Raw genomic sequence first — 288,358 nt, 5'->3', positions numbered from 1 at the left:
TTTCCACCCCCCCCCCTTCCCCCACAAAAAAAGTGGAGCACCGTGACAACAAAATCAAATTTAGTTCTAAAACGGTCACTTTTGGACGTAGTTGTATGTAACCAATTTTTAGTGACAACTGCCCAACAGACTGCAAAAATTCAATCTTGTACTGCTTCCTGTCATCTCTATTACTAGGAGTGTAAGTGGCGCTACTCTCCGTGGAATTGACAGGACATCTTCACCCGATCTGAATTTGCAGCTTTGTATTTTGATTTATTATGCACTGAGTTTCCGTGTAAACGTGGCATCAAGTATAGGTTTGAGAAACAAGGGCACGGTATTCAACCAGCATTAAATCTTCCATTCGCATCATCTTTTTAATAGATTGCTAATTGTACTGTACAACAATCAACATTTTTAGTTTTTATGACTTCCACTTCGGATCTTGGTATGTGGAGTCATGAAAATTCAAACACGGACAGTTTTTTTTTAAACCAGCTTTGTGAAATCCTAGCTATAGTGGAGTGAGTTTTCAGCAAGATACGTGAGGTGAAAGCAATGTAGACATGCCAGCCACTGATTTGTCCAAATTAATCACGTGTAGCATTTGTTTTGTAAAACTTTTAAAATCATACAGACAGTGAAATCTGGGCAATGCCCAATGCTCAGTCAGCTGTGTATTGAAATGAGATGTGGATTACATGACTAGGATTGTGCAAGGCCAGGAAATGCATTACAGGGAGCAGCCTGGAAATGGAGAATAACAAGCATTTATTTGGCAAGTTACAGGAAGACTTCCTTTTGCAGCACAGCCCTGAAGCCATTTATTGGATCGGGCAGGAAGGCCTACAGCAGCATTGGAAATAAAATTGAGTGCCTGTTGACACCACTGTGCCAGCCAATGAGATGGAGGCAGGTGGGACTTACAGCAAACAGTCTATTGTACAGCAAAGTCTATTTATTCAGCAAATAGCAACGCAAGCAAAGTCTAGTTAAGAGTCTCTACGATCTACAACAAGTTGAACTCGTGATCAAAACTGCAGCAACTTCTCCTGATTAAAAACAGGGTCATTTCCCCAGCAAAATGCAGTGAGTGGGGGATAGTTACAAAATCTAAATTACGCGCGTAAAATCAATCCCAGTCACGTACAGCATTGCGGCCTCCAGGAGTGATTGCTGGGGGAATTACCCAATCATCTCCATTCTGGCCGGGAATAGTGGTGTCACTAAATGCAGCCTAAAATAGAAGACAAAATATTAAGGCTCAGCGATGCAATCCTTTTTTATTTAAAAAAAAAAGAAACAGCCAACTCTCTCTCTTGGGACTTGCTGTAAAATTATTAAAATGGCTGTGTCTCGCTTGCTCTCGATCGCCATCGTGCTTTCCCCTCCCTCCCTCCCTCCCTCTTTCTCTCTCTCTCCTTTCTACCCCTCCCCCAAACAGTTAAGCCAATGGGAGATGACTTTTTATTTAGGTCCACAATACTTTTGTTTTTCCAAAAGTAAACCAGCATTTAACTTTGTGCTGCGTAACATGCTTGGGAGGGGACAGTTTGTAAATCACTGACTCTGGACATGTCTTTGTTAACAACTACTGGTAAGGAGCAGACAGGTGGTTTTAAGTAGATTTATTTGTCTACACATGTAGCCTGTATTCAAATACCTCGCTGGAGGGGTTCTCCCAGTTCATATATGGGTATCATTCAGAACAGCCAAGAATCGAGATTGATAGCAGGCGAGCAAAAGGCATCATCTGGAGTTTTGATGTGACTGGTGAATAGCAAGAAAGCAAAGGGAGAGGGGGAGGATGTGAACTGCAGAAGCTGTGACTGCTTTTTACTTCAAATAAAGCTTGATTTTTCAAGCGAATCACCTGAACTAGCATGAGGTTTTAGTTTGGTGACTCAGTTTTCAGAAATGTACTGAAGTTAAAACTGACTCACTGCAATTGTACAGCAGATTTCAAGTCTGCAACTGCTGTACAGCTCCAAATATGGCAGATTGATGGTCGTAGCTGATGGCCTGCTGTTTGCAATTAGAGGATTCTCAATTTCATATGAGTGACAGATGGTGCATTTCGACAGGTATATTTATTTTTAGCGTGAGAGCTGAAGTTTTGTGTTGGCTCCATTACTTGCTACTGAAAAGTTTATATTTGTAGCCAATTGAATCCATCTATTCTAATCTTATTTCCCTACGCTTTCCACATTCTTCTATGTCCTTCCTTTTCTATTGCTAAACCAATTCCCTTTTAAATTATATAGTCTCTGTTTCAATAACTGTTTATAGTAAAACATTCCATCTTCTAATAATCCACTGTGGGAGATTTCCCCCATTATTCATGAATGATAAATTTGTCGTCTTATTACCAATTTGCCAACTAGTGAAAACAATCTTTCACATTTGAAAATATCTGATAGAAATGCCCTTGACCTTTGCTGTTCCAGTTTTTAAAAAGTCCCAATTTTTCATGCATTTCTTTCAGTCTTTCATTTCTGCTATTATTCCAGTGAATCTTCACTATAACATTTCCATAGCCCTAATATGTTTCCTATAATGTAATGCCCAAAACTTTGTGTAATGATCCATCTTGTGATTGTAGCCATACTCATGTGGGAAGGGGTAGTAGAATCCAGGCATGACTCTGTAGAAGAAACAGAAATAATTTGGAGTTTCTGCTCTCTGGTTAAGAGTAGTTTTGGTGATTGGTATGGGATCAGGTTGTGTACAGTTGAGTGTCGGAGAGAGAAAATGAAGATTAAAAATAGGGTAGTAGCAACATACCCTCAGAGAAAAAAGGTCTGATGACTTAGTATGTTGTACCAAGCTCTGCACCACTTATTCTCACTGGAAATACACCATATACAATTTCCCTATTTAAAGCATTGACTGGACAAGCCAAGCAGAGGCTAAGCACTCCTCTGCAGGGACACAATGATTATCTTGTGGCATTAGCACAGAAATGGGAGCAGGTTACATGTCTGCTGTCTTGGGTGGGTAAATAAAATGCGGTAAAAGAGAACAAACTGAGCTGCCACTTTTTTCAAAACTGTTTTGCATGCAGACAGCCTGGCTGTGCTGTGCAACGCTGATCTGGTGTTAACAGGGCATACTACCTTTTTTCCAGGTTTTAGTAATAGAACAGAAGAATGAGGATGGAACATGGCCAAGACAAACATCTCAAACAAAGTAAGTTGCCATGATCATATGTGGTATATCATAATTTCTTGAGGCAGTGAAAATGCATGTTTAATATTAATACTCTGATGAAGGCAACATGAGCATTTCTGCATCCCGTTTTCCCCTTTATAAAACCTTGAGGTTAGCACTTGGATTATTTTTCCGTGTGATCAATAAATGTGTCCTTTTAGTGTCTACACTTTCTCATCATATTTTGTAATCCTCAGTGTTGTCTTTAAAGATAGTTTTAGAACAGGCTGCCCCAATAGTTAAAGCAGTGGGTAGCCTAGGAAGGACAGGTTTCATTTTCAGTCTCTGCTATGATCTCTTCAGAAGGTCTCAATGCCCTCAATTAGGAAGGGAGGAAGTCGGCTAGGCTTTCTGTCCGGCTGTCAGCTGGAAGTGCACGTGTGTGGATGTCAAGTGATAGAATTGACCTTGGGTGTGCATGCTCCTGGAGATTGAATCACCTCCTGGCACTCTGTCTAAGCTTACCTAGGAGTGATGCTGCTTTGGCGGCTAACCAACATCTGTGAAAGGAGAACATTAATGTGCTGCAAGCTAAGGATAGGGGCATTGCCTCTAAATCAAACTAGTATTTCAGTAATAAAGCTACTCCTGACATTTGAGTAGTTTTATTGTAATAGCTTCAACCAGCTAACAAATTGGTGAGGAAGGGGCATTAAGTACTTGTGCTTGGCTTGTCCTTTTTTTTGTGCTTCCCATGTCCTGCACGTCCCTAGTATATGTTTTAATTTACCTTGCCTTTTCCTTTTTTTTTCCCCCTGACAAAACTATTAAAATATTTACAGAAAATAAAAATAAAAATGTAGACATTTTTCCTTCTGTTGTTTTAACTGCCCTTTCTCCCCTGTCCGATTTTGGAGGTGAGATCCTTATCACAAAAAAAATTGTTTGGCTCCAAAAACTTCTTAATTGAGGGTGATGTCTTTTAAGTTTTGCATGGTCACAGGACCAGCTCATTTTAATGTTTTACAGCATCCAACCCACGAGTGCTACTGCTGGCCAACTTCCCTCATCCAAGGTGCTAACCGCACAACTGCGACCAGATGAGAGAGTCATCCGTAGTGGTCCAAATGAAAAAAAGTTGACTTTGAAAATTTGAACTGCTTTGTATTCTTGAGCATTTCAAATATTTCGATTTACAGGATATCCAGGTCAAATCATTTTAAATAACCCATTGACTTGCTTTAAGAATATACCTTCTGCAGGTTTCACAAACCTTCATTTATTATAGCAAACTGCAACCTCTAGTGCTAGAGAGAGCATATCAAAAAAATGCCTGCTATATTCCCATGCTGAATATTTTGAATTAAGATTTTGCATAAAGATTGTAAATGGAAGAACACAAGTTGTTGGAATTCTAATTGATTCTGTTTGTGAGCTTAACTTTGTAACTGGCTATTCAGCAGTTTCACTTTGTGGATTCAATTTGAAAGTTAAAAAAACATGCATTTTTGTAGCACCTTTCACAACTTCTGGATGTCGTGAAGCGCTTTACAGCCAATAGAGAATGCTATTTTGCAGTGTAAGTTTGGCTTTAGTCGGTCTGACTCATCTTTTTGGTCACAAAGTTGAAGCCCCATTCCTGGAAATGAGCATGTAATCTTAATTCTTTGAGATGGGTTTGAACTTTGTGACTTATGAGAGTTCAAATCCCTCCATGGTCTCGCACCTCCCTCTCTCCTCTTCCAGCCCAACAACTCAGCTCTCTGCTTTTCCAATTCTGGCCTCTTGCGCATCCCCGCTTGCCATTGGCGGCTGTACTTTCAGCTGCCTAGACCAAGTTCTGGAATTCCCTCCCAAAATCTTTCCACCTCTCTCCTCCTTGGGATTGGGGGCAAGGTATTGACTTGGATCGAGAACTGGTTGGCAGACAGGAAGCAAAGAGTTGGAATAAATGGCTCTTTTTCTGAGTGGCAGGCAGTGACTAGTGGGGTACCGCAGGGATCGGTCCTTGGACCCCAGCTATTCACAATATATATTAATGATCTGGACGAGGGAACTAGATGTAATATCTCCAAGTTTGCAGACGACACAAAGCTGGGTGGGCGTGTGTGCTGTGAGGAGGTTGCCGAGAAACTCCAGTATGATTTGGACAGGTTGGGTGATTGGGCAGAAACATGGCAGATGCAATATAACGTGGATAAATGCAAGGTTATCCACTTTGGTGTCAAAAACAAGAAGGCAGATTATTATCTGATTGGCAATAGACTGGGAGAAGGGGAAGTGCGACGAGACCTGGGCGTCCTTGTGCACCAGTCGCTGAAGGTAAGCATGCAGTTGCAGCAGGCGGTTAAGAAGGCAAATGGTATGTTGGCCTTTGTAGCGAGAGGGTTTGAGTACAGGAACAAGGATGTCTTGCTGCAGTTGTACAGGGCCTTGGTGAGACCACATCTGGAGTATTGTGTGCAGTTTTGGTCGCCTTATCTGAGGAAGGATGTTCTTGCCATGGAGGGAGTGCAGCGAAGATTCACCAGGCTGATACCTGGGATGGCAGGAATGACGTATGAGGAGAGATTGGGTCGATTGGGCTTGTACTCGCTGGAGTTTAGAAGAATGAGAGGGGATCTCATTGAAACTTATAAAATTCTAACAGGACTAGACAGACTAGATGCAGGAAGGATGTTCCCGATGGTCGGGGAGTCCAGAACCAGGGGTCACAGTCTAAGGATAAGGGGTAAGCCATTTAGGACAGAGATGAGGAGGAATTTCTTCACCCAGAGAGTGGTGAACCTGTGGAATTCTCTACCATAGAAGACAGTAGAGGCTAATTCATTAAATATATTCAAGAAGGAGTAGGATATATTTCTTAAGGCTAAAGGGATATGGGGAGAAAGCAGGGACAGGGTACTGAATTTGGATGATCAGCCATGATCGCATTGAATGGCGGAGCAGGCTCGAGGGGCCGAATGGCCTACTCCTGCTCCTATCTTCTATGTTTCTATGTGATGCCAACAAGCCAGTGCAATACTAAGAGATGCCAAACTTTTGAATGAAATGTTGTACAAGGTCTCATCTGTCTTTTCTGGTGGTTCAGTTATACCTTAAATTTCATGACGCTATTCAAAGAACAGGTGTCTTGGCCAACACCCTTCATCAACTAATTACAGGAAACTTTGTGCTATCTGGCACCGACGGGACCGAGCTGCTGCCGTTCCCTCAAAACTGCCGTACCCTCCAGAGCTAATGTTGAAACATAAGGAGATTTTCATCTCCGTATGAATCAACAAACCCTGTTGCTTAGCAACCGCCTCAAAACAGTCGGCAAGCGCCTCTGTAGCGTCTCTAGCTGAAGCTGTTGCTTAGCTACAGACGTTGCAGAGCTTGACTGTTCAAAAAAAGGAAAGAAACGAAAAGAATAAAAAACGGCTCCTGATTTTTGCCGGTGGCTCGAGCTTGCCGGACGGTTCACCTCCGGATAACACACAGTTTCCTGTAACGCCAAATAAATTAACTGCTCAACCATCACATTGCTGTTTGTGAGATCTTGTAGGAACACAAATGTGCGCAGATTGGCTGATGTATATTGGCTCCTGGTCCAGCAATGTCTCAATTTTAAAATTCTCCTCCTTGTGTTCAAATCCCTCCATGGCTTCGCACCTCCCTCTCTCCTCTTCCAGCCCTACAACTCCGATCTCTGCTTTTCCAATTCTGGCCTCTTGCGCATCCCCGCTTTCCATTGGCGGCTGTGCTTTCAGCTGCCTAGACCAATTATCTGGAATTCCCTCCCAAAATCTTTCCACCTCTCTCCTCCTTTAAGATGCTCCTTAACACCTACCTCTGGCCAAACTTTGGTCACCTATTATAATACCTCTATGTGGCTCGGTGTCAAATTTTGTTCGAGAACGCTCCTGTGAAGCATTTTACTATGTTAAAGGCACTATATAAATGCAAGTTGTTGTCCACGTAACTTACTGCACCTTAAAGTAATTAATTGTTTGTGAAGTGCTTTTGAGATGCGATGATCCACAAGCTGCAAAGTTTATTTTCTTTTTACATTAAGTTGATTTCCAGTTTGATTTGCAACTTGCTGGATGTTCAGTATCAGCCTTCCTGTTTTAGAAATGTTCTGCAGAGGCCAGATGGCCTCATGTTTTCTTGTTAGATATATTGTTAGTGGAATTCTGCAAACAGGCCACTTGATCTTTAGGCCATAGAGGGTACAGGAAACGTTGTGATATCTGGCACCGACTGGACCGGTGTGTTGCCGGTCTATCAAAACTGCCGGACATACAAAGTTAATGTTGAAGCATACGGAGGTTTTCATCTCCGTATCTGACAACAAACACTGTTGCTTAGCAACAGCTTCTAAAGAGTCGGCTGCAGCTGCAAGCGCCTCTAGCTGAAGCTGTTGCTATAGCTATAGACCTTGCAGTGCCTGACTGGGGGGGAAAAAAAAGAACGAGAACTAAAAAAACGGCTCCTGATTTTTGCCGTTAGATCGAGTATTCCGGCCATACAACCTCCGGATAAACCAAAGTTTCCTGTATGTAGTCTGAGGAAGCCAGGAAGAAAATAACACTGCTTTTACACTGGCTGCAATTGCTGCTCTACCACAATTCACATTTCTACCTGCCACCAATCTCCAAGTACCATGCAAAAGTGCAGTTAGGGTGGTGGAGGCAGACTCAATTACGGCTTTCAAAAGGGAGTTGGATAAGTACCTGAAGGAAAAAAAATTGCAGGGCTACGGGGAAAGGGCGGGGGAGTGGGACTAGCTGAAGTGCTCTTGCAGAGAGCCGGCACGGGCTCGACGGACCTCCTTCCGTGCTGTAACCATTCTATGGTTCTCTAGTTAGCAAATTTGGTGGCAGCTCATTAGATCCACAAAAAATTGGATCTCCGCGGGCTGTCAGACTAAGGTAATTTGAACAGTTTATATTTACAACTGCAGCTGTGTACGTTTGCCATCCGCTTTCAGTTTTTAAACATAAGTGCCTTGAGATTTTTATATTCTCAAAAATGTAAAATCAGATAGTTAAACCAGCATTTACATTTTACTGTCTTGCTGCCATTTTATTCAGTTGATGGATACTAATGACACTGGGGAGAACTGGCTAAGGGTAAATAGTGGAACTGATGTTCTGGAGTCAGATCCTTCTAGTCAGTTGAAATGCTATGATCTCTGAAGTAAATGACTTATGAGTGAAGATTTGTTTTTGTGAGAATACAATACTTTCATATTGTCTGCATCGGACTCTTCGCAGTCAGAACATTGGTGTCTTTAACCCTCAGTCGAATTTATAAAGGCAAACCCAATGAAGACAACACTTTTAGTTGATCTGAAAGCAGTATCATTGTGATGTACTGTTAAAGAATGTCCTGTTTTCACTATTGAATGTGCCACTTACCACGGGGCGGATGTATCAGAGTGTGATTATTTAAGGCTCGGTGTACACAATCATACACTTAATTTCATTTGTTGAGATCTGTACAGTTGTTTTGAATGCAGTTGTCTGGTTTTCATTTTTCATATTAAATTTTTGTAGTTTATAACTAGTAAATGTTTCCAGTTGCTAGGACTCTTCCCAACTTTTGAGCATTTGTCAAGACAAGTACTTGTTGGTATCCATTGAATGTCTGTCTTGTTTAGAATTGTTATGGCCAAAAAGACTTGTCCCAGGCAGCAGTAGATTTTCGGACAAGTAAAGTTGTGGGAAAGGTTGCCTGGTCAAATATTGTTAAACATTATGCAGACTCCGCCTTTACTGCCTCTATTGGTTAGAATCTTGTAATGAAGTTAGAAAAGTAAGATGCTATTGGCTCAGTCTTTGAAGTCCATTTTGTCCCATGTAGTTATTTTTGTGGACTAGCATGCATTGTCATCAAGACGAACGCAGTTGCTGTACTGTATACGTGGGTTTAAGAATTAGTTAAACAAGCCCAAGGGAGTGGTAATTATGCAATACAGAAAGAGGAGAATTACAAGGACTGTCTTGACATTGGATTATTAAAGGAAATTTGCAGTGATTTTCTTTCCTAGCCCAATGGCAACCCCGGACTCAATTGCATGATATATGGGGAATACATTTTTTTACTACGGTAAATAACTCTTGTCATTTGTAAGATTTGGGTTCTGTACAGCAGTATCAACGATTTAAAAACTGATGTGCTTTTTTGGAATCACTCGTGTGTATGCAAATTCTTCCATTTACATTTTGCCAAAACACTCTTAAAACTGTAACTGAACCACACCAAGTTTGAGTGGATACCAAAATAGAAATATTATCGGATTGCAATTCTAGGCACTAGGTGGATTTTGCTGTAATTCACTTTATTTTTCAGAAGGCATCTGATAGGTTTCCCGACTGCTCAGCTGGTCAGCCCAGTGAGTAGTTGAGCCATACGGATCAGCAAGGTCCCAGTTTTGATCTGCAGTCAGTGTTGAATTAGCTGACCTCAAACAGTGGTAAAGATGTTGCAGTTTGCCTTAGAGTCCCTTGGTCAAAGAGATGAGATATGTGATTATTACCTGCTTCTGATTGTTATCCAATGGCCTGTAAGAGAAGTTCATATCTGGAAACACTGGGTAGTTGTGATGTAGGGAATAACCTAAAACTGTCTGAGAAATTGATGGTGCCAAGCACTCCTGGAACCATATCCCAAAGGAGTCAATGTCTGCAGGAATGGATATGGGGAGAAAATTGGTAGAAAAGGGAGTGAGCAAAAAAAAAAACCTAGTCCTATTAATGATCCTAATGTCATAAAATATAGCTTCATCTCAACTTATTGTGTAGCAGGAAGAAATGTATATTTAAATAAAATTCCCTGTGAATTTAAGAAATAATGTCTACACTTCAGCTTCAAATGATGGTCCTAGACCATTCAAGCTTTGCTCTTAGTGTATCATCTGGTTTGCTGCTTCATAATTCACAGCAGTATACATTGCCCTAGTTTCACATTTTATCCAGAGAGGTTTGCGCTGCGCACTGGCGGGATTGCATCTATGTACAGGTACACTATCCCTTATCCGAAAGCCTTGGGACCAGCTGAGTTTCGGTTTTCGGAATTTTTCGGATTTCAGAAGGTATTATAAGACTGGGAAATTTGTATTTAATATAATATTGTAAAAGTTCAGGCTACCTCTTGCGACTGTTCCGTGTCTCATTCCCCTTCCTGCTTCTCTGGAAAGCTGGCTATTGGCTGACTCCTACTAAGCTGGCCCGCAAATCAGGTCGGGGGTCGGGGGAGAAAAGAATATCGGACGGGCCGCGGTTCGGGTCGGGTCGGGAGAAAAGAATATCGGTCGGGGGGGGTGGTGGGGGGAGAAAAGAATATCGGACGGGCTGCGGTTCGGGGGGAGAAAAGAATATCGGACGGGCCGCTGTATTGTTGGGTTCACTCTCCCGGTACCTCCTTCACACTGCCCCGGCTCGGCCTGCAATCTCCTACCCAGGAGGGAACTCTGTGACCCTCTGCCCTGCTCAGCGTAAGTCGTGCGCCACTCTGGTCATGTCGTGCGCACGACTTACGCTGAACAAAAAAACTTTCGGTTTTTGGAGGTTTTCGGAAGTTTGGATAAAGGATAGTCTACCTGTATTTGTAATGGGACAAGGGTCGTCATTTTTCTTTGTTACGAGTTAAGACTGTGGGAAACCTAGTGAGTTTTCTGGCATTCTCCCAGTACCCTACAACACAATGACCAAACATTACCTTCTGTCCCTTTTTTCTCTCTCTCTTTCCCTCCATTGTGTATTTTTTTTTTTTCATTTTGCCTCATGCCCTTTTCTGAAATCACCGGAGGTAGTGAGGGGTAGCCCTTGTGATCGATATCCAACCTCTGTTCCAGTTAACATTCTGTAGTGATCAATTAACTTCTGACAACATTTATAACCCCCTTTCCCCCCCCCCCCCCCCCCCCCCTTTGCTTACCTTTTGAGTAATTGTATTGCTAGGCATGCAAGACTGCTCTAAAAAGCATTGACTTGACAGTGTTGCCTTGCATGTGGCAATATGATTTGTAAATCCGTGTTCGTGCCTTTGTTTTTATGACAGATCCAGCACTGCCACCAGCAGAAATTTATCCACCTCTCCAAAATCCTCGACTAGCTGCAGCTCCTACTCGTCCTTGTCCTCCCCTTCTACAGTCTCTAATGGTGACAGCAACAACTCCTCCAGCAACTCCAGCTACATATTAAACAGCTCCAGCTCCACCAGGGGGTGAGTGTGCCTGCACGGTGGAAAGACATTGCCTTAATTGACTCTAGCCAGTTTGTTTTTTTTTTAATTTCAAACTACAAAATGTGACCCGGTGGCTTTTAATTTCAAAATTTTTCTTCACTCACCCAAACCTATTTTTTCCTCTTTTTCTGTTCAGTTATCTTGCTCAACTGCCATACACAGTTTCACACAAGGGTCCTAGCTCTATAAGGGGCCAGTCTGACAGCAGACCGAGGCTCCTGTTGTGTCGGCTCAGTCGATTGACTTAAAGTTAAATCATAAATGCTATGAACTAGAACTTTACATTTATTACCTTTTGGAAAAACTGATGTTCAAAAGGTTCTTCCCTTTCCCTTCCTTTCAAAAACAGTTACAGAAGTATCTTGAAATTTGTTAGTAAACAGTGGAGTTTTAAATGTCCTTGAGATTCTGATTTTCTTTGTAGCATAGTCTCTTTTTATATCAGAAGAACAATTAGCCAGCTGCTGCTGTAGTGTAATGACCAATGAAGATTTCATTCTAAGTTATTTCACTAGAATCTTGATCTATCTCCTGGAAGTTTGCCTATTTTGTAATACTATTGTTTCTTACCCCGACTCTCTTCTGTTAAGAAGAAAATTATTTTGGGTTTGCACCTTCGACGTTTTTGAAATAAAGTTGTGTGCATATAATTGAATCTGTGAATGCTGTATAAGTGTTAATAATAATGACCCTTTAGTTGTGCCCACTGTCTCAACATACCTTAACTAGAGTGTATTACAGGTAGACTATCCCTTATCCGAAAACCTTGGGACCAGCTGTGTTTCGGAATTTGGAATTTTTCGGATTTCAGAACGGTATTACAGGGCAGCACCCCGTAAGCAAACACATTAATATTTCTGCAGCGAACCTTATGAATATTCACACTGAGTGGGATAAATGAAGACTATAAATAGTATTACAGTTTATTTGTACAGTAATAATTTGGTAAATTAAATAGTGGGAGAAATGTAGACCATAAATACTCTAGTACAGTTTATTTGTAAGGAAAACATTCAGTAAAACTTCAAACATATACAGGTACAAACTAAGCTAAATACCTGTACATATACATGCAGTAAAGGTACATTACATCTGGCTTGAGGATCTTGGAGAAGAGGGTACATCAGTGTTGTTATCGTCGTCATCAAGTTGGAGTCGGACATCTGAAGATGGGCCAGGAACAGGATTCTCAAGTGATGAAGCAGCACTATGACAGACGGCCTTTTTAAAGATTTCTTCCAGTGTCATCTGTCTCATTAACATTGGTTTCTGTCTAAGCAGTCTCTCTTTAATTGAGTAAACTTGCATAATCTCTTGCTCACTGATAAATGCACGCTTTTCAAGGCCAGCAATTAACTGACCACACATTGTCACCATATCGTCTATGGGGATTTTTTCACCTGTGTTCACAATGTCGTCCTCATCACCACTACTATCCTCATGCTTGTCTTTATTTAACACCATTTCAGCAATTTCCCCATCGATAATGAGAGATGCTTCCTTCTCTGCTTCTCACTGTTACCCATAGGGGTATCTGCAGCTCTTTTTAACATTTTCACAAATCACAAAAAAACAACAAATATCAAAGAGCAGCAGACGCACGTGTGACAGCGCCGAGACACAACTGACGCCTCACACCTGCGTGGGTCAAGCATCGGCCGCGTTGGGTCATGTTTTGCGCCACTCGGGTCATGCCGTGCGCACGAGTTACGCGCCACGAAAAAACTTGAGGTTTTCGGTTTTCAGAAGTGCGGATAAGGGATAGTCTACCTGTATTTGCAATATTTTCAGATGAACTTTTGGTGAACAGTTCATTTTGGACTAGATAAAAGTGGCATTCAGAAACTGCATTGCATGGCCTTATTGCCTTGTCTGATTTCCCTTGTACTGTATAAGCGCTCGGCTAACTTTTACCCTATTTTGAATTTTGTAGGGAAAATCTCTACAATTTAAGATAAAAATGTCACAGAATGGAGAATACTGGCTGACTTGTGGTGTTCAACATTTAGCATTTTGAGTTGCTGCTCCATTATTTCCTTAACGCTGCCATTGTGGTGCAGTGTAATTTTGGCAGCTAATGGTGCTGTCTTACATGATTATCCGAGATAGCAGATGATTTTACTGACACTTTTACATGATCAAGTTCCATTTGTTATGAAGTCATTGCTTGGCCTAAAAATGTCCTTAAATTTACACATTTCATATTATGTTCTCCAGGGCAAAATGTATAAACTTATTTTCCAATTTCCAAGAATTTAGTTGATATTGTATTTTTTTTTTCCACCAGAACGAGTGGATATAGTTCTTCGTGCAGCAGTTCTTATAATTATAGGGAATCTCATTCACCAAGTCAAGCGGGCCTTTGCGGCCTTAGTAACCTTGGTAATACATGCTTCATGAACTCAGCATTGCAGGTAAGGCACCACAATTTTTTTTAAAGTTTTCATCACTACTGAATTATTACATTGTAAATTGTGATCTCGCTCCCAGCCAATCTAAAATAGGAATTTCATAGGGTCAGATTTGAACAAGTTAAGAATGTTCTCCATTTCAATCTCTCTCTTTTAGTGTTTGAGTAATACTGGTCCATTGACTGATTACTTCCTACAAGGCAAGTATGAAGAAGAACTAAATCGGGAGAACCCCTTGGGGATGAGGGGCGAAATCGCTGAAGCCTATGCTGAGCTCATCAAACAGATGTGGTCGGGGAGAAACTCTTACGTGGCACCACGGATGTTCAAAGTAGGTCCTTTTGGATGACTTGGTTTCTAATGATCATTGAAGCTTGGATTTTAAAACTAGTTTAAGGACAGCACCGTCCCATGAAAAGATGGGATGAGTTTTAAATCTAGAATTTCAGGGTATCTAGAGCCATCTTCTCTCTCGGTAGTGTTTTATGTCAGCAGAGCTTTGTCCCCTATAACTTTTGCCCTTCCACAGTTTGAAGCAGATTGCTGCACTTGCAGTAATCCGTTTACTAGATTTAATGTCTGTGCTATGCTGTGCCCATTCTCTTTAAACCAGTGAGTATCCAAGTATGACTTACTAAATACCACAAACAAATTTATTCATGGATATTAATATGAAGCATATTACAGTAGATGCTAACATCTATTTTCCATGTGACAAACAGAAAATGTCCACAGTTGGCTAATTGCCCACAATTTGATTTAGTTTGTGTATTTGTCCATCTAACAAAATGAAGGCTATTGTGTTGCACTAGGAATTCCACTTGTTTCCACTGCAGCCCAAACTTGTAGAAAGCTAATGCGTACAGGCCACCAGCTTTACATAGGATATACGGCACAGAAACAGGCCATTCGGCTCAACCAGTCCATGCCAGCGTTTATGCTCCACTCGAGCCCCCTCCCGTCTTTCCTCATCTAAATCTATCAGCATAACCCTCTGTTCCCTTCTCCCTCATGCATTTAAGGGGCGGTTAGATAAGCATCTGTACTATTCGCTTTAACCACTCCCTGTGGTAGCGAGTTCCACATTCTCACCACTCTCTCTGGGTAAAGAAGTTTCTTTTGAATTCCCTATTTGATTTCTTGATGACTATCTCGTATTGATGGCCTCTAATTTTGCTCTTCCCTACATGTGGAAACATCCTCTCTCTATCAAAACATTTCATAATTTTAAAGACCTCTATTAGGTCACCCCTCAGCCTTCTCTTTTCAAGAGAAACGAGACCCAGCCTGTTCATCCTTTCCTGGTATCATCCTTGTAAATCTCTGCGCCCTCTCCAGTGGCTCTATATCCTTTATATAATATGGCGATCAGAACTGTACGCAGTACTCAGTGTGGTCTAACCAAGGTTCGATACAAGTTTAGCATAACTTCACTACTTTTGGAAGAGCATCTTTATTGTCTCAGCCCCTGTCTTTAACAGCACGGGTGTTAAAACCAACACTTGGGTATCTCTTTCCTTTCCCATATCAAATCAAATATATCGTGCAACTTTCTGATTAATGAGGCTATAACAAATTAAACAATGCTTTGTTCTTAAATACAACTAACCACAAGGGATAGACTCCACCACATAGCAATGGAATATATGATTCTGCCTACTGAGATATATTTAAAAAATGCAATTTCTCTCAGTCAAATGGGTTTAAGTGGCTAGTTCTTTCAGAAAAATCAAAGAAATTAAATGCACAAACCAATCCGATCTAAGATCAGAGGCTACTATTTGAACATTAAAGTCAAGGAAACAAACTATACAGAATGTCATAATTAAAGCTTTTTTTATATAACATTTTTAAAGGCAGCTTTATAATGTTGACAGCCTTGCAAGAAGACCTCCGTTTGAGGCCCCGTCTAGATTGTATTTGTGCTTCTCCTTGGGAATAATGTTTTCCAGTCACCAGTCTTCCTTTTGAAGCTCGTCTTCATCTTGAAGGTCAGACAAGGAGCAGGACTGACGGGAACAACAAATTGGATGTAATCTGTACTCTTAGCCAAGGAAGAAAGTACTGATGCAAGGAACTAAATCCAAGGACTGAGAGGAGGAAGAAAGAAACTGAGGCATTGCTAGCCTTTATTGTCAAGAAAAACAATTGTATAAGGTTTCAAAAAGTGTTCACAACCTCAAAGCATTGATGAAAATGGGTTTAATCTCCGCTGACCCACTAAAATTTAGATCTAGTAGTAGAAACATAGAAACCTAGAAGATAGGAGTAGGCCATTTGGCCCCTCGAGCCTGCTCCGCCATTCAGTGAGATCCTGGCTGATCATCCAAATTCAGTACCCTGTCCCTGCTTTCTCCCCATATCCCTTGATCCCTTAAGCCTTAAGAAATATATCTAACTCCTTCTTGAATATATTTAATGAATTGGCCTCTACTGCCTTCTGTGCTAGAGAATTCCACAGGTTCACCACTCTCTAGGTGAAGAAATTCCTCCTCATCTCAGTCCTAAATGGCTTACCCCTTATCCTTAGACTGTGACCCCTGGTTCTGGACTCCCCCGCCATCGGGAACATCCTTCCTGCATCTAGTCTGTCCAATCCTGTCAGAATTTTATAAGTTTCAATGAGATCCCCTCTCATTCTTCTAAACTCCAGCGAGTACAAGCCCAATCGACCCAATCTCTCCTCATACGTCATTCCTGCCATCCCAGGTATCAGTCTGGTGAATCTTCGCTGCACTCCCTCCATGGCCAGAACAGCCTTCCTCAGATAAGGCGACCAATACTGCACACAATACTCAAGATGTGGTCTCACCAAGGCCCTGTACAACTGCAGCAAAACATCCTTGTTCCTGTACTCAGAATCTGCTTACTTGAAAAAGTATGTAGGTTTTTGTTTAACTGTTTTTCAGCATTCCCCTATATTGCTGGAGTGAACATCAGGTACGACAGGGCTGAGACAACATTTATTTATCTCCCCCAAAACATTTTTAACAGCTATTAATTGACCATCAAAAATATTTAACACTACTTAGTATATAACCTAATTATTTGTGCTTTGGGTTTTCTGACAGCATATATCTATGTCCTGGTCAGTATTATGCTGCTGTATCTGGTATCTGCCACAAGAGGCTCCAAGTTAGCCATCTATCTGACAAAAATAGCTTTCAGAAGAAGACATGATGGGTTTTAAAATGCAACTGTGATACTGGATGGCAACTAAAGCTGCGGAACATAAAATTGAGTGGCGTGGGGGGGGGGGAATAAATACTATAATTTACACTGTTGGTCCCCTCTCATATAATACCTACTTTCTCATCTTCCGAGTTGAGTTGTATGATTCAGATAGTCATTAACAAAAATCTTGCCCTCATTCCCTGTGGATATTTAAGTTTTTGGGGATATGCTGTCCTGAACTAATCTGTTTCTGGTGAAATATTTGAAGGTTTCTGCAATAAATAAAACTATTTTCAAAATTCTAGGTTAAAAGCATTCCTTTTAAATAAAGTGCAAGTTTAAAACTAGATCCAGTTAAGTATGAAACTTTTTTTTCCTCCAGACACAGGTTGGATGTTTTGCTCCCCAGTTTTCAGGATACCAGCAACAGGATTCTCAAGAGCTGCTTGCATTTCTTTTAGATGGTTTACATGAAGATTTAAATCGTGTGAAGAAAAAGCCCTACTTAGAACTTAAAGATGCCAATGGTAGGGAAGATGAGGTAAGTCTGACTGTCAATAATCCCTTTAAATATTGCAACTCTCCTTATTACACATTTAACATTTTGAGTAAAGCATATTTTGCAACTTTAAATATAGTGCCTTTCACATCTCCAGGCTGTCCCAAAAAGCTTCACACCCGTTGAATTACTTTTGTAGGGTAAACATTGTTCATTTTTCCTCTCAAAATCATAGTTCACAGAATCACAGAAACCCCACAGTGCAGATAGAGGCCATTTCGGCCCATCGAGCCTGCACCGACACATATCCCACCCGATCCCCATAACCCCACGTATTTAATCCCCCTAACACTAAGGGTCAATTTATCATAGCCAATCAACCTAACCTGCACATCTTTGGACTGTGGGAGGAAACCGGAGCACCCGGAGAAAACCCACGCAAACACGGGGAGAATGTGCAAACTCCACACAGACAGTCACCCGAGGCCGGATTCGAACCCGGGTCCCTGGCGCTGTGAGGCAACAGTGCTAACCACTATGCCACCGTGCTGCCCTTGGGAGATATATTTGACTATATATCCATTAGTCATGATTTTTCAATCATTGCTGAGTGGGGTAGGGATAACTGAACAGTGAATTTCATCTGCCCTTAAGTACTTCCTCGTAAGTTCAAAAGTTGCTGAATGCAGGTCTGTTGTCAGCCCGATTGACTGAAGTACAGCAACAATTGTTTCTTGTGTTCATCTATAATGTCAGCTTGGTTCCACTGGTGGTATTCTCACCTCTGGCTCAAAAGGTTATAGGTTCAAAGCCCCACTACCGACTTGAGCACATCATCTGGGTCAGCACTTGCGTGCGGTACTGAGGGAGTGCTGTGTTGTTTGAGGTGCAATCTTTCGGTTGAGGCGTTAAACCTAGCCTCCGTCTGGCTGCTCAGGTGGATGTGAAAAAAATCACGTGGTACTATTCAAAGAAGAGCAGGAGGTTCTCCTGGTCCCTTGGCCAGCACCTCTCCCTCAAACACCATTAGAAGTGCATTTTCAGGCCTTTCATTCATTTGCTGTTTGTGGGACCTTGCATGCAAATTGACTACTTGATGTGCTTGCATAACAATCAGTGATTGCACTTCAAAAGTAATCCATTGGCTGTGAAGTGCTTTGGGACATCCTGAGCATGTAATGAGGCCTATAATAATGCAAGTTCTTTGTGTATGATGTGCAGCGCAATCAAATGTTTTTGTCCCCTTTCTGGTTGTAGGTAGTAGCTAAAGAAGCATGGGAAAACCACAGGTTAAGAAACAACTCCATCATTGTGGACATCTTCCATGGGCTTTTTAAATCCACCCTAGTTTGCCCTGAATGCGCAAAAATTTCTGTGACATTTGATCCTTTCTGTTACTTAACTCTTCCATTACCCATGAAGAAGGACCGCACAATGGAAATCTTTCTTGTACGGGCAGACTCAAAGTCTAGGCCAACCCAGGTAAGATCATGTTCTCTGCAATAACTGATTACGCAGTAGGGATAGGAAACTATAGTTATGAGGAGAGACTCGAGATACTGGGACTACTTCCACTGAAGCACAAAGGCTAAGAGGAGATTTGATGTGGATTTTTAAAATTGGCGGGTTTTGCTAATGAAAGACGCCGTCCTCTAATTGACGATTCTGTGACGAGGAATAATCAATTTAAATTTCTTACTGAAAGCAACAGGTTAGAAGAAATCTTTTTACACAGAGGGTTGTTGGTAGCAAAGCATTCCATGCTCCATGAGTTGTTGAGGCAGTGACCATTGCATCTTTTATGGGAAAATTAGATAAATATTTGAAGCAGAAGAAGATATAGGTCTATGGGAAGAGTGCAGGGCAGTGGAGTTAATTTTGGATTGCTCTAGCAAAGAACCAGCACAAACATGATGGGCCAAATGGCCCCCTGTGGTGTAAATTTCTGATTCCAAGTGCCTCTGTGTATATTTTAAGTGCTTCAGTGTTGTCATCGCTATTGGTACTTTGTTTAAAGTCAATAACAGAATTATTAATTTAAACAATTCTTTGGGGGGGGGGGCGGAGTAACACTTCTGTTTAAACTATGAATACTGGTGATAGGGGAACTGACTTGCACGAGTAGAATGGAGTAGGGGGTAAGTCGTTTTCCGCTCACTTTTGCGTTTCCTGGTTGTCCATGCAGATACATAGCCAGGGAATGTTGCAGAGAAAATAATGGCATCCAGTTAACAGCATGGGTCAGCGGAGAATAATGGCAATAATCTCATAGAATTTTATACGTTTTTTTTTTATAAGTTTCAAACAGGACTAGACAGACTAGATGCAGGAAGGATGTTCCCGATGGCGGGGGTGTCCAGAACCAGGGGTCACAGTCTAAGGATAAGGGGTAAGCCATTTAAGACAGATGAGGAGGAATTTCTTCACCCAGAGAGTGGTGAACCTGTGGAATTCTCTACCACAGAAGGCAGTTGAGGCCAATTCATTAAATATATTCAAGAAGGAGTTAGATATATTTCTTAAGGCTAAAGGGATCAAGGGATATGGGGAGAAAGCAGGGACAGGGTACTGAATTTGGATGATCAGCCATGATTGCATTGAATGGCGGAGCAGGCTCGAGGGGCCGAATGGCCTACTCCTATCTTCTATGTTTCTATTTCCTGCTCTCACTAAATACTTGAGTGTTTTTTAGCGGATTCTTTTGTGACCTGTTAATGATGGCCTGCTTATTTTACAGTATAGAATAATTGTCCCGAAGATGGGTGCAATTTCTGACCTGTGTACAGCCCTTTCTCAAATTTCAGGAGTTGCTGCAGAAAAGGTAAACTGTTCCCGTCATGACTGGAATATTACATTTAACATTAGAATTTGTGCACTTATTTTAGAAATTGCTTTCCTGCATTATAGGTGTGCACTTGGGATGCTCTAACCTGCAGGGCTACGGACCAAGAGCTGGGAAGTGGGATTAGGCTGGATAGCTCTTTGTTGGCCGGCGCGGACACGATGGGCCAAAATGGCCTCCTTCTGTGCTGTAACTTTCTATGATTCTATTATGTGCATGCTGGTGCATTCTGTCAATGAGTTGTCAGAATACCTAATTAATCTGACCAGCTAGAATCAAAGTCTGAGCATTTGGGGATATTCTTTCCTGTTTGTGTTAGCTTTGTTTCGACTGCAGTGATGTTTCATAACTGGAAAGTATTTGGGACTCTGCTCCTAGATTAGAAAGCCCAGGGTTCCTGTTTTTGCTTGTATTCATTGACACCGTCTGGAAAGTATGTCTGTGTGGACATCAAATGATTGGGTTCTGTAGAGATATTGCCTACAGTTAAATAGCCCGTTCACACTCACTGCTTGGGTAACTGCAGAAGGAATGGCGACTTCTAGAGATACCAGAGAGTTGCCAACACCCATGAAGCAATACTTAAACTTGAATCAGCAATTTGCCTTTTATTATACACATGTCAAGAAGCAGTTTTAAAATTCATGTATGAAGAACATTCCAATGATGACGCCATTCACTGCCTCATTGGCCTAGTTGGGTAATACTGCATCGCTGATGTGTTAATACATTTACTGGTCTGCAGCAGATCAATGGTTATAAAGTTTGCATGGCTAAAGTTTAAATATGTAGTTGATTTGATACCAGCAATTTTTTTTTTCAAAATTAACATCAACGCTTTGGAATCTTCCTTGTGGCTGTGTAATTGTACAGTAAATAGTTCACACAAATCCATTCCAAATATAGAGGCTTTTAGACTCTGACAGATTCAGAGTGGGGTTTAGCAAAGACAGATGATGCTTTACAAGTTGTGTGCTCGTGTGATAGAAAAGAGAGTGCAGACTTGGAAAGAAAGATGTTGAAAGTTGTAAAACATAAATACATATATTTTTATTTTGTTACGATTAGTCTCAAGTTCTGGTTGGGTTCTAAGTACATCAACCACTGTTTCTTCCCCAAATGCTCAGATTGATGTGAGTGAGCACCATTGAAAGTGACTGTTTTCCCTGTTCGCCTCCACCTCACTCCTTTCCAGGCAACCTTGGCTTTGGCCTCTATCTAATCTTTTGTAACCACAATTGGATTGGTTTAAGACCCTGAATGAATCAGTTTATAGGACCTGTTGAATAAATTTAAAATGCTTTAACGATTTATCTGATTTTGTACTTGTTTTTTATGATCCCAGATGTTTTTTAATGACATTTTAGGATGGTATTCCACTATTTTAACCTTGGTTTTGTAAATTTGGCTACAAAGCTGAAGGAAATACAGTGCTACTTTAAGTTGGAAAATGTGGAACTTGGCACAGCTTTTTTTCCTGTAGCTTAAGAAAATGTACTCTGGAATTGGTGTAACTACTTTGTAATTAAGCAGAGTCCTAGAAGTTAGACTGCTGCATTTTCTTTTTCAATTTACTAATTAAGATTGAAGTTGAAATGTCCGAGATCAGTTTGTGTTGATTTGTGCTGCTTACCATGCCCCTCATGAGACCCTGGTAGTTAACTGTCCACTTTGTGAGATCTCAAGCCGCCCCCACCGCCCCATGTTAATTGTTCAATGGAAAATAGTGAATATACCCCTGGGGAGGAGATAGGTGGAGTTTATGGGGGTTCCCCAAGTCTTGACTTCGTCAACCTGCACCTAAGTTGTGTGAGTAAGTAGAATGTGTCCCTTGGGGGAGAGAATGTGTACTCAATACTGGAAAAATAGAATCCCTAGGTTTCTCTAAGAATTTCCATTTCGACTTAAATGTGTTGATGGATTTCCATGTGTGCCAGACATCGAGCTGACCAAAAATATCTATAAAATACCCCATTTCACACTTCCAAGTTTGATTAATTGATATTTGTAACATTTTATGTCTGTAAGTACAACTTATTTTGTATCATTTCAATTTCAGTAGTTCTAAAATCTGAGACCTTTTTAACCATCTTAAACATCTGCAATGGTGGTAGATACAGAAAGCAAGAACATTGTCTGCATATATCACTGAGGAATAAATAGAAGATACCCTTGTATAGTATCAAAAATACTGCAGTCCTTGAGCTTTTTGCAATTTGTGGGGAAAAAGTTCCGTTCTAACTTCCCAATGGCTCAGTGACTAAATAGACTATGTGGAAGATCCTGGTCCAACCCAGGCATTGTCTTGTGTTAACTGATCTCGGTCAGTGGCAGTGATGGGAATGTAATTGACCTGGCCAGGTGTGTTTGGGTGGGGGGCGGTGGTGGGGAGGAGGGTGAAATCAAAGGCTTCCACTTATGATTACTATCCACTGTGCCTGTTTAGAAAAGTGTGCTTGAGTACTGGGATGTGCGCAGCCATGGTGGTCCCTATGGGTAGCCTGGTGACATCCACCAAGAATGATCTTGCTGCCTTCAGGAGAGGTGGGGAGTTGATTGTCGAGGGAGAGTATTCAAGCAAGTTGTCCATCTCGGATGGCACTCAAACCAAGGGAATGATAACTACCAGAACGTGTTACTCGCTCAGCTATACTAACTATACCCAAACATCTTCACCATTAAAAATGGGTATTCTCCAAGAACTAAAAAGCTCATCACGTCAATGTAATCGGCAAGGACAATGTCAAACTGCCACGGTCTCCGTGGTAGATGTATTGTGTTCTCTGTGTAATTATGTAATGATTTTACAGCTTCAAAACAGAGCTATGTATAACTATTCCTTTTTCAGATGGTAGTCGCTGATGTTTATAATCATCGGTTCCACAAAACCTACCGACAAGATGAAGCCTTGAACCACATTATGGACAGGGATGATATTTTTGTGTAAGTATAAAAGCCATCTGTTTCCACTCGCATCTTTCCATTTTAATGGTGACAAGTAGTTTGTAACTCAGGATAGTCTTGATCTTTGCAGGCTGATGTTTGCCTTATTTTTGCTTTGTGGAAAATGCTTTAACAATACATGAGTCAAGAAAATGTTCATTGGCTTGTAATTACTAAAAACAATGTTATTAAATTGCTTTGTGAAGAATATTTACTAAACCCATTGGCAGGTTACCCTAGTGATTTAGTGGGTAACCAGGCAATGTGATATTGAGCCAAAGCAACCAGGAAAACTCTCAAATCGAACAAAAGTCGATGTTGAGTTACCTATCTCAGGGAAGAGCAAAATAATCGCAGGGTTGCTGTTCCCGATTGCTATCCAGTGCCCTTACTTGAACAGTGTCATTTGAGGAAAGAAGTGATTATTAGGGTGAGGTGCCATAAGAGGTGTGCTGGTGCCAGTGTGAGTTGAGACCTTTGGGGCGGGTGGGGGGGCCTTTTTAGGAATCTCATGGCAGAGGGTGTTATGTTCAAGAATCCATAGCAGTTGATTTTGCAGGTAGGCATCGCTCCATTTTTATTCTTCCCTTCTGTCTTTAAGGCATCCTCTAAACTACGAGCGAGTAATCAGTCTGCTCCCACAGCTGGTTAGCAAGTTTGAGAACAACCTGAAGATGACTCCTCGCTGTAGTACCGCAAATTAATGCTGAATTAGGGGGGGGATCAAACCTTAATCTTACCAGTCAATTGCACTACATAGTGATGCTCTATTACTGTTCACATCTTTTTGTCCTTGATTTCTATATGAAGTTTATTTTCTTGCAGCTGCTGATCTGTTCCCTGTATTTTACAGTTATGAGGTCCCTGGTATTGGCGAGGAAGACTCTGAAAGTTCAAAATGCATCAATCTACCGATTTACTTTCGTGAGAAAAGGGTGCGATCCTCAAGCACACCTGCTGGCACTATTCTGTTTGGCCAGCCTTTATTGGTCTCTGTTCCGAAGGATAATGTTACTGTGGATAACCTGTATGAACTAGTCCTTGCACGAATTTCGTAAGTTTATTCATATCTTTTATTGAGGATGGGGGTTGGTGGGTGTTGGAAATCTTTCAAGTGCTACGTTTTTGCTCTTTTTCTTTTACCCACTTATTTGTACAGAAGAGTCTTTTTTTACTGTGGTAATTTGTGGTTCCAATGTTGCAAGCCTTTTGTAGTTGAAGGCCTCTTTTCAAATAACTGGCGTGGTTGCATCTCTTTTTTTTCATATGTCATATCTTAACTTTCTGATTCATTTGTGAATGTGTAAATTTCCAGTTCCTGATGAGTGCTATAGTGTTACCCTGTTTGTGGTGGTAAGCTGCAGCTCCAAATTCTCCCAGAATGTTTTCGGTTGTACAGGCATTTAAGTGTTCAACTGCAAATGAAATGGTCAACTGTGCTTCTGGAATAAACAATGTGGAACAAATTACATTTTTTTTAACTTGTTCTAAGTATGTGGACGATGCTGGTACTGCCCTGACAATTGCATGGCTTGCTAGCCCACTGAGTCAACCCTTGGGGTTACATATAGACCAGATCAGGTAGGGGGTGGCAGGTTCCTTTCTCTGAAGTGAACCACTTGGGTTTTTTTAACAATCCAACTGCTTTCACGGTCATTTTTCTGATGCTAGCCTACAGATTACCAGAGTTACTGAATTCAGTTTCACAACTTAACCTGAATGTATTGCCGCTGCATTGCAAGTTCAGCACTATAACCACTACACTACTGTAACCAAATATCTGACTCATTCCACAAATGAGGACTTAATTAGTCAAGAGCAAAGCCACTGGTTCTCGGGTTTCATAGAAAATTGAATGAAATTGCAGTGTGTTATCCCTAAACCACTGGTAAAATCCAATAAACCCATGTATTAACAGAATGTGACTTCAGTCACTGTAAACTAAGGTTCTGTTTACAAGTATATACTTGTGGGAATCATTTTTAAATTTTCTGTTTTTAAAAAGAAAGTTACTGGAGACTATTTAGCATTAGGATATTTTGTTAGTCCCATAGTATAATGTAAAGTACATCCAGTTTCTTTACAGACCTGAATGGCTTGCTCTCTTGAAATTTCTTTAAGTAGGCATTGAGTATTTAAATTTGCCATCTTGCCTCCAAATATTGTCACTGTTGGGTCAAGCTGTTATGAATAAATTACTTCATAGGGGTATGTATAGACAGTTGATGAAATACTTCAAAATGATTCATATACTGTTGGGACCACAGAGATACCACTTTTAGAAAGCATCTGGCCATCTTTGAACAATGGAGAAGTGAGTGTAGATAGATAATGAGTATACTTGACTACTTCGAATTTAAAAAAATGTGCATTTAACATGTCTTGGATTTGCTACACATGCAATTAGTTACTTTGAACTGCAGTTGCTGTTGTGCAGGCCAATACAGCAATTGTATTTGCGTAGAGCAGGATCCCATAAACTGCAATGAGATGCGTGGCCAATTAAATCTGTTTTTGGTTGTGGAAGGAGTGTTGGCCAGGGCAATGGGAGAGCTCCTTGCTCCTCTTCTATTGGGATTTTTAATATCTACTTGCACTAGTGGAGCAGGTAGACAAGGTCTTGGCTTAGCATCTGGTCCGAAGTATGGCACCTGCAACATTCTAATGTCGGGCTAGATAAAGCATCAAGTCCCGGAGTGGGATTTGCGTGCACAAGGTAGGGAAGGAGGGCACTTGATGACCAAAAGCACTTATTTATTCCATGCTTTGTCCTCGAGAGTCTCAATTCATGATGCATGCAGGTGGAGCTTGTGACAGTTGGTCTACAGTGTGTCTCCCCTCTCTCAATCTACAGGAAACTTTCTGGTATCCGGCACCGACGGGACCGAGCTGGTGCCGTTAGATCAAAACTGCCGTAGAAACCAGTGCTAATGTTAAAACATACGGAGCTCAGAGCTCCATGTGAAGCAACAAACCCTATTGCTTAGCAACAGCTTCAAAACAGTCGGCGCAGCTTGCAAGCATCTAGCTGAAGCTGTTGCTTAGCTACAGAGACGCTTGCAGAGCCAGGACTGGAGAAAAGAAGCAAGGAAAAGAAAAAAAAATTATCTGAACCGACTCCTGAATTTTGCCAGTAGATAGAGCTTTCTGGACATTTAACCTCCGGATAAACGAAAGTTTCCTGTACATAGTATTCACAGACCAAAGTTTTAACTGACTTCCTTTCAGGAAACCAGGCATCTCTGACCCTGGCGTGCATTCTCAGCAGCTTCCTACTCAAGCCATTTGTAGTAGAGTTTCTTCTATTTGCTTTGTCCAGTGTAGCTTGGATTTCAGGGCAAGTGTAACGGGAATGTGACGTTTGTGTACTACGTCCACTTGAGCTGTGGGAAAAACATCCATCAAGTTTTGTTCTTCAAAATTTGGTGTCTGGAAAAAGCATTTTGGTATGTAACACTAGGGAAGCGACTGGTGGTTACAGACCCATCATTGGTAATGGTGGAATAGCTTGAGATGATGAATTGAGATTGGCCAGTGCGATTCTACTGGGCCCACTCCCAAAGTTTAGTGACAATGCTACTTTGTACCTAGCTCACTGCCATGATCTGTACCGTATCACTACAGGCTTGATGCTGACTACTTTTCTAATTAGTATAGTGCAGCCATATAGCCATAAATCTAATCTACAAACCATTTTTAAAATTCTAAATTAATTTTGTGGTCCAAATTACAAAGTGTTCTGGTGGATCATTTTTCAAAAAAATCAATCCCCTCCACCAAAGAAACAAATTACTACCAAGGGGGGTTATGTGGGCCATTCAACTCAACAAGCACTCAGTGCTGCTTTTGGTTTGGCATCTGGGAATAGATGTGACCAAGTATTTGGCTCTTGTTTGGTGTTGATAATGCACTAAACCAAGTCAAGACTGGCAAACTGCTATCTGGATGTGAATATCAACAGAGACCAGATTTTGGCTTGCCTGGTCCATGCTGTTACTTTTGAATTGCCATTAAATGTGACAAACATACGAGACCCTGGCACTTGTTTTGAGAGCTGTAAATATGGAGGTAGTTTTAGTTTAATAAATCAAAACAGTACTTCCACGTGGGTGCATCTTGTCTCTAATTTGCAGTAGAATTAAGTTTGAGTGTCCAGAAGGCTGATTTGTGAAAATTGAAACTGGCTTTTGACTTAGATATTTATATACCTTTTATATTGGTTTCAGCAAAAATAGTGCTGCTGATCATTTTAAATGGGATTCCAATTAAAGCACTTTTTATTTTACACTGTAAACTTAAAATCAGCCTAATAATACATCAATTCTATTTTTTAAATTTCAGTCGTTACGTGAAACAAATGCGCAAGGAAATGTGTGAAAACAATAGCTGTGGAAGCCAGAGCATAGACAATGGCCTGTCTAGTGAGCCAAATGGTATTAATGATGAAGGTACTGTTACACTATTCTGTATAAACCTAGATACATTTTTATAACAAACAGGATATATAACTTGTTGAGCTGGCAGAGTGAAATGTCTTCCTAGATTGCTGGGTCTTCCTGCGATGAAAATCATATCCGTTGACCAGGAGGGAGTAAGAATTAGTGTATGAGCAGCTTGGTTTCATTGTCCCTTCCTGACTTTCTTCCCAGCCCAGATGAAAACAGATACTATTATGAGGCACTGTATGGTATGGTGCAGTGAGTTCTTCTGCCAGCACACTGGGACACTGGTAAAACCTTCATCCTAAACATTAAATGAATTCAATTTTTTTTTAATGAAATCTTACTCACCAATACGGATGACGGCAGTGATGGGAAGCGATAGTTGTTAGGAGCGAAATGGGACTGCTCCCACTAGAGCAGAGAAAGCCAAGAGAAGATTTAATAAATGTTTTTTAAATGCTTAAGAGTTTTGAGGGGAAGACTCATCTCCTTTGGCTTGGGAATCATTGATGGGTCATCAATTTAAAATTATCGGTGAGCAGAGAGGTTTGGAGAAATTTCTTAAATATTTGAAGCGGAGGAGGATGCGAGGCTATGAGTAGAGAGCGGGCAGTGGGATTAGTTTTGGATTGGTCCAGCAAAGAGCTGGCATAGACACGATGAGTCAAATGTGTGCCTCCTGTGCTGTAAGCTTCTATGTTTCACATGCATTTTTATACACCATTTGCATGATGCCTATTGGCATTTCATCTGTTTGAACTGAAGTTGAATTCATATTTATGTAATTGTAACAATCTCACTCTACAAAGATTGTTGCAAAACCTAGTTTTAATTTTTGCATAACATGTTGCAAGTCACTGTCCTGTTGATATTCCTAACTCTGCATATAAAACAGATTCCATTATATTTAGAAAAGGCTAGTGATTCTCTTGTATAAGCATTTGATTGAGTGTGCTAATGATTTACACTTTAAAACAAAGCACTCTATTTAGAGGACAAATATTTTTAAGTAAGGTGGTACAGTAATGCTTTGAAACTTCATGTTAACAACTGTATTTTGTGGAATTTGTTTCTTTTAAGACTTCTGTCTACTAATTCTTGTGTTTTGCACTCTTTAGGTGAGGAGGAGATGGATCTTCAAAATGTAATGGGAGATAATGAGGAAACTAGCTCTGAGCCTGAAAACAGCCAGTCTGACAGTTCTGCAGCTGATGAGATTGATAAGATGGAGAATGGGCCCACCAAGCACACCACCAAAGAAAATACACAGAACTGTAGAAAGAAACTATTCAACTTCAATATGGTGAATGCCTATGGCACCTCAGATTTCAACTCTATTACAGAAGATGGGACGTTTCTCAAGTTAAACTGTAAGTTACACAGAAGTTTAAGACTAAAAATATGAAGTTCATGGGGAAAAAATTGTTCAAGCCTCTTCCTGCCACGGAACATGCACAATTACTCCTATCAGGAACTCCTCCCAATTCATTCATTTCCTGAGGGAGACACCCAAGTTTAAACCTTTAAGACAGCATGTTGTAAAATATTATTTAAAGGTTTTATATGTATTACTTTAGTAGTTGCTGAAAATCCAAGTAAATTGCATCCAATGAATAGATCTTGTTCAGTAATCTAATTCGCACCTCAAATGCTATCCACTAGATTTGTGCAGTATAGCCTGTTGCTTCTAAAATCTATCCACCATAGTATTACACTATAGTGTATTTATTTTCAGAAATTAAGTCATGCTGTGAAACCGGCTGGCCAAGCTAATCTGGTGAGGCATGTCTTTGATGAAAGGAGAATCACTACATTTTACCATTTAGCATTCTAAAACTTACTATTTTCTCACTTCCGCCACCTCCCGTTCCATGCAAAAAGACAATCAAGGATGTAAATTTGGCGAAGAAATTAGAGTAGCTGAAACTTACAGCTAGACGTAACTTCCTTACGGGGAAATTTGGTATATTTAAAATGACTCTTCTCCAGTTTTTGTGCAAATAATCTTTGCTCTCCCATTTTATAAACCTGAGACTCACTTTGCCTATACTTCCTTCGTCACATTAAAATTTGGTGCCTAAGTTGCACATTTATAAATGCAGCTTGTGTTTGCAATCTGCCACTCATTTGCTCAGGCATAAGTCATAGATGTGATGCCTGTGACGCATTTTATTTTTATATGTAGCCACAGCACGAAGCTAGCCAAAACTGACTTGAACCGCAGATTTATTTTGCTGATTATCGCTTGGTGTGACTCATACGGAAATATTTTGTTCTTCTCCAGCACATTCCACAGTTGCTATAGACTGGGATCCTGAAATCAAAAAGATGTATTATGATGATCAAGAAGCTGAGGTACATAGATTATCTTTGACATTTTTTAACCACCATTACAACTAAATGCATTTAATCTAGTTTTCTGCGAGGAGAGGTGAACGGCAGGGAAAAATAAAACATTGGGTGGGGAATAGAGGCTGAAAGCAAAGTGAACAATAGTTTTTTTTAAAAGACTTTTGAAGGAGCAGAGCTAGCCAAGCAGTAGTTTTGGTAAAGAATTGAAGGGTAGTGGCATAGTGACTGAAATAACTGGAGTACTACAACACACTTGAGGTAAATATCAACACTTGTATTAGTTAGCACAACATTAGTAAAACGCTCCTCCCTGTTTTATTTTCAAAGCATTGCAAATCTAAATGTTTGATGGAAGTACCTGTGGGCTAAAATTATTTTAGTACTTAAAACTTTACATTTAAAACATCTCTTGAACAATATTGTGGTTTAGCTAAATTGATCAGTGTCGCTGAATTTTTGTTTGTAATGGCCTTCATTATTCAGGCCAAGAGATTCATTTTTAAAGGATCTCTTTTCATATATGGGCATAGAGCAAGCTCATTGTTTAAACTCTTAAACTGTTTCAATTGTGTTGCAGTAAATATTCTAGTATCCAGACCACCAATGATCAAAATTAATCAATGAAATGGTGCCTATAATCACAGCCATGAAGGCCACAAAATTAATGGTGTTTGCATTTGAAAAGAGATTGCATCTTCTATGACTTGACATCACCACATGCCATTTTATTTTGATCCACAGTAAAAACACAGAAGCTTTTGTTACTAATTCACATTCTCTCAAATCCTGAAAGTATATAAACCAAAACTACTGTGGTCCACCTATTGGGCAATTGTCCAACAAGTCACTAATAAATAGTCAACTTGAAATTTGCAAAAATGTTTCTGGTGCAATTATCAAAATCAAAGAAGTTATCACTTGCAAATTAGTATTCAGTGAACCTTAAAGCATCAAAGGCATTTGTGGTGCTCTATAGGCTTCAGTGCAAAACATTTAATGGTGATCAGTAAAGGAAATTAATTCTCTCTCCCCCTGCTTAACTTCTTAACTTGCAGATTTTTACAGGGGAAGAAAACTACACAAGAGAAATGTTTTGAGTCTGTGGAGGTATATATCCCTCTTCAGCTGTCATCAATTGGCTACTCAAAGAACTGATTGGTAGCCTTTCCATTCCTGATGCTGATGAGCGGCAGAGATTGATTCTCTGATCCTGTACTATTAGTAGCCTTTAAATGACAACTTGTATACATAATCTTCTAAAATAAATAAGGAGAATATGGGTATGGACTGTATATATGATTAGCAGGCAACCACATGCAATAATATATTTTCTGTGAGTTGTGAAATATTCCTTAGCATTGTTACAATTTAAAGGTATAGAAAATAAAGAATGACAAACTTGCATCTTTCACATCCTGAGGTGTCTCAAAGTGCTTTACAGCCAATGAATGTTTGTTGAAGTGCAGTCACTGCTGTTTTGTAGGCAAAATTGGCAGCCAGTTTGCATGCAGCAAAGTCTCTTTTTTTAAGGCTTAAAATCCAAGCTTTGGATCTAGCTTCTCTTAAACAGCTTCGACATTTGTGGTGACCTGACCTGCACCGTGGGCCTCAGCCCTTCATTGTGGTTTTTTTTAATTTGAAAAAAATTAGTTGCTTAGTGAATGTCGGGCACATCTTACAATGGAGGATAATTACTGGTTGAATTGTTCTTGGTGCTTGCAAAACTCCCTCCTCCTCGAGCTGGCAGTATGATCAGGTTGACAACCTACAGCTATCAGCTACAGAATGGTTCCTGTGTGAGGTCATTGGGGAAACTTAAAAATAAGTGCAAATAATAGTTAGATTCGGTGGCTATTAACTATTCAAGATTTACTTTCATAATTTAATACGGTGATCTCATTTCTTTGTGATCTTGTTCGTGTTCACCTAGAAAATTTGGACTATAGAATTTTATAAAGATAATGCACTTGGGCAGTATGTTGTGAAATTAGAATAATTTACCACTTCTTATTTCTCCAGGCATACGGAAAGCATGAAAGTATGTCACAGCCTCAGAAGAAGAGAAGCTCAGTTGCATTGAGAGAGTGTATAGACTTGTTTACAACAATGGAAACCTTGGGAGAGCACGATCTTTGGTTAGTACACACTACAGCTGATTTCCCCCCCCCCCCCTTGTTTTTTTTAACTCTACCCCCATCCCCTCTAGTCTTTCCCCAGTATTTTGGGACTTGAGTGCTGTGACATTTCAGCTACTAGGGTAGGCTGGTTCAAGTGCAGCTTGTGATCAGCTTAGGGGCAAGCTTTGTAGCTTGGCCAAAAAGGCAAATTCAACGAATTGCAGCAGAGCGACTTCACCCAACCATCTAGTGAACCATCATTGGTCTACTAGACCATCATAATTGGATAGCATTTTTGTCAAGCTGTTATGTGGATGCAAGTTTACTGTGTACTGAGAGCTGTAACGCATTTATGCTATCTAAGATAAGGTTTGCTGGTGCCATGTCTTTCACATTAAAAAATTATAATTGCATGACGTAACTTGTTAAAAATCGCTTGGACTAGAGATTTTATGAACCTTTTGCCGTCTTCATTTTTCTGCTCATCACGGTGAGGGGGGTGTTGGTGCTAGGGAATGGCATACTTCCCACATCAGCTATAGCACAACCAGAGGATGAGGAAAGCTTATTCTATTCTGACCCACCATGCCTCAGCCTCAATCTCTGAAGAGCACCCCCTACTGCATCAGTGCAACATTTTCTCATGTCTGCTAGCCACCCAGTGCCTCGGAGTGAGATTGCCAATTAGTGCCAAATTAGGAACTTGCTCAAGACTGCTGAAACTTACTTCATATAGGAAGGACCCTTACAACCAATAGACAAAAAGACTTCCATTCCATCAGTCTGGGCTAAATTTGACTCTTGGTCCCAAAGATGAAAAGCCAGTGTGCCAATCAGTTTTCCCTATGTTTTAAATTTTAACTTAAATCTATTTTCTGGGTCTTTAAATATATCTTTGTCAAGTTTGTTTATTTAAAGCGGGAGCAACAGTCATAGTACAAATGGAAACTTTCAAACGTAATGTTTTTGGCAGCCTTCCATGAATTCTGCACTAGCACAACCATCTTAGAAATATAGAGAATACACTATATCGTTGTCCATAAAAATGCAATTTCAAGTAGAGGAGTCCTTAGAAACTAAGAATAAGTCACTGTCTTCTGATCCAGGATGTTGAAAGTTCAAAACCTAATCTTGGTTGGCATTTGAACTTGTCAATGTTCATGGGAAGGAGAGGAGCTTGGTAAACTAATAGCAATATGTTTCCAGTGTTTATTATAAACAGACATTGGCTGTTGGCAGCCTGCTATGAAGTCTTAATCAGAACAACTATTTTATCAATCCAGTCAGTGAAGTCTGTTGTGGAAACACTAATGCACTATTCAGGATTCTACAGTGTCTCTGGCATAAGACGGTCGTATATCTCGAGTTGGATTGCCGGATTCTCAGCTGGCAATAGTCAGTCATTCAGGACATCATTCAGTTATCTTTGTGCAAGGTCATTCTCTGCATCTACCCATGGGAGATGTTCTACTGTGTGCATGGGGTAGTTACTTAATACTCACTGCATTTGTAATTTCCATGATTGTTTAAATGTAGAATTATGGAAAGTTGGCCTTGTTTACCTCAGTTGAGTTTCATTAATTATCATCCAAGTTATTGAATTTTTGGAGGACATTATTCTTTTCCATTCTCTCTCCAAGGGGTGGGAATTCTGCAATGTCCAACTTTCCATGCCAGAGTCTCCGTCAGAGACCGTCAAAAGTCAAAACATCCAACTGCCATGGCTAGAAGTAAATGAGTATTTGGACACCGGTTCATGCCAGTAGTTTCCCACAGAGAAAATTCCCAATCTATTCGATGAAAAAAAAACTTTCTCTCAAAAGGAAATCCAGAAAATAAGTTAGTGCAGCCACAGCTGGAGATCATTGTACCTGAATCTGGTTGCTATCTGCATTTCAGTTGGTGAATGTATGGTTGAAACTAAAGATAGAAAAAAAAATACTTGTTTGGTGGGGGTGGTGAAAGAGAATGTCTATCTAACAATACTGCAGTCATCAAACTGCAGGTAAGCTCTCATGATGGGTCAGCTAGTCCAGGCAGTGGATATGGAGTGGCAATGTACCCTGATTAATGCCTAGTTAACTGGTTGCAGTCAGGACAGCAGTAAGGGAGCAACAATTGACAGTTACCTGGGGAGAATTTGCTCTGATTCATATTCCAGATCACTACCCAGTGACTCCTGGTAGAAGTGCATTTGTGTGGATATTGAGTGAGGACAGAATTGGGCTTGGGTGCAATGCTTCCCAGGATCAAATAGGCACCTGATGGACACACTTCTGGCTATACAGCCAGAATTGTGCTTTGTAAGGTAATGGAGAATGCCAGTGAAACTATCCCAGAAAGGAGTCAACAACATCAGGCGAGAAGTACTGAAGGAGAAAAAAGCAGGGGTAGGGAGGCAAAAAAAAATCATTCAATTTAGTGTCCTGTGTACTGATCAATTTCTGTATCAAATTAAATGTATCCTTCAGGAAATATGCTATGTTGGTATCTTACTACTACTTGTCTCCACAGGTACTGCCCGACCTGTAAAAAGCACCAGCAGGCCACTAAGAAGTTTGACTTGTGGTCATTACCAAAGATCCTCGTAGTACATCTGAAACGTTTCTCGTATAATAGATATTGGAGAGATAAACTTGACACTTTAGTGGAGTTTCCTATAAGGTGAGAGCATATTACTTTGAAACATTTGAAGTAATTATAGGCTGGCTTATTCTGTGGTGTATTGGAGGAATAATTTTAAATTACTCCCACGTGTTTTTTCCACCGAGAACAATTAAAATTTCTGTTCTGCAAACCTGTGCCACATGTCCTCCACGCTGGAGTATCAAGTTGTGGGTTCTCACTTACAATTCTTAACAACAACCTGTCAACTGCTTAACCTATTACAGGAAACTCTTTTTTATCCGGGACCGGCGTGGTGCCGGTTTATTAGAAAGTCCGGATTACAGAGAGGTATAGTTAAAAGGTACGAGAGTTCCGTACACAGCAACAAATCCAGGCTACCATGTTGCTTAGCAACAGCTGCAGGAACCCCGGCCACAGACCAAGCGTCCCTGTTGCTTAGCAACAAGTGCAGGACCCCCGATTACACAGCCACAGGGCCAGGAACGGCCACTAATATGAAGTAACACTTAGCTGAACCTATTCCTGAATTTTGCTGGTTCAGAGATTTCCGGTTATTTAGGTACCGGTAAATCGAGAGTTTCCTGTAATATGAAATGGTATTGATCCAAAAATAGGGCACGGCGGGAAAACTAATTTTGGAGAACATTTTATTTAATGGAATGGCCTTCACTGATGCATTTACCTCAGCGCTGCTGCTTCCAGAAGACATGAAACTCACCTAACCATGCCAGAGCAGCAAAAAATGTTTTTATGGCCAACATTTTAGCCTGCTCATGCAGGACACTAATGCTGTTTCCCATTTGCTGGCCTGTACAAATGTTCATCAGCAATTCATGAAGACAATCAAAAAAGTGCATAAACAGAGCAGATTCCATTGCATTTACAGCCTCTTGGTGTTTTGTAACACAAACTCAATAGAAAGTGGAATATTAAATTGAAAAGAACAGGTGATCCCAGTTGGTCTGGATCAGTATCTTGCAACACATTACGTTACCAGTGAAAGGGAAGAATATTACATTTGCAGGCATCAACCTGCATCTCCTCCAATCCTGGCCTTTTCTGCATCCCCATCCCCTTCGCCTCATGGTTGACACCCATGCCTTCAGCCATCTAAGCCCCAAGTTCTGGAATTCTTTCCTTAAACCCCTCCACCGCTCCTCTTTTAAGATCATTCTTAAAATCCATCTATTTTATCAATCTTTTGGTCACCCCTCCTAATATCTCCTTTAGCTCAACATTCATTTTTGTCTGCTTAGCTCTGTGAAGTACCGTGGCAACTTTTTACAAGTTAAAGGTGCTATATAAATTCAAATTGTTATTCCTGCATAGTTGACGGCAAACTCAACAAAGCCTAAAATTAGGATTTTTCTCATCTGCTTAATCCTGCACCTCTTGTAGCATTTATTGACTGAACCATAAGGGCTATCTATTAAAAATACTGAGTGGAATAATGTTGGGTCTTCAAACTGTCAGAAAAGTAAACTTTGTATCAAAGTAGTGTAAAGATGAAGTTCTAAGCCTATGTTCCTCTATTTAAGTTCATAATCCATTTCTTTTGAGTAGAACAAGTCACGTATGTGGCATAGAAGGAATCCATTCAGTCTATTGTGTCTGTGCCAACTCTTTGAACAATCCAAAGCTAATTCCACTGCCCTACTCTCTCCTATAGCCTTGAACCTTTCTCTGCTTTAAATATATATCTATTTTCCTTTTTAAAGATGAAATGGTCTTTGTTTCAACTACTCCCTGTCGCACAGCATTCTATACTGTAACAGCTCTGTGTGAAATTTCTCCGAACCGCACTCCTGTCTCTTAATGACATTTTAAAATTAATTACTTCTCATTATTGACTCCCCAGCCAATGGAATGGTCCTTCCCTATTCACTGTACATAGTATTCTGACATCGAGCAGTTGTGCTGAATGGCATGTTTCTGTGCTGTAAATTCTATGTAAAAAAATGTATCATTGCCTCTTTGCTCTTGCACTCTATCCCTGTTCATGAAACCCAAAATGCTGTTGGCCTTTTTTATAGCTTTATATACCTGCGCTTTTAAGGAATTACGTATTTTAACCCCTAGGTCTCTGTCAATCCACACGCTTTAGCGCCTTTCCACTGTGTATAATCCAATTCCTCCCAAAATGCATTACCCACACTTCTCCATATTAATTGCATCGACCATTTGCCTGTTTATTCTGCTAAACCTGTCTGTCCTCCTGAAGTGATCGCCAGTCCTCCTTGCTGCATACCAAAACCGCCTACTCTTGTGTCATCAGCATATTTTGATTTTGATCCTCATGCTCAAGTCCAAATCATTTATATATCTATACTACATTAAAAATCTTGCATCTATGCGCACTTCTACCTATGTAAAAGTAAGGACAGAATGTATGATTTAAAATGGGGACTGAATTATAGCTGGGTGCCCTGGTCTAATTATCCACTGCTCTCTAACCTGTCACCAGAAAACGACACTTGATCTTCACTCCCCATCTGGAAAGTCAAGGGAAATTGACTAGTATAATTATTAAACACTTCCTTCACACAAACCTTACTACTGTACATCATGATTTTTGGTTGTACTTTTTGTGACAACGTTTACCATTGTAAATTGCTGTCGGTATTTCCCATTCAGCTTTGCTATGTCAACTGCAGTTACACGCACACTCATCATTGGCACTGTGGCACCATTTTTTGAAAAGCTTCTGAAACGTGCTGCTATTCTACTCAGATTTTTGTGTGGTCTAAAATATATATATTTTTACTCAATTTAAACAAGGCACCTAAGGCCTCCTTTTGCCTTTGCAGCAGTACCCTCCTGTCATCAGCCCTGCAAAATCCTGCTCCCCTATAGTTGCTGGCCTACTGCCTCAGGCCTTGCACTAACCCCCATCATCTTTCACAGCTTCCCTACTTATCTGCACCCCTCACTACCTCCTTGGCTGCTTTCCTCATCGCAACCCTTCTTTCTTCACCCAGAGAGTGGTGAACCTGTGGAATTCTCTACCACAGAAGGTGGTAAAGGCCAATACATTAAATATATTCAAGAAGGAGTTGGATATATTGCTAAAGGGATCAAGGGTTATGGGGAGAAGGCAGGGACAGGGTACTGAATTTGGATGATCAGCCATGATCGCATTGAATGGCGGAGCAGGCTCGAGGGGCCGAATGGCCTACTCCTGCTCCTATCTTCTATGTAATGGCTAAGCCACTAATACATTTTTGAAGTATCGGACTGCTTAGGATGATGTAAACTCCCCACACTATACAAATGATTAACTGTTTTAAGTACCATAGTAAGCTGAAAGGCACTTTAAGCTAAAGCCCACTGCCCTCTGAATTTATTAATTCACTGGTATCTGCTCATTCCTTTTGTTTGTCTGCCCACTGCTCTGTGAATTTGATGATTCACTCTGCCTGCTGTCCTATTAACTTATTGACTTGTTGGTGTTCCTGCTGCTTCATTGATTTATTATTTTGCTGGTGTCACTACTCCATTAATTTATTTGGTGTGCTTGCTTATCCATTAATTTACTAATTTGCTGCTGTGCTGTCAACTGTATTTATTAATTTGCTGGTGGCACGCCCTCTGCTCTGAATTTAGTGATTCAGTGGTGTCTGGTACTCTCTCCATTCACTGGTGCCTGTTTATCTGGACCATCAGTGGCCATGCATGTGGTATTTGTTGCTTTCAATGGGCTGGGGGTTGAATTTTCCTGTTGTGACTATTGCGTATAAAACAAAACCAATAATGCACTTGGATGTCATTTAAGTTCTTCAGGTAATTCAGTTAATTTTTATTATCCATGTTATTATAGTGGCAGCATCTGTTTTAGGATGGGTTATAAAATTCTTGAACATAGAAACTTAAAGATTGTACCGGTTTTGACTCACTGTGTGCATTACAATGTTTCAAAGTTCCCCACTGTTGATCTGTAATCCCGTTTGCTAACTTTCTACACAAAGAAAATATGAAGGTATGAATAAACAGTTATCAATAGGCTTGCTTCAAGACCTCTATTCTGCAAAAGGGGCTTGTCAGTTAGTCCTGGTAAAGTACTGTAGCTGTAGCAATTGCATTAGGAGCCTCTGTAAATGCAATTTCTATATACTGTACTGTAAAACATTAATATTAAATATTTTTGTTTTTGTAGGGATTTGAACATGTCTGAGTTTGTCTACAACCCCAAAGCAGGTCCTTGCACCTATGATCTTGTTGCAGTATCTAACCACTATGGAGGAATGGGTGGAGGCCATTGTAAGTAACTTATCTTTACATTTATTTACCTAAAATTGAAGGATATTAACAAATCTTTTTGGACGACAAAGTATAACTTCTTATGTCTTTCTGCCAACAGATACTGCATATGCTAAAAATAAGATTGATGGACAATGGTATTACTTTGATGACAGTAGTGTATCAGGAGCGTCAGAAGATCAGATTGTAGTAAGTTGCACTGGCTACGGTACAGAGTATTATGGTTGCATTTGGAAATTTCTTATTTACAAATGAATAGGATTGAGTGAATGTTTGACTGCATGTAACAATCATGTGTCCAGTTCCACAATCTGGGGACAAACCAATTTGATGAATATGAACAGTTTGACTTTTGCACATGGGATTACAGGAAACTCTTTATTATCTGGGACCGGCGTGGTGCCGGTTTATCAAAAAGTCCGGATTGCAGAGAGGTATAGTTTAAAAGGTACAAGGGTTCCGTACACAGCAACAAATCCAAGCTTCCCTGTTGCTTAGCAACATGTGCAGGAACTCTGGCCACAGACCAAGCGTCCCTGTTGCTTAGCAACAAGTGCAGGAACCCCGGTTACACAGCCACAGATCCAGGAACTGCCACTAATGAAGTAAAACTTACCTGAACCTACTCCTGAATTTTGCCAGTTAAGAGAGTTTCCTGTATATACTCTGAAGATTCCTTTCTAAACCCCTTTGTATTAATACATATCTCCCCACATTCAAAGTACCTGTGGCCTAGTTCCCATCCTCCTGCCTACCATCTGTGAAATGCCTTGGATTGTTTTGCTTTTTTAAATTGTTCTCCGGGTGTCGACGATGCTGGCAAGGGTGTATTTATTGTCCATCGCTAGTTGATATATAACACACAATATAAATTCGCATTGTCATTGTTGCTGCCAGTGCAAAACAGCCCTATAAATGGGACTGCCAGCAGCAATAGTGATTTTTTTTCTTTTAAAGAGCTTTACTGCTAAATTCCAGCAAGAAAAATCCCAGGCTGCTGTGTGAGGCAAGGGAGGAGATTGCAGGGGCTCTGACACAAATTTTCAGAACCTCTCTGGCCTCGGGAGGTGCCAGAGGACTGGAGGACAGCCAACGTAGTACCATTATTCAAGAAGGGTAGTAGGGATAAACCAGGGAATTACAGGCCAGTGAGCCTAACATCAGTGGTAGGGAAATTATTGGAAAAAATTCTGAGGGACAGAATTAGTCTCCACTTGGAGAGGCAAGGATTAATCAAGGATAGTCAGCATGGCTGTGTCAGGAGGAGATCATGTCTAACCAATTTGATTGAATTTTTCGAGGGGGTGACTAGGTGTGTGGATGAGGGTAGTGCAGTTGATGTAGTCTACATGGACTTCAGTAAGGCTTTTGACAAAGTCCCACATGGGAGACTGGTCAAGAAGGTAAGAGCCCATGGGATCCAGGGCAATTTGGCACATTGGATCCAAAATTGGCTTAGTGGCAGGAGGCAGAGGGTGATAGTCGAAGGTTGTTTTTGTGACTGGAAGCCTGTGTCCAGTGGTGTACCGCAGGGATCGGTGCTGGGTCCCTTGCTGCTTGTAGTGTACATTAATGATTTAGATATGAATGTAGGAAGTATGATCAGTAAGTTCGCAGATAACACAAAAATTGGTGGAGTGGTAAATAGCGAGGAGGGAAGCCTCAGGCTACAGGACGATATAGACGGGTTGGTCAGATGGGCAGAACAGTGGCAAATGGAATTTAACCCTGAAAAATGTGAGGTGATGCATTTTGGGAGGACTAACAAGGCAAAGGAATACACAATGAATGGTAGGACCCTAGGAAGGATCAGAGGGACCTTGGTGTGCATGTACATAGATCCCTGAAGGCAGCAGGACATGTAGATAAGGTGGTTAAAAAGGCATATGGGATACTTGCCTTCATTAGCCGAGGCATAGAATATAAGAGGCAGGGAGGTTATGAGGGAGCTGTACAAAATGCTAGTTAGGCCACAGCTGGAATAGTGTGCGCAGTTCTGGTCGCCACACTATAGGAAGGATGTGATTGCTTTGGAGAGGGTGCAGAGGAGATTCACCAGGGTGTTACCTGGGCTGGAGCGCTTCAGCTATGAAGAGAGACTGGACAGGCTGGAGTTGTTTTCCTTGGCGCAGAGAAGGCTGAGGGGGGACCTGATTGAGGTGTACAAAATTATGAGGGGCATAGATAGGGTAGATAGAAAGGAACTTTTCCCCTTTAGTAGAGGGGTCAATAACCAGGGGGCATAGTTTCAAGGTAAGGGGCAAGAGGTTTAGAGGGGATTTGAGGAAAAAAAAATTCACCCAGAGGGTGGTTGGAACCTGGAACTCACTGCCTGAAAGGGTGGTAGAGGCAGGAACCCTCACAACATTCAAGAAGCATTTAGATGAGCACTTGAAATGCCATAGCATACAAGGCTATGGACCAAGTGCTGGAAAATGGGATTCGAATAGAAAGGGCTTGATGGCCGGCGCAGACACGATGGGCCGAAGGGCCTCTTTCTGTGCTGTATAACTCTGACTCTAAAGTGAGAGCTGTTTACTGACCTTATTTGGTAAGCCATTATAAAGTAGTCTTCATTTTTTAAACTTTTAATCTTGCATCTCTAGCAGCATTTCCTGTTTGCGTCCCTTCAACCCAGTTTCTGTCCCAACCATAACACCCAGATGACCCTAGTAAAAGTCACTGATATCTTAATGATTGCGACCGCAGCAAATCGGCCACCCTCTTCATCCTTTGTTATAGTCGACCAGTGTCCTCCTCTACTGCCTCTCCTCCATAGTCCACCTCTGGTCACTGCCTGCTGATGATTCCATTCCTACAGGTGCTTGCAATGGCTTCCACTCCCATTCAAACATGGTCATCTCAAGGTTCCATCCTCCTATTCCTCACATACACATGTAAGCACAGGGGCAGCTTCCATATGTATGCTGACAACACTTAGCTGTACCTCTCCACCATTCCCCTTAATATTATGAGTCATTGTACTGTGCGACTGCCTGTCCAACAACAACTACCTTCAACAACAACTACCTCCAACTAAACGTAGGCAAGACTGAAGCTACCCTATTTAGTTATGCCAGAAACCCCACATCGATTCCAACCCCCTCCTCAGCTGCTCACTAAGCTAAATCGGACAGTGCGCAACCTTGATGTCCTGTTCAATCTGAGCTGGGCTTCAAATCCCACATCCAGCCCAACATCAACACCGCCTATTTCCACCTCTAATATTATCTGCTGCTGAAACTTTCATCCACCTTTTTGTTTTTCTCCCAAAAACTCTCTACTTGCTGGCCTCCTGAGCCCCATGCTACAGAAACTCCAACTCGTGCAGAGCCCTGCTGCCTGCATCCTACTGTACGAAGACCCATTCACATTGCACTGGCCTCTCCCAGCTGCACCAACACCCCACCCACCATCGATTGATCCCTCCGTGGCTACACTCTACCCTGCTTCTGCAAACTGTTCCGATCCCACGTCCCAGCTCCCACAATCTGCTCTCAGATATTTGACCATTGTGAATGTTCCTCTCTACCATGAGCGAGAGCCTTTAGACATCACAGCCTTGCTCACTCTAATTACACAACATGGAAGCAGGCCCAACCAGTCCATGTCTGCATTTACCCATCACGCAAACAAATAGTTCCCATATTCCTTCAATGGCCTTTTCCTTCATTCACCTATCTAATCTTGAATGTTGAGTTTTAGCCTCAACCACTAACCCTGGAAGTGAATTCCACAGCCTCTCCACTTTGTGTACGGGAAGTTTCTCTTACCCTATGTTCTAAATCTCCTGCATTTAATCTTGAAACTATGTGGCCTCATTCTTGATCCTTCAACTACAGGAAACAATCTGCTTCTATCTAGCCTGTCCCATTCTTTCATAATTTCAAACACTTGGATTATCTCTCCCTAATAATCTTCTTTTAAACCTCTTAGCTTTATCTTTGCCCATCTTCAAAAGCCTCCTTAAAATCAACCTCCCCTTCACTACCCTGCCCTAATTCTGCTCCCAATTTATGCTTGGTGTCCAATTTTCTCCTCATGAAGCACCATCCAATGTTCTACTACCTAAAGGTGCTATATAAGTGTTCTAATGTCAACTTGAGGTTTCTGTGCAAAGAATTTGTGAGACATTAACTCTTGTTAGTGCCTATTCTTTGGTTCTTTGCAAAATGTGCAGGTGGTGCAGTGCATTTACGTTCAGGGGTAGTACCCGAGTTCAGACCTATGGTTCTTAACACGGTGAATTGCCACCCGTTCAATTGAGTGAAAGCTGCTCTCCTCAAAGGGAAAATCTGACTGAGTGAGACTGTTGTGTTGAGTGCATTTCCAGTACACTTAAAGTAACTAGCAGAGTCCTGGATTAAAACAAACCAAGTAGATAAGAAATACTTTGTTTTTCTCTGCACCCTCCCAATTTTCTCTTCTGAAGACGCTTCCTTTTTGGTGGGGTTCTGTTCCAGCCCTGTAAGCCCTCTGGTACCTCACCCAAGTTGCCATTCTTCTTCAGAGTGCCTGCATTCTATTTGACTATGAAGGGCATCACGCCTGAGCCTGATCCTTTCCTTGCCCAACATCCACACCTGTGCTTCCTGTCAAGGGTCACTGGACAGTGACCAGGAGCAGGAACTCTGATCCACAAGCCCATGGGGCACAGAAACACATCCGCCCCCCGCTGAGATCACCTCATTCAATACAGACCAAAGCAACTATTTTTATTTGAAATGCATTGTTCTGCTGCACATTGGCTTCCAAATATGCTTTTTTTGTCAACTTCTATTGCTGAGTTTGCAGAATGCAATTGGAGAAATATAAAGAATCACAGCTCTTGTGTGACGATTTCATGGTTTTTTAGCTGCCATCCTATAGAAGCTAAGTTTGTACAGAAGCAGGAAAAAGGCAATGCTGTCTGCCATTTTGCATATGTTGTAATGGCCTTCAGAAGAGATGCATGTTCCTTGATTAGTCTCTCAACTGGGAGTAGTGCTTAAAAGAAGGAAGAAAAAATATGTACAGAGCCAGATTATTGCATTCTTGGTGAATTAGCTCAGATTCTTACCTTTTACAGTATATATTTGGACAAACCTGTTGCCCCCTGTTATGAAAAGGGCCAACTACTTTGTCACAATTCTAGAAATGAGCTGTCAGCATTTAAAAAGTACTGTAGTGTTACCATTAAAAAAAATTATACAAAATGGTAGTATAGTTCTGAAAGCATTGCTAAAAGGCAAATATGAGCCTGCTATGAAATTCTATTGCCCCACAACTCCTATTTAGAAAGCCTGATTTTTTTTTAATTGCACATCCTGCAGGGAATTGGCATCCAAGTTCCTAGCTCTTGAGCCAACTACTAGAAAGCATAGGTTGGAATGCCTTGCCCTATGCTCCACTAAGCGTTGCCTGCCCAGAGTTTGGGCACTTTGAACCCTATTTACATTTGACATAGCAATTTATAGAACAACTTTTAGAACTGGCATTACTTGCTACTGTAATTATAATGTTGACTATCCAGAGGTTTGACTCTTTTACAAACCCCTGACCTCTCAAAGTTGCTAGATGTGTACAAGCAATGGACTTGTACCCTTCCTCCAGTGTTCCCTCCCCATGGAAAAACACTTCACCTCTGCACAGTGCTTTCCTAGAGTGACTTGACTGGGGTCAAGAAGCAGATTGGGAAGGGGTCTTGAAGAAGCACCAAATGTCATATTGTTTCATGGTGTTGCAGTGTACTGCACCTCCCGCCCCCTCCCATCACCACTAAGTAGCTGATACTAACTGTGATTTTTATTTTTCCTAGACAAAAGCAGCTTATGTTCTTTTCTACCAGCGCAGAGACCCCAATAGCAATTACAACAGCCCATCTGCTTCCCTGAGTACTCCTGCTGAAGAGAATGGTGACAATAGAAAAAATGACGAGGACAAAATGGACACCAACTAAGCTGGAAGTGCATGATTTGCCAACAAGAAATTATATCAACTGTCTTTGGACTATGCTACTCTATATCATCAGCACCAGCTGCCTTCGGGGGGTCGGTGGGGGCGGGGAAGAACCCTCTTGATAACACCAACTTTTTAAAAACAAAATTGGCCTGTTCTGGGTGACTGAGTGAACAAAAATGACAGTTGCTTAACCTTTGTTCAGTCGTGCTCTGGTTCAGAATCTACTGATCTGATGACTGAATTAATGAGCGTCACTGTACTGTAAAATAAACTGCTTTGGAAATTTTTAAGTGAAGTTCTTTCTCATCTGCTATTTGAGATCAGGGTTTTGGTTTATTTTTGAAAAGGGTTGCAGTTTTCCCCCAGTTCCTTCCCAGATTGATTTGCTACCCAATTTGGATTTTTAAGTTACGTCACAAACTGCTTGTATTGTTTCCTTATATTGGTATAATGGTATTTCTTTGCATGAACGACACCTTGCATCTTAACCTGGAAGTCTTGCATTATAAATTTGTAGCAGAGCACTGGTTTATTTGTGGTTTGGCTACTGTGACTCGGTTATTAAAATTTGTAATATTATATTGTAATATAGGTGGCACAGGGACAAAGGTTTCCAGCCCCCAAGGTAAGATACTGATCCAAACCAGCATAGGCTTGCTGGTATGTATTGTAATGTAAATTTCACATCAGTTTCTTCTAGTCTTTTTGCCCAAACTGGCACTTTGTAAGTGGCTGGTTTTAATACATATCTCTACATAAATAAAGACCGGTGGTTGGAGCTGTGACTTGTCTGTCGTGTGGGCTCACTGTGACACTCGAGTGGAAACAGATTTGTGTTTTTTGAACACCCAAGTTTTGATAAAAATGAATTAGAGCTATTATAAAGTTTATTATATGAACTCTTTGTGGTTTGTAACAAAAAAATTGGAAAGCAGTTAGTATATAATGCAATAAACTGCTATGCACTTCAAGCAGGGACTTCTATAGAGAACACTGATTTTTCAGTCTTTTGTGACCTCTTGCAGTATATTGAAAAAAATTATTCAATGTGTTTTTCTAAAGTTTACCTACAATTCTCTACTATCCTGAGTCTACCAATTTATTGTATATTAAAATTACTGAGTGGGCCCAAATATTCCATCTCAAAATGCATTAAAAAACTCAGCCTCTGTCTATGGCAAAATCTATTATAAGTGTCAATATTTGCCTGTAGATAATGCTGTCATTACTTTTTGCACTGATGTCTGTGTCCTTCCGTACACTTGCCTGCATTCTGGCTGAGCCACAGTACTCTGAGCTGTTGAAGCCAGTTGTAATGTACCTTCCGGACACTGAGAACCACCCTCGCCCCTCGCTAAGAGGCACTTTTCCATGCTGTCAGGTTGTTGTCTTGGAGCTGAAGTGCTCCTGGAACGAGACAGCTGATTTTCACCTTCTCTACCTGCCCCATTCACCCTTCAGCATTCACTCCTTTCAAATATCAGTCACATGGAAATTAAACAGCAACATCCTCCTGCCCTCTCCTACTCCTTTTTTTCCCCTTCACTTTTAACCCTGCTTAATCTGAGTATCAGTTGTGCAACACCACAGATGTGTAGTATTAATGTAAAGTTCTGTATCCATCTCCCTGCACAATGCTGAAAACAGCCATATTCTAGATTCAGTTTGACTTCATTCATGATTACATCAGTCCTAGGTAAAACAGTTATTGCCATTCCTTTCTCTGACCCACTTTCTTCTCCTTCCCCCTCCCCCCCCCCCCCCCCAATCTGTTTAATCTTGTGTCCTCCTACATGCAAATAGCAAGCTAGCTCATATCAACCACCTGATGAATTCTAAATTTGTTTTTACTTCAAGATCACTACAGAGGGTGCTATAACTGGTTAGTGAGGGATAAAATTACTGCCATTTCCTATTCATGGCAAAAGACATTCTGTACCAAATAATGCAAAGGTTACTTCATCAGGGTGGCTGCAAATAGTTTAGCAAAGTAATTCTAAGCTCATACTGACATTTTCCATCTCCCATCTCCCAATCACCATACAAAAACTAGAAGGATAATTGAGTTGCTTCCTTCCTGCTGGGGCCATTCCCTGATTAACTAGTTTCTTGCTCAGTCTGGAAGCCTGAAGTGGTAGATCCCTGCAAAGAGCAAATCACCTTTTAAAAATGAAATATTAGGTAGCCACAGTGAAGCAACTCTGCATTTGCTTGTATAGAATTCCTTTTACCATTTGAAATGACAATCATTTTATTCCTCAATAACCAATATTATAACACATTGCAGTTATCCTGAAACAAACACTAAAAACAACTGGCAGAGGGAAGGATATGAAGTACTTTATATCAGTTAGTCAGATACATGACATCAATTTTTCCCAAATGAGGTTTTACTTTTATAGAGGACTGTATTAGAACAGACTTTTAAGACAATTTAATGCAGATTTGTACTAATGTAGAGTAGTGGCCACTTTTTTAATAGAACATATAGCTGTAAATGATGATCCAAAACGACAGCAGTGACCACATTTCATATCTGCCAAAAAGGGTGGGCAAAGGCATTTGGACTCTGCAGGCCTCTCATTTTCCTCCAGCTATTATAACAAGTGTTGCCTGACATCACAGCAGAAAACACACTCAAATCCTCTGCTGACGGTGTTATCATTTGAGCACTTTCTAAATTATGTTTCTGCAGTGAAATGCAGTTTCCATAGGAAGACTAGCATCATAAAATCAGAAACTTACATCCTTCTGCATACTGTAAATGGAAGTACAGGAAACTTTTTTTTATCCGGCACCGACGGGACCGGTTTATCAAAGTACGGATTACCGAGAGCTATAGTAAAAGGTACGAGAGCCCCGTACACGGCCACAGATCCAGGAACGGCCACTAATATGAAGTAAAATTTACCTGAACCTACTCCTGAATTTTGTCGGTTAACAGAGATCTCTGGTTATTTAGGTGCCAGTAAATCGAGAGTTTCCTGTAATGTGTGACAGGATTAAGTTATCCTGCTATGTTATTTTGCACCAAAAGTTGCACCGTTGCACAATACTGTTGAACAAAGTATTTTAAATTCACCACATTGGCCTTTATCATTTCAAATGAAAGATAAAATGCAGATTTTACAATCTGAAGTGAAATGCAGCCCTGTTTGTCTCACTGAGGACGGAACCACTGACTGCACAAGCAATGGGTCACTCAAATTCAACTGTCAGCAGCTTTGTGACATCTGGTTCCAATGCCAAGTAACCAAAGTCCTAAAATAGAGTTCATGCATGACTCATAGAATAGAATCATAGAAAGTTACTGTAAAGTCTGTGGGTTGTTTAGTTAATTAATACACAGACTCCAAGAGTAACTTAAAACAGGACTTTACTATTCGAAGGTCAGGGCGAATCTGCCCAATACTTCCTGACACAGCACTTATATACCGGTGTGGTCACCGTCGGTATTACAGTATACAGAAGCCAACAAAGTAGTGCAACACCTAAAGTAGTTCTCTTAAAGGTGGACGGTTACATACAATAGTTCTCTTAAAGGTAGACGGGTACATACACTACAATCCTCCCTTTTTAGCTTACAACATACTGATTCCCCATTAAACATACATTATAACATATATACAACTTTATGCAAGACAGTTCACAGATTCAGTCTCTCTGGAGGTTTCCGGACTCTGTCCGGATAACGCCTCGGTGGTGTCGTAACTTCCGGCGGGGTAGTAGGTGCTTCTGGCAAGGTCGATTCGGCTTGAAGGACAGTGTCAGGTTCATCTGATTCCAGTATTACCAGATCGGAGGTAGGTGTTCTGGGTATCTCTGTCTCAACATTAACCGTGTAAGGTGGTGGAATAGGTTGGCCATTTGTGGCTGACCCTATGATCTGGTCAACATGGCGCCTTATTATACTGTCCCCAATGTCCACCGTATACATCAACGGCCCTAGCCTTTTTCCAATAGTTCCAGGCTGCCATTTCTCGGTACGGTAGTCCCGGGCCAAAACTTGTTGACCTATCTGAAAAGATCTAGTTGGCCTTTCATTCATGCCCTGGAATTGCCGGTTCTCTACGTCCCTTCTGACGTTTGGCTTAAGCAAATCCAGCCGGCATCTTAGTCGTCTATTAAAAAACATCATGGCGGGAGTTTGATTTGTGACCGCATGTGTTGCATTCCTGTACGCCAACAAGAAGCTATCCACCTTATGTTGTAAGTTAATGGCTTCATTACCCATGGCCTTTATGGCCTTCTTGAAGGTCTGGACAAACCTTTCAGCCAATCCATTGGAGGCGGGATGGTATGGGGCTGACGTGTAGTGCTTAACCCCATTGCTCTTTAAGAATTTCTTGAATTCTTCGGACACAAATTGCGGTCCATTATCAGAACAGATCTGTTCCGGCAGCCCATTCCTAGCAAACATGGTCCTTAACACTGTGATGGTTTTTTCCGTGGTGGTGGTGGACATCTTTATTACCTCCGGCCACTTGGAGTGTGCATCCACCGCTATTAGAAACATTGAGTCCATAAATGGACCAGCAAAGTCGATGTGTACCCTTTGCCAAGGAGATGAGGGCCACTCCCATGGATGCAGAGGAGCCTGTGGTGGCGCGTTTTGGACCTTCTGGCATCCTAGACAGCTCTTAGTGATTTCTTCGATGTCCCCATCAATGCCTGGCCACCACACAAACGCTCTTGCTAGGTTCTTCATTTTCACTCCACCCAGATGTCCCTCGTGCAGCTCCTTTAACACCTTCTGTTGAAGTTTGGGTGGAATCACCACTCTAGATCCACACATCAGGGTTCCTCGACACACTGACAGCTGTTCTTTTCTCTGCGAAAATGCTGGCAGCGTTGGTTCGCCCTGTGCTGGCCATCCCTCCACCGTTAAATCATAGACTCGTGAGAGAGTCGGGTCATTTCTTGTTTCGTTTTCGATCATCGAATTTGTTACTGGTAGACATTCCACTATGGATGAGTGGAACATCTCTACCGGGTCCACTGTAGTCGCTTCTTCTACTATCGGCAATGGCAAGCGCGATAACCCATCAGCATTTCCATGCTGTTTGGACCTTTTGTATTCGATGTCATATTGGTGTGCCCCAAGTAACACGGACCACCTCTGTAACCTTTGCGCTGTCATGGTGGAAACGGCCTTGTTAGGGTTGAATATGGACACCAACGGCTGGTGGTCTGTCAGTAATGTGAACTTCTTGCCCTGCAGATAATGATTGAACTTCCTTACGCCCCACACAAGGCTGAGGGCCTCCCTATCTATTTGAGCATAATTTCGCTCCGCGGAGGTCAATGATCGGGACGCGAATGCCACTGGCCTTTCCGAGCCATTTGGTAACTTGTGTGAAAGTACTGCTCCAATTCCATAGGGGGAAGCATCACAAGCTAGATGAAGAGGTAACGTTGGGTTGAAATGAGCCAACACTTCTTCAGAGGTAATCAACACCTTGCTTCTGCGAAAGGCCTTTTTACATTCCTCACTCCACTTCCATGGTACTTCTTTCCGCAACAGAGCATTCAGCGGATGCAGCACCGTGGATAGATTTGGCAGAAACTTGTGATAATAATTAATCAACCCCAAGAATGATCTTAACTGTGATACGTTTTCCGGAGCGGGGGCCTTCACGACAGCTTCTATCTTGTCAGGTGACTTGTGCAGCCCCTCTCGGTCAATGACATGACCGCAGTACGAGATCCGTTTTTGGAAGAACTCACATTTCTTGCGATTAACTCGAAGGCCATATTCCTTCAACCTAGTGAGCACCAGTTTCAAATTTGTGAGGTGTTCTTCCTCGTCTTCTCCCGTAATCAGGATATCGTCTAAGTAACACTGCATGCTTGGAATTCCTTGTAATACCTGCTCCATGGCCCTCTGCCAAATTGCTGGAGCCGAAGCTACCCCAAAAACCAGTCTATTATAACGATACAAGCCTCTGTGTGTGTTGATGGTGAGGTACTGACGCGACTCTTCCTCGACTTCCATTTATAAGTATAGCCTGTGCCAGGTCTATCTTGGTGAAGTGTTTCCCTCCAGCCAACGAAGCAAAGATATCTTCAATCCGCGGAAGCGGGTATTGTACCGTGTGAAGCACCGGATTCACTGTGATCTTGAAGTCTCCGCAGATGCGGACCTTCCCCGGTCCCCCTGGCTTGTTACTTGGTGAAGACTTCATGACGGGAACAATGGGCGTGGCCCACTCACTCCAGTTCACTTTTGACAGTACCCCTGATCGTTCAAGTTCTTCCAGTTCTGCCTCCACAGCAGGTCGCATCGCGTAAGGTACCGATCTGGCTTTGAAAAATTTTGGGCTTGCATGTTCTGCAATCTTAACCTTTGCTTTAATTCCTCGCAGTGTTCCCAGTCCTTGCTGGAATACCTCTTTAGCTTCGTCTAATATTCTGGACAACCGTTCAGGTTTGACATCTTCCTTTCCGGAATCTACCGTCATGGTGTTTAGTGAATGCCAGTCTATCTTTATTTTCCTGATCCACTCCCGTCCCAGAAGTGGTGGACCTCCCTCAGGCAACACATACAGGTCCATCCTTTGGTGCTCTTTGTCCTTGTATCTCACCTTGACTTCTATCTTTCCAATGGGGTATACTTTGTGCCCCGTGTATGTCTTCAATACTAGTTCCGTATCCCGTAGGTGAATATGCTTGAATAACTTTTTATAATCATGCTTATTCATGACCGTCAACGCCGATCCGGTGTCCACTTCCATTTTCACTTGGACTTTTGCAATCTGTAGTGTGATCCAGATAGCTTGTCGGTCAGCTTCATTACTCACATTGTGAATTCTCAGACTATCCAGTTCCTTGCAGTTGGAGTGTGAGTCCGAATTCTGTTCTTCCGGACCCTTCCTAGTCACCTCATGTACCTTCCTGTACCTCTTTTGTGGTGACTCATTATTGTTGGTCTTCTTCCCTGACCGGCATACCTTAGCTATGTGACCGAGCTTGCCACATTTCCTACATTCCTGTTTTTTAAACCAGCATTGGTTCTGGTCGTGTGTTGTCTTCCCACAACGATAGCATTTCGTTGTACCCGAAGTAATTTGCTGCACCCTGAGTGCCGCTGCCTTTAGCTGCATTTCCGCCGTTCCTTTCGCTGCGGCTTCGTTCGATGCAGCAATAAGGACAGCCTTCTCAAGTGTAAGATCGTTCTCTTCGAGCAGTCGTTTTTGTGTTTCTTCCTTCGACATTCCGCACACGAATTTGTCTCGCAACGCCTCTGTCAGATTCCCTCCAAACTGGCAGTGTTTCGCTAGTCTACGCAGTTCGACCAAGTATTCTGCATTGCTTTCGTCTTTCCTTTGCGTTCTTGCATAGAATTTGAATCGTTCCGCCAACATCAACGGTGTGGGGTTCAAGTGATCCTTCAGAACAGTCACAATATCATCGAAAGTCTGATCCGCCGGTTTAGCTGGTGCTAGTAGATGCTTCAAGAGCTCGTATGTCTTTGCGCCCATCGAGTTTAGCAAGGTTATAGCTTTGTCATCTTCTTCTATTTTATTGGCCTCACAATAGATCTCAATGCGTTCCACATACGCGGCCCAGTCTTCTACCTCAGAATTAAAATCGTTGATGTTACCACGCTTAGGCATCTTCCTCTCTTCCTGATAACACCACGAATTATTTCTTTAAATTTTCTTTTTTTTTCCAAGATGGCGGTTTCCCGCGCTTATCTTCTCTCCCCGCCCACTTCAATGGCGGTTCCCCGCTTCTGTCTTCTTCTCCGCCTAATGGCGGCTTCCCGCGTTTCTTCCCCTGGCGGAAGGGGTACACTTTCCCCACGGGCGACGGCCGCTGGCTTTCAGGTTCACAGCCTACGCGTCGGCTTCAGTGCTTTCCCTTTTCTCGGCAGGGCAACCGGCGCTGGGTACACCCCGTTGACGGCGAACAGTTTCAGCCGCTGGGCTGGCTCTCGCTCAGTTCCCCTTGCTCGGGCTCTGTCTCTCTCCCGCTCGCTCGGCTCTACCGGCGCTGGGTACCCCGTTGACGGCGAATAGTTTCAGCCGCTGGACTGGCTCTCGCTCAGTCTCCCTTGGTCGGCTCTGCCTCTCCTGCTCGCTCGGCTCCCAATCGCGCCTCCCAGCCCTCTCGCAGTCCGGTGCTTCCCTCCCCGGCTGCGGCTGAGTTTTTATATCTTCCCGCGCCTACGCTCCCAGTCGCAGTGCTTCGTGGCTTCGGTCGCTGCCCGGCCTTTTTCGCCGGTCTAGCTGTCTCATGACGCCGTTGCGTCCCCAGCCTGTCTGTACCGCGGCTTCCTTGCACCATGCTGCCCCAGTCTCAGCGCCTCTGGGCCCGACTTCTGTCCGGCTCCTTTCCCCCTCGACCGTGGTCGAGTGCACCGCCCTTATCCTCCGGTTATTCTTTTTACTTTTCCCTCACTCACAGTCACCGTGGCCGCCTTGCTTCTCGTGCTGATCGGCTCACTCCTCACCGTGGCAGAAGGGACAGTCAGTGCCTGTTGCTGATGGAAGTCTTTGTCTCTGAATTCTTCCTCCTTTCCAGCTCTGCAGACTTGAGTTTTCTCCCAGCAGAATGACGAGGGCGGTTGCCTCTTCTCGATGCTCGTTAACTGCTTCGGAATTATTGTTGCCGTAGGGTACGATCGGACTCGTCGCCACTGTAAAGTCTGTGGGTTGTTTAGTTAATTAATACACAGACTCCAAGAGTAACTTAAAACAGGACTTTACTATTCGAAGGTCAGGGCGAATCTGCCCAATACTTCCTGACACAGCACTTATATACCGGTGTGGTCACCGTTGGTATTACAGTATACAGAAGCCAACAAAGTAGTGCAACACCTAAAGTAGTTCTCTTAAAGGTGGACGGTTACATACAATAGTTCTCTTAAAGGTAGACGGGTACATACACTACAGTTACAGCAAGGAAGGAGGCCATTTCGGCCCATCGTGTCCGCGCCAGCCAACAAAGAGCTCTCCAGCCTAATCCCACTTCCCAGCTCTTGGGCCGTAGCCCTGCAGGTTACAGCATCCCAAGTGCACATCCAAGTACTTTTTAAATGTGGCTAGGGTTCCTGCCTCTATCACCCTTTCAGGCAGAGTTCTGAACCCCCACAACCCTCTGGGTGAAGAAATTTCCCCTCTAAACCTTCCCCCAATTACTTTAAATCTGTGCCCCCTGGTTTTTGACCCCTCTGCTAAGGGCAATAAGTCATTTCTATCCACTTTATCTATGCCCCTCAATTTTATACACCTCAATAAGGTCTCCCCTGAGCCTCCTCTGTTCCAAGGAAAACAAACCCAGCCTATCCAGTCTTTCCTCATAGCTAAGATTCTCTACTCCCGGTAACATCCTTGTAAATCTCCCCTGTACCCTCTCTAGTGCAATCACATCTTTCCTGTAATGTGGTGACCAGAACTGCATGCAGTACTCTAGCTGAGGCCTAACTAGTGTGTTAGACAGTTCAAGCATAACCCCCCCTCCCCCCTCTGCTCTTGTATTCTATGCCACGGCTAATAAAGGCAAGCATTCCGTATGCCTCCTTAACCACCTTATCTACTTGGCCTGCTACCTTCAGGAATCTGTGGACATGCACTCCAAGGTCCCTTTGTTCCTCTACACTACTCTGTCCTACCATTTAATGTGTATTCCCTTTCCTTGTTGGCCCTCCCCAAATGCATTACCTCACACTTCTCTGGATTGAATTCCATTTGCCACTGTTCTGCCCACCTGACCAATTTATTGATATCTTCCTGCAGTCTACAGCTTCCTCCTTCAGTATCAACCACACAGCTGATTTTAGTATCATCTGCAAACTTCTTAATCATACCCCGTATATTCAAGTCAAGATCGTTGATATATACCACAAAAAGCAAGGGACCTAGTACTGAGCCCTGCGGAACCCCACTGGAAACAGCCTTCCAGTCACAAAAACACCCATCGACCATTACCCTCTGCTTCCTGTCTCCGAGCCAGTTTAAATCCAACTTGACACTTTGCCCTGGATCCCATGGGCTTTTAACTTCGTGACCAGTCTGCTATGTGGAACTTTATCAAAGGCCTTGCTAAAGTCCATATACACTACATCAAACGCACTACCCTCCTGGAAACAGGATTAGACAGTCCTGGCTCTTGTACATTATGCCTTTTCTACCCCTTCCCATCCCACCACACCCCCCCAAAAAACCCACAGTAACCATAAATAAAAATACTAGGTTACACCTTGAATCTCGACCTAGTAGAGGATTTTACAATTATGAAGGGGATTGATGAGGCAGACATAGAGATGTTTCCACTTGTGTGGGAAACTAGTACTAGCAGCCATAAATATAAGATAGTCACCAATAAATCCAATAGCAAATTTAAGAGAAACTTCTTTACCCAGAGTGGTGAGCATGTGGAGCGTGCTACCACAAGGATTAGTTGAGGCGAATAGCTTAGATGCATTTAAGGGGAAGCTAGATAAGCACATAAGCAAGAAAGGAATAGAAGGATATGTTGATAGGGTAAGATGAAGATAAGTGGGAGAAGGCTCAAGTGGAGTATAAACACTGGCATAGGGACTGCCTAAGAAGGAGATCAAATCTGTTTATCAGGTAGGTCAACTTATTGAGGTTGGAGCGCTTTCAAATGATCATAATGGACTCTTCCCTGGGACCAGTGAAGAAGTTTGTTCTTGTAGCTCTCTTCTCTTAGGCAGTGCCTCGGAACCGAGGATGGCTTACTTCCACATTAAAAATGAGTTCTCAAATGACAGATGAGGGACCTACGGTCTCTGTCGTGCGCTGCTTGCGCTTGGCTTGTGCTTGCTCCCGGCGAAGAGACTCGAGGTATTTGGCACCTTCCCGGATGCTTCTCCTCCACTTTGTGCGGTCTTGGGCCAGGGATTCCCAGGTGTCGGTGGGGATGTTGCACTTTTTCAAGGAGGCTTTGAGGGTGTCCTTGAAGCGTTTCCTCTTCCCACCTGGGGCTCTCTTGCCGTGTCGGAGCTCCGAGTAGAGCGCTTGTTTTGGGAGTCTCGTATCGGGCATGTGGACGATGTGACAGTGCATTCCCAGTAATTCAAATCCCAAATCAGATGTATAATACTATAGAAATAGGCGGGATGTTCCTTAAAAGAAACGTCTGTTTTTGGGTGCTGTAGAGGTAGACAAGCGAGTAAAATGGGGCAGAAAAGTTGCTTGCCAAAAGTCCTCATCTAAAATTTTCTGCCACGATTTCCCTCCCGTGACCCTGTTCTGCCTGCCAGAAGCGTGCCCACTGCGTTTGAAATGAAATGAGGGGGCGGGTCATGGCCAAGTGTCCCCTGAGATATCTCTGAAAATTACTGCCACTGTAGTGGCACAACACAAAAGAAAAAAACCAGTAGAAGACAATTTAAGATAGGATTAATTATTAATGGTAAGTGATTGTATGAGACCAGTGTGTGAAAAGCCATGTTCTTTTGCTAAAGTGGTACCAGGGATGAGGGAATTCAGTTATGTGGAGAGACTACAGAAGCTGATTTTTTTTCTCCTAGGAGCAGAGAAGGTTGAGAGGAGTAACAACAGAAAATGCTGGAAATACTCAGCAGGCCAGGCAGCATCCGTGGAGAGAGAAACAGAGTTAACGTTTCAGGTCTGGGACCCTTCATCAGAACTGGAAAAAGCTGGAGATGTAACAGATATTAAGCAGGTGCAGAGACAGAGGGTTGGGGGTGGGGGGCGGTGGTTAGGAGGGGGGGGGGAAGGAATTGAAAGAATATACTGTACTTTTGTAAGAGACAGGAAAGATAAAATGTTGCAAATGGGAATGGCAAAAATCATACACCATGAAAAATGGGGGCAGAGATGATCTGAAATTGTTGAACTCTATGCTGAGTCCGGAAGGCTGTAAAGTGCCTAATCGAAAGATGAGGTGCTGTTCCTCGAGCTTACGTTGAGCTTCATTGGAACAATGTAATAGGCCGAGGATAAAGAGTTCAGTGTGGGAGTGAAGCGGAGAATTAAAGTGACAGTCTACCGGAAGCTCAGGGTCACCCTTATGGACTAAATGGAGGTGTTCCGCAAAGCGGTCGCCCAATCTGCGTTTGGTCTCCCCAATGTAGAGGATGCGATCTCGTATCGGGCATGCGGACAATGTGACCCGTCCATCGGAGCTGATTGAGCGTGGGCAAAGCTTCGATGCTGGGGATGTTGGCCTGAGCAAGAATACTGACGTTGGTGCACCTATCCTGCCAATGGATTTGCAGGATCTTGCGGAGGCAGCGTTGGTGGTACCTCTCCAGTGCTTTGAGGTGCCTGCTGTACATGGTCCATAGTGAATCAGTCCATGCCCGCATGCAGCAAGACCTGGACAACATCCAGGCTTGAGCTGAAAAGTGGCAAGTAACATTTACACCACACAAGTACCAGGCAAATACCACCTCCCCATTCAGGGGGAGTCACCATTCACCAGAAACGCAACTGGACCAGCCACATAAATGCCGTGGCTACTAGAGCAGATCAGAGGCTGGGTATTCTGCGACAAGTGGCTCATGTCCTGACTCCCCAAAGCCACTCCACCATCTACAAGGCACAAGTCAGGAGTGTGATGGAATACTCTCCACTTGCCCGGATGAGTGCAGCTCCAACAACAGTCAAGAAGCTCGACACCATCCAGTACAAAGCATTCCACTTGATTGGCTTGGCACCCCATCCACCAGCTTAAACATCCACTCTCTCTACCACGAGGACCTTGGCACGCACCTATGCAGCCCATAAAGACTAACCCAATGTAGCTGAAACTATTGCCATGGTACTTTCATGCTTTACAGTCAATGAAAATAATCATTGTAGCTTGGTCAAAAATAGAAACATTTGGTAGTTATTAACCAAAGTAGATAATAACTCTAATTATCTCAACTAATTTTCATTTAGCCAAAACCACTGGAGAATGTTCGAGTGGGGATATGAAAGACGATCAACATTTCTGCACCTGATATTTTCATGCGCTGCCCATGGAAAAGGATCTTTAATGCCAATTTTAAAACCTTGATTTTTTTTTCAGGTTTTGTTTTTGGTGTAAAAATGGATCCCAAAAAGCCCAGGTAAATGCTAAAAAAAACCCAGCAAGAATCAATTTTTATTTTGAACATCACTAAATGATCATCCACAATTACACAATTCACACTTTGATGGGGCTCACCAACAGTCGCTCACTTAACCCTTAGATATGTTTATTCAATTTAAAGTAAAATTGAAGAACCTGGTCCGAATGCACGGGCCTGCTCTGCCAGATGTGGTGCAACAGCAAGGGCACTGGCGACCTCCACTCCTCATCCCACCAGATTATATGGCTTCATGAGGAGGTCATCTCATTAGCATGCAAGAGGTGGACACCTGTATCACTATGGCTGCCCACCAGAGCTGGGGTGCAAGAAAAGCAGCAGTGACCAACCAGTTGTGTAGCTGGTGCCACAGAAATGTTTATCAATTTCTTTAGGCAGAATCGTCCGCCTTTATAAAGGGGCAATTTCAAGGACAGCATTTTTTGGTATTCCAGTGTGAGAATATCCTCCTTTGGTCCTCCACCTCTGCTGTCAGGAGCTGTGTTTGGGTGGATAAGGTTCTTTATCCAATCTGGCACATGTACTAATTACCAGCATATCCAGATCCAAGCTGATTTCACACCTCTCCTACTGCAATCCAAACCGATGTATGCCAAGAATGCAACACTCACAGATTTTCAGGATCACTATATTTATTGTTGTGGCTCTAGCCACCTACCTGCCCACTGTGACGGTGGAATAATTTTTTAAAAAACTGTTGAAGATGCATCCTAGGTTGCTGAGGGAAGGGTGGAAGTTGCAGAGGACCTGGCCACAATCTTCCAATCCTCCTTGGATACAGGGGTGGTGCCAAAGGATTGAAAATGTTACACCCTTGTTCAAAAAAGGGGAGAATGAAAAACTTGGCAATTACAGGCCAGTCCGTTTCACGTCAGTGGTGAGAAAATTAACAGCCACTTGGACAAGCATGGACTAACAAATGAGAGCCAGCACGGATTTGTTAAAGGCAAATTGTGGCGGGGCCACTGAATGACTCTGGGCAACTGTGCATAATTCCCTTTAACGATGTTCTAACACCAGCCTAAGCCTGTACCATTGTGTTAAACATTACTTTGTTTTGTATATAGTGTCTGTATGCACGGGGCGTGGCCCCTTTAAGAGCGCGGGAAAACACGATGACGTCACGTCGCAAACCACGTGACTGCCCAGGCAGTCCTCGTGGAATCTCCATCTTGTTAAGACCTGTTTTCGTGGCTCTCCTGTATGGATCTGATCAAACTGTTTGAACTCGTTTAGTCTTACATTAAAGACCTGTTTGATTGATCTCCTGAGTCGACCTCAGGTATTAGTTAGGAATTCGTCAATTCCTACATTGGTGACCCCGTTTTTTGTGAATGTTTTTCACAAAAAGGACACAGCATGGAGGCCAACGCCGTTTCGCTGAAGCTACCGCAGTTCTGGGAGCAGCAAGCGACCTCGTGGTTCATTCAGGTCGAGACCCAATTCGCCCTGAGGGACATCGCTGCGGATCAGACCAAAATTCTCTATGTGGTCTCCGCACTCGACAGCTCTACCGCCTCGCGGATCGTCAGCCTCCTCGAGAACCCTCCAACGGAGCGCAAGTATGAAACCCTCAAGGCGCGGTTGCTGCAAGTTTTCGGGCTCACTAAAGCGGAGCGCGCCCGTCGATTGCTCGCTATGCCCGGGCTCGATGACTCCAAGCCTTCGGAGTTAATGAGCCAAATGCTCACACTCCTTGGCTCCAAACCGGAATGCTTCCTATTCCGTGAAATATTCCTCAGCCAGCTACCAGAACAGGTGCAAGCCGCCCTGGCCAGATCTGAAGTTGAGGACTGCGCAGCACTCGCGGCAGAGGCGGACAAAATTTTCGTGGTTACTCAGCAGTGCTGCGCCGCCACGAGGCGCCCATCCCCCACAGACGCCGCCCCAGCTCGTCAGCCTGCTGGGCTGTGTTTCTACCACGCGCAGTTCGGCGCGAAAGCGAGATGTTGCCGCCCTCCCTGCAGCTTCCCCCCCCAAAAAAACTACGACCACCGAGGAACGGGTCTAACGGGCGCCCCGTGGCCGCGATGGTGATCGGCAACGCAGGCAAGTTGCTGTTTATCACCGATACTCTCTCTGGTCGTCATTTTCTGTGCGACACCGGGGCGCAGTGCAGCATATTACCCGTGTCCGCCCTCGATGTGCAGACCGGGATTCACGGCCTCGCCCTTGAAGCGGCCAATGGCGGAGCGATTCGGACCTTCGGCAGACAGCGGGTGCAGTTGTGTTTCGGGGGCCAACGTTTTTACTGGGAGTTTGTGATGGCCAAGGTTTCGCAACCCATTCACGGCACGGATTTCCTGTGCGCCAACAGCCTCCTGGTTGACGTGAGGAACCGGCGGTTGATCAACGCGGCAACTTTTCATTCTATCGCTTGTTACCGCAGTAACACTACGTCGCGCACCGTCGCCTGTGCTTTTCCGGCTCCGGATGAGTTTGCTCGCCTGCTCGGCGAATTCCCCGACCTGACAAGACCCACGTTCTCCTCCACAGCCACGAAACATGGTGTGGAACACCACATCACCACCAACGGCCCCCCGGTCTACGCGTGGGCCCGGCGCCTGGAACCTGGCAAGCTGGCGATCGCAAAAGTGGAGTTCGCGACCATGGAACGGTTAGGGATTATTCGCTGGTCGAATAGTCCCTGGCCTTCACCCCTCCACATCATCCCGAAGCCTGGCGGCGGATGGCGGCCATGCGGCGGCTATCGATGCCTAAACGACGCCGCCACTCCTGATCGGTACCCGATCCCCCACATCCAGGATTTCTCCACCCATTTGGCAGGGAACACTGTCTTCTCGAAAGTCGACCTCGTCCTGGGCTACCACCAGGTCCCCGTTCATCCCCAAGATGCCCAGAAGACTGCAGTCATCACCCCATTCGGCCTTTTCGAGTTTTTAAGAATGCCGTTTGGGTTAAAGAATGCCGCCCAGGCTTTCCAACGCCTGATGGACTCCGTGCTGCGGGACCTCAAGTTCCTCTTCGGCTACCTGGACGAAATTCTCATTGCCAGTCCCACTAAAGAAGAACACATCTGTCACCTTCGCACCCTTTTTCGACGTCTCAGCCAACCCGGCCTGATTATCAACCCGGCCAAGTGTCAGTTTGGCCTGCAACAAATTGATTTCCTGGGGCATCGCATCACTTCAGAGGGAGCGGTTCCTTTACAAGCGAAGGTAGAGGCGGTGACGTCCTTTCCACGCCCGCAAACCATTAAGGCCCTGCAGGAATTCCTAGGCATGGTAAACTTTTACCACTGTTTCGTGCCTAAGGCAGCACTACTCATGTAGCCCCTGTACGAGGCCCTCAAGGGCAAGACTGGCAAAGATACGGTAGACTGGACGGTTGACATGGCCTGGGCGTTCGCCGACAGCAAAAGCGCTTTGGCCAATGCGACTATGCTGGCGCACCCGCTGCCAGGAGCCACCATCGCCCTCACCACCGACGCGTCAGACTACGCAATCGGTGCCGTGCAAGAGCAGTGGGTGAACGGGACGTGGCAGCCGTTGGCATTCTTCAGCCATCAACTACGGCAGAACGAGAGAGCATATAGCACGTTCGACTGGGAGTTGCTCGCTCTTTTTCTGGCCATCCGCCATTTTCGCTTCCTCCTGGAAGGACGTCCCTTCACCGCTTTCGTGGACCATAAGCCGCTTACCTTCGCCATGGCCAAGACCGCTGAACCGTGGTCATCCCGACAGCAACGTCAACTGACCTACATATCCGAGTTCACCACGGATATACAGCACGTGGCCGGTAAGGACAACCTGGTGGCCGACTGCCTCTCCCGCACGACCGTCAATATGGTTCATTTAGGCATCGATTACGCCCTCATGGCAGCGGATCAAGCCTCGGACCCAGAAGTCCAGGCCTACAGAACCACCGTCACTGGCCTCCAGTTGGCCGACGTCAAGTTCCATGCGGCAGGTACCACGCTCTTGTGTGACGTCTCCGTACGGGACCCTCGCCCTGTCGTACCGGCCGTCTGGCACCGCAAAGTGTTTGACGCCATACATGGGTTGTCACACCCAGGAATGAAGGCCTCTCAGAAGCTGATGTCAGCGAAATTCGTATGGCACGGCATGCACAAGGATGTCCGCGACTGGACCAACACCTGTGTGGTCTGCCAAAAAGCCAAAGTACAGCGTCACATCAAAGCTCCGTTGGCCACCTTCACAGTTCCAGAGCGGCAGTTTGACCATGTCAATGTGGACCTGGTGGGTCCACTCCCACCCTCCCATGGTTTTTCACACATCCTGACCATGGTTGACCGCACCACCAGATGGCCGGAGGCGGTCCCCCTGTCATCCACTACTTCGGCGGACATGGCCAGGGCATTCATTTCCACCTGGGTCGCCCGTTTCAGAGTGCCCACTGATATTTCTTCAGACAGGGGACCACAGTTTTCCTCTGAACTCTGGAATGCAGTGGCCCAAGGACTCGGTGTCAAATTACACCGCACCACAGCCTACCACCCACAGGCGAATGGTCTCTGTGAACGTTTCCACCGGTCACTGAAAGCCACCCTGAGGGCCAGCCTCCAGGATGCTGGATGGGCAGACAAGCTACCATGGGTCCTGTTGGGCCTTCACACGGCCCCCAAAGACCACCTTCACTCTTCATCCGCGGAGCTGCTGCACGGTCAACCGCTGCGAGTCCATGGGGATTTCCTACCAGAATCGACGAAGCCTTGGTCCGCGTCTGACCAGCTTACTAGTCACCAAGAGGTGGCCTGATGTTTCGCGCCGGTGCCCACCTCGCACCACGGGCTGCAGAGTTCGCACGTTCCAACGGAGCTTCGCAAGGCAGAATACGTCTTTATTCGCCACGATGCTCATAGGGATCCACTCAAGGCCCCATATACTGGTCCCTTCCACGTGTTGGAGGCAGGGGACAAAACCTTCAAGGTAGATGTCGGTGGTAAACCGGACCACATTTCAGTCGATCGATTAAAACTGGCACATCTGGACCTCGACCGCCCCGTCGAAACAGCACAACCGCCGAGACGAGGTCGGCCACCCATCGCCGTTACAGCAGACCAAGCGCAACCGCCCACCAGACCACCACCTCAGGAGTACAGGAGTCGTTCTGACAGGCTCATCAGACCCCCTCACCATTTGACTTTGTCCGTTAAAGTGAATTCTGGGGGGCGCATGTGGCGGAGCCACTGAATGACTCTGGGCAACTGTACATAATTCCCTTTAACGATGTTCTAACACCAGCCTAAGCCGGTACCATTGTGTTAGACATTACTTTGTTTTGTATATAGTGTTTGTATGCACGGGGCGTGGCCCCTTTAAGAGCACGGGAAAACGCAATGACGTCACGTCGCAAACCACGTGACTGCCCAGGCAGTCCTCGTGGAATCTCTATCTTGTCAAGACCTGTTTTCGTGGCTCTCCTGTATCGATCTCATCAAACTGTTTGAACTCGTTTAGTCTTACATTAAAGACCTGTTTGATTGATCTCCTGAGTCGACCTCAGTTATTAGTTAGGAATTCGTCAATTCCTACAAAATCATGTTTGACTAACTTGATTGAGTTTTTTGATGAGGTAACAGAGAGGGTGGATATTGTGTATATGGACATTCAAAAGGCCTTTGATAAAGTACCACATAATAGGCTTGTTAGCAAAATTGAAGCTCATGGGGATAAAAGGGGCAGTGGCAGCATGGATACAAAATTGGCTAAGGGATAGAAACCAGAGTGTTGTGGTGAATGGCTGTTTTTTCAGACTGGAGGGAGGGATACAGTGGTGTTCCTCGGGGTTCAGTACTAGGACCAGTGCTGTTTTTGATATACATTAATAACTTGGACTTGGGGGTACAGAGCACAATTTCAAAATTTGCAGATGACATGAAACTTGGAAGTGTAGTAAACAGTGAGGAAGATGGCAATAGACTTCAAGAGGTCATAGACAGGCTTGTGGAATGGGCAGACACATGGCAGATGAAAATCCACACAGAAAAGTGCAAGGTGATACATTTTGGTAGGAACAATGAGGAGACAATACACACTAAATGGTACAATTTAAAGGGGGGAGCAAGAACAGAGCGACCTGGGGGTATTTGTGCACAAATCTTTGAAGGTGGCAGGACAGACAAAGCAGTTAGTAAGGCATTTGTGACCCTGGGCTTTATAAATAGAGGCATAGAGTATAAAAGCCAATAAGTTATGCTAAACCTAGATAAAACACTAGTTCAGCCGCAGCTGAAGTATTCTATCTAATTCTGGGCTAGAAAGGACGAGAGGATACAGAAGAGATTTATTAAAATGGTTCCAGAGATGAGGGATTACAGTTACATGGATAGACTGGAGAAGCTGGGGTTGCTCTCCTTAGAGCAGAGAAAGCCAAGAGATTTGATAGAGGTGATTAAAATCCTGAAGGGTTCAGATAGAGTAAATAAAGAGAAACTGTTTCCACTGGCTGAAGGGTCGAAAACCAGAGGGCACAGATTTAAGGTGATTGGCAAAAGAACCAGAGGTGACATGAGGAAAAACATTTTAATGCAATGAGTGGTTAGGATTTGGAATGCGCTGCCTGATAGGGTGGTGGAAATAGATTCAATAGTAGTTTTCGAAAGGGAATTGGATAAATAGTTGGAGGAGAAAAAATTGCAGGGATATGGGGAAAGAGCAGGGGAGTGGGACTGACTGGATTGCTCTTCGAAAGAGCCGGCACAGACTCAATGGGCCGAATGGCCTCCTTCTGTGCTGTACTATTCTATGAGATTATGCACAGGGGAATAGTGAAATCTAGCATTTATTAAACAGTGCCTTGGTGCCATAAGGACTTGTGTTTGCTGCAATGTGAAGAATATAGTCCTCGGTACCTAAAGAAGGTCCAGATCCCCTTAAAAAAACACAAATTGAGCAACTTTATTTCTTTTCCTGCTGAAAGTCAGGTCCAGAGAAGTGCCGTATCACATCTGTGGTCAGCACAGCACATGCAGCAGCATACGTGTATGATGATGTCTTAGATACAATGAGCAGACATCTCCCAATCTGATTTTTGTTAAGAAAATACAGGGAAATTTCAGGAGAAAATCAGCTTTTACTGATTCGCCACCCAAAAAAGAATCTGGTAATTTATCGGTGGAAAACTATAAAACAATTTTTGAACAATCCCTAGACACTGCTACAAGCTATGTTGCAGCCTCTTAATATCAAATTTTGTTTGATAGGCAGATTTATGACACATGTAAGAAAGTCCAATTTTCAATTTAAGTAACGACAGCAGATGTTTCCTGCTTTAAAAACAATGATGAATGTACTCATGCTCTTTACATTACAGGCCATGAGATCCATCCGAAAAAGTGGGGCAGATATATATAAAATACTAGCTGGAGTGCCCGGTGGTGCCGAGGCTTTTTCGAGGGCATGTTGTTGTTGGAAGAGAGAGAGAGAGCGACTGGGGGGAAGAGAGAGAGCGACTGGGGGGAAGAGAGAGAGCGACTGGGGGGAAGAGAGAGCGACTGGGGGGAAGAGAGAGCGACTGGGGGAAGAGAGAGAGAGCGACTGGGGGAAGAGAGAGAGCGACTGGGGGGGAAGAGAGAGAGCGACTGGGGGGAAGAGAGAGAGCGACTGGGGGGGAAGAGAGAGAGCGACTGGGTGGAAGAGAGAGCGACTGGGGGGAAGAGAGAGAGCGACTGGGGGGGAAGAGAGAGAGCGACTGGGGGGAAGAGAGAGCGACTGGGGGGAAGAGAGAGAGAGCGACTGGGGGAAGAGAGAGAGAGCGACTGGGGGAAGAGAGAGAGCGACTGGGGGGGAAGAGAGAGAGCGACTGGGGGGAAGAGAGAGAGCGACTGGGGGGGAAGAGAGAGAGCGACTGGGTGGAAGAGAGAGCGACTGGGGGGAAGAGAGGGGAAGGGGAGGGGAGGGGGAAGGGAAGGGGAGGGGAGGGGGAAGGGAAAGGGAGGGGAGAGGGGAAGGGAAGGGGAGGGGGGAAGGGGAGGGGAGGAGCCCCGCCCCCATCTCCCGAGCCCCGCCCCCCCCGAGCCCCACCCGCCCCGATCTCCCGAGCCCCGCCCCCCCGAGGCTCGCCCCCCCCAATCTCCCGAGGCTCGCCCCCCACCCCGATCTCCCGAGGCTCGCCCCCCCCCGATCTCCCGAGGCTCGCCTCCCCCCCCCCGATCTCCCGAGGCTCGCCCCCCCCCGAGGCTCGCTCCCCCGCCCCCCCCGAGGCTTGCCCCGTGATCTCCCGAGGCTCGCCCCCCCCCCGCGATCTCCCGAGGCTCGCCCCCCCCCTCCCCCCCCCCCCGCGATCTCCCGAGGCTCGCCCCCCTGCGATCTCCCGAGGCTCGCCCCCCCCGCGATCTCCCGAGGCTCGCCCCCCCTCGATCTCCCGAGGCTCGCCCCCCCCGCGATCTCCCGAGGCTCGCCCCCCCCCGCGATCTCCCGAGGCTCGCCCCCCCTCGATCTCCCGAGGCTCGCCCCGCCGCGATCTCCCGAGGCTCGCCCCAAACCCCCCCCCGCGATCTCCCGAGGCTCGCCCCCCCCCCCCCCGCGATCTCCGGAGGCCCGATCTCTGGAGCCCCGCCCCCCGCCCGAGCCGGCTTCAAGAGCAGAGAGACCCCGCCCCCCCGCCCGAGCCCCGGTTGCCTTGGTAACCCTCCTCCGCCTCCCGATCTCTGGGCCTGAGCGGCCGATTGCGTTAACAAAGACCCTCCTCACCTGTCACGGAGTTGAAGTCTCCGAAAGCGGCCACGGTGCCCCGGGCCTCTTCCCCCGCGCATTCAGGATGCGCGGGGAAGAGAGAGACAGACTGGGGGGGGGGGGGGGGGAGGGAAACAGTTAGACGCCGCCGCGCTCCTGCTCCGCGGAGCTCCGTGCCGCCACCGCCGCACCAGCCTTTACTAAGATGGCGGCGGTAGCGGCGCTCGGCTGAGGCCCGCCCCTCCAGCCTTCACAAAGATGGCGGCGATCGGGGGCCGCTTGTTGACTGGGGCCGGGAGGTACCTAGCTCGGGCGTGGGTGCGGAGGAGAGGCCGAGGCTTCGAGGCCTACCTGGAAAAATGGGGAAAGGTAGGAAAATTAATGAGATTAGATAAAAGATTTAGAAAGTAATTAACTTTTTTTAAAAACAATATGTGTTTTAAAAGCAACATTTTTTTTTAAGATGCAGAAAGGGGGAAAAAGAAAGGAAAAGTTTGGAATCAAGATGGCGGCGACTCACCTCGGTTCAGAACGATAAGGCCCGCCCACACACGCACCGATTGGTCGACCGTCAGGTGACCAAAGCGTAGGATTGGTCAATTGTCCCGTCACTCGACCGTAGGAGGGCACGGCCGCACGCGCCAGCAACCCGGCGTACGATTGGTCGACCTCGAGGTCACTCTGTCGCTAATGAGCGGATAATGAGATGCTAATGAGCGGAATGTTGAAGGTTTTTCAGATACCGCGGGCGCAATTTTTGTCCGGCCGAAACGTAAATACGCTTACCATCGTTTTGGAATGGTGAGCTTTCTTTCGACGTAACGCACGCGTAGGTACGCTCTGTAACTTTCGAGCGCAAAGCCGGACAGATGCACACGTGAGGACAGACAGAAAGACAGACAGATAGACAGACAGAAAGAAGTATCCGTTTATATATATAAACTAGATGCTGAGAATAGTTTTCTTAGTGGAATAAAGTTAGCTGAACATGTAGTGTTATTCCCCAGTAATAGAGTTAATACCCTTTACCAGACTGACATTACACAGGATTAGTTGATGCACTAAGACGTAGTAGAAAGATAATGCAAGAAATGAAAGTTGGTGGGAAATCTCACGAAAATCTTCCTGCCAGTTACACATGATGGTCTATGTTTCTATAATAAACTGGAGACACAGTTTTTCATCAAAACAGATTTATTAGAAGAGCCTCCTTTACATTAGATTGTAACGTTAGTTTCTATGTCCAGTTAGACTTTTACAGGCTACATTAAGTACTTTTCAGTAGACCTTTGAAAAAGCACCATCATATAGTAAAATGCCTAACATCAGAAAACTAATTTGGCTCATTCAATAGAGAAATTAGGATCTCACTGACTGAGGAAACTTCTTTAGTGGCATGGACAGATTCTCTGTCTTTTCCATTTACAACAAAAGAAATTCTAAACAGAGAGAACAGACCTATTAGATTAGCACTACAGATTATGTAGTGAATCTAATTTTGCATACATGTGGTGGTTGCTGTATTGCCTTAAAATTTTACAGCTTAAGCTACTCTTGACTAAACCTTTCAAAAAGCACCATCATGTAGTATAATGCCCAACATTGAAAGACAACTACAATTTTTAACATACTAAATTTCAACTTGTACATCTGTAGCATCACCTGGTTATTCATTCTTTTGCAGAAGTGCTTTGATGTCTTCTTCAATGTCAATGGTGAGGAAATTTTTGCTATATCGCCTATATGGCACACCATCCGGCCCAATAAGGAATTTCTCGAAATTCCAGCCGATATCATACCGACGGACTGGCTTCCAGTCTATAAACTTGGGATCACCCATTAAGATGTTGGGATCATCACAAGCTTCAGGCAACTTCTGTTTCAGAAAAGTAAAGACTGGATTCTCTTCTGCGCCATTCACATCAATCTTTTTAGACAAACTGAAATTTGGCTCAAAGCCGTTGCCCGGACGAACGTATTTCAAGGAATTAAGAATCTCCTCATTGTAGATATTTTCCTACAAAATCAATGTAAAGCAAGGTCAAGTATATGGAGTATTGATTTGCAGCTTTTTGTTTTGAACAAGCCACTGGCCCATTTTGTGGAAACACACAGCAGGCCAATCAGCTTCTGTTTCCGATTTGCACCCTTCTTCAGAACTAAAAGGGGACCAACCTGAAACCTCCACTGCCTATTCTCTCCACAGATGCTGATTGACCTGAAGGGTACAAATTAGTTTCTAGATTTAGATCATCTTTTAAAAACCACGAAAGTTACTACAATAATAACAGCGCTTTGAAGTAACCTGTATGTGACATGCTTCGAGATGTTTCCGAAAGATGTGGCAAGGTATTAGATAAATGCAAATATTTCTTTCAAAGTATCAGATTTTGAACTCATTACAACACAGCTGGTCATGGTTTTTGTGTAAGCTTAATTGGTTCCCATAGCACTACTAGGGTTAAAAATGAGCAGAGATCTAATCTTACTACTTTTTAACTCAAATGATAACTAAACAAAACCCTGAATTTATCTAAGGTTAACAATTGTCATTACAAATTAAGATACGATAAATGAAAAAGGAGACTGAAAAGAAACTCCTTAAAATGAAATTGCTGCCTTAAAAATCTGAAATTATATTGCTTTTCTCAAATGCACAACTCAAAAATGTTTGCATTTAAATTGCTATATAAACCATGGTAACATCTTAATGATTCATTTTATCGGAAGTTTATTAATTTACCGTAGTTTGAAAATGTCAAAATGTTACTAAATATAAGTAAATTAATCGGGGCTGCTATAACTTAAGTTATTAGTTTATTTGAAACAGTTTGAGGCTTCCACAAGAGAACACGTCAATTAAAATAAGTGGCCAAATGTTTGGGGGCAAAAGACATCAAAGTACTTTGTTTTTCCTGAAAAATATCAGGTTTACCTGGTAACCAAACTGGTTGCAGGGAAACCCCAGAATGACAAACCCCTGGTTGCCGTAGCGGCTCTGGAGCTCATTCATCTGCTGGTAATCCCTGATAGTCGTGCCTCATAAGGATGCAACGTTTTCAATCAACACCACCTTTCCTTCAAGGTTGTTGAAATCAAAGAATTCACCATTGAGAAGTTCTGCAGACAATTCATAAAATTTTACTCCAGCTTCCGCCATCTTCCTTGCCAGTCTTCTGTAGTGTTGCCTGTGTATCTATTCTTACACACAGATGTCTGTACTGTCCAGGAAGTGGAACCACGTGCCCAATGTCTCAAATCAGTAACAATCCTTCGACTGAAATTTGATCCAAGGAAGGTTACAAAACATCATGGCTCTAAACAAAATATGTAGAGCATAAGTTATACATAAATGTCTTTAAAAATCTCTATAATAAACATCTTACATCTGCATGCACTCCTGCCTAAAAAAACTTGTCCTGTTGTGTTTTTGTCACACTTATGTCAACTTTTTCCCCATTATAAATTTCTATTTACACATTTAAAATGGAAACTGCCTATGTAAATTTGTCATGCTGTAATTACATCCTCTTGCTAGTAGTAATGCTGCAGCGCCTCAATTTTGCAGCTCCCAGCTTCTCAGCCTATATTGCAGAGAAACTCCTATGCTCCAGACAGCTCTATTTCTACTTTAAGGATGGCCGGATAGGCCTCAACACCTGGGAAAGTAGGACTGGCATGCACTCGGCTGCTTTGCCCATTTCTCCTTGAAAGTTGCATATGAGGCCTTAGAACAAGTGTAGGACCCCAATTTACATATTTAAACAGCCTCCACTCTGTTTTGGGTGGTAGTGCTAGGCACCCATTTAAAGGCATGCCTGAAGGTTGATTCAAACAAGGAAATGTGTGTACAAGGTCCCCATCAGATTTACAACTTGCCGATTACCCATTTTTCAGAAGAGAAACAGTTTAAAGTAAACAATAAACAGTTCAAAGACTCTACCCATGACTTTGAAATTGTGATTGAATTATGTCTGCTAGCCCTGGTCCATTATCCCACGCTCTCTAACCCCATTTCACCTGAAGAGTACACATGGTCACGACTCCCCATGTGCAATGCCGCAGAATGCAACTAGTAGTTAAAAATAAATGCATTTCCCTAACAAAGTTAAACCAAAACAAAACATTCATAAACTGGTAAGTAACTGTATCTGGTAGTTGCAAGTCTGTGCTTAATTTGTTCATCTCAGTCAAGATGTACGTTCTAGCCTCGATTGTAACCTAACTCGCCCAGTGGGAGTGAGGTGGGTTTGGGTTGGACATCCATTTTACACCCCATCTGACTTTACTCTCCATTGAAGTCAATGAAAAGTAAAATTGAGCGGAATGTAGATGGACGTTCGACCCAAACCTGCCCCATTCCCACCAGGTGGGTTAGGTTAAAATCGGGGCTACAGTGTTTCAAAACCCCTGGATTAGGCATGGTAAAATCAGCCAAGGTTCTCATTCCTGGTTGCTATCCAGTGACCTCTGCTGGAATTGCAACTGTGTTGATGTCTGATGAGGGAAAAATGGGGCTTGGCCAACATTCTCTGTCAATGCTCACACATAAATAATGACCGCTTAGATGAGATACCAGAGAGCACTGGCAATTGGGGAAGCGTACCTCTCTCGTCAGGCAAATAGTCAATGCCTCCCGAAATAGGAAGAGAAGGGGGAAAACTAAACTTTAAAACATATTTTCACAAGAAATGAAAATAAAATGCCAAGCAAACATATAAGTACAAGTCATAATATATGATTGCTGCATAATCATTATTTGGAGAAAAGAGCCAGTTTCACTCCTCAGATTTTACCAGTGTGGTGAACTTGATATGCCAGGCTCATGCACTTTTTACCACAATCAGCAGGAAAAGTGTGTAGTTTATTTCACTTCTCAGAATTGAGTATGAACCTCCACATGAAATTTTTAATTGGTTGAGGATTTGCAGAATTCTAAAGTTCTTCTGCTTATTGTTTGTTGACATCAGCCACCACCCCAACCCCAAACAGTTATTTTGTTACCGTTAACAACTACAGCAGCTAAACATGTTCTATCAGTGGAAGTTGTTTTTGTTAAGTCGTTACAAGGAAGTAACCTGAACGGGTCCACATAATGCCATAAACCAGAAGAACAAATCTTTTGGTTTCCAATCATAATCTGGTCCGTGGGCTTAGATTACTTAATACCTAATAAAAATCCAGAACTAGTTATACCTTTTAGTTTGCTTGCGAGATGGCTATTTGCATTCTTAGCTTTTAAGTGTGATGGTTCACCAATACATATTACATTCTGCGTTTGACAGACATTAGCATAAACAGCAATAAAATTACCAGCTTGGAACAAAATCAAGATGATTTGATTATAAATTATGGAACTAGTGAAGTAAATATAATTTAAGGTGTTAATTTTTACACTTAATATTGCTTACTTATGAAACAGATTGCCACATAACATGGCAAATACTGACACAGTTGAAGCATTTGCTAACTATTAAGTTAATTGAACAAGGAATTAAACTGGGTGGAGAGAGGAGTGCACAAAAGGTAAATCACAGATCACACAAGTTTTGTTTTTGTCAGCCTACAAGTTCCATTTCCAGTCCCAGGCCTGTCCTCACAAATTTCTATTGTCTTATCATAGCTTTAATTTTGTTCACAGCATGTTTCTTTCACCCATCTGAGGATGACTTCAATCAATACTAGTCCCACTGGTTAGCAAATTGGTAACAAGGAGGCATAAACTCAGGATTTTCATTAAAAGGACAAAGACGAAGGGAAATAGATAAGATTGGAAAAGAAATAATATAAAAGGATTCAGGGAAAGGGCAGGAAACTGGTATTAGAATAGATAGCTCCAGATGAACATGTGGCACTGGCATAGATACGATCCCACTTACCTGCATTCCAAGGAAGATAGTCACTAATTGCTCATTACATAACTGGCAAGCATTTCTTTGGGCTCTCAACAGGGAAACAGATGGTACTGGAAACTCCTCACAAGCGGCATACTGAGCAGCACCAGTCACGATAAAAGGTCTGAGTATATTGCCATCATCCTGACCATAGCATAAACACAAAAATCATATGGTAACGAACAGTGACCCTCCTTCTGCCCCAACGTTGCTGCTACTGTTGATCTATTCAACAACTCCTTTGTTTCTGCCTTCAATATTCTCATGCCCACGAAGTCCGCCAGTCTCCGGTATGATTCCCATCTCTGCTTCCTTCAATTTGAAGCCCACAAAATTGAGCACATAGTATTTGATTGGCCAGGTCATCTGCTGCCACATCTGGTTGGGCTATCTTAAGGAATACGGCATCTCCCTTTATGTCCAAATCCTTACAGTTCTCTGGGATTATCCCGGAAGGTAAGCATAATCCCAAACTACTCTTCTCGTTGACAAACTGCCTCCGCCAACTTCGTTCCTGTACTCCGCCAACATTAGTGGGAGCATCTCTGGGAGTTAACCCTTTGTAAAATAAACCTTTATAAAATCATCAGTAACATAATATAAATTAAACCAAAATCCTTTCTAGGCCAAATAGGTAGAAGTCCCAAATGTTACACCCCCAATGCCACTGAACATCTTAATCTTGGTTTTGTCACCTCTAGACTCTATCTTCCATAGTAATCTCCGATCCTTAACCCACCATAAACTTCAAATTAATGAAAATGCAGCTGCTCTTAACCTGTCCCACACTAATACGATAGCAAAATACTGCAGATGCTGTAAATCCGAAATAACAACAGAAAATGCTGGAAAAACTCAGCAGGTCAGGCAACATCCGTGGAGAGAAATTTGAGTTGACGTTTCGGGTCGAAACCCTTTTTCAAAACTGGAAAGGAAATAAAATAGATCGAAGGCAGGGCTGCGATAGAACAAAAGAAGTAAAAGAGACATTAAAAAGTATTCAAAACCAGACGAGATGGTAATAGGCCAGTGGAGACAAAAGACAGCTGAGATTAGGTGTGAAGTGTACTGGCAGGATAAGAGACAGCTGCCAGGTGGGAAGGGAGAAAAAAAAGGAAAGGGGGGGGGCGGAAAAGGAGGACCCAAAACAAAAAAATCCTGATCCTCACCTTAAAATTCCTAAAAAGCCTTGCTTCAGCCCATCTCTGCAACCTCCTCCAGCCTTGCAGTCTTCCAACTCTCGCTTTTTGTTCACCCTCACTCCCTGCACCCCGCAACGTGAAAGTCTTCATAGGCCTTGGCTTTACTCTAACATTCGCTCCCTAAACCTCTCTGTCTCTCCACATCTATTTTCAGTTTTAAAAGCCTCGCCAAAGCCAATCTTTGACCAAGCTTCCAATCACCTCTCCTAAATCTTGCACCACTGCTCATTGTCCATTCCTTTATATTTTATCAATTTTTTTCTCCTCCAATGTAAAGTGCCTTGGTACATTTTCTATGTTAAAGATGCTACATAAATGCAAATTGTTGTTATTATTGTTATAACAGTTCTTGGGTATTGAATTCAGGACAAGTAGACTCGAGTTGTAGAGCCAGCTTTTTATTTCCAGAAACTCATATTTCCCAGCAGTCTTACAACATTCACATGTGATCTTCAGCTTCGTGGTTGCTTTGTGGTTATGGCCTATATTGTTGCGGCAACACATTTTTTAAGAGTGGTTAAACAGCAGAGTACCCATTGGGACAGACAGCCTGAGCCATTGGTACAGAGAGCCTTAATAATTTGCAGGTCAGTGTTGACTCAGGGAGGTAATTCTAACTTTTATCACCAGTCAAACAATGGACAATAGCAAATCGGCCAGCCATTTTACAGACCACTGATTTTCTTTTCCATTAACTTCAATGGAAAAGACAATCAGGTGGGGTGTAAAACCGGTGGCAATTTGTTATTGCCAGTATCGCATTTGCTGATAAAAGTTAAAATTACTCCGAGGTTGTCAGGCACTATTAGAACATAAGGACATAAGCAATAGGAGCAGGAGTAGGCCAATCGGCCCCTCGAGCCTGCTCCACCATTCAATAAGATCATGGCTGATCTGATCCTAACCTCAAATCTTCTATCACTCTCCATCCCACCCGAACCCATGTGATCTCCCGGGAGAGGCGAAAAACCAGATAAAAAACCCAATGGCCAATTTGGGAGAAAAAATCTGGGAAATTCCTCTCCGACCCATCTAGGCAATCGAAACTCTTCCAGGAGATCACTCTGTCCCTATATTTTCTACAGTACTTACCTTCTGTAAAGGCGATCACCACCCCAGCCAGGAACAGGAATAAAACCATCTCCTGAAATTTAACACAGAATTAGAACACAAGAAGTAGAAGCAGAACCAGGCTACACGGCCCCTGGGCCCGCTCCACTACCCACAGGGCCATGACCATTCCGAACCTAGACTCATGTCCAATTTCCTGCCCGCTCCCCGTAACCCTTAATTCCCTTTACTTCTAGGAAACTCTATTTCTGTTTTAAATTTATTTAATGACATTAAATTTATTAGGAAGAAGAAAAGTGGCTACATGAAAGGCTAAAGTAATTGAGCATCTTATTGAGAAAAAAAAATACAAAATTACAATTTTGGATCAAGTGTGGGTAATTTTAACTAAGGACGATGGTGTAAAATGGGCAATGTCAAATTTGCCACCCATTTACACCACAGCCAATTTTCTTTTCCATCTAACTCAATAGAAGTGAAAATCGGGCGTTGTGTATAATGGGCGCCCATTTTACACTGTTGCCCAAAGTTAAAATTACCCCACTATGTTGTACTGAACAGAACTACTGGTAAATCGAGTTACCAATTGGAATCCCAGCTTCACTTGCCATTTGTACTTATGCACTGATGGATGATAGATTAATTATATTTAAGCATTTATCTTTTTTCTTGATATTGCAATATTTTCACATATTTCTACACATTATGAACATCTGTGTTGAACAATTAAAACACAGTTCCTGATTTACTGACATTCTTGGCCTCACTGACTTCTCTGTCTCAAATGAAACTTCCACATCCCCTCCATTGCTAAAGCTACCTCTAAGAAGAATGGTTTTATCTTTCATAACTACTGTTGCTACACCCGGAGGGGAGGCTTTTCTACCGCCTCTCTCACACGCAAGGTCAAGCTATAAGAAAATGCTTGTCCTGGGACAGATGCTCTCTCAGCTCTAGTCACCAACTTTTCTTTCACCAAAATTAGAAAATGCTGGAAACTCGCAGCAGGTCAGTTCGCACCTGTGAATGGAGCAGTTAAGTTTTCAGGAGTGGGCCCTTCCTCGGCTCTCTCTGACGGACCTGCTGAGTGTTTCCAGCATTTTCAATTTGTTTCAGATTTCCAGCATCTGCATTTTTTTGGGCTTTTCTTTCTCGGTTACCATGTGTCTCTTTCATCACGTCAGCCTTAATTTTCTTGCTCTTCTTTAATCCATGCTACTAATGAATTTTCCTCTCAAGGTCCTTCCAAGTTGCTAAAGACTCTTGCTCCTCTGATCCTGTTGAAATTGAGGCTGTGGTAGTCTCAGCTGTGGCTCAGTGGGTAGCACTCTCGCCTCTGAGTCAGAAGGTTGTGGGTTCACTTGAGCACAAAAATCTAGGCTGATGCTCCAGTGCGGTACTGAGGGAGTGCTGCACTATCAGATGTGCCATCTTTCAGATGAGATGTTAAACTGAGGCCCCGGGCGTCTGCCCTCTCAGGCGGGCGCAAAAGATCCCATGGCAATATTTCGAAGAAGACAGGGGAGTTATCCCCGGTGTCCTAGCCAATATTTATCCCTCAATCAACATCACTATAAAACAGATTATCTGGTCATTATTACATTGCAGTTTGTGCACAAATTGGCTGCTGCATTTCCTACATGACTACACTTCAAAAAGTATAAAGCACTTTGGGAGGTTGGGTGAGGTGGTTGTGAAAGGTGCTGTCTAAATGCAAGTCTTTCTTTCCTAACCTAACTCATCCTTTCCTAGGACCTCTTCAGACTTCTCTTCATCCTACAATCTAAAGGCTTCTCTAAAAGCACAACTCGAGGCATTTTTGTATTAAAACTTGGAAATGCTCAGGCAACATCTGTGTGGAGAGAGAAACAGCGTTAAACGTCTCAGGTTGACGACCTTTCATCATTGAGTTATTCTTTCCAGCCTTGTTGGGCTTTATCGACTTTAATGTCTCTCAACAATTTAATTTTTTTTTAAATGATAATTAAATAAACTCACCCATCCCTTGTGTTTCCTCCCCTCGCGGATTGATGAACACTCCAGCGCTGTGGGAAAGACTGGCACCGGCGGCCGCCTCAGAAAGTTCAAATGAAATGTCCCGGTTACCGATTCCACGTTGAGGTGTTTTTTATTTAAATTCTTTTCCCCCTCCCACACATGTCGGTGAGGAAGAAAGCTCGCTATTATATGGGAATGATTTCCCGTCCCTTCGCACTTTCTCGCCGGTTAACGACGCTGGGCGCGCGTTACCCGCCGGCCATTAACTCACTCGACGCCGCCGTTGAACGCGTTACCCGCCGGCCATTAACTCACTCGACGCCGCCGTTGAACGCGAGCACGGTGGCCGTTAACCGTTAACTCACTCACCCCGCGAGCCGTTAACCGTTAACTCACTCGCCGCCGCCGTTGAACGCGAGCCCGCCGGCCATTAACTCACTCGCCGCCGCCGTTGAACGCGAGCCCGCCGGCCATTAACTCACTCGCCGCCGCTCGCGCCAGATCCCAATAAACGCGCGTGCGGTCGCGAGCTTCAACCGCTCGAGCGATTTCATCGTCTAAAAAAAAGGGGGCCGGTGAGTAACGGGCAAACAAACCCCACACTGTCACTACCTGAGGCAGTCAAAACTAAAAAAAAATAATGTTTATTATTATAACATTTGTATTTATATTAAATACTTCCCCCCCCCCCCCCCCGCGAGAATGGGCACTTTTTCCCCATGAAAACGTGAGCCTTCATACCTTGTGCTGTCAGCCCCGACTCATTGGCCAATCCCTGAGTCAACATTAAAAAAAATCAAAGTATCTGGTCATTATCACATTGCTGTTTGTGGGAGCTTGCTGTGCGCAAATTGGCTGCCGTGTTTGCTACATCACAACAGTGACTACACTTGGAAAAAGTACTTCCAAGGATAAGTGGTAAGCCATTTAGGACAGAGATGAGGAGGAATTTCTTCACCCAGAGAGTGGTGATCCTGTGGAATTCTCTACCACAGAAGACAGTTGAGGCCAATTCATTAAATATATTCAAGAAGGAGTTGGATATATTTCTTAAGGCTAAAGGGATCAAGAGATATGGGGAGAAGGCAGGGACAGGGTACTGAATTTGGATGATCAGCCATGATCTCACTGAATGGCGGAGTAGGCTCGAGGGGCCAAATGGCCTACTCCTGCTCCTATCTTCTATGTTTCTATATGTTTCATTGGCTGTAAAGGGCTTTGGGATGTCCTGAGGTCATGAAAGGCGCTATAGAAATGCAAGTTTTTTTTGTGTGCTCGCGGTAATGTTTAAATCAACATCGACTCTTAAGTATAAATGGTTTGAATGTAGTTTGGTGGCTCTAATTCCTTACAATCCGTATGCACGCGGTTCCCAAAAATTCCACATGGCCAATTGTGCTGGATTTTCAGCCAATGAATCAGGATTTGTGCCGCCAATGCTGCGCAAAGCTGAATCAGCAATACTGTGCAACGTCAACTTATTTAAATATTCATTGGTGGCACTCTGTCAAATCCAATGCAAAACGGTATTGTTATTGTGTTTGGGAATTAGATTGCAACCTTTCAAATGCCAAGTCTGGCTGAAGATTGCAGCAACAGTTGGGGGGGGGGAGGGTGCAACAGATGAGTAGGTAAGTGTTTGGGTCACTGAGTTCACTGTGACATAGCTGTTCCTGTGATTTTGACTCCCTTTTCAAGAATGCCTTCTACTGGAAGATCTGGCACAGGCAACCAAAGAAGGGACAAGGATATTGGAAAGAGGAGCAAAAGAAGAGCACACAATTTCAATGAGAGCCACTTCCAACCCTTCCTTGCCGAGATTCAGCAGAGAAAGACTGCTGGGTTTCCATGGGAAGAATCTGCAAAAGAAAAATGTGTTTCATGCCACGTGGAGGGAGTTGGCACTGGCATTGAGTGCCAGCTCTCACCCCAGATCTGCAGATCAGTACTAGGAAAAGTTCAATGAGGTTTCCATTGTTGGAAAAAAAAACTGTTTTCACTGGCTGGAGGGTTGGTAACCAGAGGACACAGATTTAAGATAATTGGCAAAAAAAACAGTTGGGAGATGAGAATTTTTTTACACGCCTAGTTGTGATCTGGAATGCACGGCCTGAAAGGGTGGTGGAAGCAGATTCTTTCAAAAGGGATTTGGATCATATGCTTGAAAAGGAAAAATCTGCAGGGCTGTGGGGAAAGAGCAGGGGAGTGGGACTAACTGGATAGCTCTTTCAAAGAGCCGGCACAGGCACGATAGGCCTCCTGTGCTGTATGATTCTATGTGACGAGGGCAGACGAAGTAACACATTGGCCACTCTCCCTTTTCTTCCTTGGGCACCAGCACACTCATCACCTTCTAAAATGGAGTTGTACAAATAATGCTTCACACTGCATTTGCCATCTCACCAAACAGCAATTACTTGCATGCAGAACCTTAAAACCTCTTACACATTAACAGGGAGATACCACTGGATCTCACATTATCTGTCTGATGCCATCTGGAAGATGGCCCTCATCTTAGCCTTTACCTCATTCTTGTTGCAGGAGAAACGTATGCATAGTGCTCATGAGAGGCAGGACACAGGAGGGGACACCCCCACATAATTCATCCCCGACGAGAAGCAGGCCATGGAGCTGCTGGGGAGGTTCTCTGCTCTAACTGTGGGAGATGGCGAGGTTGGTAGCACAGTGCTGGTACCAGGTTAGTGGGTGTACATCTACGCAATCACTGTGCGAAGCATCACACAGTCACAAGCTTCCACAACTTTATCTACTTAATCCCCAGGGGGTTATGCTCACCCATTTTTAAAATTCATTCTCGGGATGTGGGTGTCGCTTGAAAGGCTGGCATTTATTGCCCATCCCTAGTTGCCCTGAGAAGTTGGTGGTGGATCTTCTTGAACCGCTGATAGCGGGAGTCACCTCCGCAGGAACGTCCATGTCCAAGCCTTTTTGGATGGAAAGTCGTGCAGGGCACAGCAAGCAGCAACTATGTATAACACATAAACTGGAGCATATTGCAGAGATCCTCTTGACCTGTCAAGGCAGTGAAGCATTCCTTAAGATCCCAAGGGTCCTCTCAAAGATGACTCTCATTGATGCATGTGCTTTGTTGTAGTACTCTACTGCTGTTATTCTTGCAACTCGTAAGAGGAGTCCTTATGCATGGGAACAGTGAATATGTCTTGTTACTCACAAACCATCCATTGACGTTATTTTCTTTCTTGAGAGCTCAGGGTGGGGGGTGCAAATTCCAAAGGATGACTGCTTTATGGCAACTTCCAGCAAATTTCATGCTGAAGCGCAGGATTCGTTGCATTTTGTCACACACAGTCTGGACATTGAGGGAGTTGACTGTGGGAGCTCACAAAGCAACATGGATGTCATCTAATGCAATCTGGACTGTGGGACAGTTAGCAAACCCAAAAAACAGATGGCCCTATCTCGCTAATGCCTTGCTGTCATGCCAAACAGGATGAATTTGGAGGTAGGTAATAACTTGTGGGCCATCCTTCTTAAATACTATCTCTTTCTCCATTCCTCCATTCTCTCCTACTGCTCCTACTCCTCCATCTTAAAGACATATTAGGGTATGCCCATTGGGAATCCCAAACCTGCTCCTGAGAAGCTCTCTCTTTGGGGGCAGGGGTGGAATTATTTCCCGGTCGTCCAGTTCCGCAGACAGTCAGAAGCAGGTCCAATGCTGTCCAGACTCAAAACAAAAAAATCGCTCCAAAGTGTCATTTCCAGCTGCAGTAACCACTACTTAAACGTTCAGCAGTCTTCAGGTTCAAAAGTTCCTCAGTTCCACCAGTCTCAGCTGATCCTGACAATAGGTACGCTTTATATTTCCCATTCTATTTTCCCCCTAGTGTATGTGAGTGTAACTTCCGGAAAGGTAAGGTTTCCTTTTTTAATAAACAATCATGTGGAGCCAGGAGAAGCCTGGCGCCACAGCACTCCTGAGGACCGCTGCTGGCTGTAATGATCAGTAACATGTCATTCTAGAATGGTACACTAGGTGGAGCTGTATGTATATAAGAGTGGGCTACCAATGATGCACTAGGCTACCCACAAGGCAGTAGTCAAGATGGATGCTGTACAGAAGTCCACATGACTGAATAAAGTGACTAGCTCAAGCTAGCTGTTCATAATGAAAACGTCTAGTTATTTATGAACATAACATGGTACCAGGAGTGGTAAAATCTGCTGAATATTGTGAAACGCGACATGGAGACTTTGAAGCCACTGGAGGATTTGAAACTCACGGGGAATGTCGACTGCAATTGGCGGACTTTCAAACAACAATTCGAACTCTACATTGCTGCCATCGGGTTCGGTACGAAGCCAGACGCAAAGAAAATAGCATTGCTGCTCACGGTTGCAGGCCCACAGGCGATAGAAGTATTTAATACATTTGTATTTGATCAAGATGAGAACAGAGAAAAAATGGACGATGTGCTAAAGAAGTTTGATACACATTGTTCTCCCAAAAAGAATGAGACCTATGAGAGGTACGTGTTCCGTTCATGGACACAGCAGCAAAATGAGACTTTTGATAGCTTTGTGACCGATCTGAAACTGAAAGCACAGACATGTAATTTCTCTGAACTGAAATCATCCATGATTCGTGCCCAGATTGTGTTTGGTATTCATGATAAAAAGGTCAGGGAACGTTTGTTGAGAGAAACCGAACTAACATTGGAGGATGCTGTGAAAATATGCCATGCCAGTGAGCTAGCTTGGCAGCACGCAAAGACTTTCAATGAAATTAATAATAATGCGACTGTAGTAAGTGATAGTGCTGCTGTCGGTGCTGTGTCCTACAAGGGGAAGAAACGTGGGCAGAACAGAAATGCAAAGCAATCGGAGGATGGCACTTTCAATTGTAAACGCTGTGGTTACCAGCACCAGTCAAGACAATGCCCAGCGTTTGGGAAAATGTGCACAAAATGTAATGGAAAGAATCACTTTGCCAAACAATGCTTTTCAAAAGTAAAAACAAAGAAAGGGCAACAAGTCAATGTGACTGAGGACACTGATTTAAGTGAGACATTTTTTGTAGGAATGGTGTCATGTGACAATATCGGAAAGGATACAGAAAATGTGCAGCCCTCAGGAATGGACAATGCTGAACATAAAGTTAATGCAGTAAAAGAGGACAAATGGATGATGTCATTGCAGGTAAATGGAGCATTAGTTACATTGAAACTAGACACTGGGGCAAAAGCAAACTTAATCAGTATGAGTGACATTAAAAATATGAAAGAAAAGCCCAAAATACAGAAAAAGTCAGTACTACTGAAGAACTATAATGGACAGAAAATAGATAGCTTAGGTGTATGCAGACTTAAAGTGACAGTCAAAGACAAAGTGCATCATCTCATGTTTTCTGTTGTGGCTGAAGGACTTGATTCACTACTAGGTGACAAAGCTTGTGAGGACTTAGAACTGGTCAAGAGAGTCTACCATATAAACTGTGCCATAAGCAGAACAGATGACTCGGTGGATTCTGTAGTGAGTAATTTCCAGGATGTGTTCAAAGGATTTGGAGTTCTACCATTCACTTACAAGATCCAGCTAAAGGAGGATGCTCAGCCAGTGGTACATGCTCCACGGAGAGTTCCAGCACCCCTGCGTGACCGGCTCAAGAAAGAACTGGACAGAATGATCACACTAGGAGTCATCAGGAAAGTCGAAGAGCCAACAGACTGGGTTAACTCCATGGTATGTGTAAAGAAAAAGAACAATGATCTAAGAGTATGCATGGATCCAAAGGACTTAAATGCAAACATAAAACGTGAACACTACCAGATTCCCAAGCGAGAAGAAATCACCAGTGAAATGTCAGGTGCCAGATACTTCACAAAGCTCGATGCCTCACAAGGATTTTGGCAACTAAAACTGGATGAAGAGAGCACCAAATACTGTACCTTCAACACACCATTTGGCAGGCATTGTTTCCTCAGAATGCCCTTCGGGATAATATCTGCATCTGAAATCTTTCTTAGAGTGATGGAACACATAATTGAAGGTCTGGAAGGAGTTCGAGTCTATGTTGATGACATCATCATCTGGGGCTCCACACTGAAAGAACACAATGAGAGACTGACTAAAGTGCTACAGAGCATATGCCGGAATGGACTGAAGCTCAACAAAGCCAAGTGTCAGTTTGGCATCCAGGAAGTCACTTTCCTAGGAGATAATCTATCTGGTAAAGGAATAGAGCCAGATATGGAAAAAGTAAACACCATACTCAACATGCCCCGACCCACTGACAAAAAAGGAGTGCTACTCATCATGGGGATGATAACCTTCATTGGAAAGTTCATTCCTAACTTGTCAGCCAAGACAGCCTGTCTGCAAGACCTGCTACATAAAACAAATGAGTTCGCATGGACAGAAAGACATGAACAAGAGTGGATGAACCTCAAAACAGTGCTGACAACCACACCTGTACTCACCTTCTTTGACCCAACAAAGAGAATCAAAGTGTCAACGGATGCATCAAAAGATGGCCTAGGCGCGGTCTTGCTACAAGCAGAGGGTGAAGATTGGAAGCCTGTTGCCTATGCCTCCAGGTCTATGACTGATTCTGAGTGTCGATACGCCCAGATTGAAAAGGAATGTCTAGGCTTGGTAGCTGGACTAGAAAAGTTCCATGGCTACATATATGGACTTCCCACCTTCACAGTTGAGACAGACCACTGCCCACTGGTTGCCATCATAAAAAAAAATCTGAATGAGATGTCTCCAAGGATTCAACGACTCATGATGAAGCTGCAAAGATATGACTTTGAACTGATCTACACACCAGGCAAATACATAGTGTTAGCAGATGCACTATCCCGAGCACCCACAATGAGTCATGTGAGCTCTACTGAAGAAGACGTGGATGTTCATGTGAGTATGGTCACTGCTGCGCTGCCCGTGTCAGACACAAAATCAAAGCAAATAGCAGAAGAAACAGTAAAAGATACAGTGTTACAAACAGTAATAGAGAACATTCATCATGGTTGGCCAAAAGGTTCCTGTCCAAAGTACTATCACATCAGGTCAGAGTTAAGTGTCGCAAGTGGACTATTACTAAAACAGAACAGAATAGTCATTCCACAGGCTCTACGTCAAGACATGCTCAAAAGGATTCATGAGGGACACCTCGGAATTGAAAAATGCAAAAGGAGAGCAAGAGACACTGGCCTAGAAATTCAGTTCGGACGCTATTGCGGCGCTAAAGTCGGGCGCTCGGCAAATTTAGCGGCCGCTGGAAAGTGCAGGCGACCTCGCCGAAATTCAGTAGATTTGGCCAACTTTTTGGCCGAGCGCTGCAATAGGCGTTGGAACCCTGTGTTCAGGCGCTAATCCGGCGATGCGGCCTGATAACGCCGATTCCGGGCGCAGCGCAGGTGCGATCATGTGGTGAGTGTCAGCAGACACCCTGACGCCGGCCAGCTCTTAAAGGGGGAAGGGTCAACTTTGACTGCAGCCACGCCCTGCATGCTGTAGCCCTGCAACTAGGCCTCAGGACTGGTTGTGTCCCAAATCAACGCCTGGAGGTAATGGAGAGGGCCCGTGAAAGAGCCCAGCGGTTCTCTGACCATGCGCTGGGTGTGCTCCTTCATGGGGTACGCAAGAGAAGACGGGTCGTGTGCCCGGCTAGTGGCAGGAAGGCTCCCAGGAGCAAGTTCAGGGAGGCCTGGACCAAAATTGCCCGGAGGGTCTCCTCCAACTCCGATGTTCCCAGGAGTGCGGACCAGTGCCGCAAGAAATACAATGACCTATGTCGGCTGGTCAAGGTGAGTACCCTTTCCAGTGTCCCCCTCATCCTTGCATGTGCACCTCCTATTAGGGCCAAAGGGACATCAAAGGTCTAATGCCCAGCCCTCCTCCCGCTGCAATGGCACTTGCATGTTAATCAATAGCTCTTTCTGCACTTATCACACTGTCCAAGCTATTCCACCATGGGAGGCCTCACACACAGCAACAGGGCACCACACTGTCCAAGCTATTCCACCATGGGAGGCCTCACACACAGCAACAGGGCACCACACTGTCCAAGCTATTCCACCATGGGAGGCCTCACACACAGCAACAGGGCACCGCACTGTCCAAGCTATTCCACCATGGGAGGACTCACACACACCAACGGGGCACCACACTGTACTTAGACGCCCTCCTTTCTCTTGCAGGCCAAGCTGGCGAGGAATGCCAGGAGCCTGCGTGTCACTGGTGGAGGCCCTCGCGATTACCAGGAGCTAACGGTTCTGGAAGAGAGGGTGGCCCGACTCCTGCATCACCCGGTGACTGGGCCTGTGGCGCTCGGCGACGCAGACCCTATACTGGAACCCACTGGTAAGGACAGGACCGGGTGCACCTCTCTCCTTGCCCTCGCGCATCAGATCTACATCCTTCCCCACTGGCTGAAAAATGCGCATAATGCACCAGTGCGGCCTCCCTCGCTGTCGGCCTGTCCTCACTCTAAAGCTACACTTGTGCCTTCCTGCTTTCAGCTGGTGAGGAGGAGGTGCTCCCTGAAGCCCACACAGCCAGGCCCTCGGAGGAGGAGGACGTCGAGGAGCAGCAGGAAGGCGCCACCTCGGGGGAACCCTCCTCCGCCCCAGGAGATGGCAATGAAGGGGAGACGTCTGGCGTGCCGGAGAGCCAGGGGGAGGCGGGGGAGGGGAGCCCCGAACCTGGTCCCAGTGGCATGGACGCACGCGGCAAGGCTCCGGCGGCACGCCAGCCTTCTGCCCAGAGGGGGGAGGCGGTGGAGGGGAGGGCAGAACCTGGTCCCAGTGGCGTGGCCGCACGCGGCAAGGCTCCGGCGGCACGCCAGCCTTCTGCCCAGAGGGGGGAGGCGCCCTCCAGTCTGGACTCGGACGTCGCCCAGGAGGTGCGCCTCCTGGACGAGATGTCGGCGGCGTCGGAGCGGCGGCACGTCGAATTCATGGAGGTGGTGGCACAGATGCCTCACGCCATCGAAAGCCTCGCACAAAGTGTGGTGGCTTTCGGCCAATCCCAGGCCAGGGGGCTGGAGCAAATCGCAGCAGCACACGCCAGGGGGGTGGAGCTCCTTGTGGCAGCGCATGAGAGGGGGGTGCAACAACTCGAGGCAGCGCAGCATGCCAGTCGCCAGCTGAGAGGTGCTGGGCAGACAATGGCACTGCAGATGCGGGCACATGCCGGCGCAGTTGGGGCACTGACTTCTGCCACCCTCGCACTGGCGTGGAGGCGTCGCCAGGCCAGCCGCCGCCCTGCTGCCGCACACCGGTCTGGCGACCAACAGTTTGGCGCGCTTGCTCACCGGCCAGGCCGCCCGAGTGCACGTGTGTCTGGCGAGCAGCGCGCGCCTGGCATCACCCACCTTGTCCCCATTGGTGCAGGCGAGCCTGCCACTCCCCCAGCCAGGGTGCAAGGAGCTGCTGCAGGCAGTGAAGAGGGCCGCCCACAGCTGCAGCAGCCACCAGCCGGCCCCTCCCGGGCCCGCCCTCGTGTAGGCCGACCCCCAAGGGCATCTGGCGAGACGCCTTGTCGCCCTGAAGATCCTTCCCCCAGCCTCGCCACAGCCTCATGGCCCAGCTTGAGGCGCAGCAGCAGGATGGGCCGGGGCAAAAGACGGCTGTCGACGGACTCGCCCTCTCGCCACACCGAATAGAGTGTGGTGAGCGAGGGTTTGGGTGATGCGGGGGCTTCTGTTCTGGAGGGCATTATGTTGTTTGGTTTTATGGGGGTGTTTGTGTTGTGGGGGGGGCTTGTTTTTGTTAGGCCAGTGAGGAAGGCCATTTGGATGTTAATGTTTTGTTAGTCCTCCCCAGGTTTTGGGAGTGACAGAAGTTTATGACTGTTTTTTGGGGGTCTTCTCTGTTTTGCTCTTCCATGTGGGAAGGGCCCTGAGTTTTTGAAATAAAGATGTTTATTTATTCACCATGTGCAGGTGTCATGTTTCAAGTGGTTGTTGGGCTAACCGGCTGAGGGCTTGCGGAGCGGCTGCCTTCAGCTGCGTTCAGTGGCCCAGGCCATTCCCTGACAGGGGGCCTAGAAGTGTCGAGCAATAAGCCCCCGGCGGACGGCCCTTGGACCTTGTCGCTCCCTCCTGGCCTGGTGCTCCTCCTCCTCAGGGTCCTCCTGCTCGTCCTCCTGAGGTGGTGGGGCAATGTCAGGTGGCAGTGCCTGAGTCCTGCGGATAGCCAGGTTGTGGAGCATGCAGCACACCATGACGAACTGGGAGACTCTATCCGGCGAATACTGAAGAGACCCGCCCGAACGATCCAGGCAACGGAACCGTTGCTTGAGGACGCCTATCGTTTGCTCTATTAGGTTCCTTGTGGCTTGATGGCTTTCGTTGTATGCCAGCTCCGCTGGGGTCCTGGGCGCGCGGAGCGGGGTCATGAGCCATGTGCACAAAGGGTAGCCCTTGTCCCCGATAAGCCATCCCCTTGGTGGAGGCTGTGCCTGGAACATGTCAGCCACAGTAGTCTGGCGCAAGATAAAGGCATCGTGGCTGCTTCCTGGGAAGCGGGCATTGACAGCTAGGATGCGCTGCCTGTGGTCACACACCAGCTGCACATTTAGGGAATGGTAGCCCTTCCGGTTGCGGTATTGCTCGGCATTGTGGATAGGTGCCCGCATAGCCACATGCGTGCAGTCAATGGCGCCCTGCACCATGGGGAAGGCCGCGATCCTGGCAAATCCGACTGCACGCTGCTCCTGCTTGTGTTGGGTCATGGGGAAGGAGATGAATTGGTGCCTCCTCGCGAAAAGTGCTTCGGTGACCTGTCGGATGCAGCGATGCGCGGCGAACTGGGAGATGTTCGCAATGTCCCCAGCAGCGGCTTGGAAGGAGCCGCTTGCATAAAAGCTGAGAGCCACCGTGACCTTCACTTCCACCGAGAGAGACGTTCTGGACATGAGCTGTGGCTGCAAATCTGCGTGAAGCAGCTGGCAGATCTCTCCAACCACCTCCCTTCTGAAGCGCAGCCTCTTAACACAATGCGCCGCAGTCATGGTGAGATATGAGACCTGCTCCCGGTATTGCCTGACTGGGTAAGGCCTACGTTGGCGACGCCTAATGGCCCCTCTGCGTCTAGGCATGCCTGGCCCTCTCTCAAAGCGTCTGCGAGCCCTTCGCACAAAATGTAGCAACTGAGGGTTGGCCCCCCATGCAGCCCCCATTACAAAGTTCCAAACAGCAAAATCACAAGGATGCAAATGTCAAAGCACTGGCTAGAAGCCAAAAATACCTCTCCTATGGTGTCCGAAATCAGTAATCTCTGTGCCTTGCTCTCTGTGCAGAAATCCAAAGCAGTAAAGTCATTGCAGCGAAATGGCTGGCTTTTATGGGTGAGTGGATGTGCCCTTTAATTAGCACTCCCCGAATCCCACAGGGCCTCTGTTGAGTTCCATTTCACAGTTCTTAGCAGCACCACGCCCACATCGGCCGGGCGCCACTGAATTTCCGGTTTGGGGCGCACAAACGGCGTTGCACGACGAAATGACATCATAAGATGCGCGCGCAGCTGAGCGGGCACTAACACTTTGCGCCGGCGCTAAATCCCAGCTGAATTTCGGCGTAGGCGCAGATCCGGCGGTGCCCGGGCGCTAAGTGGCTAGCGCCGGAAATCTGGCGCTAACGGCTGGCGCAAACAGCTGAATTTCTAGGCCACTGTTTATTGGCCTGGCATAAATAAGGACATTGAGAACATGATAGACATATGTGAGACATGTCAGAAACACCAAAACAAACAAGCAAAGGAACCAATGATAGTAGCTGACTTACCAACAGCACCATGGCAAAAGGTTGGTATGGACTGTGGTAAACCGCTTGTGATAAAAATGATAACATCCGGGAAGTTATGTCATCACTTCCTGTGAACTATGAACTATGAACTATGAACTGTGTACATACCTCACTTCCTGTCATATGTCACTTCCTGTTGGACTGGTATAAATACTGGTCTGTTCAGTATTGTAAGAGGCTTCTACCAGAGGCATGGTAAAGACCTCTCTTGTGTATATAGTGTGTTTATAAGTTACTTAAAGCTTACTTTAAAGTTACTTGATGGTAAGTCTCCTTTTTCTTACATCAATTTAAGTAACTTAGTATTTACACTGACAAATACTAGACCTTCAGACAAACTCGGAAGTTAAGGATCCAGGGAACCACCCATCATGGAGAAAATCCTTAGACCTATTCGTCTGGACTTGGACCCGAATACACCAGCAGCTGGCAGGGTATGGAAGCATTGGTATCGTACTTTTGAGAATTTTCTGGATGAATGTAAAGCGGATGCTCCTGCTAAATTGAAGATACTTGTCAATTATGTGACCCCAAAAGTGTTCGAATATGTTGATGACTGGGATAGTTACGAAGAGGTGATTCGGGCACTTAAGAAACTGTATGCGAAGACCCCAAATGAGGTCTATGCTAGACATCTACTGGCCACAGCCCGACAAGGGCCAGGGGAATCAATTGACGAATTCCTGCAAGAACTTCGCAGGCTCAGCGTAGATTGTAACTTTCAGGCAGCCTCAGCTGAGCTGTACCGCCAAGAAATGATTCGTGATGCTTTCATCTGCGGGATTGCCTCTCCATTTATACGCCAGCGTCTACTAGAAAGTAAAACACTTGAGCTACAAAAAGCTTTTGACCTAGCTTGTTCACTGGATTTGGCAAAGAGAAATGCAGACCTCTATCAGCTGCCCAGATCTCGATCTGCTGCTGTAGCTGCAACCAGACAATTCAAGCGGTCTCAGGTGAACCCTATCATGGGGGAATCTAATTCTGATAATTCTGATGAAGAAGAGGAGGACGACCCCACTTTAGCAGCCTCTTGGCAATCTAGGAAGGAATGCTTCTTTTGTGGAGATGCTTTTCACCCTAGGAAAACCTGCCCTGCTCGCAATGCAATCTGCAGTTATTGCGGGAAAAAAGGACACTTTGCTAAAGTTTGCCTATCAAGGGCCTCTACGAGGGCCAATCCAGCTAAGGCCTACCGAACTGCCCCAATTAGGGCCTATCAAGATGCTCCAGCTAGGACCTATCAAGCTTCCTCTCGAGCTCTCTCCCGAAGAAGCACACCGAGAGTTTTAGCCACTCTCTGTGCAACGACACCAATTACAGCTGCTTGCCCACAGAACCTGTCTCAGGCAGCCACAAAAATTTCAATTAAAGGGCATACCTTAGATGACTTAATTGACTCAGGAAGTACTGATAGTTTCATGAAGGAACAGATTGTTGCGAAATTGAAACTACATGTCTTCCCATCGGACCAGGCAATTGCGATGGCCCAGTCATCACTTAATACCAGAATCTCCGGCTTTTGTGTTGTTGATATGACACTTCATGGTCGTATGTATCCCTCCACCCGACTTTCGGTGCTCAAAGACTTATGTAGTGATCTCCCCGACCCTTCACAGGGCAATCCAGGCCACACAGACTCTGACCAATGGCCAACCGCATGTAAGCGGACCAGCGACCCTCTACGACGGGAATCCAAACGGGTGCGACTCTTCCTTGTTCGGCGGCTGCGGACCAAAAGGTAGACCACAGCCTCCTAATCCTGCAGGAGGGAAGAATGTGATAAAAATGATAACATCCGGGAAGTTATGTCATCACTTCCTGTGAACTATGAACTATGAACTATGAACTGTGTACATACCTCACTTCCTGTCATATGTCACTTCCTGTTGGACTGGTATAAATACTGGTCTGTTCAGTATTGTAAGAGGCTTCTACCAGAGGCATGGTAAAGACCTCTCTTGTGTATATAGTGTGTTTATAAGTTACTTAAAGCTTACTTTAAAGTTACTTGATGGTAAGTCTCCTTTTTCTTACATCACCGCTGTTGTTAGTATTGTTGTTCACCACTGTTGTTAGTACTGTTGTTCACTGTTAGTACTGTTGTTCACTCTTGCATATTGTTGTACTTGTCTGTGCATACCTCAGCTGACTCCGCCCCTGGCTCCACCCTCATGGCTGGGTATAAAGGTGGCTGCTCGGCAGCCCCCGGCCCTTTTGGATACCAGGCAACCACAAGAGGCATGCTCTGTTCTTTGGTAATAAGAGCCTGTTTGTTACTTTATCAACTTCCAGTCTTTTGTAGCAATTGATAGTGCATCAATTTTATTACCAAAGTTAAATGTTGGCTGCGAATGCTGATCAACCGATGGTGCAAAACGCTGAGCAGCAGGCGCTGCTGCGAGCCCTCAGACCAACATGCCTGGACCTAGACCCCCAAGAAGCGGGTTCGTCGACTAAATTCGCACAATGGCTGCGTTGCTTTGAGGCGTATCTGGAAGCCTCGACCGTGACTCTTGATGAAAGTAAACTGAAAATCCTGGCCTCGAAGGTGAGCCACCAAGTCTATACTTTAATCCAAGATGCGACGACCTACGCGGCGGCTATCGACCTACTGAAAGGGCAGTATGCACGCCCGGTTAACACGGTCTATGCCAGGCACCTTTTAAGATCTCGCAGACAGCAGCCCGGGGAATCGGTGGAGGCCTTCCTACGGGCACTGCGGGTACTCGGACGCGGCTGCGACTGCAAGGAAGTATCGGCCGCGGCACATGCGGAGGGACTGATACGAGACGCTTTCGTTGCGGGTCTAAGGTCCGACTACTCCCGGCAGAGGCTGCTGGAGAAGGGTGAAATAGACCTGACAAAGGCAGTGTCCCTTGCGCTCTCGCTCGACGCGGCCCACAGAAATATGGACGCTTTCTCCCCTAATCGCCCCGCGCCGTGGACGCCGCAATCTTGGGCCATGGGACCGCCACCTCCGACTGCTGCAGGGATGTCCAAGGCACAAAAATGCTATTTTTGTGGCCAAGCTAAACACCCTAGAGCACGCTGCCCCGCGAAGAATGCTACCTGCTCTGGCTGCGGGAAGAAAGGTCACTATGTTAGCGCCTGCAAAGGGAAGACCGCTAACGCCAGCAGCGCCGTGTGCGAACCGTGGGCGCAGCCATCTTGCCCGCCATCTTGGGCTCCCCCAGCTGCGTGGGGATCGGGACCGTGGGCGCCGCCATTTTGTCCGCCATCTTGGACGCCTCCGACTTCGGTTACGGGGGACCCGGACTCCACCACCGCCTCATCGGACGACCGCATCGACGCGCTTGAACATACGCTGGCTTCCGTGACGCTGGATCAATCTCTCCCGCATCAACTGTCCAGGTCCATGATGGACATTACGGTAAACGGCCGCGCCACTACCTGCCTTTTTGACAGCGGGAGCACGGAGAGTTTTATACACCCCGACACGGTGCGCAGTTACTCTCTCCCGGTCCTGCCGACGCGTCATCGCATCTCTATGGCTTCCAAAGCCCAGTCAGCGGAAGTCGGTGGCTACTGTATGGTGACTCTTTCAGTGCGGGGTACTGAATACAAAAATTTTAAACTTCTGGTCCTGCCCGATCTCTGCGCTGCCGTCCTACTGGGGTTGGATTTTCAGTGCCACCTTAAGAGTGTCACTTTAGCGTACGGTGGACCCCTCTCCCCTCTCCCCTCTCACGGTCTGCAGCCAGCAGTTTTTAAATCGCCCGCCGCGCGCCATTTGCAGCCTCTCCACCCTTAAAGTCTCCCCCCCCTCCTTGTTCGCTAACCTCACCCGCGACTGTAAGCCCATCGCTACCAAAAGTAGGCGTTACAGTGCCGGGGATAGGGGTTTCATTAAATCCGAGGTAGCGAGACTCCTGAAGGAAGGGATTATCGAGAGCAGCAATAGCCCATGGCGAGCACAAGTGGTGGTGGTGAAGACTGGCGGAAAACAGCGCCTAGTTATTGACTACAGCCAGACGATCAATCGCTACACCCAGTTGGATGCATACCCACTGCCCCGCATATCTGACATGGTCAATCAGATAGCACAATACCAGGTGTTCTCGACGATTGATCTGAAGTCGGCATACCACCAGCTCCCCATCAGGGCTGAGGACCGCCAGTACACAGCTTTTGAAGCTGACGGTCGGCTCTATCACTTTCTCAGAGTTCCCTTCGGCGTCACCAACGGAGTTTCTGTCTTCCAACGGGAGATGGACCGGATGGTTGACCAGAACGCGCTCCAGGCCACTTTCCCATATCTAGACAACGTCACCATCTGCGGCCACGACCAGCAGGACCACAACGTTAATCTAGGGAAATTCCTCCGGACGGCCCAGCGGCTGAATCTCACATACAACAAAGACAAATGTATGTTTCGTACTAAGCGCCTTGTTATTCTTGGCTGCGTAGTGGAGAACGGAGTCATCGGCCCAGACCCCGATAGAATGCGCCCTCTTATGGAGCTCCCCCTCCCCCACTGCCAGAAAGCACTGAAGAGATGCCTGGGGTTTTTCTCTTACTATGCTCAGTGGGTGCCCAACTATGCGGATAAAGCCCGACCCCTCATCAAGTCCGCCTCCTTCCCCCTGACAGCAGAGGCCTGTGCAGCCTTCACTCTCATAAAAAGCGATATTGCGAAGGCCACAATGCACGCTGTGGATGAGTCCCTCCCTTTTCAAGTGGAGAGCGACGCATCCGACTTTGCCCTAGCTGCAACCCTTAACCAGGCGGGGAGACCCGTGGCCTTTTTCTCAAGGACCCTCCAGGGCCCCGAGATTTGACACTCCTCTGTTGAAAAGGAGGCCCAGGCCATTGTGGAAGCCATGCGACATTGGCGGCATTACCTGGCCGGAAAACGATTTACCCTGCTGACTGACCAGCGTTCAGTAGCTTTTATGTTTCATAATAAGCAGCGGGGCAAAATCAAGAATGACAAGATATTAAGGTGGAGAATCGAACTCTCCACCTACAATTATGATATCTTGTACCGGCCCGGGAAACTCAATGAGCCCCCAGATGCCCTATCACGTGGTACGTGCGCCAACGCGCAGGTTGATAGATTACAGACCCTCCACAATGACCTCTGCCACCCGGGGGTCACCAGGTTCTTCCATTTTATCAAATCCCGTAACCTGCCCTACTCCATCGAGGAGGTCAGGACCATGACCAGGAACTGCCAGATCTGTGCCGAGTGCAAGCCGCATTTTTATAGGCCAGACAGAGCGAGCCTGATCAAAGCCACGCGCCCCTTCGAGCGGCTGAGCATCGATTTTAAAGGGCCCCTCCCCTCCTCTGACCGCAATGTGTACTTCCTCAATATAATTGATGAGTACTCCCGTTTCCCGTTTGCCATCCCTTGCTCGGACATGACCAGTACCACGGTCATTAAATGTCTGAATGACCTCTTCGCATTGTTCGGTTTCCCTAGCTATATCCATAGCGACAGGGGCTCATCTTTTATGAGCGACGAACTTCGGCAGTACCTGCTCGCGAGAGGCATTGCTACAAGCAGGACCACCAGCTACAACCCCCGGGGTAACGGCCAGGTGGAAAGGGAGAATGCGACAGTCTGGAAGGCAGTCCTTTTAAACTTAAAATCTAAGGGCCTTCCGACCTCCCGCTGGCAGGAGGTCCTCCCTGCGGCGCTCCATTCCATTCGGTCGCTGCTCTGTACACCCACCAATGCCACTCCTCACGAGAGAATGTTTTCCTTCCCCAGGAAGTCCACGTCGGGGATTTCGCTACCAACATGGCTGACTTCTCCAGGACCCGTCCTACTGCGGAAGCACGTGAGGACCCATAAGGTGGACCCCCTGGTCGAGAGGGTGACCCTCCTCCATGCCAACCCGCAGTATGCTTACGTGGTGTACCCGGACGGACGGGAGGACACAGTCTCCATTCGAGACCTCGCACCTGCGGGTGCTCCTGAAACACCCTCTTCGCCACCTACCGCTACTCCTGCCTACCCCCAGGACACAGTCCCCGCACGAGACCTCGCACCTTCGGGTGCTTCTGAGAGACCACCATCGCTACCTCCCATTACCCGCGCTCTGACCCCTGTAGACGGCATGCAGCAGCCCCAGGGTCCGCCACCTGCTACACCTCCTCTGAACGAGACACCGGGTTCAACGTTGGGTGCTGCACCATCACCGCCGCTGCTGCGACGCTCAGGACGGCTTACAAGGCCTCCTGATAGACTTCAGTACACAAATTTTTAGTGCACTTCACCCCGCCGGACTCAATTCTAAACAAGGGGTGAATGTGGTAAACCACTGTTGTTAGTATTGTTGTTCACCACTGTTGTTAGTACTGTTGTTCACTGTTAGTACTGTTGTTCACTCTTGCATATTGTTGTACTTGTCTGTGCATGCCTCAGCTGACTCCGCCCCTGGCTCCACCCTCATGGCTGGGTATAAAGGTGGCTGCTCGGCAGCCCCCGGCCCTTTTGGATACCAGGCAACCACAAGAGGCATGCTCTGTTCTTTGGTAATAAAAGCCTGTTTGTTACTTTCTCAACTTCCAGTCTTTTGTAGCAATTGATAGTGCATCATGGACCTTTTTCATTTGAATGGCAAAGACTATCTAATAGTGATTGACTACTATTCTAACTATCCTGAGATGGCGCTGCTCTCAAGCACATCAGCAAGCAGTGTCATAATGCATGTTAAATCCATCTTCGCCAGACATGGAATTCCCAGGATTGCCGTTAGCGACAATGGTCCGTGCTTCAACTGTAAGGAGTGGCAACAGTTTGCAGCACAGTATGACTTTCAGCACATCACATCCAGTCCTCTGTATGCTCAGTCGAATGGTAAGGCAGAGAAAGGTGTTCAAGTTCTCAAACAGCTACTGAAGAAAGCAACAGAAAGCAAGTCTGATCCTTATCTCACCCTGCTGAGCTACCGAGCCTCCCCTTTAGACTCTGGTTCTTCACCTGCTGAACTCCTAATGGGTCGCAAGTTGCGCACCACGCTACCCTGCTGTGCAAAAGAAAGGCAGAGTAAGGAACTGAGACAGAGACTTCAACTGTTAAAGCTGAAACAGAAATCACACTATGACAAGTCATCCAAAACTCTGAAACCATTGACAAGGGATGATGTTGTCAGGATTGAGGATCCAGATGCATGGAACAGGAAAGCTACAGTTCTTGAGGAAGTAGGACCAAGGTCATACACTGTTAGAACTGAGGAAGGACAGATTCTCAGGAGGAACCGCCGTTCCCTCCTGAAAACACAAGAAACTATCCAAGAGCAAATCGATGACAATGCCGCAACTAAATCTTGTCACTCACCACCAGAACAATCTAACACAAACACACATACAGGCTCTCATGAAAACACATCAGACTTACCTGTACTGAGAAGATCCACACGTGAAGTAAAAAAGCCTGATAGACTTAATCTTTGAGTACAAAGAAAACTATATTGAAAATGTATTGACTGTTGTGAAGATGTTTATGTCGTTATGATTGATTGATATTGATTTTGTTTAACCTCTAAGGAGGGGGGATGTAATGATCAGTAACATGTCATTCTAGAATGGTACACTAGGTGGAGCTGTATGTATATAAGAGTGGGCTACCCACAATGCACTAGGCTACCCACAAGGCAGTAGTCAAGATGGATGCTGTACAGGAGTCCACATGACTGAATAAAGTGACTAGCTCAAGCTAGCTGTTCATAATGAAAACATCTAGTTATTTATGAACATAACACTGGCCTGCAATCGTCCACTTCCCATTCACCTTCCTCCCACCCCAGCACTTACCTGAGGATCGCAGACAGCGTTGTAGCAGCCTGAAATTCACCAGCTCGCCAGACATTAAAATAAGGCCCAAGGACCAATATTGATCGGCCTACCTTTTCGGGCACAGGCCTCATTCCCTGCACCCAGTTTGCGTCTTGCCTAGCTGTGCTAATGAATTTCTACCCTTAGAAACATAGAAGATAGGAGCAGGAGTAGGCCATTCGGCCCCTCGAGCCTGCTCCGCCATTCAATGAGATCATGGCTGATCATCCAAATTCAGTACCCTGTTCCTGCCTTCTCTCCATATCCCTTGATCCCTTTAGCCTTAAGAAATATATCTAACTCCCTCTTGAATATATTTAATGAATTGGCCTCTACTGCCTTCTTTGGTAGAGAATTCCACAGGTTCACCACTATCTGGGTGAAGAAATTCCTCCTCATCTCTGTCCTAAATGGCTTACCCCTTATCCTTAGACTGTGACCCCTGGTTCTGGACTCCCCGACCATCGGGAACATCCTTCCTGCAGCTAGTCTGTCTAGTCCTGTTAGAAATTTATAAGTTTCAATGAGATCCCCTCTCATTCTTCTAAACTCCAGCAAGTACAAGCCCAATCGACTCAATCTCTCTTCATACGTCATTCCTGCCATCCCAGGTATCAGCCTGGTGAATCTTCGCTGCACTCCTTCCATGGCAAGAACATCCTTCCTCAGATAAGGCGACCAAAACTGCACACAATACTCAAGATGTGTTCTCACCAAGGCCCTGTACAACTGCAGCAAGACATCCTTGTTCCTGTACTGAAACCCTCTTGCTACGAAGTCCAACATACCATTTGCCTTCTTAACCGCCTGTTGCACCTGCATGCTTACCTTCAGCGACTGGTGCACAAGGACGCCCAGGTCTCGTTGCACTTCCCCTTCTCCCTATCTATTGCCATTCAGATAATAATCTGCCTTCCTGTTTTTGCCACCAAAGTGGATAACCTCACATTTATCCACATGATACTGCATCTGCCATGCATCTGCCCAATAACCTAACCTGTCCAAATCATACTGGAGTTTCTCTGCATCCTCCTCACAGCACACACGCCCACCCAGCTTTGTGTCATCTGCAAACTTGGAGATATTACATCTAGTTCCCTCGTCTAGATCATTAATATATATTGTGAATAGCTGGGGTCCAAGGACCGATCCCTGCGGTACCCCACTAGTCACTGCCTGCCATTCAGAAAAAGAGCCGTTTATTCCAAGTCTTTGCTTTCTGTCTGCCAACCAATTCTCTATCCGAGTCAATACCTTGCCCCCAATCCGATGTGCCTTAACTTTACATGCTAATCTCTTATGCGGGACCTTATCGAAAGCCTTTTGAAAGTCCAAATACACCACATCCACTGGTTCTCCCTGATCTATTTCACCAATTACAGTACATCCTCAAAAAATTCCAGTAGATTAGTCAAGCACGATTTACCTTTTGTAAATCCATGTTGACTTAGTCCGATCCGGTCACTGTTTTCCAAGTGCTCTGCTATTACATCTTTTATAATGGACTCTAGCATTTTCCCCACTACCGATGTCAGGCTTACCGGTCTGTAATTCCCCGTTTTCTCTCTACCACCTTTTTTGAATAGTGGGGTAACATTAGCTACCCGCCAATCCATGGGTACTGTTCCAGAGTCTATCGAATTTTGGAAGATAACCAGCAATGCATCTACTATTTCTAGGGCTACTTCCTTAAGTACCCTAGGATGTAGATTATCAGGCCCTGGGGATTTATCAGCCTTCAATCCTGTCAATTTCCCTAACACCATTTCCCTACAAAAACTGATTTCTATCAGTTCCTCCCTTTCATTAGACCCTATGTTCCCCGACATCTCTGGGAGGTTATTTGTGTCCTCCTTTCTGAAGACAGAACCAAAGTATGTATTTAATTGGTCTGCCAGTTCTTTGTTCCCCATGATAAATTCCCCTGATTCTGACTGCAAGGGACCTACGCTTGACTTCACCAATCTTTTTCTCTTCACATATCTATAAAAGCTTTTACAGTCAGTTTTTATGTTCCCTGCAAGCTTACTCTCATACTCTAGTTTCCCCCTCTTAATTAATCGCTTTGTCCTTTTTTGTTGAATCCTAAACTGCTCCCAATCCTCAGGTTTACTGCTTTTTCTGGCCAATTTATATGTCCTCTCCTTGGATCTTATGCTATCCCTAATTTCCCTTGTTAGCCACCTTTTTTGTTTTATTTTTATGCCAAACTGGGATGAACAAATTCTGTAGTTCATCCATGCGATCTTTGAAAGTTTGCCATTGCCTATCCACCGTCAACCCTTTGAGTGACATTCCCCAATCAATCCTACCCAACTCACGCCTCATACCATCGTAGTTTCCTTTATTTAAATTCAGGACCCTAGTCTCTGAGCCAACTACTTCACTCTCCATCTTAATGAAGAATTCTATCATATTATGATCGCTCCTCCCCAAGGGGCCTCGCACAACAAGATTGCTAATTAATCCTTTCTCATTACATAATACCCAGTCTAAGATGGCCTGACCTCTAGTTATCATATTTGTTTATTTCTATTTGCGCAGCTAATTCATCCACCTTATTACGAATGCTCCTCGCATTAAGACACAAAGCCGTCAGGCTTGTTTTTTTAACGCTCTTAGACCTTTTAGAATTATTATTTACTGTGGCCATGTTTGATTTAAACCCTTGATTTCTCTGCCTGCCACTTTTGTTTTTCTCCTTCCTGTCTTTTGCTTTTACCCTTGTTTTCCTTTCCTCTGTCTCCCTGCTCAGGTTCCCAACACCCTGCCATTTTAATTTAAACCTTCCCCCAGAGCACTAGCAAACACTCCCCCTAGGACATCGGTCCCGGCCCTGCCCAGGTGCAAACCATCCGTTTTGTACTGGTCCCACCTCCCCCAAAACCGGTTCCAATGTCCCAGGAATTTGAATCCCTCCCCTGTAGTGTCCGCGTATCAATAACACACGGACTGCAGGAGAACAATAATAACAGGTGTTTACTGAACAGAGGTTATGCTGGAACTGAAAGTACAGAAGCCTGCTACGGCTTTATATACAGGTGTGGTCACTGTCGGTACTACAGTATAAAAGTAGTTCTCTCTTAAAGGTACATACACAACAATTCCTCCCCTTTTAGATAAACAGTACATAACAGTCATTTAACAATTAAATAATAACTAATTACAATTACAATTTTCTCTGTACTATATACATCAACTGAAGTAATCATTTATAAATTCAGTCTTTGAGGAGGCTTCCTGATCCTGACTGGATAGCGCCTTTCTCGAGTATCCTGTTCTTGCAGCGGAGTCGATTCTGGCTCATTGTCATTGGTTGGTTCGTCAGCTTCCAATACCACTGATTCTGAGGTAGACGCAATCTGTACTTCGGGTTCAGCACCAGGTGCGCCTGCTCGTGGTATGGGTTTGACTTGTTCCTGTGACTCTAGAATCTGGTCAGCATGGCGTCTCACGATGCTCTCTCCAACGTCCACAGTGTACATTAGTGTTCCCTGCTGTGTGCATATCGTTCCTGGCTGCCATTTTTCTGTTCGGTAGTCGCGGGCCAAGACTGGTTGCCCTATCTTGAAGCTCCTGGTTGGCTTCTCATTGATGTGCTGGAATTGCTTATCCTCAACATCTCGTCTTATGTTTGGTTTGAGCAAATCCAGGCGACATCTTAGCCTTCGGTTGAAGAACATTATGGCTGGAGCTTGGTTGGTGACTGCATGTGTCGCATTCCGGTAAGCAAACAAGAAATTATCCACCTTGTGTTGTAGTGGTATGTCATCGTTATACATCGCCTTTATTGCTTTTTAAAGGTCTGAACAAACCTCTCAGCCAATCCATTTGTGGCTGGATGATATGGGGCAGATGTGTAATGTTTCACCCCATTATTCCTCAAAAACCTCCGGAAATCCTCGGACACAAACTGTGGTCCGTTGTCGGAGCAAATCTGTTCTGGCAAGCCATTCCTGGCGAAGATGGTCCGTAGGACTGCAATAGTTTTCTCCGTGGTGGTGGAGGACATTTTGATGACCTCTGGCCATTTCGAATGTGCATCCACGACGATTAAAAACATTGAGTCCATAAATGGACCAGCAAAATCAATGTGTACCCATTGCCATGGAGATGAGGGCCACTCCCATGGGTGTAGCGGGGCTTGTGGTGGAGCGTTTTGGACCTTCTGGCATCCTGTGCATCTCTTGGTCATATCCTCGATTTCTTTATCGATTCCCGGCCACCACACAAACACCCTGGCTAGGCTCTTCATTTTTACCCCTCCCAGATGACCCTCATGAAGCTCATTGAGCACTCTATCTCTCAACTTGGGTGGAATTACCACTCGGGATCCACACATCAAGGTCCCCCGGCACACTGACAGCTGTTCTCTCCTTGGCGAGAATGCTGGCAACAGTGAGTCACCATGTGTTGGCCATCCCTTCACCGTCAAATCATAGACCCGAGAGAGTGTCGGGTCATTTCGGGTTTCCTTCTCTATACTTGAGTTTGTAACAGGTAGACATTCAACTATGGTCGAATGGAATATCTCAACAGGGTCCACTGCAGGTGCTTCCTCCACCGTAGGCAACGGTAGGCGCGACAGCCCATCAGCATTTCCATGCTGTTTCGTACCCTTGTACTCTATGTCGTATTGATGTGCCCCTAGAAAAAGGGACCATCTTTGCAGCCGTTGCGCCGTCATCACCGGAACGCCCTTCTTTGGGTTAAAAATGGAGACCAGAGGCTGATGATCAGTCAGTAGGGTGAATTTCTGCCCGTGCAGATAGTGATTGAACTTCTTCACCCCCCACACCAGGCTGAGGGCCTCCCTGTCAATCTGGGTGTAGTTACGCTCGGCTGAGGTTAACGAGCGCGACGCAAAGGCTATTGGCCTCTCTGAACCATCAGGGAATTTGTGTGACAGCACTGCTCCAATGCCGTAGGGAGACGCATCACATGCCAACCGAATCGGTAGTGTTGGATTGTAGTGGGCCAATACTTCTTTTGAAGTGATTAGGCATTTACATTTCTGAAAGGCACGCTTACACTCATCACTCCATTTCCATGTTACTCCAGTTTGCAGCAGGGCGTTCAGTGGGTGCAGAATTGTAGACAAATTTGGCAAGAACTTATGGTAGTAGTTCACCAACCCGAGGAACGACCTCAGTTGCAACACATTTTCTGGTGCTGGAGCCTTGACTACTGCCTCAATCTTGTCTGGGGACTTATGTAACCCCTCCTCATCAATCATGTGGCCACAGTACGAGATTTGTCTCCTGAAAAACTCGCATTTGGGGCAGTTGGCTCGTAGCCCATATTCTTGTAATCTAGTGAGCACCTGCTCCAGGTTGGCAAGGTGTTCACTGTCATTTTTGCCCGTCACCAGGATGTCATCCAAATAACACTGGGTCCCCGGGATCCCTTGCAGGACTTGTTCCATCGCCCTCTGCCAAATAGCCGGGGCTGATGCTACCCCAAATACCAGTCGGCTGTACTGGTAAAGACCTTTGTGAGTGTTTATCGTGAGGTATTTCTTAGATGCTTCTTCCACCTCCATTTGTAGATACGCTTGGGCCAGATCAATCTTCGTAAAGCGTTTCCCTCCAGATAGTGAAGTGAAAATATCTTCTACCCGTGGAAGTGGATAGTGTACTGTGTGCAGGACTGGGTTCACAGTTACCTTAAAGTCCCCACAGATGCGAACCTTCTTCGGCTCCCCAGGCGTGCTGCTCAATGATTTCTTCATTACAGGAATGATGGGTGTGGCCCACTCGCTCCAGTCCACCTTGGACAGCACACCTGAACGCTCCAGACTCTCCAGCTCTGCTTCAACGGCTGGGTGGATCGCGTACGGTACCGGTCTGGCCTTAAAAAATTTGGGGTTTGCGTTATCTTCGATTTTTATCGTTGCCGTTACTCCTTTTAGTGTCCCAAGTCCTTGTTGGAACACCTCTTTCGCGTCAGTTAGAATTTTTGACAGTCGTCCAGATGTGACGTCGTCATCCTTTTTGTCAGCCACAGTTAGCGCCTGAATGGAATGCCAATCCAATTGTATTTTTTGGATCCATTCACATCCCAATAATGGTGGTCCTCCATCTTGTAGTATATATAGATACAGTTTCTGTGTTTCCTTGCCATTGTATTTAACGGGCACCCTTATTTTTCCTCTGGGGTAGACTTTTTGCCCCGTGTATGTCTTCAATACAATGGACGTGTCCTTCAAGGGTATGTGTGAGAATAGCCGCTCATTGTCTCGTCGATTCATGACAGTTAGGGCTGATCCTGTGTCCAATTCCATCTTTACTTGGGACCCTGCTATCATGAGGGTGACCCAAATGGTTCAGTGATCCTCCTTTGTGATCACGTTGTGTAACTTTAGACAACTTAGTCTCCTGCTCCCGGAGTCATTATCACTCTCCTGATCTTCTGAACTACTGTCTGTCATTTTTTTTACTTTCTTGTACTTTTCCTTAGTAGTTCTTTTAGTGTTGGTTTTCTTTCCCGACCTGCAGACTCTTGCTATGTGTCCCACTTTCCCACATTGCCTGCATACTTTGTCCTTAAACCAGCAGTCCTTCTGATCATGGGTTGTTCTGCCGCAGCGATAGTACTTTTCTGCTCCATATGCCATTTCGTTAGCGCTATATTCTTGTGGTTTCTGTTGTATTTCCACAGCTCCCCGTGCTGCTGCTTCGTAGGATACTGCCATGCTGAAAGCCTGTTCTGGCATCAGGTCCTTTTCCGAAAGTAGTCGTTTCTGGGTTCCTTCACTCTGGAGCCCGCAGACAAACTTATCCCTTAAGGTATCTGCCAGTCCTGCTCCGAACTGGCAGTGTTTCAATAACTTGTGTAGTTCCGTAAGATAGTCAGCATTGCTCTCATCTTTGTGCTGGTTTCTTTTATGGAACTTGAATCTTTCTGCTATCAGCAGCGGTGTAGGGTTTAGATGTTCCTGTAAGATATTGACAACCTCTTCAAAACTTTTCTCCATTGGTTTAGCTGGGGTAATTAAATTCCGCAATAGGCCGTACGTTCTCGTGCCCATCAAATTTAATAATACCGACGCCTTCTTTCCATCGGCCACCTCATTTGCCTTGCAGTACACTTCAATTCTTTCCACATACGTGGTCCAGTCTTCTATTTCGTTGTCGAAAGCAGTGATACTGTCACTCTTCGGCATCTTGGGTGGTTTAAAATTGCGCCTCCCGCGCTTTTCCTTCTTCCCCAATGGATTAAAATGGCACCTCCCGCGCTTTTCCTTCTTCCCCAATGGAATAAAATGGCGCCTCCCACGCTTTTCCTTCTTCCCCTTGCTGCCAACGCTGCTCCTAGCATTCTAAAGGGTAATGGCGGCGCCCTGCGGCTTCGGCGCATCTCTCTTTTCCTTCCCCTCGTTTTATTTTCTCTACGCTGCCCGGTTCTTGAGCACCGACCGCGCCCTGTGCGCTCCACCCTCTCTCTCTCTCTCTTTTCCTCCCGACAACGCTGCACGGCCCCTTTGCAGAGCCGCTCGATCAAGCTCGAGCCCGCCGCAGTCCGGAAGGGTCAGTGCACTACCTGCTACCAGCACGATTTGCTGGAACACCTTGACTGGGGAGCCAAGCCCAGCTCTCCACAGCCTCCCCTGCGATTCTCTGAACTCCGATGGATCACTGGGCGGTTGCCCGCGGTCGACGCCCGTTGCTCTGACTTCAACCTCCAAGAAGCTTCTTTTCAGGGATGGAACCCCGTGAGGTGATGCAGTACTGCAGGTGAGTTCGAACCTGCTCATCGCCAATGTAGTGTCCACGTATCAATAACACACGGACTGCAGGAGAACAATAATAACAGGTGTTTACTGAACAGAGGGTATGCTGGAACTGAAAGTACAGAAGCCTGCTACGGCTTTATATACAGGTGTGGTCACTGTCGGTACTACAGTATAAAAGCAGTTCTCTCTTAAAGGTACATACACAACATCCCCCTTGCACCATTCCTCTAGCCATGTATTCAGCTGAAATATCCTTCTATTTCTACTCTGACTAGCACATGGCACTGGTAGCTATCCTGAGATTACTACCTTTGAGGTCCTATTTTTTAATTTACCTCCTAACTCCCTATATTCAGCTTTTAGGACCTCATCCCCGTTTTTACCTATATTGTTGGTACCTATATGCACCATGACAACTGGCTGTTCACCCTCCCCTTCCAAAATGTTCTGCAGCCGCTCTGAGACTTCCTTGACCCTTGCACCAGGGAGGCAACACACCATCCTGGAGTCTCGTTTGCGGCCGCAGAAACGCCTATCTATTCCCCTTACAATAGAATCCCCTATTACTATAGCTCTACCCCTCTTTTTCCTCCCGTCCTGTGCAGCAGAATCACCCCTGGTGCCAGGAAGTTGGCTGCTGCTGCTTTCCCCTGGTAAGCCATCCCCCCCAACAGTATCCAAAGTGGTATATCTGTTTGAGAGGGGGATGGCCACAGGGGACCCCTGCACTACCTGCCTGCGCCTACTACTCTGCCTGGTGGTCACCTATTCCCTTTCTGCCTGTGCAACCTTTACCTGCGGTGTGACCAACTGTTTAAACATGATATCCACGACGTCCTCTGCCTCGCAAATGCTCCAGTATGTATCCATTCGCAGCTCCAGCGCCGCAATGCGGTCTGCCAGTAGCTGCAGCTGGCTAGCTTCCTGCACACATGGTCGTCAGGGACACAGGAAGTGTCCCTGATTTCCCACATAGCGCAGGAGGAGCATACCATGGGGCCGTGCTCTCCTGCCATGACTTACCCTTAAATTAATTCAATTTAAATTAATTCAAATCAATACCACCAATTACACTATACTTAAATGATATATTCAAGGGCCCTTTTTACCAACAGTCCCCGCTACACCACAGTGAGCTTAGAAACTATAAACCACAGAGTTTAAGTTTGGAAAAAAGGAGAAAGAGAGAAATACTCACCAACCAATCACTTACCTGCTTTCTGGTGACATCACACTTCGATTACTTTTTACTCCTCTCTCTCCCGCTCTGAGCTCGGAGATTGGTAAGCCTCACACAAGTCCGCCGCCTCGCTTTAAATCACCGCCGCTGCCGCCGCTGTGGGGCCTACCTGGTCTGCTGCCACTTTATATCACCGCCGCTCCTCTGTCGCCGCCGCCTCACTCAGGTCCGCCACCCCTTCCAGTAAACTCATTGAAAAACCCAGCTTGATCCAAAACCAAACCAGTAGCTACCCAAAATCAAATTCAGTTTTGCATGTTGGACCTCCCTGCAAAGATACGAATGGTCCTATTAATAGTTACCCACAGTGTATAGTTGTCTAATAAAACTAAAAAGGGAATCTCTTCTAACCCAATTCGTTGGAAGCATTTTTTAAAGTTGGTAATTAAATGATGAAGGAAAATCTAGGAGTGCATATTGTGTTCTGTTGCTCCGAATTTGCCAGATGTTCGAAAGATCGAACAAATAGGTTCACAATTTTCCTTTTAGGGTTCAAATGTAAGTTTGGTCTGAACAAACACACAGGCAACAGATTTCACGTACAAAGATTTATCTTTAATAAATGCTTAACAAACACCATTCGCAGTTTAAAGTACAATTCCAAAATATAAGACTCACAACTTATATAGATATTACCCTGATTTGGTCTGAGGTGGTCAATCTCTGCCCAAACCTCTACGTAGGGTTTCTGTCCCCAGGTCCCTGTTGAGTGTTGCTCCTAGGTCTCTTGCTGCCAGGTTCTCGCTCCCAGGTTGTCGCTCTCTATCTGGGGTTTTCCCTCCTGGTTTATGCTATCCTATAATCTGTCCCATCTCTTTGGTTACACATTTGTTCCTTTATTCCTGCGCCCTGATGATTAGTTTATCCTATTCCACATCCTGTCTCATCTCCTTGATTAGTTTACGTCTTACTTCATCCATTTTCTCTAATTGACCTATTGTTTGTTAACTGGTGTCTGTAGTGACCTCACTCGTGTCTGACAAGGTTACCTATGAGCCCTCTGTTTCAGAACATCCCTGAACCTCTGCATTATTTATCCATTATCCCTTACACATGGTGACTCCTTCATTTTATTTCAGGTTTCTTACTTAGCTTCCATTTCCACATTCCGCCCTTTGATCATTATCATTTGACCAAATGATTTGATCACCATAAGGCTGTTTACCATCGTCGGGGTGTGTCCTTTGTCATTTGTAAAGCCTGATACGCTTCCATTGATTCCACTCGAACCTTCAGCCTTTTCTCTAGTCTTTTCATGCTTACCCAGGTGAAGCATAGGCATATGAATACCAGCATGATCATAATTACAGTCAGGTGGGACACGAGTCTCACCCAGGGGTGTATGTTCACATTTTTGCCCCAATTCCAAAGGTCGTCCCACCAAGTATTGATTTTGATTTGTTTAATCTTTTGGTCAATGTCCTGGGTATTCATTTCCACCCTTTCATAGATTTCATGAACAAGATCAAGCTTATGTCTAATTTCCGTTATATGTTCTTCCTCTAGCTGGATGTTGATGTTGATTTTTGTGAAATATTTGGTCGAGCGATTCTGCAGGTCTCTTGACACATTAAGATTAACAGTTGCATGCCTCTGGATGTTGATAATTTCCTATTCTCATCGGTATCAGGGGGTGCATCTTCCGATTAGGCACTTTGCAGCCTTCCGGACTCAATATCGAGTTCAACAATTTCAGATCATAACCTCAGCCCCTATTACTTTTTTACTTATAATTTTTTCCACCCCTTTGTTTTGGGTCTTCCTTCCCCCCCCCCCCCCTTTCCTTTTGATTCTCTCTCCCACTTGGCAGCTGTCTCCTATCCTGCCAGTACACTTCACACCTAATCTCAGCTGTCTTTTGTCTCCACTGGCCCATTACCATCTTGTCTGGTTTCGAATACCTTTTATTGTCTCTTTTACTTCTTTTATTCGATCGCAGCCCTGCCTTCGATCTATTTTATTTTCTTCCCAGTTTTGAAGAAGGGTTTCGCCCCGAATCATCAACTCAAATTTCTCTCCACGGATGTTGCCTGACCTGCTGAGTTTTTCCAGCAATTTCTGTTGTTATTTCGGATTTCCAGCATCTGCAGTATTTTGCTATCGTACTGGTGCATGCAGAAGGTTGGGTTTTGGATAGGGCAGTCCTTATTCCCATAATGGTAACTAGCTTCGGCGGTGGTAAAACAATATGTTCCGTCACCCATATAAGCGCTTCGAGTGATAGGTTTGTGAATCGCGTTCTCCCTGATCAAGGAGCAATTTATTGCCATATTTCCTTTAAATCCGCATAGCGCGGTGCGGGCTGGGTAAATTTTGTATGGGCATATTACTGTTCTTTCCGTAGTGTCCCAATGTAGTTCCCACTAAAGTACCGTTCTGCTTCACAGAATATGGCCTCATTCCTGCCACAGCCACCCATACTCCTTTTTGTATAGTGCCTATGGTTTGGACCTCAAATAATGGCATTCCTTCCTGACGTCCTATCATGGGGACTCCTATCACCATCCCTACAGCAGTACTTCCACGGGGGCCCGTACATTCCTCGTTGAACCATACCCCGCTGAGTTTCCGTAGTTCACAGTCACTGATGGTAGCAGGAACATTCTGCTTTATCAGACCCCGGATTTGAGTATTGTTGATCCAAGTGGGTACTTCTTCACGTTTTGCCAGCATTAAGTTTTCTCTCAGCTGGTCCAGCCTCCAATTGCCATATGTCATGCACAGTGTTTGTTGTTGGGTTCCGTTCGCTGCCTTTTTGGCCGTGTTAATAAGTTGATTAATAGTCCGTGCATGTCCTTCTAAGACCTTCACCTGTTGTGTTTGGATCCCTATACTTCCCTGTCCTGCCTGTGACTCTTGTCTTTGATTCCTCCAATAACGTTTTGACTTGCTGGGTTAAGGTTTTAACCTTGGAGTTCAAATTAGTTATATCTAGAGTATTTACAGTGGCCATTCCTGCTCCATAGACTGTCCCTGCATCATTCAGTGACCCTCTCTTCCTCCTTTTCCTAGCTGTCTTTGTTTCATTTCCCTGCTTCCCTCCTATCTCTCCCTTGAGCAACATCGAAGTCAAGTCCTGATACAATCTTTTGGTTCCCTCCCAGCACCAATCGGGCAATTGTACATCGATTATATTCAGTACTATAGGTATTAATTCATATTGTATATTATCATAAACAATTTTGGTCGTGTTTCTTAATATTACTCCTCCCTTGAATCCCGGCTCGTGTTCGAGGCAGTCCCAAACTGGAACCAGGGTACTGATTAGGTTTCTTACAGCTGAATTGCTGCTACATCCCACCATAATCTGTAAGGAGGTGCTTGTCTTGCTTATGTTGCAACACAGTTGTTTATCTATCTTAGTACAAGTCATCTCATACTCTGAACCAACAGGATTTGCCCCCGATAGAACCCTATGGGTGCCCCCTGTGTTCTGCATAGCCATCCATACTATAGCCTTAACATCTTTTCCCGTACAAGCAATACACACAAAGTTCAGTTGAGTTTCAGTTGCCGTCTCATAGCAGGTTTTTCCTTGGCTGCTACACCTGCACTCGCTGTTGCCATTGGTAGGTGCGTGAAAATCTGTATTGTTGTCTTGGGCACAGTTCTGACTGTTCCGTCCGTCTGCGGTAATAGTTACATCTGAGTTCTCAGCGAGGAGGATACAGCCAAACACCAGACCACAGGACCCCAGAAGGGTGGGTACTGGGATTTCCATGTGCAATAATCAGTTACCTAGAAAGAAAAAGATCAGGGTAGCAACTGCTCTTATTTACAGTTCTATCTTTTCTGATACCCGACACAACCGTTTGGGTCGTCCTGGACTGGGCGGGGGTAGAGGATGGTTTCTAGTCCAGTTGACGGGTCGGATTAAAGACGTGGTTCGAGGGGCCACTCTAGGAGATTTCAAAAACAACCTCTGTAATCCTTGGGCAAGGTCTTCAGTCGGATCGTCAGAATCGGATCCCAATTGATCGGATCCCAATTCAGTGCTGGACCCCGTTTCCCCCTCTGACTCTTCTGGATCTGAGCCAGGCCTATTCATGTTTGCCCGTTCGAGAGCCCCTGGCGCAGGGAGGCCGATGGTGGCTGGACCTTCAGTATCGTCCTCCCCCGCGTCTAACATGACATGGTGCATGTGGAAGGAGCCCATTTTCCCAAAGGGTTTTAACTGATTAATATGGTGCCATCGGTATTTCCCTTGTCCACCATAATCTTATACACTGAGGCGCTAGCTTTTTCCATGACACTAAAGGGTCCAGCGTATTTAGGGCTCAAAAAGGTTCCTTCCCTTTGGACCTTGACCATCACTTGATCCCAAGGATTCCCAAGGATGGGCCTTCCCATCAAAGTAGGCCTTGCTCTTTTGATACCTATTTCCCATGTTTACTGCAGCCGTCATCTTGCCGACCTCCAAGTGTTTTACCAAATTGGACACGTATTTCTCGGAGGACAAGGAGGTTTTCTGGATTTCATTTAGGTCTAATCCCATGAAGGCTTCAACACCTCTCATAATTCTCCCAGTCATTAATTCATGTGGTGAATAACCGGTAGATGCGGCTACCGTATTACGGATGGCCATTAATACATAGGGGAGTGCCCGATTCCAGGAGATGTGATTTTGTTGGACCATTTTCCTTATCATGGTTTTTAGGGTTCTGTTCATTCTCTCCACTATTCCACTGGACTTTGGATGGTATGCGACGTGGAATTTCTGTTTTACCCCAGCTAACTGCATGACCATTTGCATAACCTTTCCCATAAAGTGGGTCCCTTGATCTGAATCGATACCTTCCGGCAATCCCCATCGGGAGAACACTTCCTCCATTAGGATTTTTGTGGTGGTGGCAGCCGAATTGTTATTAGTTGGAAAGGCCTCAATCCATTTTGAAAACACGTCTACAATTACCAGGATGTATTTCTTTCCTCCCGAGCAAATGGGCAATGGACCTATGTAATCTATCTGGAGTTGAGTCCAAGGGCCCTTTCCTTGTCGAGTGTGTCCCAACTTGGCCTGGTGTTTGTACTTCCCCGGATTATTTTGCGCACAGATTAAACAATTCTTGACATACTTCTCTACATCTGGTTGTATCCCTGGCCACCAACACGCGTCCCTTACTTTGGCCACAGTCCTGTCTGTTCCCTGGTGCCCTCCCACATCGTGGAATTGGTAAAGCATTTCGGCCCTTTCCATCTTTGGGACGACATATTTTCCCTCTTTCAGCACCACGCCTTGGTGCAAAGTTAGACCTGTTCTATGGTGACTGTAGGGGTCAGGATAGGGTTTTACCAACTGAACAGTCTTTAAGTCTGGATCCGTACCTTGACTTTCCTTTAGATCTATTACTGTTTTGGGGGATACCTTGACAGCCGAGAGAATTTCTGTTGGTATTTTTGTGCTTCCTGGTAGGGGGTCCCATGGGTAGCCGTCGATGGCTCCTTGCTTTGCTGTCTCGTCAGCGAACTGGTTCCCTAGCGGAGTCGTTTTTACATGAGCTTTCACCTTTTTGATTATATACTGCCCTTGGTTCTTGGTGGCTGCGTCAAAGATAACCTTGAGGAGTGGGCCGGTTGTTAGTGGTTTTCCATCTGCCGAAGTAAAACCTCCGGCTTGCCAAATGGGCAAAAAGTCTGTCAAACTGTTGCAGGTGTAACTACTGTCTGAATGGATTACCACCATTGGAGGAAATGATTCGGAGTGCATTACTACGTAGGCAATGGCACTTAATTCGGCTATTTGTGCTCCTTTGTGTCCTTCCAATTTTATAGGGATCTGTTCTAGAACTCTTTTCCCATCCTCAGTCATAGTTACCACCCCAAATCTGGTACATTGTTGTCCATTAACCACAGTTGATGAACCATCCACATAGACGTGGGTTTTGATTTTCTGGTCACTGTCACCCTTCCTAAATTTTGTCTGAAAGGGGCCATCAAGGTCACTTGGTGACAAAATTTTACATTCGTGCGGGTCTCCTGGGTACAGCATGTTCTGCGCTAAGTTCGTTAATTTAGGCTGATATTTAACATTGATATCCCTCCCTTGTAGGAGTAGTGTCCAACTGGCTATTCGCTGTGAACTGACCGAGCCATCTTTAAGGCTCCCATCCATAAGCATTTTAATAGGCGTGTGTGTGGTTAGGATAATCAAAGGGTTAAGTCCGACGATTGGAGAGAATTTGTGCACAGCCCAAAACACACTGAGTACATTTTTCTCACTGGGTGAGAACGCTAACTCAACAGGGGTCAGAACTCTAGAAGCGTAACCAACAGGCTGGAGCTTCCCAGAGTGTTCCTGTAATAATACCGCTGATAGGCCGGCCTCACAAGCGGCAGTCTCCAGATAAAAACTCAGAGACATGTCGGGGCTGCATAGTGAAGAGGCTTGGGTCAAGGCTAATTTTAGCTGGTTAAAGGAATCCGTATGTTGTTGGGACCATTCCCATGCCACTCCCTTCTTTAGTAAGTTATATAAGGGTTTTGCCAGTAAAGAGTCCTCAATGTGGTCCCGGCAATATCCGGTGATACCTAAAAGGGACCGGAGGGATTTTACATCTGTGGGGGTAGGCAACTTGGAGGTGGACCTTTTTTGCTCTTCCGTTACCTCCCTTAGTCCCTCTGTGACTTGCATTCCCAGGTAATGCACTGACCGTTTCGCAATCTGCGCCTTTTTAGGGTTTACCTTTACCCCAATCTTGTGGAGGGTTTTAAATAGTTCCTGTAACAGGACCTTATGTTCCTCCATGGTGTCAGTTTGGAGGAGGATATCATCTACGTACTGAACGAGTGCTGAGGGCTGGGAAAATCCCTTCAAACTATTTGTCAGTATGTTTGAGAATATTGAGGGACTGTTGTGGAAACCTTGAGGCAACCGGGTCCAAGTGTACTGCTGTCCCTTATGAGTAAAAGCAAATTTGTGCTGGCATTCTTTTGTTAAGGGTATGGACCAAAATCCATTACTGATGTCCAGGACAGTAAAGATTTTCGCAGTTTTGAAGCGGTCTCTGGGGCAGTGGCAACAGTGGGTGCCACGGAAGGCGTAACCTTATTCAAGGCTCGGTAATCTATAGTCATTCTCCAGGACATATCGGGTTTTTGAACGGACCAAATGGGTGAGTTATTGGTAGAAACAATGGGTTGGAGCACGCCTTGATTCAAGAGACTGTGAATAATATTGTCTAAGTCCTTTTCTGCCTCTACGGGAATTTTATACTGCTTCTGGGGCGGGGGATCGGGTCCCATGATTGAGACCGGTCCTGCCATCCGGCCACACTCGTGTTTGTGGGTGGCGAAAACATTTGAGCTTTGGGTTAAAGTATCCTGTATTTCCGGGTCGTCTGTTATGGTAGAAGGAACAAAAGTAAAAGTTTTCATGCAGCATACGCGCGCGTCATACGTCCCCCACGTCAACACGAGTTTCGCACATTCTCCAAATACATCGGTTTGCTGGGTCATAAGCCAAATAATATATTCTCATGAAGTCAATACCAATTATTGCCGATTCCCCTTGTATCTGTGGCACCGACAGGCAGGCATGCTTAAATTTGAAATTTCCCAATTGAATCTCCAATGGCTTAGTGATTGTAGCGGTCTGCCCATGACCGGCAAAGCCGCTAAGGAGGATTTCTTGATTAGTTAAGTCATTGTGCGAGAGAGGGTGCTGGTTTCCCAGACATGTTCTGGATCCGCCTGTGTCCCATAAAAATGTGGTATCGCGACCTCCTACGACACCTGAGATTATAGGCTGTCCATGATTGTCACATCCTGCCTTGCACACGACCTCCGAGGGCGGACCCAGTCATTGTTGGCCCCCGGGCTCGAGTGCCGGTTGCTGATGGAAGGGTGCCATTCACCCGGAGCATCCCACAGCGCCGGACTGGTTACTTCTTTTTGGCGCCTGACACTCCCTTTGCCAATGTCCCGTCTTTCCGCACTTATAACAGGGTCCCCTTAGTGGTCCATATCCCTTATCTCCCTGGCCGGATACCTTGGCGATCCCTCAGTCTTCCATGCTGGCGGGTCATTTCTATCTGGGCCTGAGCGGAAAGTGTGGATTTGATCTTTTGGTTGGGGAGAGGATTGATTTTGATCATCCTGCCAAGCCCTGGTCATATGCCTTAAGATCCAGGCCTCATTATGAGTGTCGTCGGTAGGGTCGAAGAGCTTGCATGCCCTTTTACTGGAGTCGGAGGCATGGGAAATGAGGGACTTAAACCAGGTGGCACAAGGACCATCAGCCAGATTGTCGGTTCAATGTTCCCATCAGGTTACAGAAAACCACCCACAAGCGTTCCGCATAAGCGCGGGGGTGTTCTTCGTCACCCTGTTTAAAGTTAGCTAGTTCCATAACGGGATCCTTGCTGTTAACTCCTGCCGCCTCCTTAATGGCGATCCACATTTCGACTGTGGTGCCCTGCCCTGTTCTCTGGGATTGGGGCATGGCCCCGAATATAACGGGTCCCAAACACAAAGTCACTAGTTTCCTCAGCTCTCCCTCATCTAATCCCTGAGTCTCAGAGGCCTGGAGAACTGCGGCCTTCCATAATTCAAAATTAATCTTGCCATCGAACTTGGGTACGTTTTTGGCGATATCATTCAATTGGGAGAGAGTAAAAGGGGTGGCATAATTGATGGGTCTGTTGGGCACATCGCCTACCGCTTGACTGTCGGTCCTTTCCTGTGTCCGAACAGTGACCATAGGGTTCATGGGTAGTGGGGGTGGCGGCTCCTCTGTGTTGTGTATGTACCTTTAAGGGAATAACTGGTCTCAGACTGCAGTACCGGCAGTGACCACCCCTGTATAAAAGGCACTAACTGCCTTCTGTAGTTTCAGTTTCCCGTTTGTCTCCATTCAGTAAAGACTTGTTATGATCAACTCCTGCTGTCCGTGTCTCAATTATACACGGACATAATATTGGCGACGAGCAGATACGAACTTACCTACAGTCTGCACCACCTCCTGGGATCCATTCCTGAAGCGAAGTGAGCAGAGGTCGAGGCCTGAAGGAAGAAAGAAGCAGTAGAAACGGGCGTCGACCGTGGACATCCGCCCCTGAGTCAGCGGAGTTGAAGATTGCAGGAGAGGCTGTCGAGAGCGGGGCTTGGTTCCTGTCGACGGTGCTTCAGCTAATTGGGCTGGTGGCAGGTAGTACACTGATCCTTCCTGGGCTGCGGCGGTCTAGAACTCGAGCGGGTGGCTTGCAACGGGGCCGAGCAGCGTTGTCGGGAAGAGGAGAGAGAGAGAGGGTGGAGCACACAGGGCGCGGCCGGTGCTACGAAGCCGGGCTGCGTACAGACCCGAGAAGAGTGAGGCAAGAGTCCCACAGGGTTGTTCCACGACGGGAAATAATAAAATAACAAAGGAAATATATATAAAATGCGCAGAAAGCCGCGAGGAGCTGCAGGTTGCAACGGAAACCGCGGAAAGCAGTGCTAGCAACAGCGGGGAAGAAGGCAAAGCGCGGGAAGCACCATTTTGTTAAATCGGGGAAGAAGGCAAAGCGCGGGAGGTGCCATTTTAGATTTCCAAGATGCCGAAGACTGGCTGTATCACTGCCTTTGATAATGCAATAGAGGACTGGACCACGTATGTGGAAAGAGTCGAGGTATATTGCGAGGCAAACGAAATAGCTGATGAGAAAAAGGCATCGGTACTGTTAAACCTAATGGGCGCAAGAACGTAAGGCCTATTGCGGGAACTGATTGCTCCAGCCAAACCGAAGGCAAAGAGTTTTAACAAAATTGTTGCTATCCTACAGGAACACCTAAACCCTGCATCGCTGCTGATAGCAGAAAGATTTAAATTCCACAGGAGAACTCAGCATAAAGATGAGAGCAATGCTGAGTACCTTACGGAACTACGCAAGCTATCAAAGCACTGCCAGTTCGGAGCAGGACTGGCCGATACCCTACGGGACAAATTTGTGGACTCCTGAGTGAAGGAACCCAGAAGAGGTTACTCTCAGAGAAAGAGCTGACGCTAGATAAGGCTTTCAGCGTGGCAGTATCGTACGAAGCTGCAGCCAGGGGAGCTGCGGAAATACAACAAAAGCCACAGGAATACGGCACCCACGAAATGACACGGGGATTTGCAAAATGTTATCGCTGCGGCAGAACTAACCATAACCAGAAGGACTGCTGGTCCAAGGACAAAATATGCAGGCAATGCGGAAAGATGGGACACATTGCACGAGTTTGCAGGTCTGGAAAGAAGACCAATGACAACAAAAAGGCTACTAAGGAACCATACAGGAAAGTACAAAAGATGACGGACAGTAGTTCCGAAGACCAGATGAGCGATAGTGAATCCGGGAACAAGAGACTAAGCTGTCTCAAACTTCACAACGTAATCGCAAAAGAGGATCACCGAACCATTTGGGTCACCCTCATGATAGCAGGGTCCCAAGTCAAAATGGAATTGGATACAGGATCAGCTCTAATCGTCATGAATCGACGAGACTACGAGCGGCTATTCTCACACATACCCTTGAGAGAGACATCCATTGTCTTGAGGATGTATACGGGGCAAAAAGTATACCCCAGAGGAAAAATAAGGGTGCCTGTCGAATACAACGGCAAGAAAATACGGAAATTGTATCTCTACATTCTGCAAGATGGTGGACCACCGTTATTGGGACGTGAATGGATCAGAAAGATAAGTTTAGACTGGCACTCCATTCAGGCACTGACGGTGGCTGGTAAAAAGGATGACGACGTCACTCCTGGACGATTGTCAACAATCTTAGCTGACGCCAAAGAGGTATTTCAACAGGAACTGGGCACTCTTAAAGGCGCAACCGCCTTGATAAAAATAGAGGAGAATGCAATTCCCAAGTTTTTCAAAGCAAGACCGGTATCATATGCAATTCGCCCAGCCGTCGAGGCAGAGCTGGAGAATCTGGAGAATGCAGGCGTGTTATCTAAGGTAGACTGGAGCGAGTGGGCGACACCCATCGTTCCTGTCATGAAGAAAACATTAAACAATAAGTCTGAGGAGCCAAGGAAGGTTCGCATCTGTGGGGACTTCAAGGTGACGGTGAACCCAGTCCTTCACACAGTACAATATCCTCTTCCAAGGATAGAAGATATCTTCGCCTCACTATCTGGAGGGAAGCGTTTTACAAAAATTGACCTAGCACAAGCATATTTGCAGATGGAGGTTGAAGAATCCTCTAGGAAGTATCTCACGATAAACACTCACAAAGGTCTTTACCGGTAGAATCGACTGGTATTTGGAGTAGCATCAGCTCCGGTGATATGGCAAAGAGCGATGGAACAAGTCCTGCAAGGGATTCCGGGGACTCAGTGTTACTTGGACGACATCCTAGTGACAGGTGAAGATGACAGTGAACACCTTAACAACCTAGAACAGGTGCTCACTAGACTACGGGAACATGGGCTACAAGCCAACCGCCCCAAGTGTGAGTTTTTTAAGAAACAGATATCATATTGTGGCCACGTGATTGATGAAGAGGGGTTACATAAGTCCCCGGACAAAATTGAAGCGGTTGTTAAGGCCCCAGCGCCTGAAAATGTGTCGCAACTGAGGTCATTCCTCGGATTGGTGAATTACTACCATAAGTTTTTACCGAATTTGTCCACAATTCTGCACCCACTGAATGCCCTACTACGAACGGGAGTGGCATGGAAATGGAGCAATGACTGTAAGCGGGCCTTTCAGAAGAGTAAGGACTTAATCACTTCAGGGGAAGTATTGGCTCACTACAACCCATCACTGCCGATAAGACTGGCGTGTGATGCATCTCCCTACGGCATTGGGGCGGTACTGTCACATAAATTCCTTGATGGGTTAGAGAGGCCGATAGCTTTTGCGTCACGTTCGTTAACTTCGGCCGAGCGTAACTACGCTCAGATTGACAGAGAGGCCCTCAACCTAGTGTGGGGGGTGAAGAAGTTCAATCACTACCTGCACGGTCAAAAATGTACTCTACTAACTGATCATCAACCTCTTGTCTCCATTTTCAACCCTCAGAAGGGTGTACCGATAATGACAGCACAGCGGCTACAGAGGTGGTCCCTTTTCCTAGGGGCACACCAATATGACATCGAGTACAAAGGAACTAAACAGCATGGGAATGCTGATGGATTGTCGCGCCTACCGTTGCCGATGGTGGAAGAAGAACTTGCAGTGGATCCAATGGAGATGTTCCACTCGACCATAGTCGAATGTCTCCCTGTGACGAATGCAAGCATAGAAAAGGAAACACGGAATGACCCGACACTATCCCGGGTCTATGATTTAACGGTGAAGGGATGGCCAGCACATGGCGAACCACTGCTGCCAGCATTCTCGCCAAGAAGAGAACAGCTGTCAGTGTGCAGAGGAACCTTGATGTGTGGATCCAGAGTAGTAATTCCACCTAAGTTGATGGATAGAGTGCTCAATGAGCTTCATGAGGGTCATCTGGGTGGGGTAAAAATGAAGAACTTAGCCAGAGCATTTGTGTGGTGGCCGGGAATAGATAGAGAAATCGAAGAGATGACCAAGAGCTGTACAGGATGCCAGAAGGTCCAAAACGCCCCACCACAAGCTCCTCTACATCCATGGGAGTGGCCCTCATCTCCATGGCAAAGGGTGCACGTTGATTTTGCTGGTCCCTTTATGGACTTGATGTTTTTAATTGCGGTGGGTGCCCATTCAAAGTGGCCAGAGGTAATAAAAATGTCCTCAACCACCACAGAAAAAACCATCACAATCTTACGAACCATATTCGCCAGAAATGGGCTGCCTGAACAGATTTGCTCTGACAATGGACCACAGTTTGTGTCTGAAGAGTTCCGGAGGTTCTTAAAGAACAATGGTGTTAAGCATTACACATCCGCCCCATATCATCCAGCCACTAATGGATTGGCCGAGAGGTTTGTTCAAACATTCAAGAAGGCTATCAAGGCAATGTGTAATGAAGATATACCCCTACAACACAAGGTGGATAACTTCTTGTTTGCCTACCGGAATGCGACACATGCGGTTACCAACCAAACTCCAGCCATGATGTTCTTCAATCGAAGACTACGATGCCGCTTGGATTTGGCTAAGCCAAACGTCCGAAGAGATGTGGAGAACAGGCAGTTTCAGAATATGAATGAAAGGCTGACCAGGAGTTTTAAGATAGGCCAACCAGTTTTGGCCCGGGACTACCGCACAGAAATGGCAGCCAGGAACGATCTGTACACGGCAAGGACCTCTAATGTATACCGTGGACGTTGGAGAGAGTATTGTAAGACGCCATGCTGACCAGATTCTAAAGTCACTGGAAAACGTCAACTCCACATCACGATCTGATACACCTGGCGATGAAACCGAAGTACCAATTGCATCTACTGCAGAATCAGTGATATTGGAAGCAGATGAATCAAACAACGACATTGATCCCGATTCAACCTCACCAGAAGAACCTAATACCCCAAAGAGGCGTTATCCAGACAGAATCAGGAAGCCTCCTCAAAGACTGAACTTATAATTGCTTAACCTCAACCAATGTATCTAGCAACCGTAATTGTAATTGTAATTAGTTATTATTTAGTTGTTAAATGAATGTTATGTACTGTTTATCTAAAAGGGGAGGAATTGTCTATGTACCTTTAAGGGAATAACTGGTCTCAGACTGCAGTACCAGCAGTGACCACCCCTGTATAAAAGACACTAACAGCCTTCTGTAGTTCCAGTTTCCCGTTTGTCTCCATTCAGTAAAGACTTGTTATGATCAACTCCTGCTGTCCGTGTCTCAATTATACACGGACATAATACTCTGGGGCAGTAGGACCTTTATTATTTCTATAGGGTGGCGGGGAATCGTACCTTGACAGGTCAGGGGGGCCATAGTCCCCTTCTCCTGATCGGTCCTTCTCATAGTTCTGGGCCGCCTCGGCCAGACTTGAGTAGTCGATACCCTCTCCGCCTCCGTCGGAGAAAGCGCATATGCCTCTGTGTGAGGATCATTCTTCTATTTCTTGATGACAGTGGGTATGATCCGTTTTATCATATTTTTCCCGCTGGTGAGACTGTTGTATGACCTTGAGGGCTGATTTCAAATCCTGACACTTTTCCCCTGTGGACTCACCTAGTTGTTCCTGCATTCGGTGTAATTTTTGATTACTTGCTTCGACTGCAGTCATACTAGAGGCCATATGGAGAGTGTGCAATCTTTTATCACTATGTAATTCCTCATTTTCCTTTTGCAAATTTTTAACCTGATTCCGGAGCTGGTCTAAATCAGACTGCAATTGGTTTTGGGTCTGACCCTGACTGTGTTTTAATGCTCACTCGCTCATTATTTTGGAGTGACAGGCTGCCATCAGAAAATATTTATATTTTTTTTGTTTCATTTTTCCCTTTTTATTATTGTGCTCAAAGTTGGTCTGACCTCCTTTGAAACTTCGACCGGCAATCGTCACCGCCCAGTCCTTATATATTCCTACCATTAACTGGTTAAACTGACCTTACCAATCCTGGGAGGTCTCCCCTTTAGACGTGTCATGTTCCACCATAGTTACTGCTTTAAAACCTTATCCGACTCTAACAGATATTCCTTATCCGACTTTAACAGATATTCCTTAGCCGACTCTGACAGATATTGTCTGTCGCTTGTTCAGCCCCTTACTGTGGTATATTTTGTCCAAAACAAAGTTCTAAAGTCTCATCTGGGCTCGCCAATTGTTGCTCTGAATTCGCTAGATGTTTGAAAGATCGAACAAATAGGTTCGCAATTTTCCTTTTAGGGTTCAAATGTAAGTTTGGTCTGAACAAACACACAGGCAACAGATTTCGCGTACAAAGATTTATCTTTAATAAATGCTTAACAAACACCGTTCATTATTTAAAGTACAATTCCAAAATATAAGACTCACAACTAATTTGGTCCGAGGTGATCAATCTCTGCCCAAACCTCTACGTAGGGTTTTGTCCCCAGGTCCCTGTTGTCGAGTGTTGCTCCTAGGTCTCTTGCTGCCAGGTTGTCGCTCTCAGGTTGTCGCTCTCTATCTGGGGTTTTCCCTCCTGGTTTATACTATCCTATAATCTGTCCCATCTCTTTGGTTACACATTTGTTCCTTTATTCCTGCGCCCTGATGATTAGTTTACCCTATTCCACATCCTGTCTCATCCCCTTGATTAGTTTACGTCTTACTTCATCCATTTTCTCTAATTGACTACTACTGGCGTCTGTAGTGACCTCACTCGTGTCTGACGAGGTTACCTATGAGCCCTCTGTTTCAGAACATCCCTGAACCTCTGCATTATTTATCCATTATTCCTTACACATTGTGACTCCTTCATTTTATTTCAGTTTTCTTACTTAGCTTCCATTTCCACAGTTCTTAAGGTTTTTTTAACAATATCTCTCCCACTGGACATAACTGGAATCGTGTCTTTAGCAGGGTAAGTTTTGAAAGCCTTTTTGAAATTATTACAAGTGGCCATAACTTTTTACTTGAGCAGACCTTTTTCTCTCTTTACACTTCCACTACTGGCCCTTCTTTCTCAGTATGTTTCTAATCCAGGGCTCCTGCTGTCCATTGTATAACCACTTCAATTCCCTTTGTCTGTGTTAAGCCAGTGTCCATACCCATTCCCTACCTTTCCTTCCATGGCTGCTATTACAAAAATACTATGGGGGAAAAATTCGGTTGGTAGCGCCAGCAATTAGCGCCTAAAGAGGCCAAGAAGTGGGGCGTTAGCCAATTTTCGGCCGGGCGCAGTGAACCCAGCGCCTCTTGCCATATTGAGTGGCTTTTAGCGCCGGCGCTAAATCTTAGTGGCCGCTCGCGGGCGCAGGCAGATCATGACGTCATTTCAGTGCGCAACGCCCCGGACCGGAAATTCAGTGGTGCGCCCCTTCGTCCCGCCTGGCGCTAATAAGGACAGCTTACTGGAACGTTCCCCAGTCGCTCTCGGGCTTAGGGTGGCGCTCTTTAAAGGGGACTGCACTGGTATAAAAGCGGCAGCCATTTTGGGAGCACAACTTCTTTGGGATTTTCACAGAGTTGCAGAGTTGCACTCTGAGAGCCATATCACTAGTGACCCAGCGCTGCCAGAGGACCTTCAGCCTTCAGACCATCACCCTGCTGCTGGTGAGCCTTTACACCCTGTATAATTTCTTGTTACCTATTATTATGGGGGCTGCTTTGGACGGGAACGTCCTGCTGCTTGACCATCTGGAAAGGGCACAGAGACGGAGGGAGAGAGGGCCAGGAATGGCCAGACGGAGGAGGGCCAACAGACGTCGCCACACCAGACCTTACGCTGCCAGGGTATTCAGGCAGCAGTTCTCTTACCTCAACATGTCGGAGCAGCAGTGTCTTAGGAGGCTGCAATTCAGAAAGGAGGTGGTGACTGAGCTGTGCCACCTGCTTCAGGCAGATCTTCAGCCGCAGATAAGGTGCAGGACCTCTCTGTCGGTGGCTGTCAAGATTACAGTAGCACTGAATTTCTATGCGACCGGCTCCTTTCAGGCAGCAACTGGGGATATTGCCAACATCTCCCAGTTTGGGGTGCATAGCTGCATCCAGCAAGTAACAGATGCCCTGTTTAAAAGGCGGCAGCAGTACATCTCCTTCACTGTGACACCGGAGAAGCAGCGGGAGCGCGCAGAGGGCTTCGCGGCAATAGCGGACTTCCCCATGGTGCAGGGCGCCATTGACTGCACGCACATGGCTTTGCGGGCACCTGTTTTGAATCCTGAGGACTTCCGCAACCGCAAGGGGTTCCACTCCTTGAATGTGCAGCTGGTCTGTGACCACCGGCAGCTGATCCTCGCGGTCAATGCTCAGTTCCCAGGCAGCAGCCACGACGCATTCATCCTGCACCAGACTTCAGTAGCAGACCTTTTTGAGGCCCCGGCTCACCCAGAAGGCTGGCTTCTCGGTGACAAGGGCTATCCTCTGTGCCCATGGCTGATGACCCTGCTCCGTTTGCCCAGCACCCCTACAGAAGAGCACTACAACGTCAGCCATCAGGCGACGAGGAACATTGTGGAGCACACAATCGGCGTGCTGAAGCAGCGGTTCCGCTGTTTGGACCATTCGGGAGGCGCCTTGCAGTACTCACCAGAGCGAGTCTCCCACTTCGTCGTTGTCTGCTGCATGCTCCATAACCTCGCCACCCTGCGCACCCAGCCAATGCCAGCAGACATTGAAGGACCAGCAGAGGAGGAGGAGGAGGAGCAGGAGGAGGAGCAGGAGGAGGAGGAGGACCAAGACGGGAGGGTCCCAGAAACTGGAAGGGCCGTCCGTCAGAGGCTGATAAGGAGTCGGTTCTAGGCCCCTCTGGCGGAATGCTTGGTGCCAATCAAAGACCAGGAATGGAACCATTTGGATAACCCAAAGCCTATGAAGGCCAGTATGAATGTAAATAGCAGACATGGCCAATGTCAATAAAATAATTTGTTTATTTTGAAAAATGTGCTTCCTTCCAACATGACAAAGCAATGGGACCAGAAAGCTTAACTAACAAACTAACACATAAGTGTCTCGCACACCCGGGAGACTATCCAAAACATTACTAACATTCAGACCAAGTGGCTCGCACACCCGGGAGACTATCCAAAACATTACTAACATTCAGATCAAGTGGCTCGCACACCCGGGAGACTATCCAAAACATTACTAACATTCAGACCAAGTGACTCGCACACCCAGGAGACTATCCAAAACATTACTAACATTCAGACCAGCATCCACGGCCTTGATTTCTAGACGTCTCAGCAGCACCTTCTACTCTTTCCCCTTTGATGGTGATCTACTTCTCTTGCGAGAACGGCCCCTTCCCTCCCTGCAGTTCCTCCGTAATGGGACCCCAGTGGCTGCATGAAGGCTGGGGGATGCCTGCTGCCTGTCCGAAAGCGCAGATGCCCCTGAGGGACGGCCTGGACGGACTCTGGGCTTGGAGGGCCCGGATGCTGACTGCTCCAACTGGGCATGGGTGGAAGCAGTCTGTCCTGCAGGTGATGGCAGCTGCAGTGGAGATGTGCCAGCGGTGGCATCAGGAATGCTGACATCCTGAGAGCGGACACCTGCTCCGTGGTCGGCCGACACACTGGCACTCTGACGGGGCAGCACCGCAGCATGCGAACCAATCGGCTGGTCCACAGATTGCTGGCCTGCTGTGGTGCTGCCAGGGCCCTGGGTAATCCTGCCTGATCCATCGAGGGTGGCAGCAGTCAGTGCTTGCGTGGCCTCAATCTGCCTCTGCATGAGGCCAGCGATTGACTGCGTGGCAGCACTCAGCACTTGCGTGGCAGGTGCCAGTGCTTCGGTGAAGCCCTGGACAGTTCTTTCCAGTGCTTCGGTCAAGCCCTGGACAGTCCTTTTCAGTGATGTACCGAAGCCCTGGACAGTCCTTTCCAGTGATGTACCGAAGCCCTGGGCACTCCTTTCCTGTGCTGCCCCGAAGCCCTGGGCACTCCTTTCCTGTGCTGCCCCGAAGTCTTGTACACTCCTCACCTGTGCTACCCCGAAGTCTTGCTCACTCCTTGCCAGTGTCTCGATGGATTCAGGCATCCTTGCCACTGCAGCCATCATCTTAGTGTGCCTGAACCGAGCCTGGGCGCTCATTTCTGTGAGGGAACGCACCTCTTCTGCACTCTGTGCAGCAGTCATCATGGCCTGACTCGCCCTCCCGCGCTTCCCTACCCCTCTTGCGTTGCTGGAGCCCGCTGGTTCCTGCAACTGGTTACTCCTCAGAGCCATCCCCCCAGCTCCCCTCCAGGGAAGCACTATCCCCAGTCTGCAGATGGGCTGGCTCGCCTGAGGGTGGTACGGATGGTCCGGCTTCCTCCTGCTCGTCGCCTCTGGAGTCAGTGTCCCTGGCAGCTTGATGGCCCGGCTCCCGAGCTGGTGATGCAGCATCTGAAAGCAGGGAGGTTGAAGAGTGGCTTTAGCGAAAGGACAGGGTGGCAGCAAGGGATGCAAGAGTGCTGCAATGCTCTGACATGGGTCCAGAGTGAAAAAGCATGCTGGTGGGGGGAACAAGTGGAAGGAGGCAGTTCAAAAAGGTGATGACCTTACCATCGCTGTGCACAATGGGGTCGGCGGCTCCAGTGGTGACAGGACCACTCATCCGGCCTCCAACAATCTGGTGGACTCTTTCCTCCAGGTCCATCAGTGTCTGCAGCTGAGGAGGGCCTCCTCCGGTACGAATCTGTTCCCTCCGGTTCCTGGCCAGCTTGACCTGCAGGAGAACGGACGGGAAGTGATGAAACATGCTGCCCTGAGTTGTCATCTCATGCCCCCCATGGTGGAACAGCCCTTACAGTATGCCCTGAGTGGTCATCTCATGCCCTCCATGGTGGAACAGCCCTTACAGTATGCCCTGAGTGGTCATCTCATGCCCCCCATGGTGGAACAGCCCTTACAGTATGCCCTGAGTGGTCATCTCATGCCCCCCATGGTGGAACAGCCGTTACAGTATGCCCTGAGTTGAATGTGCGTGTGTGTTCCCAGAAAGGGACATGGGTGCTGGCTGACAGATGGCCATTGGGGCATCGCGCACCCTCTGGCCATAAAGTCAGGTGCAGATGGAGGTGTAGTGTATGTAACCGTTCCACCTTTAAGAGAACTATTTTAAGGGTTGCACTACTTTATCTTGGCTGCGGTATACTGTAATACCGGTGGTGACCACACCAGTATATAAGTGCTGTGTAATGATTTATTGGGTAGTTCCGCCCTGACCTTCGACTAGTAAAGACCTGTTAAAAGTTACTCTTGTGGTCTGTGTAGTAATTCTCATTATAACACACAGACTTAACAGTGGCGACGAGTACGATCTTACCCTGCGGCAGAGATACATCCAAGGCAGTTTAACGGGCGTCGAGAAGAGGCATCCGCCCTCATCATTCTGCTGAGAAAAGACTCGGGTCTGCAGAGCAAAGGAAGAATTCTGACACGAAGCCTTCCATCAGCAACAGGCAGTGATCATCCCCTCTATCACGGTGGTGGGTAAGCCGATCAGCGACGAGCAGCAAGTCGGCCGCGTTGGCTGTGAAGTAGGGGAGGGAAAAACGGAGGATATAAGGGCGGAGAACTCGACCACGGCCGGGGAAAAGAGCCGGACAGAAGTCGAGGCCAGAGGCGCTGAGACTGGGGCAGCGTAAGGCACGGAAGCCGCGGTGAATGCAAACGCAGCCGGTGTGAGAGACCGGGCTACAAGCGGGCTGGGAGACGCAACAGCGTCAAGAGAGAGCTCGACCGCGACCGGTGAAAAAGGCCGGGCAGCTACCGAGGCCGCGAGGCGCAGCGACCGGGACAGCGTAAGGCGCGGGAGAAAATAGCGGGCTGGGAGACGCAACAGCGTCGGGAGAGAGCTCGACCGCGACCGGTGAAAAAGGCCGGGCAGCTACCGAGGCCGTGAGGCGCAGCGACCGGGACAGCGTAAGCGCGGGAGAATTTTTTTTTAAAAACCATGGAGAACTCAGCCGCAGCCGGGGGGGAAAGGACCGGACTGCAAGAGGGGCTGGGAGGCACAATTTGAAAACCGCTGGGGAGGGCGAACGCAGCAATACGGCAATCGCCATTACAGCCAGCGGGGGAGAAAGACGAGCGCGGGAAGCCGCCATTTTCGTAGGCGGGGGAAGAAGACGAGCGCGGGAAACCGCCATTTTGAAAAAAAAAATAAAAGAAAAATTTCTTTTTGTCTCTCAAGAAGATTGCGAGGATGCCTAAGCGTGGTAACAGCAATGATTTCGATCCCGATGTTGAAGATTGGGCCACGTATGTAGAACGCATAGAGATATATTGTAAGGCAAATAAAATATCAAATGAAGATAAAGCATTAACCTTACTAAACTCAATGGGTGCTGTGGTGTATGTGCCTTTAAGAGCAATTGTGGTGTATGTGCCTTTAAGAGCCCCAGGTGTGCGTAATGCTGGTAATTGCCACTTGGGCTATATAAGCCTGTGTATTGTGTATATCCTTTAGAACCCCCCCCCAGACTTGCTTAGTAAATACCTATGAACCAACTCCTGTCTTCAGTGTCTTTATCTACACACGGACACTACAGTGGCGACGAAGTGGAAACGGACTTACCTGCAATTCGGCAGCACCTCAAGGACATCGATTCCTCCAGCGTCCAGAAGACTCAAGGAAGTTATAGAAACTGTGGTTTCACCAGCTGTCCAAGCTGGTGGCAGGTACTGCGCTAATCCTTCCTGGGCGTCAGGCTGGGGCTCCAGCGTCGGGCTCTACAGCTGAGACAGGCAGCGAAATCGGAGGCAAGCAATAACGGACTGGGAGGGTGCACTCGGGAGACGGCCGGCGCGGCAAGCAGGTCAGCGTTTAGACCTCCGTCGGGAACGAGTCTCCAACAGTGAATAAACGGAAACCACAGTAAAACAGTGTTGTTATCGGTAGCAGCGGCGGGAAAGCGCAGGAAGCGCCATATCGTTGCTACAGAGAAAAAAAAAGGGCGCGGGAAGCGCCATATTTTTTTTTTGAAATGCCTAAGTCTGGCAATATGGATGCTTTTGATAACGAAACAGAGCCTAACTTTGGCAATATTGATGTTTTTGATAACAAGATAGAGAATTGGACCACATATGTAGAAAGAGTGGAGGTGTTTTGCACCGCAAATGGAATAGAAGATGAAAAAAAAGCTTCAGTGCTTCTGGATCTAATGGGCGCAGAAACATACAAGCTGTTACGCAACTTAATCACTCCAGCCGAACCGATGGACAAGAATTTTGAGGAGATTGTTGATACCCTACACTGCCAATTCGAGGCAGATTCTCTGCAAGACAAATTCATCTGCGATCCCCTAAGTGTAGAAACACAAAAAAAGGTATCTTCTGGAAAAGATTTAACACTGGACAAGGCTTTGAGTGCAATAGGAGCGGCAAAGATACAGCAAAGGCCACAGGACTTCGGCACCCATGAAATGACACGGGGTTTCAAGAGATGTTATCGCTGCGGCAGATTCAACCATGACCAGAGGGATTGCTGGTTCAAAGAAAAAGCATGCAGGCGATGCGGAAAGATGGGACACATTCCACGTGTATGCCGATCTGAAAATAAAAAATCCACTAACGGGAAAAGAATCAATAAGGAAAAGCACAGAAAGGTACAAATGATGACGGACAGTAGCTCCAAAGACCAGAAGAGCGATAGCGACTCCGGGAACAAGAGACTAAGCTCTCTCAAATTACATAATGTAATTGCCAATGAAGATTACCAGACCATTTGGGTTACCCTCATAATAGCAGGGTCCCCAGTTAAAATGGAGCTAGATACAGGATCAGCTCTAACCGTAATAAATCGACGAGATTACGAGAGGCTATTTTCGCATATACCTCTAAAAGACACATCCATTATCTTAAAAACATATACGGGGCAGAAAGTATACCCCAAAGGAAAAATAAAGGTGCCTGTGGTATACAACGGCAAAGAAATACAAAAGTTGTATTTATACATTCTACAAGATGGTGGTCCACCGTTGTTGGGACGTGAATGGATAAGGAAGATACGTTTAGACTGGCACTCCATTCAGGCACTGACGGTGACCAGTAAGGAAAAAAACAAGGATGACATCATACCTGAACGATTAAAAGACATCTTGGCCAACGCCAAAGAAGTGTTTCAAGAGAAACTAGGAACCTTGAAAGGCATCACCGCCTCAATAAAAGTGGAAGATGCAGCAATTCCAAAAAATTTTAAGGCAAGACCGGTGCCATACGCAATACGTCCGGCAGTCGAGGCAGAGCTGGAGAATTTGGAAAAGGCAGGCGTATTATCCAAAATAGATTGGAGCGAATGGGCAACACCCATCGTTCCAGTCATGAAAAAAGCATTGAAAAATAACTCTGAGGAACAGAGAAAAATTCGCATCTGTGGGGACTTTAAGGTGACTGTAAACCCGGTCCTTCACACGGTACAGTATCCTCTTCCGAGGATAGAAGATATTTTCGCCTCACTATCCGGAGGAAAACGTTTCACAAAAATTGACTTGGCACAGGCATATCTACAGATGGAGGTTGAGGAGACCTCTAAAAAGTATCTCACAATAAACACACACAAAGGCCTGTACCAGTACAATTGACTGGTTTTTGGAGTAGCATCAGCTCCAGCTATCTGGCAAAGAGCTATGGAGCAAGTCCTGCAAGGGATTCCGGGGACTCAGTGTTACCTAGACGACATCCTTATAACAGGAGAAAACGACAACGAGCACCTTGCCAATTTGGAGCAGGTGCTCACTAGGCTGAAAGAACGGGGCCTACGAGCAAATCGCCCCAAGTGCGAATTTTTCCAAAATCAGATATCATATTGTGGCCACATAATTAATAAGGAAGGGTTGCATAAGTCACCTGAAAAAATTGAAGCAGTTATAAAAGCCCCAGCACCTGAAAATGTTTCACAATTGAGGTCATTCCTGGGATTAATAAATTACTATCATAAATTTTTACCGAACTTATCAACTATTCTACACCCTCTTAATGATCTTCTACACACAGGAGTGATTTGGAAATGGAACAAAGACTGTAAACGTGCCTTCCATAAATGTAAAGACTTAATCACATCCGAGAAAGTTTTGGCTCATTACAACCCATCACTACCAATCAGACTGGCATGCGATGCATCCCCTTACGGCATAGGAGCGGTATTGTCCCATAGATTCCCTGATGGCTCGGAACGGCCGATAGCTTTAGCGTCACGCTCATTGAACTCAGCTGAGCGTAACTATTCCCAGATAGACAGGGAAGCACTCAGCCTGGTATGGGGAGTGAAGAAATTCAACCATTACCTACACGGACAAAAATTTACCTTGCTGACTGACCATCAACCCCTCATCTCCATATTCAACCCTAAGAAAGGTGTCCCCATTATGACGGCACAAAGACTACAGAGGTGGTCCCTTTTTCTAGGGGCAGACCAATACAACATTGAATACAAAGGGTCAAAACAGCATGGGAATGCTGACGGTTTATCGCGCCTGCCGTTGCCAACGATAGAAGAGGCACCTACAGTAGACCCAGTAGAGATATTCCACTCTACCATAGTGGAATGTCTACCAGTGACAAATTCTGCCATTGAAAGGGAGACCAGAAATGACCCTACTCTCTCACGGGTCTACGATTTAACAATGAAGGGATGGCCAGCACATGACGAACCACTGTTGCCAGCATTCTCGCAAAGAAGAGAACAGCTGTCAGTATGCCGAGGAACCTTGATGTGTGGATCCAGAGTGGTGATTCCACCCAAACTCCAGGATAAAGTGCTAAAGGAGCTTCACGAGGGGCATCTGGGTGGAGTGAAAATGAAGAACCTAGCTAGGGCGTTTGTATGGTGGCCAGGTATCGATGGAGACATCGAAGACATGACCAAGAGCTGCCTAGGATGCCAGAAGGTCCAAAATGCTCCGCCACAGGCCCCTCTACATCCATGGGAGTGGCCCTCATCTCCCTGGCAAAGGGTGCACATCGACTTTGCTGGTCCATTTATGGACTCAATGTTCTTAATCGCAGTTGATGCACACTCCAAGTGGCCGGAGGTAATAAAGATGTCCTCCACCACCACGGAAAAAACCATCACAGTATTAAGGACCATATTTGCCAGGAATGGGCTGCCGGAACAGATATGTTCTGATAATGGACCGCAATTTGTGTCCGAAGAATTCAGAAAGTTCTTAAAGAACAATGGGGTAAAGCACTACACGTCCGCCCCATACCATCCCACCACCAATGGATTGGCTGAAAGGTTTGTCCAGACCTTTAAGAAGGCCATAAAGGCCATGGGTAATGAAGACATAAAACTTCAGCACAAGGTTGGATGACTTCTTATTTGCATATAGGAATGCAACACATATGGTTACAAACCAAACTCCCGCCATGATGTTCTACAATAGAAACCTAAGATGCCGGCTGGATTTGGTCAAGCCCAACATCCGAAGGGACGTGGAGAACCGGCAGTTTCAGGGCATGAATGAAAGGCCAACTAGGGCCTTCCAGATAGGCCAACCGGTTTTGGCCCGGGACTACCGTACCGAGAAATGGCAGCCTGGAACTATCTGCACACGACTAGGACCACTGATGTATACCGTGGACATCGGAGAAAGCATAATAAGGCGCCATGCTGACCAAATCATCAAGTCATCCGAAAAGGGACAACCTACACCACCACGCTATACATCTAACGATGAAGTAGAGATACCCATATCTACCTCCGATCCGGTGATACTGGAACCCGATGAACCCGACACTGGCCTTCAAGCCGAATCAGCCTTGCCAGAAGAACCTACTACACCACCAGAAACTACTACACCCCCGAGGCGTTATCCGGACCGAGTCAGGAAGCCTCCTGAGAGACTAACTTATAATTAATTAATACAGCAATGTATATTATTTTGCATATAACATGTAATTAATAATTACTTAAAATATGATGTACTAGTTAGCTAGAAGGGGAGGAATTGTGGTGTATGTGCCTTTAAGAGCCCCAGGTGTGCGTAATGCCGGTAATTGCCACTTGGGCTATATAAGCCTGTGTATTGTGTATATCCTTTAGAACCCCCCCCAGACTTGCTTAGTAAATACCTATGAACCAACTTCAGTGTCTTTATCTACACACGGACACTACAGGTGCGAAGACATACGGGCTATTGAAGCATCTTCTATCACCAGCTAAACCGGCGGATCAGACTTTCGTTAATATTGTTGCTGTCCTGAAGAATCATTTGAACCCCACACCGCTGATGTTAGCGGAACGATTTAAATTTTATGTGAGAACGCAACTGAAAGAGGAAAGCAACGCGGAGTATTTAATTGAACTGCGTAAGTTAGCGAAATATTGTCAGTTTGGGGAAAGACTGACAGAGGCACTGAGAGACAAATTCGTGTGTGGATTGTCGAAAGAAGGAACACAAAAGCGGCTGCTTGAAGAGAATGACCTTACACTTGATAAGGCTGTCACTATTGCAGCATCGCACGAAGCCGCAGTGAGAGGCACTGCGGAAATGCAGCTGAAGGCAGCGGTACTCAGCGTAGATCAAATGGCTTTGGGTACAACGAAATGTTATCGTTGTGGAAAGACAACACATGATCAGAACCAATGCTGGTTTAAAAACCAGGAATGTAGAAAATGTGGCAAGCTTGGTCACATAGCTAAAGTATACCGGTCAGGAAAGAAGACCAGCAACAAAAAGTCACCGCAGGAAAAGTGCAGAAAGGTACATAAGGTGGCTGAGAAGAGTTCGGATGAACAGAATTCGGATTCAGACTCCAACAGCAAGGAACTGGGTAGTCTGAGAATTCACAATGTGAGTAAGGAAGCTGACCGACAAACTATCTGGGTCACACTGCAGATAGCAGGAGTCCACGTGAAGATGGAATTGGACACCGGATCGGCGTTGACGGTCATGAATAAGCAAGATTACAAAAAGTTATTCACACATATTCCCCTACGGGAGACGGAGATAGTATTGCAGACATACACGGGGCAAAAAGTATACCCCATCGGAAAGATAAAAGTCAAGGTGGTACACAAGGGCAAAGAACACCAAGGAATGGACATATATGTACTACCTGAGGGAGGTCCACCACTTCTGGGACGGGAGTGGATCAGGAAAATAAATATGGACTGGCACCCCCTAAAAGCAATGACGGTAGATTCCGGAAAAAGAAAAGATGTCAAACCTGAACGATTGTCCAGAGTACTGGATGAGGGCATATGCAGCAGTGACAGTGACAAAGCAGAGAGTGAGAACTCGGTGAAGACAATCAGCTCAGACTCTGGAACTGATGATGGTAAGACCAGCCCATGTGCAAAAGACAAGTCTAAAATGGACTTGCAGACTAATGATGGAAAAACGAAGGAGTGCATAAATGCTTCAGAAGAGAACAAAGTATCAGAACAGAATTCCACTGAACAACAACAACATAGTTTGACAGAGAATTCTGAGTCTGTCCAGTCTACAGACATGCACATTTCTGAGGAACACCGGGCTCGAACTCAACTCCATTTCAAACTACAACAACAATTAGAACAAATGATTCACCGTTTTGAGTAAGAGATGAATGCAAAGAAAAAGTCCTTTGACACGGAGTTGGAGAATCTGGGAAGACAGCAGAAGCAGCTGATTGAGAAAATGGAGCAGGAACACACAAACCGTCTGCGCGATGAGGCCAAACGAATCAAAGCTGAGCAAGAAAGGGAATATGTCAAATTCATCGATCAGTTGAAAGCTAAGAAGAATGAGCACCCTTTTGTGAGCAGTGTCAGCAGTAATAAGCCACTCAGGGAATTGGTGGCAGAGGCAAAGGCTGAAGTGATGGAGGAAATAGAAGACAATAGAGAAGAAGCAGAAGATGATGACTCATCTGAACCATTATCACCCCTACCAGGTCACGCACGTGGTCCCTCCGAACTGAGCCAAATCAGTCTGGAAGCAAAAAAACTTCCCAAGGTACTCGAGCCTTTAGAAGTCAACAATGCTGGTTCTGAAGTTACAAAAGTTCAAGCTGTTAAGTCCAGTGAAGGACCATTAGATGAGTCACCCCAGCAACGAGAACCAGAGACCCCTGAAAGGCGCCATGCTGACCAGATCATAGAGTCATCCGAAAAGGGACAACCTACACCACAACTTTATACGCCTAATGATGAAGCAGAGATACCCATAGTATCTACCTCCGATCCGGTGATACTGCAACCAGATGAACCCGACACGGGCATTCAAGCCGAATCGACCTTGCCAAAAGAACCTACTACACCACCGAGAACTACTACACCACCGAGGCGTTATCCGGACCGAGTCAGGAAGCGCAGGAGGCGCCTCCGCAGAGACTGAATCTGTGAACTGTTTTTACATGAAGTTGTGTATATATGTTATGATGTTATGTTTAATGGGGAATATATATACTGTTAAGCTAAAAAGGGAGGATTGTAGTGTATGTAACCGTTCCACCTTTAAGAGAACTATTTTAAGGGTTGCACTACTTTATCTTGGCTGCGGTATACTGTAATACCGGTGGTGACCACACCAGTATATAAGTGCTGTGTAATGATTTATTGGGCAGTTCCGCCCTGACCTTCGACTAGTAAAGACCTGTTAAAAGTTACTCTTGTGATCTGTGTAGTAATTCTCATTATAACACACAGACTTAACAGGAGGGATGAAGAAGATTGCCAAAAAGCCACTCACCCTAACGACCCGAGTGAGATTGTTGAACTTCTTCCTGCATTGCACAGGAGTTCTGGGCGCCACACTGCTGGATTTGACTATTTGCGAAACTTCCCTCCAAGCTCTGCGGTACTCATTCTGATGAGGCCTCCTGCCATTGTCAGGGTACAGCACTGCTCGCCGGCGCTCCACTGCGCCAACCAAAGCATCCAATGCCCCATCGGTAAAGCGCTCCGCTCTCTGCCTCACCCTCTCCATCTGGTCAAAGTTTGTAACGCCACAGTATGAACAGCGCCGATTTTGAGGCCTACAGGGCGATGAGTGTGGCTGCTGATCCTAAATGACCCGCCCCTTTAAGAGCTGGCCGGCGCCAGCATGTCTCGTGGTCATCGATTATTGACAGCACCTGCGCTGCGCCCGGCCGCCCAGATATTGAGTAGCGCCGCCAGGTTAGCGCCTTGGGAGTCCCATGCAGCACCTGATTTTACGCCGCAATCACCTTTAGGGGCGATGCAACCCAATATCGCTCGAGGTGGCGATGAGTTGCACCTGGCGATAGATTTTGCGTACCGCCAATTCTAGCGCCCCAAGCGGGGCTATACCCAATTTCACCCCCTATAGACTTAAGAAAAGCACTGCCTTTCTTGGTGATAAAAGAAACTGGTCAGTGCTCCTCTGGGTGTCAAGACTCATGGATATCCTAGTTGTCCATTTTTACCCAGTCACCAAGTGATTATCTCACGACTTGCATTTCTACTGTGTGCTTCACTTGTAGGAGCAATCTGCCTGGATTTTTCCTTGAGAAAAACACTTAACTTCAAACAAATAAAATGGGGCAGAGAGGCCTTCCGCCAAAACTCCAGCAACAAAAACGCTGCCATATTTTCTTGCTCGTGACCCCACTGTGGAGTGTCGACTATAGAGAGAAGAGAAGGAAGAATGTCCCTGAGCAGCCAACCCTGTCACATACAGATAAGGGAGGAGTTGTGGCCAAGTGCTCCCGGGATTTCCTTTCATTTTTAAAAATTCGTTTATGGGATGTGGGCGTCGCTGACAAGGCCAGCTTTTATTGCCCATCCCTAATTATCCTTGAGAAGGTGGTGGTGAGCTGCCTTCTTGAACCGCTGCAGTCCGTGTGGTGAAGATACTCCCACAGCGCTGTTAGGTAGGGAGTTCCAGGATTTTGACCCAGCGACGATGAAGGATCGGCGATATACTTCTAAGTCAGGATGGTGTGTGACTTGGAGGGAAACTTGGAGGTGGTGGTGTTCCTGCATTTAGTCCGTCTAGTCCTGTTAGAATTTTATAAGTTTCAATGAGATCCCCTCTCATTCTTCTAAACTCCAGCGAGTATCAGCCCAATCGACCCAATCTCTCCTCATACGTCATTCCTGCCATCCCAGGTATCAGTCTGGTGAATCTTCGCTGCACTCCCTCCATGGCAAGAACATCCTTCCTCAGATAAGGCGACCAAAACTGCACAAAATACTCAAGATGTGGTCTCACCAAGGCCCTGTACAACTGCAGCAAGACATCCTTGTTCCTGTACTCGAATCCTCTCGCTACGAAGGCCAACATACCATTTGCCGCCTTAACCGCCTGCTGCACCTGCATGCTTACCTTCAGCGACTGGTGCACAAGGACACCCAGGTCTCATTGCACTTCCCCTTCTCCCAATCTGTTGCCGTTCAGATAATAATCTGCCTTCCTGTTTTTGCCACCAAAGTGAATAACCTCGCATTTATCCACATTATACTGCATCTGCCATGCATCTGCCCAATCACCCAACCTGTCCAAATCATACTGGAGTTTCTCGGCATCCTCCTCACAGCACACACGCCCACCCAGCTTTGTGTCGTCTGCAAACTTGGAGATATTACATCTAGTTCCCTCGTCTAGATCATTAATATGTATTGTGAATAGCTGGGGTCCTAGGACCGATCCCTGCGGTACCCTACTAGTCACTGCCTGCCACTCGGAAAAAGACCCGTTTATTCCAACTCTTTGCTTCCTGTCTGCCAGCCAGTTTTCTATCCAAGTCAGTACCTTACCCCCAATACCATGTGCTTTAACTTTGCATGCTAATCTCTTATGCGGGACCTTATCGAAAGCCTTCTGAAAGTCCAAATACACCACATCCACTGATTCTCCCTTATCTATTCTACCAGTTACATCCTCAAAAAATTCCAGTTGATTAGTCAAGCACGAATTACCTTTTGTAAATCCATGTTGACTTTGTCCGATCCTGTCACTGTTTTCCAAGTGCTCTGCTATTACATCTTTTATAATGGATTCTAGCATTTTCCCCACTACCGATGTCAGGCTATAATTCCCCGTTTTCTCTCTACCACCTTTTTTGAATAGTGGGGTAACATTTGCTACCCTCTAATCCATGGGAACTGTTCCAAAGTTTATAGAATTTTGGAAGGTGACCAGCAATGCATCTACTATTTCTAGGGCCACTTCCTTAAGTACCCTAGGATGTAGATTATCAGGCCCTGGGGATTTATCGGCCTTCAATCCCGTCAATTTCCCTAACACCATTTCCCTACAAATACTGATTTCATTCAGTTCCTCCCTCTCATTAGACCCTATGTTCCCCGACATCTCTGGGAGGTTATTTGTGTCCTCCTTTGTGAAGACAGAACCAAAGTATGTAGTTAATTGGTCTGCCATTTCTTTGTTCCCATTTATAAATTCCCCTGATTCTGACTGCAAGGGACCTACGCTTGACTTCACCAATCTTTTTCTCTTCACATATCTATAGAAGCTTTTACAGTCAGTTTTTATGTTCCTTGAAAGCTTACTCTCATACTCTATTTCCCCCCTCTTAATTAATCCCTTTGTCCTCCTTTGCTGAGTCCTAAACTGCTCCCAATCCTCAGGTTTGCTGCTTTTTCTGGCCAATTTATATGTCCTCTCCTTGGATCTTATGTTATCCCTAATTTCCCTTGTTAGCCATGGTTGAGTCACCTTTTTTGTTTTATTTTTATGCCAAACAGGGATGAACAAATTCTGTAGTTCATCCATGCAATCTTTAAATGTTTGCCATTGCCTATCCACCATCAACCCTTTAAGTAACATTCCTCAATCCATCCTACCCAACTCGCGCCTCATACCATCGTAGTTTCCTTTATTTAAATTCAGGACCCTAGTTTCTGAGTCAAATCCTTCACGCTCCATCTTAATGAAGAATTCTATCATATTATGATCGCTCCGCCCCAAGGGGCCTCACACAACAAGATTGCTAATTAATCCTTTCTCATTACATAATACACAGTCTAAGATGGCCTGATCTCTAGTTGGTTCCTCGACATATTGGTCCAGGAAACCATCCTGTATACACTCCAGGAATTCCTTCTCCACAGTATTGTTAATAATTTGGTTAGCCCAATCTATATGTAGATTAAAGTCACCCATGATAACTGCTGTGCCCTTATTGCACGCATCTCTAATTTCCCATTTAATGCCATCCCCAACCTCGGCATTACTGTTTTGGGGTCTGTATACAACTCCCACTAACGTTTTCTGCCCTTTGGTATTTCTCAGCTCTACCCATACAGATTCCACGTCATCAGAGCTAATATCCTTCCTTAATCTCCTCTTTAACCAGCAATGCTACCCCACCTCCTTTTCCTTTTTGCCCGTCTTACGTGAATATTGAATAACCCTGGATGTTGAGTTCCCAGCCTTGGTCACCCTGGAGCCATGTTTCCGTAATCCCAATCATATCATATCCATTTACATCTATTTGCGCAGCTAATTCATCCACCTTATTACGAATGCTCCTCGCATTAAGACACAAAGCCTTCAGGCTTGTTTTTTTTAACACTCTTAGACCTTTTAGAATTATTATTTACTGTGGCCATGTTTGATTTAAACCCTTGACTTCTCTGCCTGCCACTTTTGCTTTTCTCCTTCCTGTCTTTTGCTTCTATCCTTGTTTCCCATTCCTCTGTCTCCCTGCACAGGTTCCCACCCCCCTGCCATTTTAGTTTAAACCCTCCCCAACAGCACTAGCAAACACTCCCCCTAGGACATTGGTTCCAGCCCTGCCCAGGCGCAAACCGTCCGGTTTGAACTGGTCCCACCTCCCCCAGAACCAGTTCCAATGTCCCAGGAACTTGAATCCCTCCCCGTTGCACTATTCCTCTAGCCACGTATTCATCTGAAATAGCCTTCTATTTCTACTCTGACTGGCACGTGGCACTGGTAGCAATCCTGAGATTACTACCTTTGAGGTCCTATTTTTTAATTTACCTCCTAACTCCCTATATTCAGCTTTTAGGACCTCGTCCCGGTTTTTACCTATATTGTTGGTACCTATATGCACCACGACAACTGGCTGCTCACCCTCCCCCTCCAGAATGCTCTGCAGCCGCTCCGAGACATCCTTGACCCTTGCACCAGGGAGGCAACATACCATCCTGGAGTCTCGTTTGCGGCCACAGAAACACCTATCTATTCCCCTTACAATAGAATCTCCTATTACTATAGCTCTCCCACTCTTCTTCCTCCTGTCCTGTGCAGCAGAACCACCCACGGTGCCAGGAAGTTGGCTGCTGCTGTCTTCCCCTGAGAAGCCACCCCCACCCAACAATATCCAAAGCGGTATATCTATTTGAGAGGGAGATGGCCACAGGGGACCCCTGCACTACCTGCCTGCGCCTACTACTCTGCCTGGAGGTCACCCATTCTCTTCCTGCCTGTGCAGCCTTTACCTGCGGTGTGACCAACTCCCTAAACGTGCTATCCATGACGTCCCCAGCATCGCGAATGCTCCAGTATGTATCCATTCGCAGCTCCAGCGCCACAATGCGGTGTGCCAGTAGCTGCAGCTGGATATACTTCCCGCACACATGGTCGTCAGAGACACAGGAAGTGTCCCTGATTTCCCACATAGTGCAGGAGGAGCATGCCTCGGGGCCGTGCTCTCCTGCCATGACTTACCCTTCAATTAATTTAAATTAACTTAAATCAAATCAATACCACCAATTACAGTACAATTAAATGATATACTCAAGGGCCCTTGGTTACTAGCACTAGAAACTATAACCACAAAAAAATTAAGACCTTCTAAACTTTATAAACTATGAACCTTAACTGTCAAACTATAGAGTAGTATAAATACTCCCTGGCCGTACTCACCCAATCAGCTGCTCCCTCCTGCCCGCATCATGTTTTGAATCGTGACGTGGCTCTGGAACGCCGCCACCGGTCTGAGATTGGTAAGCCTGTGTTAAAAAGCCCGCGAAAGTGAGTTTAAATACTCACTGGGTCTCCGGTCTCACTGCTCCCCACACCAGCCTCTGCAAAGAAAGCCCGCGAAAGTGAGTTTAAATACTCACTGGGTCTCCGGTCTCACTGCTCCCGACACCAACCAAGTGGAGAGTATTCCATCAAACTCCTTACATGTGCCTTGTAAATGGTAGAAAGGCTTTGGGGAGTCAGGAGGTGAGACACTCGCCGCAGAATACCAAACCTCTGACCTGCTGTTGTTGCCACAGTATTTATGTGGCTGATCCAGTTAAGTTTCTGGTCAATGGTAACCCCCAGGATGTTGATGGTGGGGGATTTGGCGATGGTAATGCCATTGAATGTGAAGGGGCGGTGGTTAGACTCTCGCTTGTTGGAGATAGTCATTGCCTGGCACTTGTGTGGTGCGAATGTTACCTGCCACTTATCAGCCCAAGCCTGAATGTCGTCCAGGTCTTGTTGCATGCAGGCATGGACTACTTCATTATCTGAGGAGTTGTGAATGGCACTGAACACTGTGCAGTCATCAGTGTACATCCCTATTTCTGACCTTATGTTGGAGGGAAGGTCATTGATGAAGCAGCTGAAGATGGTTGGGCCTAGGACACTGCCCTGAGGAACTCCTGCAGCGATGTCCTGGGGCTGTGATGATTGACCTTCAACCACCACAACTATCTTCCTTTGTGCTGGGTATGACTCCAATCAGTGGAGAATTTGCCCCCCCCCCCGATTCCCATTGACTTCAGTTTTACTCGGGCTCTTTCATGCCACACTCGGTCAAATGCTGCCTTGATGTTGAGGGCAGTCACTCTCGCTTCTCCTCTGGAATTCAGCTCCTTTGTCCATGTTTGGACCAAGGCTGTAATGAGGTCGGCAGCCGAGTGGTCTTACGCGGAACCCAAACTGGGCATCAGTGAGTAAGTGCCGCTTGATAGCACCGTCGATGACACCTTCCATCACTTTGCTGATGATTGAGAGTAGTCTGATGGGGCAGTAATTGGCTGGATTGGATTTGTCCTGCTTTTTGTGGACAGGACATACCTGGGCAGTTTTCCACATTGTCGGATAGATGCCAGTGTTGTAGCTGTACTGGAACATCTTGGCTAGAGGCGCGGCTAGTTCTGGAGCACAAGCCTTCAGCACGATAGCCGATATGTTATCAGGGCCCATAGCCTTTGCTGTATCCAGTGTGCTCAGCCATTTCTTGATAGCACGTGGAGTGAATCACATTGGTTGAAGACTGGCTTCTGTGATGGAGGGGACCTCAGGAGGAGGCCGATATGGATCATCCACTCGGCACTTCTGGCTGAAGGTGGTTGCAAGCACTTCAGCCTTGTCTTTTGCACTCGCGTGCTGAACTTTGCCATCATTGAGGATGGGGATATTCATGGAGCCGCCTCCTCCCGTTAGTTGTTTAATGGTCCACCACCATTCACGATTGGATGTGACAGGACTGCAGAACTTTGATCTGATCCGTTGATTGTGGGATCGCTTAGCCCTGTCTATAGCATGCTGCTTCCACTTTTTAGCATGCATGTAGTCCTGTGTTGCAGCTTCCCCAGGTTGGCACCTCATTTTTAGATATGCCTGGTGCTGCTCCTGGCATGCTCTTCTACATTCTTCATTGAACTAGGGTTGGTCCCCTGGCTTGATGGCAATGATAGAGTGAGGGATAATGCCAGGCCATGAGGTTACAGATTGTGGTGGAATACAATTCTGCTGCTGCCCCACAGCGCCTCATGGATGCCCAGTTTTGAGCTGCTAGATCTGTTCTGAAACACTCCCATTTAGCACGGTGGTAATGCCACACAACACGATGGAGGGTGTCCTCAGTGTGAAGACGGGACTTCGTCTCCACAATGGCTGTGCAATGGTCACTGCTACCAATACTGTCATGGACGGATGCATCTGCGACAGGTAGATTGGTGAGGACGAGGTCAAGTAGGGTTTTCCCTCGTGTTGGTTCTCTCACCACCTGTCGCAGGCCCAGACTACCTCTGTCCTTCAGGACTCGACGAGCTCGGTCAGTAGTGGTGCTACCGAGCCACTCTTGGTGATGGACATTGAAGTCTCCCATCCAGAGTACATTCTGTGCCCTTGCTACTCTCAGTGCTTCATCCAAGTGGTGTTCAACATGGAGGAGTACTGATTCATCAGCTGAGGGAGGGCGGTAGGTGGTAATCAGCAGGCGGTTTCCTTGCCAATGCTTGACCTGAAGCCATGAGACTTCATTGGGTCCGGAGTCAATGTAGAGGACTCCCAGGGCTATTCCTTCCCGACTGTATACCACGGTGCCGCCACCCCTGGTGGGTCTGTCCTGCCGGTGGGACAGGACATACCCAGGGATGGTGATGGAGGTGTTTGGGACATTGGCTGAAAGGTATGATTCTGTGAGTATGACTATGTCAGGCTGTTGCTTGACTAGTCTGTGGGACAGCTCTCTCAATTATGGCACAAGTCCCCAAATGTTGGTGAGGAGGACTTTGCAGGGTTGACTGGGCTGGGTGTGCCGTTACCGTGTCCGTAGCCGGTGCCGAGTGGTCTGCCCGGTTTCATTTTTATTATTTTGATTTGTAGCAGTTTGTTACAACTGAGTGGCTTGCTCGGCCATTTCAGAGGGCAGTTAAGAGTCAACCACATTGCTGTGGGTCTGGAGTCACATATAGGCCCGACCGGGTAAGGACGGCAGATTTTCTTCCCGTAAGGGCATTAGTGAATCAGATGGGTTTTTACGACAATCCGATAGTTTCATGGTTGCCATTACTGATACTAGTTTTTTTTATTCCAGATTTATTTAATTAACTGAATTTAATTTCCCCAGCTGCTATGGTGAGATTTGAACTCACGCCTCTGGATCATTAGTCCAGGCCTATTGGATTACTAGCCTAGTGACATTACCACTATGCTACCATTCCCTTAATTCTGCCCACTGACCACCACTGAAAATCATCACTACTATTCAGGTAGCAGTGCTGAGCCTGTTTAGTACCTCACAGGCAGGAAGAAATCAGGAAGGTGAAATGCCACATAGGAGTGTGATTCTCCAACACTGTCTTAGCTTATAATCACTTCCAATACTTAGAAGGTGCAGTATCTGAGCATTTAAAAATAATTTATGAAACCTGCTGAGAGCTTAAAGTGAACTGTACATAGTGAAATAATGAATTTTCCTCTGGGGATTCCATTGTTCCTGTGCTTTGAAGAGGAGGATGATGCCAACATGGATGAGGAAAGGATGGAAGCCAAGAGTGTGTAATATCATGCATGCAGGCAACCCCAACCCACAGCTATCCATGCCATGCCATAGGGTTTACAGACTACAATGGTCCATCTGGATATTTCCTATAGGCATTGCCTGAGAAAGCTGTGTTTTCCCTGACAGAGTTATGCCAGCTGTGGGATCTGGACTTGCAGCCTCATTGCACCAGGTGCACAGACAGTCTGTGAGTGTGAAGGTGACAACAGCACTTAATGTTTATGCATCCAGATGCTTCCAGGCAACAGCAATAATATTAGTCAGTCAGCAGTTCATCACTGCATTAGACAGGTCATGGATGCCCTGTTCAGGGACACCTGAGTTTATTCAGTTCCACATGGAGCCAGCAAAGCAGAGATAGAGAGCCATCAACTTCTTCCACATGGTTTGCTACTCACAAGTGCTATAAAAGCCCCGTTTGAAAGTTCCACCAACTTCATCAACAGGATTTAATTCCCTTAATGTCTAGATAGTGGTGCAAGCATCACATTCTGCATGTCAATGCATACTACCCAGGGAATAGCTAAGATTTGTTTACTCTTGGATACCGGCACTCCTCAGCCAGAGCGATATGACAGGATAACTGATAGGGGAAGACCAGGGCACCCACTTCAGCCTTGGCTGATATCTCCTTTTCAGCCTGAGGACAGAGGCCAAAAACAAGTTCAATGAGGCTTTGGGTGCTACCAGATCAAGATGGAACAGACCATTGAAATCCTTAAGTCCTGTTTTTGTTGCCTGGACAGTCATGGGAGCTCTGGAGTACACTTCAGAATTGTAGTGGCTTGCTGCATCTTCCATAATTTAGCCATTACAAAGCAGAGAAAGTGAGAGGATGAGGGTAATGGTGGTCAATCCCCTGCTCAAGGTGAAGACACCTAGGAGAGAGAGTAGGTGGGGCTGGACACCCTACTGGAACCGGCACGTGCCATCAGGCAGGAGATCATCAACATTTTTCAATAAAGAGGGTGCCTTCCACCAGCATGACAGAATAAAGTCTTTCATGATCCCTTGCCTTGCTCTCAGACAACCATTCAGTAAATCTGTAATATCTCTAATATTCTCTCTGGACGAGGACAGTAACAAACATGAATTACCATATACAAGAGTTAACAGGAGGCGTCATTGGAAAAAATATATAAATAAACCAAATTGCCAGATATGTACATGTTTACTACCATCTTGTCCCTTCATTATGCCCTACTACTGTTGCTATTTCTTAGCACCGTGACTACCCTTTGTACCAAAAACTCCTCACTCATGACTCTAACCTCTTACACCTATGTGATGCAACCTCAGTGTCAGGAGGTTATGAGTTTTGTAACTGGGATTGTACCGATTTAGTCCTGAAGAACTGAGATGGTGTCTCAATTACGTAATGTTCTTGCAGGACCTGCTTGCGGTATCACATTGCTGGTGCATACAATTTCTACCAGACCAGAAGCTGTCTTCTATGCTGGCATTGAAGGTGACTGCATTATGCATGTGCACTGTCACTGCGACATCTGCGACCACTCCTTGGGCATAGGCTCAGTTATGCTAATGGTCTACATGAGAGCGGGTTGACTAGCCCCAATTAAGTCCTGAGGAGGGGCTCATCTTCAAGGTATCTATGGAAGCAGTTATTTCTACCACTGGTGTCAGCTTTGGCTCAGTGATAGCACTCTCATCTCTAAGTCCGAAGGTTATGGGTTCAAGCACTACTCCAGACACTTGAGGTCATAATCCAGGCTGATACTTCAGTGCAGTTCTGAGGGAGTGCTGTACTGTTGGGCCTTTTGGATGAGATGTTAAACTGAGGCCACATCTGCCCTCTAAAGCGGACATAAAAGATCTCATGCTGGGGAATAGATAGGCGTTTCTGCGGCCGCAAGCAAGACTCCAGGATGGCGTGTTGCCTCCCTAGTGCAAGGGTCAAGGATGTCTCGGAGCGGCTGCAGAACATCTTGGAAGGGGAGAGTGAACAGCCAGTTGTCGTGGTGCATATAGGTACCAACGATATAGGTAAAAACCGGGATGAGGTCCTAAAAGCTGAATATAGGGAGTTAGGAGGTAAATTAAAAAATAGGACCTCAAAGGTAGTAATCTCAGGATTGCTACCAGTGCCACGTGCCAGTCAGAGTAGAAATAGAAGGATATTTCAGATGAATACGTGGCTAGAGGAATAGTGCAACGGGGAGGGATTCAAGTTCCTGGGACATTGGAACTGGTTCTGGGGGAGGTGGGACCAGTTCAAACCGGACGGTTTGCACCTGGGCAGGGCTGGAACCAATGTCCTAGGGGGAGTGTTTGCTAGTGCTGTTGGGGAGAGTTTAAACTAAAATGGCCGGGGGTTGGGAACCTGAGCAGGGAGACAGAGGAAAGGGAAACAAGGATAAAAGCAAAAGTTAGGAAGGAGAAAAACAAAAGTGGCAGTCAGAGAAATCAACGGTTTAAATCAAACATGGCCACAGTAACTAATAATTCTAATAGGTCTAAGAGCGTTAAAAAAACAAGCCTGAAGGCTTATGTCTTAATGCGAGGAGCATTCGTAATAAGGTGGATGAATTAGCTGCGCAAATAGAGGTAAACGAATATGATTTGGTTGGGATTACGGAAACGTGGCTCAAGGATGGCCAAGGCTGGGAACTCAACATCCAGGGGTATTCGATATTCAGAAAAGATAGGAAAAAAGGAAAGGGAGGTGGGGAATAGATAGGCGTGAGATCTTTTATGTCCACCTCAGAGGGCAGATGTGGCCTCAGTTTAACATCTCATCCAAAAGGCCCAACAGTACAGCACTCCCTCATTACTGGTTAAAGAAGGGATTAACACAATTGTAAGGAAGGATATTAGCTCTGATGATGTGGAATCTGTATGGGTAGAATTGAGAAATACCAAGGGGCAGAAAATGTTAGTGGGAGTGATATATAGACCTCCAAACAGTAAGGCGGAGGTTGGGGATGGCATTAAAAGGGAAATTAAAGAAGTGTGCAATAAGGGCACAGCAGTCATCATGGGTGACTTTAATCTACATATAGATTGCGCTAACCAAATTAGTAACAATAATGTGGAGGAGGAATTCCTAGAGTGTTTACGGGATGGTTTCCTGGACCAATATGTCGAGGAACCAACCAGAGATCAGGCCATCTTAGACTGGGTATTATGTAATGAGAAAGGATTAATTAGCAATCTTGTTGTACGAGGCCCCTTGGGTCGGAGCGATCATAATATGATCGAATTTTTCATTAAGATGGAGAATGAAGTAGTTGACTCAGAGACTAGGGTCCTCAATTTAAATAAAGGAAACTACGATGGTCTGAGGCGCGAGTTGGGTAGGATTGATTGGGGAATGTCACTCAAAGGGTTGACGGTGGATAGGCAATGGCAAACATTCAAAGACTGCATGGATGAACTACAGAATTTGTTCATCCCAGTTTGGCATAAAAATAAAACAAAAAAGGTGACTCAACTGTGGCTAACAAGGGAAAATAGGGATAGCATAAGATCCAAGGAGAGGACATATAAATTGGCCAGAAAAAGCAATAATCCTGAGGATTGGAAGCAGTTTAGGATTCAACAAAGGAGGACAAAGGGATTAATTAAGAAGGGGAAAATAGAATATGAGAGTAAGCTTGCAGGGAACATAAAAACTGACTGTAAAAGCTTTTATAGATATGCGAAGAGAAAAAGATTGGTGAAGTCAAGCGTAGGTCCCTTGCAGTCAGAATCAGGGGAATTTATAATGGGGAACAAAGAAATGGCAGACCAACTAAATACATATTTTGGTTCTGTCTTCACAAAGGAGGACACAAATAACCTCCCAGAGATGCCAGGGAACATAGGGTCTGATGAAAGGGAGGAACTGAAAGAAATCAGTATTTGTAAGGAAATGGTGTTAGGGAAATTGATGGGATTGAAGGCCGATAAATCCCCCAGGGCCTGATAATCTACATCCTAGGGTACTTAAGGAAGTGGCCCTAGAAATAGTAGATGCATTGCTGATCATCTTCCAACATTCGATGGAATCTGGAACAGTACCCATGGATTGGAGGGTAGCTGATGTTACCCCACTATTCAAAAATGGTGGTAGAGAGAAAACGGGGAATTACAGACCGGTAAGCCTGACATTGGTAGTGGGGAAAATGCTAGAGTCCATTATAAAAGATGTAATAGCAGAGCACTTGGAAAACAGTGACAGGATCGGACAAAGTCAACATGGATTCACAAAAGGTAAATCGTGCTTGACTAATCTACTGGAATTTTTTGAGGATGTAACTGGTAAAATAGATAAGGGAGAACCAGTGGATGTGGTGTATCTGGACTTTCAGAAGGCCTTCGATAAGGTCCCGCATAAGAGATTAGCGTGTAAAGTTAAGGCACATGGGATTGGGGGCAAGGTATTGACTTGGATAGAGAACTGGTTGGCAGACAGAAAGCAAAGAGTTGGAATAAACGGGTCTTTTTCCGAATGGCAGGCAGTGACTAGTGGGGTACCGCAGGGATCGGTCCTTGGACCCCAGCTATTCACAATATATATAAATGATCTGGACAAGGGAAGTAGATGTAATATCTCCAAGTTTGCAGACGACACAAAGCTGGGTGGGCGTGTGTGCTGTGAGGAGGATGTCGAGAAACTCCAGTATGATTTGGACAGGTTGGATGATTGGGCAGAAACATGGCAGATGCAATATAACGTGGATAAATGTGAGGTTATCCACTTTGGTGGCAAAAACAGGAAGGCAGATTATTATCTAAATGGCAATAGATTGGGAGAAGGGGAACTGCAACGAGACCTGGGTGTCCTTGTGCACCAGTCGCTGAAGGTAAACATGCAGGTGCAGCAGGCGGTTAAGAAGGCAAGTGGTATGTTGGCCTTCGTAGCGAGAGGGTTTGAGTACAGGAACAAGGATGTCTTGCTGCAGTTGTACAGGGCCTTGGTGAGACCACACTTTGAGTATTGTGTGCAGTTTTGGTCGCCTTATCTGAGGAAGGTTGTTCTTGCCATGGAAGGAGTTCAGCGAAGATTCACCAGGCTGATACCTGGGATGGCAGGAATGACGTATGAGGAGAGATTGGGTCGATTGGGCTTGTACTCGCTGGAGTTTAGAAGAATGAGAGGTGATCTCATTGAAACTTATAAAATTCTGACAGAACTGGACAGACTAGATGCAGGAAGGATGTTCCCGATGGTTGGGGAGTCCAGAACCAGGGGACACAGTGTAAGGATAAAGGGTAGGCCATTTAGGACATAGAAACAGAGAAACATAGAAGATAGGAGCAGGAGTAGGCCATTCGGCCCCTCGAGCCTGCTCCGCCATTCAATGTGATCATGGCTGATTATCCAAATTCAGTACCCCATCCCTGCTTTCTCCCCATACCCCTTGATCCCTTTAGCCTTAAGAAATATATTCAACTCCTTCTTGAATATATTTAATGAATTGGCCTCTACTGCCTTCTGTGGTAGAGAATTCCACAGGTTCACCACTCTCTGGGTGAAGAAATTCCTCCTCATTTCTGTCCTAAATGGCATACCCTTTATCCTTAGCCCTAGGGATTTATCGGCCTTCAGTCCCATCAATTTCCTTAACACCATTTCCTTACAAATACTGATTTCTTTCAGTTCTTCCCCTTCATCAGACCCTATGTTCCCCGACATCTCTGGGAGGTTATTTGTGTCCTCCTTTGTGAAGACAGAACCAAAATATGTATTTAATTGGTCTGCCATTTCTTTGTTACCCATTATAAATTCCCCTGATTCTGACTGCAAGGGACCTACGTTTGACTTCACCAATCTTTTTCTCTTCACATATCTATAAAAGCTTTTACAGTCAGTTTTTATGTTCCCAGCAAGCTTACTCTCATATTCTATTTTCCCCCTTCTTAATTAATCCCTTTGTCCTCCTTTGTTGAATCCTAAACTGCTCCCAATCCTCAGGTTTACTGCTTTTTCTGGCCAATTTATATGTCCTCTCCTTGGATCTTATGCTATCCTTAATTTCCCTTGTTAGCCACGGTTGAGTCACCTTTTTTGTTTTATTTTTATGCCAAACTGGGATGAACAATTTCTGTAGTTCATCCATGCAGTCTTTGAATGCTTGCCATTGCCTATCCACCGTCAACCCTTTGAGTGACATTCCCCAATCAATCCTACCCAACCCGACAGAAATGAGGAGGATTTTCTTCACCCAGAGAGTGGTGAACCTGTGGAATTCTCTACCACAGAAGGCGGTGGAGGCCAGTTCATTAAATATATTCAAGAAGGAGTTGGATATATTTCTTAAGGCTAAAGGGATCAAGGGGTATGGGGAATAAGCAGGGACCGGGTACTGAATTTGGATGATCAGCCATGATCGCATTGAATAGCAGAGCAGGCTCGAGGGGCCAAATGGCCTACTCCTGCTCCTATCTTCTATGTTTCTATGTTACTATTCAAAGAATAGCTGGGGTGTTACCCTGGCCAATATTCATCCCTCCACCAACATCACTAGAAACAGATCATGTGATAATTTATCTCACTGCTATTTGTTGAACCTCACTGTGTGCAAATTGACTGGTTTGCCTAGATCACAACACTGACTACATCTCAAAAATACTTCATTATCTGTGAAGCACTTTGGAACATCCTGCATTTGTGAAAGGCATAATATAAATGCGATGCTTTCTTTTCACTCTGGAAATAATAACTGACCTTAGGGCTTCTTCCTGACATCTTGAGGCTACATAACTATCCTGGACTGCCACAGTCACCAGAGTGTTCCTCACGTGATACAGAAGGGATTATTACTAGTCCTAGCCCCTTTAGGGCTACCCCAGATCAGGCGTATTCCCCAGACGTTCACTTTCAACTAAAGTTTGAGTTAGCCGAATCCTAAAGACGCTTAATTGGGTCTAAAGGTCCAGACTCTCTCTCCCTAAAGGAAAGGAACAACCTAAAAATGTTACCGTCCTCCAGATAGCACTTTTAATAAGTTTAGCTAGACTGTAACCTTCCGGATATTATGAGGGTCTGGAAAACTCCCCCAGAATTCTGCAACTCCTCAGCAAAGAGTGTACAGAGATTGAGTTCACGAGTTTGATACAGAAGTACTATGTGAGACACAATCCGTAAGACAAAGGTCCTCTACCAAACTGCCCCCGCCACACAGTACTGCCCCCCGATGATCAAAATCCATGACAAGGCCTTGGACAATGTGGACCACTTTCCATACCTCGGGAGCCTACTGTCAACAAGGGCAAACGTCGATGACAAAGTCCAACACCACCTTCAGTGTGCCAGTGCAGCCTTCAGTCGCCTTCGGAAGAGAGTGTTTGAAGACCAGGACCTCAAACCCGGCACTAAGCTCATGGTCTACAGAGCAGTAGTAATACCCGCCCTCCTGTATGCCTCAGAGACATGGACCATGTACAGCAGGCACCTCAAAGCACTGGAGAGGTACCACCAACACTGCCTCTGCAAGATCCTGCAAATCCATTGGCAGGATAGGCGCACCAACGTCAGTGTTCTTGCTCAGGCCAACATCCCCAGCATCGAAGCTTTGACCACCCTCGATCAGCTCTGATGGATGGGTCACATCGTCCGCATGCCCGATACGAGACTCTCAAAACAAACGCTCTACTCGGAGCTCTGACACGGCAAGAGAGCCCCAGGTGGGCAGAGGAAACCCTTCAAGGACACCCTCAAAGCCTCCTTGAAAAAGTGCAACCTCCCCACCGACACCTGGGAATCCCTGGTCCAAGACCGTACAAAGTGGAGGAGAAGCATCCGGGAAGGCGCCGAATCCCTCGAGTCTCTTCGCCGGGAGCAAGCGGAAACCAAGTGTAAACAGCGGAAGGAGCGCACGTCAACCCAAGCACCCCACCCACCTGCCCCTTCAACCACCATCTGCCCCACCTGGGACAGAGACTGTAGGTCCCGCATTAGACTCATCAGTCACCTGAGAATTCATTTTTAATGTGGAAGCAAGTAATCTTCGGTTCCGAGGGACTGCCTAAGAAGAATGTGAGACAATTCTAAAAATATATAGACTTATTAAAGAACCGACATGTAATTACAGTAGGTGTTTCAATTGCAACATTAACAGTTCCAAATACAAAAATCTTACAATTCTATTATCAGAGATCCTTATTCTCAAATCTTAACTTCGTTACATTTTTACATTTCTTAGTTTATTCCAGGATATCCACCAAAATCAAATACCTTTGATACCTTTGATCCCCGAGATACAAAGAGTTGAAGACTTACAGAGCTTGCCTCTGAAGCCTGAGAATCACTTTGCCCCTTACAGCGAATCTGTCTTCCCATTTGAAAGTTCAATTTTTATACTCTTTCTCAGTGGTATATCCTTTGAAGTTTTCTGTTGATGTAAGTTAATTATCTCTAGTCATTATTCTGTTGACTTCGGCTATTCTTACAGTCAGTTCAGCTGGTAGCATTAAGAATTATGTCTCCTGTGTAGGTGTCTCAAGCTTAACACAAAAACAATGTGATGGCTGGTGCATCTATTTGATGTCATTCTTACCAAGATCTTCTGTTTGTATCTTTTAACAACGTGTAAATTAAAAACACCTCAACCGGGTGCACCATTGTCTTCTTAATTACCTCAACTGGTTGTAACACAGACTCGTGTCTCCGTGTTTCATTTGATGTCATTTTTACGAAGGCATATGTTTCTTTATCTTTATGTGATTCTTTCCAAAATGTTGGTTTAAGACACTTTAACAGGGTATACCATTGTGTTCTTTCCAAAACTTCAGACTTTCAGGAACCTCCAACCTCCTGCTTCAATAAGGCTATTGATTCAGTGTCAACAACTTATCTTATCTCAATAGCTTGTATGCTGTTTACAGCTTCTCCATTGTTAGGTTTTTAGATTTTCAAGCCATGTCATGTTTTAATCAGAATTCTTTCGTAGAATGGTGTATTTTTCTGAATATGGCTTATTCTTTCACAATGCCATGTCTCCTGCAGTGCGTTGCCAATGTGGGTTACAAACTTCTCCAACTTATCCCCCATATACAACATGGGGGTGAGTTGCTGCACAGCCTGCACATGCGATGTATGTTTGCAAATCATAGATCTTTTAAAGATTGAGCCCCTGAGATCTTGATCCTTAGGCTCCTGAACCAAGTACTGTCATTTCTGCCCCTTCCTGGAGAGAGGGTGGTTTCCTCATCATACCCTCTGTGCTCCTCCTGCTCACTGATGTTCTGTGATTCACTCAGTGATATACCCTCTGTCTCAGTAGTGCCCACCAACCAAGTGGATGTACCTGGGCTGGTGCTTAAATAAATCAGGTGCCATGATGGAGTGGGCGAATCCGGTGGAGGAATGGCTCCTCTGGTGTCAGGCTGCTTGTCAAATGATTCTTTCTGTAAGCATTCCGCATCTTTGAGGGACACAAAGGACATCATTTTAGGAGGATGTGATCTGAGCTGTTCTGTACACGATCTATGCCTAGACCTCTACCACATCCTTCTCCACCAACGGGGGGGGGGGGGGCGGGGGCGGGGGGGGGGGCGGGCGGGCGCCACTGAGCAGGGTGTCTGCCTATCACTTGGAACCTTCCATTGACCTCAAGCAATCGGCCTGACAACTTAATGCTGCATAGTGAAACCAGCTTGTCAGTGCCATGCTAACTTTTATCCCTTTCCCATTTTTCTAGGTCCTTCTCAGCACCTGGGCCTGGATGAGGATTCAGAGGCGGATATTTCTCCAGAAGAAGCACTGTCACCTGTTCCATCCTTCCCAAGCACCATCGCAGAGATTGGCCCGCCAGTTCGAATGGAGAGTGAGTTAGAGGGATCAACACTTGGTGCAGCACTCAGCACGAGTGAGCAGGTGCAGGGAGTAGTGGAAAGAACAGCCCAGGAGACGGCTCGCCAAAAGCAAGCTCGGCTAACAACTGAGACTAGCAGAAATGGTTTACATTGGAGCCAAAGACTGAAGAAGCTTTGAGCACATTACTGAAACTATCTGGACAGAGCTGCATTTGCCTCTGACAGCTTGAGGGTCTGTGAGACCACAGGGATATTTTTACGAACATATGAAATTGACGGGTAGGAAAATACCAACTGGTCCATCAAGCCTGCCCCATGCCTCATGATGGCTGGAGCATCATGACTAGCAACTTCCCCCTCCCCCGCTCCCCCCCCCCCCCTCCCCCTGCAGACATGTAATCTCCTGCGAGAGGCAAAAAAGCCCAGGGCCACTAAGGGAACAAATACTCTGGAAAATTCCTCTCTGTTTTTCCTCCCACCCACAGTGAAAAGTTCCAGGTATAGAATTCATAGAAACTTAGAAACATAGAAGATAGGAGCAGGAGTAGGCCATTCGGCCCCTCGAGCCTGCTCCGCCATTCAATTCGATCATGGCTGATCATCCAAATTCAGTACCCTGTCCCTGCTTTCACCCCATACCCCTTGATCCCATTAGCCTTAATTCCCACTGGGCAGTCCTTTATTTGTAATTATAATGGAGAAGGAGGAGGAGCAGTAAAGGAAGGAGGAAAGGAGAGTGAGGCAGAATATGAGGAGGATGCATCCTGCACGATGTTACCCACCCCAGAGAATTTGCAGGCCACATGGAGAGTGAGGATCATTTCAACAAAGGCAAAAGGGGAGCTGTGCCAGCTACTATATGAAGACATACTACTGAGATAATCTCAGGTGGCCAAGCCTGTGGCCGTGAATGTTGCAACCGCACTTAACTTTTATGCCAGAGGCTGATTTCAGACAGCTACGGGGGTTCTGTGCAATATCACCCAGGATGCCATTCCATTTGTCAGGTAACTGACACCCTTTTTAAGATAGCTGTGGAATTGATCAGTTTGGCATGCGAGCAAGGCAGCAGCATGATGGGGCCATCCAGTTTTGTCATGTTGTTGGATGAGCCAAAATGCAGGGTGCAAATGGAGGGTACCCACATACCATTGCATGTTCCTACCATTAGCTCCTTCATTTTTCTTAACAGAAAGGAGTACCACTCACTGAATGCTCAGATTGTGTGTGACCAGATTCAAAGAATCCTTCATGTGAATGCCAGATTTGCTGCAAGCTGTTGTGATGCATTCATTCTCAGGAATTTTGCCCCCCATGAGCTCTTCAAGGAAGATAGTCAAGTGAAAGGATCGCTTATGGATGACAAAGCATAATCCTGCTGCCATTGGTACTGACCCCTCAAAGAGTTGCAAGAACAGCAGCTGTGGAGCACTACAACTTGGCACATGCCTCTAACAGAGTGATCTTTGAGAGGACCATCTGGGTCTCAAAGGGATGCTTTTGCTGCCTTAATATATGAAGCACAACTTTACCATCCAAAAAGACATAGGGATTCTTGGGGAAGTGACCCTACCTGCTTTACAAGCAGATCTGCATGGAACAGAGCATCAGGAGGAATGTAATTCAGAGGACTCCTCAGTGACAATTGCAAGGGGCGTTTGAACTCAATTTATCAATGAAACATTCTCATCTGTTTAAACACAGGCTACCTTTTTCATTACCATTACTCCTTTTCCTCACCCTCACATAAATTACAACTCTTTCAACCCAGTACCCATCCTAGAACATCACATCAGTCCCCTTTGGCCCTATATGACAATGCAAGTTTAAATCAGCTGATTGAATAAGTGACCACAAAGTAAGTGCATATTCTGTTTTATTACAAGCAATTCAAAAGTGAACATAAGCCATTCTACTCTTTCATCATGCCGCACTTACCCTAGGTGTCAAAACATGCCTTGCATTCTCCTGTTTTAGTGCTTCTCTTAGGTGCAACCTGAGGGCAATGTCACGAGAGGTGATTGCCTGCTCTTGTGGTAAAAGAGGTTCATGGGACTAGGATGTCCGTTCTCATGGCAGCTTGCTCCTGGAAGGGAGCCCCTGTTGGCTGCATCTCTGGAGCTTCTACCTGGGCAGCTTAGTGTCACCTCACATGTGCCACTTGCGTGGTGCTCTGAGGGGTAAGGCTAGATGCCTGCATAGTGCACTGTCCTGAGAAATGGCAGCCTCATGCATATCGTCTCCAACCTTCACCATTCTACTGAGCCCTGGATCTGTGTGTCCACTGATCAGTAGGCTGTGTGGTCTAATGACAGCTATCAGGTCCTAAGAAACAGCGGCCTGCATGCTGCCCCCATTATCTAAAAGCCAGTATGAAGGGTGTCTATTCGGTTCCCTACTGATACCAGGTCAGCAGTCAGAGATTCCACAGAGGTGGAGTCATTGACTGGTTTCTGGCTACTTCTGAGGTTGGGAAGATCTTGCACATTGCTGTGTTAATTCCTGAAAAAAAGAAAAGGCTTCCATGTTGTTACTACAAACGAGGGCTGTGAACTCCAGAATCACAGCAATCAGTTATCACACATCCGTGCAGACTGACGTAGGTGTGTTGTTCCTTGAACATCCTTCTTTTCAGGTGAATACACAGGAATTCTGGGTCCCACAACTCCAAAGCCATGGGCAGTTTTAACCAAAGCCTCCACTGGGAAGGTGACATATCCTCACCCACTCCTCTAGCTCCCTCATGCTCTGAATTGCACAATGTCATTTCCTCACTAACACTATCTAATCCCCCACAGGCGACAGATTCCGAGCTGGTGCTTGGGAGTGAGAAAGCAAGTGACTCGGAAGGACTTCAGGGTGTTCAGGCAGAGGAACATGGAGCAAGAGGTTGCTCCAGGGATTCCTGTGTGGCCTGATCCTCATCATCCTATTTCTCATCATCATCATCCTCTTTCTCATCATCTCTGTCTTCATCATAGTCGACGAAGAAATTTCTGCCTTCCTGTTCTTCCTTCTTATTATCATCTTCCTCTTCACAATTCTTAGCTCTCCGTTGCTGTGATGATTCTGCAGAAAAAGAGTATCAGCTAAGAATGGGTAAGCATTAAACACTTGGACTAGGGAGATAGAGAAGGGTGTAGAAGCTCCTGTGTGACTACCAGGTCACAGGAATGCCACAGCAACTGTCTAGGTGTGCTCTACTAACATGCAGCCGACACTGTCCCACGGATTTTACCATCAATCACTGCTAGAACACCATGCCTCCCCAGTATCTCTATGGCCTGCTCCTCCTAAAAGGTGAACTCTCTAATATCCAGGATCTCCCCTTATCTTTCACAAGCATTGTGCACAGGTACCCTGTAACAAACTTGAGTGCATTCGGTTTTGGCTAGCATTTGAGGGATACCACCCAGGTGACATCAGAGAACTAAAGTTATAGATCTGGTGGTATCATCCTGTTAAAGTGTAGGAAGGAGTTTTTAGATTCTGCATACAAGTAATTGATGTTAGGAGCGATGGCAACAACTATTGTAAGATACTGAGTTAGTGAACCTCTCCAGTGCAGTAGGAAGGGTTACTTGTGAAGCTATTAATTTCAGAATGTCAGCTGTGTGTTGGGGCCCATGGTGCTAAAGGAAAAAAGAGACAGCCATCAGTGTGTTACTTAGCTTGTCTTCGTCAAGTCATTGAACGTTTTCCAGCACTGGTCTGCCATCCTGGGGTGAGAGGTGTCACTCGGTGCCACTGCCACCTCTATCCACATGGCACAGAAGACCCTTTTCTAAGGCTTCCTTCCATGAGCACCTAGCAATCTCTCTCTTTTGCTGCATTTCGTACAGGCGTATCTGTAGGCTGGATTGGTAAAATCATGTGCTCTTCTTTTCTGCTTCTTTGCAATGCCTTGCTCACATCTTTGGATATCTCTGCCAGGTTCTCCACTTGAAGATATTTTTTAATCGTGCCACAGAATCTCACATGAGCCATCTATGACATATACCTGACAGTTACCTCAGTCTTATAATACGTTGAGTACTTAGCAGCTCCACCCCCAGACAGCAATTTTCATCCCTTCCAGTCTTTTTAAAGGCCTGCCATACAAATTTCCACACCTCCTAGCACAGTACTCACATGTTACATGGGAGTTGCACTACTGAGATGCCAGTGAGTATTTAGCTGTCCTCGTGGTCTCTGCCAGGGTCACCACTGCATGCAATGGGTGGGTGGAATTCCTCCTCCGCGACCCAACACTGGTGTAAATGATCCCGTGAATTTTCGGGGCCTTTCTATTTCTACTTCTGGTGGCAATATTTACATTGCCATTTTGTCAGCTCTGCCTCTAGAGGTGCTCACAGTAACCACCTCTTTTGTTCAATCTTGAACCCTCAGGAGGCAGCAGATTTATGTAATTTACTGTACTGCTACCAAAGTTGGCGCAGCAATGTAAACCAAATGTAGTATTAGACTCTCCTCGTATTCAAGCACCACGCTCCCTTGCTCCATGATTATTCTGGCCCCTCATTCATACTTCTTACCATTTCAAATATATGTGCCATGACAAAGATAACTTAATAGTTGTAACCAAAGCGATGACAATGCTGACCTCGAAGAAAGCTGCACACAAAGATCTTGCGATCTCTGTGGTGAAAACTTTAGCTTTCTCGATCTTAATTTGATTGTAGCGCTGTCAAAAGGGGACAAAAGCGTACAGCAGCAGTGATGTCATCAAGCTGTCTAAGCAGCCAATCACATTGAAGAATTCTCACAGACAGCAAACCAGGAAATAAAAAGCACTGATCATTTCACTTTTTAAAATTTTTACAGAGAGCGAAATAAAGATTGGGATATATACATGGTGTTAAGGTAGAAGCTGAAATATCATAAACAAATGTTAAAAAAATTAAAATATATATTTTTTGTTATTTTAAAAATCTAGTCATTTCTATCATAATGGAGAAATTTGACATTCCACAAATATAAAATTAGTTTTTCAGCACCTGAACGGTTGTTCAGCAGACAATACGTCTTTAAAACCCCAGTTACACCTATTACAACAAGGCCTAACTTTTTATGGGGTGTTTAACAGTGATATTAGAGTGGAAAAACTTAAGCTTTCGTCATGCACTGAATCTTGAAGTTACGGTCAGTTTCAGAGGGGTAATGACGGCGATAACTGACAGTTTTGCCATCACTACCACCACAAAATGCGGGCTAATATTATTAACTTTAGTTATTGTCTGTGATCCGCTTGACTGTAAAACCACCACAACGCTGATGCAGAACAATGACAGTTTGAGACATAATGAAGTTGTGAAAATATCAGACAATTTCCAACAATTCTTCCCAATGTGAACATTCTATGGTGTGTTGATAGTTTTTGTTTACACCAGTTAAAACATTACAAATCAATATGAATTTTCTGTTACCAGTTCCCTGTAGCTTCACATTACTCCTGTATGTGTTTCTAATGCGAAGTAGTAAACTAGATTTTGTGTTATGTTTTCCCATGCAGTGGAATAAAATGTCTGAGAAACTGAGGCAGTGCAGGGAGGACCTAGCAGCAGCTCTGGACCGAGCTCTGGAGGACAACATTGTATCTCCTGTGTTCTCTTCAGACCCCGAGTGGCTTGAATCAGCAAGGTTACTGCAACCAAACACTGGTGCATTCATTAACCATCCCATTGCTAGAATGTATCCATCTTTCAATTCTCCACATCTCACCCAGCCAGTTCTGCAAGTATTGCCTGAGAGAGGACCATATTATTGTGTGCCTGCAGAAATTGCCTTGATGGATTGCAATAATATTTCATTTAAAGTAAAGCGGCTTGTTTTTGGAAACACAGAAAGCTTTGATGTGAATGCCACTGTTCCAGTGCCTGATGGTCCCTTTGAGAATGGTTGTGAGAACACACATAACTTTACACAAGAATACATCAGGTACTGAATAACTAAGCTAGGAATTGTGTAAGTTTCCAACACCGATTATACAACTTCCCTTTAAATAGTGCTCCTCACGTGCAGGAAGACGTCTCAAAGCACTTTACAATACAGAGGAAAAGGACATAATGGGGAAAGGGCAAACAATAGAGAGGCTAGGATAGGAAATGGAAGGCACCACCAAGAGGAGGTTTTTGAAAGGCAGGAGGGAGGCAACAAGGTGGAGGGAACTGGGTAGACTAAGGTAGAGATTTCCAGTGGGCACAATTGTAGTAAATAAATAGTTGTCACAGGTGGAGTGGAAGGACAAGAGGTGAGAAACCCTGTATTAGACAATCATAGGGTGTGTGCAGCAACCATAAGGCAAGAGGAGGAGATTGTAAAGGTTCGGTGAGGTGAGGCCATGAAGAGATTTGAAAACAAGGGCAATTTTGACATCAACATGCTGAGGTATGAGGAGTCTTATAGGGCTTGGAAAGTACAGGGTGCTGGAAATGTGGGACTTTTCTGTCCGTAAGTTCAGATTCTGTGTTGTTTTGTAGGAGTTGATCGTCTCAAGAATTGAGGTGGGGAGGTGAGATAGGAAAGCATTAGAGAAGTCAAACCTTGAAGTGATGATGGCATGGACTAAGGTTTCAGCACTGGAAGGGGAAGATGTAGGCAATGTGGTGGAGATAAAATAAAGCAGCCTTGGTAATGGAGGAGATGAGTACAGGGAGCTGAGTACGGAGTCAAGCACAGCACCAAGGTTCCACACCTGACTCAGCATGAGATGGTCATTAGGAAGGTTGATAGAGTCAAGGCCAAGAACACAGAGGTGTTGACAAGAGCCAAATAGGATGTCCCTGGTTTTGCTGAGGAAGTTTTGGCTCATGCAAGTCCTGATATCAGACAGGCAATTTGAAAGTATGGCAACAACCTTTAGGTTGATGGAGGAGGCAGCAAAGTAGAGCTGGAGGTCATCAGCATAAATGTGGAAGCTGAATCCATATTTGCAGATAATGCCTCTGAAGGCTAGCATGTATAAGAACATAAGAAATAGGAGCAGGAGTAGGCCAATCGGCCCCTTGAGCCTGCTCCACCATTCAATAAGATCATGGCTGATCTGATCCTAACCTCAAATATACTATCACTCTCCATCCCACCCGAACCCATGTGATCTCCCAGGAGAGGCGAAAAACCAGATTTTTAAAAAACCCAATGGCCAATTTCGGAGAAAAAATCTGGGAAATTCCTCTCCGACCCATCTAGGCGATCGAAACTCGTCCAGGAGATCACTCTGTCCCTATATTTTCTACAGTACTTACCTTCTGTAAAGGCGATCTCCACCCCAGCCAGGAACAGCAATAAAACCATCTCCTGAAATCTAACAGAATTAGAACACAAGAAGTAGGAGCAGAACCAGGCTACACGGCCCCTGGGCCCGCTCCACTACCCACAGGGCCACGACCATTCCGAACCTAGACTCATGTCCAAATTCCTGCTCGCTCCCCGTAACCCTTAATTCCCTTTACTTCTAGGAAACTATCTATTTCTGTTTTAAATTTATTTAATGATGTAGCTTCCACAGCTTTCTGGGGCAGCAAATTCCACAAACCTACCACCCTCTGAGTGAAGAAGTTTCTCCTCATCTCAGTTTTGAAGGAGCAGCCCCTTATTCTAAGATTATGCCCCCTAGTTCTAGTTTCACCCATCATTGGGAACATCCTCACCGCATCCACCCGATCAAGCCCCTTCACAATCTTATATGTTTCAATAAGATCGCCTCTCATTCTTCTGAACTCCAATGAGTAGAGTCCCAATCTACTCAACCTCTCATCATATGTCCACCCCCTCATCCCCGGAATTAACCGAGTGAACCTTCTTTGTACTGACTTGAGCACAAGTATGTCTTTAAGTATGGACACCAAAACTGTATGCAGTATTCCAGGTGCGGTCTCACCAATACCTTATACAACTGCAGCAATACCTCCCTGTTTTTATATTCTATCCCCCTAGCAATAAAAGACAACATTCCATTGGCCTTCTTGATCACTTGCTGCACCTGCATACAACTTTTTGAGTTTCGTGCACCAGGACCCCCAGATCCCTTTGTACTACAGTACTTTCCAGTTTCTTGCCATTAAGATAATAACTTGCTCTATGATTTTTCCTGCCAAAGTGCATAACCTCACACTTTCCAGTATTGTATTCCATCTGCCAAATCTCTGCCCACTTACTTAGCCTATCTATGTCCCTTTGCAAGTTTTTTATGTCTTCCTCACTCACTACTTTCCCTCCCATCTTTGCATCATCTGCAAACTTTGATATGTTACACTCGGTCCCCTCCTCCAAATCGTTAATATAGATTGTAAAGAGTTGGGGACCCAGCACTGACCCCTGCGGAACACCACTAGTTACTGATTGCCAGTCTGAGAATGAACCATTTATCCCAACTCTCTGCTTTCTGTTAGAGAGCCAATCCTCCACCCACGCCAGAATATTACCCCCAATCCCGTGATTTTTTATCTTGAGCAATAATCTTTTGTGTGGCACCTTGTCAAATGCCTTTTGGAAGTCTAAATACACTACGTCCATTGGTTCCCCTTTATCCACTCTGTATGTTACTTCCTCAAAGAACTCAAGCAAATTTGTCAAACATGACTTCCCCTTCATGAAACCATGCTGAGTTTGTCCTATTAAATTATGTTTATCCAAATGTCCCGTTACTGTCTCCTTAATAATGGACTCTAAAATTTTACCAACCACAGATGTTAGGCTAACAGGTCTATAGTTTCCAGCCTTCTGCCTACTACCCTTTTTAAATAAGGGTGTTACATTAGCAGTTTTCCAATCTGCCGGGACCTTTGCTGAGTCCAGGGAGTTTTGTAAAATTATTACCAATGCATCCACAATCCCTACCGCCACTTCCCTCAAGACCCTAGGATGTAAGCCATCAGGTCCAGGGGATTTATCCGCCTTGAGTCCCATTATTTTACCAAGTACCACTTCCTTAGTGATTTTAATCGTATTTAGCTCCTCCCCCCCTAGAGCCCCCTGTTTGTCCAGTGTTGGGATATTCTTAGTATCCTCTACCGTAAAGACTGATACAAAATATTTGTTCAGAGTTTTTGCCATCTCCATGTTTCCCACCATTAATTTCCCGGACTCATCCTCTAAGGGACCAACATTTACTTTAGCCACCCTTTTTCTTTTGATATAACTATAGAAACTTTTGCTATCTGTTTTTATATTTTTTGCTAATTTACTTTCATAATCTATCTTCCCTTTCTTAATCAATCTTTTAGTTATTTTTTGCTGTCTTTTAAAGACTTCCCAATCTTCTATCCTCCCACTAGATTTGGCTACCTTATATGCCCTTGTTTTTAGTCGGATACTATCCTTAATTACTTTACGTAGCCACGGATTGCTATCTTTTCTTTTACACCCTTTTTTCCTCAGTGGAATATATTTTTTTTGGAAGTTGTAAAATAACTCCTTAAATGTACACCACTGATCATGTACCGTCTTACCCTTTAATCTATTTTCCCAGTCCACTCTAATCAATTCCACTCTCATACCTTCATAGTCTCCTTTATTCAAGCTCAGCACGCTTGTTTGAGATCCAATCTTCTCACCCTCTAATTGAATATGGAATTCCACCATGTTATGGTCACTCATTCCAAGGGGATCCTTTACTAGGACATTTTTAATTAATCCTGCCTCGTTACACAGGACCAAATCTAAGGCTGCTTGCCCCCTGGTCGGTTCAGTTACATACTGCTCAAGAAACCCATCCCTAATACACTCAATGTAGATAGTGAAAAGGAGAGGACAAAGAACACCAGAGCACACCGAAAAAACAAAATAGTGACTGAGCATTGTGGCATCGCCACCTTGGCAAGGAGGATGGACTGGCCAATGGTGTCAAAAGCAGCAGAGGTTCAAGAGGATAAACAAGAGCCATGCCATGGTCATTGTCACACAGGATGTTACTTGTGATTTGAATTAGTGCAGTCTCAGTACTGGGCAGGGCAGAAGCTAGATTTGAGGAACTCAAATAAGCATTCTTTTTCTGATATTTTCCTTTAAATTAAAAAAAATAACGCATTTCCCTTTTTTCAAAAGTCCTTCACAAGAAACCAACAATTATACCTGTCTAGAAGCACAGGGAAATAGTTCTCCAAGCAATTCGTGTGAAGAATTGACAAAGAATCTTCTGGAAGTTATAGGTAATAGTTGTTTATTGCGAACTACTCCATTATTTAAGTAACATGTTTTGAAATTAGGTTATTTGAATATTGGCATACAAAAGCTATTCCTATGAAAGTCCTTTGTATATTAAGTGAGGCATTAACACATGGATTAGCGACTGCTAAAATTGCTGGTGAAATGGGCAGACACATGGCAGATGAAATTCAATGCAGAGAAGTATGAGGTGATATATTTTGGTAGAAGGAATGAGGAGAAACCATACACACTAAATGGTACAATTTTAAAGGGGGTGCTTCTGCATAAATCTTTGAAGGTGGCAGGACAGGTTAACAAAGCAGTTAATAAAGCATATGGGATCCTAGGCTTTATAAATAGAGGCACAGAGTACAAAAGCCAGGAAGTTATGCTAAACCTAGATAAAACACTTGTTCAGCCCCAGCTAGATTATTGTGTCCAATTCTGGGCACCACACTTTAGGAAGGGAGTGAAGGCTATGGAGAGGGTACAGGAGAGATTTAGTAGAATGGCTCCAGGGATGAGGGAATACAGTTACGTGGATAGACTAGACAAGCTGGGGTTGTTCTCCTTGGAGCAGAGAAGGCTAAGAGCAGATTTGATAGAGGTGTTTAAAATCATGAAGGATTTAGATAGAGTAACTAAAGAGAAACCATTTCCAATGGCCGAAGGGTCGATAACAAGAGGCTAAATAACCAGAGGCAACATGAGGGAAAACTTTTTTACACAACAAATGGTTAGGATTTGGAATGCACTGCCTGATAGGGCGATGGATACAGATTCAATAGTAGCCTTTTAAAGGGAATTGGATAAATACTTGAAGGAGAAAACATTGCAAGGATATGGGGAAAGAGCCGGGGAGTGGGACTAACTGGATTACTCTTCGAAGGAGCCGGCACAGACTCGATGGGCCGAGTGGCCTCCTTCTGTGCTGTACTATTATATGATTCTATGAAAATACCAAACCAAGGCATTTAACACAAATGCATTAAGAAGAGCCTCATTTGAAAGCATAAGAAAACAAAAGATTGGTGGGAGCATGTTGCAAGAGTGCCAAACAATTAATGCATCCTGACGATGTTATAGACATCATTGTGAAACTTGGGTGATGTGTACAGGCATCACAACACAGATTTGTATTACAATCTGTAATACACCCTCACAAGTCTTTTGTTGTTCATTTTTGATGATCTTTTCGATACGGGGAAGGTGCATTGGCAACCTGTAATACCATAATTGAGGTGGTGAGGAGTGAAATGACTCTGTTCCATGTTTTGTGGTACGCATCCAAACTTGGGGAAAGTGTTATATTGAATTTAACCAATTCACTTATAAATTAGTTGTATATGGGAAATGTAGAGGCCATTCATCTGACTAATACTATGTCTATGAAATTACACATTTGTTTGGGAAAGTAATTTTTTTATATTTGTTCCTGGGATGTGGGTGTCGCTGGCAAAGCCAGCATTTATTGCCCCTCCTAATTGCCCTTGAGAAGGTGATGGTGAGCCGCCTTCTGCCACAGGGAAAGTCATCGCAAGAATCCTCCTCAACTGCCTTCTCCCAGTGGCTGAAGAGCTCCTCCCAGAATCGCAATGCGGATTCCGCCCAATAAGGGACACAATGGACACGATCTTCACCGCGCGTCAACTACAAGAGAAATGCAGGGAACAGCACCAACCGCTGTACGTGGCCTTCTTTGGCCCCATAAAGGTCTTCGACACCGTCAACCGTGAGGGATATTGGAGTGTCCTCCTCAAATTCGGCTGCCCTCAAAAGTTTGTCACCATCCTCCGCCTGCTTCACGACGACATGCAAGCCATGATCCTGACCAACGGATCCACCACAGACCCAATTCACGTACGGACCAGGGTCAAGCAAGGCTGTGTCATCGCACCAACGCTCTTCTCGATCTTCCTGGCTGCAAAGCTCCATCTTACCCTCAGTAAGCTCCCCACTGGAGTGGAGCTAATCTACAGAACAAATGGGAAACTGTTCAACCTCCGTCACCTCCAGTCCAGATCCAAGGACGTCCCATCCTCTCTCATCGAATTACAGTATGCAGATGATGCTTGCGTCTGCGCACACTCTGAGGCCGAACTCCAAACCATCGTCAACACCTTCACCGAAGTGTACGAGAGCATGGGCCTTACACTAAACATCCATAAGACAAAGGTCCTCTACCAACCTGCCCCCGCCACACAGTACTACTCCCCGATTATCAAAACCCATGATGAGGCCTTGGACAAAGTGGACCACTTTCCATACCTCGGGAGCCTACTGTCAACAAGGGCAGACGTCGATGATGAAGTCCAACATCGCCTTCAGTGTGACAGTGCAGCCTTTGGTCACCTAAGGAAGAGAGTGTTTGAAGACCAGAACCTCAAACCCAGCACCAAGCTCATGGTCTACAGAGCAGTAGTGATACCCGCCCTCCTGTATGCTTCAGCGACATGGACCGTGTACAGCAGGCACGTCCTCAAAGCACTGGAGAGGTACCACCAACGCTGCCTCCGCAAGATCCTGCAAATCCATTGGCAGGATAGGCACACCAACGTCAGTGTTCTCGCTCAGGCCAACATCCTCAGCATCAAAGCTTTGACCACGCTCGATCAGCTCCGATGGACGGGCCACATCATTCGCATGCCCGATACGAGACTCCCAAAACAAGCGCTCTACTCAGAGCTCTGACACGGCAAGAGAGCCCCAGGTGGGCAGAGGAAATGCTTCAAGGATACCCTCAAAGCTTCCTTGAAAAAGTGCAACATCCCCACCGACACCAATTAGGAAAAAAAGGGAGGCTTTTGGCAGATATAAAGGACTAAAAACAGTGGAAGCCCTAGAGGGGTATAGAAAGTGCAGGGGGGTACTTAAAAAAGAAATTAGGAGAACGAAGAGGGGGCATGAAAAACACTGGCGGGCAAAATAAAGGAAAATCCCAAGGTGTTTTATAAGTATATTAAGGGCAAGAGGATAACCAGGGAAAGAGTAGGGCCGATTAGGGACCAAACTGGCAATCTGTGAGTAGAGCCGGAAGATGTAGGTGAGGTTTTAAATGAATATTTTGGATCTGTGTTCACTATGGAGAAGGACGATGTAGGCATAGAAATCAGGCAGGGGGATTGTGATATACTTGAACAAATTAGTATTGAGAGGGAGGAGGTACTAGCGGTTTTAGCGGGCTTAAAAGTGGATAAATCCCCAGGCCCAGAGGAGATGTATCCCAGGCTGCTGTGTGAGGCAAGAGAGGAGATTGCAGGGGCTCTGATACAAATTTTCAGAACCTCTCTGGCCACAGGGGAGGTGCCAGATGACTGGAGGACAGCCAACGTAGTACCATTATTCAAGAAGGGTAGTAGGGATAAACCAGGGAATTACAGGCCAGTGAGCCTAACATCAGCGGTAGGGAAATTATTGGAAAAATTTCTGAGGGACAGAATTAGTCTCCACTTGGAGTGGCAAAGATTAATCAAGAATAGACGGCATGGCTTTGTCAGGGGGAGATCAGGTCTAACCAATTTGATTGAATTTTTCGAGGGGGTGACTAGGTGTGTGGATGAGGGTAGCGCTGTTGATGTAGTCTACATGGACTTCAGTAAGGCTTTTGACAAAGTCCCGCATGGGAGACTGGTCAAGAAGGTAAGAGCCCATGGGATCCAGGGCAATTTGGCACATTGGATCCAAAATTGGCTTAGTGGCAGGAAGCAGAGGGTGATGGTTGAAGGTTGTTCTTAATGACTGGAAGCCTGTGTCCAATGGTGTACCGCAGGGATCGGTGCTGGGTCCTTTGCTGTTTGTAGTGTACATTAATGATTTAGATATGAATGTAGGAGGTATGATCAGTAAGTTTGCAGATGACACGAAAATTGGTGGAGTGGTAAATAGCAAGGAGGGAAGCCTCAGGCTACAGGACGATATAGATGGGTTGGTCTGATGGGCAGAACAGTGGAAAATGGAATTTAACCCTGAAAAGTGTGAGGTGGTGCATTTTGGGAGGACTAACAAGGCAAGGGAATACACAATGAATGGTAGGACCCTAGGAAGGACAGAGGATCAGAGAGACCTTGGTGTACATTTACATAGATCCCTGAAGACAGCAGGACAGATAGATAAGGTGGTTAAAAAGGCATATGGGATACTTGCCTTCATTAACCGAGGCATAGAATATAAGAGCAGGGAGGTTATGATGGAGCTGTACAAAATGCTAGTTAGGCCACAGCTGGAATACTGTGTCCAGTTCTGGTCGCCACACTATAGAAAGGATGTGATTGCATTGGAGAGGGTGCAGAGGAGATTCACCAGGATGTTACCTGGGCTGGAGCGCTTCAGCTGGGGCTGGGGTTGTTTTCCTTAGAGCAGAGAAGACTGAGGGGAGACCTGATTGAGGTGTAAAAAATTATGAGGGGCATAGATAGGGTAGATAGAAAGGAACTTTTCCCCTTAGTAGAGGGGTCAATAACCAGGGGGCATAGTTTCAAGGTAAGGGGCAGGAGGTTTAGAGGGGATTTGAGGGAAAACTTTTTCACCCAGAGGGTGGTTGGAATCTGGAACTCACTACCTGAAAGGGTGGTAGAGGCAGGAACCCTCACAACATTCAAGAAGCATTTAGATGAGCACTTGAAATGCCATAGCATACAAGGCTACGGACCAAGTGCTGGAAAATGGGATTAGAATAGACAGGGCTTGATGGCCGGCGCGGACACGATGGGCCGAAGGGCCTCTTTCTGTGCTGTAAAACTCTATGACTTTATGACACCTGGGAATCCCTGACCCAAGACTGCACCAAGTGGAGGAGAAGCATCCGGGAAGGCACCAAACACCTTGAGTCTCTTCGCTGGGAGCAAGCAGAAGCCAAATGCAAACAATGAATGGAGTGCACGTCAACCCAAGCACCCCACCCACCCGCCCCTTCAACCACCGTCTGCCCGACCTGTGACAGAGACTGTAGCATTGGACTCAACAGTCACCTGAGAACTCATTTTTAGTGTGGAAACAAGACATCTTCGGTTCCGAGGGACTGTTTAAGAAGGAAAAGAGCTGCCTTCTTGAACCGCTGCAGTTTGTGTGGTGAAGGTACTCCCACAGTGCTGTTAGGGATGGAGCTCTAGGATTTTGACCCAGCATTAATGAAAGAACAGCGATATATTTCTAAGTCAGGATAGTGTGTAACTTGGAGAACTTGGAGGTGATGGTGCTCCAATGCACCTGCTGCCCTTGTCCTTCTAGGTGGCAGAGGTCGCGGGTTTGATGTGTGCTGCTGAAGAAGCCTTGTCGAGTTCCTGCAGTGCATCTTGTAGATGGTACACACTGCAGCCAAGGTGCGCTGGTGGTGGGGGGAGTGAATGTTTAAGGTGGTGGATGGGGCGCCGATCAAGTGGGCTGCTTTGCCCTGGATGGTGTCCAGTTTCTTGAGTGTTGTTGGAGCTGCACTCATTCAGGCAAGTGGAGAGTATTCCATCACACTCCCGACTTGTGCCTTGTAGATGGTGGAAAGGTTTTGGGGAGTCAGGAGGTGAGACACTTGCCACAGAATACCCAGCCTCTGACCTGCTCTTGTAGCCACAGTATTTATGTGGCTGGTCCAGTTAAGTTTCTGGTCAGTGGTGATCCCCAGGATGTTGATGGTGGGCGATTCGGCGATGGTAAGGCCGTTGAATGTCAAGGGGCGGTGGTTAGACTCTTGTTGGAGATAGACATTGCCTGGCACTTGGCGAATGTTACTTGCCACTTATCAGCCCAAGCCTGAATGTTGTCCAGGTCTTGCTGCATACGGGCATGGACTGCTTCATTACCTGGGCAGTTGTAAATGGAACTGAACACTGTGCGATCATCAGCGAACATCCCCAATTCTGAACTTATGATGGAGGGAAAGTCATTGATGAAGCAGCTGAAGATGGTTGGGTCTAGGACACTGCGCTGAGGAACTCCTGCAGCGATGTCCTGGGACTGAGATGATTGACCTCCAACAACCACAACCATCTTCCTTTGTGCTCGGTATGGCTCCAGCCAGTGGAGAGTTTTCCCCCTGATTCCCATTCATTTCAATTTTACTAGGGCTCCTTGATGCCACACTCGGTCAAATGCTGCCTTGATGTCAAGGGCAGTCACTCTGACTTCACCTCTGAAATTCAGCTCTTTTGTCCATGTTTGGACCAAGGCTGTAATGAGGTCTAGAGCTGAGTGGTCCTGGTGGAACCCAAACTGAGCAGCAGTGAGCAGGTTATTGGTGAGTAAGTGCTGCTTGACAGCACTGTCAACGACATCTTCCATCACTTTGCTGATGATTGAGAGTAGACTGATGGGGCGATAATTGGCCGGATTGGATTTGTCCTGCTTTTTGTGGACAGGACATACCTGGGCAGTTTTCCACATAGTCGGGTAGATGGCAGTGTTGTAGCTGTACTGGGACAGTTTGGCTAGTTCTGGAGCGCAAGTCTCCTCCATGTTGAACACCACTTGGAAGAAGCACTGAAGGTAACAAGGGCACACAATGTACTCTGTGTGGTGGACTGGATCTGGGAAAAAGCTACACTAGGCCTAGAAATTGGATCACACTGTGCCCGTCTGATGTAAAATGAGCACCTATGGGTCCAGTATGCTGGGTGGCGTTTCCTACATTACAAGTGTGCCACCCGCTCTATTTGTAAAGTCTGCCAAGTAGGCATCCAGGACCTTTGCACATGCAAATAGGGGCTACACTCTGAGACCCCCTTTGCAAAATGTGATTGCGCTGCGCATGCTACAATCAGTTTCTTCAGGCGTTTGGCAGTCAAACCAGCAGTCCTTAAGGTATGTTTGAACTTTTTTATTTACCTGGTAACAGCTGTGGCTCAGCTTCAGTTTTTGATGTTACTAAGTGGTGGAGGAATGACAGAGTGGCGGAATGGATTTGTATGATACAATGGAATGATCACCATGTTGTAAATATTTTAACCGTTGAATAAATCCATATATAAAAAGGGTAGCACTGTTGCCTCTGAGATAGAAGGGCATGGGTTCAAGCCCCACTCCAGAGACTTAGAATCATAGAATGGTTACAGCACAGGAGGCCATTCTGCCCGTCGAGTCTGTGCCGGCTCTCTGCAAGAGCACTTCAGCTAGTCCCACCTCCCCGCCCTTTTCCCGTGGCCCTGCAATTTTATTTTCCCTCAGGTACTTATCTGATTCCCTTTTGAAAGCCACGATTGAATCTGCCTCCACCAACCTTTCAGGCAGTGCATTCCAGATCCTAACCACTCTTTTGCCAATCACCTTAAATCTGTGTCCTCTGATTCTCGGCCCTTCTGCCAACGGGAACAGTTTCTCTCTATCTACTCTGTCTAGACCCCTCATGGGCACAAAATCTAGGCTGACACTCCAGTGCAGTACTGAGGGAGCTGCTTAACGTCCTTAGGATGAGACGTTAAGTCCCTGTCTGCCTTCTCAGGTGGACCTGAAATATTGGCACTATTTGAAGAGCAGGGGCTTCCCCCCATGTCCTGAATCAACATCACTAAAAGAAATTACCTGGTCATTTATCTCATTGCTGTTTGTGGGACCTTGCCGTGCGCAAATTGGCTGCAGCGTTTCCCACATTACAACGGTGACTACACTGCTTTGTAAAAGTATTGGCTGTAAAGCACCATGAATAGTCCTGAGATCAAGAGAGGTGCTATAAAAATGCAAGTCTTTCTTATTGTGGTGCTGGGCGGGCGCCACATTAAATTCAAGGTCAGCGGCCGACTGCTGCTCCCGCCCCCACCGGGGCTCCCCTAGCGACCTTGGCTGGTGTCTGAGCCGGCCGATGTTGTTACCCCACCACGACCAGCGAACTATCTCTGGGGCAGTGACTGGCGCTCGCAGCGCACCAATTTTCTGTGGTCCAGCCGCTGCCTCATGAGGCATGTGCAGCGTGCACCACAACGAGGTCGTGCCCAAATCGGGCGTGACCCGATTTCTCGGCCATTGCATCGGAACTTCGCTGGTCCCAAGGGAGACTGCATTCTGATCAATAAAGGAGCTCAAACCTCAGTAAGTTGACCACCTTGATAAACAGATAAGAAATGTCTGGGACTAGTAGTTTACATAAAAGTGGCGCTCATTGCATTATTCACGGGCGAGTTATTTTCTGTATACCACCCGTCCCTGACACGTTCATACAATGAGACATTGTGACGCTAATGTTTCATTTTTGAAGCTTCAGTGGTTGGTCTTGGGAGCAGTACACCGGGCCCCACTCCTGATCATTTAAAACTGCTTTGCCAGCCTTCCCTAAGTTTGTAATAATTACTGTAGCTTAAGTGTACTTCCAATTGTTCTATCCAAACGAACCTGCATTATTAACAAATCAAACAGTTAAAACATTTAGATATTCACTTTAAGTTTAAAGCGCATGTTTTAATCAAAAAAGACTATTTTAAGGTTATGGGGCAGCAGATATGAGTGTCCCATCTTGAAAACGTGTATCGGTTTACAGATATAAGTAGGGCAGCTTTGGTGAATTGTTCTGCCGCATTTAACCAATGCCTTGTATTTTATGAAGAGAGCACCAGTATTCGAACACTTGAAGCCTTGGCAGGAAAACTGGAACCTTTAAGCGAACCCTGCCTATCTCCCTCCCAATCTGCCGGCTCAGTATCTGCAGAAGACACTCTAGCCCTTTTCTTTGCGGATCCGTCCTATAGCCCAATAAAGAAAGAACCGCACATTGGGAAATACAGAGTCTCAGATGATGACAACCTGATTAATATTGTCTTGGACATGGAGGAGGATTACAACTTGGTGAAAAAATTATAGATAGATAAATATAAATAAATAACGTGACTGGTTGAAAGGGACGCCTAATGCCGAGCACATCCTAATAGTGCAGTGGACGGGTCTGGAAGTTAAGAGGACACGTGTTAAAACTGTTTTCCAGCTGGAATTCATTCCCAGCTTTTCATAGGAGCACGAACACCTACTGAAAGATCCAAATAAATTGCAGAAGCAATTACTTTTAAAATAAAGTTTACACGACTGGGTTGGAGAGTGCTTGAGTGAGGATATGAAAAATGATCACCATTCTGCTCCGCCTGTGGGAAACAACCAAAAAAACGAAGTACAGTTGCAATTCTGTTATGTGTTTGGCATTCAGGATGAAACAGAATGCATAAACCGCTTGGTTACGATCCCATTATGAAGTAAGAGCCTTGGCCTCCAGTTTTATGTACAAATTGCCACTGTCGACCCTCATCGATGACTTACACAACTCTGGAAGGAAAAGCAAGGGACTGTCACGAGTTATCTAGTAGTCCCTTACTATTAAACTTAGTATGTTGGCCAGCTATACGAGGTAAGCGAGTAGGTGCAATTTTTAATTTAAGTAGTCACGGTCATGGTCAGTACAACAATGGACACTCCCCTCTATTTAAAAACACTGACTAATGTATGAAATACTCTATACATTAAAGGTCATGCGATTTGTTCCAAAGAGGAGTCAGTGCAGCTATGTAAAAGAGTTGTATATACTGAATGATTCGTTTCTGTGGAATAAACAGTGTTGGTTCAACATGTGGGATCTTATGAGAAGTTATTTCCCAAGCACAGGGTTAATACTCCCAGCCTGAAAACACACCTATAGTTGAGGTACCAAGACTTCGTACTAACACAAAAAAAGCGTCTGCCAGCTACATACGGCCTAATTAAACTGGTGCGAGAGACAGTTTTTCATCAAAACAGGTTTATTCGAAAAGCGTTCCTTTACATGAGGTTGTTTTATAACAAGTTAGGCTTTTACAGGCTGCATCAAGTACTTTTCAGTTGACCTTTCAAAAAGCACCATCATATAGTAAAATGCCCAACAGCAAACTGGTTCATTCGGATGTGCGAGGAACTTTCTTTCGGGAGTATGGGGAACATTTGGGTCTTTTCCGTTTACTGCATTTCTAAACAGAGGGATCAGACCTATTAGATTAACGCTGAAACATTACAGAGCATCTAATATTTCTTACATGATAGATGTTGTAAGGCGTTATGATTTTACACCTTATAATCATGCACTCTTGACTAAACCTATAGGATAATCACATAATAAAATGCCTAATAGTAACATACCACCACAATTTAACAGTACAGATACAATTTTTACAGTTTTAAAATACACTATTATTAGACCTTTCGCAGAAGAGTTTTGATGTCTTCTGCTATGTCCGTGGCGATGAAACGTTTACTGTAGCGCTTGTATGGCACTCCATCCGCCCCAACGAGGAATTTCTCGAAGTTCCAGGCGATGTCACACCGACAGACCGGGCTCCAGACTATGAACTTGGGGTCGCACATTAAGATGCCTGGTTCGTCGTGGGGTTCAGGCAACCTCTCTTTCAGAAAAGTGAAGATTGGATTCGCGTCTGCTCCGTTCACCAGGGTCTTTTCGGTCACCGGGAAATTCGGCATAAAGCCGTTGCCTGGACGGACATACTTCAAGGCGTTAAGAATCTCGTCATTGGCGTTGTTTTCCTACCAAAAAAAATGGTAAAACAATGTCAACTCCAAAAATATTTGGCCGGAGGTTTCCGCTTCTGAATGGGTGGGAAACCGCGTGCTGGTCCTATTTGCAGCATTTTGACAAGCGGCTGAAAGGTGAAAGTTACATTTCCATTTTAGGCATTTTTTTCCTGGTGAATTCCAATATCCTTTTTGAATAATGGCTTGTTACCGTACAAACCTTTCAGAAGAATTGGGAGCTTGCCGAAAACCACAGCAAGCCAGGAAACTCTGGAAACAGATAAGCACTTGGAAAAAGAGACCTTTCCACAAGCCAATTAATAAAATAAAATAAGCGGGGGCCGGGGGAATGTCTCGGTCTGAAAAGCCATAACAAAAATACTTTCATTTTTTTTCCCTCCCAAAAAAGTCGAACTTACTTGGTAGCCGAACTGGTTGCAGGGAAAACCAAGAACCACAAACCCCTGGCTGCCGTAGCATTTCTGGAGCTCGTTCAAGTTGTGGTAATCCCTGCTCGTCGTGCTTCATAGGGAAGCCACGTTTACAATCAGCACCACCTTTCCCTCGAGCTTGTTGAAGTTTAGGACCTCGCCGGTGAGAAGCTTAGTGGAAAACCCATAAAATGTCTTCCCGCAGCTCCCTGCCATCTTCCAAACCAGTCTCTCCACTCCACTCCACCACGCTGATGACTCTTGCTTGACTGTCTGGGGAAGTGGAGCCACGTGTCCCTATGTATCAAATCACAAAACAAAGCCTCCGACCGAAAGCGCTGATGTAGAATATGATTAAATATACCGTATGTTTTTAAAATACATTCACAGCCCGAGTAAAGCTAAATCAAAAACCGGTAGACTGGTGCGTTTGGTAACTAACAGCCTCCGCAGTATTTTGCTCTGGTAAATATCTGTGTTTAGTAGTTTCTTTGTGATTGTTTCAGTATCAAGTTATAGTCATCAGCATCACGCTACGTCAAAGTGACATTCAGGAAATGATCACATCGGTTGTTTACGCAGGCAGTTTTCAGAGGAGGCTTAAACCTAGCACCTAGAGGTAAATGCAGAGGAAATTGTAGAGCTGCACAACTTCTTGCCAACCAGGCAAGCCAATGTTGAGCACAACTTGCTTGATGTAGTTTCAAGGGAATGGTCTTGTGAATGTTCCGCCCCATACTCAACGCCTTACATGACCTGGGCCTTTCTTTGATCGACCAATAAGGGTGACACTAGGTTGCCCCAGGGTCATCAAACACAAATCATCACAACAGGGGTCTGGTAGCATAATGGTTATGTCACCAATGATCCAGAGACGTGAGTTCAAATCCCTCTGTAGCAGCTAGGGAATTTAAATTCAATTAGTTAATTTTCTTCCGATTAGGCACTTTGCAGCCTTCCGGACTCAATATCGAGTTCAATAGTTTCAGATCATAACCTCAGCCCCTATTACATTTTTACTTATATTTTTTTTCCACCCCTTTGTTTTGGATCCTCCCTCCCCCCCCTTTCCTTTTTTCCTCTCTCCCACACGGCAGCTGTCTCCCATCCTGCCAGTACACTTCACACCTAATCCCGCCGTCTTTTCTCTCCACTGTCCTATTACCATCTCGTCTGGTTTTGAATACCTCTTAAGGTCTCTTTTACTTCTTTTACATCTTTTGTTCTATCGCAGCCCTGCCTTCGGTCTATTTTATTTCCTTTCCAGTTTTGAAAAAGGGTTAGACCCGAAACGTCGACTCTAATTTCTCTCCACGGATGTTGCCTGGCCTGCTGAGTTTTTCCAGCATTTTCTGTTATTTTAGTTAATTTTTAATTCTGGAATTAAAAGCTAGTATCAGTAATGGCTGTTATTGTCATAAAACCCCATCTGCTTCACTAATGTCCTTTAGGGAAGAAAATCTGCCGTCCTTACCTGGTCTGGCCTTGACTCCAGTCCCACAGCAACGGTTGACTCTTAACTGCCCTCTGAAATGGCCTAGCAAGCAGCTCAGTTGTAACAAACCGCTACGAAAAACAATTATACAGTATAAGAATAAAACCAGACGGACCACCTTGCATCAACCTAGGCACTGGCTACAGACACGACAATAGCACACCCAGCCCAGTCAACCCTGCAAAGTCCTCCTCACTAACATCTGAGGACTTGTGCCAAAATTGGAAGACAATGTTCCCTCTAATTTTTTTTGTACTGAGCGGGCCACGGACTCCTTTGAGCGCGACCTTTTCATCCGCTGGCAAATTTTACAACAATAGCAGCAACAGCAACCACTTAAAAGCATATAGACAGTAACGCCATATCGCCACCCCACCATCTCAAATCATGAGACAATCAGACAAGGTTCTATACAAGATTAACATCACTTCTCTGCTTTTGATTTCTATTCCTCTAGAAATGAGCCCCAGTGCTTTATTTGCACTTTTATGATTTTTTTAACCTGCATTGCTACTTTTAATGATTTGTGAATCTCTACCCCGAGATCTCTTTGCACCTTTACCCCATTTAGACTCTTATTTTCCAAGGAGCAGGTCGCCTCCTTATTCCTCCTACCAAACTGCTCCACCTCACACTTATCTATATTGAAATCCATTTGTCATTTACATGCGCATTCTGCAAGTTTGTTTACGATAGAATTAATTAAAAGCTTTTAGTTCATCATGTACAAACTCTATTTTTTTTAAAAAGAATTACCTGTCAGAACTGACTGGGATATAAAAGAACTGCATAATAATGCATTAACACTTCAGAAACGTCACTCAGTTACACGGTTATGTATCAACAAACAATCCAAAAGCCCAAGCTGAGCTGAAAGAGGCATATCTATTCATGTAATTAGTATTAATTTTTAAAGTTTTCAATTAATTATCCCATCCCTTATGTCACTATACCAATGACTGCACAAGCAGCAGGAGCAGGAGCGGCTTTCCTATGGCACTGACGTGCTGTGCGTCCACATAAGTAATTAGAATATTAATCACAATGCAACCAGAAGAAGGGTCAAACCCGAAACGTCAACTCAAATTTCTCTCCACGGATGTTGCCTGACTTGCTGAGTTTTTCCAGCATTTTCTGTTGTTATTTCGGATTTCCAACATCTGCAGTATTTTGCTATCAGACAACCAAGTGCTGTAGTTCTTTAGTTCACAGCATTAAAAAGAACTGAACAAAAACAGGTATCCGTATTTTCAACTTCAATCACTTCCAATAATAAGAACATAAGAACTAGGGTCAGCAGTAGGCCATTCGGCCCTTCGAGCCTGCTCCGCCATTCAATAAGATCATGGCTGACCTTCTACCTCAACTGCACCTTCCCTCACTATCCCCATATCCCTTGATTCCATTAGTATCCAAAAATCTATCGATCTCTGTCTTGAATATACTCAACAACTGAGCCTCCACAGCCCTCTGGGGTAAAGAATTCCAAAGATTCACAACCCTCTGAGTGAAGAAATTTCTCCTCATCTCAGTCCGAAATGGCTGACCCCTTATTTTGAGACTCGTTCTAGGCTCCCCAGCCAAGGGAAACATCCTCCCTGCATCTACCTGGTCAAGCCCCTTAAGAATATTATATGTTTCAATGAGATCACCTCTCATCCTTCCAAACACTAGGGAATATAGGCCTAGTCTCCTCAATCTGTCCTCATAGGACAATCCCCCCATCCCAGGAACCGGTCTGGCGAACCTTTGTTGCACTCCCTCTATGGCAAGTATATCCTTCCTTAGGTAAGGAGACCCAAACTCTACACAATACTCCAGGTGTGGTCTCACCAAGGCAATATATTTGCGCGGGAATTGACGATTATGCCCAAAGCAGAAACTCTATCCCAGAGTGCTGTTTGGTAGCATTAGTCTGTGTAACCATGGGAGAGAGAATGGAAAGTTACTGAAAAGCTTGTTTTTGTCAGCAAGAATTGTATAATAGCAGCCAGTCTAAAGTGAAAAAGAGACAGTCCACGAGACCGACTAATAGAACACTATGCAGGAAGTCGATTATTCTCTCCATCTCCTAAACAGAAGAACTGGCCATTCAAAGGAGAAGAGGAACTCACTAGTTAGTTACAGATTCGACCTAGTGACAACAAATGAGAAGGCAAAGCACAAGTCATTCCCAGAACGGAGTGACTGCTGCCAACGAACCGGAGGCTGCGCAGAAGCGTACTGCGCACTCCAACAAACAGCAGCATGATGTTTCTGCTTTAAAACCGATCATGCTAACCAGCTCGCTCCCTTCCCTGCTTCTCGGCTCGTTCACCAGCTTTCTCCCTTCCCGGCTATCTGCTCCCTACCAGTTATACTCTTTCTCGCTGAGAAGTGTTTATCTTTTCTTGGAAACATCTGTAAAGCATGATAAACGTTGTCTTCTTGAACCTGCACGCCTCCCATGTAACATGTCAGAAATGCAGCACGTATTCACAAGTGCAGAAAAACACAAAGAAAGACTTGACAGCCAATGAAGTACTTTTACAGCCAATGAAGTACTTTTTGCAGTGTAGTCGCTGTTGTAATGTCGGAACATACACTGCGTCACCAAATTAAAAACAAAAAGCAGGAAAAGCTATGATTTAACAGAAATAAACATTCATCTTTCTTCTTGGACAGGAGCACCAATCAGACAGAGTTGAAAATGTTTAATATGTTGACGTAAAGTTGTTAATTTACGAATTTCGCTGCTAATGTTTTTCTCTCAAACATTCTCCGCAATATTAATCCCTGCTCTTATCACAAAAAGTGTCGCAATTAAATAACGGGAAACAAGCTTCATTGTACTCTCAATTTTAAATCTCCTATTTCAAACATTTATACCAAATCGAAATTGTACATTTTCAGTTTAATCAAGTAGATTCTGTGTTTTTCTTAATAAACAAATAGAAGTTTCTTCTAAAGTAGATTCCTGCAATTTTTATACATCATTACATAATTCTTGTTTCTATTAACACGCCACTAAACGTTTAAAAGGAAATCTATATTTACATTATTCCTGTTAGGACGATAGAACAACAGACAAAATAAACTGGTTTGCACCTTACAGGGAACAGTGGCGGTGACTATTCCACTCCTCTCAATATACAGGGGAGGGGCCAGGTGAGACAGCTGCTGGCCTAATGGCATTATCAGTAGTCCCGTCTGTATATTGATGGAACAAGCCAACTAAAGGCCCTGCAATGTTGTGTCCTTCACTAGTTCCTGTGAAAGAATGTCCTGAGCAAGCTAGGCCCATGCCCGAGTATTTATACTCTCCCTGGACAGCGCCACCAGCAGGCCGCCCAGTATTATTTCTTAAGTCATTTCCACATGAATGACAAGATTCATGTCGGGGGGGGGGGGGAGGTCGCGCAGACCCCCGATTGATGCCAGATCAACCTCTGGGCCCTACTGTCCAGGACCCACTCTCTATCTCCAGGCCCCAAAGACAAGTCAGTCTGGAAGGCAGAGCAAATATGTAATGGCACAAGGGAGTATGGCAAGGCTGGATGGCATTTATTTTAATGCAAGGGGTCTTGCGAGTAAGGCAGATGAATTGAAGGGGTTGATGAACACATGGGAGTATGATATTGTTGCTATCACAGAGACCTGGTTGAGGGAGGGGCAGGACTGGCAGCTCAATATTTCGGGATACAGAAGCGAGACAGAGGGGGGTGTAAAAGAGGGGTGTCGCAATATTAATCAAGGAGTCAATTACTGCAGTAAGGAGGGATGATATCTTATCAGGTTCCTCTAATGAGGCGATATGGGTAGAACTTAAAAACTAGGAGTGTACTATAGGCCCCCAAACAGTCAGGGGGAGATAGCGGAACAGATATGTAGGCAAATCTCAGAGAAGTGTAGAAATAATAGGATAATAATAGTAGGGGATTTCAACTTCCCCAATATTAACTGGGATAGTTAGAGTGTGAAAGGCTTATAGGGTGTGGAATTCTTAAAGTGCATCCAGGAGAGCTTTTTGAGCCAGCATGTAGAATGTCCTACAAGAGAGGGGGTGGTACTGGACCTAATTCTAGGGAATGTAGCCGGGCAAGTGGCAGAAGTATCAGTAGGAGAGCATTTTGGTGACAGTGACCATAATTCGGTGAGATTTAAGGTAGTCATGGAAAAGGACAAAGATGGACCGGAAATAAAGGTTCTAAATTGGGGGAAGACCGATTTTAATATGATAAGGCAGGATCTGGCCAAAGTGGACTGGGATCAGCTACTTGTAGAAAAATTCACATCAGAGCAATGGGAGTCATTCAGAAAGGAAATAGAGAGAGTACAGCACCAACATGTTTCCGTGAACGTCAAGGGTGGGACCAACAATTCCAGGGAACCCTGGATGTCAAGGGATATACAAGAATGGATTAGGAAAAAAAGGGAGGCTTTTGGCAGATACAAAGGACTAAAAACAGTGGAAGCCCTAGAGGAGAATAGAAAGTGCAGGGGGGTACTGAAAAAAGAAATTAGGAGAGCGAAGAGGGGGCAGGAAAAAACACTGGCGGGCAAAATAAAGGAAAATCCCAAGGTATTTTATAAGTATATTAAGGGCAAGAGGATAACCAGAAAAGAGTAGGGCCCATTAGGGATCAAAGTGGCAATCTGTGTGCAGATCCGGAAGATGTAGGTGAGGTTTTAAATGAATATTTTGCATCTGTGTTCACTATGGAGAAGGACGATGTAGGCATAGAAATCAGGCAGGGGGATTGTGATATACTTGAACAAATTAGTATTGAGAGGGAGGAGGTACCAGCGGTTTTAGTGGGCTTAAAAGTGGATAAATCCCCAGGCCCAGACAAAATGTATCCCAGGCTGCTGTGTGAGGCAAAGGAGGAGATTGCAGGGGCTCTGACACAAATTTTCAGAACCTCTCTGGCCGCAGGACTGCTAACGTAGTACCATTATTCAAGAAGGGTAGTAGGGATAAACCAGAGAATTACAGGTCAGTGAGCCTAACATCAGCGGTAGGGAAATTACTGGAAAAAATTCTGAGGGACAGAATTAGTCTCCACTTGGAGAGGCAAGGATTAATCAAGGATAGTCAGCATGGCTTTGTCAGGAGGAGAACATGTCTAACCAATTTAATTGAATTTTTCAAGGGGGTGACTAGGTGTGTGGATGAGGGTAGTGCAGTTGATGTAGTCTACATGGACTTCAGTAAGGCTTTTGACAAAGTCCCACATGGGAGACTGGTCAAGAAGGTAAGAGCCCATGGGATCCAGGGCAATTTGGCACATTGGATCCAAAATTGTCTTAGTGGCAGGAGGCAGAGGGTGATGGTCGAAGGTTGTTTTTGTGACTGGAAGTCTGTGTCCAGTGGTGTACCGCAGGGATCGGTGCTGGGTCCCTTGCTGTTTGTAGTGTACATTAATGATTTAGATATGAATGTAGGAGGTATGATCAGTAAGTTTGCAGATGACACGAAAATTGGTGAAGTGGTAAATAGCGAGGAGGGAGATATAGACGGATTGGTCAGATGGGCAGAACAATGGCAAATGGAATTTAATCCTGAAAAGTGTGAGGTGATGCATTTGGGAGGACTAACAAGGCAAGGGAATACACAATGAATGGTAGGACCTTAGGAAGGTCAGAGGATCAGAGGGACCTTGGTGTGCATGTATATAGATCCCTGAAGGCAGCAGGATAGGTAGATAAGGTGGTTAAAAATGCATATGGGATACTTGCCTTCATTAGCCGAGGCAAAGAATATAAGAGCAAGGAGGTTATGATGGAGCTGTACAAAATGCTAGTTAGGCCACAGCTGGAATACTGTGTGCAGTTCTGGTTGCCACACTATAGGAAGGATGTGATTGCATTGGAGAGGGTGCAGAGGAGATTCACCAGGATGTTACCTGGGCTGGAGCGCTTCAGCTATGAGAGACTGGACAGGCTGGGGTTGTTTTCCTTGGAGCAGAGAAGGCTGAGGGGGGACCTGATTGAGGTGTACAAAATTATGAGGGGCACAGATAGGATAGATAGAAAGGAACTTTTCCCCTTAGTAGAGGTGTCAGTAACCAGGGGGCATAGTTTCAAGGTAAGGGGCAGGAGGTTTAGAGGGGATTTGAGGGAAAACTTTTTCACCCAGAGGGTGGTTGGAATCTGGAACTCACTGCCTGAAAGGGTGGTAGAGGCAGGAACACTCACAACATTCAAGAAGCATTTAGATGACGGACCAAGTGCTGGAAAATGGGATTAGAATAGACAGGGCTTGACGGCCGGCATGGACATGATGGGCCGAAGGGCCTCTTTCTGTGCTGTATAACTCTATGACTATGACAAGGACCCACTCTCCGAGGGACTCAGCGCCAGTGCATTGAAGCCCGCTCCTGTGGGACTGTGCGGCCTGCTACGTTTAGTGCGTTGCTCTGGGGGGACATTGGCTCTTTCCCTCCTTCTCTCTCCCCCCTCCGTCTCTCTCCCCCTTCCTCCCTCTATCTCACACCCCTCTCCTTCCTCCGTCTCTCTCTCCTCCACTGTCTCTCTCCCCCCTCCTCCCTATGTTTCTCTCCATCTCTTTCTCTCCTTGTCTGTCTCTCCCCTCCTCCCCTTCTTCTCTCCCCCACCCCCTCTCTCCCCCCTCTCCCCCTCGCTCTCCCCATCCTCTTTCTCTCTCCCCCTCTCTCTTTCCCCCCCTCTCTCCCATCTCTCTCTTCCCTTCCCCTCCCTCTCTCTACCTCCCTCTCTCTCCCCTCCCCCCTCTCTCCCACTCCCCCGCTCTCTCTCTCCCCTTCCCTCTCTCTCTCCCCTCCCCTCCTCCTCCTCCTCATCCTCTCTCCCCCTCCCCTGCTCTCTCTATCCCCTTCCCTCTCTCCCCCTCCCCCTCCTCCTCATCCTCTCTCCCCCTCCCCTGCTCTCTCTATCCCCTCCTCTCTCTCTCTCTCCCCCTCCCCCCCTCCCCCCTTTCTCTCTCCCCCTCCCCATCTCTCTTTCCCTCCCCACTCTTTCTCTCTCTTCCCCATCCCCTCTCTCTCCCCTCTTTGCTCTCTCTCCCTCTCTCCCCCTCTCTTGCTCTTTTTAATAGGTCTCACAGGATCCAGTTCTTCAGGCTCGCAGGAGCAGGCTCCAGTGCACTGGCTGGAATCGGCACGTGTGCACTGAAGCCCGCTCCTGCGGGCCTGAGGAACTGGATCCTGGGACATGATTGAAAAGAGAGCTGGCGCACTGGAGCCCGCACCTGCAGGACAGCACGAGTGCACGGCCTGGAATGCGTGACACCCATGAGATAGCTGCACGGCCGCACACCCGCACAGCTTAACGGAAACAGTGCCCGAGTCAAGCTAGAGCCTGACAAGGTGATACCCACTGAATCATACCATTCAGCCAATGTTCCAGACCCCTCCATCACCAGCCTTGGGTATGTCCTGTCTCACCAACAGGACGGACCCACCAGAGGTGGTGGCACAGTTGCATAGAGTCAGGAGGGAGTGGCCCTGGGAGTCCTCAACATTGACTCCAGACCCCCATGAAGTCTTATGGCTTCAGGTCAAGCAAGGGCAAGGAAACCTCCTGCTGATTACCACCTACCGCCCACCCTCAGCTGATGAATCAGTACTCCTCCACGTTGAACACCACTTGGAAGAAGCACTGAGAGTAGCAAGGGCACAGAATGTACTCTGGGTGGGGGACTTCAATGTCCATCACCACTACTGGCCAAGTGCTGAAGATTTGGCTGCCAGTCTGGGCTGTGACAGGTGGTGTGAGAACCAACAAGAGGGAAAAACCTACTTAACCTCATCCTCACCAATCTACCTGTCGCAGATGCATCTGTCTATAACAGTATTGGTAGCAGTGACCACTGCACAGTTGTTGTGGAGACGAGGTTCCACCTTAACACTGAGGACACCCTCCATCGTGTTCTGTGGTACTTATACCGTGCTAAATGGGATAGATTTAGAACAGATCTAGTCGCTCAAAACTGGGCATCCATGAGGCACTGTGGGCCATCAGCAGCAGCAGAATTGTATTCCACCACAATCTGTAACCTCATGGCCCGGCATATCCCTCATTCTACCATTACCATCAAACCAGGGGACCAACCCTGGTTTAATGAAGAATGTAGAAGAGCATGCCAGGAGCAGCACCAGGCATACCTAAAAATGAGGTGCCAACCTGGGGAAGCTGCAACACAGGACTACATGCATGCTAAAAAGTGGAAGCAGCATGCTATAGACAGGGCTAAGCGATCCCACAATCAACAGATCAGATCAAATCTCTGCAGTCCAGCCGCATCCAGTCGTGAATGGTGGTGGACCATTAAACAACTAATGGGAGGAGGCGGCTCCATGAATATCCCCATCCTCAATGATGGCAGAGCTCAGCACGTGAGTGCAAAAGACAAAGCTGAAGCGTTTGCAACCACCTTCAACCAGAAGTGCCGAGTGGATGATCCATATCGGCCTCCTCCTGAGATCCCCAAAATCACAGAAGCCAGTCTTCAGCCAATTCGATGCACTCCTCATGATATCTAGAAATGGTTGAGCGCACTGGATACAGCAAAGGCTATGGGCCCCGACAACATCCCAGCTGTCGTGCTGAAGACTTGTGCTCCAGAACTAGCCGCGCCTCTAGCCAAACTGTTCCAGTACAGCTACAACACTGGTATCTACCTGACAATGTGGAAAACTGCCCAGGTATATCCCGTCCACAAAAAGCAGGACAAATCAAATCCGGTCAATTACCGCCCTATCAGTCTACTCTCAATCATCAGCAAAGTGATGGAAAGGGTCGGAGACAGTGCTATCAAGCAGCACTTACTCACCAATAACCTGCTCACCAATGCTCAGTTTGGGTTCCACCAGGACCACTCGGCTCCAGACCTCATTACAGCCTTGGTCCAAACATGGACAAAAGAGCTGAATTCCAGAGGTGAAGTGAAAGTGACTGCCCTCGACATCATGGCAGCATTTGACCAAGTGTGGCATCAGGGAGCCCGAGTAAAATTGGAAGTCAATGGGAATCGGGGGAAAACGCTCCACTGGCTGGATCATACCTAGCACAAAGGAAGATGGTTGTGGTTGTTAGAGACCAATCATCTCTGCCTCAGGATATCGCTGCAGGAGTTCCTCAGGGCAGTGTCCTAGGCCCAACCATCTTCAGCTGCTTCATCAATGACCTTCCCTCTATCACAAGATCAGAAGTGGGGATGTTCGCTGATGACTGCACAGTGTTCAGTTCCATTCGCGACTCCTCAGATAATAAAGCAGTCCATGCCCGCATGCAGCAAGACCTGGACGACATTCAGGCTTGGGCTGATAAGTGGCAGGTAACATTCGCAGCACACAAGTGCCAGGCAATGATTATCTCCAAGAGAGAGTCTAACCACCGCCCCTTGACATTCAACAGCATTACCATCGCCGAATCCCCCACCATCAACATCCTAGGGATCACCATTGACCAAAAACTTAACTGGACCAGCCACATAAATACTGTGGCAACCAGAGCAGGTCAGAGGCTGGGTATTCTGCGGCGAGTGTCTCAGCTCCTGACTCCCCAAAGCCTTTCCACCATCTACAAGGCACAAGTCAGGAGTGTGATGGAATACTCTCCACTTGCCTAGATGAGTGCAGCTCCAACAACACTCAAGAAGCTCGACACCATCCAGGACAAAGCAGCCCGTTTGTTTGACACCCCATCCACCACCTTAAACATTCACTCCCTCCACCACCAGCGTACCGTGGCTGCAGTGTGTACTATCTACAAGATGCACTGCAGCAACTCGTCAAGGCTTCTTCGACAGCACCTCCCAAACCTACGACCTCTACCACCTAGAAGGACAAGGGCAGCAGGCGCATGGGAACACCACCACCTCCAAGTTCCCCTCCAAGTCACACACCATCCTGACTTGAAAGTATATCAGCCGTTCCTTCGTCGTTGCTGGGACAAAATCCTGGAACTCCCTCCCTAACAGCACTGTGGGAGTACCTTCACCAAACAGACTGCAGCGGTTCAAGAAGGCGGCTCACCACCACCTTCTCAAGGGCAGTTAGGGATGGGCAATAAATGCTGCCCTTGCCAACGACACCCACATCCCAGGAATGAATTATTTTAAGTGTCCCTTTTAGGGCACCACTAATATGGGATGGTCTAATCAAACTAAAAAGATGACAAAATAATAAATGCTTGAAGAAGAAAAAAAATTGCAGGGGTACGGGGAAAGAGCGGGGGAGTGGGGCTAACTGGATTGCTCTTCGAAAGAGCCGGTGCAGACTCGATGGGCCGAATGGCCTCCTTCTGTGCTGTACTATTCTATGATTCTATGATAAGCTTCAAATGCCACCTTCCCAACTAAATCAGCATTTTGTTATTGATGTCTACAAGACACTCTATACCCTGCGGTGCCCACCAATCACGGAAGGCATCAAGCGCACCAGTGGACACTGCATGCTCCTTCTCCAGGGCCAGCTGGGCATGGACAGGATGGCAGAAGAGAGGCAGGCAGCCACAGCGACCCCTCCCTCCCCTTTCCTATGGGCCTCGCCCGTCCTGGACCTACAAATTGCTGGTTCAGCCAGGCCCAGGAGCTGGCCCACGAGAAGGGCCACCGATTTAAGCCACCCCGCCCCGGACAGCCAATGATAAAATTTTGAGGAGCAGCCCCTTCAGGTCACTATACAGGGGCGGCTACCTCTCGCATTCCACACAGGCATGGGCCGCGGTCTTCTCTAGGCCACAAAAATAACACGCAGCCTGGGCCTCCTGGGAGTCCATGAAGGTGCTTAAAAACCTGTTGCACACGACTTCTGCATGAAACACTCTCCACTCCAGATCCGCAATGGTGCAGGGAAGGACTCCAGCGTAGTGAGCCCTCCATTGGGGCCCTCCGCCAGATGACAAGCTGGCATGTCTGGACGAATGACGAGGGCAAGGGAGTAGAGAGTGTGCAGGAGCAGCCCATACAGGAATCACTTCTGCGCACAGAGGGAATTTCCGAGAGGCAGCTCAATTTGTCAGGTGCAGGTTCCCGAGGGAGGTCCTACGTGACCTGGGAGTAGAAAAATCCCAGGCTGGATCACAAGGTCTCTCTGTGCTAAAAAGAATCATGCAGCCAGAATCGCTTTGCAGGTAATAAGAACATAAGAAATAGAAGCAGGAGTAGGCCATTCGGCCCTTCGAGCCTGCTCCGCCATTCAATGAGATCATGGCTGATCTTCTGCCTCAATTCCATTCACCAGCCCTATCGCCATATCCCTTGATGCCCTTACTAGTCAGAAATCTATCGACTTCTGTTTTGAATGTACCCAATGACGGAGCCTCCACAGCCCTCTGGGGTAGAGAATTCCAAAGATTCGCCACCCTCTGTGTGAAGAAATTTCTTCTCATCTCAGTCCTGAATGGCCTACCCTTTATCCTGAGGCTGTGGCCCCTGGTTCTAGACTCCCCAGCCAAGGGAAACATTCTCCCAGCCTCCACCCTATCAAGCCCTGTAATAATTTTGTATGCTTCAATGAGATCCCCTCTCATTCTTCTGAATTCAAGAGAATACAGGCCTAGTTTACTCAATCTCTTCTCATACGACAGTCCCGCCATCCCAGGAATCAATCTCGTGAACCTTCGTTGCACTCCCTCTATGGCAAGTATATCCTTCCTTAGGTAAGGAGACCAAAATTGTACATAGTACTCCGGTTGTGGTCTCACCAAGGCCCTGTATAACTGTAGTAAGACTTCTTTACTCCTGTACTCAAATCCTCTTGTAATGAAGGCCAGCAGACCATTTGCCTTCCTAATGGCTCTTTGAGCCCTGGACTGGGTTTGGATCTTCACTCTTCCAAAAGTATGACAATGATTGAAGGTGACAAAGAGAGAAGACACAACAGCCAGTAATTGGGAGACCGTTGTGTCATAGAAACATAGAAGATAGGAGCAGGAGTAGGCCATTCGAGCCTGCTCCGCCATTCAACAAGATCATGGCTGATCATCCAAACCCTAGCACCCGGTCCCTACACCGACAGCCATCCCACCCAAGCCCTATCCCCGTAACCCCACATATTTAATCCCCCCTAACACTAAGGGCCAATTTTTTTATCATGGCCAATCAACCTAACCCGCACATCTTTGGACTGTGGGAGGAAACCGGAGCACCCGGAGGAAACCCACGCAAACACGGGGAGAATGTGCAAACTCCACACAGACAGTCACCCGAGGCCGGATTTGAACCCGAGTCCCTGGCGCTGTGAGGCAACAGTGCTAACCACTATGCCACTGTGCTGTCAGTTGAAGTAAATTGTTAAAACCAGCAATTTGCATCCTAGAGGGTTTGCAGTGGGACCTGGCCAGAGTTGGTCCAATTGAGATAAATTGTAGCTGAATGGTATTTAAAATTGTGTCAGTAAAAGACTGTGCAAGAACCGTGCCTAACAAAGTCAGGCAAACGTGATCAGCTTCAAAGACATTTCTTCCATACAAGCTAGAAAGCAAAAGCGAAGGATTTACATTATCTTTCTAGCAAACCAGAAAAGGACTAAACAGGTGGTTTTTCAAAACGTTTCTGTTTCAGGGAATCCCTGTAAATATATCATACTTCTGGTGACCCCCCTGTCAAATACTGACACAATCTCAGGGATTTCCTGTCCCAACCTCTGAAAAAACAGTGCCACTTCCCCAAAAAAAGGAAAACACTGCTTTCATTGCAGAAAACACTTCCTATTAGTAATACGCAACATCAGAAATAATGTGCAATAAGCCAACAAATGCAGCAAGTGCAGAATTCTTGAATTACAGTGAATCAGGCATACTGTGCAAATGGATCATGTGCCTGGCCTCAAACAGACATAAAGGTAATGATCTTATAGGTCACAGTTTGAACACTTAATTCTTTCAGGTTTGGGAGATAATGGAGAAATCTGCTGTTGGTGGAAGGAGAAAAAGCACAAAGTGCAGCTCAACAACAACTTGCATTTATATAGCGCCTTTAGCGTAGTAAAACATCCCAAGGCGCTTCACAGGAGTGTTATAAGACAAAAAAAACTGACACCGAGCCACAAAAGGATAAATTAGGGCAGGTGACCAAAAGCTTGGTCAAAGAGGTAGGTTTTAAGGAGCGTCTTAAAGGAGGAGAGGTCGAGAGGCGGAGAGGTTTAGGCAGGGAATTCCAGAGCTTAGGGCCCAGGCAATAGAAGGCACGGCCACCAATGGTTGAGCAATTAGAATCTGGGATGCTCAAGAGGGCAGAATTAGAGGAGCGCAGATATCTCGGGGGGTTGTGGGGCTGAAGCAGATTAAAGAGATAGGGAAGAGCGAGGCCAAGAAGGGATTTGAAAACAAGGATGAGAATTTTGAAATCGAGGCGTTGCTTAAACAGGAGCCAATGTAGGTCAGCGAGCACAGGGGTGATGGGTGAACGGGACTTGGTGCGAGTTAGGACACAGGCAGCCGAGTTTTGGATGACCTCAAGTTTACGTAGGGTAGAATGTGGGAGGCCAGCCAGGAGTGCGTTGGAATAGTCAAGTCTAGAGGTAGCCAAGGCATGGATGAGGGTTTCAGCAGCGGATGAGCTGAAGCAAGGATGGAGACGGGTGATGTTACGGAGGTAGAAATAGGTGGTCTTAGTTATGCTGCGAATATGTGGTCGGAAGCTCATTTCAGGATCAAATATGACACCAAGGTTGTCAACAGTGTGGTTCAGCCTCAGACAGATGCTAGAGAGAGGGATGGAGTCAATGGCTAGGGAACGGACTTTATGGCGGGGACCAAAGACAATGGCTTCAGTCTTCCCAATATTTAATTGGAGAAAATTTCTGCTTATCCAGAACTGAATGTCAGACAAGCAGTCTAACAATTTAGAGACTGTGGAGGGGTTGAGAGAAGTGGTGGTGAGGTAGAGCTGGGTGTCATCAGCATACATGTGGAAACTGACGCTGCATTTTCGGATGATATCACCAAGGGGCAGCATATAGATGAGAAATAGGAGGGGGCCAAGGATAGATCCTTGGGGGACCCCAGAGATAACGATGCGGGAGTGGGAAGAGAAGCCATTGCAGATGATTTTCTGGCTACAATTAGATAGATAAGAATGGAACCAGGTGAGTGCAGTCCCACCCGGCTGGACGATGGTGGAGAGGCGTTGGAGGAGGATGGAGTGGTCAACCGTGTCAAAGGCTGCAGACGGGTCGAGAAGGATGAGGAGGGATAGTTTACCTTTGTCACAGTCACAAAGGATGTCATGTGTGACTTTGATGAGAACCGTTTCGGTACTGTGGCGGGGCGGAAACTGGATTGGAGGGATTCAAACATGGAGTTCCGGGAAAGATGGGCACAGATTTGGGAGGTGACAAACACGTTCAAGGACTTTGGAGCGGAAAGGGAGGTTGGAGATAGGGCGGTAGTTTGCAAGGACAGTGGGGTCAAGGGTTGGTTTTTTGAGGAGAGTGGTGATGACAGCAGATTTGAGGGAGAGGGGGACAGTACCTGAGGAGAACGAACCATTAACAATGTCAGCTAACGTGGGAGCCAGAAAAGGAAGTTGGGTGGTCAGCAGTTTGGTGGGAATAGGGTCCAGGGAGCAGGAAGTGGGTCTCATGGACAAGATGAGCGTGGCGAGGTCAACAGGGAACATCGGAGAGAAACTGGAGAAAGATGTGAGTTCAGGGCTAGGGCAGGGGGAGAACCATAGAGGAAGTTTGGCAGAGGCAGCTGAACGGATGGTCTCCATCTTAGAGACAAAGAAGCCCATGAGCTCCTCGCACTTGTTGGAGGTGAGTGTGGAGGAGACAGGGGAGAGGGGTTTAAGAAGATGGTTAGCAGTAGAAAATAGTAGCCGGGGGTTATCTTTGCATTCCAGAATAATCCTGGAATAGTGAGCAGTTTTGGCAGACAAGAGTAGGACCCGATAATACTTTACGTGGTCCAGCCAGATCTGGCGGTGAATGGCTAAACCAGTTATCCGTCATATCCGTTCCAAGTCTGCGTCCCTTGGACTTGAGGGAGCGAAGATGAGGGCTGTACCGGAGGAACGGCCAGGGTGAGAGAATAAGATCTTATCTAGAGCAGAGTGGGGAAAGACTGGCTAGGCTGTGAATTTCTTAAAGGAATGATAATGTGATATAGTATTTGTAGAGGTCGAATAAATGAGGGAAATATTTTTTTTAAATCCGACTTTTTTTCCGTTGAGCGATCAAGAGCCACACAATATGGTTCCAGTGATCACGCATTAGGTTACAGACATCTCTTCATAAATTTATCATCCCTGCACCCTGGTGAAATATTACCGAAAAAAGAACCTGTAAGGTGCATCATTTTCATCATTACCATGCGCTGAGGTTAGACAAAGATTCTAATCTACCTGGAAGTCTGCTGACTACATCTCCCCCATATTCTGGGAGTCTAGTGTTACTGCACCTGAGAACTATGATGAGGTTAAAAGGTAACAATCTGTATAGGCCGTGGAAATTTCCCAGTGTTGCGTTCAAGCCTTTTCCTTCCAAATTTTCTGCCCTTTTCTCCTGAAGGTGATGGGTAAGATTCCAAGAGCACAAGTAGGTCAAACATGGGACTGCACAGTAGGTATCAGCAGGCTACCCCAGTCAGCCAGTGGCTCAGTTAGTAACACTCTTGATCCTAAGTCAGAGGGTTGTGGGTTCAAGTCCCTACTCCATGAGACTTGAGCACAAAAATCTAGGCTGACACTCCAGTGCAGTGCTGCACTGCCGGCGGTGCCGTCTTTTGGATGAGACGTTAAACCGAGGCCCCCGTCTGCCCTCTCTGAAGTGGACGTAAAAGATCCCACGGCACTATTTCGAAGAAGAGCAGGGGAATTACAGGAAACCTTTTTTTATACGGGACCGACGTGGTGCCGGTTCATCAAAAATTCCGGATAACCGAACGCTATAGTAAAAGATACGGAGCTGAGAGCGCCGTATAAAGCAACAAACCCTGCTTCAGAACAATGGGCACAAGTTGCAAGCGTCTCTGTAGCTTAGCAACAGCTGCAGCCACACCCTTGCACAGCAACAAATGGAGTAAAAAAAGTAATAAAAGTTACTTGAACCTACTCCTGAATTTTGCCGGTTAACCAAGATTTCCGGTTATTTAGGTGCCGGTAAATCGAAAGTTTCCTGTATCCCCAGTGTCCTGGGCCAATATTTATCCCTTAACATCACTAAAACATATTATCTGGTCATTATCACATTGCTGTTTGCGGGAGCTTGCTGTGCACAAATTGGCTGCTTCGTTTCCTACATTACAACAGTGACCACACTTCAAAAGTACTTCATTGACTGTAAAGCGCTTTGGGGCGTCCGGTGGTTGTGAAAGGCTCTACAGAAATGCAAGTCTTTCTTTCTTGATCCTTACAGATCTCTAGTGACCCCTGCTGAAAAGTGTGCAACAGTGCGTGTGTTCAGTAACAGAAAAAGTAGTTTGTTTTAATGGCCTCCCATAATTCAATAGCCCGCCAATGCTCCGACATTACAACAGTGACTACACTTCAAAAGTACTTCATTGGCTGTAAAGCACTTTGGGACGCCATAAGGTTGTGAAAGGCGCCATATAAATTCAAGTCTTTCTTTCACTGTCTAAGCCAACACTGAAGGAATTGCCACTTAGGTAAGGCACTGAATTCTAAGCTTGTACGACAATATTTAACCTGAATCAGCGTCTTCAATCTATCAGGAGAGAATCGTGGGCTAACAAAGAAGATTGCAATACTGGACACCTTCCACAAACAAACTTGTGGCTTCTCTGAGTCAGATTGCCAAAATAATGGCATTTTTGTGTCATGGGTCCACACCCACGAGGATCGGCATCAAGACTGCCTCAGCTCATCGCTTCTGGTAATATTGATTCAGGGCGGAATGTTGGTCAGGACAGCTTCCTGTTTGTCGTCAGTGTGTGCCACATGAAACAGCACACAAGACCTAATTTTAACATGTCACCTGAAAGGCAGCACCTCCAGCAACATAGCACTTCCTCAGTGCGTGCAATATATTTAAGATCACTGAATATATTTAAGATCACTGAATATATTTAAGAAGGAGATGGATAGATTTCTAGACACAAAAGGCATCAAGGGGGTATGGGGAGAGAGCAGGAATATGGTATTGAGATAGAGGGCTAGAATTTCCCAGGGCCGTGGAGGCGGGAATGGAGGCATGTGGGGTGTTAAAATCGCGAAATCGGGGAGCACAAACCCATCCCGCCCCCATGACCGTTTCCCAGGAGGCGGGTACCCGACCTGTGCTGGGAGCCGCCTCCCCGAGGCGGGAAGGGGATTAGTGCCAATTAACTGCCTGTTAACAGGTAGTTAACAGGCAGTTTTTAGCCTAATCCCTATTTTTATCTCTGAAGTGTGGGCTGCCCGACGGCTCCAAACCACGCCAAGTTAGTGAGGGGGACTGTCGGGCTGAAGGACTTGGAGGGTTCGAGATGTCCGGTGTTCAGGTGAGTGATGGGTGCATGAGTGCAGAGGTAATTGTGTTTGGTGTGTGTAAAGTGTTTAAATAAGTTTTACTTACCTTTACTTACTAATGCAGGCTTCCTTCCTTCAGGTCTCGGGAGTCCCTCATCTCACCGGCGCAGAAAGCAGAATCTACAGCCTCTGCCTTCTGTTCTGGAGAGATCTCTAAATCAGCCTGAGGGGAAGGAATTAACTTAGAGTACAGATTGTCAGTGTTTGACAGCTTCAAAGAGCTGTCAAACGCTGATATTTCATCTGTCAAAAGCTCTTGACAGATGAAATGTCAATCTGTGATGTCACCTGTTGCCAGGTGGCCCTTAATTGGCCTGCTAAGCCCGCTGGGCAGGCTTAACAAGGTCAATCAGGGGAAAATCGAGTGGGTTGGCCACAACTCGTTGGAGGCGGGACTACAACCTCAAAAGTGGGAGTCCCACCTCCTACTCGCCTCCATTGATAAAATCCAGCCCAGAGGATTAGCCATGATCTTATTGAATGGCGGAGCAGGCTCGAAGGGCCAAATGGCCTACTCCTGCTCCTATTTTTCTATGTTTCCAAGTGTTAACCTGGATTACATGCTCGAGTCCTGGAGCAGGAACTTGAACCACAACTTTCTAACTCAGAGGCAAGAATGCTACCAACAGATCCAAGCAGATATACAATACACGCAGCTACTCAAATTGGTTATGTGAGTGGTTTAAAGGAATCATAGATGGGCTATTCAACTTGGTCAAAGAGGTAGGTTTTAAGGAACATCTTATAGGAGGAAAGAGAGGCAAAGAGGTTTAGGGAGGGAATTCCAGAGCTTAGGACCTAGGCAGCTGAAAGCACAGCCACAAAACAGATTTTTTGATTAATCCTGTCACAGAATTGGCACACAATTTGTTGTGTGGCAGTGTTTAGAATTGCTTGATGATTGGGAGGTGATGAAAGCCATTTGGGGTCTCACACAACCAGAAAGAAGCTAAAGTCCCCCTGTCACAGCACTCAGCCATTTCTTAAAAGATTTCTGGGCTTTTCGCTCTACTACCCTATCCTGAAGAACACGTCGTGAAGAAGAACTTCCTGATACCACTTCTAGATTTGCCTGTCATTCGTTTGAACCTGACACTAGGGACGATGTCCGTTTCAAGCTTGTCTAAGAAACACAAAAACTAGACCAAAGTCTAAAGTGGCAAGTCTGATTTTAAGAACATAAGAATTACAAGCTGGAGTAGGCTATTTGGCCCTTCGAGCCTGCTCCGCCATGCAACAAGATCATGGCTGATCTTCTACCTCAACTCCACCTTCCCGCACTATCCCCATATCCCTTCATTCCCAAAAATTTATCGACCTGTCTTGAATATACTCAACAGCTGAGCATCCACAGCTCTCTGGGGTAGAGAATTCCAAAGATTCACAACACTTTGAGTGAAGAAATTTCTCCTTATCTCAGTCCTAAATGGCCGACTCCTTATTCTGTGACATTGACCCCGTGTTCTAGATTCCCCGGCCAAGGGAAACATTTTCCCAGCATTAACCCTGTCAAGCCACTTAAGAATTTTATATGTTTCATTGAGATCACCTCTCATTCTTCTAAACTCTAAGGAATATAGGCCTAGTCTACTGAATCGCTCCTCATAGGGCAATCCCCTCATCCCAGGAATCAGTCTAGTGAACCTTCGCTGTACTCCCACTAAGGCAAATATATAGATTGTAAATAGCTGAGGCCCAAGCACTGATCCTTGCGGTACACGGCTAGTTACAACCGCTAGTGCCAACCTGATAGTCCTGTTCATTCCTACTCTCTGTTTTCTGTCCATTAACCAATCCTCAATCCATGCTAATATATTACCCCCAATTTTGTGTAATAACCTCTTGTGTGGCACCTTATCGAATGCTTTTTGAAAATCCAAATACACTACATCCACTGGTTCTCCCTTATCCATCCTACTAGTTACATCTTCAAAAAACTCCAACAGATTTGTCAAACACAATTTCCCTTTCATAAAACCATGTTGACTCTGCCTAATCAAATTATGATTTTCTAAGTGCCCCGTTACCATGTCCCTAATAATAGATTCTAGCATTTTGCCTACGACTGATGTCAGGCTAACTGGCCTATAGTTCCCCGTTTTTTTCTCTCCCTCCTTTTCATGTTTTTTTTTTAATATATGAAAGCCTAAACATTTCAGTGAAAACTTGCAAATGTGTCATCAATCCACCTTAGATTTCCACTGACCCTGCCAATGTGGTAGACTTTTATTGCCCGGAAAGAAGGGTATGACTCATTGTAGTGAGACATCTTCAGTGTTGATTCATAGTTATCTTGTAGTTAGTTACAATCCCAGCTGGTGGCAGTGTTGGCTTTGCACATTACAGCTTCATATTTTTAAATGTAAGAAGTCACACAACACCAGGTTAAAGTCCAACAGTTTTATTTGAAATCACAAGCTTTCGGAGCGCTGCTCCTTCGTCAGGTGAAGTGGAGAGATGCCACTTATCACACCTCGGCAGAGAGATAATCACAAAGGTGTGAATGGTGTCCAAACAGGTCAGTCAGGAAAACATTACATCAAAGAACAATGAGGTGGGGTCACAAGGGGTCAAATGTTGCAGATGCTGGGGTCTGTATGAAAAACAAAAAACAGACAAAAAAACATTTTCTTTGCTGGAAATCACAGCAGGTTCGGCCGCATCTGTGTAGACAGAACAAGCCAACGATGACTCGAGTCTGGATGACCCTACGATCTTGATCTTGGGTTCATGTCACGCTACATGTAACCCCACCTGACGTAGGGTCATCCAGACTCGAGTCGTCGTTGGCTTGTTCTCTCTACACAGATGCAGCCGGACCTGCTGTGATTTCCAGCAAAGAAAATGTTTTTTTGTCTGTTTTTTGTTTTTCATACAGACCCCAGCATCTGCAACATTTGACCCCTTGTGACCCCACCTCATTGTTCTTTGATGTAATGTTTTCCTGACTGACCTGTTTGGACACCATTCACACCTTTGATTGCTGTGATTATCTCTCTGCCGAGGTGTGATAAATGGCAGTTAGAAAGATTACCTGTAATCATCTGGCATTATTCTCTGACTATATAATCTGTGTCTATAGGCATCTCTCCACTTCACCTGACGAAGGAGCAGCGCTCCGAAAGCTTGTGATTTCAAATAAAACTGTTGGACTATAACCTGGTGTTGTGTGACTTCTTACATTTGTCCACCCCAGTCCAACACCGGCATCTCCACACCATGGCTCATATTTTTAAACACAAGTAGGTGGTGATAATTAGAATGAGTAGGAATTCAAAGATGGTGCAGAATGCCAAATGTACAGCAACAAGGAGTGGGAGGTTTGATCTGCTACTGCGCTTGTAGCAGGTAGGGAGATGCGACTCCGAGGCAACATCTTTTTGCCGCTAGGAGCAAATGGGAAAAAGTGAGAGAAAAATCAGATAGAGGTGTTGCTACAAAGGACCTCCTGCTTAGGAGCTAAAATTGGGAATTAATTGTTTGGGAACTAATGTGTGTGCACGGGGATCTGGAAGTAAGCTGATAAAGAGGACCCAGGTGAGACCTCATGATTGAGGAGAAAACAAAATTGAGAGGGTATGTGCCCTTCACTTCCTTAAAATACATTTTGAAAAATGGAATAAATACAACTTACTTATATAAATCATCTTACTTGCATTTTCTTACTCAGCACAAGAATGAAATATCAATTTTGCAGTTTGTGGACTGTCCAATTGCAGAAATTGGTGCTCTAACACCCTACCTCAAACTGGTGGGCTTGTAGAGTTCATCCCTGCAATAGCGTACAAGCAAGTTTCCCCGTAGGAAAGAAAAATAAATGGGTTCATGTACAGCACATACATTATACCTATACTGCCTTGCACGGAACCTGAATAACTGCCTTGAATAAACTCTTCTTCAGCTCAGCTCATCTATATGAAAAGCAGGTGGCCAACAGCAGGACAAGTTAATCCGAACCCTAATCAAGTGCCTGCTCCACTGGCTTAGTGAGTAACAGTGTTGTGTGGTGTGGTACTAAGCCGTACAAAATCAGGAAAGTCCAAGGTTCAGTGTCTGGTCAATATAGAGTTAGCTGGTTTCAGTATTTAAAACAAAAAATCAGCTTTACAATACAGTACTAGAAAGATAAAAACATATCCCCAATTTCCAAAAAATGTAAATGCAGTTAGAAATGCTAGTTTTGAGGTGACGGGTGTGCTTTGGCAGTAGAGTAGGATGGCGGTATATGACAAACTGGATGATTAATTCCAATATTTAAAGCTTTCTTTTACAGATCCTTACATTATGAATCTCTATTTGGTCAGCAAATCACATGCTCTAATCGGCAATCTAGCAAATCCAGGGCATTTTCTGATAACTTTATCCATTATATCGCAGTTTATTTTGTCCCAACCATTTTTACAATGGCTTCAGGGTTGGGGGACCCACATTTGCAGGTTATGAGAGTTTTTTCCCCCCAAATCTCTAACATCTATTGTTTACCACAAATGATTGGGGTCTGTCCCAATATTTTAAGTTGGGTCAGTTTAATCCTTATATTCATGTTTCACTGAGAATTTCTGATGAAGGGTTACACTCAAAACACTGACCTTTCTGATGTACCTTCTGTACATTTCCAGCATTTTCTGGTTTTAACAATGATAGTGAACCGCTGCCTTCATCCAATCCCAGTTTTAGCGTCCTTGAACCGTTCTGGTCTCACACCATTGGAAAAGAGTGGAGACACAACTTAAAAAGGTAACCAGAAAGATGCATCTGTAGCAAATATGAATTGCCTTTAATAGTTTGATGCAATTTCCACTCATGAAATGGGCACAGCATAGTGACCTGGGGAAAAAAATGCTTTGTAATTCAGTTTTATAATCATTTCATAACCTCTGCTCTATAGTTATACAAGGGAGCTAAAGAAGAATAACTTATATTTAACGATAAAGGTTTACATTCATTGCTATATGGTCATTATGAAGACCCTCCAAACACATGCAAAACAAGTAGTTAAAATTGGTCCAAGTATAGAACTGGAGCCTTTCATTAGCTGCATCTGCTTAGCTTTATTATGAGAGGGGAAAATTCATTGCATGCAGATATTTCATGTCAACCTAGTGATTTACATATAAATAGTTAAACTGCAAACAAATACAATTAGTTTGAATGGCCCTTTTCTGTGCTGTATCATTCTAGGATTCTATTATTAGCACTTCCCTATTTGTTTGTGGATTATAACAGGACCTGCTGAACTTGAATCTCAGGTTTTAAGTAAAAATGATAGTCAACCTCCTTTGTTTGCTACTCTTCACGGCTAAGGGTTTCAATCCATAGGCAAAGGCATATCACCTGCATCTTCAATAGTCCTTTGCTACACACACTCATGCCGTGGCTCCACAACATGTTGTAGTTTTCTCTCAAATCAAATTTGCTCCAAGTATATTGCGATCAAGACTAAAAGATTTTTTGTTTTTTTTAAATTGTATGCCCCTTGTTTTGGTTATTTGGTCTTTGGAATTCTCTAATGAATTTTCCCACCTTCAGTGGTCCAGCACGAATTGAAAACGGCGGAGTGCCGGCTGCGTTCCAAGAGCCCGGCACTGCTCCTCGGTGCCGGGCTCTTTTGCCGGCACTCACGATCCTCGGGGGCCCAGCTCGTGCTGAACAAGGCCCCTCCCCTTTCCGGCGGGCGGCCGCGAATGCTTCCGGGACGCTACTTTTAGCGCCCTGGCGAGGCTGGCGCCCCAAAAGGGGCTATAGACAATTTCTAGGCCATTGGGTTTAATTATGCTCTGTGAATGCATGGCGAAGTGTCTATTCCACTTGTAAGCACTTCCAGTACTGCAACCAGCTCGGCCTCCAGAAAGTCCTCGTTGCATTTCCCCCTCGAATTTTGGTTTCAGTACAAGGAACCCTTCAGTGGTTCGGAATTTTCAATGGGCCGGCACCGGCCTGGTCCCGAGGGTGCCGGATTACCGGGGTTGTACCTGTAAAGCTAAGCAGATGCAGCTAATGAAAGGCCCCAGTTCTATACTTGGACCAATTTTAACTACTTGTTTGCATGTGTTTGGAAGGTCTTCATAATGACCATATAGTGATGAATGTAAACCTTAATCATTAAATATAAGATTTTTTTTTTTAGCTCCCTTACGTAACGGGCTGTGGTTGCTGAATCGTTGAGTATATTCATAAGAACATAAGAAATAGGAGCAGGATGTAGGCCAATCAGCCCCTCGAGCCTGCTCCGCCATTCAATAAGATCATGGCTGATCTGATCCTAACCGCCAATCCACTATCACAGAACCATCTCCTGCATCTAACAGAATTAGACACACGAAATAGGAGCAGGATCAGGTTACACGGCCCCTAGGCCCGCTCCGAACCTAGACTCATGTCCAAATTCCTGCCCGCTCCCCGTAACCCTTAATTCCCTTTACTTCTAGGAAACTGTCCATTTCTGTTTTAAATTTATGTAATGATACAGCTTCTACAGTTTTTTGGGGCAGCATATTCCATGGACCTACCACCCTCTGAGTGAAGTACAGGTAGACTACCCTTTATCCGGACTTCCGAAAACCGAAACCCTCTAAAAACCGAAGGTTTTTTCGTTCAGCGTAAGTCGTGCGTACGAACGAAAAAACCTTCGGTTTTTAGAGGGTTCCGTTTTGGAAGTTCGGATAAAGGGTAAGTCGTGCGCACGACCCCCCGCCGACCCCCCCGGCCCCGACAACCGCCGACCCCGCCAGCCGCCGACCCCCCCGGCCCCGACAACCGCCGACCCCGCCAGCCCCGACAACCGCCGACCCCCCCACGGACCCCGCCGGCCCCGACAACCGCCGACCCCCCTGCCCCCGACCCCCGCCGACCCCGACTTACGCTGAGCGTCAGCGTAAGTCGTGCGCACGACCCCCCGCCGACTCCCCCGCCCCCAACAACCGCCGACCCCGCCAGCCCCGACAACCGCCGACCCCGCCAGCCCCGACAACCGCCGGCCCCGACCCCCGCCGACTTACGCTGAGCGTCAGCGTAAGTCGTGCGCACGACCCCCCGCCGACCCCCCCCCCCCGACCCACCTTCCGAAATCCGAAATTCTCCTTTATCCGAAACTCGGCTGGTCCCGAGGTTTTCGGATAAAGGATAGTCTACCTGTAGTTCCTCCTCATCTCAGTTTTGAAAGAGCAGCCCCTTATTCTAAGACTATGCCCCCTAGTTCTAGTTTCACCCAGCATCGGGAACATCTTCCCTGCATCCACCCGATCCAACCCCTTCACAATCTTATATGTTTCAATAAGATCGCCTCTCATTCTTCTGAACTCCAATGAGTAGAGTCCCAATCTACTCAACCTCTCCTCATATGTCCATCCCCTCATCCCCGGGATTAACCGAGTGAACCTTCTTTGTACTGACTCGAGAGCAAGTATGTCCTTTCTTAAGTATGGACACCAAAACTGTACGCAGTATTCCAGGTGCGGTCTCACCAATACCTTGTACAACTGAAGCAATACCTCCCTATTTTTATATTCTATCCCCCTAGCAATGAAAGCCAACATTCCATTGGCCTTCTTAATCACTTGCTGCACCTGCATACTAACCTTTTGAGTTTCGTGCACCAGGACCCCCAGATCCCTTTGTACTTCAGTACTTTCCAGTTTCTTGCCATTAAGATAATAACTTGCTCTACGATTTTTCCTGCCAAAGTGCATAACCTCACACTTTCCAGTATTGTATTCCATCTGCCAAATCTCTGCCCACTTACTTAGCCTGTCTATGTCCCCTTGAAGGTTTTTTATGTCCTCCTCACTCACTACTTTCCCCCCCATCTTAGTATCATCTGCAAACTTTGATATGTTACACTCAGTCCCCTCCTCCAAATCGTTAATATAGATTGTAAAGAGTTGGGGACCCAGCACTGACCCCTGCGGAACACCACTAGTTACTGATTGCCAGTCTGAGAATGAACCATTTATCCCAACTCTCTGCCTTGTTAGATAGCCAATCCTCTATCCATGCCAGAATATTACCCCCAATCCCGTGATATTTTATCTTAAGCAATAATCTTTTGTGTGGCACCTTGTCAAATGCCTTTTGGAAGTCTAAATACACTACGTCCACTGGTTCCCCTTTATCCACCCTATATGTTACTTCCTCAAAGAACTCCAGCAAATTTGTCAAACATGACTTCCCCTTCATAAAACCATGCTGACTTTGTCCTATTAAATTATGATTATCCAAATGTCCTGTTACTGTCTCCTTAATAATGGACTCCAAAATTTTACCTACCACAGATGTTAGGCTAACCGGTCTATAGTTTCCAGCCTTCTGTCTACTGCCCTTTTAAAATAAGAGTGTTACATTAGCAGTTTTCCAGTGTGCCGGGACCATTGCCGAGTCCAGGGAGTTTTGGAAAATTACCAATGCATCCACAATCCCTACCGCCACTTCCCTCAAGACCCTAGGATGTAAGCCATCAGGTCCAGGTGATTTATCCGCCTTGAGTCCCATTATTTTACCGAGTACCATTTCCTTAGTGATTTTGATCGTGTTTAGCTCCTCCCCCCCTTTAGCCCCGTTTGTCCAGTGTTGGGATATTCTTAGTGTCTTCTACTGTAAAGACTGATACAAAATATTCATTCAGTGTTTTTGCCATCTCCATATTTCCCACCACTAATTTCCCGGTCTCATCCTCTGAGGGACCAACATTTACTTTAGCCACCCTTTTTCTTTTTATATAACTATAAAAACTCTATCTGTTTTTATATTTTTTGCTTATTTACTTTCATAATCTATCTTCCCTTTCTTAATCAATCTTTTTGTTATTTTTTGCTGTCTTTTAAAGTTTTCCCAATCCTCTATCCTCCCACTAGATTTGGCTACCTTATATGCCCTTGTTTTTAGTCGAATACTATCCTTAATTTCTTTACTTAGCCACGGATGGCTGTCTTTTCTTTTACACCCTTTTCTTCTCAGTGGAATATATATTTTTTGGAAGTTGTAAAATAACTCCTTAAATGTACACCACTGATCATGTATCGTCTTACCCTTTAATCTATTTTCCCAATCCACTCTACTCAATTCCGCTCTCATACCTTCATAGTCTCCTTTATTCAAGCTTAGCACCTATTCAAGGCCGAGATAGATCGATTTTTGGACTCTATGGCAATCAAGGGATATGGAGATCGGGCGGGAAAGTGGAGTTGAGGTCGAAGATCAGCCGTGATCTTATTGAATGGCGGAGCAGGCTCGAGGGGCCGTACGGCCTACTCCTGCTCCCAATTCTTGTTATTATTCTGCTCTCCCTTTGGGGGTTTTCCCCTGCGTGGTACACATCACTCCTTAACCAAGGGGCAAACAATTTTGGTCCCAAGCTCCAGACAGTACCATGCATAAACATCAGAAACAGGTTGTACAAAAGTGGCCCAGATAACCTGCCTGTTCAATTTTCCCTCAGCCTGCTCAATATCTTACCCCCCCCCCTCTATCCCTAACTAACCAAGATCGGAAACTTGTCATTTAGGAATTAACGTGTGCAAAACAGTAAAAACTTAAACATTTTTGTTCAAACTGTTCTGCAGAAAGTTCAAAGCTTTGTCCAAGGATGCATCCGGCAGTTTATTCCCAATACTTCAAAGTTTTTTTTAAGCACTAAAATCATAAATAACAAAATGAGAATTGAGTGTTTAAAAATTGAATCATAATTCTAATTAAGGGACAGCAGCAAGAGTAAATGGTAGCTTTCTCCAGTTTTTAAAATTGAATATTTTTCTCCAGTTTGATCCTTTATGATATCTTGAAGAGCGAGTGCCGCAAGTACTGCCGTTAGTTTAAAAATAAAACTCTCTGCTAGGAAGTATGGTGGCGAGAGAGAATTTGTACTCTACCCCAATAACCATACCCCCTCTGGCACCTAGTTCAGGAATTCACCATTCAAATTGACCAAGTTGCAGTCTTGAACCTGCATTTCATTGTTAGGGGGCAATATGTTAAGACATAAACACCATGTCCCACCAGAATGCCAAAAAATATTTCCAAAAGGTGACAGACATAATAATAGGCTTTATGGAAATGTAGAAGTTGCAAGATTACTTTTCAGACACTCGATTATTCACCATCTATTACACAGTAACAGGACCATGCAGAAAGGTCGTAGCAAGACAACTGACAGTAGAAAGTTTCCAAAAAACAGCAATTTCAGCATGATTTTTTTTTTTTTTTTTTTTTTTTAAAGTGCTCCTGTCTGAGGCTTCAGACAGTATTCCTTCCTGATTGACTATAATGCAGCATGATGGAGAGAGCCTATTTTATCCTTCCCTATGAGAACACTCAACTGATTCTACTTTCCTGGCGTCACGCAACATTCAGAACAACTTGCATTTATATACCTCTTTAATGTAGTAAAACATCCCAAGACGCTTCACAGGAGCGTTAACAAACAACATTGACACTGAGCCAATGGAGACATTAGGACAGGTGACCAGAAGTGCCACCCTAGAATAACTGGGTACCATTAAAGGTATTGGATCTGTTGCACATTTTAGGTCCTGCCAAATTTGACACAAGATTTAGACAAAAGTGGTCACATTTTGTTCTGGCAAATTTCAATTTAATGTTTAAAATAAACCTTATAAAACTATTCTGCAGATGGCGAGATGGAAACATAGACTCAACTACGGGGAAGAGGGGCAAGCTGGGGACGTGCACCCCTCATTTTTTAAATTTCTTTCTTGCATGGGTTATTGTCTTCTCTTCCGTCTGCTTCACTTTTCAGAATTGTCAAACAGGTAGGTTTTAAAGAGCATTTTAAAAGGAGGGGAGAGGTGGAGAGATCGAGGGGTTTAGGAAAGAATTCCAGAGCCTAGGCCCGAGACAGAGTAAGTTTAATTACAACTCTTCCACCTTCGATGCAGTTCTATGTTCCAGTTCTCTCTTTCGACTTGCCTTCTGTAGTTTAACACATTTTATTTCACTGCAATGCCTAAATTAACTCTTCCATGCAGAAGCACAACCCCCTATAAAAATAAGTACAGGGGGAAGTGAGGAATATCAGGGACAATTCTGAAAAGTGAAGCAGATGGAGAAGACAATAACCCATGCAAGAAAGAAATTAAAAAAATATGGGGAGCACATCCCCAGCTTTCCCCTCTTCCCCGTAGTTGAGCCTATGCTTCCATCTCACCATCTGCACAATAGTTTTATAAGGTTTATTTTAAACATTAAATTGAAATTTGCCAGAACAAAATGTGACCACTTTTGTCTAAATCTTGTGTCAAATTTGGCAGGACCTAAAATGTGCAACAGATCCAATACCTTTAATGGTACCCAGTTATTCTAGGGTGGCACTTCTGTATTCCTTTTAACGATTTACTTTCTTTTAAGAGTATTAAAAAGAAAAATTCCACCCGACATGTTGTTGAGTCAAAATGGCAGTTTCATACATTCAAAAACTTTTTTTTTTAAAAACAGAACAGCCTCAGCATAAAATATTGAAACAGAAAAGTCTTTTTACACTAAATAATGCATTTCTTTGGCGCAAGAAGATTGGAACACTAAAGAGCAGCAGCACTAACTACGAAGGTACTTGTCATTCACTATTCCCTGTAAAGCAAATGTACAATCTCAGCATTGTGTGTGTGGGGGCAGGGGGCCCCCCAATACAAGCGGCAAAACGTTAATATACTTAGAGCGTCTTTCAGGTACAAAGAGGAATGAAACACACACGAAACAGCCAAATTGCAGAGCAGGTGCTTACCCACTGTATCAGCCCCCATCCGTCGCATTTCCCAGTAAAACATGCTGGATTCATCACCCCTGTGCTCGCTAACCTACACTGGCTCCCAGTTAAGCAATGCTGCGATTTTAAAATTCTCATCTTATTTTCAAATCCCTCCATGGCATCGCCCCTCCCTATCTCTGTAACCTCCTCCAGCCCTACAATCCTCCGAGATATCTGTGCTCCTCTAATTCTGGCCTCTTGAGCATCCCCTATTTTAATTGCTCCCCCATTGGAGGCCGTGTCTTCAGCTGCTAAGGCCCTAAGCTCTGGAATTCCTTCCCTAAACTTCTCCGCCTCTCTATCCTCCTTTAAGGCGCTCCTTAATATCTACCTCTTTGACCAAGCTTTTGATCATCTGCCCTAATATCTCCTTATGTGGCTCGGTGTCAAATTTTGCTTTATAACATTCCTGTGCTGTGTCTTGGGATGTTTTACTACGTTAACGGCACTATATAAATACAAGTTGTTGTTTTTGGTTTTTTTTTTTTTTTAAATCACACTTTTAAAGCAACACTATTGTTACAACCTCAGCCCAACATGCCAGACTGATGGTACACGAATGCACTTCCATCTGCCCAGTTCCCAATCCGAGCCATGGTAATACTAAGCAGATAGTGCTATCATCCCATAGGAATGTAAGAAGTCACACAACACCAGGTTAAAGTCCAACAGTTTTATCAGGTGACGAAGGAGCAGCGCTTCGAAAGCTTGTGATTTCAAATAAAACTGTTGGACTATAACCTGGTGTTGTGTGACTTCTTACATTTGTCCACCCCAGTCCAACACCGGCATCTCCACACCATCCCATAGGAAGAGAGTGAATGAAGGCCACTATCTCCCCTCCCCCTGGAGGCTGCTTTCAAAAAGGAGGAGGATACCATGTAAAATGGAACTTCCAAGTAAAATCAAAGCCATGCACACACCACTACAATTTGGATACGGGCTATCCTTTCTTTTCCCCAAAACCCCATCGACATGGTGAAATACAACTTTTTAGCTAAACCTAGCAAAGCATTTTGGCTGCTTGAGTGACTTTCCCCAAAGCAGTCAATTCATCAATGGGTACCATCAAACTCCAGGGACACTGACAAATATACTCCTTCAGTCAAAAGATTCCCTAGCACTTATAATTAAAACACATCAATCTTTAAATTCTGCGGTTCAATTGACTCAAAGCATACTAGCCTGCCTGATGTGCGCTTTCATTTGCAGCCTCTTTTCTTTTTACAAATAGGGGCTTCTGCCTCCAAAAATAAAGAATGGAAGCCAGTGAAGAAATGCAGAAAATAAAGGCCTAGAAATTCGGTGGGGTTAGCGCCCAATTAGAGGCGTTAGAGGGTCTTGCGCCGGAATTATAGCTGGTAACGAAATTGCGTTGGGCCCTACCATCGGCGTTAGCCGGTAGCGCTGCGCCGGCACCGATGACGTCATCGGTGTGCGCAGCGTCCCGGTTGCCGTGGTAACCCGGCCCCAAGCCCAAATTCAGTTGCGGCCGCCTCGCCCGTGGCAGCCGCAACCAACGATTGTTGAAAGGGATGTTACACACCTTTGCGCCGGCGCATAAAGGTGGAGCGGCGGCCGGCCGCTTTCCCGGCGGCCGCCTGCCCGCACCTCCCTCCCCGGACTCCTCCGCCACCCCCCCGCGGCACTGATGTGTGTGGCCCGCGAGCCCGGCTCTTCCCCGAGGTGCCGGGCTCATTTGTCGGGCGAATCGACCGGCCAGCGGTCGGCTGCAGGCAGCTCCTCCTTAACAGAAGGAGGAGGCCTGCAGTACCCCAGCCTGCCGCACCGCCTCGGGTGCCGCAGCGGGGGATTAGCGCCTCAAAACTGCACTGAACGCCCATAGTGAGGCGCAAAAACCCTCCATTAGCGCCCGCCGCCGTCTGGGCCCGGGGCAACTGAATTTTCGTCGGGCGCAGCGGCATTAACGCCGGCGCAAAATTTCGGGCGCTAAAGCCCTGGCGGACCCACAACCGAATTTCTAGGCCAAAAAGTTTTAAATGTATGTATTTTTTTTAAATAGCAAAGTAAGATATACAAAGCCGATTAAGGGGGGGAAGCATTTAACGGGAAGCTAGATAAGTACTCGAGGGAGAAAGGAATAGAAGGATATGCTTAGATGAAGTAAGGTGGGAGGAGGCACGTGTGGGGTAGAAACACCAGCATAGACCAGATGGGCCGAATAGCCTGTTTCTTTTTTTATTCGTTTATGGGATGTGGGCGTCGCTGGCAAGGCCAGCATTTATTCAGTGCTGTAAATTCTCTAAATAGTAAAAAAAAAAAAATGTAGGATTCAAGTTGTTAAAAAAAGTTGTGGGCAGAACTGAAGTATTAAAACATTCTTCAAATTGTATTTTAAGTCCTTATTTCAAGCTTAAATATTTTTAGAGTAATACAACTACTGACGTTCGAGTAGTTCCATTACTATAATTTGCATTTCAGGGTCAGTGCATTAGCTGAAAGCTTAACAAAAGCAACCGACTCGGGAGAATTTTTTTCTCAATTTGTTGGTAGTTTAAGGGTTAAAAATTACTTGATACGATAGCAAAATACTGCGGATGCTGGAAATCCGAAAAGAACAACAGGAAACGCTGGAAAAACTCAGCAGGCCAGGGGCAACATCGGTGGAGAGAGAAACGGACCCTTCGTCAGAACTGGAAAAAAGCAGGAAATGGAACAGGTTTGGGGGCTGGGAAAAGGGGGAGGGGATGAAAGCACAAAAGGGAAGGTCAGTGATAGGATAGAAAGCAGGAGAGATTGAGAGACATTAAGAGATATTCAAGGCGAGAGGAGGTGGGAATGGGACAGGTTAAGGAACAAAGTTGAGTTTTTCCAGCGTTTTCTGTTGTTATTTTAAAAATTACTTGAATGGTTCAAAGAAAATGGCACACTGGAGTTTTCTTTTTTTGTTAAGAATACACACACACACATAAACACTTACAGAAAGTGTAAAGAATGGACTCGAGACAATTAAAAAAAAACTGGCTTTTATTCTGCTATTAGTATTGCTGGTAACTATTTACTGATACATCCGAAAGAAAAATAAGAACACACCTAAGTAAACTGCAAGTGAGGTACGTTCAGAACCTCAGATATATCTCCAATGTTAAAAACAAAAACATAAAAAGGCAGGCAGTACATAGACTAACATATGATAAATAGAAGGCATTGAATGCATGGTGCTGCTGACCATGCCAAGTTGTTCACTGAGGAGCGACTCAGCTTCACTTCTCACAAGCTGAGCAGCAACTCGCATTTAATCAGCAGGGTCACTTGTAAAACCATGTCCTAGAACCAAGACGGAACTCCTGCCTACCCCCAAACTCTCCCCCCCCACCGACCCCCCACCCCCCAATTAAAATCCCCATGTTGTACACAAGCATGTCAGAGCTCGATTTGGTTTACATCAGTTATCTGTTTCAGAAAGTTACCAAGCTTTTTATACAAAGGAATTCAACTTTCAATTATTTTTTTTCTCCACCCCCCCCCCCCCACCCCCACCCCCTACCCAATACACTTTTAAAAATTTCAGTAGAGGCTACAGTATTAGCGTTAAGAAATCCAATTGTACAAAAGTTGAATTAAGCTAGATCTATAAACAGTGGTGGCAAACTGAATTAAGTTTGGTTCTATGTTGAGAAATACAGGCCGACAAGAGTGCTATTTCCTACCATGTAAGGCTGCACCTGTCGATCGTGTGGATAGGTCAAAAAAAAATGTTACACAGTAATGGCTAACCAAAGTTTAGATGTATACATGCATATTGTAAAATCGACCATAGCTATACATCAGTACACCACTGAACTAGGAAAGAAAAACAACCTTGGCTGGCTTTTTAAATATTGGTAGCAAACTGAGTTGTCGGTAACAGTATTACAGATAAATGAAAGGCCAGTATAATCAAGACACTATCATACTAAGTTTAATAAACATCAATTCAAGATTTTTTTTAAAAATCAAGTGACTGTAAGTGTGTGGTAGGGTGCACTTGGCTGGCATTTTTTTCTTTATAGAACGCTGCAGAAAGCCTTATGTCTAGGGCGCTTAGCTTGCAAGGCAGCCCGTGTGGCCATCTCAAAAACTTCTCTCACTCCCTCTTTAGTTTTTGCTGAGCATTCCATGTAACCATATGCACAAATCTTGGTGACCATCTCTTTGCCTTCTTCAGGCTTTACCGGCTCCTGTACGAGAGAGAGAGAGAGAGAGAGAGAAAGGACTACTTCAAAAACATCATACAGAAACGCAGAATTCATACCCTAATTTGCTAACCTGCAAAAAGGAAAATTGCAATTAGTTCTAGTTACTATCTACACATTCCCGACTTGCCATAGGTAAGGTTTACCGAATTTAGTCATTGGTAGGGTAGATTTAAGCCAAAACTGATTTAAGTTTTCCAAAGACTAGAATTTTGTATGCTGAAAATTTGGTTTGCATCAATTCTGCCACATTCCCCTTTAAACCCTGCTGTCTCTCCTCAGCGTCAGTCCTGGGACAAGAGACAGTGGGTAGGCAATCTGCTTCCAGAACAATGCCAGAACTACAGTGAAGCTGTCAGGTGCATGAGGCCCTCCAAGGTCAACTTGCCCTTAGAAGTTCTCTCTCTATGAAAAATCAGCTAGCGAAAAACTGCACGCATTGGATTAACAAGCTCAAAAGCCTTTTTCGATAGCAAAATACTGCGGATGCTGGAAATCCAAAATAACAACAGAAAACGCTGGGAAAACTCAGCAGGCCAGGGCAACATCCGTGGAGCGAGAAACGGAGTCAACGTTTCAGGTCGATGACCCTTCGTCAGAACTGGAAAAAAAGCAGGAAATGGAAAGCAGGTTTAGGGGCTGGGGAAAGGGGGAGGGGATGAAAGAACTTTGTTCCTTAACCTGTCCTATTACCACCTCCTCTCGCCTTGAATATCCCTTAATGTCTCTCAATGTCTCTTAATCTCTCCTGCTTTCTATCCTATCACTGACCTTCCCTTTCGTTCTTTCATCCCCCTCCCCCTTTTCCCAGCTCCCAAACCGGCTTTCCATTTCCTGCTTTTTTCCCCCCAGTTCTGACGAAAGGTCATCGACCTGAAACGTTAACTCTGTTTCTCTCTCCACGGATGCTGCTCTGGCCTGCTGAGTTTTTCCAGCGTTTTCTGTTGTTATTTCAAAAGCCTTTTTGTTGTTTTAGCAACTTCCAAAACTTGTATTGTGAACAAACACAACTTCACTGTTACGTTTACATAAAATTGAACCAAAAATAAAATGTATCCCTATAAGCAAAGCAGAGAATGCTGGGAATAAAAAAGTGCATGTCTGAAAGGGAAACAATAAGTTGATGTATTGTGTGAGCACCTTTTATCACAACTGATCAAGACTCTCAACTTGAAGCATTAACCTAGCTTTCTTTTTTAAAAGTCAGATTCTGATGAGCGTGATCTTTTTCTCCCTATAATTCTCTACTGACCTGCTTCATCTTTGCCAGTTCCCTTCGTGTGTGATCATCATTCCTCAGGTCTTTTTTGTTCCCAACGAGGATAATGGGCACGCTAGGGCAAAAATGTTTCACTTCTGGAGTCCACTTTTCTGGGATATTTTCTGATTTGGAGAGAGAAAAAATATGAAAACAGGTACATTTTACTTTTCAACATCAAATCATAGAACAGCACAGCACAGAAGGAGGCCATTCGGCACATCGAGTCTGCATGGCACTTTCGAAGACACAATCCAGTTAGTCCCACTCCTTGCAATGTTTTCTCCTTCAAGTATTTATCCAATTCCCTTTTGAAGACTACTATTGAATCTGTATCCACCACCCTATCAGGCAGTGCATTCCAAATCCTAAACACTCATGTAAAAAGGTTTTCCAACCCCCCCGGGAAGGGTCCAAGCCCAGGGGGGTGGGAGTGTTTCAGGCCCAGGGAGGGAGGGGGGGAGGCAGATCCCCAGCCCCGGGGGTACAGGCTGATGGTGGGGGAAGCACTCTTGCTTCTCCCAGCCCACAAGCATTGCTCCTAGAGGCCGAGGCCGCCTTGTTGCAGCCACCGGGAATCCCGAGCCCCGGCCACTTGCAGTAAAACCTGCGAAAACAAGTTAAAGTCGAGGCTTCAGGTCTCATATAAATTGCCAACCCGCCTCTTGGCAACCCACTGCACCTCCCGCGCACGCCCCCCCTACTCCCCGCCGAGTTAAAGGTGAAAGTGGGCAGGTTGGAGTTCACATTATTTTCACTTCCCCCCCCTCTACACTTCCAACTCCGATGTTCCTACCTCTGAAAATGCCAGCCTCTGCCTCTGTATATAAAGCCCAGGATCCCACATTTTTTCTTACCTGCTTTGTTAACCTGTCCTGTCACCTTCAAAGGTTTGTGCACAAACACCCCCAGGTCTCTCTTTTTCTTGCACGGAGAAAAGTTTCCTTTTAAAACTGGACCTCCATGTTAATGTTTTTACAAGCTATCAGTGTTCTCAAGTTTTATTTTAAAATGAGTTTAGACAATGGTTGGGAAACTTCCAATTCCCAGACAAGTGACACACCAGAACCTTCAATGTCAGCAACAATCCCAAAATAATGTTTTCAAAAGACTAGTAAATAAGGTCATGCAACGATTAACTACACCATTAAATAGCAAAGGCATGGAAACAGAAGAAGCTGAACAGCACAGCTGGAAGAACGCCGGCATGGAATATTGCAACAGTAGGGTTAAAGCCAATGACACGATACAATAATTGTAGTGTGACTGCAGAACAAGATTTGAATCAGCACACCAATTGTTAACCTTACAAATTAGATTACTTTACAAGATAGTAAACAATAAAGTCTGCTTCCAGACATTAAGAAATTCATAAGTGGTAGATAGGTAGGCTCATAAATTTATTCAAAAACTTTTTTCAATTGTAAAACCCTTAAATAGTTAAAACTATGGCTGGCTTATATATCCTTCCAAAAAATGTGGCATAATAACTCACCTCAATTATCTATCCATTTAGCAGGTTTTAATTGTTTTTTAATTCTAATGTTAAAATGATTACCCTCCATTTAAAAAATGGAATTCATTTCTAACTAAGCAAACCTGAATGCAGTCTCAAAACTAACAAAAAATACATCAGCTTGTAACTCTAATATATGTAACCAATGGACTGCTGGAGTGAGATGAAAGGTTCACTACACCTGGTATAACAAAGGTACATTCTTACCTAAACTGTCAGGACTATCAATAGAAAAACACATTAGAATAACATCTGTATCTGGATAGGAGAGAGGCCTAAGTCGATCATAATCTTCCTGTCCTGCTGTGTCCCAAAGAGCCAGCTCAACCTAGAGAAGAAAGATCAAAATAATCAATTTTCAGACCTCTCAAACGTGGAGTATTTTAAACTCTCCCCATGACCTCCTGTGGTAATATACACTGGACAGATGGGTCATACTGGTTTAAATGGCTTCTTTTCCTTGAAGAAAATAGACCACCATGTTAGAGCAATTCCTCTAACCGGTCTGCTGAGCACAGAAAAGGAAAGGGAAGTGTGAATATCAGTAAGGAACTCAATAAAACAGTGGATGAATGTTCTACTCCAGAGTTACTGAGCTATTTAATTAGCGGAGGTTGCTGGGAAACTAAGCTCACCAAAAAGGATGCCCGCAGAGAGGAACACATTCACCTTTTTTTGCAACCGGTGTTAGGATCAAGATCTCGCAAGTCAGATAGAGCACAGAAAGGATGCAGGCTTTCATAAGAACATAAGAAATAGGAGCAGGAATAGGCCACTTGGCCCCTCGAGCCTGCTCCGCCATTCAATAAGATCATGGCTGATCTTGGGCTCAAAGCCACTTCCCCGCCCGCTCCCCATAACCCTTCACTCCCTTATCTTGCAAAAATCTGTCTATCTCCACCTTAAATGTGTTTCATGACCCAGCCTCCACGGCTCTCTGGGGCAGAGAATTCCACAGATTTACGACCCTCTGAGAAGAAATTCCTCTTCATCTCAGTTCTAAAAGGGCGACCCTTTATTCTGAAACTATGCCTCCGAGTTCTAGATTTCCCCACGAGGGGAAACATCCTCTCTGCATCTACCTTGTCGAGCCCCCTCGGTATCTCATATGTTTCAATAGATCAGCTCTCATTCTTCTAAATTCCAATGAGTATAGGCCCAGCCTGCCCAACTCTCCCCAGTGTGCCTCAACCCACCAACCTCAGATTTCCTGATATAATTCCAGTACCACTTGTGGGGGAGACCAAAACTAGAGGCCATAAATACAAGATAGTCACAAATAAATCCAACAGAGAATTCGGGGGAAACTTCTTTACCCAGGGAGCGGTGAGAATGTGGAACTCGCTGCCACAGGAGTGGTTGAGGCGAATAGTATAGATGCATTTAAGGGGAAGCTGGATAAGCACATGGGGGAGAAAGGAGTCGAAGGATATGCTGCTAGGGTTGGATGAAGAGGGGTGGGAGGAGGCTCGTGGGGAGTATAAACTCCGGCACAGACCAGTTGGGCCGAATGGCCTGTTTCTGTGCTGTAAATTGCATGCAGGTCTGCGTAATATTTGGATCTTGACATCAAGTATAAAATTTCAGAAACCATTCTGCACGACGAGAGGAGAAAAAATGTTGGGGCTACTGCTGGGCGCAAAATAACTTACAAGAAAAGAATGGTAAAGCAGCACTCCGCCATGAGGAGGAGGAGGATTGGCCTGCAGAATTTATGCGGCCTAGGAGCAAGGGGAAGATCATATGGTTTCCACGAGTAGTTTAGCCTAAAAACTTTAGCGGCACTCCCTGCAGTCCTCCATCCACCTGCCCCTTCCTCTCCCAACGCCGCCCCCCCACCCCACCTTTAAAGATAGACCTAATATACTCATAAGTAAATGAGGAGAAGGTATTCTGTATACAAGTTGGATTTTGGCCTTACAGAGGGAATGTCAGGCAACAGAATATGGTAATTTAAAATCTTGTAAATGATGTCACATCTGTAGTGTACCAAACGATAGATTCTTCTAGCATTTACTACCAACCTGTTTTCCATCCACTTCAATGTCTGCTACATAATTTTCAAAAACCGTTGGAACGTACACCTCAGGGAACTGATCTTTACTGAAGACGATCAGTAGACATGTCTTCCCACAGGCACCATCACCGACTATAACCAGTTTTTTGCGTATGGCAGCCATCACTGTAAAACAATAAAAAAATAAATTAGTTACATCCAACTAAAGGAGAAACCGATTCTCATTTTCAGACACATGCCATTCCAACAGTCAGGAGATGATTTTTTTTTAATCCGCAGACATTCAAGATCTCATTTTGTGAAATCACTAAAAAAAAAGAGGGAAGTTGAAAATGCAGTTGGATTTTGAGCTGGCGAGAGTACTGGTGGGACCTCTTTCCATTCTAGGAGCACCAAGGCCAATTGTAGCTGGCCAGATGACTGAAAATAACTAATTTATTACGGACTGGAAAACAAACCTGTGACCGTCTGGTGGCCTGTACAGCTTATTTCTGCTCCTGGTGATGTAATTCTCTGGTTTAATATAGAACCTCTGAAAAGTACGAATAACTTTTAAACCGGTATCTCGGAATCTCTAAAATTACACAGGATTACATCGAATATACAGCACAGAAACAGGCCATTCGGCCCAACCAGTCCATGCCAGCGTTTAAGCTCCACTCGAGCCTCCTCCCGTCTTTCCTCATCTAAATCTATCAGCATAACCCTCTGTTCCCTTCTCCCTCATATGCTTGTCTAGCCTCCCTCATCACATTCACCTTGTGTCAGCTGTGGCTCAGTGGGTAGCACTCTCACCTCCGAGTCAGAAGGTCGCGGGTTCAAGTCCCACTCCAGGGACTTGAGCCCATAAAGCTAGGCTGACACTCCAGTGCAGTGCCGAGGGAGCGCTGCACTGTCGGAGGTGCCGTCTTTCGGATGAGACGTTAAACGAGGCCCCGTCTACTCTCTCAGGTGGGCGCAAAAGATCCCATGGCACTATTTCGAAGAAGAGCAGGGGAGCTCTCCCTGGTGTCCTGGCCAATAGTTAACCCTCAACCAACATGACTAAAACAGATTATCTGGTCTTTATCACATTGTTGTTTGTGGGAGCTTGCTGTGCGCAAATTGGCTGCCACGTTTCCTACATTACAACAGTGACTCCACTTCAAAAGTACTTCATTGGCTGTAAAGCGCTTTGAGACGTCCGGTGGTCGTGTAAGGCGCTATATAAATGCAAGTCTTTTTTTAATGTATCTATACTATTCGCTTCAACCACTCCCTGTGGTAGTGAGTTCCACATTCTCACCACTCTTTGGGTAAAGAGGTTTCTTCTGAATTCCCTATTGGATTTCTTGGTGACTATCTTATATTGATGGCCTCTAGTTATGCTCTTCTCCACAAGTGGAAACATTCTCTTTGTATCCACTCTATCAAAACCTTTCATAATTTTAAAGACCTCTATTAGGTCACCCCTCAGCCTTCTGTTTTCAAAAGAGACCCAGCCTGTTCATCCTTTCCTGATATGTATACCCTCGCATTTCTGGCAAATTATGAAGGGCCTAGATAGAGTGGGTAGGAAGGACCAATGCCCCTTAGCAGAGAGGTCACTAACCAGGAAGCAGAGATTTAAAGTAATTGGTAGAAGGATTAGAGGGGAGTTGAGGAGAACTTTTTCACCCAGAGGGTGGTGGGGGTCTGGAGCTCACTGCCTGAAAGGGTGGTCGAGGCAGAAACCCTCATCACACTTACAAAGTACAGGTAGACTATCCTTTATCCGAACTTCCGAAAACTGAAAACCTCTAAAAAACCGAAAGTTTTTTTGTTCAGCGTAAGTCGTGCGCACGACATGACCAGAGTGGCGCACGACTTATGCTGAGCAGGGCAGAGGGTCACAGAGTTCCCTCCTGGGTAGGAGATTGCAGGCCGAGCCGGGCAGTGTGAAGGAGGTACCGGGAGAGTGAACCCAACAATACAGCGGCCCGTCCGATAGCTGCAGCGGCCCGTCCGATATTCTTTTCTCCCCCCCGACCCGACCCGAACCGCGGCCCGTCCGATATTCTTTTCTCCCAACCCAAACCGAACCGCGGCTCGTCCGGTATTCTTTTCTCCCGACCCGACCCGAAACGCGGCCCGTCCGATATTCTTTTCTCCCCCCCCCGACCTGATTTGCGGGCCAGCTTAGTAGGAGTCAGCCGATATCCGGCTTTCCAGAGAAGCAGGAAGGGGAATGAGACACGGAACAGTCGCAAGAGGTAGCCTGAACTTTTACAATTTATATTAAATACAAATTTCCCAGCCTTATAATATCTTCTGAAATCCGAAAAATTCCGAAAACCGAAACTCAGCTGGTCCCAAGGCTTTCGGATAAGGGATAGTGGCCTAGAAATTCACTAGCCTTAGCGCCGCTTTTGAGGCGCTAGAGGGACTAGCGCCAGAGTTATGGCCATTTGAAAAATTGAGTGGGGCCCTAAAGCGGCGTTGCACCGGTAGCGCTGCGCCGGCACCGATGACGTCATCGGTGTGCGCAGCGTCCCGGTTGCTGTGGTAACCCGCCCGAACTCCAAAATTGAGTTGCGGCCGCCTCGCCCGTGGCAGCCGCAAGCAACGTTCTGTAAAAGGTGCCTTGCTGAAGTTAGCGCCGGCGCATTAAGGTCGCGCGGCGGCCGGCCGCTTCCCCGGCGGCCGCCTGCCCGCACCTCCCTCCCCGGACTCCTCCAAGACCCCCCCGCGGCACAGATGCATGTGGGCCGCGAGCCCGGCACTTCTCCGAGGTGCCGGGCTCATTTTTATTCAGCCGTCAACGGCCAGCGGTCGGGTGCAGGCAGCTCCTCCTTAACGGAAGGAGGAGGCCTGCACTTCCCCAGCCTGCCGCACCGCATCGGGCGCCGCAGCGCCGGAACAGCGCCGCAATGGGGCAGGTAGCGCCCATTGGGAGGCGCTGAAACCCTCCAGTAGCGCCGGCAGCCGTTTGGGCGCGGCGCTACTGAATTTTTGGCGCGCGCAGGGGGACTTAGCGCCGGTACTAACTTCCGGCGCTAAAGCCCTGGCTGCGCCAAAACCCAATTTCTAGGCCAGTGTACCTGTACTTGGATAGGCACGTGAAGTGTTGCAACCAACAAGGCTACTGACCAAGAGCTGGAAAGCAGGATTAGACTGGAGAGCTCTTTGTCAGCCGGCACAGACATGATGGGCCAAACGGCCTCCTTCTGTGCCATAAATCTCTATGATTCTATGAAAACAGCACAAGTCAGATATGTTTACAGAACACAGGTTAGAAGGAACATTTTGTTCAGGCACACGTTCATTTCTTACCAAGACCAGTAATAAAGCTCCTGGTTTACAGGTTTAGACAATTCTCAGGAAGCAGAATGGGAACATCAATAAATTAACTGATGCAATTGCTTTGAAAAAAGGTGGGTGGCACAATAGCTCTGTGCGTCAGAGCTGCAGCACGCTGTGGGGAGGATGCAGGCTCCGGCAGGTTCTGTTTGAGAATTTGTCCATTTCGACAGGATAATTGCACGAGAATCAGTAAGTAAAGGCCAGGCACTGCTGAAGGGGAGAAAATTAAATCCTACCAGCTGGCAGAAACCCAAAGACCGTCTCCAGTTGCTCCTCTCAGCTGAGTAGTAAGTGGAGATAGAGAGTCAGCCCAATATTGTGGTATATTCCAGGTTTTGTTTTAAAGTGGGGGGGGGTGGGGGAAGGGGGAAAAAAAAAGGAGAATTTGGGCCACAATTTCCACATCTCCTCAATCCTTATAGTACAACAAACTTTTACACTACGTAAATAGAGATCATCAATACTATTGTTATGCTCTTGGAGGGAGTAGGGAATAGCGTTCTTGCAAGTTGATCTTTTACTAAATCTAGAAGTCCTACCTTGGAACACAATCTTCAGATTAAAAAAGAAACTTCCACTTTCTCAGTAAGATTAACGAGGTTAACAATACTGCATTATACAGGCCAAACCGGGATTATTTTTTAAAATGGCATTCCCAGCACTTCAAAAAAGTTACTCTATATAAAAATGTTATTGTTCACATACTTTGGAAAAAAAGTGTTTCTTTGTAACAAATTTCTGATTCAGAACATTTGTCGGGCAATAAATTTAGATATCCAAGCATCACACAAATGTATTCTCTGCTCACTCTCTAAGGGGATTAGTAATGCAAGCGGAGTATGGCACAAGGTGGGGGGGAAAAGGTTTACCTTGAACACTTCCCTTCTATTTTGCAAGATACTGTGATTTGATTTTGTACTTTGGGTCGACAACAGAAATACATAAATGATTCCTCCTAAAACTGAAATGTTCATTCATATCTTACAAAAATCGAGTACAAACGTTCGGCCCTAAAGACAAACAAGTTGATTGCTGATCGAAAATTCAGAAACTGCGATAGTACACAGCATGTATACGGTTTAAATAAAGCCCTCTTCATTCCACAAATTGCCATGTAAATAAGTTTACAGGAAACCTCCCAAAAATCATCTCCCTGCAAACCATTCCTCCCGAAAAAAATTCAAACGAATTAATTGGTTTTCGTTACTTAACCTTAAGCGCTCAAAACCCCTCGTCATTCTGCCTTGAACCCACAACAAATCAATGTCAGTTTGATTTGGTTAGTTTAAAAAGGAATAAGAGGAGTACAGTATACATTGGTCTAAGTAAGCTTCGGGAAAACAAAAGTCGATAAATAAACTAAAACTAGAAAATTAAAAGTAATATAAGGGTTAAGTCATGGCAGTAGAGCTCGGACCTGTGTCATGCTCCTCCTGTAACATGTGGGAAATCAGGGACGCTTCCTGTGTCCCTGACGACTATGTGTGCAGGAAGTGTGTCCAGCTGCAGCTCATGTGGGACCGCATGACGGCCCTTGAGCTGCAGATGGACTCACTTTGGAGCATCCACGATTCTGAGAGGGGTGTGGATAGCACATTTAGTGAGTTGGTCACACCGCAGGTTAAGGCCAGCGTAGACAGTACATGGGTGACCAAAAGGCAGAGCAAGGGCAGGAAGGTAGTGCAGAAATCCCCTGGGGTTGTCTCCCTTAGCAACAGGTTCACCGCCTTAGGTACTGTTGTCGGGGGGGGGTGACACATCGGGGGAAGGCACCAGCAGCCAGGCTCATGGCACCATGACTGGCTCTGTTGCAAAGAAGGGAGGGAAAAAGAGTGGCAGGGCTATAGTAATAGGGGATTCGATTGTAAGGGGAATAGATAGGGGTTTCTGTGGTCGCGACCGAGACTCCAGGATGGTATGTTGCCTCCCTGGTGCAAGGGTCAAGGATGTCTCGGCGCGGGTGCAGAACATTCTGGAGGGGGAGGGGGAACAGCCAGTTGTCGTGATACATGTTGGTACCAACGACGTAGCTAAAAAAAGGGAAGAGGTCCTACAAGTAGAATTTCGGGAGTTAGGAGCCAAGCTAAAAAGTAGGACCTCGAAGGTAGTAATCTCTGGATTACTACCAGTGCCACGTGCTAGTAAGAGTACAGAGAACAGGATAGTTAGGCTAAATACGTGGCTTGAGCAGTGGTGTAAGAGGGAGGGTTTTAAATTTTTGAGGCATTGGAACCAGTTTTGTGGTAGGTGTGACCTATACAAAAGGGACGGTCTACACCTGTGCAGAGATGGAACTGATGTTCTCGGGGTAATTTTTGATAAAGCAGTTCGGGAGCATTTAAACTAGTATGGCAGGGGGCTAGAAACCTATGTAGTGAAATAGAGGAAAGTGAAAGGCAGACAGAAATAAATGATAAAAGGGTGAGGAACAAAAAACAAAGGGCCAAACTAATTCATAAAAAATGTGAGCATAAAAAAAGCCTGAGGGTTTTATACCTTAATGCGAGAAGCATCAGGAACAAGGTAGATGAATTAGCTGTGGAAATAGAGGTTAATAATTATGACCTAATTGGGATTACGGAAACATGGTTGCAGGGTGAGCAGGGCTGGGAGCTTAACATACAGGGGTATTCAGTATTTAGGAAGGATCGACAAAAAAGAAAGGGAGGAGGGGTAGCATTGCTAGTAAAAGAGGGGATAAATGCAATTGAAAGGAAGGATATTAACTCAGTTAATACAGAATCTATATGGGTGGAGCTAAGAAATAGCGAGGGGCGAAAAACATTAATAGGAGTGGTATATAGGCCTCCAAATAGTAAAATAGAGGTTAGGGAGGGCATCACGAGGGAAATTAGAGAAGCGTGCAATAAGAGCACAGCTGTCATCATAGGTGACTTTAACTTACATATAGATTGGACTAGCCTAATCAGTAAAAATAATGAGGAGGAGGAATTCCTTGAGTGTTTGAGGGATGGTTATCTGGATCAATATGTCGAGGAACCAACTCGGGAACAGGCTATATTGGACTGGGTACTGTGCAATGAGAAGGGACTAATCAGTAATCTTGTTGTACGGGGACCCTTGGGTCAGAGCGATCATAACATGATCGATTTCTCACTCGAAATGGAGAGCGAAGAAATTGACTCAGAGACTAAGGTCCTGAATTTAAACAAGGGGAATTATGATGCCATGAGACGGGAACTGAGTAGGTCTGATTGGACAACGTTCCTGGGAGGACTGGAGGTAGATAAACAATGGCAAACATTTAAAGATAGAATGACAAAATTGCAAAAATTGTTTATACCAATCTGGCATAAAAGGAAATCTAAAAAGGTGACTCAACCGTGGATAACAGGGGAAATTAGAGACAGCATAAAATCCAAAGATAGGGCGTATAAAATAGCCAAAAAAAGCGCCAGAGCGGAAGATTGGGAACAGTTTAAGATAGAGCAAAGGAGGGCAAAGGGCATAATCAAGAGGGGCAAAATAGCTTACGAAAACAAGCTGGCGGAAAATATAAAAACTAACTCCAAAAGCTTTTATAAGTATATCAAAAGGAAAAGACTGGTGAAAACCAAAGTTGGTCCATTGCAGTCAGATACGGGGGAATATATAATGGGAAATAAGGAAATGGCAGATCAACTAAATGCATACTTTGGGTCAGTCTTTACGAAGGAAGACACAAAAAACCTCCCTGGGATATCGGGAAAAATAGGGACATTGGCAAAGGAGGAACTGACGCAAATCAATATCTCTAAGGATATGGTGTTAAGGAAGCTAAAGGGATTGAAGGTGGACAAATCCCCAGGGCCTGATAACATGCATCCTAGGGTACTGAAGGAGGTGGCCCTAGAGATAGCGGATGCACTAAGGATGATTTTTCAGAATTCATTAGACTCGGGAACAGTGCCGATGGATTGGAGGGTAGCTAACGTTACCCCACTATTCAAAAAGGGGGGTAGGGAAAAAGCAGGTAATTACAGACCTGTAAGCCTTACATCAGTTGTGGGCAAAATGCTGGAGTCCATCATTAAGGATGAAATAGCGGAGCACTTAGCAAATGGGGACAGGATAGGACAGAGTCAACATGGATTTACAAAGGGTAAATCGTGCTTGACTAATCTATTGGAATTTTTTGAGGGAGTAACTGGTAGAATAGATGGGGGAGAGCCAGTAGATGTGGTGTACCTGGACTTCCAAAAGGCCTTCGATAAGGTCCCACATAAAAGATTAGCATGGAAAATTGAGGCTCATGGGATAAAGGGGAAAGTTTTGGCGTGGATAGGGAACTGGCTGTCAGATAGAAAACAGAGAGTTGGAATAAACGGCTCATTTTCTGAATGGCAGGCAGTAACAAGTGGGGTACCACAGGGATCTGTCCTGGGCCCCCAGCTGTTCACAATTTACATTAATGACCTGGATCAGGGAGTCGGATGCAGCATTTCCAAATTTGCAGACGACACTAAACTAGGAGGGGGGGTGGGCTCAGAGGAAGAGACCAGGAAGCTCCAGAGCGATTTGGACAGACTGGGCGATTGGGCGGATAAATGGCAGATGCACTATAATGTGGACAAGTGCGAAGTTATCCACCTTGGGTGCAGGAACGGGAGGGCAAATTATTATTTAAATGGCAATAGATTGGGAGAGGGGGAAGTACAGAGAGACCTGGGTGTTCTTGTACACCAGTCACTGAAGGCGAGCATGCAGGTGCAACAGGCGGTCAAGAAGGCAAACGGTATGCTGGCCTTCATAGCAAAAGGGTTAGAATACAGGAACAGGGATACCTTGCTGCAGCTGTACAGGGCACTGGTGAGACCACACCTCGAGTACTGTGTACAGTTTTGGTCGCCTCATCTGAGGAAGGATGTTCTTGCCATGGAGGGGGTGCAGCGGCGATTCACCAGGCTGATACCAGGAATGGCGGGAATGACCTATGAGGAGAGACTATGTAGTTTAGGGATGTACACACTGGAGTTTAGAAGATTGAGAGGGGACCTCATAGAAGTGTATAAAATTCTGACAGGTCTAGACAGACTGGATGCAGAAGGAATGTTTCCCTTGGCGGGTGAGAACAGAACTAGAGGACATAATTTAAGGATAAGGGCTAAACCATTTAGGACAGAGATGAGGGGGAATTTCTTCACTCAGAGAGTGGTGAACCTGTGGAACTCATTGCCACAGAGGGCAGTGTACGCCAGCTCATTAAATATATTTAAGAGGGAATTAGATATATTTCTACGGGCAAAAGGGGTTAAGGGTTACGGAGAGAAGGCGGGGACGGGATACTGAATTAAAGGATCAGCCATGATCTCATCGAATGGCGGAGCAGGCACGAAGGGCCGAATGGCCTACTCCTGCTCCTATCTTCTATGTATCTATGTATCTATGTATGTAGGTGAAGTGTCCAGAATTGATTTCAGAACTTGATTTCTTTTAACGTTTTATGCCTAAAGTACTCCATTTAAAAAAAAAGTACATTTTCTTTTCTACACATAAACTACCTGGTGCTCTGCACGTGCAACACTTTCCAAAACTTGCGGCATGCTGCTCGTATTTTAGCGTTAGCATTGGGGTCTACTGATGCAGCTGCCTCTAGTCTACTAAAGCAAGGTGCCCCTCGTGCAGCCCGAGCTGCCTGGCATCTCTGTGTAGGTAGGGCCCCCTTTTCTGCCATGGGGGGGGGGGGGGTGGTGGGTCCCACTGAGAAACCCATTCAAGCCAGCATGGGGGCCAGGGAAATAAAATTATTTGTTGGCACAAAAGCTCATGAGAATGTAAGTGCTCATGAGAATGTAAGTACTAACAGCAAAAAAAAGGTGAAGAAACGACTAAAATATTCTTACTATTTATATTGCTATGTTCTTTCCACAACCTCCAGGATACTTGCCACTGCCAAGCAACCCTGGATACCTGCTCAAATGGGTGGAATGCACGTCAGAGCCAACACAACCATAAGTTACTATTAATTTCAAGTGGCCTCCTACAGGCTCTTCTACTGCCAGTGGTGCCACCCACTAGACCCGTTTCCTGTGCTGTAGACTCAATGTAGTTCATAATTGTATGTACAGGAAACTCTTTTTTATCCGGCAGCCAGTTGATCAAAAAGTCCAGATTACAGAGAGGTATACTTACCAAGGTACGAGAGCCCCGTACACGGCCACAGGGGCAGGAGCCCCGGTTACACGGCACTTGTGCAGGAGTCCCGGTTACACGGCCACAGTTCCAGGAGTCCCTGTTGCACGGCCACAGGTCCAGGAACCCCGGTTACATGGCCACTAATATAAAGTAAAACTTACCTGAACCTACTCCTGAATTTTGCTGGTTAAGAGAGAGTTTCCTGCATCTGTCCAAGTTTCAGTTCAAGCACTTCAAAATCAACCCACTGTGTGAAACCCTTTGAGGTGTTCTGACAGTGTGATTAAGCTGTATAAATGCAAGGATTGCTATTCCGCTATCGGCTCTTACTGAGCCTGTAATTGAAGGAATGGATGGGGTCACTCCCACCAACACGGTCACTATTAATATCAAGAACCCGACCTCTGGTGACCGCTGGCACTGGAGACCCCGGTTTCCATTGGTCTCATGAACTATCACGCAGGTCGGCGATTGCAACTCACCACTCTCCCTTTTCTTCCAAAAAGTGTCTTTATTTCCCTCCCTCCATCTTCTCATTAATTTCCTCCACCATTACCCAGAGAGTGGTTAGAATGTGGAACTTGCTACTTGAGGAGAATAGCAGAGATATCTTTTAAGGGGAAGCTAGATAAACATATATGAGAGAGAAAGGAATGCAAGGATAGAGTGAGATGACGTAGGGAGGGAGGAGGTTCGTGTGGAGCATAAACACCGGTACGGCCCAGTTGGGCGAATGGTCTAATTCTGTGCTGTAAATTCCAGGTACAGTACAATGCAATGGAATACACACCCGGGGCATTTTCAACAAGGCGGGACGGCCACTGATTTTGCACAACAGGACGCCATGATGCCACCTGGAATATCAGGTAGTAAAGGTAAGGAAAATATAGGCGTAGGATAGAAATCATAGAATCATACAGCACAGAAGGAGGCCATTCGGCCCATCGTGCCTGTGCCGGCTCTTTGGTAGAGCTCTCCAATTAATCCCACTCCCCTGCTCTTTCCCCATAGCCCGGTTAAAAAAAGAAATTCCCTTGAATTATTTATTCAATTCTCTTTTGAATCTAGCAGCGTAGTAAACTGGTCATGTGTAATGAAATAGAATGCTGGCTTCCGATCTCAGGCATTTCAGACTTTGGGCTGAGTTGACATAGTCTACACGATAAAGGAAATAGACATGCGAGTGCAGAGATCTCTCTCACTGGTCAGGTAGCTGAACTACAGATGCCTACATTTTATAGATGTGTGCTACCAGATGATGGATTAACATGCAGCTCCCACAGCTTCTGGATGCAAGATAAAATCTCTGCCCATTTACGGTGAAGAAATTAACTTCAACTTTGAGCCAATTGCGCAGTAACCGCCAAGGGTTCACCTGTAGCTGTGTCATAGGCTATGACAAAGAGAAGCCAGTACAGTCACTGTTTTGACCTGCCCAAGAACATTATTTGCTGTGGGCACCAGCAATCTTCAAAGCCTTGCTACATTCTATGAAGGTATGTCTGAACGAATGCTGGCTAACAAGTCAATTTAAAAGGCTGCGATGGAAGACGTTTGTAGAAATAAAAAAAGTGCATACTCAGGAAGAAAACAGATTTTTCTTCCAGATGTTGGTATCAAAATTCCATAGCGGCTTGGAAAGAAATAGTTCACCGGGCTTATCGACTGACATTGGCTCCGGCTTCTAAATAACAAAATCAACACCGTAACTATTTTGAAATAAACCACATGATGAGCCGCGTTGCTCTTACTGACACATAGGCCGGAATCTTAATTGGGAGGCGGGTTGGGAGCGGGGAGGCTCAGAAGCAGTCCCGTTCCTATGTACTGTACTCCATCTGCAATAAAAGATGAATATCTCTGCAGTCAGAGGATGTTAACGAGTAGAATAATCTTTCTCTTCCCACCCCAACCACTGACAGCATTCTGAGCTATTCTAACCCACAACTAAAACATTTTGTAGCACAAATCGCAATCATGCAAGACTGTTAAAGCACTGTTTTAATCGTTTTTGCTGGAAATTTCGCCTGAAATCATTCCAACTAATTTTCAATTGTCAAACTGCTGTCAATTTCTGGTGGACAACGACCTCTTTTAGATCTACAGCTTCAAAGTAGCCTCAAAACCAGTTTGAAGCGTGGACTTCCGATCAATCTCCCCATCAAAACAGTAGTGCTAAATTACAGGTATTTATCATCAGGAGATTTTCTCCCCTCCTGAATGCACAGACCCTTGCTGGAGTTGGTTCCACATACTCCAGGCATTCTCCAGTACAGAGGGTAGGTACTGCAGGGAATTCAGGGCCAGAGTGATCGCCTGGACTAGTTTCGATCACATAGATGGGTGCTTATCTGAGGAAGGATGTTCTTGCCATGGAGGGAGTGCAGCGAAGATTCACCAGACTGATACCTGGGATGGCAGGAATGACGTATGAGGAAAGATTGGGTCGATTGAGCTTATACTCGCTGGAGTTTAGAAGAATGAGAGGGGATCTCATTGAAACTTATAAAATTCTAACAGGACTAGACAGACTAGATGCAGGAAGGATGTTCCCGATGGTCGGGGAGTCCAGAACCAGGGGTCACAGTCTAAGGATAAGGGGTAAACCATTTAGGACAGAGATGAGGAGGAATTTTTTCACCCAGAGAGTGGTGAACCTGTGGAATTCTCTACCACAGAAGGCAGTTGAGGCCAATTCATTAAATATATTCAAGAAGGAGTTAGATATATTTCTTAAGGCTAAAGGGATCAAGGGATATGGGGAGAAGGCAGGGACAGGGTACCGAGTTTGGATGATCAGCCATGATCTCATTGAATGGCGGAGCAGGCTCGAGGGGCCGAATGGCCGACTCCTGCTCCTATCTTCTATGTTTCTATGAGAGGAATTTCCCAGATATGCATCTCCAAATTGGCCTGAGCTTTTTCGCCTCTCCCGAGAGAACATGGTTTAGGGTAGGGTGGAGAGTATATATATTGTGTGGGACAGGCTCAATGGACCAGAGGATCTTTACCTGTCAGTCATTGTTCGTATGTACCTCACCCTGGGGATTATTATTCATGTACGAGCCAAGAAAGTGGACACACACACCGCTCTGACAAAAGGTCACTGACCTCGAAGCGTTAATTCTGTTTTTCGCTCCATAGATGCCACCTGACCTGCTGAGTATTTCCAGCATTTTCTGCTTTTATTACAAAAAAAAGGATGAGGATTTCCCCCGCTCGCAACCCCCCCCCTCAATTCCTTCCAGCCCTCAATTTTCTCCCACTGCCTCCTCGACGCGGTACAATTCCATGGCCATCAGGTGTTCCCGTCTGTACATCATCTATGTGTGTGAGCATCAACAGGAAACGCCAGCTTATTCAACTGCACAGGGAGGTAGGCATCAATGGTTTTACAATTTACACACATCTATTAACAACGGCTTGCATTTATATAGCGCCTTTAACGTAGGAAAACGTCCCACGGTGCTTTAGGGAGCATAATCAGACAAAAATTGATAGAGAGAAAAGAAAGAGATGTGAAGTGGGGTTACTAAAAGCTTAGTCAAAGACGTAGGTTTCAAGGAGGGCCTTAAAGGAGAGAGGGGTGGAGAGGTTTAGGGAGGAAATTCCAGAACTAAGGACCTTAGGGGAATTCACAAGAGGCCAGAGTTGGAGGAATGTAAAATTCTTGAAGGATTGTAGGGCTGGAGGTTACAGAGATAGGGAGATTCAAGGCCACGGAGGGATTAGAACACGAGTATGAGAATTTTAAAATCAAGGTATTGGTGGATCGGGAGCCAATGTAGGTCAGCGAGCACAGGGGCGATGGGTGAGCGGGACTTGCCGTGGGTTAGGATACAGGCAGCATAGCTTTGCACAAGCTCAAGTTTTGCAGGATGGAAGCTGGGAGGCTGGCCAAGAGAGCATTGGAATAGTCAATCCTACGTGGATGAGTGTTTCAACAGTTGATAAGCTGAGGCAAGTGCGGAGACAGACAATATTACGGAGGTGGAAGTAGGTGGTCTTTGTGATGTAGAGGATATGGGGACGGAAGCTCGATTCAGGGTCAAAGAGGACACAGAGGTTGCAAACAGTCCCGCTCAGCCTGAGACAGTGGCCAGGGAGGGGGATGGACTCGGTAGCGAGGGAATGGAGTTTGTGAGGAGGGCCAAAAACAATGGCTTCGGTCTTCCCAATGTTTAACTGGACAAAATTGCAGCTCAACCAGGACTGGATGCCGGACAAGCAGTCTCATAACAACAAGGAGGCAGTGAAGGGGTCAAAAGAGGTAGAGCTGGGTGTTATCAGCGTACATACAGAACCTGACATCATGGGGTCTATATTAACCTTGCCCCCCCCCACCACCCCCCAAATGACAGGCGGGAGAGTTAAAAATTAAAAATCGTGTAAAGCGATCCCAACCCACCGTGTACACACATGCTGTCATTTTTACGGCAGCAGATTGCGTGGCGTGTCTGTGTCCCGCTCAAGAGGTGAGACACTTCATTTAAATCAGGCTCCCACAGTGCAGTTGCACGCTCCCTCCGAGCCCCCTCACCATGCCCAGTCTTTACCTCCCTCCTCGCTGTCGCACTCCGAGCCACCTCACCATGCCCGGTCTTTACCTCCCTCCCCGCTGTCGCGCTCCGAGCCCCCTCACCAGGCCCAGTTTTCACCTCCCTCCTCGCTGTCGCGCTCCGAGCCCCCTCACCATGTCCGGTCTTCACCTCCCTCCTCGCTGTCGCGCTCTGAGCCCCCTCACCATGCCCAGTCTTCACCTCCCTCCTCACTGTCTCGCTCCGAGCCCCCTCACCATGCCCAGTCTTCACCTCCCTCCTCGCTGTCTCGCTCCGAGATCTCACCATGCCCGGTCTTCACCTCCCTCCTCGCTGTCGCGCTCCGAGACCATGCCCAGTCTTCACCTCCCTCCTCGCTGTCTCGCTCCAAGATCTCACCATGCCCGGTCTTCACCTCCCTCCTCGCTGTCGCGCTCCGAGCCCCCTCACCATGTCCGGTCTTTACCTCGCTGTCGCGCTCTGAGCCCCCTCACCATGCCCAGTCTTCACCTCCCTCCTCGCTGTCGCGCTCCGAGCCCCCTCACCATGCCCGGTCTTCACCTCCCTCCTCGCTGTCGCGCTCCAAGCCCCCTCACCATGCCCGGTCTTTACCTCCCTCCTCACTGTCTCGCTCAGAGACCTCACCATGCCCGGTCTTCACCTCCCTCCTCGCTGTCTCGCTCCAAGCCCCCTCACCATGCCCAGTCTTTACCTCCCTCCTCGCTGTCTCGCTCCGAGCCCCCTCACCATGCCTGGTCTTTACCTCCCTCCTCGCTGTCTCGCTCCGAGCCCCCGCACCATACCCGGTCTTTACCTCCCTCCTCGCTGTCTCGCTCCGAGCCCCCTCACCATGCCCAGTCTTTACCTCCCTCCTCGCTGTCTCGCTCCGAGCCCCCTCACCATGCCCAGTCTTTACCTCCCTCCTCACTGTCGCGCTCAGAAACTCCACCATGCTCCGATCTGTTCCGATTGCCAGCAATCGTCCCCAACTGCGGTCGGTCTTGTACCACCGCTGGCTTCGCTGCCCAGCCTGTCAATCTGGCCGGCTGCAGGACTGCAAAGCGGAATTAAAAAATAATAACGAGGTCCTGCCGAATTCGTTGAGCGGCAGCGTGTAGATGATAAATAGGAGCGGGCCAAGGCTGGATCCTTGAGGGACTCCAGACGCAATGGTGCAGGGGCAGGAGGAGGAGCCATTGCAGGAGAGGCATTGTTAAGTGTTTACAGCAATCAGGAGTAGGAACAGTGGCTCATTTTCTTGTCCCTAATCGAGGGCAAAAGGGAAGACTGAATCTAAAGAATAGACATACAATAAGTACTTAGATATTAGAGAGGACGAAACAGAATATGAAGAACTTAGGAGAGAAGTTTAACAAAATCCATCAGGAAGGCGAAGAGAAATTACGAAATCAAGGAATATAAAAAGAAATATTGATGTGTTCTATGGACAGATAAATAACAAAAAGGAGGAATAGGGCCACTAAAGGATGAGCAAGATAAACACACAGGTAATGGCAGAGAAATGGCAGTGTGGTTTCATAGAAGAGGGGATAGTACCAAAGGCCTGGCAGCTAATGTTCCTATGTACAAAAAGGGAGATAGAACAAAAGCTGGGAACTATAGACCAGTCAGCTTAACGTCAGTGATAGGAAAGATACTGGAATCTATAATAAGTGATAGAAGAGCGCAGAGAGGCAGAAAATAATTTTTAAAAATCGTCAGCATGGATTCCAAAAGGCTAAGTCATGTTTAACTAACCTGACAGAATTCTTTGAAGAGGTAACAGAGAGAGTAGACAAGGGTAATGCAGTAGATGTTATATACTTGGATTTTCAAAAAGCCTTTGATAAGGTACCCCACGGTAGGCTCATGACAAAGGTTAGGGCATGTGGAGTCAGGGGACAAACAGGTGAATGGATTGCAAATTGGCTAAGAAATCGAAAGCAGAGAGTAGGGATAAAGGGTAGTTATTCAGATTGGAGGAGGCTAGAAAGCGGTGTTCCACAAGGACCAGTGCTGACACCACTGTAATGTTCCCTTTAATTTTTCTATTTAAAAGCTGGTGAACGAGCTGCACATTGGACCACTGTTACTCATAATTTACATTAATGATTTGGACTTAGGAACAAGTAACTCAATATATTTGCAGATGATACCAAACTGGGGCCGGGGGGAGCGTGGGGGGAGGAATAGCTAACACTGAGCAAGAAGGCAACAGAACCAGGGGAGTCCCAGTCCCAGAATAAGGGGTCGGCCATTTAGGACTAAAATGGGGAGAAATTTCTTCACTCAAAAGGGTTCTGAATCTTTGGAAATCCCTACCCCAAAGAGCTGTGGATGCTCAGTCGTTGAGTATATTCAAGACAGAGATCGATAGATTTTTGGATACTAAGGGAGCCAAGGGCTATGGGGATATTGCGGAAAGTTGGACTTGAGGTAGAAGATTAGGCTCGAACGGCCTACTCCTGCTCCTATTTCTTATGTTCTTATTATAATACAAGACATTAGAAAACTTGCAGACTGGGCAGTTAAGTGGCAAATGAACTTTAACATAGATAAATGTGAGGTGATGCACTTTGGTATGAAGAATAGAAACATCACCTACACCTTAGAAAATAAGAAACTAAATGGGGTAGAAGAGCAAATGGATCTAGGGATACAGGTGAACAAATCATTAAAAGCAGCATCGCAGGTCAGCAAAGCAATTAAAAATGCTAAGAAATACAGGAGACTTTGGTTTATCCGGAGGTTGTATGTCCAGAAACCTCGATCTACCGGCAGAAATCAGGAGCCGTTTTGTTAGGTTTTTTTTCTTCTCGTGGCTTTTTTTTCCTTCTCGTGGCTTTTTTTTTTCCAACAGTCAGGCTCTGGAAAGTCTCTCTGAAGCTGTTGCTAAGCTACAGAGACACTTCCAAGGTACGGGCCGACTGTTTAGAAGCTGTTGCTAAGCAACAGCGTTTGTTGTCAGATATGGAGATGAAAACCTCCGTATGCTTCAACATTAACGCTGGTACGTCCGGCAGTTTTGATAGATCGGCAACAGCTCGGTCCCGTTGGTGCCGGATATAACAAAGTTTCCTGTACTGGGATTTATTTCATGGGGTACAGAATTCAAAAGTAGTAAAGTAATGTTAAACATTGTATAGGACCCTGGTCAGACTATACTTGGGAGTACTGTGCACAATTCTGGTCTCCATACTATAAAAAGGGCATAGAAGCACTGGAAAAAGTGCACCTTTTTTCTTTACAAGGATGGTACCAAAACGACCTAATAGAGATTTTTTAAATTATGAGTGGGTTGTACAGGGTAGATGTGGAGAGAAAGTTTCCACTTGTGGGCGAATCCAGAACAAGGGGCCATAAATACAAGATAGTCACTAATAAAGCAATAGGGAAATAAGGAGACATTTCTTTACTCAGAGTGGATAGAATGTAGAACTTGCTACCACAGGAAATGGTTGCGGTAAATAGCTTAAATGCCTTCAAAAGGAAACTAGATGCATACATGAGAAAAGGGAATCGAAAGGTATGAAAGGCTGAGATGAGGTCGATGGAATGGGAGGAGACTCGTGCAGAGTATAAACAGCACAGACTAGCTGGGCTGATGGCCTGTTTCTGTGCTGTATGTTCTATGTAATTCTATGTAACGGCACTCATACCCACTGCCGTTGACACATAATAGAAATTGCAAAATGGAGAGAGAGAAGAAACTACACATGTTGGAAAATGAATTAAAAATCAAAAAAGTAATGGAAAGTACACAGCAGGCCCACCAGCACTTGGAAAGACAGGGTCTCCACTTGAAATCAGTTATATAACTGATATTTCCCCTTTATAGGCATTATAACAGATCTACTCTATTTCCAGGATTTTCTGCTTTTATATCATAAATTTGGAGTTGTGTAAATCCCTGCAAAAGGCAGTACCTTTATACTTTTTCAGGAAATTAAAGTACGACTTGCTAGAAGGATTGAATACTGCTAAATTAAAATTTGGCATCAAATGCTGCTGTTGCCTTCAGTGGCCTAAGAAAGGAGTGTGATCCAAATATACCTCTTAGAGTACACTGTAAATGTTTAAATAGTACATTTAGACAGGATACAAACTTAATCCCAGCATTTAACACATGCAAAGACTAGCTGTGACTGTCGTCGGTGCATCAGCAATGAGTGAAATCAGGATACCCAGAACATGTAGGGTGGCAGTTTTGGCTCAGTGGTAACACTCTCGCCTCTGCGTCAACCACGAGCTCCAATACTGCTTTTTGTGGGCTCAAGCCCCACTCCAGGGACTTGAGCACGACTAGGCGGACACTTCAGTGCAGTACTGAGGGAGCGCTGCACTGTCAGAAGAGGAGATGTTGAACCAAGGCCCTGTCCACCCTCTCAGGAAGACGCAGAAGATTCCGTGACACTACTTGAAGAGTAGGGGAGTTCTCATCCTGGGATGGCAGGAATGACGTATGAGGAGAGATTGGGTCGATTGGGCTTATACTCGCTGGAGTTTAGAAGAATGAGAGGGGATCTCATTGAAACTTATAAAATTCTAACAGGACTGGACAGACTAGATGCAGGAAGGATGTTCCCGATGGCGGGGGAGTCCAGAACCAGGGGTCACAGTCTAAGGATAAGGGGTAAGCCATTTAGGACAGAGATGAGGAGGAATTTCTTCACCCAGAGAGTGGTGAACCTGTGGAATTCTCTACCACAGAAGGCAGTAGAGGCCAATTCATTAAATATATTCAAGAAGGAGTTAGATATATTTCTTAAGGCTAAAGGGATCGAGGGATATGGGGAGAAGGCAGGGACAGGGTACTGAATTTGGATGATCAGCCATGATCTCATTAAATGGCGGAGCAGGCTCGAGGGGCCGAATGGTCTACTCCTGCTCCTATCTGCTATGTTTCTATGTTTCTCCCCAGTTCATGACCAATATGTAACCCTCAACCAACATCACTAAAACAGATTATTTGGACATTTATCTCATTGCTGCTTGTGGGAGCTTGCTGTGTGCATATTGGCTGTCGTGTTTCCCTACATTACAGCATTGACTACACTTTAACAGTACTTAATTGGCTGTGAAGTGCTTTGGGATGTTCTGAAGTCCTGAAAGACAATATGCAAATGTAACTTCTTTATTTCTTTCTGCTGCCATTTTGATGTGGTACGCGCTTTGTCTACCTAGTTTATGGAGGTTGTTCTGCTGATCAAGTACGTGTTTATTTTAAAAGCATCAGCTGGTCATGAAACTACATGTACATGTTTGCCAACGTCATGACGCTGTGTGATGACGAGGGGCTCACACTCACGCAGTTTTGGCTGTTCCGGTTTTAAAGAAAGGTCTTCACCACCACCACCATTGCCCTGAGCAAATACTGTAGCTCTGCTTTGGGGTTGCCACAGGCTGTGTGCTTTATGAGCCAGCTGCACAAGATCAATATAACAGCAGCTAAAGTTGGAAAAAGATGAAAATCAGCAACTGGTACATTAGGCAGCAGGCTGGAAAAAAGTAGCACACCAAACTGGAGAAGGGAAGTGGCCATCCACATATGTAGGGCTGGTGGCACGTTAACAAATCTCACTGGCTGCTGATTTATAAGGAGGCGCAACACATTGGAGAGATTCCTACGACACTCTCACGTCAAGAACATCTCTATAAAGGAAATCTTTTTTAAAGCTCCTCTTCAGTCCCACTTCTGCTTTCCTGAAGCAACAAAACTACTTTACATTAAAATTGCCCTAACATGACATGAATATGAAATAACTTGCCTCGTTCTGCTGCTGCCTTGGCCAAGAGAAAACTTTACTTTAAAGCTAGCCTAGAATACAAAGTCACTGGCCACAGCCTAACTGTTTATACCATTATGCTTTAACATCAGCAATCACAACTTTACCGCTGGCATATAGTTCCCTTAATGTTTAAGGGCAAGCAGGATTCCGGTTTACTCAATGCGCGAAATTAATGAGTGCCACAGAACGATTAATCTTTATGATCAAACGTCACAACATCCATAAATGTTTGTAGCCAAATTTCGCCTACAAGTTCTAATTTTCAACGACAATTTAGTCATTTCAACTGTGAGCTGGAAAGCAGCACTGAACAGTTGCCAAGTCACACAGGGAAGAAAGGAAATTCATGGGGAAAGTCATCATAGCCAACCCTCACTTCTTAGCAACCAGCTATACTGTGGCATCTTTAGAAAGACAGACTTGCATTTATGTAGCACCTTTCACAACCTCAGGACGTCCCAAAGCACTTTACAAAAGTACCTTTGAAGTGTAGTCACTGTTGTAATGTAGGAAACACGGCAGCCAATTTGCGCACAGCAAGCTCCCACAAACAGCAATGTGATAATGACCAGATAATCCCTTTTAAGTGATGTTGGTTGAGGGGTTAATTAATGTTGGCCAAGACACCAGGGATATTCCGAAATAACAACAGAAAACGCTGGAAAAACTGAGCAGGTCAGGCAGCATCCGTGGAGAGAGAAACAGAGTTAACGTTTCAGGTCGAAGACCTTTCGTCAGGACTGAGAAAAAAGCAGGAAATGGAAAGCAAGTTTGGGGGTTGGGAAAAGGGGGAGGGGATGAAAGAACAAAAGGGAAGGTCAGGGATAGGATAGAAAGCAGGAGAGATTAAGAGGCATTCAGAAACATTAAGATATTCAAGGCAAGGAGAGGTGGAAATGGGACAGGTTAAGGAACAAAGGATGGCTATAGATGAGGTGTGAATTGTGCTGGCAGAATGAAGGACAGATGAAGGGGGGGGGGAAGAAAAAACAAAAAGTGTGGATAAAATATATATATATGTGTGATAGGGGCCGAGGTTATGATCTGAAATTGTTGAACTCTATGTTGAGTCCGGAAGGCTGTAAAGTGCCTAATCGGAAGATGAGGTGCTGTTTCTCGAGCTTACGCTGAGCTTCCGTGGAACAATGCAAGAGGCCGAGGACGGTGAGGTCTGAGTGGGAATGGGGCGGTGAATTAAAGTGACAGGCCACCGGGAGCTCGGGGTCCCCCTTATGGACTGAACGGAGGTGTTCCGCAAAGCGGTCACCAATCTGCGTTTGGTCTCCCCAATGTAGAGGAGACCGCATCGTGAGCAGCGTATACAGTATACTAAATTGCAAGAGGTACAAGTAAATCACTGTTTTACCTGGAAGGGGTGTTTGGGACCTTGGACAGTGGGAATGGGGGAGGTATAAGGGCATGTGTTGCATCTCCTGCGCTTGCATGGGAAGGTGTCGGGCGAAGGGGAAGGGGTGCTGGGGGTGGTAGAGGAGTGGACTAGGGTGTCGCGGAGGGAGCGGTCCCTACGGAATGCTGAAAGGGGAGGTGAGGGGAAGGTGCGTTTGGTGGCGAGATCACGCTAGAGGTGGCAGAAATGGCAGAGGATGATCCATTAAATGTGGAGGCTGGCGGGGTGAAAAGTGAGGACAAAAGTTAGCAAAAAATATAAAAACAGATAGTAAGAGTTTTTATAGTTATATAAAAAGAAAAAGGGTGGCTAAGGTAAATGTTGGTCCCTTAGAGGATGAGACCAGGAAATTAATGGTGGGAAATATGGAGATGGCAAAAACACTGAATGAATATTTTACATCAGTCTTTACAGTAGAAGACACTAAGAATATCCCAACACTGGACAAACAGGGGGCTAAAGGGGGGGGGAGGAGCTAAACACGATCAAAATCACTAAGGAAGTGGTACTCGGTAAAATAATGGGACTCAAGGCGGATAAATCACCTGGACCTGATGGCTTACACTCTAGGGTCGAGGGAAGTGGCGGTAGGGATTGTGGATGCATTGGTAATAATTTTCCAAAACTCCCTGGACTTGGCAAAGGTCCCGGCAGACTGGAAAACTGCTAATGTAACACCCTTATTTAAAAAGGGCAGTAGACAGAAGGCTGGAAACTATAGACCGGTTAGCCTAACATCTGTGGTAGGTAAAATTTTGGAGTCCATTATTAAGGAGACAGTAACAGGACATTTGGATAATCATAACTTAATAGGACAAAGTCAGCATGGTTTTATGAAGGGGAAGTCATGTTTGACAAATTTGCTGGAGTTCTTTGAGGAAGTAACATATAGGGTGGATAAAGGGGAACCAGTGGATGTAGTGTATTTAGACTTCCAAAAGGCATTTGACAAGGTGCCACACAAAAGATTACTGCTTAAGATAAAAAAAATCACGGGATTGGGGGTAATATTCTGGCATGGATAGAGGATTGGCTATCTAACAGAAGGCAGAGAGTTGGGATAAATGGTTCATTCTCAGACTGGCAATCAGTAACTAGTGGTATTCCGCAGGGGTCAGTGCTGGGTCCCCAACTCTTTACAATCTATATTAACGATTTGGAGGAGGGGACCGAGTGTAACATATCAAAGTTTGCAGATGATACTAAGATGGGAGGGAAAGTAGTGAGTGAGGAGGACATAAAAAACCTGCAAGGGGACATAGACAGGCTAAGTAAGTGGGCAGAGATTTGGCAGATGGAATACAATACTGGAAAGTGTGAGGTTATGCACTTTGGCAGGAAAAATCGTAGAGCAAGTTATTATCTTAATGGCAAGAAACTGGAAAGTACTGAAGTACAAAGGGATCTGGGGGTCCTGGTGCACGAAACTCAAAAGGTTAGTATGCAGGTGCAGCAAGTGATTAAGAAGGCCAATGGAATGTTGGCTTTCATTGCTAGGGGGATAGAATATAAAAATAGGGAGGTATTGCTTCAGTTGTACAAGGTATTGGTGAGACCGCACCTGGAATACTGCGTACAGTTTTGGTGTCCATACTTAAGAAAGGACACACTTGCTCTCGAGTCAGTACAAAGAAGGTTCACTCGGTTAATCCCGGGGATGAGGGGATGGACATATGAGGAGAGGTTGAGTAGATTGGGACTCTACTCATTGGAGTTCAGGAGAATGAGAGGCGATCTTATTGAAACATATAAGATTGTGAAGGGGTTGGATCGGGTGGATGCGGGGAAGATGTTCCCGATGATGGGTGAAACTAGAACTAGGGGCATAGTCTTAGAATAAGGGGCTGCTCTTTCAAAACTGAGATGAGGAGGAACTACTTCACTCAGAGGGTGGTAGGTCCATGGAATATGCTGCCCCAAAAAGCTGTAGAAGCTACATCATTACATAAATTTAAAACAGAAATAGACAGTTTCCTAGAAGTAAAGGGAGTTAAGGGTTACGGGGAGCGGGCAGGAATTTGGACATGAGTCTAGGTTCGGATCGGTCATGGCCCTGTGGGTAGCGGAGCGGGCCCAGGGGCCGTGTAGCCTGATCCTGCTCCTATTTCATGTGTCTAATTCTGTTAGTGGATTGGCGGTTAGGATCAGATCAGCCATGATCTTATTGAATGGCGGAGCAGGCTCGAGGGGCCGATTGGCCTACTCCTGCTCCTATTTCTTATGTTCTTATGTTCTTATGAACTCTATCGTGGTTCCGGGAGGGAGGGGCAGGGGGTGAGGGCAGAAGTACAGGAGCTAGAATGGACCCGGTCGAGGGCCGTGTCAACCACAGTAGAGGGGAATCCTCGGTTGAGGAAAAAGGAAGACATGTTGGAAACACTGGTGTGGAAGTTGACATTGTCGGAGCAGATGCGGCGGAGACGGAGAATCTGGGAAAATGGAATAGAGTCCTTACAGGAGGCGAGGTGGGAGGAAGTGTAGTCCAGGTAGATAGTCCCCTGCTCTTCTTCGAAACAATACCATGAGATCTTTTACGTCCACCTGAGAGGGCAGACAGGGGGCTCGGTTCAACGTCTCATCGGAAGGACGGCACCTCCGACAGTGCAGCACTCCCTCATTAGCACTGGAGTGTTAGGAGGACTGCAAGCAGGTCTCTAGTCAGAGGAGATTATTTAAGATCGGGAAAACATCACAAAGTAAAAGGGGAACGGGATGTGACCTCAAGCAACTCGTACACACATTGATCAGCTCAAGAGGAACACTGGTACAACCCTGGAAAAAGGTTGCCATTACCTGACCCCACGAGTGTGTATTCAGAGTGATCGAAATAGAGAGAAAACCAACTGGGAGTTTAAATGTGTGTATTTGGTTTCGTATATGTTACTTTCACAATGAATATATTTTCTAACCAACACCAAAAATAGTCCTATCACCATCTCGTCTTGTTTTGAATACCTCTTAATGTCTCTTCTCTTTTGTTCTCTCCCAGCTCAGCCTCTTAATCTATTTCATTCCCTGTGCCTCTTTAGTCTTGATAAAGGGTTCACCCGAAACGTTGACTCTAATTTCTCTCCACGGATGTTGCCTGGCCTGCTGAGTTTTTCCAGCATTTTCTGTTGTTATTACCAACAAGTGTTGTAATTGCAAGTGTTACTAGTCTTTTGTAGAACAAAAACAAGCAAAAGATAGAAGTGCATCACATTTCTGATTAGAATTTAGACACTGCTACTCTACATCAAGCAAGCTGAAATCCGTGCCATAATGCAAACTTAACATACTTTGGTTTCAAAAGATGTATAACACCATTCAAGCTGCTGACACAATTAGTTGCAGTCTGACCCAGTTTCCAGAATAACTCAAAGCTTATTGGCAAACCCGACACTCAGATTCCCACATCCACGTTCCAGTTTCTATCCCAGAGTAAGCCTAAGGGAATCAAACACGGACTGCAACCTACATTAATTTCCCCACTCCTCAGCAAGGCCTCCCCCAAGTCAAAACATAGGAAAGGAACCCATTATAAAATAATTAAGAAATAGCATGAATTGCTACTTTAAAAGAGCACACAAGAAATATGCAATTTGCTTTGTCGTTCATAGCAAATACTCAAGATTATTCATGTCTGAGAGTAAAGTTGTTCCAAATTTTAGTAATGTAGCATAACATTTCTTTCTCGCATTGGATTTCCAAAATAACTATTTTAAGTCAAGTTGAATACCCTGCATTTAGTGAATCCAGTGAATAAACTTATAGTCAAGCTCCAGCATTAATATTTTGCCTGAAGCGTGATCTCCAATGTGGATTCTGCTGAAAGATTACAAATGGAGCAACATACACCTACATTGCGCCTGTATTTCTCATTCCATACACTGCTTTAAAAAAACTTGCATTTCTATAGCGCCTTTCACGACCATTGGATGTCTCAAAGCACTTTACAGCCAATGAAGTACTTTTTGAAGTGTAGTCACTGTTGTAATGTGGGGAAAGCGGCAGCCAATTTGCGCACAGCAAGCTCCCATAAACAGCAATGTGATAATGACCAGATAATCCAATTTTAGTGATGTTGATTGAGGGATAAATATTGGCCCAGGACACCGGGGATAACGCCCCTGCTCTTATTCAAAATAGTGCCATGGGATCTTTTACGTCCACCTGAGAGGGCAGACAGGGCCTCAGTTTAATGTCTCATCCGAAAGACGGTACCTCCGACAGTGCAGCGCTCCCTCAGCACTGCACTGAGAACATCAGCCTAGATTTTTGTGCTCAAGTCCCTGGAGTGGGGACTTGAACCCACAACCTTCTGACTCAGAGGCGAGGGTGCTGCCCACTGAGCCACAGCTGACACTTGTGGTATTGGCTAAAGGCAGTTCAGTGGACTGATGTGTCAGGCAATTTCCGTCACCCCATGTTACGAATAGTGAATCCTGTTCAAAGCTCAATCATTTCCAGATATGTCCTCACTTCAAGGCAATTATTTGTCCAGCACTAGGGTGCCTCTCATCAGCACATTGAAAGCACTGAACAGAACGACGGGTGACTGAGAAATGCTGGTAAGCATGTGTTTATAAAAAAAATGAAGGTTATATAATAATTCAATAAAATACACTTCCTATTAAGAACGTTAAAGATTTTGACCTCCATTTGCCCTGGACTGCTTTGCTAAATTTCATTCAGCCCATGTACAGGACAGCAGGGATCGATTTTTCTATCCTTCACATCTGTTGAAACTACAAAGAGTATAGCTCGAGAACGGCCTTAGGTTTGTTCTTTCATAAACTCTTCTGTACTTTAAAAAAAACTTCATCTGATACCCATGGGAAATTAAAGTTCCACAAAAAAACAAATAAAAAAAAGTTTGCAGCTACAACTGGATTCCTCCACAAACCCTTGAGGAAAAAAAAGTGTTGTAAAATCCTAGTGTGAAGTGACGTTCCGAGTCTCCACCGCACCCCCCCTGCCACCCCACTCCCTCCCCGCCACCCCACTCCCCCACCACCCCCCGGCCATATTGTTAACAGGCTGATAACATGAATGAGCTAACTTATTTTTTCTTTTAGAGGGAGGGGGTAAGCAAAGAGAGAGACTTGCATTTATATAGCGCCTTTCACGATCTCAGGACATCCCACAGCACTTTACAGCCAATGAAGTACTTATGTAGGAAATGCAGTCAAATTGCACACAGCAAGCTCCCACAAATAGCAATGAAATAGAGGACCAGATAATCTGCTTTAGGTGTTGGTTGAGGGATAAATGTTGGCCAGGCCAAGAGAGAAGAAAGAAACTAAACAAGATTTGTGAAACTGACAGGCCAGTTATATTAACTAAGCTCACTTCTACTTAGATTGCTCCCCTCCCTTCACCCCACTATTGGCAGCAGTACCTTCAGCCACCTCAGCCCACGCTCTGGAATTCCATCCTGAAATCAATTCAATTCAAATCGCTTTATTGGCATGACAAGGTACATCTTATGTTGCCAAAGCATCGAAAAACATTCATGGTTGAACACAAAAATACAGATCTATCCATACAGTGTATAAACAGATATATCCCTGAGTGTATAAATATAGGCCTAGAAATTGAGTTGGCGCCGCGCCAGGGCTTTAGCGCCGGAAATTTAGCGCCGGCGCTAAGTCCCCCTGCGCGCGCCAAAAATTCAGTAGCGCCGCGCCCAGACGGCTGCCGGCGCTACTGGCGGGCGTGAGCGCCTCCCAATGGGCGCTGACTGCCGCATTGCGGCGCTAATCCGGCGCTGCGGGACCCGATGCGGTGCGGCAGGCTGGGGAAGTGCAGGCCTCCTCCTTCAGTTAAGGAGGAGCTGCCTGCACCCGCCCGCTGTCCGTTCAAATATTGGAAAAAATGAGCCCGGCACCTCGGACAAGTGCCGGGCTTGCAGGCCAGACGCATCTGTTCCGCGGGGGGGGGGTGGAGGAGTCCGGGGAGGGAGGTGCGGGCAGGCGGCCGGCGGGAAAGCGGCCGGCCGCCGCGCGACCTTAATGCGCCGGCGCTAACTCGGGGAAGACTCGGTTGAAAAAATCTTAGTTGCGGCTGCCACAGGCGAGGCGGCCGCAACTCAATTTCGGCGCTGGGGCCTGTCACCACGGCAACCGGGACGCTGCGCACACCGATGACGTCATCGGTGCCGGCGCAGCGCAACCGGTGTAACGCCGACGGAAGGGCCCCACTGAATTTTCAAACTGGCCATAACTGCGGCGCTAGGCCCTCCAGCGCCCCAAATGGGGCGCTAAGCCTACTGAATTTTCAGCCCATACATTCATATAATTTGTATATACTCTTTTCTTATATTTAGTGGTTGTCCCTCTATTTATGGCAAGCTGTAACATAGTGTGCCGCTAAGGTTACACAATTTCTCTCTTCCCCTAGTAGGTATGGGAGTTTTTAGTCGTCATTCAAATTTCTGAATTCCGGGCATATTTTTGTGAATTTTGGGTAGAAATTCTCCCTTATGCCCTGATATTTTCTACAAGCTGTGAGGAAGTGCATCTCTGTCTCCACCACTCCCTGACTGCAGTGAGAGCATATCCTGTCCTCTCTTGGTAGCCGGGTCTGCCTGTGTCTACCTTTTTCGATCGCCAGGCTATGTTCACTAAGTCTGTACATTGTCAAGGTTTTTCTCAGTTTGCTGTCCTTTACCATGGTCAGGTAATCAGCCATGTTGTATTGTCTGTTTAGGGCCAAGTAGCAATTGAGTTTGTTTTGGGTTTTTGTTGTTTCTGCCCAATATGACAGATATTTTTCCTTTTGCTTAGTGACGATTGTGTTGGGTCGAATTCTTTGTGTTACGCTGTCACTGTCCTGGGGCTGGTTATTGTTAGTAGTGTTAGTAGTTATTTCACTGAGTCCCAGGACTAGTTGACTGAGGGTATTCTTCTTTATGGTCCTCTCTTGGCATTTCAGGGCTTCGTAATGATAGCAGTGGGGGTTGCTCATTTTTAGGTGTTTCCAAAATTTGGTGGCTCTTTTTTGGATAGTGATTATTAATGGATATTGGCCTAGTTCTGCCCTGCATGCATTGTTTGCGGTTTTCCTTTGAGTCCGGAGGATACTTTTACAGAATTCTGCATGTAGGATCTCAATTGGGTGTTTATCCCATTTTGCAAATTCTTGTTGTGTTAGCGGTCCCCACACCTCACTGCCATAGAGTGCAATTGGTTCAATTACTGATTTAAACATTTTGAGCCAAATGCTAATTGGGATTTCTATTTGGATTGATTTTTTAATGGCATAGAAAGCCCTTCTTGCTTTCTTTTTCAGTTCATTCACAGCCAGATGAAAATTTCCCGTAGAACTGATTTTTAAGCCCAAGTATGTGTAGTTAGTGGTTTGTTCAATTTTGGTTGTTCTTAGTGTGAAATTTATTTTGGGTCCCTGATGTCTGGATCTTTGCTGGAACACAAGGACTTTGGTTTTTTGGGGATTTATTGTCAGGGCCCAGGTCTGGCAGAACGACTCCAGTAGATCCAGGTTCTGCTGTAGACCCTCCTTAGTTGGTGACAGCAGAACCAGGTCATCTGCATAGAGGAGGAATTTAACCTTGGATTCCCATATAGGGTGAGGCCGGGTGCTGTAGATTGTTCAAGTAGTTTTGCCAATTCATTTATGTAAATATTAAAGAGTGTCGGTGAGATGGGCGAGCCCTGCGTCACCCCACGCCCCTGTGGGAAGTATTTTGTTTGTTTGTCTCCAATTTTAACTGCACATTTATTGTTTGTATACATTGATTTAATTACATCATATGTTTTTCCCCCTACCCCGCTTTCGATAAGTTTCAGGAATAGACCGTCGTGCCAGATGGAATCGAAAGCCTTCTGGAAATCTATAAAGCATGCGTAGATTTTGCTTTTGTTTTGATGAACGTGTTTGTCAATTAGGGTCTGTAGGGTGAAGATATGATCTGATGTTCTATAGTTTGGCAGGAATCCAATTTGGCTTTTACTCAAGACATTGTGCTCCTTAAGGAAGTTTGTAAGTCTTTTGTTTATGATACTACAGAATACCTTTCCCAGGTTACTGTTTACACAGATGCCTCGATAGTTATTTGGGTCGACTTTGTCCCCACTTTTGTATATGGGCGTTATGAGTCCTCTGTTCCAGATATCGGGGAAGTAACCGACACTCAGAACCAAGTTCACTCTGCCTCTTCACCTCCCCTCTCAACCTTTAAAATATCCTTAAAATCCCACTTCTTTGACCAGTCACCAATCCTAAGAGTGCCTTGAGCTTGGCATCCAGTTTGTTCTCCTTGCACGGAGTGAAACACCTTGGGAGGTGTTCATCCGTTAAAGGCTCGATTTAAAATGTTGTCGTTTTAAACGCTATTTACAACAAGCATAGGAACGATACAGCACAGATGGTACAAATCACACAAATTTACAACAAAGCATCTTGCCTTCACTTGATAGTAAGCCACGACGGGAAATTTGCATTTAATAGGCACAGTGTAGTCACAAAACAAAACTAAACAGGGAGTTGGGGTATTAAAGCCAATTGTCACAATGCTTCGCCTGTTTATAACTAGAATCTATGAGCCCAGAAAGTTATTTTAAAATTAATATTTCATAAAAGTATCATTACATAGACTGGGGTTGCGTATAAACTTTACATCAGAGTGGCTTTTATATACTGACAAAGTGTAAAAGATAGCCCATTTTTGTTTAGCTCATCATTTTTTTCAGCCATTTTAATTCATTCAGAGACATCAGTGAACATGTTCCAGCATATATTCTAGCTTAGTTTTTTTTTAAAAGCTGTAAAAAGAATTTATGCTATTGCCTTTTGAATTTTTCTTGGCCCCAGGCCAGGAGGTATGGGGCAGGGTGGTGGGGGGAAGCATTCCTATTCCAGTTCATCAACCTTTGCTGGAAATGTGTATGTAGACATTGTGTGAGGACAGAATTGAGATTGGCTGCGATGACCTCCACCATTGAGCAGTCCACTGACATATACTGCCCAGGCGCGCTCTCAAAAAATATCCATTTGGGTGGAATATCAGAAAGGTATGCTGCACCCTAGCTTAAGCCACTGTCTTCAGGAGAGGCGAGGGGAGAAAACTGAAAATGAAAGTTAAAAAGCCTCACTTTTTTAATTTAAAAAAGAGCAAATTAAACTCAACGCCAAGTGCAATTGGTAATGCCACTGTTTGTGGGGATCAGCATTTCAAGCAATTGACACCATGAATGAACACTAGGCTGCTGATTTTAAAGAGGGTTCTGTAAAACTATTAATAACCAGCCATGTCAGCTGCTGGAAGAAAAAAATGAAAGACACTGCATCTATATTGTACCAGATGTTATCCTCGAAACATCCCAAAGTGCTTCACAGTTAATGAGTTACTTTTGGAGTGTAGACAATACTGTTATATCAACAACCAGTATGTGCACTGGACAATCCTACAAACAGCAAATGAGATGAATGATCTTACCAGTTGATCTGTTTTTGGTGGTGTTTTTTGAGAGAGAAATATGGGTCAGGACCAATGTTCCCCCTAAGGTGCGCGGCCAGACACCAATCGGGAGGTCCCGCACAGGCTGCTCGCACCGGGGGCGCGTGACAAATTTAAAGGGACCACGCAGCAAAAAAAAATTAGAGGGAACATTGGCAGACAAAGAACTTCCTCCTCAATTTTAAAATAGTGTCATGGGATTTTTTACATCTGTGATTTAATAGCTCACCCAAATGATGCCTCTGACAATGCAGCACTGCTCAGTAATGCACTGAAGCGTCAGCCTAGATTATGTGCTAAAGTCCTAGAGGTGAACTTGATCCCACAACCTTCTGACTCAGAGGTGAGATGCTAACAACTAAGTCATGCGGAGACTAAATTTGATCTATAGCAGATGCTATCTTTGCTGTAGAAGCAACACTAGTGAGTGGTCACTTCAGGCTTTCTTTAAAAAAAAACTTTGTACCAGCAGTTAGTGAAATCACATTATTGGTCAAGTTTATGTCCACAGACTAGGTAAAATATTGTGCAAGGCACCTTACTAGGTGACATACCCGTTTAACTTCAATGTACAGGTAAATATTTGCCTTTAGAATTAATCGCAGATATTTTTGCCAATGTCTGTTGATCGTGTTTAATAAAGTACAGTACTCAGCAGAGAGTTGAAAACAAAGGCCCACCAAATCCCAGATATAAAACAATACAGATAACAATGAGGGGAACCTCTGGCCTCCACCATCCGAGCGCGTGCAGTCTGCTGTTGATGTAGGAGTTCTAGAGTTCTACAAAGCTTTACAATAGGCAAATGGATATAAATGAAAAAAATACATTACCTAGGAATCATAAAGGGCAAGTAATTCTCATTCATAAATGTGCCTATTAAAAAGTTTTACCAGGAGCTATGCACTCAGCTTGAACAGAATCTCAGTGACCGTGTAATTCAAAAGCATTCTTTTAAAACATTTAGGGCTAGATTTTCAGTATAGGCAGTTTTGGGGCGCTAACCTTAGCGCCCGCCCGAAGTTAGCGCCCGCCCCAAAGTAGCGCCCCGTTGCCGGGAATTCAGTGGCTTCGCCCTAAGAGGTTGGTGGAGCGCTAAAAGAGGCGTTCCACTACTCTCTTTAGGCGCTAAGCCGGCGGTCCAGAGGGATAGCGCCCAGGCGGGGCGCAGCACGGGTGCGGTCATTTTTGCACTGACAGCAGACCCCGTGGTGCCGACCAGCTCTTAAAGGGGGAAGGGACGAATTGGTCTGCTGCCACGCCCTGCACACTGCAGCCTTGCAAAGAGGCCTCAACACTACTGCTCAGCCCCAGGGAGTCATGGCAACGCCAGAGAAGGCCCGTCAGCGTGCCCTGCGCTTCTCAGAGGGTGATCTGGACATAATGGTCACAGCTCTGGAGGTGAGGCGCAAGATCTTGTTTCCAGACAGTGGGAGGAATCCAACCCACCACGACTACACCAAAGCCTGGAAGCAGATCGCCCAGAGGGTGACGTTCACCGGCGAGGCCCCCAGGACCCACACACAATGCCGTAAGAAATACAACGATCTGACCAGGATTGTGAGGGTGAGTAGCCTTTCCAGTCTCCTCCTCATTCTTGCATGTACACCTGACATGATGGGCAAAGGGACCTGAAAGTCCTTTTGGCCAGCCCTCAGCCAGCAGCATTGGGACAGTCATGAGCATCAAATGGCCATTCGGCACTCTACACTTTGGCCAAGCTATTCCACCATGGGAGGCAGTGGACAGTACATCAGGGCTTCACTCTGTCCAAGCTATTCCACCATGGGAGGCAGTGCACACTACATCAGGGCTTCACTCTGTCCAAGCTATTCCACCATGGGAGGCAGTGGACAGTACATCAGGGCTTCACTCTGTCCAAGCTATTCCACCATGGGAGGCAGTGCACACTACATCAGGGCTTCACTCTGTCCAAGCTATTCCACCATGGGAGGCAGTGCACACTACATCAGGGCTTCACTCTGTCCAAGCTATTCCACCATGGGAGGCAGTGCACACTACATCAGGGCTTCACTGCGCACTTACAGCCCATCCTTTCTCTTGCAGGCTAAAGTAGCGTTTAATCGCCAGGCCCGTGCCAGGGGTGGCCGCGCCAAGCTGCAGAAGCTCACTCGGCTGGAGGAGCGCGTGTGTGTGCTCATGGGAGCACGTGTGATTGTCCCCACAGCGTGCGGTGTATCCGACCCTCCACTGCCCGGCAATGGTAAGGACCTCGCCTTTTGGCCCTCTCGCGTCGCACTGGCCCATCCGAGCTACCTCCTTTGCCACTGTCCCACCAATGCGCTGAATCCCACCAGTCCTAACTCCCTCGCTGACGCCGTCTCCTCACTCTGAAGCTACTCTTGTGCATTCCTGCTTTCAGCTGGTGACGACCAGGACCCTGAGGCTGCCAGTGACAGCACCTCCAACCAGGAGGAGGAGGAGGAGCAAGCCGGACCTTCGGGGGAACAGTCACGTCCCGCAGGAGAGGAGGAAATGCTCGACACCTCCTCACTGGACGAGTGCCTGGAGGAACTGTCGCAGGGCAATGCAGCTTCTGGGACCAGTGGCGTCCAGCCACCCAGCAGCCGTGCGCGTGGCCCGCGGCCTTCCCCCCAAAGGGGGGAAGGATCAGAGGGGAGTGCTGCTGCTCGGCACACTCGCCGTCACCAACGCGGCAAGGGTCCCCTAGTTCGGCCCCCTCCTCCCCAGCGGGAGAGTCGCGACTCCAGTCCGGACACCTTCACTTCGGAGGAGGTGCGGAAGCTCGATCAGATGGCCGACGACTCGGACCGGCGCCACACGGAGCTCATGAGCGTGGTGGGGCGCATGCCTGAGGCCATCGAGTCGCTGGCGACCAGTGTGCGCGAGTTCGGGGCAGCAACTGCCGCGACTGGCCGCATGCTAACTGATGCCGTCAAGACCCTGGCGGATGTGATGCGCGCGCACACCAGGACCACAGGGCCACTCACTGCTGCCACACGCGCTGTCTCAGGCAGGCATCGCCAGGGCAGGCGCCGCGCTGGACCATCCCAGCAAGCCGGCCGTCGGCTGATTGCTGCGGATCCTGCAGTGCGGGCCCGGCCGAGTGCCACCGCGCCACAGCACCAGCCAGCGCATCCCAGACGCCAGCTGGCCCACATTGCGCCATCCGTCGCCGCCATTCCCCCTCTGGGGCGTCAAGGGCAAGCGGCTGCAGCTGATGGTGGCCAGGCTCAGGTGCGCCACTCAGGAGACGGCCCCTCGAGGCCCAAACGCCGTGTAGGCCGCCCCCCAGCGGCATCTGGCGGAAGGGCATCTGAGCCTCAGGCGCCTTCCCCCAGCCTCGCAGCAGCCACTGGGCAGAGCTTGCGAAGGAGCAGCAGGCAGGGCAGGGGAGGCAAAATGCTGGCCAAGGTCTCGCCCTCGCGGGCCACTCAGTAGAGGGTGTGGCCAGCTTTCCTTTAATATGGCGGTGGCCATCTTTATTTTGCCCATGGTTGTGCTTTTAGAGGGCTTTTTTTTTGCGTTAGGCCGACGTTGAGGCCCGGTTTCAATAAAGGTGGAGTGGCTCCTCCCCAGTTTGTGGGAGTGAGTCGTTTGTTGGGCTTTTTGTGGGGCCCGTTTATTGTTTTTGGGGATTCATGTGGGAAGGGCTTTTCATTTTTGTTTAATAAAAAATTATCTTTATTCATGCAGTCTCCATGGTTGTTCTTCTTAGTGTTTGTTGGCTTCGCCGGCTGAGGGCTTGCGGAGCGGCTGCATTCATCTTCCCTCATGGCCCCTGGCCATTCCCTGACAGGGGGCTTAGAAGTACCGTGTAATAAGGTGGCGTCGTGCGGCCCTTGGCCCTGGTCGCTCCCTCCTGGGAACGTACTCCTGCTCCTCCTCCTCCTCCTCCTCCTCCTCCTCATGCTCCTCCTGCTCCTCCTCCTGAGGTGCTGGTCCAACGTCAGGTGGCAGTGCCTGAGTCCTGCGGATAGCCAGGTTGTGTAGCATGCAGCAAACCACCACAAATTGGGAGACCCGGTCCGGCGAATACTGGAGAGCTCCTCCGGAGCGATCAAGGCAGCGGAACCGCTGCTTGAGGACCCCAATAGTTAGCTCGATGATGTTGCGGGTGGTTTGATGGCTCTCGTTGTAGGCCTCTTCAGCAGCGGTCCTGGGCGCGCGGAGCGGGGTCATGAGCCAGGTGCACAAAGGATAGCCTTTGTCCCCGAGTAGCCATCCTCTTGGGGGAGGCTGTGCCTGGAACATGTCATGCACAGTACTCTGCCGCAGGATAAAGGCATCGTGGCTGCTGCCTGGGAAGCTGGCATTGACTGCCATGATGCGCTGCTTGTGGTCACAGACCAGCTGCACATTCAGAGAATGGTAGCCCTTCCTGTTGCGATACTGCTCGCCATGCTCCAGAGGGGCCCGCAAAGCCACATGCGTACAGTCAATGGCGCCCTGCACCAAGGGGAATTCCCCGAGTCTGGAAAATCCCAATGCGCGCTGATGCTGGCTCTCCAGGGCCATGGGGAAGGAGATGAATTGGCTTCTCCTTCTGAACAGTGCTTCGGTCACCTGGCGGATGCAGCGATGCGCGCCGTACTGGGAGATGTTTGCTATGTCCCCAGCAGCGTATTGGAAGGAGCCGGTGGCATAGAAGTTCAATGCCACCGTCACCTTCACTTCCACCGACAGAGACGTCCTGCACCTGAGCTTTGGCCGCAGATCTCGGCGAAGCAGGTGGCAGATCTCTGCAATCACCCCCTTTCGGAATCGGAGCCTTTTAACACATCGCGCGGCACTCATGTTTAGGTAGGAGCGCTGCTGGCGGTATAGCCTGACTGGGTAAGGCCTACGTGGCCGACGCCTGTAGCCCCCTCTGCCTCTAGCCAGGGCTGCCCCTCTCACAATGCGTCTGCGAGCCCTACGGACATGGAGCTGCAGCTCCGCGTTGGCACCCCATGCAACCCCCATCAAATCCTGGCAAACAGTCTAATTTCCAAATGGCCACTTGCAGCGCTATTGCCTGAGTCCAAAAATACCTGGCTCTTGCTGCTTGAAACCAGTTAGCTATCCTCCTTGTTGTGTCTCCAGAAATGCGTTGCACAAGACTGTTTTCAGAAAAAAGGATGGCCTTTATACTGGAGAGGACGTTCCCTTTAATTAGCGCCCCCCGGGGCCCGCGCTGGTTGTGTTGCGTTCCTTTTTCCAAACGCTCCGGCCGCCCGCCGCACAATGGGGCGGTCCGACTGAAGTTTGCAATCGGGGCGGCCAAAGGGCGTTGCACGAGGATGTGACGTCATTTTCTGCGCGCGCATCCGGGCGGGCGCTAAACTTTGCGCCGGCGCTAACGGGCAACTTAATTTGGGGCGGGGCGCAAACTGCGCTGCGCCCGGGCGCTACACGCATAGTGCCCGGAAATCACTTCTCTTAAGGCGCTAACTGCTGGCGCAAGCAACTGAAAATCTAGCCCTTAGTGTCAACGCCGAGGTTAAGTTTTACTCGGGGCTGCAGTCTGAAAACTGGTCATCCTTTTAACATCTGATTTTTCAGAAAATTGGTAATAATCCACATAGTAGAATCTTAATGAAAACAGTTCCACAGCAAGGAATTTCATGCATTCCTGATGCACAACAGTAACATGCTATTCCTCATTAACAATAGCACCCCCTGTAAACGCTCAAGAATTAAGTTTGAGCATTAACTCAAATGCTTATCACATTTGCACTGGGCACCAGGGTGTAAAATAAGTCCATTCACTTAGATGGATACAATATGGCAATAGCAAGACATTATTCAATTGTATTAACAATACTTCATCTGTTTAATAAACTGAATGACTGCTCATGACAAAAGACTCAACAGTACTCAGTTAACTAAATGCTTATGTTTAATGCATTTGCTATTGGTAATCCAGTATTTGTGGGGTTTTAAAAAAAAGGTTTACAAGAAATATCTGTACTCCTTCTGATAGGGTGAAAAGACTGCTCAATGCGGCTGCTTACAGACATTTCCACAGATGGAGCTTAGGGAGAGATCAGAGAAAGTAACCAAGAATTATAAATACCCACGATCTCAACTCTCCTCAAATAAGGACACTTTATAACTAATTGTTCCTCACATTACAACAGTGACACTTCAAAAAAGTACTTCATTGGCTGTAAAGCACTTTAGGACGTTCAGTGGTCGTGAAAGGCGCTATATAATTGCAAGTCTTTTTAATCCACTTTCAACTTCAAATATGGGGTTAGTGGGATGGTTTTCTTTAGATGGCACTGTGTTTCTTTTTTCAGTGTTTATACTGGCCTTGTTCTAAAGCTATTTTTTGTAATGTCAGATTAGATACTTAGGTTTTAATATGTTAAAGGGGCAGATAACGCAATTGGTTAATAAAGGTCATCTAAATCCCTTAACGTGCTGTGACACTGAAATGCACTCTTGTAAAAGAAAGACTTGCATTTCTATAGCGCCTTTCAGGTCCACTGGGTGTCCCAAAGTGCTTTACAGCCAATGAAGTACTTTTTTGAACGGTAGTCACTGTTGTAATGTGGGAAACGCAGTAGCCAATTTGCGCACAGCAAGCTCCCAAAAACAACAATGTGATAATGAGCAGATAATCTGTTTTAATGATGTTGAGGGATAAATATTGGCCAGGACAAAGTGCCTTTGTTATGTTATGTACTTGGGGCAAGAAAAGTCCATCAGGCCAATACACGTTCGTCCCATTTCTTGCTGAACTCAACGCACCCCTTCCTCTGTCCCGACTCTCAACACCCCCCCACCCCTCATTATGCTGTAATGTTCAAAATACTAAACAGATTTACAATGTGCTCCGCTTATGATTCAAATGTAAATTCACCATCTCTGATCTATATAGTCTTCAAAAGTAGAGTTAGCTAATCTCAGGTAGGGCAGCGATAATGCCGCTACAATTAGCAACAAAGTCCCTACATTAGGGAGTGGGAAACAGGCCACAGTTTTCACTCATGAACACGATGGGTAACTCTGCTGGAAGTGTGCATGTCGTGGTGGATGAAGCCAGAGATCAGCTCAAGCGGAGATATCCTCCACAGTTCAATGCCAGCACTCAAGGTAATAAAGGACAACCCAACCCCAGTAAAAGACAAGTCTTCAGGAGAGAAAGGGTGGGAGAGAAAACCAGAAGAGAAAAGGCAGGCGAGTAAACTGTAAAAACAACACCAGGTGGTCGAGTTTCCGCTTGTTTACGCCATTAATATCAGCAGAATCGGCCGAACCAGTGCAAAAGGTCGGGAAATTTTAAACGCAAGTGAGTTACACCCCAAAGGCCATGCGATCGAGTTTCCACAATCTTTTACGCCGGTTCGAGATTCAATTTGCCGGAATCAGGCCCCGCCAACAAAACTGGCCACATTTCCACGTCGAGCTTCCGCTGACTGGGGAAGGCTCTTCAAATTATGCTAATTTTCTTAAGCGCACAGGTACTAGTACGTGCGTTTAAAATAAAAATTTAATGTCAAAAAATACTTAATTTACTAAGAAACTGACTAGTGTACACCAATGAAAGTAGGAAATGGTTCCGGTTAGATTTTTTCCAAGTCATTTTCAGTGATTTTAAATCAGGTTACTCACAGGTGGAAGACTTATTACAAATGCTTATTTTGTTTGCAATAAACCCATTTTTAGCTGTAGTAATAAAAGTGGACCAGGTTACCACTCGTAAATACAATCAATGAGTACTTCTTAAATAGAAAGGAAAAAAAAACTAAACAATTACATTCCATTACGCTGTGCAATTGTGCTGGTTCATAGAAGATTTTAAGTTGGTGATTATGCAACTTAGAGCGCAGTTTGGGCACAATTTCCCAATTTTGCCCAAAGTGGAAACTTTACCCCTTGCTGTTTGAGGCAGAAGTGTGAATGTAGGAATTAGCAAAGACTAAAATGGTGGGAAACACAGTACCCACCAGATTGAAAGTGTTATTATAAAGCAGCAATTTGAGAGGTTCAGATAATGTAAAACTGCAAGACTGAAGCTAAAGTGTATTATCTACATCATTTCAACCCTGTCACAAATTATGTACAGCAGATCTTCAACAAAATATCTATGACTTTTGCAGGAGGTGGGGGCGGCTCTCCAATACATCTCTAAATGACAGACAACTGTTCTTAACATGTAATTTTGAGATGGACAGAAAATTTTTAATTAATCAAAACACTCCCCTCCCTGCTGGGCTGGATCCCTCATTACTCATGGCTTGCTCCGAAAACTGAAAAAGCATATTAGCAGTTGAAACCCAACATGGCTTTTCAACAAGTTCTGAAGAAGGGTTTCGACCTGAAACGTTGACTCGGTTTCTCTCTACGGATGTTGCCTGGCCTGCTGAGTTTTTCCAGCGTTTTCTGTTGTTATTTATAGCGTTTCAAGACACTTTATAACAAAAACAGACTGGCATTCTGATATTACTGTTTGCATAGTAATATAGTAGTATTGATTTCCAACTTTTTTGAACATATCTTGGAAGTTTATTTGATCCCAAATAGTAATGTAATATAGCAATAGCAAAAATAAAAAAAGGTGGCCGTCATCGACATTATAGCCACGTCTTTTCCGTAGGTCGCCTTGCTAAAGGGTTGCTTCTAGTTCAAGACATATAGCAGTAGATAGCATTAACAACGTTCAACTAAACTAGTTTTTATTTTCCCTTTTGGATGCTTCCAATTAGATTTATAGATAAATAATGGCCAAGTGTAGCTCCATTAAATATTGGGCTAGTTATGATTTTCTCCCCCCAAATGCTTCTGATGAAAGACTGAATAATGTGCTACCACAGTGACTGCTAGATTGTTCAATTACACAGAAGTTACTTTGTGAAACATTATGGATATATTTTTGTATTTTCTGGTTTTGCAATAATCCCTCACCGCATTAGACATGTGTGACAGTAAAGATTTAATTTTTCCCCCTTGCCCTCTCAAGTCAGTGGGTAGCACTCTTGCCTCTGAATCAGAAGGTCGTGGGTTTAAGTCCCACTCCAGAGACTTGAGTACATAATCCAGGCTGACACTCCGACAGTGCAGTACTGAGGGAGTGCTGCACTGTCGGCAGTGCGGCACTGTCGGGAGTGCCATCTTTCAGACAAGACGTGAAACCGAGGCCCCCGTCTGCTCTCAGGTGGATGTAAAAGGTGCCATGGCACTGTTTCGAAGAAGAGCAGGGGGTGTCACCTCCACTGTCCTAGTCAATATTTATCCCTTAACTAACACACTCAAACAGATTATCTGGTCATTATCACATTGCTGTTTGTGGGGCCTGGCTGTGCGCAAAATCCGTGTTTCCTACCTACATTACAGCAGTAACTACATTTCAAAAGTTCTTAATTGGCTGTAAAGCGCTTTGGAATGTCCCATGGTCATGAAAGTCACTATATAAATGCAAGTCTTTCTTCCTAGCTCCCTCAAGTCCACAGTACTCATCTGCTCCTTCACCTCATTCTATGCACAGCAAACAATCTGCACAGCCTACAGTATGTGAATGTTATTAATTTCATCCCCTCCCCATGCATGCAATCACATTGCCCATCATGCGCTACCAGTTGACACTTTTGAAATTTTGAATTATGCCTTGCTCCACAGACATGTAGATGATCTTTGCAGCGCTAAGATCATGAAAGAGTTTCCAATGAGTCAGATAATTATCAATGATTGCAGTCACCTTTCGCTTCTGCCTTGCCTGTGTCCCCGTTGAAGTACCAGATCCACTCTGAAAACGGTTGTGATGTTATCCATACCTTTTTGTTGCTTTTGTGTGCAACCGCCTGGTAGCGTGCATAGATTCATGAAACAGATTTCACAGGTTTACAGATAGACATTGGAGGAGTTGTCTCCCCACTCATGCAAGCTCTTTCTTTCACTTATATTGGCACACAGCAGAAAGGTGCTGTTTTTCCCCAGTGAACATTTCTCCCCTTTGAACCCAAGTATTTGGCAAGAGTTTATAAAACAGTCCAGACATGTGTGTGTTAAGAATATCCTCTGCAAAGTAATCACCCAAAAATGGTGGCATTTCAGACGTGACAGACTTGGACCCAACACTTAACATTCAACACTTTTATCACGTCACAGCCCGAAATTGTGAAGCCAATCAAAATGGCCTTGGAAAGAGTCAGCAAACCACCTTGTGTTTTCCACTAGAAAAACACTTATTGGGGTAGCTCTTGTTTAGGATTTGGGCAATCTATTTTACCAGTACTTCTTCCAGTGTGGAAATTAATTTCTGCATGTGCATGCTTGAAGTCAACATAGACTTTGTATTCTGGCACAGTTTTGCCTCATCATGCTGCCATGTCAACAGCGCATTCGGCAGCACACCATACTCTTGAGCAATTTACATTTTGGGGAGGGAAGCTGCTGCGGACCATGCCCATGGCAGTTGGTTTTGTTTAAATTTTCATCCACTTGTTTTTGCTTTGCTATGTCTTACATGTTCACAGGGACTCAAACCGATTCACACAGCACCCTTGAAACAATTCAAATCAGATTGGCTGTAAGTCACAGCATTACTACTTTAGCAGCAAGGTTTGTAATAGAACATATCAAGAAATTGAGGGTCTTGAGAAATATAATGGCTGAAAAATGAAGCAAAGCACTGCTAGGATGCACCAAGAACTTCTTCTTCTTAGGCAGTCCCTCGGAACCGAGAAGGACTTGCTTCCACATTAAAAATGAGCTCGCAGGTGACTGATGAGTCCAATGCGGGACCTACAGTCTCTGTCACGGGTGGGGTGCTTGGGTTGACGTGCGCTCCTTGCGCTGCCTGCGCTTGGCTTCCGCTTGCTCCCGGCGAAGAGACTCGAGGTGTTCGGCGCCTTCCCAGATGCTTCTCCTCCACATTGTGCGGTCTTGGGCCAGGGATTCCCAGGTGTCGGTGGGAATGTTACACTTTTTCAAGGAGTCTGAGGGTGTCCTTGAAGCATTTCCTCTGCCCACCTGGGGCTCTCTTGCCGTGCCGGAGCTCCGAGTAGAGCGCTTGTTTTGGGAGTCTCGTATCGGGCATGCGGACGATGTGACCCATCCATCGGAGCTGATCGAGCGTGGTCAGAGCTTCGATGCTGGGGATGTTGGCCTGAGCAAGAACACCGACATTGGTGCGCCTATCCTGCCAATGGATTTGCAGGATCTTGTGGAGGCAGCGTTGGTGGTACCTCTCCAGTGCTTTGAGGTGCCTGCTGTACATGGTCCATGTCTCTGAGGCATACAGCAGCACCAAGAACACCATGCTAAATACATGACAGTTCATTTGGCCTTTTTATGATTGTATTTTGTGGCTCCACTTAACCTTTGATACATCAACGTCTTACATCCAATACATATGCAAGTTAAATTCAATACAATTTGTTGTTTAGGGAATGGGACCATTCCAGAACCACAATATATCGAAGTTTCATATATTGAGAAAAGAAAAAAAGAGAAAGACTTGTATTTATATAGCGCCTTTCACGACCACCGGACGTCTCAAAAGCCAATGAAGTACTTTCTGAAGTGTAGTCACTGTTGTAATGTAGGAAACGCGGCAGCCAATTTGCGCACAGCAAGGTCCCACAAACAGCAATGTGATAATGACCAGATAATCTCTCGAGGCTCAATTGTATGAACTTCTTCCAAACTAAATCTCAAACTTAAAAGCCAGTACTCCAGGCAAAAAGTACAAATAAAATACCTAAACATCTCTCTCACCCAAAAGAAGTCGAAAAACGTAACATTTTACTAATAAAATATCTAACATCGTAATAATACCAGAGTGCACTACTGTACCCATTGAACACCTTCATGCATCAGATTTACATAGAAAAGCAGCGAAGTAACAAAACAGTCATAAGATTTTAACACAAGACCTTTTTTTAAAATTAAAAATGGACCTTCCCAGGAAACATTCATACCAGCACTTCAAAGGTGTGATTATTTGTACTATAAAGGCACTGCAGGATCTTCATCAAGATTACATGTGATGGGCGCTCCACAACTGTGGGGTTTTTTTTTATTTTTTTTTATAAAAGGTCATAATCCACCCTTTTATCTGCACTGCTAGACAAACATAAAAGGTAAATGTAATGAATTGGCAGAAGTTGACCATCTGTGCATTCCAATGACAAGCAGGTATGTGAAACATCAGGTGTGTAATACCACAGCTTTCGGTTGCACTGATGTCACAGAAAGTTATAACTCAAAACGCCTCACCAACTATAGTACTTCAAAATGTTACGTCAAATTGTGCAATTGTGTGTTTAAAAACTTTCAGCAATGTACTATAAAGTTCTATTACTGCTGAAATTATTTTAATTTCAGTGATAACTATCATTACTATCCCACAAAAAAAGTCACAAGAAAAGTAATGGCTAAATTTAGTCATTCCAAATTTGTAAGTATGCCCAGGATTTAAGATTTATATATATTTTTTAATGAGTTTAATCCATCATCTGAACATCACAGATGTTTTACAGTTTTGTAACATGTTATGTTTAGTTTTCTTTCATTAGCTGCTCAACAATAACAGCCGATACATGTCTAATAATCATCATCAACAATTCATATACAGGAAACTCTTTTTACCGGCACCTAAATAACCGGAAATCTCTCTTAACCGGCAAAATTCAGGAGTGGGTTCAGGTAAGTTTTACTTCATATTAGTGGCTGTGTAACCGGGGTTCCTGGATCTGTGGCCATGTAACCGGGGTTCCTGCACCTGTTGCCATGCAACAGGGATGCCTGGATCTGTGGCCGTGTACGGGGCTCTCGTACCTTTTACTATACCTCTCTGTAATCCGGACTTTTTGATCAACCGGCACCACGCCGGTCCCGTCGGTGCCGGATAAAAAAGAGTTTCCTGTAAAATGAGCAATCAGCGCTAAAATATAGACAAAAAGGCAATGCAGAGATGCGTATGGGCCAATAGGCAGCTGAACAATAGATATCCACAACTCCTCTCAACGGTCTTTCGAAATTCTTATCTACATCCAAGCCATTTCCCCTTGCTGCTACCAAAGAGATATGGCCAGTGCTATCTTAAAGCAGTCAATAAAGATGGGGAGGTGAAGGAAGTAAAGGAATATAATCAGCTGCAAGAAAACACTAGTCATCTTAAATGGTTGGCTGATCTGGAACAACAGGGCCTTATGTAGCACCTTTAAAAGCAGAAAAATATCCCGAGGCATTTCACGGATGCAAGGAAAAAATGGACACTGAGAAAATGAAGGCGGTATTAGGAGAGGTGACCAAAAGCTTGGTCAACAAGGTTGATTTATAGGAAGGCCTTAAAAGAAGAGAGGGACCTGGAGAGGCGGAGGGGTTTCAAGGAGGAAATACCAGAGTGTGGGACTGAGGCAGCTGAAAGCAGAGCCACCAACGGTGGGCCAAACAGAGGGAAGGAAGTATAGAAGACTGGAGTCAGATGAGTGAAGAGTTTGGAGCGAAGGTGGGGTTTGTACTACTGGAGGAGGTTAGAGTTAAGAGATTGGTGAGGCCATACAGGGATTTAAACACAAAGATGAGAATTTTAAATGTGAGGCATGGGAAAATGGGGAAGGGGGGGGGGGCGCAGGGCTAGCAAATTCTGTGTTCCCAGGGCTAGCAAAGCAAAATATTGTTAATTTGACCTTTGCTTGAATTACTTTCCCACCTTTATAAAAAAAATGTTCATGGGATGTGGGTGTCTCTGGCAAGGCCAGCATTTATTGCCCATCCCCAATAGCCCTCGAGAAGCTGGTGGTGAGCCACCTTCTTGAACCGCTGCAGTCCGTGTGGTGAAGGTACTCCCACAGTGCTGTTAGGGAGGGAGTTCCAGGATTTTGAACCAGCGACAACAAAGGAACAGCGATATACAAGTCAGGATGGTGTGTGACTTGGAGGTGGTGGTGTTCCTATGCGCCTGCTGCCCTTACCCTTCTAGGTGGTAGAGGTCGCAGCTTTGGGAGGTGCTGCCGAAGAAGCCTTGGCGAGTTGCTGCAGTGCATCTTGTAAGTGGTACACACTGCAGCCCCCGCCCACCCCATTAAAAATACATTTTGGGCCATTTTGTATTTCACCATTTTAGGTTTCTTGCTGCATGATTTCTGTGGTAAAACAAGCAGATTCTGCTTTTTGTTTTTATGTTCATTCTCATCAAAACTGCATTTTTGTCCAATTTCCTTTCCTCCTACAGATTTTTTTTAAGTTACTCTCCAGTATGGATAGTTTGCATTTCTTGCACCCAAAGATTCCTTTCTCCCACCAACCTACACAGACCCACGATGCTGACATCAGATCTATCCAGTAACAACCTTGAATTGAAAGAATTCTTACAATACAACAAAACTTTTAATATATTGCACTTTTCAGAAAAACAATTGTAACCTTGTTCAGGGGGATGAAAATTATCCTAGAAATTTGATAATCAAAAAACCATTATACAGTTTTGAAATGTAGAACAGTTCTGGTTTGTGAGAAACTTAGCGTGGTCTCAAGATACAGAAACTGGAATTTTTGGCTTTTACTGGAGAAATTCTATTGCAGTCAAAAGCTGGCCAAACAGATTTCTCATTTTTGTTAAAACAAAGCAATTCCAAACATGGTTTTTAGAGGGGGGGGGGGTAAGAGAATGGGTGGAGTTTTGAGCTTCAGAGCAAAGAAAAGTTTAAAGAGCAAAGATCACTTGATTATACACAATCTGAGTTGGCGACTTTTGTACCAGTTTGTACGGTGAACTCATGTGCAGACAAGCAAGCAACCTGCAGATAGAACATTTTGGCAAATAGTGGGCATAACATGATTTGAGTCACATTAAAAATAGAGTCAATGATAAAGATGATCCTGTTCAAGCGGTCTAAGTCGTTGGATTTAGGCTCCATTCTCTACAGGGGCATGGGTTCGGATCCCACCTCTGCCAGTATTTATTCTTCCACTTAGAAACATAGAAGATAGGAGCAGGAGTAGGCCATTCGGCCCCTCGAGCCTGCTCCACCATTCAATGAGATCATGGCTGATCATTCAAACTCAGTACCCTGTCCCTGCCTTCTCCCCATATCCCTTGATCCCTTTAGCCTTAAGAAATATATCTAACTCCTTCTTGAATATATTTAATGAATTGGCCTCAACTGCCTTCTGTGGTAGAGAATTCCACAGGTTCACCACTCTCTGGGTGAAGAAATTCCTCCTCATCTCTGTCTTAAATGGCTTACCCCTTATCCTTAGACTGTGACCCCTGGTTCTGGACTCCCCCGCCATCGGAAACATCCTTCCTGCATCTAGTCTGTCTAGCCCTGTTAGAATTTTATAAGTTTCAATGAGATCCCCTCTCATTCTTCTAAACTCCAGCGAGTTCAAGCCCAATCGACCCAATCTCTCCTCATACGTCATTCCTGCCATCCCAGGTATCAGTCTGGTGAATCTTCGCTGCACTCCCTCAATGGCAAGAACATCCTTCCTCAGATAAGGCGACCAAAACTGCACACAATACTCAAGGTGTGGTCTCACCAAGGCCCTGTACAACTGCAGCAAGACATCCTTGTCTTGCCTGAAGGCTTTGTGTCTTAATGCGAGGAGCATTCGTAATAAGGTGGATGAATTGGCTGTGCAAATACAGGTAAACGAATATAATTTGGTTCGGATTACGGAAACGTGGCTCAAGGATGGCCAAGGATGGGAACTCAACATCCAGGGGTATTCGATATTCAGGAAAGATAGGCAAAAAGGAAAGGGAGGTGGGGTAGCATTACTGGTTAAAGAAGGGATTAACACAATTGTAAGGAAGGATATTAGCTCTGATGACGTGGAATCTGTATGGGTAGAATTGAGAAATACTAAGGAGCAGAAAACGTTAGTGGGAGTGGTATATAGACCTCCAAACAGTAAGGCGGAGGTTGGGGATGGCATTAAAAGGGAAATTAAAGAAGCGTGCAATAAGGGCACAGCAGTCATCATGGGTGACTTTAATCTACATATAGATTGGGCTAACCAAATTAGTAACAATACTGTGGAGGAGGAATTCCTGGAGTGTTTACGGGATGGTTTCCTGGACCAATATGTCGAGGAACCAACCAGAGATCAGGCCATCTTCGACTGGGTATTATGTAACGAGAAGGGATTAATTAGCAATCTTGTTGTACGAGGCCCCTTGGGTCGGAGCGATCATAATATGATCGAATTCTTCATTAAGATGGAGAATGAAGTAGTTGCCTCAGAGACTAGGGTCCTCAATTTAAATAAAGGAAACTACGATGGTCTGAGGAGCGAGTTGGGTAGGATTGATTGGGGAATGTCACTCAAAGGGTTGACGGTGGATAGGCAATGGCAAACATTCAAAGACCGAATGGATGAGCTACAGAATTTGTTCATCCCAGTTTGGCATAAAAATAAAACAAAAAAGGTGACTCAACCGTGGCTAACAAGGGAAATTAGGGATAGCATAAGATCCAAGGAGAGGACATATAAATTGGCCAGAAAAAGCAATAATCCTGAGGATTGGGAGCAGTTTAGGATTCAACAAAGGAGGACAAAGGGATTAATTAAGAAAGGGAAAATAGAATATGACAGTAAGCTTGCAGGGAACATAAAAACTGACTGTAAAAGCTTTTATAGATATGTGAAGAGAAAAAGATTGGTGAAGTCAAGCGTAGGTCCCTTGCAGTTAGAATCGGGAATTTATAATGGGGAACAAAGAAATGGCAGACCAACTAAATACATATTTTGGTTCTGTCTTCACAAAGGAGGACACAAATAACCTCCCAGAGATGCCGGGGAACATAGGGTCTGATGAAAGGGTGGAACTGAAAGAAATCAGTATTTGTAGGGAAATGGTGTTAGGAAAATTGATGGGACCAAAGGCCGATAAATCCCCAGGGCCTGATAATCTACATCCTAGGGTACTTAAGGAAGTGGCCCTAGAAATATTAGATGCATTGCTGGTCATCTTCCAGAACTCGATAGACTCTGGAACAGTACCCATGGATTGGAGGGTAGCTAATGTTACCCCACTATTCAAAAAAGGTGGTAGAGAAAAAGCAGGGAATTATACACCAGTAAGCCTGACATCGGTAGTGGGGAAAATGCTAGAGTCCATTATAAAAGATGTAATAGCAGAGCACTTGGAAAGCAGTGACAGGATCGGACAAAGTCAACATGGATTTACAAAAGGTAAATCATGCTCGACTAATCTAGTGGAATTTTTTGAGGATGTAACTGATAAAATAGATAAGGGAGAACCAGTGGATGTGGTGTATTTGGACTTTCAGAAGGCTTTCGATAAGGTCCCGCCTAAGAGATTAGCGTGCAAAAGTAAGGCACATGGGATTGGGGGCAAGGTATTGACTTGGATAGAGAACTGGTTGGCGGACAGAAAGCAAAGAGTTGGAATAAACGAGTCGTTTTCCGAGTGGCAGGCAGTGACTAGTGGGGTACCGCAAGGATCGGTCCTAGGACCCCAGCTGTTCACAATATATATTAATGATCTGGACGAGGGAATTGGATGTAATATCTCCAAATTTGCAGATGACACAAAGCTGGTTGGGAGGGTATGCTGTGAGGAGGATGTCGTGAAACTCCAGTACGATTTGGACAGGTTGGGTGATTGGGCAGAAACATGGCAAATGCACTATAATGTGGATAAATGTGACGTTATCCGCTTTGGTGGCAAAAACAGGAAGGCAGATTATTTTTTGAATGGCAATAGATTGGGAGAAGGGGAAGTGCAAAGAGACCTGGGTGTTCTTGTGCACCAGTCGCTGAAGGTAAGCATGCAGGTGCAGCAGGCGGTTAAGAAGGCAAATGGTGTGTTGGCCTTCGTAGCAAGAGGGTTCGAGTACAGGAACAAGGATGTCTTGCTGCAGTTGGACAGGGCCTTGGTGAGACCGCACCTTGAGTATTGTGTGCAGTTTTGGTCGCCTTATCTGAGGAAGGACGTTCTTGCCATGGAAGGAGTGCAGCGAAGATTCACCAGGCTGATACCTGGGATGGCAGGAATGACGTATGAGGAGGGATTGTGTCGATTGGGCTTATACTCACTGGAGTTTAGAAGATTGAGAGGGGATCTCATCGAAACCTATAAAATTCTGTCAGGCCTGGACAGGCTAGATGCAGGAAGGATGTTTCCGATGGCCGGGGAGTCCAGAACCAGGGGTCATAGTCTAAGGATAAGGGGTAAGCCATTTAGGACTGAAATGAGGAGGAATTTCTTCACCCAGAGAGTGGTGAACCTGTGGAATTCTCTGCCACATAGGGCGGTGGAGGCCAGTTCATTAAATATATTCAAGAAGGGGTTGGATATATTTCTCAAGGCTAAAGGGATCAAGGGATATGGGGAGAAGGCAGGGACAGGGTACTGAATTTGGATGATCAGCCATGATCTCATTGAATGGCGGAGCAGGCTCGAAGGGCCGAATGGCCTCCTTCTGTGCTGTACTGTTCTGTGATTCCATGAAAGGAAGTACACTAACTGGTAAGATTCTTGGCAGAACAGAAGAACAAAGGGATCAGATACATAGATCTTTAAAGGTGTGATGAAATAACTCTGTGTTCTGGCATTTGTATTGTCTGTTGTTGTTGTACTTGTTAATGTCTGGAATGTTCTACAGGTGTAACCACTAATGCTACTCCCTAGCTCCGCCCCTCTGGATCCTCCAGATTGGTGTGATTGGTGTGAGTCTTACTTATAAGAGCTGGGTCGGTGATGAATGATGGTTGCCCTGTGTTAACTTGATGCCAAGATTCTTACTTAATAAAAGCCCTGAGTTTGAAGCCTTGACCTGGACAGGGAGTCAAGGCAGGGACTGGACTTGCTCAGCTCATTCTCAGCCTTGCTGTCTAAGGAGAAACAGAGTGGAAAGTGGTGGTCTCCTTCTACCATCAACTTCAACTACTGAGGTGCCTGGAGAGAGAGGACAGAGGAGGAGAGGAGGAAGGGGAAGGCCAACTTCATCATCAACCAGGGGAGAGGCCCTTCCCATCACTGCCTCCCCAAATTGGCCTCCTTTTCAGGAGAGGGAGAGAGGGGAGAAACAACCACCGACCAACCTTTTGGAAGGAGGGAAGAATAAGAACATCTACAGGTGGGTGTTATTAGGTGCACTCTCCTAAAGACTTTGTTTTGTAGGTGGGGGGAGGAAAGAAGACAGAAGACAAAAGGCCGGAACACCAAGGGGTGTGTGTGTGTGTGTGGCTCTTGTAAAACACTAGGCCACACACACACCACTATTAAAACATCCCTTCCACTGCCTGACCTGGGACAGCTGGAGCTGCCTAGGCGAAGTCAATCAACCCATTTAAGACCTGGTGTAAAGGACTGAGCCTGGGCATTCTCCAGCTTTCCCGGGTGAAGACATCTTCTCCCCCCACCGGAAGACCAACAACAGACTTTATTTTTCCATCGGAGAGTGCACCCCTGCCGACACCCACCCACCATCCTGAGTGGTGACCCTGCCCTTGCGGCCTCCCTCCTTCCCAAACCCCCCCCCTCTCTCTCTCTCTCTTCGTCTCTCTTTGCTTCTCTCTCTGAGGCACCTCTATTTTATATACATTGATTGCCACTTGAGCAGAGGGGAGAGGTGTGCCTTCAATTTAACAGCTCCCTCTGCTCAAGAGAAGACACAATTTAACAGCTCCCTCTGCTCAAGAGAAGACACTAATTAACCTGAGGCCATTAACACTTTCAGGCCTGTGACTTGGGGTGAGTGTGGCTCTTTCAAAAAAAAAACACCCATAATGGCGACTACTTCATCGCCGGTGACGGGGTCAGCAAGGTCATATGCGGCGGTCACAGCCACGGCTGCTCCCGCTGCTTCTGCTGCCCCGTCACCTTTCACTTTAATAACTAAAAAGCTTGGGGTGAAGAGCTACACTCACTCCCACATGACTATTGAGGCCTGCGTAAAAGCCATGGCTGGGGTTGTCGGCCCCTCAGCCATCGTCGCAGCCTCAAAAATGTACGGGAAGGCTGTGTTCTTCCTGGGGTCGGAGCGGGCGGTGTCCCTGGCCAAGGGGCTCACCGTGGGCGGGACCTTCCTGCCAGTGGATCCTCTCGAGGCCACCGCGCGGAGGATCGTTATTTCCAACGTCCCGCCCTATATTCCTGGTGAGCTCCTCCTCCCCCACTTACGCCATCTTGGGGAGGTGAGGTCGGGGATCACGCCTATCCCGCTCGGCTGCCGGGAAGCCAGCCTTCGGCACGTCTTCTCCTTCCGGCGCCAGCTCTTTATTCAGCTGGCGCGGGAGGAGGACACTGACGGGGCTTTCGTCGTCCTCCACGAGGGGACCGCCTATCGCGCCTTTTGGACGGCGGATGGTGTGCGGTGCCACGCCTGCAAGGAGGTGGGGCACATCAGGAGGAACTGCCCCGCCTCCAAGGCCGCTGCTGCTCCTCTCCCCGGGTCTGGCCGCGCCCCCCAAACAACCGATGCGCGGTCGTCGTCGGAGGCCGATGCCATCAAGACCTCCGGCGGGGGGAAGGGAGTGCGTCCGGGCGGAAGGAAGGCGCGGAGAAAAGCCAAACACCTTAGGGTGGGTCCCCCCAGGGAGGGCGAGCCCTTGAACCTGGAGCCCCTGACACCCGCGCTCCTCGCGGAGTTGGTCGGGGCAGAAGAGGGTGGGAGGGACCTCGTGCCCGAGCCTATGGTCGTGACCGCCGCGGCAGAAACGTCAATACCTGCGGCCGGGCTCGGGCCCGAGGAACCCGACAAACCTGCTCCACCGGAGGGAGCTGAGGAGGAGGCCTCTGGAGACATGGAGGTCTCCCTCGCTCCCTCCGTGCTAAAAAGGCGCGACCCCCTAGAAGAGGAGGAGGACGGGGAGGAGGAAGGTCCCTCCGACCTGGGGGAGTCGTCGCCCGCCGCGGGTACTGCGCCCCCCCCCCGCTGTCATTATCACCGGCGATCGGCAGGGGTCACCTGTGCCTCGGGAGGCTGAGGCAGATGTGTCTGTCCAGCACGTGCCTCCCGGGGATGGGGATGAGACCCTGCTCATGGGGGGGGGTCGCGGAACAACCCGCGGCAGAAATTGATATTCTTTCGGTGCCGTTACCCCTCGCCGGGTCGGGCGGCCTGGGGTCTGGGTCGGGCGAGCTCGAGGAAAATGATCTCGCCCAATATGGCCCGGACATTCCCCAGGGGCTGCTCGACCTGGTCGAGGGTTTAGTTGAAGGCACCCCTTCCGCTGGGTCGGAGGCTGGTGGCGTGGAGGGGGAGGGCCCCCTGACTGTGTCTCCGGCGCCGGACGTCCTAGAGGAATTTCCATTGGTTTACTCCCCGATTTCTCCAGACGTCTGGCGTCTGAGGCGGAGGGGGACTCCGAACCGCCGCTGTCTTCTGGCCCGGTGCCCCCGGAGGAGCCCAGGGAGGAATCCTCTGCCACCAATCCTGGGGGTGAGATCTGGGCAGAGGCGGGGCCGGCCGATGCGGCCGAGCCGTTCGCTGCGCACTGCGCGACGGACGGGTCGGCCACTGGTGGCGACCTCCCGGAGGAGGACGGGGACTCGGTGATGGGCGCGGAGGACGAGTTGGATTCCATCGCCGACGAGGCGATGGATGACCTCGTGCCCCTCGCCGAGTCTCCCCTCATTCCCGTCAGGGAACTCCGGGATTTTGTGGCCGTGTGCCAGGGTCGTCAAAACAAGACCCGGCTGGCCCTCGCCAGGGAGCTAGCGCTGCTCATCGGGTCGGTCCGCGCCGCCGTCAAGATCATGGGCGCGGATGTGAGCCCGCTCGAGCTGCGTCGGCTCGGGTCGTTCCTCACTGGGCTGCTGAGGGAGTGGCGGTCGACTAACAGCAGCGCTCCCTCCTCCCGTTAGGTGTAGGTAGAGGTTGCACTATGCTTCTGATACGAAGATAATCATAGCCAGCCTCAACATCAACGGCAGCAGGGAGGCTCGCCGCAGATTTAATAACCTTTCGGTCCTTCGGGACGGGAAGTATGCGGTGTGCTTCCTGCAAGAAACCCACACCGTTCCGGGAGACGAGGCCACGTGGCTCCTGGAGTGGCAAGGAGGGGTCAGCATGAGTCACCTCACCAACGTTTCCAGCGGGGTGGCTATCTTGCTGGCCCCACATTTTCAGCCGTAGATCTTGGGGGTCAAGGAGCACGTGCCGGGCCGCTTGCTCCAGGTCACTGTTCGCCTGGGGGGCGTGCCGCTCCATCTAGTGAATGTGTGTGCCCCTCAGGCGCGCAGCAAGTGCGCTTCTTTGAAGAAGTGTCTTCTGGGCTCCATCGACGTGGGCGAGTGCGTCATCCTCGGGGGGGGATTTTAACTGCACCCTCGAGGCGAGGGACCGTCCGGGTCCCCTGCGATGCCCGGCGGCGATGGAGAAGTTGAGGGACCTGGTCGGGTCCTTCGACTTGGTGGACGTCTGACGAAATCTCCATCCCGACTCCAGCGCCTTCACTTACGTGGGGTCTGGAGGAGGAAGGTCCAGAATTGACCGCCTTTACATTTCCCGGGCGTACGTCTCCTGCGTTCCGGCGGCTTCCATGCGGCCAATGCCGTGCACGGACCACCACCTGGTGTGGGCGGAGCTCGTTCCGCTGCGCGCGCCGGGGGGGGGGGGGGGGTCCGCGTACTGGCATTTTAACAACCTGCTGCTGGAGGACGCGCGGTTCCGGGATTCGTTCCGTCAGTTCTGGGCCGACTGGAGAAGGAAGCAGGGGGGCTTCCCCTCCTTGAGGCTATGGTGGGACGTGGGCAAGGCTCACGTCCGTCTCTTGTCAGGAGTACGCGAAGGGGTCGACCAAGAGGCGTGAGGCTCGGGTCGGGCGGTTGGAGAAGGAGGTGCTCGACCTGGAGTCCCGTCTCGGTCAAGTCGTCGAGGACCCGGCCCTGCGGAAGGTGTACGAAGAGAAGGGCGCGCTGAAGGACCTGCAGCTCGTCGGGTCCCGAGGCGCGTATGTGAGGTCGCGGATCCAGTTCCTGCGGGACCTGGACCGCGGCTCCCCCTTCTTCTACTCGCTGGAAAAAAGACGGGGGGTCCGTAAGCAGCTCTTGGGGCTGCTGGCCGACGACGGATCTCTGGTCTCGGATCCGAAGGGAATCAGCGCGGAGGCCCGCGCCTATTACAGGGCTCTGTTCTCTCCGGATCCGTCCAGCGAGGATACGCGCAGAGTTTTGTGGGAAGACCTGCCGAAGGTCGGCGCCGAAGAATTGGACGCTCCTCTGAGTCTGGAGGAGCTGACCGGCGCCCTCCGCCAGCTCTCCAGGGGAAAGTCCCCGGGGCTGGACGGGCTGACAGTGGAGTTCCACAGGGCGTTCTGGGACGTCTTGGGGGGCGACTACGCGCGGGTCCTGGGGGAAAGTTTGGCGACCGGGGAGATGCCCCTCTCTTGGCGCAGGGCGGTTATTGTCCTGCTGCCTAAGAAGGGCGATCTCCGCCTCCTTAAGAACTGGCGCCCGGTCTCCCTCCTCAGCACGGACTATAAAATTTTTGCCAGGGCCATGTCTGCTCGCCTTGGCGCCATGCTGGCCCACATGAACCACCCCAACCAGTCCTACACGGTCCCGGGCCGGACTATCCACGATAACATCCATCTGGTCCGGGACCTGATCCACCATTCCCAGAGGGCTGGTCTGTCGGTCGCCTTCCTTTCCCTGGATCAGGAGAAGGCGTTCGACAGGGTGGATCACGAGTATCTCTTCAGCACTCTACGCGCATTCGGGTTCGGGACGCATTTTGTCGCCCGGATCCGACTTCTGTACGCTGCCGCAGAGTGTCTGATTAAAGTTAACGGGTCCTTGACGGCGCCCCTTCGCTTCGGGAGGGGGGTGCGTCAGGGATGCCCCATGTCCGGTCAGTTATACACCCTTTGCGTAGAGCCTTTCTTGCGCCTCTTGCGGAAGAGGTTGACGGTACTGGCTCTGCAAGGGCCGGGCATGGAGGTGGTCCTCTCAGCTTACGCCGATGACGTGCTCATGGTCACGGATCCCGCTGACTTGCGGAGGATGCGGGAATGCCAGCAGATTTACTCGGACGCATCCTCCACCAAGATCAACTGGGAGAAATGTTCCGGACTCCTGGTGGGTCAGTGGCGGGTGGACTCCCTGCCGGAGGAGTTCAGGCCCTTCGCCTGAAGCACCACGCACCTCCTCTACTTGGGAGTCTACCTTAGCCCTGCCGAGGACACCTGGCCGGCGAACTGGCAAGAGTTGGAGGCCAAAGTCACCACTCGCTTAGGACGCTGGACAGGACTGCTCCGAGTATTGTCCTACAGGGGTCGAGCGCTGGTCATAAACCGGCTGGTGGCTGCCATGTTGTGGTACCGGTTGGTCACTTTGCTCCCTCCCCCTGCGTTTGTCGCCAAGATGCAGAAGAAGCTCGTCGACTTCTTCTGGGGCAAAAGGAAGCACTGGGTCTCTGCCGCGGTTCTGAGTCTCCCGCTTAGGGAGGGCGGTCAGGCGCTGGTGTGCCTTCGCACCCAGGCTGCGACTTTCCGTCTTCAGACGCTGCAGAGATACCTGTACGTCGAGAATCCTCCGAGATGGTGTGCGCTGGCGACGTATTTTTTCCGCCAGCTGCACGGCCTCAATTACGACATGCAGCTCCTGTTTGTGAAAGTGGGCAGCACGCGTGCCAGCCTGCGGGAGCTGCCTGTCTTCTACCAGGAACTGCTATGGGTTTGGAACTACGTCGCTTCCAGGCGCAGCTCACCCCCGTCAGGAATGGCGGCTATCCTTCGGGAGCCGCTGCTCAGGAATCCGCACCTCCATGTCCGCGGGTTCGGGTGGCTGGCGGAGCGCAGGGCTGTGCCTGGCAAGGTGACGAGAGTCGGGGACCTGCTCGATGGCAGAGGAGCAGGCTGGATGGCGCCGGAGGAGTTGGCGCGGCGCATATCTTGGGCCAACGTCCAGCTCGCGGTCAATGCCAGAGTCGATGAAAGCGACACTGCGCCCCGGCGCCACAAGGTGTATCGAGGCGGCTCAAGCGCGTGGGGCGATCCCGCCCGAGCTTTCCCCCGTTTGGACGGAATTCCTCATCGGCGCCCGGCCCCGAAACTCCCCTCGGGAGCCGGCGCCTCACAACTTGAGCCGTCTCGAGGAAATACCCTCCGTGCCTTTTCATTCCGCACTGAGGTATTTCCTGTACGGGTTGCTCCTGCACACTCTCTACTTTGCCATCTTCGCCTGCCGTCCGGACACGCCTTGGCGTGCCGTCTTGCCTTCCGGCGGAGGTCCCCAATGGAGGGCTCTCTATGCGGGAGTCTTCCTTTGTTCTATTGGGGACTTGGCTGGGAGGGTGTTGCACAGAGCAGTCCCGTGCAATATATTTTTAAGTAGGTTCACGGACTCCCAGGCCGCCTGTCTTTTCTGCGGCCTGGAGGAGTCCGTGTTTCATATATGCATGGAGTGTGAGAGGTTGCAGCCCCTCTTCCATTATTTGAAGGGGCTGCTCCTCGATTTTTGGTTGCACTTCAGTCCCACGCTCTTGATCTACGGTCACCCGGTGCAGAGGGGAGCGGGCAGGTTGGAGGACCTACTTGTGGGCCTGCTCCTGGGCCTGGCTAAAAAAGCCATCAATTGGTCCAGGCAGCGGGCGGTTGAGGGGGTCGTCCAGCCAGATTGCCTCCCTCTCTTCCGCGGCCATGTTCGCGCCCGGGTGGCCCTGGAGATGGAGCACGCGGTGTCCGCCGGCTCGCTCGAGTACTTCCGCGACCGGTGGGCGCCGGGGGGGACTGGAGTGCATAATTGATTTGGACAACCAAATTTTAATTTGATTTGTTACGGTTTATTTAAAGTTTAATTAGTTACAGTCTATTTGTTTATGTTTGGTTCAACCAAAAGAGCGCCCCTCTGGATCCTCCAGATTGGTGTGAGTCTTATTTATAAGAGCTGGGTCGGTGATGAATGATGGTTGCCCTGTGTTAACTTGATGCCATGTTCTTACTTAATAAAAGACTTTAGTTTTAAGCTTTAACCTCTTGGATTCAGGCCGTTATTTGACACATCAATTTTATTCAGTAAAACTTTTGGAAGATGGATCGATTTTTGAAACCAGAGCGTCTGGATATCGATCCCCATTTGGCAGACGCGTCGAAGAAATTTACACATTGGCTTCGATGTTTTGAACACTTCATCGCATCGTTCGATCCGACGGTTAACAAGTTGGGTCTTCTAACCAACTTGGTAAGTCATCAAACTTACTCGATAATTGAAGATATTACTACATATGAAGAGGCCCTCGCAGCTCTTAAGGCCCAGTACCTTAAGTCGGTTAATGAAGTATACACCAGGTATCTTTTGTCTACTCGCAGGCAATTACCCGAGGAATCCCTGGACTATTTCCTGCAAGACCTGAAGGCTTTGGCTAAGGATTGCAACTACAAGGCTGTCTCTGCCATAGTGTATCAGGAAGAAGCCATCCGCGATTCTTTCATATCTGGCCTCCGGTCTAATTATATTAGACAGAGACTCCTCGAGAATGACTCGTTAGTTTTAAAAAGGGTCGTCGCTACTGCTCGATCGTTAGATGTAGCCCAGAAGAATTTAGAAGTGTATGCATCAGCCCATGCGTCTTTCTCAGCCTTGTGTGCTCCGAGTATGGAGGCAGCCATAACACCAATGGAGCCTCCACTTAATCCTATTGTTGCGGCTGTACCCCATGGGTCTAAGTGTTATTTTTGTGGCCAATCTAAACACCCCAGGCAAAGATGCCCAGCCAGAGAGGCTACCTGTTTTAAATGTAAGAAACGGGGACATTTTAGCAAAGTGTGTAAGGGTAATCCTGTACCCGATGTCTTTTCTGCTGCCGCCTATCGTTTTACTCTAGCCTCGGTTACGGTTGACCAGACCATACCGTGTTCCTTGTCGAAATCTATGATGGACATCAAGATTAATGGTCGTCCTACTGGGTGTTTGATAGACTGTGGCAGTACTGAAAGTTTTATACACCCCAACCTTGTTAACTCCTGTTCATTGAAGGTGTATCCTACTCGAAGTGAAATCGTGATGGCGTCCAAGTCCCTTACTTCGGAGGTAACTGGATATTGTAAAGTCACATTTACCGTTAAGGATACAGAGTATAAGGACTTTAAACTCCTCATATTACCTCAGTTGTGCGTGAACTTAATTTTAGGCTTAGACTTCCAATGTCAGCATGAGAGCGTCACCCTTAAGTATGGTGGATCCCAGCCTCCGCTCACAGTCTGCGGCCTTTCTACTTTAAAAGTAAGTCCGCCTTCTTTGTTCGTGAACCTTGCTCCTAATTGTAGACCTATAGCAACTAAGAGTCGACGGTATAGTTCAGAAGAGAGGAAGTGGAAAGGCTTCAACGGGAGTGTGCTGCCTCTCCCTCTAACTTAACCTCACTGTATGTATTTAACTTACTTATATATGTATAACCTACCTGTTGGGGCCGTTGCCCCTTTAACTTACCTTTTAGGGCCATTGCCCCTTTAAGACGCGCCTTAGCGTGCTGACGTCACGTCACGTACAACGTAGCGTGCTGACGTCACGGCACGTACGACGTGACGTGCGTGAGGCGGCTGCCGGCCCGACTCGGCCTTCCAGAAAGGCTGCCGGCACAGCCCGGCCTAGCGTCTTCGGCCGCATCTACCAGCCGCCGGGAGCGACGCGATCTTCCGCTCCCGCGGCAAGCATCGGCTCAGCCTGGCCTCCAGCTCCCGCTCCCGACTTCGGCCTCCACGGCCAGAAACGCGACCACGCGCATCACGTGACGCCCCAAGCGCGGACAACGCTACCGAGCGTGATGAGGTCATCACGCTCCCCACAGGACTGCTACGTAGTCCTCGTGGAGCCCTCGCTGGGACACAGACCTACACCACGGTGCTCCTACAGCAGCACAGGCTCTGGGCAGTTGTATTGTCCCCATGCTTGAGTCTTGGAAATTGTTTGTCTGTAAGTATTTTAGAATGCTATGGATGATTAATGTGCACTGTATGTTGTAGAAAATGTTTAGTTGTAACTTTTCTCTGCCTAGCTGATTAACTAGTAGCTGTATTTTCATACACTATGTACAGGGCTAATTTAAAGAGAATGCCTCCCAGTTTACTAAATGTACTGTGTTGCTCAGGCGTACCTAAATCTGTGTATACATATCAGTTATGCGCCTGTATACTAATGTGTGCTTCCATTTCTGTGTTGTATTTCAGTTTTACAATTAGAATCGTTCAGTAAAGCGTTACAAGAAAAGTCAAGCCTTGTGATTTTATTGGAAGATATCGAGTTGTTCGCTATCTGTCTAGCTCTGCATAGAATCGCGTTGCGAGGGCAGAACAGTAAAAAGACAACAGCACAGCGGGCTCAAGCACAGGAAAATACCACTCAGCTACCATGAGTCTACGCTCAGGAAAACAATATACCATAGAGGACGTCGACCAGTCAAGCGAGAAGCATGAGCCTCTCCTAGCAAACGATGCCAAGTCACAGCCCTCTAAAGTATCCCCTAGGTCATCTCGGCGGTCCAGCAGACCGTCGTCATCGACAGCTTCTGCAGCCGCCAAAGCACGTGCCAAGGCAAAAGCTGCCCAGGCTCAATTGTCCTTCGCTGAAAAAGAAGCTGACCTTATGAAGCAGAGAGCCGACCTCGAAGCTAGTATGATGAAGCAGAAAGCTGACCTTATGAAGCAGAGAGCCGACCTCGACGCTAGTGTGATGAAGCAGAGAGCTGACCTCGACGCTAGTGTGATGAAGCAGACAGCACAGTCCTCTAAAGTATCCACTAGATCATCTCGGCAGTCCAGCAGACCGTCGTCATCGACAGCTTCTGCAGCCGCCAAAGCACGTGCCAAGGCAAAAGCTGCCCAGGCTCAATTGGCCCTTGCTGAAAAAGAAGCTAGGGTTATGAAGCAGAGAGCTGACCTCGCTGCCAGTCTCCACATTCTCCAAAGCCAGAGAGCTGCCGCTAAAGCTAAAGCCGCAGCTTATGAAGAAGGTGAGGAGAACGAAGGCGGGGAGCCCAGCCAGGAAACATATGTTCTGGGACAGCCCCTCAGTCCAGTGCAACGTACAAGTGAGTGTGTCCAACAACACTCCAAATTGTTCTCCAAGGAAACATCCAACTATCTCAACGCAGAACCAGCTACTCAACACAGTAGCAAACAGCCTGTTTTTGGAGACACTGAGCTTAAAGGAGAAGAAACAAGCAAGACTTACCTACAGAGACCTCCACAGCACTCGGCCAATCCAGCCAAGCAGTCCTCACCCGAGCCACAGGGTACACAGGACCTCGCTGGGTGCCTTATCCGCCGAGAGTTGTTGAGTTCGGGCCTTCTGGAGTTAGATGGCCGTCCTGAAAGTTGTTGGCCATGGAAAGAGTCCAACCCGAGACTACACAAGGTAGCATCGAACAGTGGACAGGTGATGGAAGCCTTCCCTGCAGAGGACCGTGCCAAGGATCTGAAGGATTTGCACCTTGGAGTGGATCCTCCCCCCCTTCAACGGAGCCTGGGGCTCTCCTGGAACCTGGAAACAGACAGCGTCACATTCCTGGTGTCCCGTGAAGAAAGGCCATTCACACGGAGAGACATCCTGTCCACAGTCAACAGTTTGTACGACCCTTTGGGGTTCGTAGCTCCCATAACAATGCAAGGAAAAGCATTTGTACGGGAACTCTCATCGGATCAGAGTGAGTGGGATGCTCCACTCCTCCCTGAAAAAGAAGCAAAATGGAACCTACAGTTGATCAGAGACAAGATTGACATCGATGTGGGCGCCGTCAAGTTCTTCACGGACAGCAAGATTGTACTTGGTTACATCCACAACTCCACAAGAAGGTTTTACGTGTATGTTTCCAACTGGGTGACTCGTATCAGACGATCCACTCACCCTGACCAGTGGTGCTATGTCTCCACAGACCTGAACCCTGCAGACTATGCTACCAGGTCTATACCAGCAGCACACCTACAGCAAAGCAGTTGGTTCTCGGGCCCCTCTTTCCTGTCTAATGTCAACACAGAGGAGACTCTTGAGTCCAATCCCTTCACCCTTGTGGAGCCTGAAGCTGATACTGAGATTCGGCCTGAAGTTACGACCCTGGTCACCAAAGCCTCAGAATCTCAGTTGGGCTCACAAAGCTTCGAGCGATTCTCAAGCTGGAGAACACTCTGCCGAACCACAGCCCGACTCATTCATGTAGCAGCATCCTTCAAGGGGAATTCGGACAACATAGAACGCAAAGGATGGAAATGTTCTAAAGAAGTATCCAGCACAAGTGAGCCATCACAAGCCAAAGGTGTGATCATTCGCTCTGTCCAGCATGATGTCTTCAAGGAGGAATTCAAATGTCTTGAAGAGGGACAGACATTCCCCAAGCAAAGAGGAGAGTATTTGTCCACCCTACAGAGCCGTAGGAAATGGACAGAAGACAAGCCAAACGTCAAAGTGAGAGACGTTGTCTTGCTGAAAGACAGCCAAGCACGCAGAAATGAATGGCCAGTGGGCCTGGTTGTCAAAACTCTGCCGACCAGGGACAAGAGGGTCCGCAAGGTGGAGGTGAAGATTGTCAAGGAGGGGCCTATCAAAGTGTTTCTGAGGCCAGTCTCAGAGATCCTCCTTTCTGAAGTAACCTAGAGAACGGACTCTGAGTATGTTGCAGCCAAAGGACGTTTTCTTCAGGTTTATTTTGTATCTGTAGTGGTACAATGGAATTGTACCAAGCGGGGAGTGTGCTGCCTCTCCCTCTAACTTAACCTCACTGTATGTATTTAACTTACTTATATATGTATAACCTACCTGTTGGGGCCGTTGCCCCTTTAACTTACCTTTTAGGGCCATTGCCCCTTTAAGACGCGCCTTAGCGTGCTGACGTCACGTCACGTACAACGTAGCGTGCTGACGTCACGGCACGTACGACGTGACGTGCGTGAGGCGGCTGCCGGCCCGACTCGGCCTTCCAGAAAGGCTGCCGGCACAGCCCGGCCTAGCGTCTTCGGCCGCATCTACCAGCCGCCGGGAGCGACGCGATCTTCCGCTCCCGCGGCAAGCATCGGCTCAGCCTGGCCTCCAGCTCCCGCTCCCGACTTCGGCCTCCACGGCCAGAAACGCGACCACGCGCATCACGTGACGCCCCAAGCGCGGACAACGCTACCGAGCGTGATGAGGTCATCACGCTCCCCACAGGACTGCTACGTAGTCCTCGTGGAGCCCTCGCTGGGACACAGACCTACACCACGGTGCTCCTACAGCAGCACAGGCTCTGGGCAGTTGTATTGTCCCCATGCTTGAGTCTTGGAAATTGTTTGTCTGTAAGTATTTTAGAATGCTATGGATGATTAATGTGCACTGTATGTTGTAGAAAATGTTTAGTTGTAACTTTTCTCTGCCTAGCTGATTAACTAGTAGCTGTATTTTCATACACTATGTACAGGGCTAATTTAAAGAGAATGCCTCCCAGTTTACTAAATGTACTGTGTTGCTCAGGCGTACCTAAATCTGTGTATACATATCAGTTATGCGCCTGTATACTAATGTGTGCTTCCATTTCTGTGTTGTATTTCAGTTTTACAATTAGAATCGTTCAGTAAAGCGTTACAAGAAAAGTCAAGCCTTGTGATTTTATTGGAAGATATCGAGTTGTTCGCTATCTGTCTAGCTCTGCATAGAATCGCGTTGCGAGGGCAGAACAGGGAGGGAATCATCGAACACAGTAATAGCCCGTGGCGTGCCCAGGTGGTGGTGGTTAAAACTAATGAAAAGACTTGTGGTCGATTATAGCCAGACTATAAACTTGTATACCCAATTAGACGCCTATCCTTTGCCTCGTATTTCTGAGATGGTGAACCAGATAGCTCAGTATCGCGTGTTCTCCACCATTGATTTAAAGTCCGCCTATCATCAACTCCCCATTAAAATAAAAGACCGACCTGATACGGCCTTCGAAGCTAATGGGCGCCTGTACCAATTCCTTAGGGTGCCCTTTGGAGTGACGAATGAGGTATCCGTCTTCCAACGGGAGATGGATCGTATGGTGGATGAATACGCGTTGGAAGCAACATTCCCGTACCTGGACAATGTTACTATCTGTGGGCGCGACCAATGGGAGCATGATCAAAATCTCACGAAGTTCCTAGAGACTGCAAAGAGGTTAAACCTGACCTGCAACGAAAACCAGTGTATCTTCAATACTACACGTTTGTGTATTCTTGGTTGCGTTGTGGAGAATGGGGTAATCGGGCCAGATCCTGAAAGATTACGCCCGCTTAAGGAATTACCTTTACCTTACACTGTAAAAGCTTTAAGGTGGTGTCTGGGATTCTTCTCGTACTATGCCCAGTGGGTGGCTAGCTACTCAGATAAAGTCCGACCTCTTATTAAGTCGACGTCTTTTCCGCTATCGGCGGAAGCTCAGGAGGCTTTCTTTAATATCAAACAGGACATTGAGAAGGCAGTGGTATGTGCCGTGGATGAGAAGATCCCTTTTCAAGTGGAAAGTGATGCATCTGATTTTGCGTTGGCAGCAACTCTTTATCAAGCTGGTAGACCAATAGCTTTCTTCTCTCGTACATTGCAAGGACCAGAAGTTCGACATTCTTCAGTGGAAAAGGAGGCACAGGCAATTATCGAAGCAGTCAGGTATTGGAGACGTTGGGGCAGTAATTCCTCCCCAAACGGGCGAGTACGGAAGGGGTACTCACGCGTCTGGCCGGAGGAAATGCCGGTTTTCAGCATGCACAGCGCATGCGCTGAAAACCGGCATTTCCTCTCCTCTAACCCAAGAGGTGAAGAGGCTAGCGCGTGCGCTGTAGGGGGCAGTGCGTGCGTCTTGGATTTCCTCTGTTTTGGGGGATTTACGCATGTGTAAAGGCCTCCGGTCTTTACGCTTGTAAAAAGCACACGTAAGTATTTATTTTTACAGGTAAGTGGTGTTTTAGTGCAATTTAGAATTTTTTTTTCCCCACAGGTTTATTATTTTAAAGAATCTACAATAAGGTAAGTTTAGTTTTAGACCCTTTTTATTAATTTATTTTTTTCAAAAAAAAAAAAAATTGTTTAAATTATTTTTTTAAACTTATTTATACTTAATTTAATGATTGGGATGTTTTTTAAATTTTTATTTAAAGTTTAAATAGTGTTTTGAGCCCCCGTAGTTTTCATGAGTTCTTACACAAACTCATGAATGAACCTTCCCCTCCCCTGATTGGCTGCACAGTGCTCACCTGATCCCAGCCGGCACATCGCACTAACTACGCCGCTGGATCAGGTAAGCACATCGCGCCGACATCTGAACCGGGCCTGTGACAGGAAATGCAAGCAGGCCCGGGCTTCAGATGTCAGCGCGCAGGGTGAGTGCAGATCGGGGGCTTGCACGCGCGGCAAGCCCCCGACACCAAGTTCTGGGCCATTATCTCGCTGGCCAACGTTTCATGCTCATTACTGACCAGCGATCTGTGGCCTTTATGCTCAACACTAAGCAGAGAGGCCAGATCAAAAATGATAAGATTTTAAGATGGCGAATAGAACTGTCAACATATGACTATGATATTCAGTACAGGCCTGGAGTATTCAATGAGCCATCGGATGCTTTGTCACGAGGAGTATGTGCTAGTCTAGGTATAGATAAGCTTCAAAGTCTCCACGACGCACTCTGCCACCCTGGGGTTACCAGAATGAACCACTTCATTAAGTCCCACAATCTACCTACTCTATTGAGGAGGTCCAGACAATGACCAGAACCTGTCGTGTTTGTGCTGAATGCAAACTCCGCTTCTATAAGCCGTCCGAGCCAGCTCATCTTATTGAAGCAACTCGACCATTTGAGCGTTTGAGTCTCGATTTTAAAGGTCCTCTTCCATCAAGCGACCGTAATGTCTATTTTCTTAATATTATAGACGAGTACTCTCGGTTCCCTTTTGTTATCCCCTGTCCGGATGTGACTAGTGCTGTTGTAATTAAATGCCTCTGTCAACTGTTTTCCTTGTTTGGCATGCCTAACTATATACATAGTGATAGGGGTTCTTCCTTTATGAGCGAAGAATTGCGACAGTTTTTACTATCGAAAGGGATTGCAACGAGTAGAACTACCAGCTATAACCCTCGTGGTAATGGGCAGGTCGAGAAAGAAAATGCGACAGTGTGGAAGGCTATCGTACTGTCTCTGAAGTCGCGAGGCCTGCCGACCTCTCGCTGGCAGGATGTCCTGCCAGACGTGCTGCATTCCATAAGGTCTCTTGTTTACAGCGACGAATGCCACCCCTCATGAAAGGATGTTTAGTTTTCCAAGAAAAGCTACTAATGGAGTATTGTTACCCACATGGTTGACGACCACGGGCCCTGTGCTGTTGCGCAGACATGTGAGAGGCCACAAGACTGATCCACTGGTGGAGGAAGTACAACTCCTCCATGCTAATCCCCAGTATGCGTACATTCAATATCCGGATGGGCGAGAAGATACGGTCTCTATTAAAGATCTTGCACCTGCTGGAGCTCAAAGAGTTCGATTCTGAGAGTAGAGTTTTCAATCGTGGTATTGGACCTTCAGAGACACAAACCCTCAGTGTGGAAAACACTGATGATTCTGGGAATTCGAAAGAACCGGAGTTAGTACTCCGAGAGGAGCCTCAGCAAGAGTTACGTCGTTCCCAGAGGACTATTAGACCTCCTGACAGACTGAATCTATAGCAGGGGGTGAATGTGATGAAATAACTGTGTTCTGGCATTTGTATTGTCTGTTGTTGTTGTTGTACTTGTTAATGTCTGGAATGTTCTACAGGTATAACCAGTAATGCTCCTCCCTAGCCCCGCCCCTCTGGATCCTCCGGATTGGTGAGCGTCTTACTTATAAGAGCTGGGTCTTACTCATAAGGGCTGGGTTGGTGATGAATGATGGTTGCCCTGTGTTAACTGTTCTCACTTAATAAAAGCCTTTAGTTTTAAGCTTTAACCTCTTGGATTCAGGCCGTTATTTGGCACATCACTGGGTTGGAGTGCAGGTAACAAGGCCACAGAAAGGCAAATGTGATTCAGAATGTTATATCCAGCGGCACTCAATATAAAAGCAGGAACAAAATGCTGAATTTGTACAAGATATTGGTTAGGCCACTGTTGGGAGTACCGTATGCAGTTCTGGAAGCCATGGGAAAGGCATAATGTAAATACATTAGAATGATAATTCTGACAAAAGAGTGGTTATCGTTGTGAAGAACGACGTGAAAATTGGGGCTTTTCTAACTGGAACGTTAAAAGGGACCTAATCGTGATTTTCAAAATTATTAAACATTGAGTGGAAAGTTGTTTCTGCTGGTTGGGGAATTGGAATAAGAGGGCATAATCTGAGGATCATCACTAGAAGAGAGGTGAAGTTAGAATTACCCACGCCTGCCCCACCCCCCCCAGAGGGTCATTAGGATTTCATCACATAAGGCAGAGACTGTCATTTAAAATGAAATCATATAGGTATTTGAAAACATTGTAAAAGTATACAGGGAAATGTGATTACAGTGATCGCTCTTCAACTGGAGCTATATACTGTACTAATACAGGCACAATGGGCTGAATAGCCTCTTTGCTCTATTTGTAAAATTCTAGACCATAAGCATGCTTTAAAAATAGCTTTGCTCACATTTAGTTTAAAAATGTAGGGCACTCCCATTCCAACTGGGACACCTGGCCTGTTTAAAATAGTTAGCCTGTTTTTGTAGTATTTTAGTATAAACAGTAGAAAATTGATGTGTATCTGGAGTCAAGGGAATTACATATTGGCACAGCATCATTACTAAAGGAAACTGCTGCATCGAGTGCTTCTCGGATATGTATGAATGTGACGAGACTCTGATCTGAAACTAGTCACAAAACCATCACCACAATGAAAACAGCAAGGTTCTTCTGGCTGCTCCTCCTCCTCTTCAATTTTAAGTGCAACTGTTCTATAAAACCTATACATAGGTTGTCTACAGTACTTCAATAAGCAGAATTATTTATTTGGGATATTTTCACACTTCATTCATTTGAACGGTGAAAAACAGCAGTACAACTACAGATTTTGTACTTCCAAACTTGGGCTGTGTCTTTAAGCTACACAACTCTAGGGTGAAGTACTGGTAGGTACAGGTCTGTCAATTCTAGTGGTAGTGTGGGAACAACTTGAGGTGAACCAAAAACATCACACATTAAAGCCTATAGGGTCAATTATGATTCTACTTTTAGTGTATTGGTACCAACACTCTTATGCCTGGTGAGAATATTGCTATTACACAGATAAGTAGGTGATTTTCTGCATTTTCCAGAACCAAGGAACAATAATGAGGCCCTTTTCACACAGGAATTGTTCTACTCCAGGATGCTGGTTAAACATTAACTTTATCCAAGTTAAATGACCAAATGCAAGTTTTAAAACCAGGTAGTTGGTAAATGTATGGGCTCAGGAATTCCTCACTTGAATTGTGCACCTGGCTATCTATGCAAAACAATGTTATATACCACCTTTTACGTAGGAAAACACTCCAAGGTGATTCACAGAAGCATAATCTGACATAAATTGAGACTGAGCCAAAAGGAAGAGGTATTAGGAGGGATGACTAAAAGCTTGGTGAGACACTTTTCTGCCCATCCCATCGTTAGAATGATCAACATATTTCCTTATTCTGCTGAACATTTCCTCGCCCATCCTTTTCACGAAAACAACCATGCAATATATTTACATCCCACTCAAGTTTGACTGGAAGATGCATAAGCACAGAATACAGTAACTGGCCTCCTTGCAGTAAACCATTTTTACACTTTCCCCCACTCCTGCAGGCATTGACTTCTTACCAGGGTATAGTTTATACATCACCAGATGCCTTCTAATACCACACTCAAAATGGCCATTATTCAAGTGTAGGTCTTGACTACAAGTATTAGCAGGCTATCCAACTATGGCAGACACCACAGCCAAACTCATCACGCATGCCCAGCAGAATTCTCTGTATGACCATCAGGTGCGGGATCCATGGTCAATTCTCCCTGCCCAAGCCCAGATGCACTGCAGCCAATTATACCCCCACTGCTGTCTCAGCTGAGGTCAGCTAACTCGGTGAAGACTGGGGATCAAACCAAGGATCTTCCCAGTCTCAGATAGTTACCATCTCAGAGCAATCAGGGAAGCCCCCCCTAAAATAAAATTGGTTTACGTCATATATTCTCTGAGATTTACAGGAGGTCAGATCTGTTCAAAATTTTGCCATAGAAATAGTTTTGGTGAAATTCACTACAGCAAACAGATCATGCCTAAAATATCAGGATACAAGGTAACAATAAATTTTGCAATGGTGGCTGACACAAAGTGCATTTTAATTTGGTAACAGCACTTAAAAAATTTGTTGGAGAATCAGTAACATTAATCCAGTTTAAATAAAACTGAAAACATTTACAACATTTATGTACGCACAAAATTATGCCTTTTGCCGTCCCAATAGGATCAGAAGCAGTTCCCCTTTTTCAACGTATGGGAAACAATAAAAGCTTCCTTCATTGAGAAAATGTCATCCCCAGAGATGTGGAGTCAGCCAAGACATCAGCTCTGTCCGGGATGCATCTACTGAGCTTTTTTTTCCCCCCCTCTTCCTTCTGTTGATTTATAAACTATAAAAATGAACATTCAAGAATCTTTCTATTTAGAATCATAGGATGGTTACAGCACAGGAGGCCATTCGGCCTGTCCAGCGCGTGCCAGCTCTCTGCAAAAGCACTTCAGCTCGTCCCACTCCCCCATCCTTTCCCCATAGCCCTGCAGATTTTTTTCCTTCAGGTACTTATCCAATTCCCTTTTGAAAGCATTTGTGTCATGAAAAAGGTCAACGTGGCTTGAAAACAGAAAATCCACCAGAACCATTTCAAAACAAGGGCGATACACAGGCTGCAGTCATGAAATAGCATCAATATGGCTTTAGTTACTCAAAATCGAGAGAGAAAAAAAAAGAATTTTAAAAAAATATAGGGAAATTACATCACGTCCGAGTGCCTTAACATTTCACTTTTGTCACTTTTATTGGGAATGTTATATGCATTTGGGAGGAGGAAAGTCATCATGAAAACAATACAGACCAAATACAACAAATGCTAGACATTTTATTCTTTTTAAAAAAAACGATTCTAACCTGGGCAACATTTACACACAAAAAAAGACGAAAAATCCAAACTCTCTATTAACCCCTTCACCCGCCCCTTTGAAAAAACAAAAAAAAGTCGAAAAGAACAAAAATATGACCGGTGTGCCAAAAACATAGACACTGAAGCCAAAGAAAATCTAAATTTAGGGCGGTTGCCATTTTAAAATAGATTACCTCATTTTAGATGTCCTGATATTTCCGTTTAAATATATATATATATATAAATAAAATAAACCGTTTATACTTCAAATTTACAGCCAAACCCTGCAGATGTGCAAAGCGCGATAGCATTCAAAAAGACAAACACCTTCGTCTTTCTCAGTTTTAAATAAAAAGTTTCCCCATCCTTCATAAACATTTATATTGTTTCCCCTCCCAATTTTTTTTTTGTAAAAACCATCTACAATTGTGGGGTGGGATTTTATTTTCTCCCTCAATTGGAATGTCAGACTTCCTGGAGTCTGAAGTAAATCAATTCGATTTGAGGAATTAACAAACCACACAAGAACAACAAAAAAGTTTACATATTAAAAGAAACTTCTCCCTCCCCAATTGGCAAAGGCGACACCGACTTGCAAAAAAAAACACACCCGCATCCAACTTTTCACTTCATGAAGAAAAATGAGGGGGGTTAACTAACCTGGTTTTAAAATCTCTTGGGTTATATATTATTTTATAAATTCAGGAGGTCCACCACCCTTCAAGATGCTCATATTTTCCTTGGGTTGGGTCAAACCTCCTCCAACAACAAAAAAAACTCCTCCAAACACAAGATGGCGGCCGCCAGCAACAGATGATTAAAGAGAAAAAATGGGCCAAAAAAAACCACATTCAAAATCCATACATAAAACATCAAAAGATCAACACGCACAGTATCTCATTGGTAAGAGCCTAATATCGATATTTTTTTTAAACTGCTTTTCTTCCGCCCCCTCTTGAAATCCTGTCAAGATTTTAAATTTGAGGACAAAAAAAAATGTCCTGTCAGAACCGACCGGTTTCTTGTTAAAAGAAAAAAAGCCCCCTCACCACCAAAAAAAAACAGGGGAGGGCGGATATATAGAAATAATAAAAAAGAAGGGTTTTAGATCTTTCAAAAAAAAGGTTTAAGAATCTCCCGAATGAGAGGTAGGTTGATGGAAGGTGACTTACCGACAGGATTTTTATTTTTGTGTCTGTGTGTGGGTAGGTTTTTGCTGTCCTTTTTTTCTCTCACTCTCTGGCGCCGCTTCCTTTTTTTTCTCTTCTCTCTCTGGGTTCCAGTCAGACACGGCGCGCTCCCGATCAACGTGGCCACGCCTGAGGGGGTGGTAGCCACAAATTCAAAGCAATGCAGGCAACCCCTTCTCTCTCTCTCCCCCAAAGGCAAGCTTCGTTTCCCTTAGCAGGCTGCTAATGGATCGTGTGAAGAACCTGCAGAGAGAGAGAGAGAGAGAGAATTTAGCAATAGGGTGGGGTGGGTGTGATTTTTCTCTGGGTGTGGTTTTAGGCTGACACTCTAGTGCAGCACTGAGGCAGCTATTTCGAAGAGCAGGGGAGTTATCCCCGGTGTCCTGGGCCAATATTTATCCCTCAATCAACATCACTGCAATCTGTTTCATTTCCTGCCTTTTTTCCCCTCAGTTCTGAAGAAGGGTTTCGACCTGAAACGTTGACTCTATTTCTCTCTCCACGGATGTTGCCTGGCCTGCTTCGTTTTTCCAGCGTCTTCTGTTGTTATCACTGAAAAACAGATGATCTGGTCATTATCACATTGGTGTTTGTGGGAGCTTGCTGTGCGCAAATTGGCTGCCACGTTGCCTACATTACAACAGTGACTACACTTCAAAAAAGTACTTAATTGGCTGTAAAGCGCTTTGGGACATCCTGTGGTCGTGAAAGGTGCTATATAAATGCAAGTCTTTTTTTCTTTTAGGGCTTTGGTACTGCACACGTTTTACAGAAAATTCCTCTGTGCCTAGCTTAGTGACTGGGTTGAAATAAAACACAAAAGTAATTTTATGCTGATGCATTAATCACCAATATGCCACCAGAGGCAATTAAACCTCTCAGTTGGTAAATGTATTCTGTAGTGTGGAACTGAGTCATATACACTAGGAAGGTTCCAGCTACAATCCTCATTCTGTGGCAGTCAGGACAACATAATTAAAATTCAACTCTGAGTGCCCCCAGGACTATTTTAAATGCACTGGAGAGGTACCACCAACGCTGCCTCCGCAAGATCCTGCAAATCCATTGGCAGGATAGGCGCACCAACGTCAGTGTTCTTGCTCAGGCCAACATCCCCAGCATCGAAGCTTTGACCACGCTCATTCAGCTCCGATGGACGGGTCACATTGTCCGCATGCCCGATACGAGATTCCCAAAACAAGTGCTCTACTCAGAACTCCGACACGGCAAGAGAGCCCCAGGTGGGCAGAGGAAACGCTTCAAGGACACCCTCAAAGCTTCCTTGAAAAACACCCCCATCGACACCTGGGAATCCCTGGCCCAAGACTGCACAAAGTGGAGGAGAAGCATCCAGGAAGGCGCCGAACACCTCGAGTCTCTTCGCCGGGAGCAAGCGGAAGCCAAGCGCAGGCAGCGCAAGTCAACCCAAGCACCCCAGCCACCCGCCCCTTCAACCACCATCTGCCCGACCTGTGACAGAGACTAGGTCCTGCATTGGACTCATCAATCACCTGCAAACTCATTTTTAATATGGAAGCAAGTCATCCTCGGTTCCGAGGGACTGCCTAAGAAGAAGATTTTAAATGCATCAATGAAGTGACGCTGAGCCAACCCAATGCCACCAAAGTAAAATACACACTCGACGTACTACCACTACTCCCCCCCCACCCCCCAACCTCAAGAGGACAGCGCCACTAATATGAGTGGTCTATCTAAACTAAAATTGTATGTGAGTTAAATTAAAATGAGATCTTCCTGGTTGATGATACAACCAATATCCTGTGGTGCCCACCGGTCGCAGAAGACTTCAAGCGAACCGGTGGACACACTGCGTGATCTCTTACCAGGGTGACCCGGGCGCACACAAGGTCTCGGAAGAGTGGCAAGCAGCCAGAGTGATCCTCACAGTGGACCCTGGACCTGTGGATGGCGATTTTAGTCAGGTACAGACCCATTAGGAGATCCCTGATTGCCCTTCTGCACACCAGGTGATCGAAGATGAGGAATGTGAGGCTGAAATTCAGCCAATTATCGAGAAGCAGCCCCTCAAGGTGATGGAAGAGGAGCTGCAACCCTCTTTCACTGCATATATATGTGGAAGATGGTTTCATCCAGGCCGCGAAATGTACATGCGGACTGGGTATCTGGAAAATAGGCCAGATAGGTATTGGAGGCCAGCGCGCCATGCAACACTCTCCACGCCAGGTCCTCAGCGGTGCCAGGGAGGATCCTTAAATTGGGGATGCTCACCTCCGTTGGCCAGATGTTACGCTAGACATGTCCAGCTGGAAGACTTGGGCAAGGAAGTAGAGAGTGTGCAACAGCACCTTATACAGAAAATCCCACCGTGCAGAATGGAATGGCACCTAGGGAATTTCTGAGAGAAGCCTCAAGTTGTGAGACAAACATTCCCGAGGGTTGTTTCAGGGCCTGAGTGCCCCTAGGCTAGGGAGGGAAAGGAAGTTAGCCAGAAACCCCTGTTCCCATTGCTATTCACTGACTCATGTTCAAAAATGATAGCAAGTGGACATCAGTTGACGTTGAAGGTGAGCCAAACTGGTTTTATGATAGGCAATCAGTAATTTTTGTAATTGAAAGCTGGGCAGCCAAAGTTCAGTTTTAATTTATTTAATTTTAGAAAAATGCTGCGCATATGCCGCAGCAGTTTTCCATCTGCGTGTGCGTGGCAGTTGTAAATTCTACCAGCGCTGCCTATTTTCTTTCATTGCAGGCTCTGCATCCTTTCACCAATGGAGCAAGGCTGGGACATGTAGTAGGATGGCTCTGCCTTAAGAAACACATCAGAAATCAGCTGCCCACAAATCTCTCAACAGATCTTTGTGAAGCTCAGCTCTCCAACGTATTGATTGTTCCTGGGGTTTTCAATTGTACTAAGCTCCTGACCCAAGCCTTTCCCCTTCCTGAGCTAGGAACTCGGCAAAAGGTAACAGCTCTGGTGGTGGTGTGATGCCCACAGAGAATAGCTTGTCACTACTCACCACCCACACTTGAGCGAGAGGCCAGAGGACTGCAAGTAGAATGGAACTGTGCCCAGGCTGAATCTTGCCTACAGGATAAAAGGGGAGAAAAATAAAAGAAGCAGAAATTATGATGTCAGCAGACCCAGCAAATAATATATTTTAGAAGTGGATTTTGTTTAATTTGGATTTAAATATGTTACTCAAGCGCACCAATGGACTCAGTTCTCCTACATTCCCTGCTCCCATCCAGGAACAAGGCTGGGATGCTCCCCATTTACTCATCTTTTTACCCTGGTCATAGAACCCTTGGCAACATGGATTAGAGCAAACCCAGACATCCATGAAGCACAGGCTGCAGGAAATGAGAACAAACCATTGCTACATGGGGACAACATACTACTGCATGAAACAAACCCAATCACCTCAATCTTCAATACCTTTCTCAAATAACAAGCTCAACTACTGCAAAATTAAGGGCACATCCCCCTTTGCAGGACATCCCCGAACACATATAGGAGTCCGTTTGCTAGGAAATATAAATGACACCCAAAGTTGCCACTCTGTACGAAAGGCACCAACACCGTCTACCCCCCTGTCCCACCAACCTATTTGCCCACATATATCACTTCTAACTGGCTGAACACAATAAAGGTGGTATATTTCCTGACTTGGACATATACCACTGTTCTTTCATTGTCGCTGGGTGAAAATCGTGGAACCCTCTACCTAACACCCCTTTGAGAGCACTATCACCAGAAGGGCTGCAGCGGTTCAAAGAGGAGGCACACCACCACAACCTTCTTAGGGCAATAAGGGTGGCGCCAAAAATGTATCCACATCTACAAGTTAGCCGATCCAATAACGTGGGCATCGCAATTAGCTACATGTGCAAGCGTGGACACCGGGTGAGAACAGGTTTGGGATCGGCCTTGATAGCTTCAACATTTGGATAGCCAGTGAAGACTCATGCGTGAATATTGGCCACTTTGGTGAGGTACCAGAGGGTTAGACTATAGAACCCAGTGAAGGAGTCAATATCTTCAGGAGAGAGGTCAGAGGAGAAAATTAAAGAGTAGAAAAGCATTGTTGAAATGAGGAAGACAGAAAAGTGAACATTGTGGCTTTGGTGATGGCAGCATTTAATATGTCAATGGACTGCACATTCACTGGGATGTTTTTTTTTTAAGCTTGTAATTATTTTCCAAATTCTCTTCAAATACCCATCGCATCCATAAGTTACATTTATATAATGGTTTCTCCACTGATGGCTCAAGTGGTGAATACACTTCCCAACAAAGCAAATGAGATCAAAACGGAGGATGGACTCATCCATTTTTTTCCTTTATGCCTCTGCGAAGCACCTTGGGACATTTTTCTATGTTAAAGGCACTATATAAAAGTAAGTTTTTGTTGTTGTTAGCTACATGCTGCCCCCTCCATGACATCATCACAGGCATGATGTCAACTTTCACTTGTACGCTGATGATACCCAGCTCTCCCTCTACTTCTTCCAGCTCTACATTAGGAAAACCGTAGCCGTTGTCTTCACTTCCACAAAGTCCTTGCTCTTGCCACTGACTGTATCCCCCTCCCTAGCTACAGGAAACTCTTTGGTATCCAGCACCGACGGGACCGGGATGGTGCCGGTTGATTAAAAATTCCGGATAAGGAAGAAGGGACATGGAGTGACAATGGCCCAAGGTACGAGAGCCCCGATCACACAGCCAGAAGTGCTGGAGCCCCGATCACACAGCCAGAAGTGCTGGAGCCCCGATCACACAGCCAGAAGTGCTGGAGCCCCGTAGCACAGCCAGAAGTGCTGGAGCCCCGATCACACAGCCAGAAGTGCTGGAGTCCCGTAACACAGGTACAGGGGACCTGGTTACACAACCAGAGGTGCAGGAGTCATGGTTACACGGCAAAAGGTACGAGATCCCCGGTTGCACAGCTGCAATTATACAGTATACGGAAGCCTCAAAACCTACTCCTGAATTTTGCCGGTTATTAGAGAATTCCGGATAATTCGGTGCCGTTTAAACGAGAGTTTCCTTACATTGTCAGGCTGAACAAAACCATTTGCAATTATGTCACCTTATTCGACTCTGAATTGAGCTTTAAATCCCACATGCCATCCATCACCGTGTCCGCTTACTTCTACCTCTGCAACATGGACCACTTCTGCCCCTACCGCCACCTCTCTGCCACTGAAACCTTTGTACATACCTTTCTCACCTCGAGAATCAATTATTCAAACACTCTCCTTGCTGGTCTTCCAGCCTCCACCCTCCATAAACCCCAACTTGTCCAAAACACTGCCACACTTATCTTGTCCTGCACTAAAAGAAAGACTTGCATTTCTATAGCGCCTTTCACGACCACGAGACGTCCCAAAGCACTTTACAGCCAATGAAGTACTTTTGAAGTGTAGTCCCTGTTGTAATGTAGGAAACACGGCAGCCAATTAGCACACAGCAAGATCCCACAAACAGCAATGTGATAATGACCAGATAATCTGCTTGAGTGATATTAATTGAGAGATAAATATTGGCCAGGACACCGGGGATAATTCCCCTACTCTTCTTCGAAATAGTGCCATGGGATCTTTTACGTCCACCTGAGAGGACAAACAAGGGCCTCGGTTTAACGTCTCATCCGAAAGACGGCACCTCCGACAGTGCAGCACTCCTTCAGCACTGCACGCCTAAGTTAATGCGCTCAAGTCTCTGGAGTGGGACGTGAACCCACAACCTTCTGACTCAGAGGCGAGTGTGTTACCCACTGAACCATGACTGACGCTTAGCACATCACCTCCCACCCTCACTGACCTACACTGACTCCTCATCCACCAATGCATTAAATTTAAAATCCTCATCTATAAATCCTCTCATGGCGGTACCTCACTCTGTCTCTGCAATTTCTTCCAGCTCTATATGCTCTCTTGAATGCGCCATTCCTCTAATTCCATCCTTGTATGCAGCCCTCCACTTTTTCCCACCATTGGTGACAGAGCCTTCAGCCTCCT

General features: G+C 46.0%; 4 protein-coding genes and 2 pseudogenes across 9 annotated transcripts in view; 3 read left to right on the top strand and 3 right to left on the bottom strand.

Annotated features, from left to right (window-relative positions):
* The window catches only part of usp4 (ubiquitin specific peptidase 4), an 83,374-nt gene extending 37,617 nt beyond the window's left edge, over positions 1–45,757 (top strand). The window contains exons 6-22 of one of the 2 annotated variants that reach the window (XM_086002028.1): positions 3,110–3,171; positions 11,182–11,346; positions 13,655–13,781; positions 13,936–14,109; positions 17,335–17,493; positions 18,709–18,933; positions 20,189–20,272; positions 23,142–23,236; positions 24,090–24,290; positions 27,578–27,684; positions 28,797–29,048; positions 29,963–30,033; positions 32,050–32,165; positions 34,662–34,811; positions 38,929–39,032; positions 39,133–39,221; positions 44,830–45,757. In XM_086002028.1, the coding sequence (XP_085858154.1) occupies positions 3,110–3,171; positions 11,182–11,346; positions 13,655–13,781; positions 13,936–14,109; positions 17,335–17,493; positions 18,709–18,933; positions 20,189–20,272; positions 23,142–23,236; positions 24,090–24,290; positions 27,578–27,684; positions 28,797–29,048; positions 29,963–30,033; positions 32,050–32,165; positions 34,662–34,811; positions 38,929–39,032; positions 39,133–39,221; positions 44,830–44,970 (2,322 nt within the window). In that variant the 3' untranslated portion in view covers positions 44,971–45,757. The remainder of the gene's footprint in view (positions 1–3,109; positions 3,172–11,181; positions 11,347–13,654; positions 13,782–13,935; positions 14,110–17,334; positions 17,494–18,708; positions 18,934–20,188; positions 20,273–23,141; positions 23,237–24,089; positions 24,291–27,577; positions 27,685–28,796; positions 29,049–29,962; positions 30,034–32,049; positions 32,166–34,661; positions 34,812–38,928; positions 39,033–39,132; positions 39,222–44,829) is intronic. The other variant, XM_086002027.1, reaches the window with a different exon arrangement.
* Positions 45,758–67,874: 22,117 nt separating this feature from the next.
* LOC147111275 (glutathione peroxidase 2-like) lies at positions 67,875–77,349 on the bottom strand (annotated as a pseudogene). 3 transcript variants are annotated; one of them, XR_015080079.1, is made up of 4 exons: positions 76,864–77,226; positions 74,887–74,938; positions 69,634–70,015; positions 67,875–68,715 (listed from the first exon to the last, which is right to left on the bottom strand). The product of XR_015080079.1 is annotated as a glutathione peroxidase 2-like, transcript variant X2 (transcript). The 3 variants fall into 3 exon arrangements; XR_015080080.1 differs by lacking the exons at positions 74,887–74,938; positions 76,864–77,226 and adding an exon at positions 77,233–77,349; XR_015080078.1 differs by lacking the exon at positions 74,887–74,938.
* A 2,032-nt stretch (positions 77,350–79,381) lies between these two features.
* Positions 79,382–171,505, top strand: LOC147111274 (uncharacterized protein C3orf62 homolog). The gene is made up of 4 exons (XM_086002025.1): positions 79,382–79,561; positions 157,343–157,767; positions 161,875–161,978; positions 170,498–171,505. The coding sequence occupies exons 1-4, from the start codon at positions 79,529–79,531 to the stop codon at positions 170,749–170,751; spliced, it is 816 nt and encodes a 271-aa protein (XP_085858151.1). The 5' UTR covers positions 79,382–79,528; the 3' UTR covers positions 170,752–171,505.
* Positions 171,506–171,656: 151 nt separating this feature from the next.
* LOC147111273 (glutathione peroxidase 1-like) lies at positions 171,657–174,336 on the bottom strand (annotated as a pseudogene). The gene is made up of 3 exons (XR_015080077.1): positions 172,857–174,336; positions 172,108–172,449; positions 171,657–171,878 (listed from the first exon to the last, which is right to left on the bottom strand). The product of XR_015080077.1 is annotated as a glutathione peroxidase 1-like (transcript).
* Positions 174,337–206,522: 32,186 nt separating this feature from the next.
* LOC147111271 (transforming protein RhoA-like) lies at positions 206,523–282,628 on the bottom strand. Its single transcript, XM_086002024.1, has 5 exons — positions 282,338–282,628; positions 212,547–212,704; positions 210,730–210,850; positions 209,001–209,131; positions 206,523–207,733 (listed from the first exon to the last, which is right to left on the bottom strand). The coding sequence occupies exons 2-5, from the start codon at positions 212,700–212,702 to the stop codon at positions 207,560–207,562; spliced, it is 582 nt and encodes a 193-aa protein (XP_085858150.1). The 5' UTR covers positions 212,703–212,704; positions 282,338–282,628; the 3' UTR covers positions 206,523–207,559.
* Positions 270,659–273,671, top strand: LOC147111272 (uncharacterized). The gene is made up of 2 exons (XM_086000007.1): positions 270,659–270,998; positions 271,253–273,671. The coding sequence occupies exon 2, from the start codon at positions 271,434–271,436 to the stop codon at positions 273,669–273,671; it is 2,238 nt and encodes a 745-aa protein (XP_085856133.1). The 5' UTR covers positions 270,659–270,998; positions 271,253–271,433.
* Positions 282,629–288,358: the final 5,730 nt, after the last annotated feature.

Source organism: Somniosus microcephalus, chromosome 11 (assembly GCF_052327205.1).
Source record: "Somniosus microcephalus isolate GS21.2 chromosome 11, FLI_Smic_1.0, whole genome shotgun sequence".
In the NCBI taxonomy this organism is placed as follows: Eukaryota; Metazoa; Chordata; class Chondrichthyes; order Squaliformes; family Somniosidae; genus Somniosus; species Somniosus microcephalus.
This window is presented reverse-complemented; position numbering and strand designations above follow the sequence as displayed.

Bases quoted from the DNA above. Each gene is read 5' to 3' on its own strand.
- LOC147111274 (XM_086002025.1), top strand. From the start codon at position 79,529: ATGGCGAGGTTGGTAGCACAGTGCTGGTACCAG. The intron at 157,768-161,874 runs GTACTGAATAAC...TTTTTTCAAAAG, and splicing joins TTTACACAAGAATACATCAG to TCCTTCACAAGAAACCAACA. The intron at 161,979-170,497 runs GTAATAGTTGTT...TATTTTATGAAG, and splicing joins GAATCTTCTGGAAGTTATAG to AGAGCACCAGTATTCGAACA.
- LOC147111271 (XM_086002024.1), bottom strand. From the start codon at position 212,702: ATGGCTGCCATACGCAAAAAACTGGTTATAGTCGGTGATGGTGCCTGT. The intron at 210,851-212,546 runs GTTGGTAGTAAA...TTTCTTCTCTAG, and splicing joins TTGAAGTGGATGGAAAACAG to GTTGAGCTGGCTCTTTGGGA. The intron at 207,734-209,000 runs GTCAGTAGAGAA...TCTCTCGTACAG, and splicing joins AACTGGCAAAGATGAAGCAG to GAGCCGGTAAAGCCTGAAGA.
- LOC147111272 (XM_086000007.1), top strand. From the start codon at position 271,434: ATGAGTCTACGCTCAGGAAAACAATATACCATAGAGGACGTCGACCAG.